This window comes from Antechinus flavipes, chromosome 4, assembly GCF_016432865.1.
Source record: "Antechinus flavipes isolate AdamAnt ecotype Samford, QLD, Australia chromosome 4, AdamAnt_v2, whole genome shotgun sequence".
In the NCBI taxonomy this organism is placed as follows: domain Eukaryota; kingdom Metazoa; phylum Chordata; class Mammalia; order Dasyuromorphia; family Dasyuridae; genus Antechinus; species Antechinus flavipes.
In genome coordinates this window covers 286,764,045-287,006,880 of record NC_067401.1, presented here as the reverse complement: position 1 = coordinate 287,006,880, position 242,836 = coordinate 286,764,045, and the positions used below count along the sequence as shown (strand labels likewise).

Genomic DNA, 242,836 nt, shown 5'->3' with positions numbered 1-242,836 from the left:
ATACAGAGAGAGATAAGGGAAAAGAAATCAATAAAAACAAAGAACAGGTTCTCTTTCAGATCAGGAAAGATGGAAGGATAGGAGATTTTGATGAGAGGTGGGACTTTCAGAATTCTGAATTTTAAAAATGGAATAATTTCTTTTCTTTTTTTTTTTTAATTTTTATTTAATAATTACTTTATATTGACAGAATCCATGCCAGGGTAATTTTTTTTTTTTTTACAACATTATCCCTTGCACTTGTTTCTGTTCGAATAAAAATGGAATAATTTCAAGGAATGGTGGGGCCTTTTATGGTGGTTGAAATGAGGATGGAGATTCTGGGAGCTGAAAGGGATTAATGAATTGAATAGAAAGCAACAAATAGTGTATGGGTTCCCTTAAATACAAGTGGAGCTAATCAAAAATCTGTATAGTAGACATTAGTTAAGGCAGTGGCTAAGCAAAGGATAGAGTGGGAGTCAGGAAGATCTGAGTTTGAATCCTCCTGACTTAAGAGTACTCTCTAAAAGGAATTTGTGACCAAAGAAGAACTAGAGGTCATTATTGAACACAAAATAGAAAATTTTGATTATATCAAATTGAAAAGCTTTTGTACAAATAAAACTAATACAGACAAGATTAGAAGGGAAACAATAAACTGGGACAACAATTTTTATATCCAAAGGTTCTGATAAAGGCCTCATTTCCAAAATATATTTTCTGAATTGAATCTAATTTATAAGAAATCAAGCTATTCTCCAACTGATAAATGGTCAAAGAATATTATAGACAATTTTCAGATGAAGAAATTGAAATTATTTCTAGCCATATTTAAAGATGCTCCAAGTCATTATTAATCAGAGAAATGCAAATTAAGACAACTCTGAGATACCATTACACACTTCTCAGATTGGCTAGAATGACAGGAAAAGATAATGCTGAAAGTTGGAGGGGATGTGGGAAAATTGGTACACTGATGCATTGTTGGTGGAGTTGTGAATATATCCAACCATTCTGGAGAGTGATTTGGAACATGCTCAAAAAATTATCAAACTATGCATACCCTTTGATCCAGCAGTGTTACTACTACGCTTATATCCCAGAGATCTTAAAGAAGGGAAAGGGGCCTGTATGTGCAAAAATATTTGTGGCAGCCCTGTTTGTAGTGGCCAGAAACTGGAAACTGAGTGGAGTCTATCAATTGGAGAATGGCTGAATAAATTGTGGTATATGAATATTATGGAATATTATTGTTCTGTAAGAAATGACCAGCAGGATGATTTCAGAGAGGCCTGGAGAGACTTACATGAACTGATGCTGAGTGAAATGAACAGGACCAGGAGATCATTATACACGGCAACAACAAGACTATATGATGACCAATTCTGATGAATGTGGCTCTCTTCAACAATAAGATGAACCAAATCAGTTCCATTTGTTCAATAATGAATAGAACCAGCTACACCCAGAAAAAAACCTCTGGAAAATGAGCGTGACCCACTACATAGCATTTCCAATCCCTCTGTTTTTATCTGCTTGCATTTTTTATTTCCTTCACAGGTTAATTGTACATTATTTCAAAGCCCAATTCTTGTGCAGCAAAATAACTGTATGTGATGTGGGAAAGATTAGTTTCTAGATTCCCATCCCCTCTTAGTGAATGTAATTACCCTTTGACTCACAAATCCTGGTGCCTTTGAATTCCAATAGAAGATCCAGGACCTGTCCCAGCCCCACCCAGATCTGAGCCAACTTTGGGGCTATATCCAAAAGCCCCTCGAGCTAAGTCTCCTATTATAAAAAGGCCACGCTGAGAACCCCTCTGCAGAGATTCCAAACATGGTAGCCATGTGAGAATCCTCTGTCCACTGGACCCTTTGTCCAGTGCCCTCCTTATCTCTATCTTTACCTATCTCCTTACTTCCAAACCCAATAATAAACCTCTTTTATCAATATAGCTTTCCAGGCCAATAAATGCTTTTATTGGGGACTTGTGCCACTACTACACCCCATTTACCACTGTATCCTTGTGCCGAATCCAAGGGGGTTGCAGGGGAGCTTTGCTTGACTCCCTGTACCCCAAACCTGCCACTAGACCTCAACTAAACCATAATTTCATTTAGGTACCCCAAATTTAAACCTCAATATATGGATATGTATACATATACTTTAACATATTTAACATGTATTGGTCTACTTACTATCTGGGGAAGGGGGTGGGGGGAAGAAGGGGAAAAATTGGAACAAAAGGTTTTGCAATTGTCAATGTTGAAAAATTACCCATACATATATAAATAAAAAGCTATAATTAAAAAAAAAGAGAAGGGGAAAAAAAAGTACTCTCCAGTTTTGTGGTACTTGGCAAATCCTTTAAACTTTCTGTGCTCAGTTTCCTCATCTGTAAAATAGGGGGTATAGTTAGGTTAGTGAAGCTCAGATAAATAACATGTAAACTATTCTGCAGTTAAAATTAGCTATTATTGTTATTGGTTTCTGTAGTAAAACAGAATTAGCCAGATGATTTCTTGGTGTAAACTAGAGATTCTTCATATAAGAATTTATTGTTTTTACACTCAACAAATCTGATTTGGTTAATGCAATACTACTGATAACAATAGTACTTATATTAGATCCATTCAAGGTACAATATAAGGATACAAAGATAAAAATAAACCCTTCTATAGAAGGGAAGAGATACATTTATTCAGACAAGGAATAAGATAAAATTTGAGGAAAGAATACTGACAACTGAAGGATCAAGAAAGAATTTCTGAACTGGAAAAAGAAGGGATTGTAATGCCGGAGAAACTGAGGCAGGAGAGAAATTAGAGAATTTTTAATATTTTATTAATGGGAGAGTAAAATTGACTGAACAGGACTCTCGTCTAAAATTATCCAGTCAGACAGAGATAAAGATATACTTGGACCAAGGAATTCACGTTGGTCCCAAGGCTGGTGGAGACTGTCATCCCAAAGAATCCAGCATCCAGCCTCCAGCCTCCAGCCTCCAGCAATGAATGGAGGAACCCCAACTTCTTAAATACCTTTTCTCTAAATAAAGGAAGGGGCGAGAAGCGCGGGAAAACTTCTGTCAGGATGGGAGAGCCATAAATCCTAAAAAAACCCAGAGAGAGGATGTCTGAATACACAGAGATAATGATGTCAGTGAGGTATCTTGGAATATTTTAGAGGGATATTGTAAATTCTTGAGGACAGAAAAGAGTCAGGAGGTCTACTCTCTTATTTATCTTACTAACAATTTATAACCTTAGAGCAAACGGTCCTCAATCTTAATGGACCAGAGTGGGAGTTTTACAGTTTAGGAGATTGAGACAGAACATTTAAAAGAAACTGAGACAAGGGAAACTTGTACAAGGAAACCGAGTCAGGACAGTTAAAGAGAACTGTGGTATAAGAGGATGCCCATCAATTAATGAATGAACAAGCTGTGGTATTGTAATGCCAGAGAAACTGAGGCAGGAGAGAGATTAGAGAGTTTTAATATTTTATTAATGGGAGAGTAAGATTGACTGGACAGGACTCTTGTCTCAGATTATCCAGTCAGACAGAGATAAGTATACCGGGACCAAGGAATCCATATTGGTCCCAGGGCTGGAGGACCCAAAGAATCCAGCGTCCAGCATATAGCTGCCAGATGCCATTCTCCAGCAATGAATGGAGGAACAACAACTTCTTAAATACCTTTTTGGAGACAAAGAAGAGAAAGGGAGAGAAAGTTTTTTTTTATCAGGGAGGGGAAGCCATAAAACCTAAAAATTCCAGAGACAAAGAAGTAAAGATAACATGGGTTGGTCTTGGAATATTCTAAAGGAATATTGTAAATCCATAAAAGAGTCAGGAGAGCTACTCTTTTATCTTGCTAATTTACAACCCGAGAGCGAATAATCCTTAGTTTTACTGGGTCAGAGACAGAACAGTTAAGGTAACTGAGACAGGGAAACTGAGTCAGGACAGTTAAAGAAAACTGTGGCATAACAGTATATAATTATAATGGACTATTATTATGTTGTAGGAAATGAGCAGGATGATTTCAGAAAAACCTGAAAAGATTTCATAAACAGATGCTTAGTGAAATGAACAGAACCAGAAGAATGTTGTATACAGTAACAACAATATTGTTTGATGAAGAATTGTGAATGGCTTAGCTATTCTCAGAAATATAATCATTTAAAACAATCCCAGTAATGATGAAGCATACTACCCACTTCCAGAGAAAGAACTGATATTATTTGAATACAGACTGAAATATACTGTTTTTCACTTTCTTTTCTTCTCTTTTATTGGAATCTTTTTGTACAAAATGACTAATATGGAAATGTTTTACATGATTGCACATATAAAAACTATCTGATTGCTTAATATTCCAGGAAGAGGGGCAGAGAGGGAAGGAGAGTGAGATAGAATTTGGAAATCAAAACTTTAAAAAAGGTTAAAAAATTCTCTTAGCATGTAATTCGAAAATTTTATATATTATATATACATGTATACACAGACACAGACACACACACACACACACACATCTATTAAGGAAAGAATTTCTCTAGAAGATGGAGGCAAAGTAAAACCTTGCAGTAAGTTCAGGCTTTTAATGGGAAGAATGATAAAAGGAATATATTTGAGGCATGGATGTCAAATTGTGCAAAGATACCCGGGTGGGAAAGAAGGAATGCCAAATTCAGGAAACAGCAAATAAACCAATTCACCTAGAATTTAAGAGTGTAAGAAAGGGAGTAATATTGATGAGGTATGGATCGTGGCAGGAAAAAGGGTTGGTCTCCTAATTCTCCATAACACCAAGTTAGGGCCGGTTCCCAGTGAGAAATGCTACACAAAAGGCTATGATAAGACATCAAGATATTCTCTTAGTGGGCAATGTCAAAGAATTGCCAAGAGACATTTTCTCAGGGCTTACTCTTATACAGAAACAAAACAATTCCGAAAAGAACATACTTGAGATAGGGTGTGGAAAAGAGTCTTTCCCAGGGAATGTAGGTTTTGCTTCCAAAAGGTGCATAATGTGTGGGAAGAGAGTCTTTTCCAGGGAATGCAGGTACTCTTTTGGGCAAGGCTGTATTGTTCTCATCATCTTCCCCCTCAAGCAATAAACACAAATTCTTTTGGAAAATGGTAGTTGGTCTCCAGTTTTCTGTAGCTACTTCCTGCTGGAAATGGTTGTAGAGCTCAACCTAAAAGAGGGAAGAAGGGGAAGTAGTGCTTGGGGGAGAGAAGTGAGATCTGAAAGTGGCAGCCACAGTGTCCAGTGGATGCGGAGTTTGCCCATCAGTTATCTCAGGGTCCCCAAGTCGCAGGAGAAGTTGGAAGTTTGCAGCCTAGAAGAAACAAATCTCACAAGCAATCTGAAAACGCAAGGACCAAATATGAGCAGAAGGATAATAATCAAAAGAGGGGTTAGTATAGGTGCCAGGAGGGACCATATCCAGGAATCCCATCCAGAGGAGGAGTGTGAGAAACTGCTCATGGATGTCTTGCATCCAGGCAGCCTTCTGTAAGATTCTCTCTGTGTGCAGCTCAACTTTCCTTGAGTTGTTAATATACATGCAGCAAGAGGTGTTGACTAGCGCTGGAGGCAAGAAGATAATCTAAAGCCATGCGATTATCCAAAATCATATTTGCCAAAGAGTCAAGAGATTCCTGAATCTCCCCAAGATGATGACAATACAGCCTCCTCTAGAAGAGCACCTACATTCCCTGGGAAAGACTCTTTCCCCACACATTATGCACCTTTTGGGTGCAAAATCTACATTCGCTGGGAAAGACTCCTTTCCTACACCCTATCTCAAGTATGTTCCTTTTGGATGCAAAACCCAAATTGTTTTGTTTCTGTATAAAAGTAAGCCCTGAGAAAATGTCTTCTGGCAATTCTTTGACATTGCCCACCAAGTGAACATCTTGGTGTCTCTCTCTTTAATAAAGTGCCTTTTCTTATCATAGCCTTTTGTGTAGAGTTTCTCGCTGGGAATCTGCCCTAACTTGGTGTTATGGAGAAATAGGAGACCAACCCATTTTCCTGCCACAATCCATATCTCGTCAATATGAAATCTTTGGAAAGGTAGTCTAGTGACAGACCATGGAAGGCTTTAAAAACAAGAGGAAGCTTCTTGAGCAGAGGAACGATGTGCTTTACAAAATACATGCTTTGGGGAAATGATTTTGATAAGGATGGGTTGGAGAAGAAAGAAACTGGAAACAGAGAGATCATCAGAGAGAATTATGTGATCTGCTACAGATCATAGCCTTTGCCAATAGGGAGAAAGCAATTGGTTGCAATTCCAGGGGCAAATTAGATTCTTTGCAATTCCTCTGAATTTACAGAAGTTGATCTAAAGTATACACAAGAAACAAAATCAAAACCCTTTCACTATGGCAGTCCTTTCCTTACCGCTTCACAGAGAAATTGAGAATGTGAAAAAATCTAATTTGTTACTGGGTGAAACAGCTGGATTGTTGAAAGTTAATAGAAGGAAAAGTTACCAGGATTATAATTATTATTGTCAATGAAGAATCTGCTTGTATGCAATTGCTATCCAAACCACTGGTATGATTGTGGCTTTAACCACTGCTAAAATAGAAGTTACTACCACTGAAGGGTTGAAGGGGTTGAAGTGAAAAGAAGACAGGAACCCAAATGACTTGGCAATGTGTGAACCCCAACTCTAGCAACAACAAATATATACTGGAAGATTAGGAGATTATAGTGGACTAGTTCCTGGACCAAAATTTGAGGCCACTTAAGGCCATTAAGTTGCCTCTTTTCTGAGCATACGTATGTTATCTTCCTTCCTAGAATTAAGGCCACTTTGGAGGCTATAGACAATTTAAATTTAACAAGAAAATAGACTGAGGCAATTATTTGAGCAAGATTACATTAACAGGAGCATGCTACTATCAAGGTCTAGATTTGGGGTACCTAAATGAAATTAGGGTTTAGTTGAGGTCTAGTGGCAGGTTTGGGGTACAGGAAGTCAAGCAAAGCTCCCCTGTAACCTCCTTGGATTCCACGCAAGGATACGGTGGTAAATGAGGTCTAGTAGCGGTACAAGTCCCCAATAAAGGCATTTATTGGCCTGAGAGCTAGATTGATAAAAGAGGTTTATTACTGGGTTAGCAAAGGTAGAGATAAGAAGGGCACTGGACAGAGGGTCCAGTGGACAGAGGGTCCTCACATGGTTAGCATGTTTGGAATCTCTGCAAAGAGGGGTCTTAGCATCTCCCTTTTATAATGGGAGATTTAGCTCGAGGGGCTTTTGGGTGTAGCCCCAAAGTTGGCTCAGATCCAGGTAAGGCTGGGACAGGTCCGGATCTTTTACTGGAATTCAAAGGGACCAAGATTTGTAAGTTAAAGGGTAATTACCTTAACTAGGGGAGGTTGGGAATCAAAGATAGGAATCTTTCCCACATCACTACCTGCAATAAATGGCAGGTCTTTATGCCAGAGACTTCATATAAAAGGACATTTTCCCTTTTATAGGTTTTGGGTTGTATAGAACAAAAAACAGAACAGGGTAGATGATAGATGACATCATGGGATTAAGGGCAAAGTGACTGGTTATGGAGGTGAGGCTGAGGGAACAACACGATTAGAAGTTCAGTAATGGGTACTAGCAACAACTCCTCTTCTTTTCTCAGGAAATTTGAGAAATGCTCATTATTCAAGTTAGATTCAAGGTCTAGAGATAACAGACCAGACTTTTTTGGACAGCAAACCAGACATCCTTGAAGGATAGGTTGGTGGTATAAAGGTATTAGGCTTGACTCCCTTGTATTCACACATATCCCCCAGGGTCAATTAAATTCCTTGAGGCAAGAATAGATCAGTGATTAGCAGGAGCTGGATTTCTAAGCTTAACCTATTACAGACCAGTTAAATTTTGAACCAAATTCAGAGGCAAAGAATGATGACTTAAGTAGTTACAGAACAAAAAAAAAAAACAAAAAACAAAAAACAAAAACCCAAAGAACAATTAATTGTAAATAGGATCGATAAAGAATACAGAATCAATTCACTCTTCTAAAGCCTTAGAAAACAAATGTATGTAATAATACATATGTATGTATGATGACAAAATATCCTTTAACATTAGTGGTACTAAGTCTAATGGAAATGGAAGGAGCCAAAACGGCAATGGGGTTCTTTTTTTTTTAATTAAAGCTTTTTACTTTCAAAATATATACATGGATAATTTTCAACATTTACCCTTACAAAATCCTGTATTCTAAAATTTTCCCCTTCCTCTCACTCCCTTCCCTAGATGGCAAGTAATCCAATATATGTTAAACATGTACAACTCTTCTACACCTATTTCCACAAATATGCTGCATGAGAAAAATGAGATCAAAAAGGAAAAAAAATAAGAAAACAAAATGCATGCAAGAAACAACAAAAAGAATGAAAACACTATATTGTGAACCACATTCAGTTCCCACAATCCTCTCTCTGGGTGCAGATAGCTCTCTTCATCACAGGACCACTGGAACTGGCTTGAATCATCTCAATAGTGAGGTTCTTATGTGATTTTTAGGCTTGGTAGCTATACAATCACAGAGTTGGATCCCAAATTAGAAATTTAGTTGGCTTTAAAAAAATCCAATGGAACCCATTTTTGGTGAATTTATGATTTAACCACATCAATAAAGAAGCATGTAATGAGGTTTTTCTATGTGACAGACACTATATTAAGATATGAGAATACAAATAGAAAATGGAAACAATATCTGGTCTCAAATTCACACTCTAATTAAGGGAGACAACACATAAAAGAAAATTCAGATGCAGAAGTCTCACCTGCAAGGAGTCTAGAAAAAGGAAATTATTCTAAAATGAGTATAATGATATAGTTTTCAGTGTACTCTTTGGTTTCCTGAGATCAAAATTGTTCCAATCTCTAACTGCTCTTATCCTTTCTAAATTATGATAGCCTTCCTTTAAGAAATGGGCTGCCTGACAAGATTAGAAGGGAAGCAATATACTGGGAAAACATTCTTACAATTAAAGGTTCTGATAAAGGCCTCATTTCCAAAATATATAGAGAATTGACTCTATAAGAAATCAAGCCATTCTCTGTTGGAATCTTTACAAAGTGTTAAGTCATTAGGGTTGATAGAGACAATAATTATCTAATTTAGCATGGTTCAGTATGATTGATCTGATCTTACAAGGAGATGTTATGGGCCAGAACTTGAAACAAGGTACTAAGTTTCAAGTTCTGGCCCATAACATCTCCTTGTAAGATCAGATCAATCATACTGAACTTTGCTAAATTAGATAATTATCTGATTAGATAATTATCTAATATCAGATTAGAACTGATAGAAACAAATGTGTTCACACCTTTACAGAGCTCATATAAGCAAGAAGCTCTTAGGACCACAGAGCTCTCTGGGAGATACAGAAACCCACAATCCCACTCTCTCGGAGGAGGAGTCAACCTTTTATACCCATCATAAATAGAGCTTCAGTGAACCAGTCCAGTCAGTTCAGCAGAAGCCCTCTCTTGGAGGCAAGACAGAGTCATTCCATCTTCCTCCACCTTTGTGCTGGCTGGAGACTGAAGGGAGCAGAGGCAAAGGACTAGTGGCAAGAGCTCTTGAGACCAAGGAGAGAGAAGGCTCCAGAAAACTAGCCGAGCCCCAAGTGAAGGAGATAAGATTTTGGAAGAGACAATAAAAGACCGTACTTTAATCCCTGGCTGCATTTGGGGTGATTATTGATCTGAACTGATACTAGGGCTACCTCCCCAAGAAATCTGCTTCCAGAGAGAACCATTATATTTTAAAGAAGAACACCACATTTAAGATTTCATTTTTTCAGGTTAAGATTTCATAAGACAAATTATCTAGTAACAGCTTAATATAAGAGGATGTAGCCTCATAAAGAGTGCAACCCTTTTTCAAATCTTTAATTTTTTCCAAATTAAAAGGAGTGTATTTTTTCTCTTTTTGACCTGAAGAGTCAAGCTTTTCAATCACAGGATATGCATTTATAAAATCAGATATATCTTCTCCTTCATTTTTTGCCTTAATTAATGCTTTTTTCTAATCTTGTCATATTCTGCTTCACAGGAGATGCTGATTGTGTTTTTGCCCCTCTCCTTCCTCCTTCTTCCTCCACCCATTAAAGGTTAAATTGAGGGGGGAAGGTCATGAGATGTGGAATGATCTAATTTCTCCTGCTGTGAAGTATCACACTCAGAATTGTACTTAACTTCATTCTTATCTGATTCTTCCTGCTTTTCACCTAGTTTAGCTGGCACTTCCCCTTCTTGCTCTTTCTTCTTTTTCCTTATTTTAACACTCATAAAATTTCTTAAAGCCAGTTGTATTAAATTATATGTATTAAGTATGTCTTTGGAAATTAAGTCAGGTCCATTTTTATTATAGAATTGACAAAGATTCTCTCCTACTAATGTCCACTCCTCTAGATCCAATTCTTTTTCCATAGAGAAACAAGGACATATGTGCTTTACAGTTTCTAAAAGTTCAGTGATCTGCTGCAAAATTATAATCAAACCTTGGCTTTTCATAACTTTGACAATGCTCTCTAAACATTTTTCTTGAATAGAAACAGAAGGCTGTTTTCTAAACATCTGTCCCATCTTAGATGAAATTCTACTTTAACTCTTTTAACAGAATTTCTTTTGTACTCACCCTAATTCTGGGTCAAGAAGACTTTTCCACTGGATTCAGGATCAGAGGCTTTTCCACTGAAATCCACTGAGGGGGCCTGTCAGCCCCACGCTGGCCGTCAAAATGTGGTGTTTTTCTTTAAAATATAATGGTTCTCTCTGGGAGCCGGTTTCTTGGGGAGGTAGCCCTAGTATCAGTTCAGATCAATAATCACCCCAAATGCAGCCAGGGATTAAAGTACGGTCTTTTATTGTCTCTTCCAAAATCTTATCTCCTTCACTTGGGGCTCGGCTAGTTTTCTGGAGCCTTCTCTCTCCTTGGTTCCAAGAACTCTTGCCACTAGTCCTTTGCCTCTGCTCCCTTCAGTCTCCAGCCAGCACAAAGGTGGAAGATGGAATGAATCTGTCTTGCCTCCAAGAGAGGGCTTCTGCTGAACTGACTGGACTGGTTCACTGAAGCTCTATTTATGCTGTGTATAAAAGGTTGACTCCTCCTCCGAGAGAGTGGGATTGTGGGTTTCTGTATCTCCCAGAGAGCTCTGTGGCCCTAAGAGCTTCTTGCTTATATGAGCTCTCTAAAGGTGTGAACACAAGCATTGTTTCTATCAGTTCCACTTAGTACCTTGTTTCAAGTTCTGGCCCATAACATCTCCTTGTAAGATCAGATCAATCATACTGAACCATGCTAAATTAGATAATTATTATCTCTATCAACTCTAATGACTTTACACTTTGTAAGGATTCCAACAATTCTCCAATTGATAAATGGTCAAAGGATACACACAGACACTTTTCAGATGATGAAATTGAAACTATTTCTATTCATATGAAAAGGTGTCCCAAATCATTATTGATCAGAGAAATGCAAATTAAGACAACTCTGAGATACCACTACACACCTGTTAGATTGGCTAAGATAATAGGAAAAGATAATGACGAATATTGAAGGGGATGTGGGAAAACTTGGACACTGATGCATTGTTGGAATTGTAAACAGATCCAACTATTCTGGAGAGCAGTTTGGAGCTATGCCCAAAGGGCTATCAAACTAGCTACCCTTTGATCCAACAGTGTTACTACTGGGCTTATATCTCAAAGAGATTTTAAAGGAGGGAAAGGGACCTGTATATGCAAGAATGTTTGTGGCAGCCCTGTTTGTAGTGGCTAGAAATTGGAAACTGAGTGGATTCACCTCAATTGGAGAATGGCTGAATAAACTGTGGTATATGAATGTATGGAATATTATTGTTCTGTAAGAAATGACCAGCAGGATGAATACAGAGAGGCTTGGAGAGACTTACATAGACTGATGCTAAGTGAAATGAGTAGAACCAGGAGATCATTATACACTTCAACAACAATAGTGTATGAGGATCAATTCTGATGGAAATGGCTCTCTTTGGCAATGAGAGAATCCAATTCAATTCCAATTGATCATTGATGAACAGAATTAGCTACACCCAGCCAAAGAACACTGGGAAATGAGTATGGACCACAACATAGCATTTACACACTCTCTGTTGTTTGCTTGCATTTTTGTTTTTCTTCCCGGGTTATTTTTACCTTTCTAAATCCAATTTTTTTTTTTTTTTGTGCCACAAGAGAACTGTATAAATATGTACACATATATTGTATTTAAGATATACTTTAACATGTTTAATATGTATGAGACTGCCTGCCATCTAGAAGAAAGGGTGAAGGGAAGGAAGGGAAAAGTTGGATCAGAAGTGATTGCAAGGGACAATGTTGAAAAATTACCTATGCATATGTTCTGTCAATAAAAAAAAATGGACTGCCTAAATCCCAACGAACTTATGATAAAAAATGTTATTCCTTTTTCAGAGAATGAAGTGAAGAGTCTGAATGGAGATTGAAGCATACTATTTTTCACTTTTTTTTCCTTTTGGTCTTTTTCTTTTACAATATGGAAAAATTTTATACGATTGCACACATATAGCATATAAAATTGCTTAATTTTTGGACACCTGTCCTACAGCAAAGAAACTGCTCAGCTATAGAGATACCTAGCAAAGAAGGCAGTGTTGTAAAGAAAGGACAGATCTCTACTCAGTGGACAAAATGGGCAGCTGATGACATTACAAAAGAATGTTAATGTTTCTGCAGCATTGGAGGGGTGAGTTGTCTTGACCATATGTGTGACCTAGTCATATGTTTCTTCATAGATTTTCACTGGATACATGTGTCTTCACCTGCATTCTTTGATCATATGTTCCAAGCATATATCCCTTCCTCTGATAGTATGACAATCTATAGAAAAGTATCCCCAGCTGTGATTTAAAAAAGCACTTCTTGTCATTTACTTGATTATGCTGCTTGATTAGATATCTCTTACTCTGAACTATTATCCCTACTTTACAGTTGAGGATATTGAGACACACAGCTAGAAAGTGACAGACTAGATTTCAACTCAGGCTTTCCTCACTCCAGTTCCAAGCACTCAATCCACTAGCCCATTTAGCTGTATCTAGTTAAAGATGAATATACTAATGAATCCTGAAAAACTAGTTTGAAGTAAATATAAACCCACAAAGTGTCTCAAATCTGAAATAGTACTTTGGGGACTCTTGTAAGAGGGGAGCTCACAGTGTTAGAGTAGCAAAAAGCTCAAGTCTTCATTTTTATATAAGTTTCCCTGACCACCTACCTCAACTCAAAATGAAATTCAATTCCAACATTGTCACTCACCCTGAATTTATACTGAGAATTTTCCTTTTATGAATATCCACTGAATTCCCTATTAAACTTGCTTCTTACAATTAGGAGCCGGTCTTGGTGAAGCCTTCCTAATTTTTGAAATGTCCCAAAAGTCTTAGTGCAGGTTTACACAATTCAAACTTAAAATTAAGAGTTTAATAGCCTTATGCTATTAAAACTCAAGACTATGCTAAGACTTCTGTGATACCTTATATTCCACTTATTGAAAGGTGTAAGTGTACCAATTCTGCAATTTTAAGTTTTACTGTGTATGATAGAGATAGAACACTGAACATTTAAGTACTAATGAATGGTCTAGAGACCACAATGAAATTGTGCTTTATAAAGTTTAGTTAAGGTCCCTGTACTATATGGCTCTCATATTGGCTAAGATGACAGGAAAAGATAATGGTGAATGTTGGAGGAAAATTGGGACACTAATACATTATTGGTGGAGTTATGAACTGATCCAACTATTCTGGAGAGCAATTTGGAACTATGCAGAAAGGGCTATAAACCTGTGCATACTCTTTGATTTAGCAGTGTCTATACTGGGCTTATATCCCAAAGAGATCTTAAAGGAGGGAAAAGGACCCACATGTGCAAAAATGTTTGTAGCAGCTCTTTTTATAGTAATTAGAAACTGGAAACTGAGTGGATGCCCATCTGTTGGAGAATGGCTGAATCAGTTATGGTATATGAATGTAATGGAGATTATTGTTCTATAAAAAGTGATCAGCAGAATGATTTCAGAGAAGTATGGCGAGACTTACAGGAGCTGATGCAAAGTGAAGTGAGTAAAACCAAAGGAACAATGGACATAGCAACAGCAAGATTATGTGATGATCAGCTGTGATGGATGAGACTCTTCAAGAATGAGGTGAATAATAGACTTGTGATGGAAAAAGCCATCTGCATCCAAATAGAGGACTATGAAGACTGAATATGGATCACAACAGTATTTTCATTTTTGTTGTTTGCTTGTCTTTTTCCCAATTTTTTCCTTTTTTGATCTTATTTTTCTTATGCAACATGATAATTGTAGAAATATGTATAGAAGAATTGCACATGTTTAACATGTATTGGCTTACTTGCTATCTAGGGGAGAGGTTGGCGGGGAGGAAGAAAAAATTTGAAACACAAGATTTTGTAAGGGTGAATGTTGAAAACTATCTTTTGCACATATTTTGAAAATAAAAAGCTATTAAAAAAAAAAAAAGGGTTCCTCTCTTCAAGGGGCTTGCCTTCTAGGAGATAGATAACACTCCAGCATATATACAGCTATATTATATGATATTACATGGTAAATACAATAAAGAGTTACAAGACAAAATGTCATGCATGTTCCAAAAATAAGGTCTATTTAAAAGACACTGATTCATTATTTTAATTAAAGTAGTGGACTTAAGGTAACAGAAACTATAAAATTGGGAGCTACTTTATTTCCTTTTCTTGTTGGCTAGTGACAATATGATCTGGCAATAAGTCATTGATTCACCAAACATTTGTGAACTCTGTAATGTAAACTCAGCTCCATGTTGATTAAAAAAAAAAGACAGCAAGAAGTCCTTTTTTTCTTGGTTATGTTTTGATTAGCAATAATGAAAATAAACAGGTAAAACAGTTCCTGACCTTCATGTTCCTCTTCTCTCCTTTCTCCTCCCCTCCTCAGAAAGAGATCTTTATAGATTTTTTTTTAAGGGGAAAAAAATTAGTTCAGCAAAACTAGCCACTTTATCAATATTCCAGTGTTCCACACACTTAAATTCCTATTTCTATAAAGGGAGAAAAGTACATTTTCTCTTATTCTTCTCTAAGGCAAAGCTTTATCATTATACTCACACAGCACTTGTTTCATATTTTCAGTCTTTACATTTACACTGCAGTCATTATGCATACTGCTTTCTTGATTTTACTTACTTCACTCTTATAGGCTCACATATCATCCTAAATTTGTCTTAATAGTCTTTCCTACTCAAATTGAGTTTTGTTTTTGTTCTTCTTCTTTTTGATCAGGTAAAAGAGGCCTTTCTTTGCATGGTTTCTTTTCTTCTTTTTTTTAAATCCTGGTTTTTATTTTCAAAATACAAGCAAAGATAGTTTTCAACATTCATCTTTGCAGAACCTTATGTTCCAAATTTTTCTCTCCCTTTTCCCTCCCCTGCTTCTTCTCCTCCCTTTTCTCCTGGACAGTAATTAATCCAATATAGGTTAAACATGTTCACTTCTTGTAAATATGTCTCCACATTTATTATGCTACACATGAAAAATCAGATCAAAAAGGGAAGAAATGAAGAAAACAAACAACAAAAAAGATGAAAACACTATGCTGTTAAACACTTTCAGTTTCTACTGTCTTCTTTCTGAATGTGCATGGCTTTTCCCACCACAAGTCTATTGGAATTGGCCTGTATCAACAAATTGTTGAAAAGAACCACATCCATCAAAATCGATCATCACATAATCATGTTGTTGCTGTGTACAATATCCTTTTGGTTCTAGTTAACCTCATGTAGGATCAGTTCATGTAGGTCTCTCCAGGCCTTTCTGAAATCATCCTGCTGATCATTTCTTGTAGAATAATAATCCATTACATTCATATATCATAACTTATTGAGCCATTCTCCATCTGATGGGTATCCAATCAGTTTGCAGTTCCTTGCCACTACAAAAAGTAGATTGAGTCAATTTTAACTCACAATATAGGCTATGCTATAAGTTATGGACATTTAGCAGCAATCACTTTGATTATCAATATCACTAACAATGTTTTCAGTTTCTCTTTTGGGAGTAGATGAAAATTCAGGTGGACATTAGAGAAACTATAATGTAAATTATACTGAATGATTCAATATGTAAAACTGAGTGGAAAGGATTCAAATACATGGAAGGAGGGAACAGTACATTTAGATAATACATTACAAATAGATTATCAAGTGGGATCCAGAAATAAGATCGTTACTATAAATAGAAAAGCAAATTACTGAATATTTGAATTTTTATTATATTTTGGATAATCTGTTTTAGAAACAAAACATCTGATAGACAATCAAGTATAAAAGAGAAGGACTATAGTACATTTCATTCAGTAAGTCAGCATGTATTTCCATGCATGTATTAAGTATTGGGGATATAAGAAGAGGTAACTGTAATTCAAGTAACTCACAACCTAGTGAGGGAAGATATTAAAAAGCTGAAAAGTTGGGAGAGGAGCATATTGAACTCCTGCAGTTGATTGAGAAATTATGAAATGCTGCCCTGGATACTCTCCTTACATGGAGGATCAGGGAGGAGCTCTCCAAATGTATATAGCATACTATGTACATACTATAGTTTATAGGATATAGTATATTATAATACATAGAATACTATAATATATAGATGTCTATTTACTACCTTCTGAAGTCAGAGAGAGAGAAGGACCCCAAGAGAGCAAGTTCTGGGGAATTAAAAGATTATGATTTGATAGGATCCTTCAGGAAGATGAGTTTCTGGAGATAATAATGAAACAGCACATGCAAATGGGAGATATTGGGTGATTAAAATGAAGGGAGGATTAAAAGGAAAAGATAAACTAAAAGCAAAGAATAGGAAGACAACTGTTTTTGAAATGACTGGAAGACATTCAGCTGGAATGTAGAATATATATTTTAGTGATGGGACCCTGGGGCTCAAGAGATTGAGGCCCAATACACGGGTCTAGGAGTAATCTAAAAAAGATAGTAACTAAATATATGGAAGAGGTGTGGTACCTTAACATTTAAAGAGAATAGAAAAGAGGAGCCCAAGAGAGAGACTTGGGGTACAGCAAAATAAGTAAACACAATATGGATGATGAATCAGCAAAGAATATTGAAGAATAGTCAAAGCAGGAAGAGAAACCAGGAGAGTATTCAGGAGGAGAAAGTGATGAACAACATTAACTTCTATAGAAAGGTAAAGAAGGACCAGGATTAGATTTGGTGACTAGGAGATCCCTGGTAAATTTGGAAAAAGCAATTTCAATTAAGTGATAAGATCAAAAGGCCAACTGCATAGTGTTGAGGGGAATGAGAAATTGAGGCATCAAGTTTAGATGGCTTTGTCAAGGAGTTTGATTAAAAAAAAATTTAAAGTGATAAAGAAGGCAATTTTTTTCTTTTTCTTTTTAAGAATGGGGAAACTGTAGACAATAGGGAAGGAACCAATAGGGAGGGAGAGATTAAAGACATCCCTAACAAGTGGCCAAATAGCCTCCATTTACAGACTACTGACAGGAAATCTATTAACTACAGTCAAGGATAAAAGATGTCAAAATAAAGTATCCAGACTTTGTGGATGAATGGTTGATTCCAAGTTCTCAAGCATGATGGAGTGATTTATTTGTATAACTAAAGTGCCTTTGTGTCTATACATTAGCCTATAATTTAAAAATTACAGCATCATTAACTGAACAAGTACAACTGGTCTGATCCTGTTGTTGGACTATAACATCTATACTAGTGAACTCCAGTAAAAGTTTATCTTGGGAAATAGTTGCTATATAAGTTTCATTATTTAGTCATAGAATTTTGAGTTCGCACCTTAAAAGAGACAATTGCAATTGTTCCAACTCTGGGATTCTATAAAATGTAGTTTAATTTGTATTTTAACAAGGAATCCTTTCTACAATATTTTGGACAGGTGGAAATCATGCCTTTGCTTAAAGATTCATGCCTCTTTTCTAGTCAGGTGTTTCTATCAAACTTAGATGTAGGCACATCATGATTATCCAATTTTTGCAATATTGGGATACCAACACATTGGATAGCAGAATGGAATCCAAAAAGACTGAGATAAGCTGATGGATTAAAATGTAATAATGATGAAATGTATGAGGCAGGCAGTAGGTTCATTGTAAAGAGAGTAAGATGCAGGGGTCCTCAAACTACGGTCCGCCGGCCAGATGCAGCAGCTGAAGACATTTATCCCCCTCACCCAGGGCTATGAAGTTTCTTTATTTAAAGGCCCACAAAACAAAGTTTTTGTTTTTACTATAGTCTGGCCCTCCAACAGTCTGAGGGACAGTGAACTAGCCCCCTATTTAAAAAAGTCTGAGGACCCCTGGTAGAGGTTCAAATCTAGCCAAATTTCTTCAGTTTCCGTGGCTTCATTTTCCTCATCTGTAAATTAAGGAGGTTGGATTATATTACCTCTCAGGTTCCTTCCAGTTCTAAATCTATGATTCTAAAAGCATAAAGTCCTACATTTGAAACTTTAAAAATCAATTGCAAAAGTTAGGAATGAATCATTATTGGCTAAGAATTCATGTGAAAACAACATGGATATTTTATCGTTTAGGTTTGATGGGGATGAATTAACAGTGGCATAAAGAAGCTAAAAAATTTGAGTTTTAGGTTAGTTGCATTTATAGAGAATATCAAAATGAGGGATCCAGAAGGCAGGAAGAAGATAATCTTCTTCCATGATCAAATCAATGTGTTGTTGTATTCAAATATGTGAAGGAAATGTGAGAATTCATTAAAGTTGTATGGATATTTGCTCATATCAATATGGTTATGATTTCTTTAAAGGGACTGGCAACAAAATTAAGAAGCTAGATTATATTTTAAAAATAAATAAATGAAAGCAAATTTAAAAATTCCAAACTTAAGTATAAGACTTCTGAAATGGTAGGAGTTATATAATTCTTGACTATACTAACAAAGAATACTGGAAATGAATCTGATGGTTTTTTTTTTTGGACTAAGTGAAAGGAAAGATTCTTGCTTCAACTGCTCCAGGGCCATCTCCAGTTGTCCTGATCGATATCTTGCCACTGGACCCAGATGACTCTGAAGGGGAGAGTGAGGCAGGTGACCTTGCACAGCCCTCCCTCTTTTAAATCTAATTCACTTGCACATCATGGCATCACCTCCTTGACGTCAGAACGAAGGACAAACAATAGCAACAACAACCTCTGCGATAATTTTATAGGGTTTTGGATTTGGAGGCCCAAGTTCAAATCTACCCTCGCAGACTACGTCGTCAGCCCAAACAAAACCAAAAACAATAAAAAAAAAAAAAAGCCACTATGCTTTTATTACGTGCCAGAAATTGTGCTATGAGCTGGAGATGTACAAAGTCTCCTCTGACAGAGTTTGAACCATTCTGTATTTGGAGGGCAGGGCTGGATGAGGGCTTGTCGCCAGCCCAGTGCGAAACCTGAGCCAAAGCTGCTTTGCCCGGTGGGGCGCGGTGTGAGAGGCCTGCGGGCGGGTAGGTGGAGCCCCAGCTTTCTATTTTGGGCTCGGCCTGACTCACAGGGGCCTGCCAGCTGGCCCACTAGCTAGCCCTATCCTCCCTCCCCCCAGCTGCGTGACTCAGTTTTCCCGCCTAGGGCAGGACACTAAGGAGGGAAGGGAGGTGTACCAGCAGAACAAGCTAGGACTCAGGAGAGGATGCTCGTTGCGCTCGCTATCTCAGATCTGCAGGGGGTCGGAGGAGGGCGGAGAGTTACTCGGTTATAAACTTCACGATAGCCCACGTGGGCTAAAGTTGGTGCAACTTTGGAGGGGGAGGATCCGGACGAGGAAGGCGGGAGCCTCAGAAGTCACGTGGGTCCAGGTGGGCATCGGAGTACGGGCCTCGAATCCCCATTACGGGAGGAAGCGTGGTCACCTCTGGACGGCCAGAGAGGGCTACAGGACTTCAGGGGACGGATCATACAGCTTCCTCGCTCACCAGCCAGCTCTCTCTACCACCCCCCCCCTCAACTTTCTCGTCCGGGCCCCGCCCTGCCAGGTCCTGGTTGGTCGCCTCGCGCCCCGCCCCCTTGCGCCGAGGCCCCCCACGGCCCCTCACGTGACCCCGGGGTGAGCCAGCGGGAAGTGGAGTCTCCGAGGCGGCGCCGCAGGGGGACGGAGCTTCTTCCGCAGCGGCAGACCGTCTCCTGAGCACCAGCGCCATGAACGGAATACGGGGGCCCTCTCGGCCGCTCTTCTGGGGCGCTGCCGCCTGCCTGGCCGCGCTTTGCGTGCTGAGCGCGGCTCAAACCTCTCCCCACACGGCCAACTTAAATGAGTCCACGTCGCTACAACCGCCGCTCACGACGAAATCCACTCCCGAAAACACGACCAGTCACCCTTCCGAAGTCACGACGCTTACTCCCAAGCCCAAGACGACGGTCACTCCAAACCCCAAGACGGATCCCACCACGACCCAACCTCCGGCACCAGGTGGGGGCGGGGTGGCAGTTTCTCCTGGCGCGCTGGGTCGCGTGCGCGTGTGTGGCCGGCGGGGGCGGGGGTGAGGGTAGGGGCGGAGGGTAGTTAATTCTTCCGGCAACATGGCGGATCATCCTGGGGAGTGGACCTCTGGCCCGCTCGATTTCGGGGACCAGGACTTTGGGAGAAGAGGGGAAGACGAGTATGCCAAATATATTTATCCGGGCTCGGAAAGGTTCCTAATTCACTCCAAAATTTAACTTTATCCCGATGGAGATTGAAGCCCTGTTTTCTCTGCGGAGGCGAGGGGGCCGACGTGGCTCCCCCCGGCCCGGAGGGGCATTGTGCGTGACTTTGCTCGGGGCCCGAGTCCTCTTCTCTTCCCCCGCCCCTCGGCGGAGTCCCAGGTGGTGGGACTTAGTCCTTCCCGAGCCGGTGGTGAAACGCGAGTCTTTCTCCCTGTGAGGTGGACTTGGCTGACTAGGGAGTGCCCTCCCTGGGGACATTCAGTCCCCAGGAAGTGCGATCGTGTCCAGTAACCCCGGTCTAGAAGGGCTCTGGCCCCAGAGGCTTGCCAAGGTTTGGAGACTACGTCTAGTTGATTCTCCCGGCTTTTGTGTTGGTACCTGATGTAGATAAGGAGACTGCTCCTTGTGAGGTTTTTGGAGCTCTCTGAGGGATGAAAGGGGGATAGGGGTAGGAAGTCATTTTTAATATTACGATCTAAAATCAAATCTTGGTATTCCGGGCATTTAGCTCGTTGCCTGGCTCAGAGTAGGCGCGCTCAGTAAATGCTGATGGACTGATCTGGAGAAAAAAGGTAAGATTGTACGTGAAGCGTAAAAGTCTCTGCTCCAGAATACTAACCACACTTTATGATGTACGAGTATGTGGGAGTCTGCCTCCATTCTGCCCTTCGTTTTAACGGTGTTTTCCAGATTTGCATATGCAGGAAGTGGATTTACTAAAATCCCTAAAATCAGAAACTGAGAAAGAAAAGTGCCCAGTGTAACCATCTTTTCTGGAAGGCAGTATTAGTGGGCATTGTGGCCATTAATTGTTAAATTATTAATACTAAATTGTTAAGAGCACTTTTTCAGAAAAGTTTGAAAGCACCAAGTTCATTACCTTTAAAAATGAGGCTTAATGCATGTAACTTGAATGTGCAGAGATTGAGTTTAATTTCCATTTCTAGAAACCACTAAATGGATGTTTAAATTTGGGGAGCTAAGTCTGCCTATTTTATATAAATAACGTTGGATCCCAAGCCATAACTGTTCTTATTTCCTCTTGTTTTTTTTCTCTTCTAGCATAGAAATATAATGTGCTAAGTTATGAAGCCACATAAAGGTAGTTAATCACAGGATATAAGACTCGAAAGAACCTTAGAGATAACCCACTTCAGCTTTCGCATTTTTAGAGGTGAGATAGCTGAGACAGAGATGAAGTCACTTGCCCAAAGTCACAGAAAAATTAAATAGCAGTTTTGGAATGTGAAATCTTGTGACTCCAAATCTAATACTTTTCCCTCCTAAAACTCTGCTATGATAGGATGTTAACTCAAGAAGTAACGCGAAGTGAAAGTTTCTTAATTTACTGTCAGGCGAATTAAGTTGATTTAAGAACTTTGATTTTATTATACACAGAATTCTTTAATATATTTGTTTTGTTAATGATTTTTCTTAAATTTAAAATGTGAATGACTTTCAGAATAAAATAAAGAAAAAAATGTAGCCAGAGATGTTCATGAAAGCCTCTTTGGGTATTGAAAATAACTAATTTTCATTTCTTTGAAAAAAAAATACTAGTGGGGGAAAGTGATACATTGATTGTAATCAAAAGGATACCTGATTTGATAGGCTATTTTAGAAATTTCAGTAAAATTCTATATTACAACATGAGAACTGAAGGACACAGTACTTAATACAATATTATTATAAAATAATAGATCAAAATCAGTTGTCCTACTAGAAGTTGAAACAGCTCTATCTAACTAAGCAAGATAATAACTTGCTTACTATGTGAAGTAACTTAAATTTTTCTTGGCTCCCTAGGAGATGAGTGTTAGATAGATTTCTGTTCAAAACAAATTGGGGAACTGGATATAAGAGTACCAGATCTGAAGTTAAGACCCAAATTCAAATCTGGTCTCATACAATAGCTTCTGTGATCCTGGGCAAGTCAATTAGCCCTGCTTGCCTTAGTTTCTTTATCAGCAAAATGAGCTGGAGAAGGAAATGGCAAACCCTCTAGTGTCTTTGCCAAGGACGCAAATGGGGTCACTGAATAAGACTACTGAAAACTTAATTCAACAACCTGAGTTGAGTGTAGCTTCTTAACTGTGACTTTAGGCATGCCACTTCATGTTTCTGGGCCTCAGTTTCTACATCTATAAAATAACAGAGTGTAGGACTAAGTGATCTCTAAGGTATGTATGTTCTTATTCTATGTTTTTATTAGTCTCTTGGAAGGAACAAACTTATTTTTGTAAATCCCTTTGTGCCTTATAGCATGGCATTCACTAAACATCAATGGTTCCAACATTTAAACTGTGTTTTCTCATTACAGCCCTTATTTTAAGATGTTATGGGATAGGTGTTAATATTTGCTTTTTTTAAAAGGCAGAATTGCATAATGGATAGACAGCTAATTTTTTAGGGTCAAGGAATTCCCGAATTTTAATTTTGCTTTTGATATGTTATGTGACCAGTTACAAGCCTCAATTTCTCATACCATGTAGAAAACTGTTAATATTAAAAATTATTGTTCTAACTCTTAGTCTTCCATGGCAGTAGTTTCCAAAGCTATTTGAAGTTTTAAAATGTGTTCATGCTCTTAACAGAGGTGTCAAACACCATAGTGCTGTTGAACCAAATTAAAGTGTATTTTGGAAATATTTAATAAAAAAATGATGTTGTTATAAGAATTTCTAAATCGGTAGGGACAGGGAGAATGTACTTGGTTTAGTAGACCTGGTTTCTATTTGAATTTTTATATAGGATAGAACAGAAAGCAAGGACTAAGGATTATGAGCATTGTTGTGTCATGAAATGCCTCTTGATTATCCTGGGATTTTATGAATCTATTTGAAAAAATGGTTCCTTTTGGGGAAAAAAAGATAATTTTATATTGAAAGTTATTATACAATAATGTGAATAAAACTTCCATTACTCTGCTTTTTTTATAAAAGGATCTTTCTTAGAGGTGACTTAACCAAATCAGTTTGACTTCTGTTAAAAATTCATATTATCTTTTAATTTCCCTTTCCAGTAAATCCTTACTGTTACAAAGTTTGTAGCACCAAGTAAAATAACTTCTTTTTTTGCTGTCACATGTTGTTTTGGAAAGATGATTAGTAAAACTGGGTGTACATTAAGAATACAAATTGAATTGTTGATTTAAATATTTTATTTTAGAAAGCTGTGAAGTACACACTAACTGCACTTCCTGTGTTGAGAGCAAAAATACCACATGCTTTTGGACAGTTTGCAATGGTAAGCATTTCAGCTTGTGTCAAATAAAACAATTTTATCTAAGAAATATACAGAATTCATATGCCACTGAAAAAATATTACTGATAATCAGAAATGAAGTCTTATTTTAAAAGACCATGCTAGAGAATGATCTTTTTTTACCTTGTGGATTTGTCAAGAACCTTTAAACCTCTAAAAATACATAAGATTACAAAAGAAACCAATTATATTGAAAAGCAAGCAGCTATCAAATTTTTTTAAATGCAAGTTTAAGAGATTGACCCTCTTGCTTTAAAATGTTCTATTTTTGGAGACTTTGTGGGTTTTTTTTTTTTTTTTTTTTATTAATTTGAGATCTGAAGGATTAAATTTCCTTGTTTTGCTTTCATGGATTATTTTATTTAGAAAGTCTTATAGGCTTGTAAAGCAAGAAAAATTTTGATAGAATTAAGGAAAAACTTCTTTACCTTTAGGATTAAAAAAATACTAAAATGGCCCCAGGGAAAGTTATTGAGTTTTTTTACATAGCACATTAGAACTGTGAAAGGGTCTTAAAAATAAAGAACAGTTATTGATGAGGAAGCAGAAGTCTAAAGAGGTGTGAAATATTTTCCATAGTTATCTGCAGATAAAGAGACTATTCAAGGAATATGAGTATAGCTATAGGTTGAGGGTAGGTAATATTTTTATAGGCCTCTTTAGCTTCATGATTCTTTAGGGAATTAAATTAGGGAAGGTAGAGTCAGTTTTTTTTTCTAACATGTTTTAGATTTTTGAAATTTCAATAATTTTCCCAATTACATGTAAAGATATTTTTCAACATTCATTTTTGTAAGATTTGAGTTCCAAAATCTTTTTTCTCTCCCTCCCTTTGCCCCTTACCCCCTTCAAGATAGCAAGCAATCTGATATACGTTATACATGTACAATCATTTTAAACATATTTTCGATTATGAATGGTAATAAATGAAGATTCTGTCAACTTTTAATTAGCCTCTAAAAATTAAAAGAAAGCCACCATTAATGTGGTGTATTAGCTGATTTAGTGAAATATAATGTTCTCTAAATATTCTTTTTTTCAGTGTTGTGCTAATTTTAAGATAGAGTTACAAGGTTTTTAATTTTGTTTCTCCCTGAGGCAATTGGGTTAAGTGACTTGCCCAGGATCACATACCTAGGAAGTGTTAAGTGTCTGAAGCCAAATTTGAATTCAGGTCCTCCTGACTTCAGGATTGGCCCTCTATCCACTGTGCCACCTAAGTGGCTGGTGTAAGAAGTTTTTTTTAAGATGGTTGGATATGGCATAAAATAGGGATGGGATGGTGATTTTTTTGATGGTAAATAATATAGTCTTGGTGAGAATAAGGTTGGGAGTGATAGAGATAATTCCTTGGCTAGAAATTTATCTGCTATTCTTCTGGACAACATGAAAGAGGATTATAGTTGTGGGGGCCACTATGCTCATGTATAGGTCTTAAGTGTTTTTGATGCTCAGTTCTGAGGAGATATTGGTCCTTTTTCTTTTTGCCTTGGCCAACATTGATGTCGCTTCACTAGGCATCTATTCTGAGCACTCTTTCTGGTGGATATATGGTTGGTAAAAATTATCTGATGGTATATAAATTTTATATAACATATAAAATCTTGGTTTCAAAAAACTTATTTCAATTTATATTTCTTCATTAGGAAGTGGCTACTGTTCAGAAAATGCAACAGCTCCAAATTGTACTGTAGTTAACATCTCAAGTAACTGTTTAGGTAAGTAACTGGTAACTAAATCTGGTTTTAGTATGTTCATTACTATTGAAAATAGCAGGGGACAGATGGGTGGGGTTAAGGCCATTACTTTAAATAAAGACACGCTTTTTCCAAATGGAACCAATTATTCTGATATTGTATAAGTTAAGACTAAATCCTTTGTCTAAATTATGACTTTAACTTTTGATATGTTGCCTTTGGAAAAGTCATTTGACTTAGTGTCAATTTAGTCATCTGTAAGATAGGAGGAATTATCCTATCCAAGAGATATACTGTAAGGTAATGGATAGGATTAGCTTTGTAGTCAATAACACCTTGGGTTCAAATCCTACTTCTTATGTGTAATCAGGGGCAATTCACTTAAAATTTTCAGTGTCTAAACATTGAAACTCTAAAATAGAGTGTAAGTTGCATGTGAACTACTAATTTAGATCAATGGAGGGAATTTTGGCATCATTAATACTCCTACTTTATCTCACACGGTGGTTGTAAGGATCAGGAGATTTCATGTATTGCATAAATCATTTTGTAGCTGTAAAGCACTCTGGAAATGGTTTGTAAACTTGTTTTATTGTGAAGTGGCATAGCAAGATTTCAGTAAGCTTTTTTTTTTTTTTTAAATTTCCAATTAAATATTTTAGGTTAGCACCTTCTATATTCTTATTTTGAAACTAATGTAATCATTGATCTCATTTTTCATGTTTTGGGTTTATAAAGTTTCTATAGAGCCAGGCTAAATTATAACAAGGCATAATCTTACTTTCTCACTGGAATAGTTTGCCAAACTTTACAATAGACCAAAAGGCTTATGGAATGAGCAGCTTTGAATGACTATTTTCAATTATTCAGTTAGAGTAGCTTTGATAGAAGCTCTTTAAATTAAAGGATCCACTAGTTTAAATCATAATATTTTGAATAACTTTTATATAATTTTGTTGATGTTTTGTTTCTGCTTTTGTTTTCAGTGGAACCTACTAGCAGTCCATCTCCAACTAATTCTACAGGTAATTTAAGATAAGTAACTATTTACTAATATGGAATTTGAAGGTTTTGTCATAACTTCATAGTATTTGAATATTTGAAAAATCCTAGATTTAATTTAAAATGATATAAAGGAAAGGTCACTCAGTCATATCTTAATAGTTGCAAATATGTAATTTTATTGGTATGGATTATCCTTTCTCCAGTGTAAATTGCAGCCCCTTAGATAAACATAAATTATTATGGTTGAAAGCATTTTATTAACTGGTGTTAAGCTGCAATGAATTTTAGCAAAGATTCTCTAGTCTTTTCAGTAGATAGAGGAATTGTTACACATTGTGCTCTGCAGGCTCAGCCTTTAAGAAATCTGTTAGCATCTGCTTACAACAAAGAGGCATAATAGATTTGAGAAGAAATAAACATTTCTATTGGACAGAAAATAATATGCTCCTTGGGGGGTAGGAGCAGTCACCTTTTAATCTTTGTATTTCACCTATAGCACAGTTAGTTGTTACATAGTAGGCATTTAAGAAGTGGTTTTTTAAAATATTAAATGAATATCATGTCTGGTCCTTGCTTGCAACATGCTGTATAATCTACCTAAGTTTGGAATGGCTCTTTTCCACTTTGCAATAGGGTGATAAATTATTTGGTCATAGAATCTCATGAAGACAGTTTGTGAAAGTATACAATCTTTATATCAATGGAGAGAGGAACCATACAGGTGAGATCTTGGATACTTGAAGTATTGAAGTATCTGTGTATAGACACATTTTGGGGGAAAATCTAGTCATTCTCTTTAAATATTTCAGTTTTTTAATTAGTAGAAAGAATTAAAATGACTTCATTTTTACAGTTTAATAATTAAAAGATTGAGACTAGATTTTAGATTTACCCCAAGCAGCATTCTACTTAGGACTCTACTATCTTCTACTTTTCCCTATCTTAGAGTCTTTGTCTAACATTTGAATCAGTCATAATAAGAAGAAATTTATTATATTAGATGGAGGGAAATTTTGTTAACTTTGGGGAAAGTATAGTTAGGAAACACTTGTTATTTTGCTATTCGTGATGTGGCCCTGAACCTTGCCACTGATATTAGTCAAATTTCTCTTAATTTTTAGCAGTAACAATGTGATAAACTAAGGGAGAGGAATAAAAAAGCAATATAAAAAAAGAGGTTGTAGAGAAATAGGGTCATGTTTCTGAATGATCCTTTGAATGATTAAGGAATTCATTACGTTTATCAAGGTGAATCAAAATAAAATTACAAGCTGGTTTGTAGGAACCATCCCTGCCATCCATACCATGTTTTGAGTACTGGGAACAAATGGAGTAATTATTATCAAGTAAAAGCAAAATTAATTGTAGGCATGAATGATTAAGTCATTTGATAATACTATAGTGATTTTTTTTTTAATTTTTAAAAGTCATTATAGATGTTACAAATCTGTAAATTATACCATTTATGACTATTAAGAAAACACATCTTAGCAAGCAACAATATGTATGTTTGTGTGTGTGTGTGTGTGAAGATTTAGCTCCAGTCTTCTTTCAATGGGTGAATTTTAGAGGCGAGCTAGGAAAAAACATGTTTAAATAATAAATATCTATTGAAGTGAATGAAACTATTTATAGTCTTGTGCAAATCAAATAATCATGACCCACTAAAATCTTAAACAACCAAGATGGACAAACTACTCACTGTACTTCCAAGTTTTCTCACAACTGGGTTTATCACATAAACTATTTTCACAAAAGTGTCAAGTTCTACTGTTAGAATTCTACTCTTTGAGAAAGAGGAGGCAAAACAGATAACCAGGGAGGAAAGTAATTTTTAGCAGAATACAATATTTACATAGCCTTCCAAAATTCCCGAGATAATTTGACAGTTTTGTAGTAGGGACACTGTTCATTAATGTTAGCTTGTATTGTTTCTAGCGATTTTAACATTTCCAATTAGATTGTTGGGTCCTGAAGAACAGAAGCTGTTCGTTTTTTATCCTTGATAGATGGCATAGTCTTTTTGTATATAGGAGGTACACAGCAAATATTTCTTATCAGTGATGTGGATTATTAGTTATGTTTACTAGTTCTTCTGCCTAGCAACCTTTACCCTTGTTCTTTGTCCTCATCATAACCTCCAGACCTTCTACCCCTCATTTCTTTCCAAAGCCATCCCACCTGCACTGGCTGTGCTGTCTTTTCCTTATATTGACCCCTTGATTTTTAACTCTGTATTGTCCTTTCATGTTATTGCCCAGTTTTTGCCCTGCCAGGCTCATCTGCCTTCAGTCCTATTCATGTGTTGCTGGAGAGAATTATGAAACCTTTTTGTTTGGGTACAATAAGTCTCCCTAATTGATTCACTTTCCCATTTACTACAGCTCCTTTTCCTTACTTTATCTTCTACACTTCACGTTTGTCCTTTACCCTCTCAATTGAGAGCCTTGCTTCATATATTGCTAAAAAATTGAGGTCACTTAAAACTTACTCTTCCTCAACTCATTCAATGCTTTCCTCTTCTTTTTGCTAATCACCTCTGTCTCAAATGAAAAGTTGGCCATTCTCTGAGGCAGATCCCTTTCTACAGGTACAAGTGATCCCAGTCTCTGCCATCTTCTCCAACATCATTTCCTGTCTTCTACATGTTTACATAACTCCGGTCTGTCCCTGTCTGTTCGCTGCCTCCCTGATGTCAGCCAACAAGTCCCTGTGCATTTGGTCCTCACAAACCCCTCCTCAATCTACCTGCCCTTGTCAGCTCTTGCCCTGTGTCTTTAACCTTTTGTGACTCTGGACGAGCTGCCTCCACTTCTTTTTCCCCAGTCTTGTCTTTATTCTCTGTAGTCTGGCTTCTTTGAATGGAAACCATTTTTAATGGTTTAAAATTTTTAATGGTTTAAATTTTTAATTTAAAGTTGCCAGTGAGCTCTCAGTTCCCAGCTCTGATGACCTTTTCACACTTTCTTGGTTTTGCTGCTCTTGACAATATCGGTCACTCTGTTCTCCTTGATAGGCATTTCTCTAATTTCTCTGTATTTTCATGGTAATGTTCTCTCCTGATTCTCTTCTGTGTCTGTCCTTCTGAGACCCCTTTGTTGGATCTTGGTCCATGTCATGCCCAGTAACCATGGGAGTTCTTCAGGATCCTGAACTAGGACCCTCTTCTCCCTCTAATACTGTTTCACTCAGCCATCTTAATGGCTCCTGGAGATTCAAGTATTGCCTCTGCTTAGATGAGTCTCAGATCTAATGTTTCCTCCTCTTCCCCTCCTGTCACCAGTCACCATTGTTAAACTCAGTGTGTTCAAAACTGAGCTCATTCTTTCTTCCCAAACCTTCCTCTCCTTCCTGCTTAAGAGTTGATTGCATTGCCATCCTTCTGGTCACCTAGGCTTGCAACCTAAGTGTCATCTTTAGCCTATTTCCCCTGTCCAACCGGTTCCCAAGTCCCATAGAGTCTAGTCCGACACCATCTTCGTAAATGCCTCCTCTCCATGAACACTGCCAGCGCTCTGTGTAGGCTCTCTTTGGGTCTAGACGGTTGTCCCCTTGCCTCAGCTCTCTCCCTACTGTGGTCCAGCCACAATTCAGCTGTCAGGTTAATCTTATTAAAAAGTTAGTTTTGGTACTCTTCCTTCCTGCATTCATTAATTCATTTTCTTTCTTTATTTTCTTTTCTTTCTTTTTCTTTTTTTTGGCTGAGGCATTTGGGGTTAAGTGACTTGCCCCCAGGGTCATATAGCTAGGAAGTGTCAAGTGTCTGAGACCAGATTTGAACTCAGGTCCTCCTGACTTTAGGGATCCTTTTTTCTTAATAAAGCCATTAGCAATCTGACTGTCCTACAGTTCCAGTCTCTTAACACCTTCTTTTCCTTTTTGTAATACATACAATCCAGGGACGCTTGTTACTCTGGCATATGAAAATCCATCTCTTGGCTGTGTTCTTACTAGCTGTCTCTCCCTTCCCCCATGCTGGAATTCTTTCCCTCTTCTTGTGTTTCTGGCTTCCTTTGAGTCTAATTTGAAGTCTTATCATTTGCAGGAAGCCCTTCCCCATACTGCTTAATGTCCCTTCTCACATGAGATTACCTCTTATTTATCCAGGACAGATCTTGTTTGTACATAGTTGTTGTATATTTTCTCCTATCTATTTTGGCCTTTATTTATATCCCTTAGCACAGTGCCTGACTCGGAGTAGTCTTGTGATAAATATTGACTTGTTTTTACCATCTAATGATAATTGAACATCTGCTACTAGACTCAAAAGATATCTTCATACCTTGGAACCTTCATAATAGGAAATTATAACTGTTAGACACAAGAGAGAACATAAATATACAAACAACACATATATTGATAGCATAATCATAATGAAAGTAGAGGAGGCTGGAATGCTGGTGCTATCTTTTGACTCTTTACAAAAAGGAAATATATATTGATCATTGATGTCTGGCCAAAATTTAACAACTGAGTTCTCAGCACCTGAGCCAAGAAATATTTTTCAATTAATGACTTTTGATCCGAAGTTTGGGTGGTTTTGGGACAGCTAATTTTAAAGTTTTACTTTTTCTTTGATCCAGCTAAACCTTCTCCTCCAGTCTCAACTGTTCCAGCTGTCACCACAGTTGTCACATCAGGTAAGTTAAAAGTGTTTAAATGATAAGAATGAGATGGGATGAATGACTTTTTTCAAATATATCCTATTATGATTGGGAATTGACCATTGTCGTCTGTCCTTGAGAACCAGAAGAAGAAGATTGTTAAAATCTTAGTGTAATAGGTTTTGCTATGGTTTTGTCTTGGTGTCATAACTGTCAGGCAGTTCAAGTGATCTGTTAAATTGAATATTCTCCAGAATGATCGTATCATAATAGTCCTTATTTATAGAATTTTGTGGTTATTCTCTAATTATAGTAATTTAAAAGTTTCAGAAATTCATTTTTTAAATTTTGTCTCATTTTGATTATTAAAAACTCAATAAGAAATACATTTCTTTCCTAATGAGATGATAATCGTTGAAATTAAAAGGAGAAATAATAATTTTTATTATTTTTTCCGATGACTCGGTGTGTGCAATATATTAAATTAAGGCCGCTACAAAGCTTTGTGTTACTATGTAACAGTCTGTAACTTTAAAATGTTAGAGGAACATAAATGTTTTGGCTTGAGATTAAGATTGTCTTAATAAAACTTGTTGTGAATCTATAGTTTCTTTACTGAACATTACTTCTGTCTTCTCCAAAACCAAATGAAAAGTTCTGTCTTTACCAGAAGGACCTCAACTATCATGCCATCAATTTAAAATCTAGGTGCCATAATAGAGCAATAACCAAATTTTTTAAATTACAAAAATTGTTTTTAAAATAAAGTTTAAATAAAGCAATCTTTGGTATAAGAGCAGCATTCATTATAGTAGCTGGGGATGGGATCTCTTTTACCTGTGGCCTTAATTTTCAGATAAATGTTATAAAAAGGACCTCAAAGTATAAATTTTAAACCGTCTATGTATTTTTTCATTACTGTTCTCTATATACCAGCTTATTTTTTGGCAGACCAAGGGAAACAGTTCTTTTAGGTAATGAGAAAGTAAAATTTTAAGCTCTCTTAAGTTTTTCTATACATAATACTCAATGTAAATAGAATTTGCAAGTACTTAAGTTAACATTAGCTATAGACATCAATTTTAACAGCGAAATAATTGAAAATTAATTTAATTCACTTATCTGATAACCCAGTAAAATTTATTTAATTTGAGTCAAATCAATGTAGATATGATTATTTTTTTCCTTAGAAGCTTTGCTAGTATTTCCTGTCTTTGAACTTTTCCAAGTTTTTAGAATAGCATTTTGTTACCCAGTGAATGACATAAGTCTTTAATAAATGCTTGTTGAATGAGAAGCAATTAAGTTCTGCGTGAAAAAAAATTAATGAAGCTTCCAGAACATCATTTATAGCTGAGATGTAATTTTATTAACCTGAAAAATCTTATTCTTTTCTTACACAAAATATGATGACTCCTGAAAAATCTTCTTGGGTAGAATTAAAGAAGGTTGAATGATAGAACATATCTTCTCGCTTCAGTGTACACGTTGTTTTATTTCAGCTACCAGAAAGTTGCCCAAATGTGAAAGGTTTACAGACAAGTAGGAGACAGAATTTTCAGGTGGATTTTAATTTCAGTATGCTAATTAGATGGGATTTCTTGCATTACAAAGCTGCTTTTGGGAAGGAGGTTGAAATAGTTGACCTGACCTGCTAAGTGTCTTGTTAGTGCCAAAATGCTGTAAATAGGTTTGGTTAAAAACAAGTTGTAGTAGGTTTGTAGAGAAAGTTGTGTGAAAGTCTCAAAAAATGTTCCATTAAAGTTATTTACTTCTTTTCTCTTTCACTTAACAGGTGTACCGAATACTACTGTGATTCCTACCCCTTCTACAAGAAAATCTACTTTTGATGCAGCTAGTTTCATTGGAGGAATTGTTCTTGTGCTGAGTATACAGGCTGTAGTTTTCTTTCTCTATAAATTCTGCAAGTCCAAAGAACGAAACTACCATACTCTTTAAGACACGACATTATAACATGGACTAGTAGTTTATGTGTGTAGTTTATTGAAACCAAAATATTATCTTTTGAGATGTCCTACATGGAAGACAGTGTTTCAAATCTTTAAATCTCCAAAGGATGCATAGTAGGATATTTTGGAGCATCTTCCTTGAAGAAAAAGCAATTCAATCACTTGTACTCAACAGGAAAACTTAAAATTATTCTGCATGAATCCTTGTGGCTATCTTATTTTAAGTGGCTGCTGCTGTGGGATTTTTTTTTCTTCTCTTAACTATAACATCCCTAATATAGATTTAAAAAAAAAATTGGTGGATTTACTGTCCTGCGCTGATAATTTCATAACTGTCAGCGATTTAAATTTAGTCATTTTTAAGCTTGAAAACTGCATTATTCCTGTTTTCACTCAGGATGTATGTTCATAGACTAAATTGCGAAAAGAACGTGCCAAATGATGAGTTACAGATTTTTGACTATTGGTTCAAAAGTGGAGCTAATTGTGGGAAAACAATACTCTTACTGTATATCCTTGAAGTGGAATTTAGTGCTCGACAAACTTCTATTTTTTTTTTTTTCTACATTAGAAATAAGATGCCATGCAGGAAGTTACATTCCAGATTTAATGCAAAGGGTACAAAATATAAATATGTAGCAGGTATTGTCCTTTCTTTAAAAGCACCTTATCATTGGGAAAATAAATAACTGTGCCTTAAAGACAAGACAAAAACAAGGTAGTGTAACCTTAAATGTTTATGTGATTTCTCATTTTTTCATTAAGAAAGGTAATTTGGGTTTAATTTTCTGATCAGTAATGCATACTTAAATTTGGTAGAAACTCAGCAACATACTATTATGTAATTTATAAGTCTCAGTTACTTATTTTTGAAACAAGGAATGTTGTAGGAAGTTAAAAGCATTCATAAGTTAAATTCTTCATTATTTTTGTGTGTATCTGCTAAAATATTTTGATGAGATTTTATTTTTAAAGGTACAGATAATTTCAGGAAAATTTTCAGCATAACTTGCTTTACATTTATTTAATAAAAGTCATTGTATGTAGCCTCTGTACCTTTTAAGCATTCCAATTAAGCTTTCATAGAAATTTTAAATTTGCTTTATAAGGCAAGGAAGACAAGTAGTAAAGTTTGGAAATCATTTTCAAGTTCATTCCTTATTAAAAAGAGACAATCAGAGTTTTCAGACAGCAGATATGATTGGTGAAATTTCAGGAAATGACAGTTTTTTTTCTGTTGGAGCAGATTCTTATAAGTCTTAAAATTGTTTTCGTGATTTCCCTTAAAATTATTATTTTTTTAAATCTTTGTACCTGTAAGGAAACATATACTTGAGAATACATCTTTAATCAAATACTATTTTTTTCAATCTCCGAACAAATTAGTGTTTTTAATAATGGTTTTCCTTACAGTCTTTTTCTCCATTGATACTCAATTGTATTTAGCCAGTAAGAGGCTTAAAATAGGTTGGGGTTTTTTTCCTAGTTCATTCTTACACTTGTCATTTGGTCCTTGGTGGCTTGTTTCTAGCATTACCTGCAGCAGCAGATGGTATTACATTGATTTTTTTTTTTTTTTTTTGGTTGGGGGTGATAGAACAACTGAAAACCCTTGCTCCAATTAATTGAATTACATTAAAGGTTTTAAAATGAAGTTTTACTGTTTTCTGTGTTACTTGCTGGTACAGATGTTTGTTTTACTTGCACATTTGTATGCCTAACTTGATCAAGTGCCTTAATCGTTTGAAATTTCTGGTTTCAAAGATTTTTTTGAAGGGAAAAGTTAGACTGGTATACCTGACTAAATTATGGCTTTGATGTCATGAGTAGAAACCAAATACATTGGGAAAATCTAGGTTTTGGGATCCATGAGCGTCAGAATTTTATTCAAGTGCTATTAATGAGAAAATGTGATATACTTCCATGTGTACACTGGAGAAGGGAGTAAAAATTAGCAGGAACCATGGGTACTTGTTATTTCTAAAACCTCTTAAAACTCTTGCCTAAAAATTTTGGCTTTGCCACATAATTTATCAGTGCTAAATGTAGCAGCTTAATAAAACTAGTTTGGTTTGAAGGACTTGAACTCTTATTCTGGGTACTGCTTTGATTATTAAGAAACTGTGCAAAAGTTAGTTTACAAAATAGCTCTTAGTATAGAGCTTTGCCTTTCTAAAATCAATTTCCCTCTCCATGTAATAATGGTTAAGTATTTTATTGAGTCATCATGACTTTGTAATTTTTTTTTAATTTATAAGATATGCAGTGACCTTTTCAGACTTTGGTTGTGTTCCTAAAGCCAATTCGAAAAATGTTTTCTTTCCCATGAAACCTTGTACTTTACAGTTGTTTGTTGCATAGGCAGATTGCTGTATTTTGAATTTCAATTTTCATGTTTTTGGTGAAGACAATGATAAATCAATCTGTAATCATGACCCGACTGACTTAAAATAAATTCACATGTTGAATTAATTGGCTTTTATGATTTGATTGTGGAATTAAAGACAGGCCAAATGGGTTGACAAGGAGAAAGTGCTAGATGTGGAGTCAGAAAGACCCAAGTTCAGATCTGATTGATCATATTCAACCTGTCTGAGCCTCAGGGAGATTTTCAGTTAGACAAAACATTGGGAGTTTGAGTGTTAATGATGAAATCACAGGTTCTTGATGTGACATCTGGTGCTTATGTGATTTTTTTTATTTTTGGCTTTAGATGAGTTGGACGTCTCAAATGAAATTAATTTTTCACTAATATTAAAAACCCTCTTAGTGATTTTTCTAAACAAGGATAATGAAACATTCTCTGGGAAATTAATAGCTCTGTAATTAGAGGATGAGAAGAAGGATTTCCAAGACTGATAGTTTTTTTTTTGGGGGGGTATTCAAACATAAAATTTCAGGTTGAATTCACCAGCTATTCCTACCAAGCTTATTTCAGTAAGGGTAAGATATAAAGTGAAATTCCATTTTGGACGATTGTTGTTTTAACTAAAAAGCACTAGTCCTTGCTATAGACTTGACATCTGAAATTTAAAAGTTTTTCTCCTCATTTTGATGGAAACAAAATGATTTATTTTATGTAAAATCATTGCTAAAAAATTAAAATGAAAATTGTCCAACTTTAGTCAGCAATGAAAAAAAGAAACTAACTTTGCCCAAGGATCTCCTTTTTAAGAAAAGAGACCATGTGCTCTGTTTGGCTGAAATTTTTGCACAAGGATTCATTTGCCTTTGAAACACTGGATTTGAGTTCACTATTGAGTCTGATTATAGCAAGATTTCTGAGATTCCCTAAAAACATTTCCTTTGGAAGATGATTTTATAGATAAAATAGCTTCTCAGTGTAGGTTTGTTGGAAGAAGAAAGTTTTGAAATGTCAATGCCTACTCAAGGTGCCATTGGTAGGTCTGTATTGTCTTCAGAAATGAGAGAGATGGGCCAAGGAGGTGGCACTTGATGAAGCAGAAGTAATAAATGCTTTATATCAAAATTTTGTGACAGTAGATCAAGACAGTAACCAACTTGGTATTTTTACTTTTCACTTAGTCTCTGGCTGCAAGTCTTTCATTTCTAGAAATTTGTAAAACTTGTAAATCATTAATATCTTAATGAAAGTTCCCAGAACTTGGGACAAGTAACAATTTCTGCAAGGTTCAAGTTAACTAATCCAGTGTTCTCTGTACTATAGTTATATTGCTATATATATATAGGTGTTCCTAAACAAACATTGTTCTTACAGAACTCTTATTGCTTTCTGTAATCCATCTTTTGACTGCTGATGTCTGTTTTCAGTTGTTCTGTTAATTAATGGCAGCTGATATGTTGGGTATGCCTTTTTCCAGTTTTGGCAGGTTACTGCCTGGGAAGAATTAGCTCTACCTGTAAAGTCCAATCTAGTTCTCTGGAGGGCCTCAGGATCAGTCAGAGTCTGGATCAAAGTCCTTCGTCTTTAGTGGGAGAAGTGAAGGAGGCAGGCAGGCAAGCAAGCTCGGGGCAACTTGCCAGAGATGTATCCTGGATTCTGGAGTCCAGAGTCTCTAGCCTCTCTCCTTCTAGTCCTGCAGCCAAGTGACCCTGATCTTTCTCACCCCAACCTTCCAATCCTTACCTACAATTACCTAACTACCACATATTCAGGAAGCCCCAATCTTGAGGAGAGCCACATTACCATATCATCTAAGTATATGCTTATAGTCATTATCTCATATTGAATATGTAATTAGCCTTAAGTGCTCTCAGATTCAGGTACATCTTTTCAGAGTTTCAGCCCTCTACATCTACCATATCTTCAATCCTGGTGCTAAATACTTTATTTTTCTAATTGTCTGATTATGTAGGCTGTAGTAATTATTAAATAATTTTCTATTTTATAACAGTAGTTCCAACAGCAATACTGAACACAGTTGAAGAGTTTAACATATTAATGTTTTATAGCCATTTTTATTCAATAATTTTGAAGCAGGGTAGTACATAGTTCCTCTGCGAACTTGAAAAGAGCTACCAGTGCATAGGCTTGAGCAGGGGTGTTGATTGTTGAGCAGTAGGAATTCGAAAGGTTGCCAGCTGAACGTGGACATTGGGTAAGCAATCTCTTCTTCGGCATTTAGTGGGTACCTAGAAATGTTAGTTAGGTATTAATATTTTTCCTTGGGAAGTTCTTGGACCATTTTTAAGCCAGCATTGTCACAAACTGTGTGATTTATTTCCTTTGCTAAGAAGTCCAGGGTTCAGTTCCTCTGTGTGCCACATAACTTGGCTTTGGTTTCTAGGTTCAATTCTGAATCTCTTAACTACAGCTAGTAAATATAAATGCATTTACACTCAGAAGGAAAAGAGACAGTTGTCCTGATATTCTAGAACCAGAGGATAAAATAGACATCGAAAGAATCCACTGATCACCTCCTGAAAGAGATCTCAAAATGAAAACTCCCAGGAATATTATAGCCAAATTCCACAACTCCCTGGTCAAAAAGAAAATATTGCAAGTATCCAGAAAGAAACAATTCAAATATAGTGGAGTCACAGGATTTAACAGTTCTTACCTTAAAGGAGCGGAGAACTTGGAATATGATGTTCCAGAGAGCAATGGAGCTAGGATTGAAGCAAGCCTAGCAAAACTTGAGTATAATACTTCAGAGGAAAAGATGGTCATTTAGTGAAATAGAGAATTTGTCACAAAAAGACCAGAACTGAATAGATAATATGAGTTCCAAATACAGAACTCTAGAGTCATGAGGAGGTGAGGTAATCAGGAAAGGGATATCAAAAGGACTTAATAAGGCTTATCAGTTTACTACATTCTTAAATAGAAGGATGATGCTAGTAACTCATTAGAACTTCCTCATTATTATGGCAGGAGGCAGAGGGTGTAGTATAGATGTGAGTTGAATATGAAGGAATAATACCTTTTTTAAAAATGATGATGAAATTAGGGGGTGAGAGAGGAACATACTGGGAGAAAGGTAAATATGGGAGAAGTGGAATGGTGTAAATTACCTGCCATAAAAAAGGAGGAAAGAAAAAGCTTGTAGAATAAGGGGAAAGAGAGGGGAAGTGAATAAACCTTTATTCTCATCAGAATTAGCTCAAAGAGGAAATCACATAATAGTATAAAAATCTATCTTATCCTGAGGGAAAATAGGAGGGAAGTGGAATAGGAAGGGGGGGGAGGGTGATAAAAGAGAAGGCATATTAGGGGAGGGGAGTGGTCAATGCCAAAACAGAGGAGTGACAGTGAAAGGAGAGAGAATAAATGGGAGGAAACTATTAAGTGTAAAAACATTTTCCAAGCAAGGATCTCTGATAAGGCCTCATTACTGAAACAGAAGGAAGTCAAATCATAAAGTAAAAGCCATTCTCCAATTGATAAACGATCAAAAGATATGATCTGTGCCCAAAGGACTATAAATAAATTCATGCATATCCTTTGACTTACCACCCCTACTAGACATAAAATACCAAAAGAGATTTGGGGGGTAAAAAAGGAAAATGATCTAGATGTACAAAAATATATTCATAGCAGCTATTAGGCAAAAAAACCTGCATGCCTCAAATTGTCATTTCTGTTTGTGATGGAATATTATTGCTCAATGGAATATTATTGCTCTATGGGAAATGAGCAGAATGCCTCACAAAAAGAAAAACCTGGAAAATCCTCCATGAACTCAAAGTGAAATGTACTGTAACCTGGAAAATCCTCCATGAACTCAAAAGGAAATGTACTGTGTTCAAAATTAATAGCAATTTCTGGAATAACCAACTGTAAATGACTTGTAAATGACTGGGTATATAAATACCCAGAGAAGAAATTGTGTCTAAATACAGATAGAAGCATTCTCTCTTTATCTCTTTTTTTTAACTTAGTTTTTCTTGAAGATTTTTATTTTCATTAGGATAAGAGTTTTTATTCTTTCACAACTTGACTTTTATGGCAATGTTTTGTATAGCCTTACACATGGTTTTTCAATTGTGGATGGGGATAAGGGAGAGAATCTAGAACTCAAAAATTTTAAAAAACATGAAAAAAAATTTTTTGAGTGTAATTGGGGGGGGAATAATAATAGTAAATAAAAATAAGAGGAGTTTAAAAAATGAAAGATGACTTGGAGAAGGGATGTCTGGAAGCAGGAATATCAAGAGTTTAATCATTTAAGATGAGTGCTGAAGGCCTGAATTAGCAGTTTATATAGGCAAAGGTTACTCTTGAAAAGATTCCAATGGAGAATGTGGGCAGGAATTCCTTAGGTCTCTAGTGAGATCCATTGATACTTAGGACTGTTGCCCAATTTGGTTAGGTTGGCCTTAAGCCTTTAGACATAAAAGGTAATTTCATTATTGCATAAATTTTATTGACATGAAGTTAATAAGTTGAAAAGCAATTCTCATATATATATATATATATATATATATTTCATTATGTCTACATTTCCAGGTTCATTACTTACGGTGCTTGGTCTTTGAATCCTTTTTATTATTTCAGTGCTTTTAGGTTCAAACTTTAAAAGGCATTGCTGGGAATATCTGCATGGAGTGGAGACAGAACTTCGAGCATAGCTAGCCCCTGCTGTAAGACCAGAGATGTTGAATATGACATTGATTACATACGCATTTACCATTAGAAACCTTTTTCTCCATTTTATAGATTAATTCCACTAGAAGTTTTGATTTGGCTGGGGATTATGGGTCAATCATTAGGATGTCTGTCTTGATTGCTGGGGATACAAAGCTAAAATGAAACCATCTTGGATCTCAAGGAGTTCCCCTACTATTAGGGATAGTTGAGAAAGTCAATGTGTGTATATGCAGAATATATATGGTAGTTTTTAGAAGAAGGGAATTAGCAGCGAATGGGGATCAGGAAAGATTTCTTATAGAAGGTGCTTGTGCTGATTGTTAAAGGATGTAAAATTCTAAAGAGAGGTGAGGGAATGTATTCATGTAATGCATGAATAGATGCAACCATGAGAAATGGAATGTTATCTGAAAGGAATAGCAGGAGACTCATTTGTCTAGATCAGGGAGTCCTCAAAACTATGACCCGCAGGCCACATGTGGCCCGCTGAGGATGTTTATGCGGCTCCCCCAGGTTATGGCAAAATCAGACCAGAAGTGACATTGGACCTAAACTCCTGTTAGGAACGCACACTTCTGGCCCTGGGCTGAGGCTGTGGAGACAGAGTGTGAGGCAATTACGAGGGAGGCGAATCCTAGGTGAGGTGAGTTCCCAGGCTGGGGTGTGTGGTGTGGGAAAGGGAGAGAAGATGGAGAACTGATGGCCCGTGGCCTTGTACAGTTATAGCAGCCACCATAACAGACAGGTGCAGGGGATGTACAATGCATGCTGCGCATGTCACGACCACTGCAGGGGGAATTCACTGCAGCAGTGAAGGTGGGAAGCAGGAGCACGAAAAGTGGGAGAGAGTGTGGGAAACGAGGCATCACCGCGCAGAGGCAGCTTGGAGGAAGTTGGGCATTGCAGTCTGTGTGTCTCTGTGTGGCAAAGTTATTGCTGGTATATTGTTTTTGTAGCGCTGTATCTATATATATTGGTATTTTACTAACAGCAATTTGGAATCCCTAGGAAATAATGATGTCAAGAAAAAGAAAAATTGACTCGGAGTGTAGGATATTCAAGTAGACTTATGATTATTTTTTCATGCAGTACAAGGAAAGAGCTGTATTAAGCTCTGATATGCCAGACACTATATTCTGTGTTCAAAGAATATAATTTGCATTGATACTATGAAACTCAATATAAAGATAAATATGATTAGTTGGAGAAGTGAGAGAAAAGATAAAACATTAAAACTAAAAAATACATTGACAACTCAGCAAAATCCTTTTGTGAAGCAGAAGCAGCTAAATATTTCATCACTGCGAGCAAGTTTTCAAGTTGCCAAGCTAATAGCACGCACTGGCAGACCATTTGTGGAGGGAGAATTTGTTAAAGAATGCCTTCTTTCTGTTGCCAAGGAGATGTGTCCAAAGAAGACCAATTTATTTAGTACAGTGAGTCAGGACCCACAGTTACACGGAGTATTGAAGAAATGGGAGACAATCTGCATCAGCATTTGCAAAACTCCATAAAAAAATTTTCATATTTTTCCTTGGCCCACGACGAACGCAATGATCTTCGTGATTCCGCACACTTCTCATTTTTATTCATGGGACGAATGATTGTTTTGAAGTCATAGAAGAGCTTGCTGCACTGCAAAGCATCAAAGGAACAACTACAGGAGAGGATATCTATGAAAAGGTTTGCCAAACTATGAATGGTTTGGACCTGGATTGGGCTAAACTAGCCAGCGTGACAACTGATGGTGCTCCTAGCATGGTGGGGGTCTAAGAAAGGAGTAATTGCTCACATTAACCAAGAGATGGACAAACATAACCATTCTCATCCAATAGCCATACACTACCTTATCCACCAACAAGCGCTGTGTAGTAAATCACTGAAGTGGGGCTCTGTTATAAAAATTGTGTTATCTTGTGTTAACTTCATTAGAGCTAATGCACTAAATCACAGACAATTTCAGGAATTTCTGAGCTAAATGTTGAGTATGAAGATGTTCTGTATCACACAGAAGTCCATTGGCTGAGTCGAGGGAAAGTTTTGAACCGTTTCTATGACTTACTTCCACAGATTACAACTTTTCTGCTTTCAAAAAACAAAGAAGTACCAGAGCTCAATGATGCAGAATGAAAATGGCACCTTGTCTTTCTGACAGATGCAACAGAAAGCTCAACAATTTCAATATGCAACTTCAAGGAAAGAGGAAGCTCATCTGTGATATGCAATCACATGTCAAAGCATTTGAAGTAAAATTAGGCCTCCTCATCAAACAAGTGAAGGAGGAAAACTTCTGCATCTCCCCACAACTCAAAATCTGTTAGCGGAAAAACCGCTGATTACATTCCCAAACAAAACATGTGTGGATCCACTGGAAAAATTGCAAAAAGTTCCAATTTAGATTTAAAAAGCTTCATCTCCACGAACAGGACATACAGCTTTTCCGTAACCCATTTTCTATTGACATTGAAAATGTAGATACAATTTATCAATGGAACTGTCTGAATTGCAGAATTGTGACTCTCTGAAAGACACATTCAAGTCAAGCAGCCTTCATAATTTCTATGCATCTCTCCCCTCTGAGACATATCCTCATCTCAGGAACCATGCACTCAAAATGGCAACCGTCTTTGGCAGCACTTGTGTCTGTGAATAGACTTTTTCTAGAATGAAACATTTGAAATCTCCAACCAGATCAAGTCTAACGGATGCACACTTGCATCACTTGTTATGACTAGCAGTGACAAATATGGAACTAGACATTGACCATCTCATTAGCCAAAAGCAGGCCCATAGTTCCCATTGAAATACTGGTAAGTTTGCTGATTTAACTTTACTTAATTTTATTGTATTTGTTCCCGTTTTGTTTCTTCACTTCAAAATAAGATATATGCAGCGTGCATAGGAATTTCTTCATAGTTTTTGTTTTTACTATAGTGCGGCCCTCCAACAGTTTGAGGGACAGTGAACTGGCCCCCTATTTAAAAAGTTTGAGGACCCCTGGTCTAGATCAAAGCTTCCTTAATTGGGTTGTGACTCCATATGGGGATTGTGTAACTGAATGGATTGTGAAAAATTTGGCAACAATAAAAAGTATCATATACTCTGCCAAGATTTAATTCTTTTTGTAAAAACAAACAAGCACATCCACATCATTAGTATACAAATTTGCTTTTACCTTTAATAAATAGTAAAATATTATGTATACCAAAGAATTCTTTTAAAATAAATTTATGATTTATTATCAGTATTAGATTTGTATATGTTTTATATATCTATATACTTGGGATTTCGTAAAAATTTCTCAGGTGAAAACGGGCCATGAATGGAAGTTTTAAAAAGCTAGTAGTAGAGAGCTGGAGAGTAATGTGCAGCAGAGGTGTCAAATATATGGGAAGAATTTAACAAAATAAAATATATAGTAAAACATAGATAATGTTAATTTGTGGTTTTCTAAGTCAATAGGCAGCTCATAGGGATCTTTGGGTATGGCTTTTTGGTTCCTGTTTCTAAGTTTTGATAGATGATACCACAGATGTAGAGGATGTCCCAAAAAGCTTTAATGACTTTTAAATAGCATTAAATATGTTTAAGATTTAATAGCTTAAACATATACTAGGATTTTTGGCACCTATTGAATAATGAGGCCGCAAAGGTGTGTGGAGGCCAGGTTATAAAGATCTTTAAATAACAGGTTATAAAGAGCCTTAAATAACAAGAGTTTATAATTAATCCTTGAAGCAGTAGGAAGCCACTGGTGTGTGTTTGGAGGGGGAGGGAGAGGAAGGAGAATGTGGTCAGACCTATACATAAGGAAAATTATTTTGGAAATTGAACTATAGAAGGGGGGGAGAGTTTTCTGAGGCAAGGACACTGAAGAGGAGAGTATTGTAATACAGTACAGATGAGAGATGTGGGTCTGAACTAAAGTGGTGGCTACATGCTAGAGAAATAGGGACCAAATATGAGACGGAGGTTGAAGTTTGGCCACTAAGAACTGGATATGTGAGGTAAGGGAGAATGAGTCCTGAGACAATGTTCTATCCAATGTACATTCCCTAGTATTACTAATAATATACATCATTTGCCTACTTTTTTGATAGCCCCTAAGTGTTATAACTGCCATTTTGATTACTGTTTTGACATGTCTGGCATATCACCTCCCTGAACCTCATTTTCTTCATCTGTAAAATAAAGAGGATTTTTTAAAGATATTTTTGAGATACCTTATACCTTATAATTCTAGATCTATAAGTCTGGGGTCTCAAATTCAGGAGTCTTGAAGGATTTGGATTTGGATTTAGAAAGCAACCTGTTATTTTATTTTATTTTTTAATAACTTTTTATTGATAGAACGCATGCCAGGGTAATTTTTTACAGCATTATCCCTTGCATTCACTTCTGTTCCGATTTTTCCCCTCCCTCCCTCCACCCCTTCCCCCAGATGGCAAGCAGTCCTTTACATGTTGAATGGGTTACAGTATATCCTATATACAATATATGTGTGCAGAACCGAACAGTTTTCTTGTTGCACAGGGAGAATTGAATTCAGAAGGTATAAATAACCCGGGAAGAAAGAAAAAAATGCAAGCAGTTTATATTCATTTCCCAGTGTTCTTTCCCTGGGTGTAGCTGCTTCTGTCCATCTTTGATCAATTAAAGCTCTCTTTATCGAAGAGATCCACTTCCATCAGAATACATCCTCAAACAGTATCGTTGTGAAAGCAACCTGTTATTAATCTGATTGGCTTAATCCCTAGACAATTCATTTCAATTCTGACTTTCCAAGGATACAAATTTGATTTTATAGAACCAAATCTTGAAATGCTATTTTATATAATCAAATATACAATTTTATGATAAAAATAAAACAAAATTTTTATTTAAACCGAGGCGAGGGAACCTCAACCAAACCAAAACAAAACAAAACTGTAATTGTATAATAGGAAAGCCTTCTGTTAGATTTTCCTGCTCATTAACTCCCCTTACTTTAAAATCCAAAGTCAGGGGTTTTTTTTGGTAGGAATACACACACACATACACACACAACACACATAGATTATAATTTCTTACCTCCCAGTGGGTTTATTTGAGTTGATGCACTTTCTATGTTATAAAGCTGGCTCTGCAGTTCATCCACTCGCTGGAATGCATCCAACTTTAAAACTCGTTCTTGGGCAAGCTGGCTTCTTATCTAATAAGATGAGATAGAACACATAAATATATGTTTTATGGGAAGTAAGATTTCACAGGAATACACACAATTTTCATTTAGCTAGTAAGCATGTGTTCATGAAAATTCTGTTTGGTCTGGGATCCAATAGAAAGGTCTTTCAGTGGGTAAGTGGACTAGGACACCAAGAACCTTTTAGAAGCAGAGAGGAGCAATGGAATGTCCTTGTCATGCCCTGGTTGGGATGGGTATGGCTCAGTTGGAGTGGATCTAATGGAGTGGATAAAACAACTAGGATCTACAGATGACTGTTGTGGTTGCTGCTGGCCTATTTGACTGCAGAGAAGATGGTTTTTTTAGCAGCATCAAAATTCCTGAGCTAATGTCATCAGAAAATGTTTAGCAATCTCAGTGACATGCCTTGCCACCATGGTAGACAGGCTCCAACCTGCTCAATCACAAACTAAGATTGAAACACTCGTGACACAGATAAATGGAGAACTAGGTCCCTTGAAGGATGCATATCCAACAGTGGTTGTGGCTAGCTGCGTCATTTATGTCAAATATCCTGATACAATGTTCTCATGTTATTTCCTTTCCTCCTTAGCTACATTTTAATGTCAATGGATAGTAGTAATAAAGGTGAGAAACAAGTGAAAAATTAATGAACATAAGTCATTTTTGTCCTTGCAAAGAATGGTTTACGTTTTCCATACCAGATTCTGAGTTCTAAGCATAAAAATGTAAAATTTTACATTCCTTATGACAAACTTGACTTCTCTTGAAGAAGCTTATTTAGAAAAATAAGGAGGTTCTTTTGTTCAACAGGGTAACGTTCTGCAAATTTTCATTGAAGTCAAAGGAAATTATGGTCAAGGACTCTGCATTCTGTGGCAGCTCCTAATTGATTAGTTTACTGCCATGCTTCCTTGTCCTTTTAACTTCATCCATCTTTTATCTGGTATAAATTATTGCTTTTATAACCCCAAAGTCTCTTTCCTTTGCTTGAAGCTGCTGTCGAGCAAGAGTCCTACTGACATAGAAGAGCTTAATGTACAGGGATCATCACCTTACAACCTACTGGACTGATTAAACAAGCTAGCTCTTCTTAACCCACCTTCAAATCCCCTCTTGATACCTTGCTGGTATTGATAATTTCTGTGGCTATTCTCATTTTTATGAGGCATTATTTGAAATGGTTTATTGATGCTTTCAATTTCTGGTTCAATTCCACCTTTCATTTATGGCCAATGACAGGCGGGATAGCCTTAACTAAACATAGTTGTACCCAATGAGAAGACATCTTCTGGACATAGGCCCTAATATTCAATGTAACTTTTTTTACTCACATGACCTAGTGAATCCTGTTGCTAAAATTATCTGAGAAGAATATTCCTAGATTAGGGGATTGTAGCAAAGTCTAGGGGTCAATTCAATTTTTGCAGAAGCTGTTTCCTTTCATGCAATCCATGAATGAACCACAGACTCATGTTGCCTTTTTCCCCAACTGGATTCTTGCTCAGACTCTTTCATACAGGCAGAATAACTTGCCTTATCTTTGTTCCTACCCTCCTCAGGATGGTACTAAGAATCTATCTGTCTATACAACAATAAAGATGCTCCTAATTCTCCCAGCATAATCTCATTTAGATACATGCAATAAAGTGAACTGTGTATTTATAGATAGGCTAAATGTTATTCCATCATCAGAAACCATCTCTTGGGCAAGGTTCACAGCTAACCCCAGGAATAATTCAGTTGAGCAAACATTAAGTCACTGAGAGATTAGGGGAATCACCCAGAGTTTGCTGGTATGCAGTAGTGATTTTGAATTTTTGTTTACTTTGCCATGCTTTCCTATACATTTAATAAATAGTTATTCATTAAGTGAATTAATATTTGTATGTATTGTAACTTATTCCTATGTTAGTAAAATAAACTTTTCTCAGTAGCTACAGTCCAAGCAAGAGTTTTTAATAAGTATCCCCACCTTTCAACTCTTTCCTAACAGGTGGGGATACTTATTAAAAACTCTTGCTTGGATTGTAGCTATTGAGAAAAGTTTATTTCACTATCTAAATAATCTTTGTCAATATAAACTAAAGAAAGCTTTGAAACTGCCATTACTAGTTTTCCCTCCTTTCTAGGATTCTGTAGTTTAACTCAAAACAAAGACTTTGCCAATTTAATTATTAATCTTATTAACGTTTTCTCTTACAATCATCTTAGTTTTAATAAAGCAAACAAATAATTCTATTTTTCTTCCTAATAAGATTTTTATTGTGATATATTGCCTACTGTTTGGGAATACTTTTTTTTAAAACCATTTTCTCCCTATAACTGTTCCTTAGTTTTATTCATAAAATTCACTATCTTTAATTTTATACCTTGATATAGAAATATATTTTTTTCTTTTAACACTATTTTTATTTTGATTATCTTCCATGTTCTATAATCACAACTACTAATTTCATTTTACTGTTCTGTTCCTTTTATGATCTCTCACTTTTTATTTTCTTTTTAGTTTAAACTTTTTGGTCTCCCTATAAGTTTTTTATAAACTGATAACCATGGTCTTCTGTCATATCCTAATTTTGCCAAAAATTAACTGTTACCTTGGACAAATCACTTAAACTCCCCATGCCTGTTTAATTGTCTAGTCCAACCCCTTCATTTCTTATGATGGATGAACCTTCTGGACTCCAAGTTGTAAGATCTGTGAGATTTTTATGGTGCTATATATAAGTGCTTTGTATAAGAATATCACAACTCTTCCCATCTCTATTGACTTTCATTTTTGCTTCTATTATTCCTACTTTTATGGGATCTCCCAAACTATTTATTCTGATTCAGGAGGCACAGTATCTGAGTTCATATATTGGCTCTGATGCTCTTTGACCTCAATTTCTTGGGTTGAACTAGATAGATTTAAAAAGCTCCTGTTTTTAATCATTAAATGTGTGTCAAGGAGCTAAAAGAGGGTTATGAGCAAAGGTCAAAGAGCAAAGAAAAACTTCTTGTTGATACTTAAGGCCCTTTTTGTTGGTCCTCTCCTCTGATCTGAGGTTACCTGTTGGATTTCTTTCTTAATTTTCTTTTGCTGGAATTGGCCCATCTTAGAAGACCTTTCTACTTCCTCTGTAAGAAGACAGAGCCTTCGTTCTTTCTTCTCTATGTCCTCCAAGAGTTTCTCCATGCTGGATGTTTTCATTATATCCAACTGCTGCCTATTTAGAGTTTCCTGGGTCATTTTGTATTCCAGTTCTTTAAACAACTGTTTCTAAATTGGAGAAATGCAAAGCATGATTGAAAATGGCTGCAAAAATAGTAATCTTTGCCAGTCCGGCAGAGAACTTAGAGCTGGTGCACACCTGCATTTACTAGTTGGCAGCTGAATAAGGAGTACACCATTGGACTCAAAATTCAAGGGGAACATTGAAGGAATTTTCTCTCTCCAGTTCACAGAATCATAGATCTCCAGTTCACAAATTGTACATTTCTGCGATGTACATAAGTAATTTCATTCTGTTATTATCAGGAAGGCAACACAATTATTAATTTTGTCACTCAATGACATAGACTGTGAATAAGCATTTAACAAAAAAGTAAAATAAAGTGAAAATTACGTCAGGGCAATCAAACAAGTGTTCAGTCATAGTTTCAGTGCTGTCTGACTCTGCATGACCCCATTTGAAGTTTCCTTAGTAAAGATAATGAAGTGATTTGTCATTTCCTTCTCCAGCTCATTTTACAGATAAGGGCAACTGAGGCAAACAGAGTTAAGTGACTTGCCCAGAGTCACACAGCTAGTAAGTGTCTGAAGCCAGATTTAAACTCAGAGAGATGAATATTCCTGATTTCAGGCCCAGCACACCATCCATTGTCTCATCTAGCTACCTACCTACATTAGAATAGCAAATAAGTAATAATTAATAGAATCTAACATACCTTTAAAATTCCAGATCCTGATACTAAATGTAATAAGTGTTATAATGAATATCATATGCTTCCATTTTTAGTAATTAACAAGCATTTATTAAACATTTATCAGGCATTGTGATAGGTATGGGGACAAAAGGACAAATGAAACAGTGCTTTCCCTCAAGAAGCTTATATTCATTTTATAGGAGACCACATCTATACATATAAATGCAAAACAAATATATATATATATATATATATTTATACATACACATATATAAAGTATAAAATAATTTCAGGAAGGAGCAGCTGGATATGTAAGGAATGATCTCACATAATCTTTAAGCTAATTTTTGGAGGAAACTTGGGATTCTAAGAATCAGAGTAGACCAGGTGTCCAGGGCATGTGTTGTAGGGTTTTGAGAAAAAATATACAGATGTGGGGTATGTGCAAAAATAAGGAAATGGGAAGTAGAATGTCTTGTGTGAAGAACAGAAAGAAAATTGGTTTGGCCAACCATAAAATGGATAGGAAACTTAATCACAGATAATATAAAGAGTGCAGCATGTTATAGAAGTCAGGATGATGCACGATAGCAGAAAGCACTGGGAGTGCTAAGCTCAGTTCTGCTACTCAGTCTCTGTGACTGTCTAAATCAGGTTCTTGTTGGTACACTAAGAAAAAAGGGGGAAAATCTACCTCTGCAAAATTTTGTGGCTGGCAATGCTAAGTACTATATAGTCAGCTCAATTTCCATAGTTAAAGAGATAGCCAAAATGTTGGATACCAAAAGGGCCACTTCTCTTTGGCTGTATTTTTCAAGTGGCATTTTAAATACTGGTAAGCCCTAGTGTACCAGGAGTTAATAACACTTACTTTTTCTTTTCATATAGAGCTCTTTAAAGTTTACAAAGTGTTTTCCTCTCAATGCCATTGAGAGGTAAGTTTATAAAAAGTTATAGTCTCATCATTTGACAGAGGAAGAAAGTGATCAAAGATCAAGTGACTTGCCCATAGTCCCCCAGCTAGTAAGTGTCAGAGCAGGAATTTGGGTCGGGTTCTCCTGACTCCTAAGAGTCTCATTCTTTCCCCTCTTCTCCTGTCACTTGAAACAAAAGGCCGAAACAGCTTTGCAAGAAAATAACTCAAGAGGCTAGAAAATTGTCCACTCCTTATTTTGTCCGACTTGCTCCTTCATGCCCAGGATGGATAGAATCAATTCTCAGATGGAATGCCTATAGCTCAGCTGCTTTTTCTATGTTTGTTTTATGTCTTGCTTATTTTTCTTTCCCTATTTTATTTTTGTTGTCGCTGTTGATTTTTGGCTTTGGGTTTTGGGGGTTTTTTTTGGTGGAGGATGGCGGGAAAGGGAGATCCCGATACACACTTTTCAGATGGAATGACTAAACTTCAGCTGCTTTTCCTACATTTGCCTTATGTCTTGCTTATTCTTTCCCTGGTTTTGTTTTGTTTTGTTTTTTTGGTGGGGAATGAAGGAGAAGAGAGATCTCTGTACATTTGACCAAGTAGTTGGAATAAGGGACAAGCGCTGTGCATCCATAATTCCTTTCTGAGTCAGAAGTAGAAAAGGAGAGAGATGGAGGAATGGGAGGACCCTGGTATTCATCCTCCTTCAAACTATAGTCCTATTGCTAAATACTGTCATTGATCTTTCATTATAGAATCTATAATATGCTGTGTAGTTCCGATTGATTTGGTTTGATGCTTTCTGGATAAGTCATAAGTATTCTAAAATGTCAGAATTAGAAGATACATTAGAAATCATTTAATTCAATCCCAGGCAGAGGCACAGGGAAGGAGATGTGGCAAAGTCCCAAGTACCTGCTTTTCAAGCTGTTTCTCCATCTTCAAACTCCCTGTTTGAGATTTGGCAAGAGCCTTCCTTAAAGCCAGTAATTGTTGTTGCAATAAAATACTCTCGTGTTCAGCCATTATCTTGACTCGCAAATATTTTTTTTTACTTTGCGTAGCTTCCTATGAATCACCAAACAGATGGTAAAGAAATTTCATTTCAGTTTTTTCCCCACAAGTTACTTAATCTTTGTCTCTTTCTGGATAGTAGAACTGACTCATGTTTCTAGTTCTTAATATTTACTCTCAGAACCTGTTTCCAGAGTGTATGAATAATGAGGTAGATGAGGATCAATGAGAAATGTGTCAAAAATTTCTCCAAGTCACTATCAATTTTTGTTTTAAATTAAAATGTTTTTTGGTAATTTTACTTTCTTCATAAAAGAACACAGAGACAGTCACTTCAGAAGACATCATGTATTAACAATTTTTTGGACAAATAATCTGCAAAATCCCTGCAAAAATTTCTCCATGAATTTTTTTTCTTATATTTTCCATTCATCATCTTCACATTCTGATAGATACTTTCTAATCTTCTCTCCCTATTATTTGTTTCCTTTTGCTCCTTTCTCATTTCTACCAAGACAATGGCATTTAGTAGTTTTACATCTTCCATCCTCCATGGTTTGAGTCACTCATCAGACTTCCTTCAGTCTGACCCAGGCTGATTTCTATAGAAAAATGCCTTGCCTACATTTATTTTGTGGGTAGCATAGTACCTATGGTAGTTGTGAACTAAAAAAGCGGTCAGTGCCTCCTGAGCTATAATTTTTCTTTTAAGCTTTTTTGCTCAGGCTTGCTCACCTTCTCTGCATTTCTTAGCTGTCTCCGGAGCTGCTGCTGCTGGACAGTTAGTTTCCAGTGACTTACAGTCTTCATCTTGCACACCAGCTCCTGGAGGCTCCTGTTCTCCTCCTGGAGGGTCTGAAGCTGCTCCTGCTAATGAAAGGACATGATCCCTATTTACTTTCAGGGAAAGTCGAGACTTTAAATTTTGGTAGCAGACACAGACCTTCCCCAAGAGTTCTGTCAGTCATACATTCAAGACAGAGGGCTAAATAAGTCCTAAGTGCCATGCTGTTGGAGAAAATACAGGGAAAAGGAACCCAAGTGGGACAAATTGAGCGAACTGCAGAGACAAGCACTAGGAATGAACTATTCGGATTCTTGCACTAAATTAAATCACTTACTTTGGCCAAGTTTTCTTTCACTCCATTAGCAACTTTGCCTAAGCCAAATTTTTTCTTCAAATCAATCATACTGTCAACCCCTTCTTTTCTCACTTCACTGATGAGATCACACACTTTCCGAGACATTTTAAGTTGATGCTCGTCCAATTTCTCCTGCCGAGCAAAGAGTGGTTAATAATGTATTGCAGTTAGGGATTGGGAGGGTGGGGTGGGATGGGTATTTGGCCTTCCCTAGAATGAACTCTAATGATTTCAGCCAAAAGGCATAATTCATAAGGCATTTTATATTGTTGTACATGAGCTAGAGAGCTTGGAGCTTTGAAATTTATCAGATTTAGACTGAGAGCTGGCAAGGAAAGTCTTTAAAGACCTTCTAATCAAACTCCTTCATTTTGCAGAATCAGATATGTCTAAAGTTACTCAGAGAATAAGTGACAGAGCCAAGATTCAAGTCCCCTAATAATCTAACGCTGGATCCAGGGTTCTTTCCACTGAACCATTGCAATTTCCTTTTGGCAAAATGTGCCTTCCTGGTTCAGAGGAATCAGATGAGAAGGCTGCTTATGACTACTGAAAGCTGCCTGGTAATTGCAAGACTGGCAATTTAGCTGTGTTCACATGCTGAGTCTGACCCATTCAAAAGCACTTCTTTGGACCAATTGTGCCATGCTAAACTAAGAGGCCAACATGCTGAATATTTACGGCGGCCCCCTTATCAATCAGATAGCAGAGAAAACCACCACTTCATAAAACATTGGTAGTGCAAACAACATTTTAAAAAAACAACCAAAAACTTAATTTTTTTTTTTGGTGCCTGTATATCCCAATGCCTGGCCCCAAAGTAGTTGCTTAATAAATACTTATTGACTGACTGATCTAAAGAAAGGGACATCTATGTTTTAAAAACAAAAAGGTTCATTAGAGGAAAGACTATTGTTGATTTTTCTCTCTCTGGCAAAGAATTTTAGAGCATAGTGTGTGATTAGGCCTAAAATCCTATTAATTTAGAACTGTAGATAACTTGTCTGGGCAGTACAGTACATCTGGGATTCCAGTGACACAAGGAAACCACTCAAAAATTGCCAGGTAGGACCTGGAATATACCTACTTTGATGTGTAAACAGGTCGCAAATAAGGCTTGAACTAATGCTTCATATTCTTCTTGGACTTCTTTTCTTATCTTTTCCTTAAGGTTGATATTCTCGTCTTCTAGATCGGTGAGTTTGGCTCTGAGAGCAGTGATTTCCAAGATCATATTCTGTATGTGCCCTGTTACCTAGTACAGGACATTTCAAGAATGGACGATGGTTTAGAAATGCAGTGACCAAAGAGTTTACATAGAGCTGTTTTGTGAACCACAGAAACCAGAGACCTGAAACTAAATGGCTTAATGAAAGCTATCTTTTGAACCTCGAATGAACAGGGAGAATTTCCAGTTATGTAAGATGCCAGACAGAGCTAAGATTGCATCTACAGGAGGTCAAAATAACCAGTCAGTGATTTTTTTCCACTGTTATAAGAACAGTATCTGTAATTTTTTCTTCCTTTTTCAGTATATGTATCCCTAAATTGTTTTTCACCTTCTCGGGTCAAATATTCATTAACCTATGTGATTAGGAAGTCTGTTTTCAACGACCTCCAAAGAATGTTATTTGCAGAAGCAAAAGATAACCTGCTGTGAGCATTTCTCCCAATTTTTTTTTGTGTGTGTGTTACCGAATTCTATTATGTCATTTTCTGGTGATCATTGGGAATCTAGAGTCCAAGCTGGCATAACTACTCAAAAATACCTGTTACAGACTAACCCAGAGAGAAGAGAATGGGAGAAATGGAGTTAAGTGAGTGACACCTAACCAACCTGATGAACACTTTCTTCAGATGGACTTTGAGCTGTTCTCACTGCATTTAGTTCCTGGAAACCAAACAACAACAAATAAAATATAAGGGCAAGAAAATAAGGGTAGGAAGGAGCCTCAAAGTGCAATCATCTGTAAGATGAAAAAGCTGTAAAATGTTGGAGTTTGTCTTTAAGAAAAAGGTAGCACTTATATAGTGTTTGAAAGTTTGGAAAGCATTGTACAAATATTTCATTTTTATAATAACCCTGAGAGAGGTAGGCACTATTATCATCCCTGCCTTACAGATGAAGAAACTGAGGCAAACTGAGGTTGAATGACTTGCACAAAGTAGCCAGTGCCTGAAGCTGGATTTGAACTAAGTAAGGTCTTTCTGATCCTGAGTCCAGGACTGTATCCACTGGGCCATCTAGCTTACTATTTGCTTACTAGTTGCTTAAAGACTTTAAAGATGTCTTCTACCTTTGAATCTAATCTGAGACCCAGAGAAAGGAAATCAAATAACCAAGACTGCACAGCTAGTTAGTATCCAAGATAGGAATAAAACTTATGTCTCTTTATCTCCCAACCAATAATTGGGAAAAAAAATAATTCATTTTTCATTATATCAAAGTGGTCCTTCCTGTAAGCTTTGCCAACTACAATGAACCTCAGTAGAATATTAACTCTACTGTTAGGGCAGAAATTGTTTCCATTTTGTCTAAATATAATACTTAACACATAGTGAACATTCAAAAATGCTTGTTGAATTAAATTGAAATAAGCAAAGCTGGTAACTTTTTCATTCATTATGATTGGTTCAAAAAGTCACCAATTCATGCTGCTGAGTCCAAGATTTTGCAGTGGCCCTAAAGAATTTAGTCTATACTTATTGCCTAGTTGGTGACTAGTAGAGATTAACAATATAGAATTTTCAATTGTCCTTTTTAAAGTGGAAGGAAATGATCATGAAAATTCAATATAGAAGACAATCTTAAAGTTATTCATATTTGGCTTTTATGTGAATCATTTGATTTTTTTCTTTAATAGACTCACTTTCTAATTATTTATTTTTCTTGAACAGATATTGAAATTTTATAGGCATTTTGTTGTGAATGCTGTTTGGAACAGATTTGTGATAAAGTGAGTTTTCCTGGAACCTCACCAATATATGGCAGTCTCATTTATAAGAGGGCAGCTAGGTAGTACAGTAGATAGAGCACATACTTTAGTTAGAAAGAAATCTTCAAATTCAAAACCTGCTTCAGATACTTATTGTATGTATGGACAGATCACTTATCCTTGTTTGCCTCAGTTTCCTCATCTGTAAAATGAGCTGGAGAAGGAAATGGCCTATATCTTAGCCAAGAAAAAACCCAAAATATAGTCATAGAGAGTTGGACATGACCAGAAAAAGAGGTTTCAGAGCACGAACTCTGAGAGCTGAGTAAATGCCAAAGTCCATAGGATCTTAGCTCTGGAGCTGGGAAGGGACCAAAGAAGGTGATCAGAGGGATTAAGCAGCTCAAGAGGGACTTCTGACCCCAAATCCAGAACATGGGATTTATCAGGAGTGTGCAGTACTTTCTGAGGTGGGGCAGGGAGAGCAATTCTACTCCTCACTTCTGCTTTTGTCACAATCTAATACTTTGTTCTCATACTCTGTATATTTTCCTATGAACCCACTCTAGTACTAATGCTACGGAGTATTGACTATACAGCTTAAAGTCCCAGGGTTTAAAGAAAACAGATCCACTAAAAAAGCAGTATGGAAGTAGCATTCAGCCCCAGTCATTTCACAGCAGAAAAGCCATTCTGTTTTCTTGGCTTTTTTGCAAGCTAATAAATAGAACCCTCCTTCAAGACTCTTTTTAAGACATAGCCCTTCCACTCCCATCTATATACTTGTTCCTTTTGGTAGAGCATCTGATTGGCCTGCTGCAACAAATTTTCATAAAACATGGAGTAGGTCTCAAAGTTGCTGCGTTCTCTGGCCATCACATCACAACCCAGAGAAAGGAGACACATCTCTAAGTGCTCTTTCTTAAAAGTGATCTGTAAAAGAAAGAGATGATCATTAGCATCCATGAACCTAAGTCTGAAAAGCCTCATCACTGTGGAACACAGTCCTTCTAGAAGCTTTTGGACTTAGGCCCGCCAAGGTTCCCCCCTCCACCCCACGTCGTTTCACTCTCTTTCTGTGAGATTTGTAGTGCCTTTGAAAGACAGACGAGAGACAGACAGATGCAGAGAGAGAGACAGACAGAAAGAGAGGGAGGAGAAAGAGAGAGAGGGAGGGAGGGAGAATGAGATAGAAACAGACAAAGGGAGGGAGAGATTGTTTTGATATAGATCAGTCTCATTATCCTATACTATCATTTCAAGACAAAACATAATATAATTCAAGAAAAGAAATGGAGAAGAGGGGAGGTCGCTGTATTTTAAAAGGTTAAACAGAATCTGGTGAATTGTGATACATACCTCAAGCTCACCATCTTGGTAACTTTCCATTAATCGCTGTATAAAAATTTCAACTATTTGTGGCCTTAAAACGGACACATTTTCTTTAATAACATGGTGTTTCCAGAGCTCTGGAGAGGAAAAATATAACACCCCACCAAAACAAAAACAAAATCTTATTGTCAATAAAAATCAAACGAAGTATTTCTTTGTTAAGAGATAACAATCTAGACACTCTATTCTCAAAGGCAGTGAATGCAACACCATGACAAGGTGACTTGGTTTTTTTTTCCCTAGTATAGCATTTTGAATGTTATGAGCACTTAAATGTTTGGTGAAATGGATTAAAATATTGAGGGGGCACTTTAGGAAATAGGTCTTTTATTCCGGTGCATAATTAATTTTTCCTGGTTCAAGATATGGATATTGTGAAATAGTTATATTTCACAATATCTATCCATCTATCTATCTATCATCTATCAGCTACTTCAGAAATAAAAGGAGATTATCTGTCCTCACCTGGCATAGTGGATGGTGGAAGGTGAGATTTGGAAGTTCTAGGTTCAGCTCTTATTTCTGAGACTGAATGTGTAACCAACTTAATCTCTTATATCTTAGATAAGCTTTTCCAAAGACTTCGGTGGTTAAGTTATGCTAAGATGTACGTGAGTTTTGTTTTTTTTTAATAACTTTATTGACAGAATCCATGCCAGAGAAATTTTTTACAACATTATCCCTTGCACTTGCTTTTGTTCCGATTTTTCCCCTCCTTCCTTCCACCCTCTCCCCCAGATGGCAACCAGTCGTTTACATGTTAAATATGTCACACTATATCCTAGATACAATATATGTTTGCAGAACTGAACAGTTTTCTTGTTGCACAGGGAGAATTGGATTCAGAAGGTACAAATAACCTGGGAAGAAAAACAAAAATGCGAGCAGTTTATATTCATTTCCCAGTGTTCTTTCTTTGGGTGTAGCTGCTTCTGTCCATCCTTGATCAATTGAAACTGAGTTAGGTCTCTTTGTCGAAGAAATCCACTTCCATCAGAATACATCCTCATACAGTATCGTTGTTGAGGTATATAATGATCTCCTGGTTCTGCTCATTTCACTCAGCATCAGTTCATGTAGGTGTCTCCAAGCCTCTCTGTATTCATCCTGATGGTCATTTCTTACAGAACAATAATATTCCATAACATTCATATACCACAATTTACCCAGCCATTCTCCAATTGATGGGCATCCATTCATTTTCCAGTTTCTAGCCACTACAAACAGGGCTGCCATAAACATTTTGGCACATACAGGTCCCTTTCCCTTCTTTAGTATAAGATGTACATGAGTAAAGAAAGTTTCCACTCTGAAGAAATTTTTCTAATTTAACATTTTATTTTCCCCCCATATATAAAAAAGTTTTTTAACATTTGTTTTTAAAACTTTTGAGTTCTTGATTTTCTCTTCTCCTCTCTTCCTACTCACCAGCCCCACCCCTGCCCCCATTGAAAATAAAAGTAATTCAATAAGAATTATCCATGACTTGCATTTCTTTAAAAAATTATGTTGAATCCCATAGTTTAGACGAAATGAGAAACCCCCATTCTTACCCATGAAATCATCTTAAAGACTCAAAGTCGGAGGTCCAGATAATTGACTTTATGCGAGAATCAAGAGATAAAATCATGACAAATATTTTGGAATCAGTGATTTTTACCAGTGCAGGTTTTTTCTATGCTGACACAAATTTATTTATTTTTTTTATCTAAATAGAGAATCTTGAATTTCTAGGGCTGAAATAGCATCATTTATTGGCCAGCCCTTAGTTGATGAAACTTTTAGAACTTGTTGAGACTGATACTTACACAAAATATTTTACCCTTAAAGACTTTCCAATTTGCCAACTCCCTCAAGCTTAAAGTCATTTAAGAATTTATGGTCACCTCCATGTAAGATAGGACTATGGAATAAGTCATTTATGGAAAAATAGATGATTCTTTCATCTATTACTGGTTAAAAAGGGTAAGGGTTTCGTGCCAAGTATGAGAAATTCACAGAAACATGGAAACGTGTATGAAATAATGCAGAATGAAATAAGAAAATCCATGAAAATATATACAATGAATATAACAGAGTAAAAAAATATTAAAATAAATCACTCTGAGTAATTATTTTAAAATAATTTTTCATTGATATCTTTGATTTTTATATTGTTTACATTTCTCCCAGTATCACTTTCCCTGCCCTGCTCCCAAAAAAACATCTTATGTCACAAAAGAATTATTTTTCAAGAAAAGCAAAAATAGAAAAAGAGGAGGGGGGAAAATCAGCAAAACATATCTAGCATTTAACATGGTGTCTGACATACAATAAGTACTTAATAATATTTATGGATTGACTGATACTGAAAAAGTGTAAAAATCTATGCCATATTCCACTTATCTGTAGATCTCCTACCTTTACAAAGAAGTAGGGATGGGTGCCTTCTCATATTTTCTCTTTGGGGCCAAGCTTGTTTTATTATTATATTTTAACTCTGAGCGATTATAACGTCTAATCTTGGCCCCAGAGAAAAGGAGCAGCACCTCCTTTTGGGTGAGAAGTATAAGCTTATGGATGAGGAATGCAACACACTAGATCAGACATGGTTACTCAGTTGGTTTGACTTCACATTGTTACAAAGAAAGGAGTGGGGGGATCCAGAAGGATGTCCAGAAAGGACTGGGATATAGAAGCAAGTAAAAACTCATTTTAAAAGAATTGTGGGTTTTTTTTCTGATAGCATTTAGGCCATTGTCATATTATATCAATTTACCAGATTTGACCATTTCCCTCTACATATTGCCCTGGAGGCCTTGTGAAAGGTCTTCAATAAAGAGGCTTTTATTAAGGGCCTATTTATTTCAGGGACTGTTTTGGGGGTTAGCAGGGGATGAAAAGACAAAAGCAAAACTATCCTATTCCTTTTGCTTTTCAATTTAAAAAAATGTAATTTATTTTAATATACATTGCTTTATGAATCGTGTTGGGAGAGAAAAATCAGAACAAAAGGGAAAAACTATGGGAAAGAAAAAGAAAACAAAAAAAAGTCAACACAGCATATGTTGATTTACATTCAATCTCCATAATTCTTTTTCTGGATTCTTATGGCATTTTCTGTCCAAAGTCTATTGGGATTGCTTTGGATCACTGAAGATCCAGGTCTCTCATAACTGATCATCTCACATTTTTGCTATTGCTGTGTACAATGTATTCCTGGTTCTTCCTCTTTTGCTCAGCATCAGTTCGTGTAAATTTTCCCAGGTCTTTCTAAAATCAGTTTGTTCATCATTTTTTATAGAATAATAATATTGTATTACCTTCATATATACTTCAACTTATTCAGATATTTCTCAATTGATGGGCATCTACTCATTTTCCAATCCCTTGCCAGCACAAAAAGGGCTGCTACAAACAATTTTGCACATGTGGGTCTTTTTCCCTCATGATTTCCTTGGGATACAGACCCACTAATGGCACTTCTTTAGGCATAGTTCCAGATTGCTCTCCAGAATGGTTGAATCATTTCACAATTCCACCAACTATGCATTAGTATCCCCAGAACTGTTCTAAAGGATCTTATTGGTAAATATGATGTGGACTTAATTTCTTTCCCTGCTTTTATCAGATATAACTAATTCCCAGACTATCCTGTTTGCGTAGAGCGATTGTGAGGATGAAACTCTTTATCAAGATTCCATTGTCTATCCCCCACCTCTAAGCATCTTCCAATAACTTTTGAGATATTGATGAGCATACCTTTGGACAGGTCTGCCAGGTGCATTCCATCTGGCTCTTCCTTGATCCCTCTGAGTTCCTGCCTTTACTTCCTTGGTTTCCCTGAGAAACCCCCAAGGCTATAAAAGATCTGCTCATGGTGAATCTCTTTGCTAAATTCTTTTCAGGGTTAACCCACTATGAGGTTCCTCTCTCTCCCTCCTCACAGTGCCTTCCCTTTAATGACATCTTTCTCTTTACTATAATAGCTCACTCTGGTTAGTCTGCCTAACTCCTCTATGGACCTCACCTGCCAGTCAATGGCATCTTTAGGTCTTATGGCATATTGCTTTAATGGATTCTTTCAAATTCCTTTCCTTGGTAAACTTAAGCTTGGAATGTCCTCCCAACTCTACTTCATATGTACCACTCCTGGTGTCTATTTTACATCTTCATTTTGTCTATAACCTCTTCTCCCAAAAAGTCTACCTTTTGGCAAAGAGAATGGCCATTGTGAATTTGTCACATGTTTATTATGAACTAGGAATTGCTACCCTGACCTCATCAGTATATAAAAAACACATACAAAGTAGACACACAGAAATCTGGATGTTGGAAAGATACCAGCAGGGATGGTGGGTGATAGGAGGGTTTTAGATCCCTATAGAGAGAGGGACAGTAGGAAAGCTTCCATGTAGAAGATGACACTTGGACTGAGTCTTAAAGTAAACAAGAACACCCAAGAGATAGGGAATGCATGCTAAGCAAGGGATTCAGCCAGTACAGACAAGATGGGAGATGGATTATTATATGAAATGAAATAATATTGTGAACACTTAGCATAGTTTCTGGCACTTAGTAAAATATTTGTTCCCTTTTCCTTTATGCAAAGAACAGCAAATAAAACAGTTTGGCTGGAATTTAGAATTTAGATTTAGAATTAAGAGAGGAATAATGAAAAATAAAGCTGAAAAAGCAGGGAAGAGCTGAGTTTTTAAAAAAAAACCTTTTAATAATCATAACTACATAGCACCTATTATATGAGAGATACTATGCTAAATGCTTTAGAAATATTTCTTTTGATCCTTACAATCACCCTGGGAGGTGGGTATTGTTATTATCCTCATTTTACAGATAAGGAAACTGAAGTTAAAAGACTTGTACAGGGTCATATAGCTTATGTCAGGCAGAATTTGGAGTCAAGTTGTCTAGATTTAAAGTCCAGGGCTCTATCACCTGTACCACCTTGTTGCCTTGTGGAGGAGGAATGCTGGAAGGAAAGGAAGAGAAGAAGGGAAGAGACAAGTGCATTTATATTACACCTGCTACTTGCCAGGGATTGTGCCAAATGCTTTATTGATCTTATCACATTTGATCCTCATAACAACCCCTCAAGTTAGGTGTGTTATTCCCATTTTACAGTTGAGGAAACAAATGGAGGTTTGTTTGGTTTTGGGTGTTTTTTTTTAAAATAGCTAAATGTATAACACTGGCCTTAAAAGATCCTGGGGAAACTAGAGTTTCCTGAGTAGGGCACTGACACAATCAGACCCGAGTTTTATGAAAATCATGTTGGCAATTTTGTGAAGGATGGATTGAGGTTCAGGGAGGCTAGGTTAGAAGAAATGTGAGTCTCAGGAGCAAGGTGAAGGGGACAGATGACTGAAATATAATGGAGGGAGAAACAATAGAATTTGGCAATTGATTAGATAATAATAATAACAGCTAGGATTGACATCGTGCTTTAAGGCTTAAAAAGCCTTTTTAAAATACTTCTTGGTGTATATCTTCACAGTAACTCTGGGAGAGAAGTATTATTATTATCCCCATTTTACAGATAAGGAAACTGAGGTACACTGCTGTCAAACTACTTGCTCAAGGTCACACAGCTAATAAGAATCTGAAGATGGATTTGATCAGATCTCTTCCCAACTTCAGGTCCAGCACTCTATCTACTACAATACCTCTCTTTCCAATGAGTAGAATTTCCAGGGTGAGGAAGAGTGAGGAGTTGAGGTAATACTTGGGTTGCACATGTGGGTTTGACGCAAGGACAGTAGTGTTCTCAGTAGAAATCAGAAGTTTGGAAGAGATATGGGTTTTAGGAGTGAGCAGGTGATAATGAGTTCAAGTTTTGTGCATATTGAGTTGGGACATCAAGTTGGAAAGATATCGCAGGGGCAGCTGGGAACATGAAGCTTTGGAGAGAGAAGAGGAGGGTTTTATGGCCAGTTCTGGGAGATGTGATCATCCACTAAGTGGATGAGATGAAAGGGATTATTAATCTACAGTTAGGCGATGTGATGTGGATGATTATGATTCCGGAAAGGAGACTGAAGAATGTTGAAAACAGGTGAGACGGGAGCTATGAGAGCAGAGTCATAAAAACCAGAGAGGAAAGAATATCTAAGTGGTGGAGAAGGTGGACTGAGAGGAAAGGCCATTGGACATGGAGAAGGTGGTCAATATGGCAAATGCTGTAGGCAGTGGGCATCTAGGAGGATGGAGACTGAGAGAAAAGGCCACTGGATGGACCTAGTGGGTTGTTATCCTTTGTTCTCAAAGAAGACCAAAAAGACATCACTGTGTTAGAGTCGAGTTACAGTGTGTCTGACTGTGGCTGGTCAGACCAATCAGAGTGCCCTGCCACAGGTCAGACACAAAGAGTCCTTATGAACATTTGGGATGGAGTCTCTAAATTTGTGCGTCTTGTGTTTCTTCTGGGCTAATTCAATTCTGCTTCACTGGTTAACAGTTATAGTTGAATTATGAGGTCTCAATCAGAGGATTTAGAATAATAATCTGCATCTAGGCACCTAGGTGGTACAGTGGATAGAGCATTGGGCTTGGAAGACTCATCCTCATGAGTTCAAATCTAACCTCAGATGATTTTCCCCTTTTTATTCTGTTTATTATAGCACACATTGCTTTTCTGTTTTTTTCTGTTTACTATAAACACACATTGCTTTATGAATCATGTAGGAAGAGAAAAATCAGAGTGAAAAGAAAAAACAATGAGAGAGATTTAAAAAAAAAATTTTTTTTAATGGTATTTTCTGTCCAAGTCTATTGGGATTGCTTTGAATCACTCAACCACTGAGAAGAACCAAGTTTTTCATAGTTGATCATTGTACATTCTTGCTGTTATTATGCACAATGAATTCCTGGTTCTGTTTGTTTCACTTAGCATCAGTTCATGTAAATCTTTCCACAGACTCAATCACTTATTAGTGTGACCCTGGATAAGTTACTTAACCCAGTTTGCCTTAGATCTGTAAAATGAGCTGAGGAAGGAAATGGCAATAATTTTTTCACAGATATTATCTAAGAAAAGGAGGAGAAAATATAGGACAATCATTGGAGGGAATAGTAGGATTGTTGGTTTTTTAAAGGATGAAGATACTTACACATTTTTGTAGGCAGCATGATATCCCTAGCTTCCTTTCAGTCCAACTAAAATTCAACCTTCTACAATCCACTACCTTTTAATTCTAGTGCCTTCTCTCTGTTAATTATTTTCTATTCATCCTATGTATATATATTGTTTCATATATATTTGCATGTATATTGTCTCCCCCTTGAAGGGAGTGATAGTCTTTTGCTTCTTTTTTGTATTCCCAGTACTTCAGGAATGCATATAGTAGGCAGTTAATAAATGTTTATTGCCTAACTGACTCAGGCTAAAGTAGAAAGAAAGAGACTGAAAATTAAAAAGTGAGAAGAATAGTGATAGAGAAATTCTCTAAGAGTCACAGTCATTAGCAGAAGTTAATTCTTCATCCTTTCTCATAGGAGCCCCCCTTCTTTCCCTGACTAGGAAAAGGAGGAAAGTAAGGAATCTTCTTTACAGAGAAACAAGTCATAGTCATCAGTATTTATGATTTAGATTTTATATTTATGTATATATTTTTTGCAGGGAGAAAGCAAAGCTACCATTTCAGTATAATCCCTGCCCAACATGGGAAAAACAAGGTATAGTATTCATTGGGTGAACATGCTTTCTGTTCAAGTAGTATCAAATAACAAAGCAAAACAAAAACCCAGTGTTTGCATGACAGGGTACTTCCCTGCAAAATTCCCTGTTTTTGTAAATACTTGTCTGCAGCCCTTCAGTCCAATCCCATTCGATATATTAACTCAACAAAGAATTATTGAACACATGCTACATAAAGACATTGGGTTTCTACTAATAATTAATCTTAATTCGTGTGTGTGTATGTGTGTGTGCTTTCCTGATACTTGGATGGTTTTTAGTCTTAGACAATACAGCTTTTGAAAGTGGCCAAACTTCACCGTTAGGGAGTTGAACGCCTTTCACAGGACGTTTTCAGACAGACTGATGGGTACATACAAAGTGTGGTGAGTGGCTAGATCTGTCTACCAACCACATCTGTTGTCTGTAAGCACGCACTGAATATAGCCTGGTTGGGGTCCAGCAGAGGTTGGCTGTTGAGGGTTTGGCTCTGGGCGAGGTTGGAGGGGATGCAATTGAATGTAGCCTCAGGACTATTTCTCAATATGATGCTCCCTCATCATGATGTAAAGTTCAAAAATCTATCAGCAGCTGGAATCAGGGAGCTAAGGAAGGCCAAGAAAAGTAGGGCACTGATCCAACAAAAGCAATTCTTGGCAAAATAGAACTAGTTGTCTGCGTCTCATTATCAGTGTGTGTGGCCATTATTCTTATGAGATGAAGTCTCCATTTTTGGCAGAAAGGGTGACAGACACTCGGGTGGGTTGTAGTTGGACCGAGTTTCCCTTCTCTTTCTCTCTTGTCTTCAGTGTCTTTTTGTTTTCTATGTCAATGGTATGCTTGGAAGCTTTCTAACTTTCTGAATGCAAAACCACCCTTATCTCTTTATGAAAATTACCCAGGCTTTACCCCTTCCAGGAAGTCTGCTCTGCTTGCTAGCTGACACCTTCCTTTTTTCTGGTCTAGCACTTGTGTGACCCAAATCAAGACAGAATTAAAAATTAAAGAATAAAAACAAACTGAAGTTAATTCTCTAGTTGCTAATCAATGATGACAATAATGATGATAATTTCATACTACAAGCTGAAAAAAATGTAATTCTTTCTTAATACTTACTAAGACATGGCCCTACTGACTAGCATTATTGGTCAAAAGGTAACTCTGTAGAATGATAGAAAACAAATTCCAATACTACAAATATAGAATTCAAAAACATTCTTGAGTATTCAATCAATAAACTGTATTAGAACCAGAGCATTTTCATAGATTGAATTGTGGCCCACACTTACTCAGATATAATATGGAGGACATAACTAATAAATGTTACTCTGCTAAATACTAGTGCAGGGATAATCTCAACTTTGGGGAATGAAAAATTTTCAAAATACAGAAATTTACTTAAATTAAAAAAAAAATGATGTTGATGAGACCATTGATAATAGTGCCTACTATGTGCCAGGCACTGTGCAACGTGTTTTACAATTATTTTCTCATTTTATTCTTGCAACTATGGAAGTTAGATGCTATTATTATTCCTATTTAAAATTTAGAAAACTGAGGTAAACAAAGATTAAGTGAACAAAGATTAAGTGACTTGCTTAGCTAGTGAGTATCTGATACCAGATTTTGAACTCGGGTCACCTTGATTCCAGGTACAATGCTCTATCAACTTCATCACCTAGTGCCATGGGAGAAGTGGATGAAGTACATATCATTCTATTTGTTTCTGGAATTGTGCTTCAGATCCTTTCAGTGAACTTACAGAAGATAAATTTATAATCTGATATTTTTATTCTACTATAAAACAACTATTTTTGTCCAACTGACCCATAAATGATATAAATACTATATATGCATATATGTAGTCTATAGTAAATATAAAAGGATAATAGTAAGATAGTACCTTTCTTCAGAATCATTTCTATTTGAATTCCATTTAAAAAGAGATGATAATGAGATAATAACAATAAAAGGCTGCCTCCTCAGTTTCTTCATCTGTAAAATGAGGAGAACAAAAACATCTATTTCCCAGAGTTATTGTGAGAATAAAATAATATTTGTAAAGAACTTTGCAAAAGTTAAAGTGATATACAAATTGCCAGTTATTATCATTAGTCAATTGATAAACATTTATTAAGTAAATATGTTTATTATTTATTAAGTGACAATGCCAGGAATTGTGCTATTGGGGATTCAAAAAGAAGCAAAAGACAGTCCTTAGAAGAGTTTATGACCAAACAAAAGATAGAGAGGATCACAGTAAATAAAACAGACAATTTTGATTACAGGATGTGTGAAAAAGTTTTTACACAAACAAAACTAATGCAGCCAAAATTAGGAAAAAAAACAGGAAACTGCAAAAAAAATTTTTTGCTTCAAATCAAAATTTACATTTCTCTGATAAAGGCCTCACTTTTCGAATAAATAGAGAATTGAGTCAAATTTATAAAAAATATAAGCCATTCCCCAGTTGGTAAATGATCAAAGAATACAGATAATTTTCAGAGAGCAAATCAAAAGGTATCAATAGTCACATGAAAAAATGCTCTAAATCACTATTAATTAGAGAAATTCAAATTAAAACAAATCTGAGAGTCTACCTCACACCAAAGACCAACATGACAGAAAAGGAAAATGACAGGGCTCATGGGAGGGGATGTGGAAAAATTGAGACACTAATGCATTGTTGATGGAGTTGTGAACTGGTCCAACCGTGAAAAACAACTTGGAACTATGCCCAAAGAACTATAAAACTGTGCATATCCCTTGGCCCAGCAATACCACAATTAGGCCTATAAACCAAAGAGATCAGAAGAGGGAAAAGGTGTGGTCTGTACAAAAATATTTCTATCAGTTCTTTTTGCAGTGGTAAAGAATTGGAAGACAGGATGCCCATCAAACTGGAAAATGGCTAAACAAGTTGGGGCATATGATTGCAATGGAATACTACTGTGCTATAAGAAATAATGAACAGGATGATTTCAGAAAAACCTGGGAAGACCTATGTGCAAAATGATGCAAAATGAAATGAGCAGAAACAAAAGAGCATTGTATGTAGTAATAGCAATATTATAAAGATGGTCAACAATGACAGACTTAGCTACTCTAATCAATACAATGATCCTAGATAATTCCAAGGGATTTATGATGAAAAAATTCTATCGTACCTCCAGAGAGAACTGATGAATTCTAAGTACAGATTGAAACATATTTTAAAATTTTTCTTTATTTTTCTTGTGTGTGCATATGTGTTTTCTTTTGCAGCTTAGCCAATATGGAAATGTGTTTTGCATGATTTCACATGTATAATCGATATCATATTGCTTCCCTTCTCAAAGTGTGGGGGAGGGGCAGAAGGGAGGAAAAGAATTTAGAACTCACTATTTTTTAAAAATAAATGTTTAAGAACTTCTTTTTACATGTAATTAAAAATATTTAATGAAATAAATAAAAAATATTTTGTCAAAAAAAGATAATTCCTGTTTTCAAAGATGTACAAAACAAACATATATAAAGACATATAAAACAAATTATAGACAGGAGAAATGGAAGACAATGAACAGAGAGAAGATACTGGGATTAAGAGGAGATGGGGAAGACTTCCTACAAAGGTAGGATTTTAGTTGGGACTCTAAGAAAACCCGGGAGATCAGTAGTTGGAGCAGAGGAAGGAGAACCTTCCAGGCATGAGAAAAGGTTATGGAGGGCTTTGACTGACAAACAGCATTTTGTATTTGTTCCTTCAGGTAATTGGAATCCACTGGATGGGCCACATGATCAGTCACACACCTAAGAAAAATCTCTGTGGTGGTTGAATGGAGGATGGATTGAGTGGTGAAGGACTTAAGGCAGCCAGACCTATCAATGGAATATTGTAATAATAATCCAGGCCCTGTACTAGGATGGTATAGAAGTGTCAGAGGAGAGAAGGGGGTATATTCAAGGGATATGAGAAAAGTGAATTCGGGCAGGCCCTGGCCACATTCATTCTCATTCTGGGAATGAGACAGTGAGGAATCCTGGATGACTCCGAGGTTGTGAGCCTGGGGCACTGGGAGAATGGTGTTGCATTCTCCCAGTAATAAGGAATGTAGTGGGTTTGGGAGAGTTTCGGGGTGAAGATAATGAGTTCTGTTTTGGACAGACTGAGTTTAAGATATCTACTGGACATCCATTTCAAGAGGTCTGAAAGGCATTTGGAGACGCTCGGAATAGAGATCAGCACAGAAGTCAAAGCTGGATAAGTAGATTTGAGAACCATCAGCAGATGAGAGCTGATGAGATCACCAAGTGAAATAGTGTAGAGGGAGGAGAGAAAGGGGTTCAGGACAGAGCCCGGTGGGACACTCTCAGTGGATATGACCTGGGTAAATGGGGAGAGAACCAGGAAAGAAGAGCCTTGAGAGAAGAGAGTATCAAGGAGAGGAGGGACAGGGAATGGTGACATTGTCAGCAGAAAGAATTATGTCACACAGAGGAACACACTCAGCCCAGTTTGGGACATACTGAGTTGGAGGGGCAGGTGAGACATCAGCGTAGATGTACATATGGAGCCTGGGGACTGGAAATAATAAAATTGGAGTTATTTGCCTAGAGGTGTCTACACACCTAGAGGTGTTCTCCAGTGTCAGAAGTGCAGGGAGGTCGCAGAGGGCCACATAAGTCAAGGCTTTAGAACCTCTGAGGAAGGAGATTCAGTAAAAGTGGAACACAGAAGCTAGATTTTGCAAAGGTGAACATTTTGAGAGAAATGAGCAGAGCATCTGGTCAGATGGACCATTGTAGTGGGAAGGGCCTCCCAAGCTGATCTGTACCAGAACAAGGGCTGGGCCTGGGCTCTCCCTTACAAGCGGTCACCCAGCCCTGGGATGAAGATCCCTAGTGGACGCTGGGGTGGGGGGAGTGGACGATGCAGAAATGTTGGTGGCCATCAGCAGAATGACACAGAAACCCAAGGTCCCGAGGCTCTCCCAGCTTCCACATCTAGAGCAACGTTTCCAGTTCTAGGAGCATCTTAGCAGAGTCGCAGCCAGGGATCCAGAGGGAGGGAGGACCAAGGAAAAAGCAAACCAGAACAATACACACAATGACTACTCTATCACAATGCCGATGAGATCACTGAAGTGAGCGCCAAGGAGAAGAAGGTTTACTGCCAAGGGAGGAAACTCCCTCTGCCCATGCAGGCTGCCAGTCATGGTCTTGGGGAGTTGAGCATTTAAAGGGAGAGTGACTTGCCTAGGATCCCGTGGCCAGGGATTTGAACAAAATCTTTCTGGCTTCGAGGTTTGCTCTCTTTCCACCATGAGATGCTACATCTAAAGATTAATACAACCATCCATTTCTAGTGGAGGGGAAGCATCAGCCTCCCAAGCAGTAGCTCATTTTGCTTTTGTTCATCTTTGAGAATGAAAGATGAACAGTATCCACCCATTTTGCTCCTATGTAAAAAATTTATTTTTAAAATTTAATGTTTATTTTTATTTTTTAAAACATTGACTCTTTATTGTATTCTCTGCAATTTAAAACTATTGCTTCTACTCCTGCATTCTGACCGGAGCAAGAAAAAAAGTCATAATGCTTCAATCAGAAGAGAAAGAAAAAAAATTCAGTATTGATACATATTTAGATAAGTCTTGAATTATAGAAAATTTGTCATTGATTTAGCCTTCCTACTTTGTGAAAGAGAAGCCAGGCAATTTAATCACCGTTGCCACCAATCATGATCATCATTGAAAATGATTCTACTTTCACTTCCACGCTTAATATTGCTTACTAAGAACCAGAATCTGGAACAATCATAGAAAAACACTCTAAGGAAAATGGTCCTAGGCTCTATTGACATAGTGGAGAAACAACTGCACTGGGAATGGAAGGAAGTAGTCATTTATACGTGCTTACTGTGTGCCAGGTATTGTGCCAAGTGCTTTACAAATTTTATCCCATTTGATTTTGGAATAAAGAAGACCCTGGTTCAAATACTGCTTCAAATATTTACCAGCCATGTGGAACTGGGCAAATCATTTAAGTTCTATGGGTCTTAGTTACCTCATCTGTCACAAGATTGTTGTGAGGATCAAATAATATAAAGTGTTTTGCAAATTTTGAAGTGCTTTTAAAATGTTTATTATAATAGTCATTGGGATTTTTTGGTACTTTCCTAACAAATTCATGAAAAGATAGGTGGTCTCATAAAAGACAGGACCCATGAGTATTTAGACAAGGTATATTTAAGGAGTTCTTGGGCTATTCTTCAAGGCTCTCTCTGAAAAGAGACAAATCCAGCAGCAGCAGCTAATTGCTTTGTCACTTCTTCTATATCCTGTAACATGAACTCACCCTTACACAATTCTCCAGTGTCATTGGGAGCTCAGCCTTTTACTTCAGGCCTTAGAAGAAAGCCCTATTTACTGAGTTCAGATTCTTTGAAAGCTGATCAAACAACAGGGCAGGAAAGGGCGAGACCAGTGGATGTTAATTAATCCTATACTGACCATATTCATCTTTTAAAAAGGAAAGTTATAACATTTTGATGCCCTTGAAAGAGAATGCAATTAACCTGAAGGGTGGAAGATTGTTTTTCTTCCATGAATTATTGTGGAGCATGAACTCAGGGCTGGAAGGAGTCTCAGAGAATATCTGGTCCAATTTCCTCATTGCATAGAAGAGAAAACTGAAGCCCAGAGAGGTGGATCTATGAAATGACAGAAGGAGTCCTCAGATATAGGTCTTCTGTTTCCCCATTCTATTACAACAAACTGCTTTTGAAGAATGCCATAGTTCAGTTTACTCATTAAAGGAAAATAAAAGAGCCTTCATATACAAACATTTGTGTATCGTGTACATACCTACACATGGATATATGTGTGTACACACATATATATATATATATATATATGTCTATAGAGGAGTATATATCAACATACCTGGGTATATACATATATAAGTGTATGTGTAGAGTTTAAAGCTTGAAAATTATTGATACACATTATACACACTTTCCATTTATTATTATTTCATTTGTTTCTCTCAACAACTCAATGAGCTGTTTCAGATACTAATATCCTCACTTGATAGTTGAGGAAACTGAGACTCATAGATAGACGTGTGTGTTGTGGTTGTTTGTTCTTGTTCAGTCATTCAATCGTGTCCGACTTTCCATGACTCCATAGCCCATAACATGCTGGGCCCTCCTCTACTCTGCCATCTCCCAAAGCCCATCCAAGTTCATGTTCATTGCTTCCATGACATCATTTATCCATTTCATCCTCTGCCATTCCCTTCTTCTTTTACCTTCAACCTTTTCCAACATCAGGGACTTTTCCAGGGAGTTCTGTCTTCCTCATCACATGGTCAAAGTATTTAAGCTTTGGCTTCAGTATCTGGCCTTTTAATAAACAGCATGAATGAAATACACACACACACAAATGCACACATATAAAGATAGATTCCCAAGACAAAAAGTCTGATATGTGTGAATAGAAAGATACTCCTTCTGCATATGAGTTAATAAATATTAGCACTAGAAAATCAATTGATTTAGTTGCATTTTAGCAGCATCAGCCCAGTGTCAGTGGAGAGACTTCTGTCCCATGAGAGAGGTAGAATGTATGCATATACACACATACACATGGGTACACATGCACCACGTGGTGCGTGTGTACTAACGTCCCACCCTGGACATTTATGCTCTATACACCTATTATACCACATATGGCATAGCCATGTTACATGCTATACACACATCTGGCTTTTATCTATCTTTAATGTGTTTATGTATCTATATTTATCTATAACGTGATTAGTCACAAGATATGAATAGTTTTTTTAAAAAATTAATTACAAACTCAGCAACTGTACGGAAGAGTGCTCTAAATCATTAATGTACATAGAATCTGGATTCTTTTCTTGGTCCTATTGCCCACAAGCTGTGTAACCTTCGGGTCATTTAAGCTCTCTGGGTCTCAGCTTTCTCCTCATATATAACATGAGATGATAAGATCAGGTGACCTTGCAGCTGTAAAATTATGATCCCCAAAAAAGAACAAAACAATAGCTCACATCCCTCAAACTAAAAATATGGCAGGGATAGGGAACTTGTAAATGAGCAAACTCCCTCTACCAGTGAAGGATGGTCCCCTTTCTGCAGCTTAGAGTTTTAGAGAATTAACTAAAGTACTGAGAGGTACTTGCCCAGAGTCACGCAGCCAGTACATGTCACAGACACAATTTGACTTCTGGTCTACTTGGCTTTAAAGAACAGCTTTCTATCCATTATGTCAACTCCATTATGTAATGATAAGTGGTGGAAATAATGTTAGAGGCATTATGGGAAGGCAGAAACACTAATACATTATTGGTAAACTTGTAAATTGTCTGTCCTTTCTGAAAATAATTTGGAATTATTCCTCAAAAATAAATTTAAAAATTAATTTTTTGATCTATTATTTCTACTCAGGGCACATACGTCATTCAAGGTGGTCAAAGATAAAAAGAAAGGCCTCATATGTACCAAGATATTCACAGCAGTATTTTATGTGGTAAAATCAAAACAAAGAGGGTAACCCTTAATTGAAGAATGGCTGCACAAACTGGGGAATGTGAATGGAATGGAATATTACTGCTTTTTAAAAATGACAAATATGAGAAATTTAAAGAAATTTAGGAAGACTTGTAGAACCAATATTATGAATTCAAATGTATCTTACCTGTAGGGAGGACAGAGTCTTCTTTAGCCTTTTCTGACATAACTAAGGCTATTTCCTTGTTAACTTTTCTTAGCACCTCATGGATCATGTGACTTTCAAGATCTTCCAGAAGTTTTTGAAGCTAGAGTAAACAGAATTTGAGAGTCAGCCTACCTTTTGGGTATATAATTTAAGCTTTCAAGATGCTTTCCCCCCTGCTATATATCTTCCCTATCCTCTTGTAAAAGGAGGGGAAAAGGCTTCCTAGTGACATCAATATACTACAAGGGCTTCTTGGGTAGTAAATACTAACGTCTAAATCAAATGTCTAAAGCAAGTATTGGTTTACTAAAAGAAAGAGAAAGACAGAGAGAGAGAAAGAGAAAGAGAGATAGAGAGGAGAGAGAGAGAGAGAGAGAAAGAGAGAGAGAGAGATGGGAGAGGAGGGGAGACAGAGAGACAGATGGACAGACAGAGACAGAGACAGAGAGAGACGGGGGGGGGGGGAAGAAGAAGAGAGAGAGAGAGAGAGAGAGAGAGAGAGAGAGAGAGAGAGAGAGAGAGAGATTAATTCAGTATTGAATATTTATAACTTAAGGCTACTTCCTTTGGGACCTTAATGCAGAGAGAAATATCCAAGTCATTGTCATACAGAAGCACATATAGATTGGGAAGAATGATGAGAAAACCTGGTAATTTAAAAATCCATGCATGACAATTATAAACTAGGCCAATTGTCTCCCCCACAGAGTCAAAATGGGCAAGGGGATCAGTGCCAGCCTATGCAGGGAAAAGACATGGACTTGGGCTTAATAAAATAAGGCAGGCATAAAGTACATGCTATTTCAATAAATAGGGAGGGACTCTACAGGGAAGCAAACATTTACTTTTCCTTCACCATCACCCTCCATTTTTTTATTTCCATGCAAACTTCCTTAATCTGAAAATTTCTCTCTGGGTTTCAGTTTTCCCAATTTGATCTCAATCCCTGGAGTAGCACTCCTAAGAAACTCTGCTTTCTGACCTCCATTTTGCCGGCCTCCATTTTAGCCTCATTTTGGCTCCTGATTCAAACCCTGCCCATCTTTTCTCAGGAGGGGATTTTTCCTTCAGATTGGAGACCATCTTATTCATCAGAATTTTATCAGTCCCTTGCCAGGATACAGCACCAATAAAAGTGGTAAGTGCCCTACTGTCTTTTATTTTTAACAGTTCAAATTGCTCTCTTTATAGTGCTACAGATGCCTTATAAAGGGAGTGTTGCTTAGGGAACAAACAATAAGGTCAGACCTCATAGGTGCAAGTTATCGTTTCAGTTTATTGCTAGGCAACCCTGCCTGAAGCCAATGAATTACCAGATGCTTGGCTTTGCTTACTTGTCAGAAAGGGACAGCAATGCTTGTCCCTCTGGAACAGGACTGAGGCAGGAAAATACTTATGGAAGCAAGTTCTGTCTGCTACAGATAGGATATTCTCAGTATGAACATATAAACAATGTCGGGCTGTGAGAATATATAAGAATTGTGACAGAAAAATTCTAAGAGACAACTTTCACTTTTCCTCTCTCCTAATTTTTTTTATACTTGGGGAGGTGGTGATGGTGTTTACACATTGGCTTTTATGTGGAAGGCAGAATTTTACACTGTTTGGGAGGGAGAAGGGAGTATTTTTTTTATCTTAGGTTTTGGAGTAGAAATTGATGTAGCAAGTTTAATTTGAAACTTCAGACTTCCAAAACTGGACAAATTCAAGAACTCTTAGATGCTTTTTCAAAAGGAAAGCTATAGACTGATTTTTTTTATTAAAGTTTTTTATTTTCAAAACATAAGCATGGATAATTTTTAACATTGATCCTTGCAAAACCTTGTGTTCCAAATTTCCCCTCCTTCCTCCCCTCCCCTCCCCTAAATGGCAAATAATCCAATATATATTAACATGTTTAATATATGTTAAATCCAATATATGTATACATATTTATACAATTATCATGCTGCAGAAGAAAAATGAGATCAAAAAGGAAAAAATGAGAAAGAAAACAAAATTCAAGCAAACAATAACAAAAAGAATGAAAATGCTATGTTGTAATCCACACTCATTTCCCACAGATAGGCTGATTTTTAATAGACAGTTCTCTTAGGACATTAAAATGATTCAGTTTAGGGAAATTTGGTTTGCAAAGTGAGCACATTCATCTACATGGTAAAATACTAAAGTTATTAAACAACAAACAAAACAAATTTTAAAAAAAAGTAACCTGGCAGGTTTTGATTTCAACTTCCGAAGCTCCTTTGGGAGGAAGTATAGACCGACAACTTATTACAAGTCCTTCGAATTCATCTTCTTTTCCCATCTGCCTGGCTATGGTTTTCATGGTAGGGTAAAGAATATCAGATCTAGAAATAAACAAGAATAAACAAAAATCTGGTCTTTCTCTTTAAATTTCCTCAAACATTATTTTCTTTTACAAGTCAAGAGCTTTGGAAAGGTTGTAACCAGTATCTAGTAGAATGTAATCTCCTAGAGGAAGAGGGCTGTTTTCAGTTTTTACTTTGTCCCTACCCTTCTCCATAGCCTTTAATCATATTCCATATGTAGTAGACACTTCACAAATTCTTGTTGCACTGAATTGCGTTTTATCCTTGGAGGGAGGACTCACCACAATGAAATCACTGATGCATTGATGTATTTAGGTATTTTCTTTTCCTACTCTGATAGTTCCCTTCCTTGTAGAATCCCCAACAACTATTTTGTATGGCCATTTCATTCTCCTCTAAAGCCCCAATCTGATTTCACCTGTTTTTTGTGATACCTTCCCCGGGAGGAAATTTCAGTTTTTCCTTCACTGCAATAATGAATTAGGACTTGGCTGTTTGCTTTTTCTCCTCCCTATTTTACAGCAGGAGGGAAGAAATTAGAACTCCACAGAATCACAGTAGAATATTCTGTCTGCCTCCTGTCCAGACTCAGAAATATCCTTTCCTGTGGAGGATAGTGACAAAGAGTGGGACTCTTAAAAATGATCACTGTAGGACGATATTTTCATTGGCATTATCATTGGACTGGTAATATTCTCACAGTGAGGCTTTCTTTTCAGCTCCATCTGCCAGGCCCAAAGAGAATGACTGTCCTGACCAACACTGATTCCATTCTTACATATATATATTATGACTAAAATACCTAGACAACATGATCATCATTCTTATGTATAAGAAAAGGGTCTGAGAGAGGGAAATGAAGACGACTCCCAACATGGAAGAAGCAGGAAAGAGAATAAGCAGTTTCCAAGCTCTTCTCTATGCCTAGTGATTCTCTGTAGATGAGTGAGAGACTCTATAGTGAGATTCCCCAGTAATTAACGACTAAAATCATCTTTGTGAGTTCAAATTCAGCTTCAGACATTTATTAACTGTGTGATTCTGGGCAAGTTACTTAGCCCTGTTTGTCTCAGTTTCCTCATCTGTAAGATGAGCTGGAGAAGGAAACAGCAAATCACTCCATATTTTTGCCAGGAAAACTGCAAATGGGGTCATGAAGAGTTGGACAGGACTGAAACAGTCCAACAGCAATAACTAAAAAGCCCTGGGTCAGATAATGTAAGATATGTGCACTGATGACCAATATGTTATTTATTCAAGTCCCTACAATTTAACTCAAGTCAACAAACATTTTAAAAACACTTACTTAAGAACAAGGCATTATGCTGGGCACTAGAGATACAAAAATAAAAATTAAATAAGCCAGGCCCTCAAAAAGTTTCCATTTCACTTAGGGATGTACCATGTATATGCAAATAAGTAAAGAGAAGATAATTTGAGGAGGGATGGAGCACTAAGAACTTGGAGGAGGGGGAAAAAGTAAGAAAGGCTTCTGGAGGGGTTTGGTACATGATCTGAGCTTTGTAGAAAACAAGTTCCAAATTTAAGTTGTATTTCAATATATTTAACATGTATTGATCAACCTATCTGGGGGAAGGGGTAGGGGAAAGGAGGGGAAAAGTTGAAACAAAAGGTCTTGCAATTGTCAATGCTGAAAAATTACCCATGCATATATCTTGTAAACTTTCATTTATTTATTTATTTATTATTTTTATAGCTTTTTAGCTATAATTAAAAAAAAAGAATTCACATGTAAAAAAAAAAAAGAAAAAGAAAAAGAAAACAAGTTCCAAGAGGCAGAGGTGAGGAGCAAGTGCATTCTAGACGTGGGGAATCATCTATCCAAAGACTAGGGAAAAGGAGATGGGATGCTGGGATTAGGAAACAGGTAGTAGGCCATTTGGGGTGGAATGAATACTTTGCAAAGAAGAAGAATAAGATAAGCTTGAAAAAGTCAAGACAGATTGTAGAGGGCTTTAAATGCTAGAATGAGGAGTCAGCATTTTATTCCAAGGGCAACAGGAAACCAGTGAAGATTTTTTAGCAGAACATTGATGCAATCACATGTGTATTTTAGGGATATTAATTTGATTGCTTATGAAGGATAAATCCGGGAGGCGATAGACTAGAAGCATGGAGGTCAATCAGGTTATTGCTTGGACAAGAAGTGATGAGTAACTAGAAGAATGACTGTGTGGGCAGAGGGAAAGGGATGGATGTGAAAGATGTCATGGGAGTGTAAACAAGGTTTGACACCTAATTGGACTGCTGCGGGAAGTGAGGGAGTGAAAGATTTAAGGGTGATTCTAAGGTTGTGAAACCGGTTAATTACAAGGTTGGTGGTTCCCTCAATAGGAACAGGAAAGTTTGGAGGAAGGCTGGGTTTGAATTGGGGCCGGGGGTGAAGAGATAAAGAATCTGGGTTTTGGACGTGTTGAGTTTGAGATGCCCCCGGGGACACACTGTTTATAACACTCGGCATTTTCATGATAAAGCCTTGATTGTGGTGAGAAGCTGAATAATAACTTCTGATCTCAGAGGAAGGCTGCGATTACTGGACAGCACAATAAGTCAATTCTAGCTTAGAAAACAAAAGACAGAGAGCGTCCTGGTGGCCACAAATGGAGGAGTATTTGTGGATCTTCCCCGTCCCACTCATTTTAATCCAAAGTACTGTCCTAACAGAAAAACTTACCCGTAGAGCTCCCCAAATTGCTGATACAGAGTAACTGTGTTGATATCTGTCACCCTCAGTTTGAGTCGGCCCCATTCCTCCTTTAGCACTTCAAGCTGCTTCCAGATAATAAGAAAAGATCTCAGGAAAGCATAGGCTGTCAGTGGATCCCGCTGCTTCTCAAGCATCCTGGAGGTCTTTGGGCGGCCCCATGGTTGACTTCCATTTAATTCAGCCATTTCGTTCACTCTGCTCTGAAATTATGAAAAGGGAAGGGAGAAGGGTGTCAGTCAATCAACACTTATGAACGTGGGGCAGGCACTGTGCTAAGCTCTTCTCAAATATCCTCTCATTTGGCTCTCACAAGTCTTCATGGTGGGGATTGTTTTCTCTCAGTTTTACAGAGGAGAAAATTGAAACAGACAAGATTAAGCATCTTGCCCAGTAAGTACCTGAAATGGAGTGGAAGCTGGCTCTTCTTGAAGACAGACCCAGTGCTTTTATTCCCTGTACCACTTATTTAACTATTCCATTATAGTAACACAGCATAATATATTACCACAGAATAACTAAATAAATAAACTAAATCTTGCTACATAATCATCACAATGGCTGGGGCTTGTTGTTTGTGCTTTGTTTTTTGAAGAGGAACAATGACATGACCAACTGATGTCTTGACTGGCATGTGAGTTGGATTTAAGTGAGAAAAAGCTGCACAAAGTCAATCTCAGTCTCTCTTCCAGAGTCATCAAAGGCCAGTTGCAAGACAAAAGTCAGGATGGTCGATGATGGCCTGGGATGCTGAGGATGAACTTGGAGTCTTCAATGTCCGCTTCAGCTGCCTTAGTGGCTGTGGGAACAAATTGTTCTCCAGCGCCCACTCCACTGGGGACAGTCTTCCCATGTCTGGAGTAGACATTCTGGTCAACTGGCCTGAGCCCACAGTTATTCTCAAACTGGTTTAGCCCATCTTTGCGGCTGTTGCGCACACTACACTTTCTTGCTACTGCAGGAGAGAGGTGAGGGAGAGGGGGCACTAATGGGGGCTTATAATGCAACTTAAAGTTTTCAAAACATTAATGTATATTAGTGTAACAACTCTATGAAGTAAACACCAGAGCCATCATTATTCCTATTTTACAGATGAGAAACCAAAGTTGAGAGACACTAAGGGTTCTGTCCATTTTTCGCAATGTTCAGAATGTTAAGAAGCAAGTTTTGAATCTATCTCTTCTATCTTCCAGTCTTCTCCCATACAGAGAGTGATAATGGAAGGTAAATATTCTATTAAAAAATATAAATATTGCAAAGAGGAATCAGAGAAATGAAAGCTTACTTCTGGTTTAAGAGGTGAGAAGAAAATCAGGAGTGTTCTTGAGCTGGCTTTCACACATCATAATATTCTTTGATGCCAACATGAGCAGATTATATATTCTAATGGGCTGTGGTTTATAATTACATTTGGGGGGCAAAACTATCTTTTCTGCTCTATATGCATTTTTTATGGAAGCCCATAAAAAAGATGAGTGCCTCTCTAAATTTGTTGACTTGGCCTAGGGCCTGTTTGGTTAATATATGTGGGTTTTCTTTTTTTGTTTCTTTTTACAAAACAAAGTGTTGAGTACTTTTTTTTTTTTTTTTTTTTGCTTTAATATCCTTTTTCTTTTATTTTTTATTTTTTTTAATTTTAAATTTTATTTTATTTAATAATAACTTTGTATTGACAGAATCCATGCCAGGATAATTTTTTTACAACATTATCCCTTGCACTCGCTTATGTTTCGTTTTTTCCCCTCCCTCCCTCCACCCCCCTACCCCAAGATGGCAAGCAGTACTATATAATATCCTTTTTCTTTAATAATATCCTCTAACTACATGTTAAAACAGTTTTTAACATTTTTTTTTAAGTTTTGAGTTCCAAATTCTCTCTCCTTCCCTGCTCTCCTCCATGAGCCAGTAAACAGTCCAATCTAGATTATATATGGGCATTTAGGTAAAACAGGTTAATAGAGGTTTTCAGAGGTGTTTTTCTTCTGAAGAGAGGCACCATGCTACGGGGAAAGAATGTGGATTGGGAATCAGAGGACATGGGTTTTGCTACTTAATAATTATGTGACCTTGGGTATGTCCCTTGTTCACTTAGAACTTCAGTTTCTTCCTCCATAAACTGAAAAGGTAGATTAGATGACCTCTGGTTTCCCTCCAGCTCTAGAACCAAGATCCTCCCAGGATCCTCTGCACTTTTAAATGATCATACTTGACCCTTAACATCTGCCCTGGAAAAGGTCCGAACTTCTGCTTAGCCTCTAGACTTAAAGAAAGCAAAACACAAATGACTAAACCTCTTGGGGCAATCAGGGGATCACAGTTATGACCTAAGGCATATTACTCAGTATCCCCAGGGAAAAAGGACAGAAGAGGGCCTCTAAGGACCAACCAGAAACGGAATGGCGTGAATGGCCCTTTGTCCCCGGGCAACAAATCTTGAGGGGTGTGGACAACATTTGTGCTCTTCACAGTGAATCTACAATTACATGTAAAAACCACAATTGTTTAAGTAAATTATAGCTTGAAATTTAAAAAAGACAACTACTGAATAATAAATTCAAATTAAGGGAAGTTACCTCTCATTACAGCAGAAACAGATCACCTTCCATGACTTTTTTTTTTCTTTTTGAAGGACAGGAAAAGTAGGAGGTAGAATAAAGGAAGAGAGGGACCAAGAATAGTGTAAGGATAAAGGAAATTAAGTATCCCAGGCTAGTGATAGAAAAAGAGAGGAACAACAATGAACTTGCTGTGGACGCTGAAATCAGCTTATTCTCCTCTCTTCTCAGGAAATGCTAGGAGGAGCCTCTTCTGCTATCATGGGCCTCCATTGTCTAGAACTTCAACCTCTGATAATGTGTACTTAGCATCTTTATAAACAACCTTTGAGATAATGCTTATAGAAACCAAGTTTTCCTATCTTTTAAGACAGCCTCAGAATCGCAATATACATCCTTTATTCCCCCAACTCCTCCCTGGTTTCTCTTCTTCCTCCCTAGTTCCTGTCCTCCTACACCTTCATTTCTCCTGACCTATAAAAAATTATATTCCCCCAAACCAATTGCTCAATTCACATATGACTCTGTGTTGTAATTGCTTGAGCACATGAAGCTATTTTCACATAAAATACCAAACTTTAGTAACCTGTCACATGCCTCTGGCATAATTTCTTTATACCACAAACTGAACTATATAATATTTTTATTTTTATTTTTTATATAATATTCTTTTATTATCTATTGCTCTCCTGAATCTGTTTCCATTTACTACTTCTGCCTATTTTTACCATTATATATTGAGTTATAAGGCATGCTACAGATACTAACTTTGTTTTTTTTTAAATTTTTTTTAATTTTTATTTAATAATTACTTTATATTGACACTCGTTTCTGTTCCAATTTTTTTTCCCTCCCTCCCTCCACCCCCTCCCCTAGATGGCAAGCAGTCCTTTATATGTTGGATATGTTGCAGTATATCCTAGATACAATATATGTTTGCAGAACTGAACAGTTCTCTTGTTGCATAGGGAGAATTGGATTCAGAAGGTATAAATAACCCGGGAAGAAAAACAAAAATGCAGATAGTTTACATTCGTTTCCCAGTGTTCTTTCTTTGGGTGTAGCTGCTTTTGTCCGTCATTTATCAATTGAAACTCAGGTCTCTTTGTCAAAGAAATCCACTTCCATCAAAATATGTCCTCATACAATATCGTTGTCGAAGTGTATAATGATCTCCTGGTTCTGCTCATTTCACTTAGCATCAGTTCATGTAAGATACTAACTTTGTGCAAAACATCTTATTCTTATGTGTTTCAGGTAATTTTTTTCTGTTTTCTTTTTAATCATGAACTTAATAATTATCAACAAACACAAATACATTCCAGTATATAAGGGTTGTAAATGAATCAGGTAATAATTCTTGGCAAAGAATCCTTGCTTTTGAGATGGGAAAGCAGCAAGATGGAGGCCTTGTCTTGGCATTTATACTGAGATTGGTTCAATAAATAAATAGTACAGGTCCTGCTCTCAAGGAGCTTACAATCTACTAGATTTAGGACACAACTGCAAAAGTTTGTAAAGCATGCAAATGTTTTTTCCTTAATAGCACAGTCCTCTCCTCAAAATGCTTATATTCTACCAAAAAAAAAAATCTTGATGGATAGTGCTGTCCTGGCCAAGAAATGAACACAAGTAACTCTTATTTGTTTGAACCCACTATTCTCCACACCAGTAGCACTCAATATCTATTTATTGCCTGTGGGATTGTAGAGACACTCAGAAACCCTCAGCATTTTGAGGTTCGGGTCTAGAACTCTTTCAATACTTGATTCCTGACTGTAAGGTGGTAGGTAGAAGTAGGTAGGAGGGGAATAAATTCCCGTATCCCAGACTGTTGGTGGATGTTTTATTAGGGACAGCTTGTGGGCCATGACAAATATCCCTCTGAATTTCCTGCAGCTTTTACCATGATTTAAGGACATTAATGGCCCATATTTAAGATATTTAACTAAAAGAGATGGCTCAGAGGGAGGTGGCAATAGTAGCATACTCTGTAACTTAATATTCCCAAAGGGAAAGACTGAAAAGAGGTGAGAGACAGAAATCGAACCAGAGTGGGGTGATTGACATTTTGTCTGAGGGCACCAAAACTTGGAGAGGATTGACAACACTTATACTACTTTAAAAGGAAAAAACAAACAAAAATAGGCTAAATATATCTTTACCTAAGACAAGAAGCTTCCTCTCCCCAGTAGCTGAATACCAGGTGAATGTATCTCTATCCTGGCTCTAACTTGTTCCCTTCCCCAGGAGGGATTATGAAGAGAAGGTTCTCGGTAAGGATAGTTTCCTGTGAGAGAGACCCTGTGGTCGTTTCTTGAAACATGGACTCCTCTTTCACCCTATCCTCCAAAATTTTTCATTTCTAGGTCCCAATTTTCTTTCTTATTCCAGGCATCAGAATTACTAGTTATAGTTCTAAGAGAAATAAGTTTGTCAACCAGGTAAATTCAGTGAACTAGAAGCAGAATATAGAACACAATTTAGGATTTAATATAATACTTCTATTCAGGGGTCTCTTCATTAGATCTTTGTAATATCAAATACAATGTATGTGATACACAAGAGAAAAAAATCAAATTGAGCTTTTTTGTTTTGCTTAGGTTTTTAATTTTTAAATTTTATTTTATTTCCCAATTATATATAAATATATAAAAATAAAAGAATAAAATATATTTTTATTATGTCCCAATTATATATAAATAAAATTATTTTTCTTTTTAAAAATTTTATTAAGTATTTCCTTTTGCTTAGTTTTTAATGAGCAGTGTAATGGACAGGACACGGGACAGTCATGTAATTCTGTTTCAGTTTCCTTCTCAGTAAAATGAAAGGATTGGATTTCACAGACACTTTCAGTTCTAACTCTATGATTGGGATCCCCACCCTGACTTGTCATAATCCTTCATGTTTCAAGAGAATGAAAATGGATCTGTCCCCAACTTCAGGACCTTTTAAACAAGAGCTAAACCAGACACACTAATGGGTCTCTGGGGAGAGAATGAGGAGCAGCTGTGGATCAGCTATGCTATGGATAAGCCCAGAGGGGCGCAATTACCTGAGTACAGGACCACAGGCCCGCAGTACCTGCTTGTTTTTGTCTGCTGAGGTGTAACATCCGCGGGGATCTCCCACCATCTTGTCGTAGCTGCTCAGGAGCACATCTTCCATCAGTAACCGCACAGACACCAGCTCCCCATGGGCCACTTTTCGTTCTTGATCATTCAGCCCACACAAGCAAAACTAGGGACAGATGGCCCTAAGTGTTAGTGTGGTACAGAGCTAAAAGCATTGACTTTTTGAGTCAAAGGAACCATGCTCAAGTCTCACTTCTGATATTTTCTCTTTAGTATTAACATATTCTGGGCTTCAGACTCTGCAGATGTTAAAGGGGAAGATGGGACTAGGTGGCCACTGAAGTACACCAGCTAGCTAGGTGGTACAGCGAACAGTGTGCTGGCCATCTGCAATCGTCCTGAGCTACCTCTGGCCACTGGACCCAGATGGCTCCGGAGGGGAACGTGAGGCCGGTGACCTTGCCCAGCCCTCCCTCATTCAAATCCACCTCACTTGCCCATCCCAGCATCACCTCCCCGAGGTCGTGGTGCTCTTCCAGAACAAGGGACAAAACAACAACACAATGCTGGGACTGGAATCAGGGAGAGAGAGCTTGAATTCAAATCCTGCTTCAGATACTTACTAGTTATGTGACTCTGGGCAAATCGCTTTTTCTATTTGCCTCAGTATCTTCATCTGTAAAATGGGGATAAGAATAGCATCTACTTCCCAAGGTTGCTGTGCAGGTCAGATGAGATAATAATTGTAAAGTGCTTAGCACAATGCCTAGCACATAGTCAGCCCTATGTAAATGTTAGTTGTACTTGTTATTTTTAAATACTATTCTAACTTATATGACTTATCATATGGATTCAAATAAATCTGAAGTCAAATCATGTTCCCCAATCCACCCAGCATTATGTTGCATGTAAACATGATTAGTTTGGAAGCGTGTTTTAGATGGCTATATCAAGTTGCTTGCTCCCAAGAAGGGAGAAAGACAATTTAGAACTCAAAATTTTATCAAATGATAAAAATTGTTTTTTCACGTAATTAAAAAAATGCTTAAAAAATATCATTTAAAAACATGGTCCTGACTTTATGTAGCTGATATTCTAATTTCAGGCAGTACAGTGGGATTGTATTGTGTGGCTTGTGTCAAGAGATTTGTAGACTTTTTTTGGTCATATTTATATTTTTTACACATTATGCAATCTCTTCATTGGGTTATCTTGGAGGAGTGCCCATCTCAATGTCCTGATCACAGGCCAGACCCTGAGTCTTCTGACACATTGAACAATGCTTTAGTTGTTCTCACAACATAAAAAACGCTGTTTCCATGAAAAGCATGAGTCATTCAGTGCCAGAGAAGGCCTTGTGAAAGGGGATCGCTCTGCTCACCCAACTGTAGCCAGTTCATGACCCAGAGAGAGAATAAAATGCAAGACTCTTGGTGAAGCCCCTCTTATTGTTCAGGGGGTATCCTGTAGTTTTTAGCAGTCTTCTCTGAATGCCCATGAGAAGCAGATGTAATGATTGGAGCAGTGGGCTCCCCACCAAATGCATCCTACCTTTGTGAACTTAGTCAAGTCAGAGTCTTTATACCTCTAAGCCTCAGTTTTCTTGCCTATACAATGAGGGAGATGTATGAACTCAGTTGCCTCAAAGGTACCCTCCAGCTCTGAATATATAATCATATCTTTCTTGACACTTCCTCCTAAGCAACCACATTCAAAGTACTTTTTATTCTTAAACTGAAAAAAAAAAAAAAAAGGAACATGAACTCTTTACAGCTGCTGCTACTACAGCCTCCTCTGCTTCCTCTCCTTGGGTTGGGCAGACAAAACTAGATCACAGTGTCTGAGAAATGCAAGCACAAAAACCACAGTTTTGGTAAATTGTGTCCATCATGTAGCAAAACAGGAACAAAGAAGAAATAAGACATGAGAATACTGTTTGACAGGCAAAACTTTAAAATGCCTTTCTGAACTTTGAAAGGAGAATTTTCTCAATAGAGTTCAGGAGTGGCTTCTTTGGGAAGTCACATTTGATAAAATAGCTAACTTCAAATCTGCAATACTATTTAAACCAATCAAATGAACAAACAACAACAAAAGTACAAACCAAAAACTTTGGGGGGAAAACCTTATAGTTTCACAGAAGGACAACTTCTATGTGAGTATTCTTAAAGAACTCTGCTCCAATAGCTGCCTTGCTGGTTTCTCTGTCAAGTGACACCCTAGTCCCTGGGTTATCTGAAGAGTTGTAAGGCTTCCTGTCAAGAAAAAGCCCAGCTATGTCTGAGGCAAGACAAATAGATATCAATGGGACTGCAGTCCCCATCTGTGTTGAGCAAACATGACTCTCTTTGTTTTATACAGACTAAATCTTTGTCATCAAACATGTGACATCAAATATGGGTGACTCATACTCCAGCAAGAACACAGGACCAAACCTATGCACCCAACCAGGAAACTTGTCTGGGATGTTCCAATGATAACCTTGCAGTTCTCACCACGATTTACCTGCATGTTATATTCTAGGGAGTCTGGGCTGCTAAGAGTAACTGGAAATGGTCCTCCATCTGCTAGGAATGACCTCCAAGGAAACAGCACAAATGCCTAAAGGAACCAAATTAAAAACCTAATGTCATCGTTTTGTAACAATAAATTCATGAATGAATTACAGGAATGAATATGTGTGTATATTATATACTGAAAAACATACATTGGGAAATCTAATTATTTTGGGTAGCTTTTAGCAAAAATGGGGGTAGTGAAAGGCTAGAGATAAAGAAGGGGTCAAGACAGAGGGAAGAGAAAGGGAAGGAATGAAGGAAAGAGGAGGGGAAATAAGGAAGAGAGAGAAAAGGAGAAGGAAGAAAAGATAATGAAAACAGAAGAGAAAAGAAAAAAGAGAGGGAGGAAGAAAAGGGGAAGGAAAGAGAGAGGAAAGAGAGGAAAAGACAGGTAGGAGAGATAGAGGAAAGAAGAAGGAAAAGAAAAGAAGAAAAGAGGTAAGATGGGGAGAGAATCTTACCATACATACAGAAAACTAAATAACAACTTTGAAAATTTCTCATATATATGGAAAGAAAACTCAAAAAAAATTAAATCAACAATGTTGTCACTTTATGTCCTATTTTCTCTAAAGAGTAGTATGTGCCTTTTATAAGTGTGTCTCACTCACCTGGTGGCTCTGTGGATCAAGGGGCTGAGGAAGACAGAATTGTGAAGCAAACACCGACTTTACAAGATTGTTGCTCATTGGTTGTAACCCATGTAACACAGAATCTGTGACAGTCTGGTAGGCAGAAATGTTTCCAGCAAGCAAAAATGTTTCTCTAACAAAATATGAACATAATTTGTTAAAAATCAATAACTTTTACTCTTTCACAATCCTCAAAAATCCAAGTTAAATTTTAAAGTGAATTTCTGCAAGCCACTGATTAAGGCCTCTTTTCTTCTTTTTTAGGCTAAGCTCCTTGAGAAGGCCATTTACAATTGGTGCTTACAATTTCTCTCCTCAGATTCACTTTTAAAATCCTGGACAATCTGGTTTCCAATCTCATCATTCAACTGGAAAAACTCCAAAGTTATCAATAATCTCTTAAAAGACAAATTTAAAGGCCATTTTTCAATCCTCATTTTTCTTGACCTAGATTTCCTTTGACAAGTTGATCACCCTTTTATTTCTGGGTTTCTTCTTCCTAGGTTTTTGAAATATTGCTCTCTCCTGACTCTTTACCCACTAAATGATTCCTTTTCAAGGTATTTTGCTGAATTTTCCTCTAGTGTCATAAATTAACTGCTGGTGTCAAACAAGACTTCTTGTGCCTTCTTTTCCTCTCTCTCTATTGTCTCACTTAGTGATCTCATCAGCTCCCAAAGGTTCAATTATAATTTCTATGCAGAAGATTCCCAGATTTATTATCAAATTCTAATTTCTCTCCAGAGCTCTAGTCTCAAATTACCAATTGCCTTTTAGACCTTCTAGACTAGATCTCAGGCATCTCACCCTCAGAATATTTAAAACAGAATTCTTATCTTCCTTCTCCTTCCTTCTAAATTTCCCAATTACTGTTGAGGGTACCATCATTCTACCAGTCTCAGCCTTTTATTTCATTTTCAACTTCTCTTTTATTTTTCATATTCGGTTTGCTGCTGTCTTCTTTCTACCTTCACAACGTCCCTCATATATGCCCATTCTCTCCCCTCAAGCTTTACCTCAATTAGCCTAGTCTATTGCAATAGCCTTCTGGTCTCCCTGATTCTGCCTCTTCATTTACAGATAAGGAAACAGGTTTACACAGGTTAAGTGACTTGTCCCATTGCTTTACACTCATATCATATCATATTTATTTATTATTATTTCATCAATAAATCAAATACTTGCAATTTTCTTGCTGTGCAAACTCCCTTCATTAGTGTAAACTATCTATTTCTAACTTAAGAGTCATAGAGAAGTGCTTGCCTGAAGTTCTCATTATCACATAGCTACTATGTCTCAGAGGCGAGATTTATACAGTGCCTTAAAGATTTTAAAGTGCTTTCATCAGAGGAATTCTTTTTTCTTCTTTTTTTTTTTCAAGAGGAATCCTTACAAACTGTGCAAGGGCAGTTTAAGTATTCGCTTTTTGTAATGGGCTGAGGCTCGAGTTGATGCACTGAGGTCCCAAGCACATGAGGCTAAATAGTCATTGGACCATACTCTATTAATCTATAAGCTTGGAGAAAGAATGGCCCCCACCCACTCTTTGTGCAAGTCCTGATGTGTTGTATAGGAAATGACGATTCTGGTGGGTGGAGGCAGGGGAGTGGAAAGGGAAGGGGAAGGAGAGACTGCTGGCTGGCATCTTGTCACAGCTGCTCACAGTGCTATCGCGACCGCCCTTCACCTCCGATCCCCCTCTGCTAGCTGGCTTCCTGTCGCAGCTGCCCATATTGCTATCGCAATCCTTCTTCACCTCTACTGAGAATAAAGATTAAAGATTTTTCCCTTAACCTGAATTCCTGATTCCAGCTCATTTTAAATACACGGTTGTCATATCTTTTAAAATATCTCTGACAGTCATAAATGTGTATATCTAGGCCTGTTATTTTTTAGATCTATAAATACATACATATGTATATTGTATGTGTGTATACACACACACACACACACACACATATATATATATATATATATAAACACATGTATATATCTCCCTCTCTCAGATTGTAAGCATCCTGATGATAAGTTTTGGATTATAGTTCTTTTCATATTTCCTCTAGTACCTAGCCCAATTGCTTAATATAGTTAATAAATATGTTGGGGTTTTTTTAAATAAATAACTAAATGAAACACAACTCCTATACATGAAATATACTATAGTTGAAAGTGCTTGATTTGGAGTTAGAGGTACTAGGTTTAAATTTATCTATGTGAGCAAAGAGCTAAGATGAGAATTAGTAAAAAGCAAAAAAGAAACAATAATAAAGAAAACACTTGGTGTATAAGTGAAATAATTCAACCATAATAATTTAAACAATCTATCACTAGGCATTTAGGGATTGCTAAGATAAAAATGAAATTATATCTGCCCTCAAGGAGTTTATAGTCTTTTAAAAACATTTATTTTATAAGCACTTCTCTCTTCTTCTCACTGCTATACCACTCCATTGAAACCTTTTTAAAAGGAAAACTATCATAATGAATAAGCATAATCCAACAAGACAAATTCTCACATTGGTCATGTCTAAAAATACATGTCTCATTGTGTAATTTAAATTCATCATCTCTGTGACAAGATATAAGTGGAGGATTTCTCTTTAGACCTCTAAACTCTTGGCTTGTTATTGTACTGATCATGATTGGAAAGTTTTTCAATGTTGTTGTTGATTTCCCCTCCTTAAAATGTTGTCATTGTATAAATGTTTCACTTAATTCTGATCATTTTAACCTCCCCAATCAGTTCTTGGAGATCTTTTTAGCTTCTCTGACCATTTCATTATTTCTTAAGTTACAATAATATTCCATTATATCTATTATGCCATAATTTGTTCATTCATTCCCAATAGGGGTGCTCCCAATTAGTTTCCAATTTGGGGCTATTACAAAAAGACTTGCTACAAACATTTTTGTATTTTTGAATACTTTTCTTCTTTCTTTGGTTTCTTTGAAATAGAACATATATTCTAAGGAATAATTATACTACCAAAATTTGGAAATGGACATCATAAATGGCACTGACATCAATTATAATAATTTATACAAAATTTAGCCAATGTAAATTAATTGTCAAAATATAGAGACTAAAAGACTCCAGAAAACACTTCCATCAATAAACATTTGACTTACTTGCCAGAGAAAATGGCTGGTAAAGCAACACCAAGTTAGAAAATAAACTTGTTTGCAAAATCTTACAAAGAAGACTAATGGACATTTATGAACAGTTATATCTTACAAAGCAGAGAGAAGTAGTAAAAAGTAAAACCAGTTTAAAAAAAATTTGGCAAGACATTCGACTTAATGAAGAGGTGACTCATTTATACACATAAATCATTGAATATTTTTGAAAGAAATAAAAGAGATAATCTATTCAATATGTCTTTGGGTTCCTTCAGGCTTCTAATTTGGGGCTCGGTCTCTTCATTTGTTGTTATTCTTCAGATTTTGCCACTATGCCTCAGATGCCTCCTCATATGGAAATTTTTCTCAATGTCTGAAGTTTCCTCACCCTGGAACATGTCTCCATCATTGTGGCCCCCTTCTCCCATTGTTGAGTTCCTTCTAGGACCTCTATTTTTGGGGATAGGGCTGGTCTGGTTATGTTTCATTCCATTCCCTGACTTTATGTCTGATATATTTAGGACTTCTCCATTATGCCCCTGCAAAGATAACTTCTTCCCATCTGTCTCCTCCCCCTGACCCCCAAATCCCTCTCAGCTCCTTTTCATATATTGTTTTTCTCCAATTAGGAAAACAACCTCCCATTCTTCTCTGCCACTGATGAAACCATTCATCTTATGGTATATCATTAGATTTGTATGTAGGGAATAATATTACCATACTCTACAAATGACCTCAAGTCAAGTTGATGTTGATCAATAAATGACAAGTTTCTTTGGATGCAATCATCCATTTAGTTCTGAAATCATTTAATTGCACTATTGTCTATCTCACAGCTCTTTTTGTTCACAAGGGCACATAATTGGCACTTAAGAAATGCTTGTGAATTGATGAAAGATAGCATGGGGAATTTTATTAAATGCACATGCTGAAGTCTAGGTATATGCTATCTGGGGCTTTTCCATGATGTATCCATCTAATAACAGTATTATGAAGGAGAGGTTGATCTGGTTTGATTTTGTCTTGATGAAACTCAGGAGGTTTGTAGTAATCAGTTTTCCTATGTAAATGCTTATGCTCTCTCTCTCTTTGATATTATACTCAAGAATTTTTCCAGGAATCAAATTCAAGATGGTAGGTGTATAATTCGAAGAATCTATCTTCACTTTCCTTTTTTGAAAATCAGGATTGAGAAATGGATGAACAAGTTATGACATATGAATGTAATAGAATATTATTGTTCTATAAGAAATGATAATAAGTAGGCTAATTTCAGAAAAGCCTGGAAAAACATACACAAACTGATGCAGTTGAAGTGAGCACAACCAGGAAAATAGTGTACACAGCAACAGCAAGATTATGTTATAATCAACTATGATAGACTTAGATCTTCTCAGCAATGTGGTAATCCAAGACAATTCCAAAAGACTTGGGATGGAAAATGCCATTCACACCCAGAGAGAGAACTATGAAGATTGAAGGTAGATTCAAGAATAATATTTTCACCTTTTTATTTGTTTGTTTGTTTGCTCAATTTCTCATGTTTTTTCCCTATTGGTCTTATTTTTCTTGTACAACATGATAAGGATGGAAATGTGCTTAAAATGATTGTACATGTTTAACCTATATCAGATTGCTTGCTGTCTTGGAGAGGGTAAGGCAAGGGAAGGGAGGATAAAACATAATCTTACAAAAATGATTGTTAAAAACTATCTTTATATGTATATGTGGAAAAATAAATATTATTGAAGAAAAAAAGAAAGAAAACCAGTACCACATTCTTCTGTTTTAGTACTGTAGCACCCCTCTTATTTTCCATGACTTTTCAAAGATCAACAAATGTGGTTAAGCAATTGAGCCTGGTGGATCAAAATAGGCAGAGCTCAATAGTAGGGCTATGAACTCTTTCCTAAACTCTATGTCTCTCTTAATACACTATGCAATTGCACTAGTTTTCTTATCAGTCAAATCATACTGATGTCTCATATTGAGATTCCTAATCACTAAAACCTCCAGATGTTTTTCTTTAAAACATTATTATGCCAAATTTCATTTTAATATCACCAGTGCATCCTAATGTATTTTTCCAATACAACCTCCTCATACTCCATATAACTTAGAAGCTATTCTTTTTAGTAAAGAAAAAAATGGGGGAGGGAGAAATTTATCAAAAAAAAGTCTGCAGTGTTTTCTAAATATAGTATCTCAAATGTGCAAAGGAGAAAAGGAAAGTATCTTTTCATGTCCCTTTTTTGGGGATGGAAGTGATGAACATTCTTGGTCATGATAATTTCACAGCATTCAGTTTCTAGTGTTTTGTGGTTATTTCCATTTGCATTATTGAAGTTAATATGCATAGTTTTCCTTTATTTTGCTGTTTATTTAATTTCACAGAAATTAATGTCTTTTCATTCATCATTTTAATCATTTTTACATCATTTTACAGTAATATTCCCTCCCATTTATGTACCACAATATCATTAGCCATTTGTAATCTATGGACAATGTCTATTATCAGTTTTGTGTTATCTTTAAAATTATTAGGTATGCTATCTCTATGTATTTCCATGTCATTGATGAAAATGTTAAGTAGAATGTAGTCAAGCTCATGTTTTTCAAAGCTGATATTGAACCAATCATGATTATTCTTTGGATCTGCCATTTAGCAACCAGTTCTGAAACCAGCAAATTGTTCCCTAATCTACAGCTAGTCTACATCTCTATCTTTTCCATAAAATAGTATGGAATGCTATCAAATCTTCTATTTTGGTCTCCTGACTCCAGGGCCAGTGCTCTATCCAGTTTCACCAATTAGCTGCCCCTATTTTTACTTTCAGAAAAATTTGCAATATTCTATACCAATAATTTCCCATCCCTGAAAAGAGACAAAGAAAGGTACCTTCTTCTAGTTGAACAATCTTGATCAAGATAATTTCACAGCAATTCAGTGTCATTGTTTGAGCAATACTCTATATGCCAGTTTAGTAAGTCTTTTAGAAAAGGAAATAAGAGTAGATTTTCATGAGATAACAACAACAATAATAACAACATCTAAAGAGCATTTATGTGCCAGGCATTCTCCTAAGTGCTTTACAATTATTATCTCATTTGGTCCTCACAAAAACCCTGTGAGATAAGTGATTATCATCCTGATTTAACAGATGAAGAAACTGAGGTTGTGATTTATCTAGTGTCACTAGTATCTGAAACCAGATTTGAACTCACATTTTCCTGAAAATTTGAAATTTTGAAATTTTCTTCTTTAGTTTAGTACATTAGTATCTCCAGTACCTTCCCTTTCTTGGTTATCTCCAATGTTTTCTATGTATATCGTTTGTACATAGCTGTTTTCATTTTCTCTCTTCCATTAGACTGTAAATTTCTTAAAAGTAGGAGCTATCTTTTGGTTTTCTCTTTGTCTCCTGCACAGTGTTCGGTACATGGTAAGTGCTTAATAAATGCTAGTTGGTTGATTTGATGAAATCATGTTGTCTCTCTGTGGTCATGAGTTTGGTTTTTTTGTGGAAATCTGATTTACATTGGTCAAACTTCCTTAGGAAATAGTAAGAGTCAATGTTGATCATTATTCTTTTATCCATTTCTACCCTTATGTATCAGTAGTTTATTTAGATAGGTGTTATTGTTAATCTTAACCTTAAAGACTATTTTTATATTAGGAGACACTATCTGCATGGCATTCCCTCATTCTGTACACAAAAATATGTCATTAATTTATTGTGATTTTTTTTCTTATTAGACTAAAATTGGCATCTAACAAACACTGAATTCTCTCCTAAAGATTTATAAACTAGACTTTGAATCTATTCAATAATTTTTACTGGGGACTCAAGTTTACTGGTCTATAGCTTTCAGATTTCCACTTTTCTTACTTTTCAAAAATCAAGAAAATGTTTTCTTATCTTCAATCTTCTGTGACCTTTGCTGTCTTCCATGATTTCTGAGAATTGTTGACACTTGCTCCAAGATTACACTGGCAAGATTCTTCATTGCTAGAGATGTAAATGACCTAGACCTGGAGATTTGTGTTCTGTTCATTCGAAGTCTCTTAGTACAACCGTTTTCTCACTTATTCTGGGCTGTCATATCACCTCTATGTTGTTTGTGGTCCAATGGTTTCAGAAGTGGAGCAGCTTTGGCAGAATTTCTCTCTGAAGCCTTCTTTTTATCTCAGTAAAAAAACTTAAGGACATACAAACAACATCTTCTGACTGATTGCTTTTGATGGGAAGATGACTCTTCTTGGTTTGTTCCCTCAGCTTCATTTCTATTCATTTTTCCAATCAAGCTCCTCCACTTCTCATTTTTAAATTTCTTACCTTTAATCTTCACATCACTGGGGCTTATTCAGTTCTATGACATGTTCTCCCAATCCTGGCAAGTTTAGACATAAGTCTTAAACTCACAATGTCACTGAAAGTACATGTCTTGACTATTTTCCTTTGCTAGCATAATCTTCACACACAGCTTTGGACTACTGAGTTCAGAGTATCTTTGAGGAAGATATAAATTAAATTCCAAATCTGAATCTGAAGGTTATCCAATTCACACAAAAACTATAAAATCAAAGACTTACATAATAATAATACTAGCTAACATTGACATAGTAGTTATTATGTGTCAGACATCTACTCAGCACACCACAATTATTTTCTCATTTAATCTTCACAAATACTTTGGGAGATAGGTGTCATAATTATCTATATTTTACAGATGAGGAAACTGAGGCAAAGGGAAGTTATGTGACTTGCTCAGTTTCACACAGTATGTATCTCACTTTTAATTTGAACTCAAGTCTCAATGACTTCAGGCTCAGTACTTTCTCTACTGTGCCACCTAGCTATTCTAGGAGATTTATTTTAATCAAAAGCATAAATAATAAGAAATATTGTAAAGCTTCCTAAATGAAATTCACAGCAATGTGAAAGAAATCTGCCTTGTTTGACAGACTGGGAAAAGTAGATAAAAATTTTATATTGCCCATATAACCAGAAAGAAAGATAGCTACATATACACAGAGCACAAACACGTACATTAAAGCACAGAGTACCATATCTTCTATGAATTCCTGGTTTGCAGTTTTTGTTTTATTTTATTTTATCTATATCTCCATATTTATTTATTTTAATAGTGCAATTTATTTATTTGATATGTTTATCTTACTTTATTAGAATCAGAAGTTGGGCTTTTGAAAATGCTAAACAATTCAACTCCATAAGGTCCTTTGATGCTTCATCATAGTGTGTAGTTCTTGAAGACTGTGACCACAGGGCATAAGTTCTAACAGCTTTTACTTGTTGAAACAGCTTTGAGTTTAGTACCAGAGACAGATCAAGTCTGCCGCTGTTCAAAGACCAAACTAAGTACTAAGCAGCTCATGATCAGGAAATGATGAATTTTTTTGGCCATGGCCAAACCCATATGAATCCATGAAACAAAGAAAAAGAAAACCAGTCTTGTGTAGCCAGAAAGTAGTTGAATAGTGGAAACAGAGAATGCTAAGAATCTGTTTTCAGACTATCTATAAATATTAACTCAGCCGCTTTTACTCTACAGTGAGATCTGTGCACAATGATCAGTGAATTGACACAACATAGGAAGTACTGAGCTGAATCTGTATGAACATTCTGGCAGTAAATGAAACCACTGGTCAAAGGAAGTTGTAGTTCAATAGTTTTCCTGGGGGAAATGAACAAGAGCTGGCAAAGTTGGTTTCATTATACCAGTGTCCAAAGGCAATAAGGAACCTCATTTTATAGGACATTTGATCATTTTGTCTTTCAGTACTTGTGATGAGCAGAAGCAAAGGAAACACGGCAAAGACTAGCTTTAACTCCTGTGCCCACATATGTGGCAGAGGGAGAAGGGGGAGAAAAATTCTATAAAGGGCTTGATAAATCCTCCAAATCAAGACTACATATCCCTTACAAAGGCAGGCAACAGGGAAGATAGTGAAAAGCTGAATAACACTATCTAGAGTTAAGAAATTAAAAAGGCCAGTCAGATCTGGAAGCCTTATGAGCATGTATTATGAAGATATGTACATATGTATGTTTATATATATATGTATATAGATATACTTAGACACATATAATTGCTTTTTTAATCAATTCAACCAACAATGAACATTTCATTATACAAATATGAATAAACAATGTCTATGTATGTAACCAGGAACTTTCTGTTACACTTCTTTAAAGATTTTTCCCTCTTAAATATTTACTTTAATAGTTATAAAATGAACTTTGCAACTATGAAGACCTGAATTCAAGGCCTACCTCTGATGGAGACTGCCTATACTTACTAACTGCTCTCCAATTAGGTATTTGTTTTTGTTTTCTCTCAGACACGTGATATCATAGGTATAGGGAGATCCCAGTGAAGAAATCCCCCAATGTAAATTGACACCTTCTTTGTAATTTATGAATAATTACACGATTTATTTAGGATTACATAGCCAGTATGTGTCAAAATTGGGACTTGGACTTAAGTCTTCTGGATTCTAAGGCCAACTTTCTACCCATTATTTCACACTGACAACATCAAAATATAGTCAAGTAAAACAACATGTTGACTCTGTCTGAAAATGTATGTCTTACTCTGCGTACCTACTCCATTGCCTCTCTGCCAAGAGGTTGTCATGGATGCATTCTTCTTAAACAGAGTCAGTGGGTGAGCAAACATCATCAAAAAAATTTTAATGGAAAAAATGCCTGATTATATGGAAATAATTTCAGAATTAATTGTCTGTACACTCAGATAATTTAAGTAGAGCAAGGGATCAAGATCAATAAGTTTGAAAAAAAAAGATAAAGATAAGTGAAAGACACTGTGATATAATTACCAATAGCCATATCTTCACTCTGACTGATTCAAATAAGCTATGAATCACCCAAATAAGAAATAGGAGAAGGAGAGAGAAAAGAACCCTTTTTTTAAAAAAACAATTTTTGCAGAAGTTTAATCAACATAAAAATAGTTGCCTCAGTCAGGAGTTCTGGTCAAAGGAATCCCCAAAATGTCATGGCCAATTATCATTTCATCTTTGTACCAAGCAGAAAGATATATAAGTCAAGGGCAACAGAAGTTTAGAATAAACTCATTTATAAAATTCTATTGAGGAGAATGGTGGAAGATTATGAAAAATACTGCCTTGAAAATAGTGAAAAGTGGCAGAGGTGATATCAATTCTGTAGAATTTATGTTCAGAAAAGGGCCGCGGCTAGTGGGGAATGTAAGATACAGCCCCGGGATGGACTAAGTTCTGCATTGAGTTTTGTTTTGCTTTGCTTCTTAAAGCTTGATGGGAAGAAAGAAAATTTGGTTATCTTATCTTAAAATACTCATAATACTTCAAGGTATAATTAAAAACAATATAAATAACAAATTAAATAGTAATAATGATTTATCAAATAATAAAATATAAGTTCCTTTGAGGATAGGGACTGTTTAACTGGTACATCATAGATGCTTAATGCATACTTGCTGATTTTGATATATGTTTCTGCTTGATTGTGATGCTCATAAGAAAGCCAACATGAAGATAAGTTTACAATGCCAACATCCATTCAGAGGATAAGTAAATAAATCATCTGAACTAAGTGGTTGCAGTGTAAAAGTAAACACATAGGAAAATGACAAAAATTATCTTGAAAACATGGCATTCAGGATGAAAAAATAAAAGAAATAAAAAACTCCTTAGAAGTTTACTTCCGTACACCATGAAAAATTTCTTTAAGAAGGGCATCACGTGGTATTGAACAAGGTGAGAATTTAACAATATGAGAGAGAGAGAAAAAAAAAGGAAATTGACTCTTATAAAGGAAATCACTGATCACAAGCACAGCTGCCATTTCAGAATCAGCTCTGGGTAGTCTGATTATTGACTGGCTGGACCAAAGGTCAGTGTACATACTGAATTAGTATAAAGGACAAAGATGAAAAGCAGACATTGGATACAGTCCTAAGAGCCCAACCCCAACCTGTTTAAACAATCTATCAAGTCCAAAACATGGGAAATAGGAAAAAATGTTTAAAAAATTAAATCTATCAGTGTTTCTTAGTGAAATTACAAACAACCATCACAATGAGGAAATCAAGCAGCTGCTTCTTCTAGCAAAAGCTTAATCTTGCCAGTCAGAGATATGTGACTGGCAAGGATCCATCCCAGGTTAGATTATAAACCCATTTGCAAAACATCATGAAATACAATGGTAGAAAAAAATAAAAGTGATATACTCTCCCAAAACAGTGAACAGAGTTTTTAGGTTAAAAAAAAAATGAGTCGTGAGAGAGCTTAGCATGAGATTAGCATAGGATTTAGGGAAGTCTGATTATTATGAAAGCTTTTAGATGAAACAAAACAACAGCTTGAAATGAATTGATGGTGCCAAACGCTCATTGAAGTCTATTTTTAAAAAAATAATTATAACTTTTTATTGACAGAACCCATGCCTGGATAATTTTTTACAACATTATCCCTTGCACCATTGAGATCTATTTTTACCTGTCATGATTAGTGGAACCACGGTACTCTACCATCTCCATAGCTAATATACTTTGTGAGAAAGTATAGTTGGAACTTAAGAGGAAATGGAAAAGAGCACCTGGACCTCAAACAGATGCATAGAGCTGTAGCCCAATAACAAAACCCTCAAGAAACTGACTCTTGAGATGTCTCAGAAGAGGTGAAGATTGCAAAAGAATGGAATACCTTGTAGGTACCATATGATTGAGCAAAGCAAAGGGAATCTACTAAAACTCTTCTCAAACAAGGTGTTATTTATATATATATGTTAAAATCAGACAAGGTTTTTTTTTTTTTTCAATAGCAGATATACAAATAACTGTTTCATCATCAACTGAGTATTTACATTAAAAAAGCAGTTGCTCCCTTAAACTGCTCTTGCTCTACACAGGACACAATTTTAAGTTTAATCTGCCTTGCTAATATCTTTTCTGTCACTTTCTTAAGTCTAGACAATCAAAAAAGTGGTAAATCAGGCCCTGACTTGTAGCATTTACCAGTTCCTGAAGTTTAAATTGCTCAAACTGAAAATTTTAAAATTTGATTTAGCTTAGCATATCCTTATATGTCTTTGAAAGACACTGTATGAAAAAATCAGTTGGGTATGTAATCAAATCATGGAGGTCAGAATGGATTGCATTTGGATATTGCACAATATTTTTGATTGTTCCCCCTGCCACAAGAAACCTATCTTTACTTTTTTCACCTTAATACCATTATTCTCCCAGACTTGGAAGTCATATACTAACTCAGAGATTTTCAGAGTTACAATTAGCTAAAAGGACAACAGAAGGACACAAGTATAAGTAGGTTGAAGCACGTTCCCGGTGATGACTTGTGTGCTAGAGATGATAAGTTACAGAGGATATATATATATATATGATAGGGAAAAAAAGTAGGAGAATCATATAGTGAGAGAGTTAAGAGAGAGTTTGCCAGACTTGTACTCTTGAGATATCAAAAAAAAACCCAGAAGAGCTTCAAAGGAGAATCAAAGGAAGGGGATCCTCTATGGAGGATTTAGAGAAAGATCTTTGTTAAAACTCACTACAGTTAAAACTCTGCATTGGAGAAAGGAATAGCCACACTGGGATCATATATGAGTAAATCAATACTAAATTTAAAGTTGAAAAGATGCTCCAAAGTCATTGAGTCCAACCCCCTCACTTTTACAGATGAGGAAACTGAGGCTCTTGGAGGTTATGTGATTCTGCCAGATCATAGGGATAGTAAATATCAGAAGCAGAATTTGAACCTGGGTCCTCTGCCTCCAGAGCCAAGGACTTTTCTCCCTGGACTAGGAAAGTATTTAGATGTCTTCTGCTCAGGTAGACTCAGAGGAGAAAACTTGGCATGCAACAAAAACCGAGGAAATATTTAACAGGAGTAATGAAAGTTGCTTGTGAAATTAAAGGTGAACCTGTTGTTTATACCAGCTATCTGCCTGCTAAGAGAGTGTTCAAAATGAAATTCGCTACATACTAGGTCTCCAGGTTTTTTCAACCACAAACTAAAAGCCAGAATGGTATTAGAATTTTCCAAATTTCACAATTAATAAGTATTCACTAAGTGCATATTATATGTCAGACACTGTACTGAGTTGGGAATAATAAGTGAAAATAGTTTCTGCCCTTAGGAAGTTTATAACGGGGAGACAACATATACGTATATAGGTATAGCATCCCCTCTGAACTCATGCTCCCAACTCACACTAGCATGGGTCTTCAGAGAAGCAATTGCTTTTTCAGGTTTTAAAGGTAATGCTGTTGGTTTAGGACAATGTTTGGCACATAGTAGGTGCTTAATAAATGTTTATTGACTCATGTGGGTCATCTTCCTAATAAATGAACTGGTCTCTTATGTTAAAATAAAGAAATAAAATTGTGAGGTGTAAAACTTAAGAGAAGCCAATTATCTCTAGTGATCTGGTATTCAATGTTGCTTTCAAACCTCTCAGGGGTCCTCAGACTATGGCCTGCGGGCCAGATGCGGCAGCTGAGGACATTTAACCCCCTCACTCAGGGCTATGAAGTTTCTTTATTTAAAGGCTCAAAAAACAAAGTTTTTGTTTTGACTATAGTTCGGCCCTCCAACAGTCTGAGGGACAGTGAACTGGCCTCCTATTTAAAAAGTTTGAGGACCCCTGCGTTATAATAAAATAACATTTGAATGGCACCTTAAAAGTTCACAAAGCGTTGTATTTTTCTTCTCCCTCTTAATTCTCATAGACAAGAACACTAAGAAACAGACACTACCTCTATTTTACTGATGAGAGCTGCAAACTGACTCAGCTAGGTAAAGTGATTTGTCTGGGGTCCCACAGCTGGAAACTGGAAACTAAAGGGGTGATTGGAAACCAGGTGTTCTGGATTCCAAGACCCTTTCTCCACCATTCTTCACTTTGTCCCTTAAATACCATTTTTTCTACTTCAGACTGAGGCAGCTTAATTTGCAGGATCACAGAATTTAGAATTGAAGGGACTTTAGATATGGTTTAGTCCAATCTCTTTGTTTTGTAATAGTTACAGGGGTCCTCAAACTTTTTAAATAGGGGGCCAGTTCACTGTCCCTCCGACTGTTGGAGGGCCGGACTATAGTAAAAACAAAAACTTTGTTTTGTGGGCCTTTAAATAAAACTTCATAGCCCTGGGTGAGGGGGATAAACGTCCTCAGCTGCCGCATCTGGCCTGCGGGCTGTAGTTTGAGGACCCCTGGAATAACACAAAATTTACAGGACATTTACTATGTGCTGAATACTGTGCCAAGGATTTTACAAATATCATCTCATTTGATCTTCACAACAACTTTGGGAGATAGGGACTATTATTATCCCCAACTTGAAGATGAGGAAACTGAGGTAAACACTAGTAAGTGCCCGAGACTAGATTTGAACTCAGATTTTTCTGATTCTAAGCCCTGCACTACCTCTGAATTAAGCTCCTATAAAAAGAAAAAGAAAGTTCTTCATCTTTTTTCATCAGTATCCTTTTCAGAACTTTTCCCCCCTCACAGGCAAGGTATCTTGACAGATGTAATTCCAAGAAGTTTTCAGTGTCCTCCAATAATTTTGACTAATGAAAGGCCATTGTGTGGTAGCCTTTGAGCATTTATCTCACAGGCTGAGAACTCTTGGGCACAATAGATTAACCTCAGCTTTCTGATGTCCCTCACATCCTTAGTCTTTATTAAGGGAATGACTCCAGCTCAGCCTAAGAGAGACATTGAAGTGAATGATTGTCTTCCATAGATGTGGGGGGGAGAGAGCCATGTCCTACATTCTGCAGCTTTAGGTCAGGGCTTTGCACCCTCTGCAGCACTGAGCTAAGATCATGGTTGGCTGCCTCTGACCAGAGAGAAGGCAAGATACACCTTGCCTCAGGAAGTAGTACTGGATCCAAAGAAAGAAAAATGGATTGGAAGGTACAAGACAGGGGTTCAAGTCAAGCCTTTTTTTATGTGACTGTTGCTTCATTTTCCTAGGACTCAATGTCTGCATCTGAAAAAGGAGAGGGCAGACTAAATAAACCTCTCAAGTTCCTTAAAATTCTAGCTCTCAATTCTACAGTCTATAATTTCCAAGGGGTGATCTATGTAGAACATAATCGAAAGTTAAATGGACTTCATGGGCCCATTTTCCTGTTATTTACATTCAATTTCCTTCCCATTCCTGTTTTCCTTTACCCCCCCTCCCCATATCAACTTGAGAGGAACACACTGTTCTCATTCAGAATCCCTAACAAAGATCTTTTTCTTGATCTAGAGAACTTTGTTAGGTTGTACTGAAGGCCTTCATAGGGTAAGTAGTGCCTATTTCTGCAGACAGATAAAATCTGGAATCTTCAAGAGTGATTATTTTTCCTAGTTCTTTTTTTTTTTTCCTGCTGAGCTTTTATTATGGGCAAGAATAATCTAATTAAGATAATTAAACAGGGAAGTTTTGCCTTTTAGGGTTTCCTTCTTATAATTTTGAGATTCTCTTCCCCTTCTTCCAAGGGCCGAGTACTCCTGCTATCTTATAGCTGCCTACCTTCCTACCTTTGTGCCAACATTTTCCTTAGGTCTACTAAGGAAAATATATATTTTTGGCCTTTACTAACATCCACTCCTTTATCAAAATGTATCAGTCCTATATCTTGTACACACACGGCTTGTTGTCCATTTTCCTAAATAGCAGTAAGTAGAATACACTGGAGAGAACACTGAATTTGGAATCAGACAACGCAATTTTGCCACTTAACTAAGTTACACTGATTGCCTCAATGGGCTTCATTTTCCACTAACTATAGAATAAAGAAAAAAAAGAACTTGAAGGTCCCTTCTAGTTTATAATCCTTTCCTATTTGGACAGGCCACATTGCTAATGGCTATTAATGGGTTGTAATGATTTAGTAGATTAGATTTCCCAGTTAAATATCTTTCCATTTTAAAAGAGTTTTTTTAACTAAAATGAGTGATTTGGATGGTAGAAATTTTAGACTCATGGTAGATTTTATTAAGGTAAATATGTGGGAAGCATAGAATTTTTGAGAGGTCATGAAATCCCTAATCCCATTATTGGGGACAAGCCTGCATGAATGGACATATTTCAATGCATTTACTGGATGTGACTCTAGATAAGTCATTTGAATACTCTCAGTATCAGTTTTCTTATTTGTAATGCTAATCCTTTGTAATTTGTAATCCTAAAGTGCTACATAAACATTAGCTGCTGTTGCTATTATTATTTACTGGTCCAATAATAACACAAATGTCTAATAATAATAGGAACTGAGCAATAAAGTGTTCTGGAAGAATTTTTGCATCTATCACTGCAAAGTTGGTCAGCATATTCAAGAAAATATATTGTAACCTCCATTCATTTATTCAGTCAACAAATAAAACACCCAAGCAAAGTTTTGCTATTTCCTTATAAAACTCCTAAGGAAACAGAACAAATGTATGAGAAGCTACCAAAAAGTTTTATTTTTGTTGAGTTAAATTGACCTGAAGATCTATGTCTGTATTGAGCTAGTTTTTGTTTGTTTGTTTGTTTTTAACATAGACCTGCACACAAGAGTTATTTAATGTTTAAGTTAATTGAATTGAATTGAAAATAACAAAACTGAAAATTTTGAAAAAATTTGAAAAAATAGAAAAAATAGAAAATAATAAGTATTTTGAAAATGCTAAAGACCTAAAAGGATGAGTAGGAAAAAAAACCAATTCCGATTAAAATTCAATTCAACATGTTTATTAAGCAGCTGTTCTGTGAGTAGTATTGTGCTCTGAGTTAGAAAATACAAGGATGAATAAGCCTCAGCTTCTGCTTGCAAAGTTTGCAGTTTACCAGATCAGCACTATAGAATTAAGAATCATTGTCACAGATTTGGAGCTGGAAGGAACCTTAAAGGCTACCAAGTCCAAATCCTTTATTTTTTTTTCAGATGAAAAAACAGATCCAAATGTGGATCACAACATAATATTTGCACCTTTTTGTTGTTGTTTGTTTTCTTTTTTTCCCTCTCTTTCTCATTTTTCCCCTTTTTGATCTAATTTTTCTTGTGCAGCATGATAAATGTGGAAATATGTATGGAAGAATTGCACATGTTTAATTGCTAACTGTCTAGGGAAGGGGAGTGGGGGGAAGGGAAGGAGGAAAAACTTGAAACTCAGGTTTTTGCAAGGCTGCATGTTGAAAACTATCTTTGCATGTTCACAAAAAACTTAAGAGTTATTTTTAAAAAAAGAAACAAACCCAAGGAAATTAAGTGACTTATATAAGGTCACATAGCTAAGTAGAACAGCTAGTAAGAAGCCCTGGATTCAAGTCTTCCTGATTCCAGGTCTAATACTCTATGATGACTGCAGCAAAAAGTGAGAATGAATGAAATGATACAATTAAAAAAAATTTTGAGTAGATACATGACATTCTTTATTATAAAATTTAGTAACAGCCATGCGGATAAATGTAGGCCTGTCCTTACCTAAAAGATATGGGATTTCAGTGAGGCTAGAGAGAGGGAGGAGTATCAGGAAATACTTCATGGTTAGTCTGTAAAATCCAAAATTCCAGGCAGCGTTGTTTGCATGCTCTCTCACATGAAACAGGGAGCTACTGAATGTGTTTGAGCAGGAAAGTGACATGGTTATATTCTTGCTTCAGTAGCATTATTTGGGCCATGTGAAAGATAGAAGGCAGAAAGAAGAGGCTGGATGGGGGACGGTACAGTCAGGAAACAACCACAATTTTCCTTTCTTCCTTCCTTCCTTTCTTCCTCCCTCCCTCCCTCCCTCCCTTCCTCCCTCCTTCCCTTTCTTCCTTCCTTCGGGTGTTGGAGATGACACTATCCCTATTCCCATCACTTTCTCCCTTTTCTCCCCATTGGAAAAAAAAGCAAAATAAAATGTTTAGTAACAAATATATAGTAAAGCAAAACAAATTCCTTTCTTCCTTCCTTCCTTCCTTCCTTCCTTCCTTCCTTCCTTCCTTCCTTCCTTCCTTCCTTCCTTCCTTCCTTCCTTCCTTCCTTCCTTCCTTCCTTCCTTCCCTCCTTCCTTCCTTCCTTCCTTTCTTTTCTTTGCTGAGGCAATTGGGATTAAGTGACTTGCTCAGGGTCACATAGGAAGGAAGTATTAAGTGTCTAAGGCCAAATTTGAACTCAGGTCCTCCTGACTTCAGGGCCAGCACTCTACCCATTGCACCACCTAGCTGCCCCAACAACTACCATTTGAGAAGAGGGAAAAGAGTGAGGGAGAGAGAAGAGTCAGATATAACTTTGAAGTTCCAAGTCTAGTTGATTGGGAAGATCATAGGATCATAGTTTTAAAGCTAAAGGGTACTTTCAAGTCCCTCTAGTTCATTGATATCACACTGAAATAGAAGTGGAGGTCTCTAAACTATACATAAGGATTCCTGCTAGTTATATATTGACTTAGAAAATCACATATTAATGTTTTATTGCATTTTATTTATTGTTTTTCATCATCAGTTATTTATGATTGTGTTTTTATTTTATTATGTTAAATATTTTCTAATTATGGTTTAATCTTATGCAGTCTAAAGGCCAAGTTTTTAATATTTATGCTCTAATCCAACACTTATTTTTTGGATGAAACAAATGGGGCTCAGAGAGGTAATGTAGGTTCAGAGAACTAGTAAGTATCAGAGTCAAAATTTGAAGCCAGATCTTCTTAACTCAAGGTCTGGTATTCTGGATACTAGCCAGGCTGCTTTACTATTTCTTTCAATGTTGGCATTATCAATAAAAATAGAGAAATGGGGGGAGGAGGCTCCAGTGAAGTCAGTTTGAGGTGGAGTACAATGAAGACTTCTACTTTATAATTTTTGCCTAAAGCTTGGCTCAGTTTGGATCCAAGAATAGTCAGCTCAGAAAAACTTTACTAGAAGCATTCAAATGAAAGGAAACTAAGGTTGACCAAGGGATAAGCATCCATTAAACCTGAGATTCCAAAGGAAACCGTTATTTGGACTTTGCTTGGCCCATATGAGGGAAACCAAGTATGAGATTCTGCATATTTGTGTTCACCTGATCAACCTTTCAATCACAGATCCCGGTTATGAAAAGTCAGAGTGTGTGTGTGTGCGTGTGTGTGTGTGTGTGTGTGTGTATGTGTGTGTGTGTGTGTGTGTGTGTTTAGAAGCAGAAGGAAAAAGTCATAGGAGGCAAAGGACTGGCTGCACAATGGACCTTGACTCAGTGAGAACTAAATTCCAATCTTACTTTAGACACGAGTTGTGTGACTGATGAGATCCTGAATGGTGTTTTGGACCAAGAGAAACTGAAGAATTGATCCTTGAGGCAGGCAGGCAGAAGCCTCTGACAGAGATCAATTTAGCTTCTTAGTCTCACTCTCTGGGGAGGTGGTCCTGTCGGAAATCCAAATTATGTCAGACCCCTGAGACCCACCTTCTGTAGGGGTCTGGAGCAGTTTCACCTTGCCTTGCCCTGTCAGAAATCCCAGTCATGTTCCTGAGGTTAAATTTTCCCTACAAGAGGATGTATTCTGATGGAAGTGGTTCTCTTCGACAAAGAGAACTAACTTAGTTTCAATTGATCAAGGATGGACAGAAGCAGCTACACCCAAAGAAAGAACACTGGGAAAATGAATATAAACTGCTTGCATTTTTGTTTTTCTTCCCAGGTTATTTGTACCTTCTGAATCCAATTCTCCCACACACATATATTGTATCTAGGATATACTGTAACCTATTTAACATATATAGGACTGCTTGCCATCTGGGGGAGGGAGTGAAGGGAGGGAGGGGAAAAATTGGAACAGAAATGAGTGCAAGGGATAATGCTGTAAAAAATTACCCTGGCATGGGTTCTGTCAATAAAAAGTTATTTAAAAAAAGTTTTCCCTACAAAATCTACTTTATGGGCCATCCCATGGCTGCTGCCTTCCTTTAGGTCAGTCTGCCAAGGCTTCCCGTTCCCCCCATGCCATGTGGTATCTCCCCTAACTCCACCATGCTTTCCAACCTCACTTCTCCTTACAGCTAACTCTTTTAGGGGGCTCAATCCCTTTCAGGATTTAATTGCCAGCTAAGGACATGCCCCAAACTCATGGAGTGCTCCCTTCCTACTGGTAACTGTGAGTTCCACTGAGGAACTTGTCGTTCATATACTCTCCCACTCTATTTCATACATTCCTTGAATCCCTTCATTTTGTCTGCAACCTCTTCCCTAAGTAGATTTTTTGCCAAAGAGAATAGCCATTAGGAATTTGTCACATGACTGAACCCCAATTTTTGCTGCCTGCCATCATTTGGTGTCTACATCCCTTGCATCATGACTTCGGACAAATCATCTCACCTCAATTTCTTCAATCGTAAAGAGAGGGTAAAAACAGCACCTACTTCCTAAGGTTAAGATTATCAAATGAGATGATATTTGTAAAGTGCTTAGCACAGTATGCTTCATATAAAGGCTACTACTATTACTACTGTTGTCTATTAATTATTATAATTGTCCCTTTCCTGTCTGGAAGCAGCTGAGCCAAATCTTGGGGAGATGCTTAAATAGGCAACAAGTAAGAGCTCTTACCCTGAGGTCATCTAGTTCAAACCCACTTTTTCTTAAACAAATAGGAAATTAAGGCTCAGGAAAATCAATTGACTTGTCCAATGTTACAAAGATAGCAAGTATCAGAGAGACATTTGAACTCAGATCCTCTGCCCCCAGTGCTCTTTCTACTGTACTATATAGTGCTTCTCTTATCATTCTGAACCACTTGACTAAACTACTTTTTTTTTTAATTAAAACATGATAATTATCTACTTTTTAAAAAAAATTGTCTTTTCTATCTTGCTTTCAAAATATCCTTTCTAGTTTGTAACAATCCACTCATGGGATTTAATTGATATTCTAAGTTCACAGATCTGATCTCTGTCAAGAATGAAAATACAGTAAAACAACAATTAATTTGTTTTTTTCCATTCTTTCCATTCTTGTTCTGGAATCCTAGTTTGGCACTGATGGTACAATTTTAAGCTAAAGTTAAGAATGCTTCACTCACAGAGCTTGCCCTTGAATGGGAATTCACACTGTGGTCAATGCAAGGGAAATGGTTATTCCAGCAACCTGAAGATAAGCAGAAATCCACAGGCACAACCCTTTCCTCTTTTCCTCCCCCTCAGCCCTCCCACACTAATTCCGGCTGACGCTGAAACTTAGTGAGTTGTAATTAAGTAAAATTTTCTCTTTAAGGCCATGATTACCGTAGTCATATACAATATTCATGAAGTTGTAAGCAAATTGCTTTATTTGTCTGGTGCCTACGTAGGCAAAAGTCTCTTTGATTTACATTAAGAAAAAAATTTGAAGAGCATATTCAGCTTTTGGGGAATACAACCGTCCTTTTTGAAGGTGTAAAGAAAAAGTAAGAGAAAGCTGAAAGAAGAATTTATCAGAAATTCATAATCTTTGTAAACAGTACATATATCAGAAATGGCATTTGAAACCATCCAGGCCTCCTTTGTGGGGCCCACTTTGGCCTCCCACAATCCATCTATGGATGGAGAACCTAGTAGAGCAAATGCCAATGGGAACCTTTCCTCCTCCCTACTTTCCCCCACCTTCTTGCCAGTGTTTCCCTCTCCTTAACTTTCTAGGTCAGACAGTGGCCCAATGATTATTGTTTTGCCCTCTGATGTTGAGAAGATAAGGTCTAATCCTTTTTCTACTTGACAGTCTTTCAAATATTTGAAAATAGGAGGTATATAATCCTCTGTTCCCCAGCTTCTCTTTTTCAGCATAAATACTCTCAGGTCCTTCATCTGCTTCACAGAGTATGATTTCAAATCCCTTCGCCATATAGCTCAAACCAATAAGTCAACAGCATTTATTAAGAGCTGATTATGTGCCAGGTAAGCACTGGAGGAAAACTACAAGGAAACCCCCCTCTCCAACTAAAAAAACAGAAGTCCACATTCTAATGGTAGAAGACAACACATAAAAAGGACTAGAAAGAGGGAAGTTGGTATTGGGTAGGCATAGAAACATTTGTGCCAAAATCAAAGTGAAGGATGGCCAGCCGGGGCCCTTGCTCAAAATGGAGGTTCCTGGAAGAACTCACCAATGGGGAAAAAAGGGCCACCAGGCTAGATAGAGAAGGCAGATGAAATTATTTCTGCTGCAACAAATAAGGAAAGAATAATTCTTATTATAGGAGAGGAGAAACCAGGGACAGTTCTTGTAGGAGAAACTATTTGGCAGAGGAAATTTTTTGGGGGGAGTCAATCTGCTTTACTTTAAAGTCATTCTTTCCCAATCCTGCGAGGAGGGGTCCTTTCTGGATGGTCACTCAGCAAGGATCTTTCCAGAAGTAGAATTCACCAGAACAGCACTCCCAGCACTTACCGGATAAGGTGTCTCACGGCTACATCAAACTGTAGAAACATAACTTCTCTTCGGATCATGAGTGCCTGGGCCACTTGGTTAGGATCCTGGGGATTCTGAAGGCTGTCAATCATTCTCTGCACATCTTTAAGTTCAGCCCCTGGAAAGACCACAACACACAAACAAGACTCACATGTATAGCTAGTGCTTCATGGAGCCCTAGAACTTCATGCTTTAATATTGCTCCTTCCCCCCCTCCATTCTTTCTTCAAAGCCACATTTTAATGTATAAATATTGTCCTGCCCATTTTATAGAAGAAGGAAAAACAGTTTAGGAAGGTAAGATAACCTGCTCAAGGTCATGGAGCTTGTAAGCAGTAGGGTCAAGGGCTATGGCCCAAATCTTTGGACTCCAAGTCTAGGGACTCTTTGATGATGCTACTTAACTATCTCTAGGTTGACCTGATTGCTATGACCTTGCCCCTCTTCCCAGGACTAATTTCTCATTCTCTCTCTCTCTCTCTGTCTTTCTCTCTCTCTGTCTTTCTCTCTCTCTCTCTCTCTTTCTCTTTTAATTCTCTCAATTGCCCTCCTCCTGTTTTTATAAACAAAAAAATCCAAAAAACAAAACAAAACAAAAACCCAAACTTGTATTAATCATATTTTGTGTCAAGGCCAGCAAAACTGTGTGTTCCAGAAACCAGAGCTTGCTCTCTCTTTTCCTTCCTTCCACTCCCTGTAAGATAGAAACTTGCTTCCCTTTATGCTACAACAGGAACAAGCTGTAGAGAGAAAATTACAACTGGAAAATTTATGAGGCTCTAGCCCTGAGCTTAGGGGAAAAAAAGAAACCTAAAGAATCGGTTGGTTACAGACCTCCTTTCTTAAAGTTTCTGGGGACTTTAAACTGATCATTACTCCTAATGAATTTGCTGTTTTCTCAGAGGTAATATCAATTTAAAAAATTGAGATCAGAAGCAGCCTTAAGAGCTAGCACTCATTTTCTAGTCCTGGACATTCAAATTTCTGATCCATCCTCAAAGGCCAAAGAAGAAAGACAGCCCAGGAAAGCAAAGTTCAAAAGAGTATCTGAAAATCGAACAGCAAACTATCCTTATTTCTCTTTCTGGATGACAACCTGACTATAATAAGGTGCCATCACAAAAGAGACCCAATTTGTCAATACTCTAGCCACTAGAGTTAACTAGCCTCTATCTAAAATTTAGCATTTCCTTTGATTTTGAATTTTTTAAAAAAATTATTCTAAGAAGGGGTCCATAGATTTTACCAGTCTTTACCATGATACAAAAAAGAGTTTAAAACTCTTGCTTTAGTGTCAATTTGATATTCTCATTAAGGCTCCCTATTCACTCTATGTTGGAGAATGAAATAATGGGAGTAAGGTGTGTCTGTATCTGGTCTGGAGAATGCGGAGAATAAGCAGAGCATATAAAAGCTGCGAAAGAAGAAAATAGGAAAGAAACTGTATCTGCGTGGTCAGGAGAGAATTGGAGGAATGTTGAGGAAACCAGTGTTTGAGGCTCATTTTGAAGCTGGAACAAAATCATGGCAATGCTCAACATTTGCATCAGCTAACTAAAAGGGAGATTAAAGTCTTCTAAATCTTGTTTCTTGGAACAGGAAGAGGAATTTGGAAAAAAATCATCAAGTGGAGGTCTGTAGTGCCCTCTCCTTCAATAATGGCTTATTCTTTCCCAGGCATCATCCTGGCCTCCATTCTAGGCTTCCTGTAGTCAGAACAGCAATATTTCTGCTTTAGGACCAGAGGGCCATCATAAATGGGTAGGATGTCAAACCCTGGGCTGTCAACATCCTTTCCTACATTTGGCACAAGTACCAAACATGAATGCAGTATTCCATCAGTGCACCATTTTGATTCAGGTAAAATCAGTAGCCAAAACTTAATATGAATATGATTCCTTTTTCTTCACCACTGGAAAACAATGGTTTTTCAAGAGACTCAAAATAATTTGGCCACATTCTTAACCTTTTCATGACTCTATGATCTCACTGGCTCTTAAGAGATATTTCTACCAAAAGAGAAGATATTTGAGCTACATGAATTAGGATGGGGGAAGATAGAAATCTTTTTCATCAAGCAGGCCTGTAAAAGAAAGCATATCTTCACATATGCAGCCAACACACTCTATGCTTCACTTGCCTTGTAGTGTTCCAAAAATCATAAGCATCATATGTTAGCGGTTTAGTTTACAATAGACTCCTGATTCCTTTAAATGGATATCATATTACATATATATATCCTATATCAGATTGCTTTCTGTTTCAGGGAGGGGGGAAGGGAAGAAGATAGGGAGAGAATTTGGAACTCAAAACTTTAATGAAAATGTTTTAAATTGTTTAAACATGAAATTGAGGGAAAATATTATATAAAATCATTAAAAAAAATGGATATCACACATACACTCTCTATCTAGAGCCCAATTCCATATTCCCACTTGCACCTGGAATTCAAATAAAGCTACTGATTTGGAGGAAGGAAGAGGATATGGCAGAAGTTTGTCATATCTTCTAAAAACTGTTTTGAATTAAGCATCAAGCATTTATTAAATGCCAGCTTTGTGCCAGGCACTGTGGAAAAACAAAGACAGAAGCAAGAATCCCAGTCCTCAAATAGCTTAAGTTATACTAAGGAGATACAGGGATCTCCTTGTAGACGGATAAGTAAATTAAAAGATAATCTGAAGATAGCAACAATCAAAGATTGGGGCAGAGGGTAGGGAATCCAGAAAGACTTCAGAGGACAAGGTAGCACCTGGCATGGAGTGCAAGTTCCTTGAAGGTAGGGAACTGTTTCATTTTTGTCTTCGCATCCCCAACAGATCACTAGCCCAATACCTGGCCTATAGTCAGATAAATGCCTATTGGCTGACTATTTGAAAGGAGTCTTGAAAGAAGATAATTAATTCTGAGAAGCAGAGATGGCTTCATGGAGGCAGGACATAGAATGCCAAATTCAGTAAACTAACTTTCTAAAATAGTTGAAACATGGAACACGTGTAAAATGTGAAGTGATGCTGGGCAAGGTAGGTTGTGGCTACAAGACAAAAGTCACTTGAATATCAGGTTGAAGAACTGATTTTGGTAAGATAGGTGGAATCTCTAAACTGAAATACACACATTTTAAAAATGTCATTGCGATTACAATACCATATATTTGCATAGAACTTTATAAGTGACAGAGTAGTTTCATTTATATTTCTTAATTTTGTCTTCATAACCCTATGAAATAGGCACATATTTTAATTTATATTTCTTAATTTTGTCTTCACAACCCTATGAAATAGGCACATATTTTAAACTCATTTTACCAATGAGAAAACTGAGACTTAGAGAGATCGAATGACTTGCCTATAGTCATCACTTAAATTGTCTAGTAGATTCTAGTCTTGGACTCATATCTTTTAACTTCCAATGTAAATATTCTTTCTGTTATATTGAAAGATAGAAAATTCAATTTCTTTGACTTCAAATAGTTCTGAAGTTGATTAAAGGAGGCATAAAAATTTACATATAGACTGATATTGCTACTTTCCCATCTTAAGGAATAAAAGGTATATTAAAATCTTGATATGCTATTATTTCTTTCCTCCTATACCAGTCTAGAAGTAGAGTCAATATCTTTTAAAAAATTTTTTTTATTTGATTTATCTTGCAATTTGACATTTTGGGCTTCATTCATTCATTCTCTATCAGTTTTCAGGAAAACTAAGCCCATAAAGTTTATGATGTACATTTCTGAACATCTCTAGTGTTTTGTGTATGGGGAGATGGAGGGGTGAGAAGGACAATCTTAAGTGACCTGTCCAGGTTCATATGGCTAGTGTCTAAGGCAGAGGTCTTTCAGATGCCAGGACTTGTGCTCTATCTACCTACCTGCTCCAAGACATGTCCTTCTAATTGCAAACCCAATGCTTTCAGCATTGGAATAGTTTCTTGTTTTTAAAAGTATATTTTAATTTTGTTTTTATATCACCTATATTTCCCAGTTTATGCCTCCCTTCATTCTCCCTTATGGTTTCTAAATATGGGCATATAAAGTAGGAGAAATACATAAACTGGTTGATTGGCCTTCACACTGCCCCAAAACTCATTCCCCTCTACACTTTCACATAAATCCTCCACTTCAGCCTTCTCTACTCATCATTCCCTGAACGTTGCTCTCCACTTCTCAATTTACCTTAGTTCTAGCTTTCTTCTCAGACCTTATTTAGAGATCCAGACTACTGTCCGGCTAGGACAGTAAAGAGCTAAACAAGGAAGCCGAGCACGTTGTACACCTGCCTATAATTGTTAATTATTCTTTAGGCTCTAAAAGAGCTTCAAGGCATTTCCTTGACTGGTGATCATAGGCTGGTATGTATTGCTAGATGGGGTCCTTGGGTATTTGTGTCAGGGTGTGTCAAGGAGAATGAGAAGGGTGCTCAGAGTTACTGCCCATGAGTATTAGTGGGGAGGCCCGAGGTCCAGGGGAAAGGGCACTTGGCTCTCCTCAGAGGTTCTGGTTTCAACATCCCATTTCTGATACTTTCTGGGTCATGGTAAATGGCCTTAAGCAAATCTAACTTCCCTAGGTCTCATTTGTAAAATGAGGGAGCTGGACTCAGCCATCCTTATGGAAGGGTGTTTTGGAGACAGTCAAACTGACATGCAAGCTGATGGTTAATATGACCATTTATACCTCAGAAATCAATAAACACTTCACATCAGGGCTTGGTTTATTGTTTTATTGATTGTCTAGCCTTAAGAAACTGTAAAATTATCCCTCTCCCAAATCTCTACAGTATTACTATCCATATAGCCATTTGGCTCTTAATATAGTCTACCTTGGGTTTTGAGTTATCTTGTTACATATTTGTCCTGTTCAGTCCCACTCCGGAGAAAGTGAGGATGAAAGATATAATTGGTTGCCTTCAGATTTTATCTAGATTTCCATTATCAGTTTTCTGTAGCAAGCCTAGATCTCCCTCTAATATTTTTCCCTTAAATTATCAGTATTACCAGTATATTGCTCCTGGTCTCAGCCCCTCACTTAAGGTGAACAAGCAAATGTCTGTTCATACATATATATATATTTGAAATCATATAGATGATATTTTTATTTTCAATAGCTGTGTGATATAATAGGAAAAGCCCTGTCAGTGTCAGAGTATATCTTGCTTTGGGTTCCACAGTATAGTTCAATTGAAAGACATGATTCAGAGAATCTGAGTTCAAATCTTGATTTTTCATTTATTATTTGTGAGTTTTAGTGGCAAACACAGAAATCAAATTACAGAATTAATCAAGAGGAAAGGATCTAAATGCACCTTGACTTTTGTTTTTGTGTATGTGTGTGTTGCAACATAAGATTATAAATAGTTTTTTGAAAGTTTTTGACTATCTACTGAATCTGTTTCTGTCTCTTAAATGCACATAACTTCCTGGCATTACCAATGCCTCCTCCACATACAAGACATCTCTTCCTCCTCCACATACATTCATGTTCTTGCCTTTTTCCCACATCTGTACTCCCATTTATGACTCCTCACATGCTAAGCTAGCAGAATATAAGATTTGTATTCTGCAGCCAACTCATAGTTCTTCCATAAACACAGATTTCACGAATCTCTAGCCCGAGGGGAATAGAAAGAAAATATATTTAAATTGACCCATTACATCAATTTAAAAACTCCCTCATTTCCTCTGAGCCATCCCACTCCTCCAATTCCAATTCTGTTTCTTTTAATTCTCTGGTTGCTATATGGTAAAATATATTAAAAATTGGACAACAATCAAGTCAATGTATCTACATGAAAAGATTAGTTACCAGAGATGGTGGAATTTAGTGGAGGTTGCTTTTTTTTTCCCCTTGGGGATTCTTGGGCATGTTTGTGAGCAGCAAAGACAGAATCAGTAGATAAAAAAAGAGTAAAGATTGAGGGGGAGAGAGAAAGGGGAAAGGAAGGAAAGGAGAGAAGGAGGAGAGAGGAAGAGGACTGAGAAAGGATGATAGAGGAGATAAATCTGTTGGCAAAGATGAATGGGGAAAAGATCAAGATTACATATAGAGGGCTTGGTTTTGGCAAGGAGAAGCATTATTCAGCAGTCACCAGAGAAAAGGAAATGATAATGAAGGATTATGAGGAAGCTCTCATTGAATGGCTTCAATGTATTTTAACAAGGTGTTTAGGCAAGGATTTTAGGTGATAGGATTGGCAGGAACTTGTAAGAGGCTACAGAGAGAAGAGAAAGATGGAACAACTGTTGTGTAGAGTGAAAGAGAAAATCAATTTGTAAATAGTGCAAGGATTGCCTTACTGCTTCCAGGGCCCAAGTGCAATTAGAAATCATAAATTTGTAGTGGACTTAGGCACTATTGTTCCACAACTTCCTTCAGTTATGAAGTGTAGGAGGAGGAAAGTAGTAAGAGTACTACATTGTTGGGGTTTCATAGACTATGAGTAGCAATAGGACAAGGGAGTAGGGGATTTGAGAATAAAGGATAGAGTGGAGTTCAGTGGACAACCAGGTGGTGCTACCAGTAGATAAGAGTGCCAGCCAGGCGTCAGAAAGACTCATCTTCCTGAGTTCAAATCTGATCTCAGACACTTACTAGCTATATGACCCTGAGCAAGTCACCTATTTTGTTTGCCTCCGCTTTCTCCTCTGTCAAATGAATTGGAGAAGAAAATGGCAAACCATTTTAGTATTTTTGCCAAGAAAATCCAAAATGGGGGTCACATGACTGTAAACAACTGAACAACAACCATAAAAGAGTTAAATTGGTTAATTAATGGGTCAAGATTGAGAAGGGAATAAAAGGCACTTCAGATAGAGTAAGCAGGGGTGATGGTTTGGGAAAGTTCTGAGATGTCAGAGAAATTGCCAGTAGGTCAAAGAATGGGTTTGGCAGGAGTGAACTATAAGGAGAATCCCTGGTAGAATATTGAAAACAAAAAGTAATTTCATTATTTTATAATGAACTTAACTATTAGCAAAAACAAATACCCTAATAGAACCAAATATAATTTAAAAACAACAAACAAGCCAAAAAACTTTTGTTCTCTGTCCTTTATAGATCAGTCTGAATTTCCACCATAGAATCATGTCCCCCAGCTTGCTTTCTTAAAAAGTAATTCTTGATAAGAAGTCATCAGTTATTTTAAAATTAAGACAAGACTGCCTTTACCTTCTTTATAATGAGAGTAAATGCATTTACATCTCAGAATCTTGTTGTATTTTATAGAAACTATAAAAAAAAGATCAAAGATATAGAGCCGTGAGGGACCTCAGAAGCTACATGGTCAAAATTCTCCTTTTTACAGGTGAGGAAACTGAGATCTGTGGAAAGACCAAAATTGCAGAGCTCCAGAAGCAGAAATTATACTCTGCACCTCTAACTCCAGAGGCAAACTTCTTCCTGTTATAAAATTCTACAAAGTTAGTAAGACAGAGAACTATTTAATGAGGCTTATTGAATTGATTTTGTAAAAAAAATCCTCTATGAAACTAGAAGGCAGATGGTTCAGTGGCCATTACCATGCCTATGTCAATTTTCTCTCTGGTTCTCTCTAACTATTAAGAATTTCAGTCAGTATTTCCAAAACATTTATAACAATGAGATGCTCATAACAATGAGTATGGTGTGGCAGATAGAGAGTTGGTCAGGGTCAGGAAGATCTGAATCTGATGTGAAATACACATCAGCTACTGATGTGTGCTTGCTTTGTGACCCTTAGCAAGTTATGTAACCTTTTAGTATTCCCTGTAAATTTTCTCTAACATAATTTGCAGAAAAGATGCCACGCTACCCTAATAGAAGAATTTCCTCATCAGGCATTCCATATACCATTGAAATCATAAGCATGCTTAAAAAATAAAATTAAATATGACAAGTTTATCACTTACCAATGCCTTCAATTCCTCCCCAGTCAGCTTTTAGAGGTTTGGGATTTAGAGGTAAATCAAAATATTCCTTGCCATTTCCAAGTTTAGCAAAGCTGAAGAGATAGGCAACAATGTCATGCAGGGGAGCTATAATCTTCAGAGTGAGCTTAAGGGCCCTAAAGGCATCCTAAAAGAAAGGCCAATACATGGAAAAACGTTTTAGGAAGGCTTCACATCATCTGCAAAAAACTAAGCAATAATAAAAAAGCCTAAGCAATTGTGTATTAATAAGAGTAATTATATATTCCCTAAAAACATAGAGTTAATTATTGATCACAGTATTTATTGGGTAATATCTGCAGGAGAAAATGACTGCCCAGTTAAAGAACTAGGACTATGGATCACTGGAAAACAAGTGGGCTGGTTGAGTGGAAATGGTTTTATGTACATATATATGTATATGTTTATACTTAGTACAGTTCCTGGCACATGGTAAGCATTATATAAATATTACCTATCATCATTATCATCAGAGAGCATATACATCAATGAAATCATTTATCATCAATAAAATCATGAGTCTGTCATTTGAAGGCAAGGTCCTTACGAGCTAGAATAGCTTCATTCTTTCTTTTTATATTTATTGCACCTTACTAAAATGCTTGTTGACTGATTGATCCTTCAGAGTATCAGTGATGTTTAGTGTGACTACTGTCAAGATTATTCAATTATTGGTATTTAGGTAAGATTATCTGGGAGCCATGAGCTAATAAAAATGTTCTTGAGGGTCCATGTGTTTGAATTTTACACCATTAATATTTCACAGTGGGGACCTAGGTTTGCACAGACTCAGCATAGTCAAGGCATAAGGTGATTTAGTGTTAAATATTCCTATAGGTACGTACATAATAAATAACTATTAAATACTGGTTAGTTAATATTTTTATTTAAATAAAGAACAAGTGAAGAACAACTAATTATATTATTATAACAGATAATATTATTACGTTTCCAATAAACACAGCTAAGTCAAATAGATTTTATTTAGACAGGAAGGCAAAAATGCTCTGAAGTAAGCATTTTGAAAAGTACATATTTAGATAAATGGACAGATGACAAAAGTTCCTACCAGTTACAAGGCTAGGTAACAGGGACACAAAGCCAACTATGACACAGACATCATTCTCAAGGAGTTTACAATCTAATGGAGTAAGAAAGGAGGAAGTAATGGAGTAAGAAATATTAATACAAATAACTGTGATATAGGATTACAAAAGAGGGGTCCAGACAAAGTGCTATGAAATATGATGTAGGAAATCAGTTCAAATGGAAGGTAGGGATGGGATGGGGCTAAGGTTCAGTCAATGAAGATTTCATTGGGAAAATATTAACTGGGTAAAATTCAAACAAATATGTAGATCCTCAAGCACATTTTTATTCATTTATGGCTCCCAATGGTCTTAAGCCAGATAATCTTACTTAAAAACCAGTGAATGAGTAGAGGAAAAGATTTCAATCTACAGCACTGGTGGGAGGGCGTTCCTTCCAGGAATGGAAGACCTTGTGAGCAGAAGTATTAAGATGAGAGGGGAGAGAATGAGAGCAAAACACCTTTTTGACTGGAACTTAGAGAATAGGGATAACTGTGCTGTTTAAAAAAAAAAAAAAAGCTAGAAAGGAAACTGGAACCAGATTGTGAAACATGGCTTTCAAGATAAGGAAGGAAGGAAGGAAAGAGAATAAACATTTATATAACACCTACTATCTACCAAGCGCTTTATAAATATTATTTCATTTGATCCTCATAACAATCCTGTGAGGTAAGTGCTGTCATTATCCCCATTTTACAGATGAAGAAACTGAAGCAGCTAAATGATTTGCCTAGTTAGAAAGATTTAAGGTTGTATTTGAACTCCAGGTCTAGTGCTCTGTCTACTGTACCATCAGCTTTATTCACTACTTTATTCAGTAGGCAATGGGAAACTACTGAACGTTGTGGGGATTGTTTTTTACATGATCAGAGTAGTTTAGATTAGGAATATTACTTAGATATCTTGTGATAAGGATGAACTGGATAGGAAAGAGAGGAGAGGCGGGGAGGACAGTTGGGAGATTAATAAAATAGTCCAGGCACTAAGAGTTTGAACTGGGAGAGTAGAAGTCATAGAAGAAAGGAGAAGTCAAATAGCAAAGATATTTTGAAAGCAGAGCTGACATAGTATTTGACTGGATGTGGGATTTGACTTGTATTTGACAAGGGAGAACATGTTAACAGAAGACTGATTCTGTGTAATTGGAGGGATGCTGGTCTCATCAATGGAAATTGGGAATTATAGGGAAAGGGAGGATAGGAGGAAAAATCAACTAATAGGCATTTTTCAGGCACATACTATATATCAGATATTGTGCTAGATGCTAGAAATACTGATACAATAAAAAAATAATCTCTACTCTTCTCAAGGCCCCCACATACTAATAAGGGAGATAACAAGTACAATATAAGAATATGCAGTGTGTTGGAATCTTTACAAACTGCTGACTCATTAGAGTTGATAGATTATTGATCTGATCTTACAAGAAGATGTTTTGGGCCAGAACCTGAAACAAGGTACTAAGTAGAACTAATTGATACAATGCTTGTGTTCACACCTTTACTCATTGGAGTTCACAAGTATGGGAGATTCACAAAGTAAACTTTGTAACTTTGTGAATTCACACCTCCCTTGAAGCTCTTAGGGCTAGAGAGCACTCTGGGAGAAATCCATAATCTCTCTCTCTCTCTCTCTCTCTCTCTCTCTCTCTCTCTCTCGCATCCCACAATTCCTCTCTCTTGAATAAATAGAGCTTCAAAGGGGCCAGTCAGGAGAGTTTTCAGAGGAAGAAGCTACCAGTTGAGAGTTCAGTGAAGATTGAGAAGGCTCTCTCAGAGGCAAGACAGATTCAACTTGGTGCTGACTCTGGAGGCTGAAGAAAGCAGAGGCAGAAGCAAAGGACAAAGCCACAAGAGCTCTTGGAACCAAGCAGAGAGATAGGCCTCTAAGCTAACTGGGCTATTCTGGAGACAATAAAAGATCTGAACTTTTATCACCTGGCTGCGTTTTGGGTGATTATTACTTTCAACTGAAACTAAGGCTGACTCCAAGAAAACCTCCCTGAGAAACCAACCTTCTCTCACAGAGAGAACTATTATATTTAAAAGAAGAAAATCACCACAATGCAGGATAAATATAAAGAGAATAAATACAACATAATGAAAGACAAGGTAGTTTGGGAGGGGGAATAATAGCACTTGGGGGGATGAAGAAATTTTAAATGGAGACAATTAGTTTCATGTTGCACATTATGAGTTTGAGATGCTGGCCTATCTATGATCCAGCCCCACTCAGTACCTCTGTATCTGCATCCATCCTTTGATAGACATTCAATGACATAGTTTCTTAAAGTCATGGAGCAACCGTGCCAAAGTAGTACACAGCTGACTTATGTATGTAGTCTCAGCTATATGTATCCTCTGGGACTCAAGGGTGGGGTTTGAGTTTCTTTTCTTTAAAAAAAAAAAAAAAGACTTTTGGTAGAAAACCAAGGATTACTGAAGGATGTTGGAAGCCTGAGAAAAGAACATTAATGTCTTGGAAAGAGCAAAAAAAATCCAAAGAAATAACAAGACATGAGAAAAACATAGCAAACAAATAATATTTGGAATCTGTGAGAAAATGCTAGTTAGTTAGGAAAAAGTAATCATTGGGTACCCTGGGCACTTGTTGAAAATCAGAATTTGATATAATTGAGGAATATAGTCTATTTTATAGGACTGGTACACTGAAAAGTAAGATAAAAATAAATTGTTTTTTATAGTCTTTTTAGAAAATACAAACCTTTTCTGGCAGAGTTTTGAACATGATCAGTACCTCCAGATGATGGGGTATGTACCATAAATTGAGGAAAGTTCTTCCATCAGAAGACAACAAGTATTGTGGCCTGGGCTGAAAATTCCTGTAATGTTAGAGGAAAATCTCAGTTTTTAAAGCATTAACTATTTAAATAATAAAAGTATTTTATAGTTGAATAATTATGATCACAACTAAATATTCTATAGTCTGTTAAGTTGCTTTCCTCACAACTTTATAAGACAAGTATAAAACTATTCATAATCTGAAAGAAAAAGCATTAGATTTGGATATAAGGCTATATATATATATGACATATATATATATATATATATGCATATATATATACTTATTAGGCCCAATATATTGGTCCTATTAGGCCTCAAAGTTTCTTTTGACTATATCTGTTTTTACTACTATAATTTTTGCTCTTGCTTTTTGGATTCAGCTATATTATAATAAATTTAGCTCTACTTTTTAATGTTAAAATAATAGAAATCTTTTTTTACTTGTATTTCTTGTTTGGTTTTTACTTTCTAATGCATTCTGTTTTATTTTTCTCTCCAATCTTTTCTGTTTTTATGAGTATGTTCACTCCATTAAGAGTCATGGTCCTCTGTATGTGCCAAAATGTTTGTGGCAGCCCTCTTTGTAGTGGCTAGAAGCTGGAAAATGAATGGATGTCCATCAATTGGAGAATGGCTGGGTAAATTGTGGTATATGAATGTTATGGAATATTATTGTTCTGTAAGAAATAACCAGCAGGATGATACAGAGAGGTTTGGAGAGACTTACATAACTGATGCTGAGTGAAATGAGCAGAACCAGGAGATCATTATACACTTCAACAACAATACTGTGTGAGGATGTATTCTGATGGAAGTGGATTTCTTCGACAAAGAGAAGATCTAATTCAGTTCCAATTGATCAATGATGGACAGAATTAACTACACCCAGAGAAGGAACACTGGGGAATTAATGTGGACTACTTGCATTTTTGTTTTTCTTCCCAGGTTATTTTTACCTTCTGAATCCAATTCTCCCTGTGCAACAAAAGAACTGTTCGATTGTGCACACATATATTGTATCTAGGATATACTGTGACATATTTAACATGTGTAGGACTGCTTGCCATCTGGGGGAGGGGGTGGAGGGAGAGAGGGGAAAAAATCAGAACAGAATGAGTGCAAGGAATAATGTTGTAAAAAATTACCCAGGCATGGGCTCTGTCAATAAAAAGTTATAATTATTTTAAAAGAGTAAAAAAAAATTAAAACACAACAATAAAGAATTATTATCAAGGCAGAGACTCCTAAAACATAAACCAAAAGAAGAAAATAATTCCAAAACAAAGTTTGGTTACACGATCAAATAGAATTGCAGGAAGAAATAAAGGGAGAGGATTTTTGGGCCATGTGACCAAAAATAGGGAAGTCTAGACATTTTCTCCAGTCCTTCCAAAAGAGTATATATGATAATTTGTTTTCCCACATTATTTCTACATTGTACTAACAAGATTTTTCTAGTACATGGTTACCAGTGGAATGAGATGTATTGCTTCTGTAATCAAAGTGTTTTCTATACATAGACTGTAACTTTGGATACTGTTAACAGGTATGAAGTAAAGAGTTATTCAATAGTTCCTCATTTAGTAGTTTAGCTGTAGCATTGAAACTGACTTTCTTTAACTTATACAATTTAGGTAAGTTTTGTTTTGGAAATTCACCTAATCAGAATAAATCAATGCATAATACAAAAAAAAAAAAAAAGAGTCATGGTCCTGATTACAAAGTTCACTTTTCTCCTCTATCAAATATTGTCATAATACTTTTTATTTTATTTTATTTTATTTTAAAGCTATTTTAGGTTTTCTGGAAAAGTCCAGGCTCAATCTGTTCCTCATGTTTTTTGTTCCTCCAGAGCAGACACAAATCACTGGGTCTTAGTCTATCTTCCTACCTGTTTTTTATTTTAATCAATCCTCCATAGTTATATCAACATTTGAACTTTTTTTTTATCTGCTCAAAGTCTGTCTTCTGTATGTGGTGTTTGTGTTTTAAACTCTTAATGATTATTGTGTTTATTGCATTTCTTGTAGTTTTGAAGCGCTAGGAGGGTATAGTAGTAGCAAGAGCAGTAGCAGTAGAAAGACGAGGAGGAGGAGTAATAAGAGTAATAGTGGTAGTAGTAGGTTTAGTCACAGCCACTTAACCATTTTGTTGCCTTTCTCTTACACTCCAGAGTAAGATAGGAGATTTCCACTGGCCATTCTCCCACATTCCCCAGAGTTATAAATAATCCAACTGCCTGCTAATTGGTAGAAGATCCATTTAGATTTATAACTCCAGCAATGTTGGAAATAGCACAGAGCCTGAATGAAGCACGCAGACCTTTCAGCTCCTTGGAGCTGAAAAAACTTCAGCAAAAGGGGCCATAGAGTTTCCACTAGAATCTCATTTCAGTGGATTCAAGGCAGTCCCTCAGAGAACCAATTCATGGAGCTCATTAAGTTATATGAAATGTTGAACCCCACACACCTTAGCACTTTCTGAGTAGGCACAATAGCCACAGAAATAGTACAAAGACCTCAGTTTCCACCACCTAAGGGGTTGGAAATGAGAAAAGGGGTCACTCATCAAGGCAGCAGAATATGAAGTGGGCATGGGCTAGTGGGAAGGGTATTATAAGAATTGAAGAAGTGATTATGAGGTTGAGAATGATACTATACAGAGAAGATCTTAAGATTAGGTATCATAACTGGAAAGAACCATGCAAAAATATATAAGCAGTAGACCAGGGAACTAGAGGGTCTGTTCTCAAGGAACTTTTGGAAACAATATGGATGAACTGCTTCTGTTACTAACAAAGATAAATAATAATAGTATTTTGACTACTCATTTTAGTTAAAAAAAAACTAAACTAACATTTTAACTAAGAGAGTGGATAGAAAGAACCAGCTTTGGAGGGAAAAAAAACCTAGATTCAAGACCTACTTCTCCTTATGCACTGGCTGGGTGATCAAAATGCAAGCCACTTAACTTTTCAATGTCCTGGGCAATTTCTTAGATTGCAAATTACAGAGAATGTGTCTATTTGGTGAAAGGAATTGCCCCAAGAGGAGCAACTAGGAAACTCAAACTAGGAAATCTCAGATCCAGTTCTATCCCCATTTAAATGAATGCTATTATTATTATTATTAGCTGAGGAGTGAAAGATGTAAATACCAAATATGATCCAAAAAGAGAAGATTATAAATTTACAAGTAGAAGAAACCTCAGATGCCACTTTATAGATGAGGCAACCAAGGCATAGAGGGGCTAAGGTACCCATTCAAAGGTAGTCAGTGGCATATCTAGGCCATGTATCCAGGACCCCAGAATCCAGATGCAGGACTCTTTCCAGGACCCCATGCTGCTTCAAATAATTATTGTTCAAAATTATGATACTGTTCAAAATAATGTTTAAAGTGCTTAGACTCGATTATTATTATTAGAAGTGGAATTAACCAAGTAATCTAAGTCAGAAAAACAAAAATCTGAGTCAGGAAAATAATATATTGCATATATATATATGTGTGTGTGCGTGCGTGTGTGTGTGTGTGTATAGAAACAAGACTAAAACAATCCAAACTGAATGATGTAAAATTACAAAGATGAAGCTTGGCTCCAAAAGCAATATAAGGAGGTACCTCCATCCCCTTTATTGCAAGGGTGGGGTCTATAGTTATAGTACATAACATACATTGTCAGACTTTTTAAATATATGGGTTGATTTTGAGGAATTTTTTTAAAAAATTCTTTATGTAACACTATTTTGGCCTTCAGATACCCTCCCCTTCCTAATCTCCCTTAAAGGTACCAGAGATAAAGGTACCTGGAGATAAGAGGGAAATAGAACATAATTGGCCATTAGGCAGTAGGGTCTAAGACAGAGTTGCATTTAATAAAAGGTAGCTAAATGGCAGCCCCATATTTGAATTTCACCTTTATGACACTTTACTAGCTGGGCAAACCCTAATCAAGTCCTTAACCTTTGGCTGCTCCATTTGCTTTATTTATAAAATGGGGCTAATACTAGCACCTATCCCTCAAAGTTGTTGAAAGGATAAAACAAGATATCTGTAACTGTTGTGAAAGACTTAAAGCTCTCTCTGTTGTTATTATTATTGCTTTCCTTATTGTTGTTATATTGTTTTCCTGATGGAAGGGAGGGATATATTGGGAAGAATAAGAGTTAAAAAATCAATAAAGATGTGTTGTTAAGTGAAATTTATAAGCTCTGTCATTCAAACACCTTCCTCTTTTTCCCCTGCACAAAGAAATGCAGGGAAACAGGTTTGTTCCAAATACAGGAATCTTTGTTACTAAATCTCCTATTCCCATCAATCAGGAGGAAAGACAATTCTGTCAGTAAGTCTCTTATTATATCCGACACCTCTGTATTACTAAGATGAGGAAGTCTGACAAGAAGGAGAGAACAACACTATAAGAAACTGATCCAAGACCTTCCTACATCTAGGGCGTGGCTACTCTGGGAAGCAAACAAGTTTATCCAGAAGTCATATTGGAAGTTTATTTAGCAGAAGTGAGTGATACCGGGAAGCCCTGTGACATTCACTTCTCTTTTATTTTTAACGCCTGCACAATAGCTTTTCGTGGAACAGGCTGGGTCAGCTTTCATTTCATTTCCTACCAGCAAGGACTATGTACTGCACCTTAATAGCTAGTTGTATACTAGTTTATTCAAGCATTAACATATCAATGATGTTATTAATCAATAACAATATCTATTGATTAATAAAACCACTGGTTATTAGTAGACAATATAAGATTTTATAATATTGTTAATAATTAATAGAATATTAATAATATGTATGACTATCAGCCTCCTGAATGTCCCTAAATGCCAACCCAATCATGTTTCCTCTTTGTTCACAACTAGGAAGCTCTGGAAATAGGACAACTTCTGAACAGCATCCATTTTGCTAGAGGTTTCATCAAGTAGTCCTCAACTTTGCCATTCTATGGAGTTTTCAGTTTCTCTTCTTAGTTGTCACAGAGTCCCGCTATTCCTATCCTACAGCAGATCTAAGCTAGTTTCATCTAGTTTTGTTCTCAGGCTAGCGCTGAGTTCTTTGTGTGTTGGGTTCAATTATAACATGGATAGAACCCAAGAGAAATAAACTGAATGTCCAAAAAAGCGGAAATATATCCCTTTGGAAGAACAAATATCTGACTACAGCCAGGCTACAGGATGAGAGAATGACATCTGTACTCTCCTAACTTTTCTAAACAGTGGATGAAATAAGCTTCTGGTTAATGTCAGGAATGAGAAGCACAAATGCTCCCTGTACAGAGGACATAGTTCCAAGTGGTACCATTTGCTTTTTTGCCAGTTTAGTTTACATCTTTTCACCCCAACCTCATTCTGGATTTTTGTCTACTTTGGAGGGGCCAGCTGTGACGCCTGCTGCCCAGTCAAGCAGCCAAGAATTTTGGCAGCATATATCACAATTTACTAAATATCCATAGCTCTGGGGGAACCTGAGAGAGCAATCTAGGCTCCGCTGAGGCATCCATGCAGCTGCTTTTTGAAATTAGTTATTCGACTGTCAGATTTCTAGAGTTGCTTTTCCCACAAGATGGATAGAGGTGGGTCTCTGCGCTGGGAGCTTCTTCTTTACTGCCCCACAAAGTACAAAGAGTTAATGGAGTTACTGGAAGCAGGAGAGGATCTTCTATCAGAGACAAGGGATCCACTTTAGTCCCTATCACACATCCCCTCCATTCCACATGAGGTATAGTCCCTATAATAGCCAAGAATTGTACAATGAAGGCAGTTTGAGGAAGTTATCTAGAAGTTATCAGTTCTACATGTCAACCTTTTAAAGGTTAGAATAATTCACAACTCCATGGTATCAGAAATGGCCCACAGCTAATGATACCCATTATATAATATATATATATATATATATATATATATATATATAATATAATATATAATTCTATATATATATATGTATATATACATATATATATATATATACATGATTCTTTGCAGACCTGGTTATTTAAGATCTTAGATTTATTATGAAAAAAATAAAGTTTTCTTTCTGGGGAGTTATTATTGCCAGTATGATTTCTCCTAAGTGGAGATCTGATCATGTCACTCTACTATTTAATCAACTCCAGTGGCTCCCAGGGTCAAATACAAACACCTATTTTAAGCTTCTAAGCAATTTTAAGCAATTTTAAAAAGCAATCTGTACCTAATTTATTTTTCCTGTCTCATTGAGCATTACTCTCATCCCACCACTACCAATATTTCCTCCCCTTCCCCTTTCCCATTGTCTCTGATATAGCCAATCTGGCCTGACCCTCATACAAGACACTCCACCTTCCATCTTTGTGCCTTTATATTGGTCATCTCCCATACTTAGAAATATATATATATATTTATCTCCTGTTAGAGTATAAGCTCCTCATATACAGGGTTTGTTTCATTCATTTTTGTTGTATTCCGCAGGGCTGAGCACATAATAAATACTAGATAGGAAAATCTAGCAAATTTTTGTGTTAACAAGTCTGGTCCTTCCAGTATTAGTAAATTCATGTTGATAAACTGAATGATTTGTGTGGAATCAAGAAGAGACACATATCATCTCTATTGATCTGTGTGCCACTAGCATTGTATTAAAGATGTTTTCAGAGAACTTATAGAAAATGACTTTAAATCCCAATAGTTTTTTGGTTATTATTTTATAATCTTAATTTCTTAAACATTTTTTTCCAAATAAAAACATTTATTTGTATTCCTCCCACCTCTTCTCCCAGTGAAAAAAAAGAAGACAGAATTCTTCTATAAAATATGTGTATGGTCACACAAAACAAATTTATAAATGGCCCTGCTAACAAATGTAAGTCTTTTTCTATTCCTTAAGCACATCACTTCTCCACTAGGAAGCCGGTAACATTCTTCCTCAATGCTCTCTGGAATTATAACTTATCATTGCACTGATCAGAATTAACTCTTTTGAAGTTGTCTGCTCTTATAACATTTTTATTATTATATAAATTGATCTCTCATTTCTGCTCATTTCACTTTGCATCAGTTCATATAAGTCTTCCCTGTTTTCTCAGAAACTGTTTCTTTCATTATTTTTATGGTACAATAGTATTTCCTGACTGACATCCCTTGAAGGCTTTTATTTACTTATAAAAAGCAATCACTTTACTACCTCCTCAGATAGTTCATCAAACATCAAGAAACAATAAGAGAATATCAATTTATTGCCTGATCAAAGATTTCTATGCAGATTCCATAGCACAGAAGATGAGAATGAGGATAACAGTGATAATAATTTTCATGGTAAGGCTTTCAGAAGTGGGATATAATCAGGGTGGGGAACTCCTAGGAGGGAAACTCCTTCCTCCGAGAGCCCTGTAGAATTATCTGGGATATTGTATGTCTTTGTTGTTCAGTCATCCAGTCGTTTCTGACTCTGTGTGACCCCACTTGGGGTTTTCTTGGCAAAGATACTGGAGTGGTTTGCCATTTTCTTCTCCAGCTCATTTTACAGATGAGGAAAATGAGGCAAATAGGGTTAAGTGACTTACTCAGGGTCATACAGAGAGTAAGTGCCTAGTTCTATTTGAACTCATTTCTTCCTGACTCTAGGCCCTGTATTCTAATGACCGAGCCACCTGGCTGCCTGGTATAGTACAGAGGTGAAATGTTTTGCACATGTTCACCCACCCATTATGTGTATGAGGTAGAACTCTAATCCAAGTTTTTAAAATTCTAAACCCTACACCCTATCCACTCTGCTGTACTACTTATTCAGGAATAATAATTCACATTTATATAGCACTTCCACACAGTGCTCTCCTTACATCAACTCTGTGAGGTAAGGAGCATTAAATTTTTTCATACCCATTTTATAGCTGTCTGAGGTTCAGAGAGGTTAGATGAACTGCCCACAACTGATAATTGCTAAGAAAAAATAGACCCAGGGATCTTGTTCTAACTATGCCAGGCTGTCCCTGAACTCTTTACTCTCCATCCTTTTCAATGAATCATGGGACAGCCAAGTCTGGAATGTCTAGGAAAGGAGATCAAAAGTTGCAATCTTGCTCTGCCACTAGTTTGCTATACAGTCTGAATAAGTAATTTATTCCCATTGTGACTCATTTTCTGCCATCAGAAAATGGGAATAATAATAATAATAACAACCAGCATTTATATAGCACTCCAAGACTTGCAAAGCATTTTACAAATATATCTTTTTGACCTTCAAATTACGTTAGGAGGTAGATGCTTTTATTATCTTCACTTGATAGATGAGAAACTGGGACACAAAGTAGTTATGTGACCTTACCTAAAGCCACACAATTAGTAAATGTCTGAGGCTAGATTTGAACACAGAAAAGTCCAATGCTGTCTACTCTGTCATTCAACAGTAGATAATACCTGTCCTTTCACACAACTCAGAATATGCATAATGAACTCTTTAGAAAACATGGAACTATCAATAATCTAAGGACCACTTTAGGTTACTAGGATGTTCATTCCTCCTCCTTCTCCTCTTTTTCCTCCTCCTCCTCTTCTTCCTCTTCCTCCTCCTCCTCCTCCTCTTCCTCCTCCTCCTTTTTTTTGTCCAGACCTGTTATTTCATAGTTGTAGGGAACTTGTATTAAGGAAACTTCTGTTAATTACCAGGATAGTCATCTTTTGGAGAAGGGAGAAGGAAAAGTTTAAACCTTCAATTTAATTCTAGTAAGAAGTAGCATCTCAGAATATTAGTTAGCAAAAGCACTTAGAAACTAAGGGCAGTGAGAGTTAAAGAGGGGAACAAAAGACCAGCAGAGGCTGAACCCATGGCTTCCCCATACTTAGCCCATCTCTCAATCCATTATAACATGCTACTTCCCAGGATAGTATTACCATTTCTCAGTATTAGTTCCCTTCCCCATCCCCCTCATTTCCCCTTTTTTTCCTAAGTATTTTAAGGAATTCTAGGGTGGTCTTCACATCAAACTGTACTCTTTCTACAAGACAGCTGGGAGGAACAGATAAGAGAATATCTACAGAGTGCTCTGAAAACCCTGAAGTGCTGAGTAAATGTCAGCTATTGTTATTACTGAGTGACAAATCTGTGCATTTGACTTGCTGATTTTAATAAAACTGTCCATTGTTGAAAATCTCTTGGCTCATCACAGGGAAAAGGAAACTGTGTGCATTAAGAAAAGCAACAAAAATACCCTCAGATGAAGAAAGCCTTCAGGGCCTGGAACTAAAGAGCTCCTTTGTGCCTTTGAAGCTCCATCTTACACAGGTCTTTCTGGACCAACCATCAACCAAACAACCAGAAATTGTCTTAAGTCACCACCAGCAGATCAACGTTGGACAGAGATGGAGAAGGAAAGTCCCTGATGATCTGATTATGCAAAAAGACCATCAATAAATAGACTCTAACTGCCATGATGAATGGGTCCAAGAAGGAGGTCTTTCAGGACAAATTCCAAGATGCATCCCATGCATAAAGACAGAGAAACTGGACTAGAAAGAAATTACCCACCGGGGGTTAGCCTGGACACTTTCCTTGGAATCCTTCTTTCTCTTTCTTTCTTGAGGTTGCCCAATCATAAAGAAGGTATTTCTGATGGTAGGGAAGTCCTCCAACAGAGCTCTCAGGCTGTTGCAATAGGCAATGATCTGCCCCCGAAGAGAGTACTGGGACATGCGATGATTCAGCCTGCAGAGAAAGTTCAAAAGAAGAGGTCCTGTCTGTTAAGAGGGTCAAGGATCTAGATGAGTTAGAAGGACTGCAGAGGGTATCTGAGGCCCACAGAGGTTAAGTACTTGCCCATAGATATTGGGTTCCTCTGAATGTCAAAGTCAAATCTCCTACCACACCAGACTGATTTCTCAAGTGCCATGAGGTATAACCAAACTACAATTCAAGAAAGGCTGTGCTTTTCCCTCAGTGATGGAGCTTCTACTGTCAAAAATCACAAAGTGACCTAGTGACCCCTCTTGACCCACCTCTTGCTACAGGCAGTTTCCAAAACAGTGGAATTCTAAGGTTCCACAAAGCATGAATACTTAGGAGGCGAAAGGGATATGAAGATGTTTATCTATATGTAGATATAGCTATATACATACACATAAAACTATCAATACATAGAAGGCTAAAAAGACACACACATACACATACATTGTAGTTGTTCTGTCACTTTTTAGGTTTCCAGCTCTTTGTGATCCTGTTTGTGACTTTCTTGGTAAAGATACAGCAGTGGTTCATCATTTCCTTTTCCAGTTCATTTTATAGATGAGAAAACTGAAGCAAACTGGGCTGTCATTTGCCCACAGTCACACAACGGAGTGTCTAAAGTCAGATTTTAATTCAGGAAGATGAGACTTCCTGACTCCGGTCTAAACCCCATCCTCTACTCACTGCTCCAACTAGCTGCCTAGAACATACATATATGTGCATATATACATATCTATACATACACGCCCATATATACATATGGGCGTGTATGTGATACGTGTCAAAGTACCAACACTTAGAAGATTAAAGAGATATGTGTGTGTGCATATATATATATGTGTGTGTGTGTGTGTGTATGTGTGTGTATGTATCTCAAAACTATCAATACTTAGAAGGCTTAAGGGATATATTACATAATATATATATATATATATATATATATGTCTACACCTCAAAGCATCAACTCTTGGAAGGATAAAAGGACATATGTGTGTGTGTGTGTGTGTGTGTGTGTGTGTGTGTATACACACACACACACACACATATATATATTGCACATCAAAGCATCAGCATTTAGAATGCTAAAGGGATACACTCACACATACACACAAATACAGACTCAAGATCAATCCTCTGTAATGAAAGAAGGAAGAAGAGAAAATGGGCTTGGCCCATATTAAGTTTAGTTAAGATTTAAACTGAGATCTAAAATTAAATAAGTGGGGCAGCTGGATGGTAAATACCAGCCCTGAAGTCAAGAGGACCTGAGTTCAAATTTGACCTCAAACACTTATCATTTCCCTCTGTGTGACCCTAGCAGGTCATTTGACCACAACTGCCTAGACAAAAATTTTTTAAAAATAATAAAAATTAAAATATAGATATTTTTTAAAATTAAATTAAATTAAATAAGGAGAAATCCTATATCAAAATACATTCTGTAGGCTACCCTAGAAAATTTGATGGCATCCACTTTCCATGTTTTGAAGATCTCTCAATGGAAAAAAGGTACACCTCAATTGTTTGTTTTGATCTAATAGTTTTCAGAGGAAGAGGATGAGCAGAGATGTTAAAAGATGTTAAAGGCCAAATGAACCTCAGATTTTTAGCAGGAACCATTCAAGCAATTAATTTAACTAGATGCATGGGCCAGAATGTATGGGATAACATGAATTAAGTGCTTTCTGTGTGCTTTACAGAATCCGATGATGAATGTTGTGCTATTTGGGAAAATAGTATTTTATTTGCAATTAATGAAAAAAAGTCTGAAGACTGATGATTGCTATCTTCCCCTCCCCCTCCACATAATCAAAGTGTCTTTCTATATTAATCTAAAGGTAAAAAGGTGATGAAGTAGTACCCCAAAATTCTAAGCACTGGGGATATACATACAAGAAACAAGATGATCCCTAACCTTAAAGACCTTACATTCTAATAGTGAAAGACAAAATATCTAGAAAGTGATGGCCAAGAAGGTGCATTTTGTTAATTACTATTTTCAGAACTGGAATTTTAGGGTAGGAAGGGAAGAATACACATCAATTTAGACTTTGAAACAAGACTTTATCAGCCTCCATTGTCTATCCCTCCAAACTCCAAGCATCTTAAACAATTTTTGAGTTCTTGATTAGCATATCTTTAAACAGGTGGATTCACTAGGCTTTTCCTTGATCCCTCCCTCTAAGCTACACAAACTCCTCCCTGGTTCCTGCCCTACAATGCAGAGATCCTGCCTCTGCTTTCCTGATCCCTTTGTAAGCTATGACACATGTTTGATTTGATTTCTTCAGATTAAATGATCTATAACCAAATCTCCATTATTCTGTTTTTTATAATATTCTTCACAATTGTGCTCTCTCAAATCTATTGCTCTTCCAAATCTATTACATTACCATTCCTGGTGCCCATTTTACCTCTTCACTTCGCCTTAAATAAAAATACCTTTTGGCAAAGAGAAAGACATTGTGAATATTTCATGTGCGTATTTCGAACTAAGAATTGCTCTTCTGGTCTCATCACACAGGAGTCTAGTTAAATATAAATTCCTAAATTTTAGGACTACCTCCAGAAGTGAGATGGAATTTTAGGGAAAATTATTTAAATTTTCATTGTGAGCATTCACACTTCAGAAATTGGCAAATGCTACAAATCATGGCTTGGGTTATTGTTTTATTGATTGTCTAGACTTAGGAAGTGATGGAGAAAAAGTTCATTTTGCAGATTGAATTAAAGGTATGTCCTGTGTACATTTTTTTGGAGAGCTGGATGTTAAATATTTGCCAGAATATTTCTGCTTGTACTTCAATGCTATGAGTTGCAAATACAGCACAGAACTTACTGAAATTTTATGTATTGCCTTCTATCAAATTTCACAGGGCCAAATCAATGTGAAACTTACTTCCAAATAGGGCACTTACTTCTGACAGTACTCTATAATCACTTCCCGCTTGATTTTCCCAATTTCATCCTGTGATAAAAGAAAATATTTCCTGTATTAGATAGTCAACAATACTTGTCACCTGCAACTGTCTATGTTCATACACAGATTTAAAAATTTAAAAATTTTAAATGATGAATTCCTCTTTCCCAAGGCAAGAAGGTTGATAATCACCCAAGGAGGAGCTCTTTCTGACGTACCCCTGGTATTCTAGCAGGTCATTTAATAGTCCTTGGAATTCTTCACTTGGTGAAAATCTTTTCTTTTCCTCATTCCTCCCTTCCTTTCCTCCCTCTTTTCCTCTCTTCTTCCTCCTTCTCTTTATAATGGGGAAATCCAGGTTTTAACTCTGATCCCCTTGGCTCCAGGGCTCCAAGACTCTATCTACTCCATCACCTAGCTGCCCTTCCTCTGCCTCCTTTATAATTAATCAGTGACTAGGAATAAATGAATGATAAATGATTATTACGTGCTTGCCATGCTCCAGCACTACAGAAAGCACTATGGTAGCAATACAAGCAAGACAGCACCTGTGCTCAGGAAGGTTTCTAACAGAGGAGCTAAAAATGGAGTTGAAGGAGAGGCAGAATGTGCAAGGCACCATGGTTTTGAGATAGCCAAGAAGTGACATGAGAGCTTGGCAATGAGCAAGGGAAGGTAAAAAGTCACCTATCAGAGACCAGTAACCTGGGGCAGAGCTCATGTGCCTCTGGTCGAAGAGGGTGGAGGAGAGTGTCTGGAGAGAGAGCATCATGGCCTGGTACCCGCTGGCAAGCTTACCTCTCAGCACCCCAGGGTAGAGTCCTGGTAATTTCAGTGGGAGAAGATTGGACATAGGGTACAGACATAGATAGAGGTACAGACAGAGGTATAGATATGTAAAGGGCAGCATGTCAGTGTGGCTAGATAGCTGATGTTGAAGCTGGGAAGTGGGTTCAAATCTGGTCTCTGACACATACTCATTAGGTAATCCCAGATAAGTCATTTGACTTTTCAGTGACCATTCCAGTGGTCCATTTTGGACCCATTGAGCCCCAATGGAGCCATTGAGACCCAATGACTCTCAGTGACCCATTTTGGAGTTTTCTTGGCAAAAATACTAGTTTGTCACTTCTTTCTCCAGCTCTCTTTACAGATAAGGAAACTGAGACAAACAGGATTAATCTATTTGCCTAGGGTCATTTAGCCTCAAAGTTAATGTCTGAGACCAGATTTGAACTCATGAGAATAAGTCTTCTTGATTTTGACTTCAGCATTCTATCCACTGGATCACCTAGCTGCCCCCATAACATTTATAGGAATGATCAATATAATATTTTTAAATATTGTATAAGATAATTTTCTATAATTGTTGGTAATCAAATTAAAGAGGCTATATGTATTTCTTACAATTTCCAATATCCCATCTCCTGCTTTAACTTGAGTTTATTAGACATTGTTGAGATTAGACTGTTTAGATTCATTGCTGTAAATTTAGATTTTAAATAATATTCAAACTAAAATTATTTTTAGTGTTTTTCACTTTTACATCACGGTAATTTCCAGATATACTCCCTTCCCTCAGTAAGCCATCCTTTATAAATGAAATCAATGAAAACAAGACCCACACTTGGCAGTGTACATAACATTCTACCTGTCTAATTCCCCACTGCTACTAAGAAAGGAGGGAAGTATGTGTCCTTGTTTCTTTTCCTGGCCTGCATTGGTCATTAGAATTACACAGCATTCACCTTTGGTTTTAGTTTAGTTGACTTAATGTTCTTTTAATCAACATTATTATAGTCTTTTGTAAGTTGTTTTACTTTAAACTTACTCTGAAGCTTACTTTACAATGCATCCATTCATTAAGTTTACTCAGGTTGCTTTCTAGTCCTCAGTCATCTTTTTTCTTAAATAGTGCAATAATATTCTACTTCATTCAGATACCACAATTTATTCATCCATTCCACATGTGATTAATTTTTGAGGCCTACATGCTGACAGACAGATGTGTAAGAAGCTATATTTCTGCTAATGAGTTCAATAAGTAAACTCACATCACCTGCAAATTGGCTGATGACCTCTGAAGCATTGTACATTTAAATGTCTTCAGGCTGAAAGTTGGTAGTTTAGTGGATCTGGGGCTAGTCCTAGAGTCAGGATAACTGACTTCAAATTTAGCATCAGATACTTTCTAGTTGTGCTACCCTGGGCAACTCTCTTTTGCCCTCAGTTTCCTCAAATGTAAATTGATGATACTTATGAGATTTAAGTGAAAAAATATTTGTAATTTAAAATTCATAGCACAAAATAAGCCATTTTCTAGATGCAAATCCTCTTTTTATTGTTAAAAACTCGAAACTAATAAAAACCCTCATCCTTTCATTGCAAACTCACAGTCTTCTCCACTGGCTTGCCTATGGTTTCCTTCCTTTGGAGGAAGGTATTCAGCATCATATCACGTAATCCCAGCTTTTCCAGTTGAATAGACACAAAAGCCTCTGGAGTCCTATCAAATGAAGAGAAATCTCTGAGCTCTGCATGTAAAGTAACTGGATACCAGTCAAAAAGCAAATTAGCAACCGCTCCCAACACATAGGAACACCCAGAAACTAGTAATGGATTAGTGCACAAACAGGTGTCTCTTTCTCTCTGCTTCTGTACCTGCTTCAGGGAAGCCTTGTTTATCAGGGATTACCATTCCTTCCTTAATAAGAAAAAACCATCAGAAAGTCACAGGATCATAGGTTTAGACCTGGAAAGGAGCTTTGAGGTCACCTAGTGCAGCCTCTTCATTTTACAGATGAAGAAATTGAGGTTCAGAGAGACTCATGGGATCACAGATTTAGGGTATCTTTTTTTTTTTTTCTGAGGCAATTGGGGTTAAGTGACTTGCCCAGGGTCACACAGCTAGGAAATGTCTGAGACCAGATTTGAACTCAGGTCCTCCTGACTTCAGGGCTGGTGCTTTATCCACTGTGCTAGTCCATCTATTTCTGAAGCTTAGGGGATGCCTTAAACTGATTTGACTTTCCAAGATGAGACACGTTAGACTCAAACCCCCAACCCTGTTTAAAATGGGGCAATAGGTAGGGAGATGCGGGTCAGGTCTCATATGATAGGATCTTAGGGTCCTGTTATGAAAATATGACAGTCAGAGATCTAGAGTTAAAAGGGGTCTTGGAGGCCATCTAATCCAAACTCCTAATTTTACACATAAAGAAGCTCAGGCCCAAGCAGGTTACATATCTAGCAGAAGTGGGCCTGTGACTGGTCCCCTCCTCCCTCCTGTCCCTCCTCCTCTGGGCAGTTCACATACACTGCACATACTCTTTCCTTCTGTCTAGCTTTCTGAAAACATGGCACAGGATTGTGGACTCTACACTAGCAGCCAGAGTGCTGGGGGAAAGTAATTCTCATCACGGGCATCATCAGCCAGATCAGTTTTCTTACATCCCCCTCTCCCTTTTTTCCAGAACAGTGTACAACGCTGGCTCCCTGAGAAAATGCTGTCTATTTACTTACAGGACTGATTGGGAACACGCCCCATAACTTTGATGGTAATTACCTCTTAGTAGGTTGGACTCCTGGGGAAGGATGGGGAAGTGAGCCTGAGATTCTGGGCATTGTGGCCAATGATGGGCTTTCTCTGTCATTCCCAGCCCTGGCACTCCCATGGGTTGACTCTTCCCCATCATGGCTCCTCAGCTGAGAAGCTTCCTAGAATATTGTAAGGATTGGATTTCATTAGATAGTTTTATGGGACTTGGGACTATGAGTCCTGAAAAAAATCTCCTAGTTATATCTGACCTCAAATACCTGTTTACATAGCTCAGGCAGTGCCTGGTCATGCTGCCAAGAATGAGATTAAGACAGAAACATTACTACCTGTTCCCTTAGCCACACAAAGAAGGAGATGGAGAAGGGAAGGAAAGAAGCTCTTCCTCCAGTAAAGTATGGCTGAACAAAGGTCTCTTTGAGAGATTCAAACATGGTGAAATACTCAATAAATATTGTGACTGACTAGTCATTGTCCAAGAATTGGAAAATATCCTTAGGATATGTACTGAATGAAAGCAAATGAAGGCAGGTTATACCTGTCCACTATTACGTGCAAGGTAAAAGGAGGAGGAGGAGGAGGAAGAAGGGGGAGAAAAAGAAGGAAGAGAAGAATAGCAGAGAGCCTTTATATAATGCTTAATAATTTTTCAAAGCCCTTTACAAATATGATCTTATTGCTCCTCACAACAACCCTGAGAGATAAGTGCTATTATTATTCCCAATTTTGAGATGGAGAAACTGAGACTGAGAGAGATGAAATTAATTATCCATGGTCACACAAATAGTATCTAAAAGTGGATTTTAACTTGAATAAAGAGCATCTTCAAAACGGCATCTTCAAAATTATGAATTGAATGAAAAATGTTGTCTTTCCATTTTTCTAAACTATTGTTAAACAAAAAGGGAACATTGTAAAGTGAAAATGGTACTGGATTTGGAGTCTCCCGGAGAATGATTTTTAGTCATTTTTAAAAGTTGTTAATATGTCTTAGATAATAAACCTTTAAAGATATTTCATATATAGTTTTTTCATATAAATTATCTAAGGATTGCAATCCTTGATATGGACATATTGTCTAAAAGGGACAGTTATCATTTTGAAAGAATGAAGTAAAACAAGGAATATAATATTGATCTAGCAAGCAGAAGATCTGGGTCCTATTCCTAGACATCTGAGACCCAAAAATAAAAAATTTAGACCTGGAAGGGGCAGTTGAGGTTATTTAAATGCAACTCTTTCTTTATACAGATGACAAAACTGAGAGCCAGAGATTAAATGAGTTGTCTAGAATCCCAAGATTAATAAATATCTTAGGTGATTTTTAAAAACTGTTAAAATATTAAAATATTTTATTAAATTAAAAATAATAAAACATTTAAAAAAAATAAAATATATCTCTTTCCCTTCTTCCCTTCCTCCCTTCATTCCTCCTACCCTTCCCCCCCCTCTCTGTTGGCATCCAAGGATGAAGATCTCATGCATTCACATCATAGCATTATGTACTAAATTGAGTGAGGGAAGAGCCACTTTCTCTTTCCCGTTAAGTCCTAGGATCCTTTGAAGTAGCCTCGGTATTTTGCTCTGTTCCATCTGTCCTTTTCCAGTTATAAGTGCAAAGAATGAAGTTTTGGACCTGGGAGCTCACACCATGACAGCCTTAGATTCCAGGACTCCAGGCCAGATGTTGCAACCAGCCCATCATGGAAGCCCAGAGAAAGCCACAAGCCCAGAAGGACTTTGGATTTGGGATTTTTTGAGATTAATGCTTTATTATAACTGAACTAAGCTGTAAACCAAATTCCTTCCACAGGGACCAAGGAGGATAAAAAGGGTTGGTGCAAAGAATTTCTGTACATTTGATCTTGCTATATTTGAAGTAAATATTCCTTTGTAATTGATTATATGACTGGTATGTGTTTATATGGAACCCCCTACAAATTAAGGGAACGCCCATGATTGGGGTTTGAGCCAATAGTAGAGACTAGAAACTATCCCTTTCAACCCCTTAAAAATATGGGAGAACCCTGGGGGATAGGAATGAAATGTAACATACTTGGGCTTAAGGCAGCTGGGTTCTAGGATAGTCACTGTTACATTTGTACTATTAACTTTAGTAAGAAAACCCCTTTCCAAATCTTAAAAATCTAGCTTTTTAAAGGAAAAGGTCTCCTCTCATTTTTCAGATGTGTGTGTGTGTGTGTGTGTGTGTGTGTGTGTTTGTGTACACGTGCGTGTATACACTTTAAATCATGAAATTAAGTTCCTGAGGAAAGTCAGGCAGTGGGCCTTAAAAACAAATTTCCATACCTAATTCCTTGTTTAGCTTTCATGGTCACCATGAGGATTGGGGTGAGGCAGGAGGCTCTTGGTATATAAACAAGGAGTCTATATTCCTTTATACACATGAAATATGGCAAGAAGCCAAAGAGAAGGGGTGGTGTTGACCAAGGTAGGAGAGATTCCTTAGTTAATGCACTGAACAGAATCCCTGATAGCCAGATGAGTTTCAGAGTCTATTTGCAAGAGATTTAGGGAAATTATTTTTATTTTTTTATATTTAAGTTTTAATCATTATGAATATACTTCATTCAAAGACCTCCTTCTTCTCTATGTCCTTTCCAAAATCACTTAGGTCCTTTTATCTTTTCTCCTCTCTGCAGAATTCCCTTCATTCTACCTTGATACCAAGAATTCTTGTGAAAACCATTGGAGGAAAGGTTGGCACTGACCAATCAGGTGATCACCCTGTGAGAGACCTGATTTCCTTATCTTAGTGACCTGACTTTTCTTTGCTTAGTAGATAATTCTTTTACAATTCATATATAATTGTGAACTTGCATGAAGAAGAAATCATAATAGCTTTAAAGCTTTTTGGGACAGTAGAAAAATTCATCTCCTTAGGCTAGGTTAATTTTTAATTTTTATATTTTCTTGTACATTGCTCACATTTGGCCAGTCTCCTAAAGTGACCTATAGAAAATCTCATTAAAGAGAGAAAGAGAAAAAAAAGAGAGAGACAGACTAATAATAGAGTAAGCAATGTGGTCATAGATTCCTATTTGCTAAAAGAAAAAACTCTGATCACAAATAGCCAAATTCCCCAGCTGCACTTAGTTGGCTTCAGCTAGTGACAGTGAAGCAGTTTTCTGATTTGTCTAATCCCGTGGGCTGACCTGTCTGTCCACGGGGCAGATCGACCATGGGCTGCGGCCAAAGGCGGCCTGCTGGACAGCAACCATCAGGGCATTTTTCTGAGCAGTCTGGCAAGCAAGAGTCACTTGCATGTTTTCCACTCCTGAATAAAATAAGAGCTGAAGGAAGAAAGTATGAGAAATACTGGGAAGTTGTTCTTCAATCACAAAGAAAAAGATAAGTTGATATGTGCCATCTGTTCCCTGTGTGGGAAACATTCACTGACCTTTAGAAACAGTGCTGACCCAGGCCTTGTAGCCCCAAGGCTGTATTTAGAGCAAATGGTCTCTCAGGCAGCCTTGAGCACTGATTTCAGTTCATGGCAGTCACCCAGGTTTAATTTTTCCCAAAAGCTGCAAATTTGACTCAGCTTCCTTTGAGGATACTAGACAAACTGTGAAAGATTTACATCCAGAAATAGGCTGCCATGCAGAATAAAGCAACCCAGATCATGTTAATGTTTAATTTCTTCTTCCCCCTCCCACTGTCCCCAAAGAAAAGCCAAGAAATCTTTCCTGATGAGCCAGAGAGAAATGAACACAAGTAAATTTCTTGTATTCAACAAACTTATTAAGTGCCTACTATATGCCAAGCTTTATGTGAGATGTTGGGGATGCAGAGGATGAAAATGAAAATTAGAACCTGCTCTCAAAAAGCTTACATTCTGTTGTATGATGTTAAAAGTTAAGAGTCTCTTAATATAAGTGCATTTTTTAAAAAGGCAATTTAAGAAAAGGTGTTTGGAAACATGAAACTTATTTTTATTGCCCTACAGAAATTCTTACCAGTTATTAGAGTATATGTGGAAGAAATTATGCCAAATTACAAGAAATATAAAAAACCAGCAAATAATTATACTAACTGTACTTATGTGAGCTATGAGTACAAGATGGAATTAAAATTCTGGGGCAAAAATAACATGATTCTGATCATGGACAATATGCATGTGACAGTTTATTTTGACTTCCTTTGAATGGGAAAACAAAACAGAACAAATTTTACCTGAAAAATGCTTTCCTTTTTATGAAAACTAAATTTTCCAATATGATTATCATCCACCTCAGAGATAGCTAATTGAAGAGCAGAAGGAACATATCTAAAAGGAAAAAAAATAAATGTAAACTAGTCCCCTTGATTTGACTTTTGTCATTAATGGGAAGTGTATATTTAAGTCAGTCTAAAGGGAAGAATAAATGTCTTGATTCCCCTATTTGGAGGGCAATATCATTGCCTTTAGAGAACTCAAATATACTATATGAATCCAAATATAGGTCATTTCCAAATATATATGTTGTTGCTATTCAGTTGTTCAGTCCTATCCAACTCTTTGTGATCTTATGGATCATAGCACACCAATATCATCTGCTTGACAAAGATACTGGAATGGTTTGCCATTTCCTTCTCCAATAGACTAAGGCTAACAGAGATAAAAATGATTTGTCTAGGATCACACATTTAGTACATGTCTGCGCCAAATTTGAACTTGGGTTTACCTGACTCTTGGCCCAGAACTCTAGACACTGAGCCACCTTGGTGCCTCCATGACAAACCGAAGTTAAATGGCTTATCCAGGTTACATAGCTAATAAGTGTTTGAAGCAGAATCTGAACTTCCAGGGCCAGAAATCTCTCCACTCTCTATCATTTGGCTGCCTTCAATATATGCTGCCTCAAATATATGCTGCATCCCTCAAATGAGACCTCACTGGAAAAACAGTAATATTAAAAAAATCCTAAAAATATATAATTTCTTTTTTAAAAACCCACTGTTTTATTTCAGAGAAATCAGCTAATTTTTTCCTAAAAGTAATTTAAAATTTTACAAGTAGGGACTCTTGTTAGTCACTATTTTGTAATTGGTGATTCCTGACCCATCTACTACAGTACTTGATGTTTTCATTCCAGGCAAATCCTACCCAAATTGATTATAGAATTAACAATAATAACACTAATAGTGAATATTTATTTATTTGCCTTAAGGTTATAGCAACTTCTATCACATATAAGTTTTCATCCTCAGCACAACCCTGTGAAGTAGAAACTTGGTTTTATTTCAAGAGCTGAGAAATGTACTTTGAGAAAGTCTAATGCAGGGTTTCTTAACTTGGTGTCCATGAACCCATGGGATCCATGAATTTAGAAGGAAAAAAAATCCATTTTTATTTTCATTAACTGTTGATTTCCTTTGTAATCCTGGGTTTTAATTTCATGCATTAAAAACTTTATTTTGAGAAAGAGTCCACAGGTTTCACTAGAATGCCAAAAGGGTCCATACTGCAAAAAAGGTTAAGTACCTCTGGTTCTATAAGTCCCAGGCATCATATCTGTATAAACAGGTAATAAACAATGAAAACAAAAGAAATCTTATTCCTTCTTTTCCTAGATATATGCCACAATCCTTCCCTGCCCCCTACCAGCTTGGGCTGGGATCCAGGTTCTCTGGGAATTAGGCTACAAGTAGCAACTTTCTCCAGGACCCAGAAATTAAACACCCCTTATTACTATCCCATTTTGAAGAGAGAGCATTTTGACTCCCAAACTTCAGTAAATGTTTCAAAGGTGAAGAAGTGGAACCTTTACTTCTCCATCCATGCCTTTCATGTTGTTTTTGGAAAAGTTTCATTCATTTAAAAAACTTGGGAACCTCACTTCTCCATAGAAGGAGAAGTAAGTACTTACTTATTAAGTGTTTTTTTTTTTTTGTTAATAAGTGTTAGTTGACTCACTTCTTTATCTACTTTTCCATTCCATGACATTGAGTTCTGTGGGGCCACCACGAAGCAATTACCTGTTTGAAATGGAGGGCTGGGGTATGCTCAGGATGACTCTGAAAAGTGTTTCCCAATGTGAGGAGTTGAGAAATCAATTTCTGAGAGATTTGTGATGATATGGAACGGAGGGGTTTTGCAGAGATTGTGGGGCACGTATTGCCATCCTGTAACTGGTTCCTACATGCTTGCCATGGGACCTTGGAAGCTTCTTTCAATTGGCTGAGTAATCAGAATCCTAAGTCTCTTTAAAAAGTCCAGAGTCAATCTTGTCTCATTGCCCAATACTCTGCATCATGAGCCTTCATGTCAGTCCCCCTTGGGCAATATTGTTTCTTACTTTTGCTGACTACTGTCAGCTAGTGAGAAACAATATCATCAGGGCCTCCCTAGTGAGGCAATTTGTGGCAGTGAGAAATGGGCTATAGTCAATGGCTTCTCAGTTCTGTTCTTTTCTATTCTGGTGAAAGCGTTGGAACTTCAAATCTTCTGAATTTAGAAATGTTAAAGGAGGAAGGAGTGCTGTCTGGGACCTTGCCAGAGGGTGGCTGAGATCAGCTGAGAAGCTCATTTGGCAGGGAGGAGATTAAAATTATGCCGTCTCTATTAAAAGAGCTCTGAGCCAATAGCACTCATGAAAGGGACTAGGATTCCCTATGAAGAGGACCTCAGCTCTTCCTTATGGTCTGAGATACCTCCTCTTTCCACAGTCCTATTTTTATAAGGCTAGATGTCCAGTCATTCCAAAACAACTATAGCAAATATGGAATAATTCTATTGAATAAACAAAATAATATGTCAGCAGGGCCACAAATTGGATGAAGCAAGGAATATCTCCATACAAGATGAACAAGCAGAAGTCTGAATCAAGGGAAAAAAGAATCAGCCAGATCCAAATCCCAGTCAAGATCACAGTCTAGTAGGTCAAATCTAGATCAAGGTCCTGGACTAGTCCAAAGTCCAGTGGCCACTAACAGCATAACCATAATATTTTTAGGCATGTATCATTTATTTACTCATAGTTCAGTTTACTGAATTATCAGGAATACAATGTTGCAACAGTGCTTTAAAAAAAGAAAACAAAATCCCAAAACTTTTATTTTTGTTAATTTTCCTTGTAGCAGGCAGTGGTTATTATAATTAAAATGATATACTGTTAAGAAGCCACTCTTAAGAGTTCAGTTTGTTCTGTGCATACTCTTTGACCCAGCAGTGTTTCTACTGGGCTTATATCCCAAAGAGATACTAAAGAAGGGAAAGGGACCTGTATGTGCCAAAATGTTTGTGGCAGCGCTGTTTGTAGTGGCTAGAAACTGGAAAATGAATGGATGCCCATCAATTGGAGGATGGCTGAATAAGTTATGTCATATGAATGGTATGGAATATTATTGTTCTGTAAGAAATGACCAGCAGGATGAATACAGAGAGGACTGGCGAGATTTACATGAACTGATGCTGAGTGAAATGAGCAGAACCAGGAGATCATTATATACCTCAATAACGATACTGTTTGAGGATGTATTCTGATGGAAGTGGACCTCTTCGATAAAGAGAGCCTTAATTGATCAAGCATAGACAGAAGCAGCTACACCCAGAGAAAGAACACTGGGAAATGAATATAAACTGCTTGCATTTTTGTTTTTCTTCCCGGGTTATTTATACCTTCTGAATCCAATTCTCCCTGTGCAACAAGAGAACTGTTCGGTTCTGCACACATATATTGTATCTAGGATATACTGTAACCTATTCAACATGTAAAGGATTGCTTGCCATCTGGGGAAGGGGGTGGAGGGAGGGAGGAGAAAAATCGGAACAGAAGTGAATGCAAGGGATAATGTTGTAAAAAATTACCCTGGCATGAGTTCTATCAATAAAAAGTTATTTAAAAAAAAAAAAAAAGAAGTTACAACAACAACCAAAAAAAAAAGAGTTCAGTTTGTTAAATGTCATGGGCAGCTACCAATTTGATTGTGATGTCTCGGTATGTTTTTGTAAAGATTCTCTCTTTTTATGCTTGAAATATTGGTAAAATGTTGTTACTTTGACCATAATTTGCAACATTGTTCTATTAGAAATAAAATTCATATTCATGAAATGAAAATGGAATCAATTTGATAGAACAACTGTTTAAGCTAGAAAGTTAGGCTGTTCTTTGAAATATTGTGATAACAAAATGGAAAAAATAGCCACAGTATAACTCTGACTGCTATGACATTTCAAGTTTACAAGGATTTAGCCTTACCCTTAGGTGAGGAATGAGGAAATGGTATAAACGTTCACATTCAGTGACCAAAGGGGTCATTAAAATGGTCATCTGCTCTTATGGGACAAGTGATGGCCTGAAAACACAAAAATATTTTGGGAGACTTTCTACACAAGGCAAAACAAGGCTGAAGGACCCTCAGCCAATTTCTTATAAGTAAGTAAGTGAACTAAGAATTTGCAGCTCACAGTTCTGGGAGCCTGATACATAAAACTTTGACATGATTCTATTAAACTTATTAATACTGATTGGAAGAGAGTAGGGATCCAAATGAATTATTTCTCTCAGCAGTCACGCTGCAGGTTGTTGTGAACTTCTCAAGAGACTGATGTAAGATGGGGGGAAGGGGACATAACCCTGAGGTACTAGGGAGGGGAGGAACTTTTATATTTTATGTATGGCTACAAATATCCCTTTCTAAAAGCTAATTGATGTTAAGGGCTAAGCACTGAGGAGAACACACCTAGTGGGGCCTGCAGATAATCGCAATAGAGAAAAAACAATCTCCAAATGCCTTGGGATGCTCTTGGTACCCTGAGGGCAGATGTAGCCTGTTTGTCTCCAAGAAAGTGGCCCAGAACATATTTGCTACATATCTGTACATAGGGCAAAGTTCAAGATCTTTGGGAATGGGAACTTTATATTACTTGCTCCATTTGGATTTTTTTGAAGTCATATTTTCAGGTAAAATATGGCCCATAGTCTGTGTTCAGACCAATTTAGTACTTTAAAATAATATCAGTTTCAATATAATGTAGTCAAGTGACTAAACATCATTTAAATCTACAAATTACCTTAATGTAATGCAGGACTTCCCCCCCAAGTCTTCACAATCTACCCATTGATCTTTACTGGCTTGCTGTAAGGAACAGTGGACAGAAGATAGGATCTGAAGTCCAAGGATTTGCATTCAAATCCCCATTCTGATGCTTTGGGCCAACCACTGTGGTCTTAAGAGTAGATGGATCAGGAGTTCTCTTCTGACTCTGAATCTGTGATCATTTGATCTTTGCCAATGATTCAGCTTAAGAGATCCCATTTTCTTCTTTCTCTCTCTGTCTCTATCCTGCCTCAGCCCATCCTTACGGCAGCCACAAACTTCAGGGGGAAGCAAATCCATAACCTATCAGAAAACCAGTTCTAACACTTTACAAAGTAAAAGTTGCTATTTCCCAGGTTAGTGACAGGAAAAATAAGAAATATGTTGGTCATGTATGGGGCTACCTGCCATCTAGGGAAGGAGTGGAGGGAAGAAAGGGAAAAGTTGAAACAGAAGTTTTTGCAAGGGTCAGTGTTGAAAAATTACCCATGCATATGTTTTGTATATAAAAAAACTATAATAAAAAAAGAAGTATGTTGGTATAGTAATCTGGCCAAAGTAAATGGTGAATCCAGAATATATTCACAAAAAGGACTCAGATTTGAATGCCTTCCATTATATCAGTAAATCAGATTTACTTTCACCTCCCCCAAAAGTCTATGCAATTCTTTAAGATTCCAATTGCAGAAATTTTGCCAACCAGCATTGGTAGAAGGGGTTCCCTATATTAACAAGAGTTTCTAAAACTCATTACTCTTGGCATATGAACCAGACTTAATTTGAGGGAATCCTCAGAAAAACTCATCTCTGTGACTAGTGTTCTGATCCATTCATCTAGAGGTAGAATAGCTGAATTTGATTTGTTTCTAGGTCTCAATTTTCTACAAGCAACAAGCTCCTAATAAACTTTTTTTTTTACATAAAGCTTTTTACCTCATACTTTTTTTATTGTTTCTTTTTTTGAGGTAAAGGTTTATTTGGCATTTTACACAGAAAAACCTGCAGCAGGACTCTCAACAGTTACTCAGAGGCTCATAAACAGCAGGTCCATGTTAACAGCTGGTTTAACTACAAGAGAGCCACACAAACATGTGGAAGATTGGAGGGAGAGGATAATGAGGCACAATAGGAATAATATTTTTCAAACCTTTCTCAAAGAATGACAGAGCATCCTAAGTCACTAAAAAGTTGTACAAATGAACTCTAAACATCAAAGGAAGAACCTTTATAAATAAGTTAAGTGTTGTTTTTTTCTTTTGGGTGGGGTTTACCCTTACCCAATGGCTTAGCACTTTACTCATTGGCTTAGCATTTTCAAAATGGGTATTACAAATAAAAAAATTAACATTTGGTGGTTTGAGTAGGGGTTCCTACCTGGATGAGAATTTATTAAATATAGTTCTGATGAGATCCTGGATCAGCCCTGGTGGGGCTTGCAGAGAGAGCTTGAAGTACTAATAAAATTACTCTCTGAGGCAAGCAGAGAAGGATACTGATCAGGATCAGTTTAACCTTATAACCATACCCCTGTGGGAGTTGTGGGTAGCCCCACCATGCTGTGTACAGCTAGAAATCCAAGTTATGTCAAACTCCTGAGATTAAATTTCCCCTACATATCTATCCACGGCCCATGCTATCTTTGCTGAACCCTTTGGATTATAGCCTTCCACAGCACTCGGCCTCATAGTGTCTTTCTCCTCTCTCCTCCCCTATGCCTGCCTCATGCTATCTTTCCTCTCATCTCCCCCCCCCCCCCAAACCATGCCTCATGGTGTCTTTCTCCTTCTTATGGTTAATTAATTCTTTTAGGTACTAAAGTCATCTACAGACTTAACCTGCCAGCTAAGGGCACATTCCAGCTTCATGGGGTGTTCCCTTTCTCCTGGTTAATTTTGAGTTCCACTAGGGAACTTGCCTTTTTCATTGTTAATATGCTCTCCCAATTATTTCATATTTACCCTTCCTGATGTCTATTGTATCTCTCTATTTTGTCTGTAACCTCTTCTCCTAAATAAATCTACCTTTTGTCAAAGAGAATGACCACTGTGAATTCTTCACATGACCGATCCCAATATTTGATGCCTACATCAATCTCAATATCTGATGCTAAACTCCAAACATCATTTGGAACTAGAAATTGCTCTCCTGTAACACATCAGTTCCACTGTCTGAGTTTATACTGTGGTTCTAAGCTGGAAATGATGAGGAGAGACAGAGACAGACAGAGAGATAGAGAAAGCCTACATTTCCATATAAAGTCTTGCCCAAGGTCTACCTCAAAGGTCATTTTCTCTCAGAGACAAATGCTCTTCCTTTATTAATAGCACTCTTTCAGTGATGTTGTTACTACAGCCTCTGAAGAATTAAAGTTGAGGGTCAGCCAAAAGGCAATGGAGAGGTGCATTAGTAGGTGTGAGTAAGCTCAAACATATTTGTAGTGTGGAATTGCACAAAAAATGGCACAAAGTATTTCATCAGACAGATTTATGACTGAACAAAAAGGGGCCAATCATGTAGCAAGAACCAGGATACGCAATGCCTGTGTGCTCCATGGGATCCATATAAAAGTTTAGAGATCTAAAAGAAGGTCCCTAGCTTGTGGAGTAAACTTTCTGTAGTGTGATTCATAGGAAGATATGGGCAAGAATTGCACGGTTGGGAGGTCACAAACACATTGAGATCTGCCTTATTGATCTGATGATCCACAGTGATGAAATCCCAAGTCCCTCAGTGTCTCAAGGCAAAAGATGGAGACGATAAGTTTATAGGGGAGGGGAAAAACCAATAACAACTATATTCATTGCCCTGCCTTTGCATTCTATACCATGAAGACTTTGACATTTCTTTGCAGGATGATCTTTTCTATAGCTCTGTTTCATGCTTTTTGTTCTTGGGTAACACTGATAGCACTACTCTAGTTTATATTCTTTTAAAAGTCAAAATGGCTGTGCTTCCAGTACTTGGCATTTGTTCCTAGATCATGAATAACTTTAATGACCTGATGAAAAGGTCAGAGCCTCTAGGTCAATAACTTCTTAGCCAGCTCTTCCAATTCCCACTGCATCTCCTCCATCTTTGTCTTCTTTCTGAGTCAACTCTTTCTTCTTGGAAATTCCTTTTTTTTTTTAAACCAACTCCATTACTTGGCTGGCCTTCACACTTCAAAGCCAAGCCTCACCTACTTTCTTTTGAAGCACGACTGCCAAGACCTAGTTTAAGGAACCTTGGGTAAAATTTCATGTATTGAGGAGTACAGAACAAAAGTTCTCGAGAGCACTGCTTTGGTTACATCAATTGGTGCTCTGGTCCAAATTAGCCCTTACAACTCATTACCCTGGAAGTTACTTCAGCCAGGTCCTAAGACTTCCAGCCACTTATCCCTAGCTCACCCCAGCCTTTTGCCCGCTCCTGCCCAACATTTTGCTCACTACATTGGTTGCCACAGCTATTTCTTCATCACACCCTACTACTTCACTCTTTTATTTCATAGTAACTATGATAGTAATTAATGAAGTCAAGACAGCAGTCAAGTTTTTAAAGGCAGTTATGTGGAAGAGGGAGTGCTTTTGTTCTGTAGAAACCCAGAGTATAAACAAGACAAATGGTTAGACTATCAAGAAAAGCTTCCTCCCAATTAGACCTTTCCAAAAGTGAAAAGGGCAGCCTTAGGAGTCAGCAAGCTCCCCTTTATTAGAACTCTAAAAAGTGACTCAATGACCACTTGTAAAGCAGGCTACAGTGAATATTTCTTTCATGTATGGCTCTGAGTTGATGGCTACTGAGGTCCATTGCAACTCTCAAATTCCATAAGTCGGTGTGTTTTATTTTCATTTAAAATTTTTATTGATATTTTTATCAGCTATCCCTCACTCATCTCTTTTCTCCTAAATTTCAAAATATCAAAGTCTATGGTAGGCAATAACAATAATAATAATAGCTAGTATTTTTAAAGTGCCTACTATATGTCAGGCATCGTGCTAAGTGCTTTACAAATATTATCTCATTTGAACCTCACAAGAACCCTGGAAGATAAGTACTATTATTACCATTTTAGAGTTGAGGAAATATGGGCAGACAGAGATTGTGACTTGTCCAGAGTTACACAGCTACTAAGTATCAGCATTTGATCTGAATTCAGGTTTTCCTGACTGCAGGCCCAAGGCTCTAAGAATTAAGTTTAGCAACATGATTCAATTTAAGTTATAAATAATGTCAGAATTTTGTTTTCCATTCATGAGATCATTCACTAGGGGAGCAGAGTATGAATCACATTTTCTCTGCTCTTGTCCCACTTCAAATAATACAAATAATATGTACTGACTTACCTATCTACTCGACTATTATCTTCCTGTAGAGCTGTAATGAAAATTGGAGGTAGTTGGTCTGCCTTCTCCTTATGAGATGCGAATTCAAAGTAGACTGGCCTCAAGTACAAATGGAATTCATCAAAACCCATCTCTTGGGCAAATATTTTGTATAACCTAAAATTAAAAAAATTTCATCTTCTAGAATTTTTTTCAGAATGTCTATTTGTTCTAGACCCAAGACGCATTAAAAACAAAATAAATCAATAAAGTTTTATTTCTACAAAAGGAAAAACAAAAGAGGTGCTGAAAAATGGGCTCAACATGCATGCCAGTAAGAGTCAAAAGCAGTAATAAAGCACTAAATGACTGTGAAGTAAAAAAGATTCAAAGATCTGAGCTCCCCAACATCACAAGGGATGGAAATTTCTGTGGTACAGGAAACTTCTTCCTTCCTTCACTAATGCACATTGATGTCATCTAGATACAGCCTTAGTCAGTTGCCTGGGACCCTGAGAGGATATTCGACTTTCTCAAGTTCACAAGTCAATCATGTGTCAGAGTCAGATCTTAGACAAAGGTCCTCTGGATCTGGGGCCACTTCTCTAGCCACGAGATCATGCTGTCTCTCTCCATATCACATAACAGTTATGATAAGAGAGTAACTAGAAAGAGGCCAGCTAGGTATTTTGAAATGCTTATGTGTTAAGGAACTATAAGACAACTTTTTTTTTTATCAACTATTACTATTTAAATCATATAGACTGTGTCTAGCAATGGGAATGGAAATGAATATATTTCAGAAACCTGTTATCATTCCTGTATTAATACACCACTTAAATAGTACCAGAGATGTGAAAAATACAAAATGGTTATCGTGTGTTTTTTTTAATCACAATTTTCTTTTCCTACTTTTGGCTTTAACCCTAATTCTTCCTTCCCAATTGTAACCAGAAGAAGAACCAGAAAGAAGGCATAACTATCAAAAAGAGTGGCCAGCAGTGTCAAGTGCTACAGAAAAGGTAAAGTGCTAAGAACTAAATAATGTGCATGGAATATGGCAATTAAGAGGTTACTAGTGATTTTGGTGAGAGAATTGTTTCAGTTGATGGTAGATTTGGAAATCAGATTACATGGGGCTGAAGAATAAGTGGGTAGTCAGGCTTGTTTCATCATACCAATAATAGGTTCTCAATAAATTTATTGATTAATCCTCCCAGATGGAAACCATCTTTTTCTGATCTCAGATGGAACTTCGTATTTGTCTTATTCATTTAGTGCATTCTGGTCTTCATTATAGTAATTATGTAATTTTATCTAATTGTACATAAGATACACATGTCTGCTAGGTTGTAAAACTCATTAGTACAGAGACCATGTTTTGATTATTTTTATACTTTGCTCAATGTATCATAGTTGTTGGATGAGTGAATGAAATGTACAAAATCTACCTAATGAACCAAAATATCTAATCTCCCTATTTTTAAAAGATCTTTTTTTAATGATTCAAGTTGCTAATAATAAAAAATAAAAGAAAATTAAAATAAATGGAAAGTTTTTACATTATGGCCATCAAATTGGCAAAATTAAGATGGGAAATAGCTCATTTTAGAGCTCTATGGGAAAATCAAAATGCTAATATGTTATATACTTGATAATTGGTCCAACTTTCTAGAAAAAATTTTTAAATTTTGTGAAAATGATAGTTTCTGACCTAGCAATGCCCCTGTAAAGTACAGGGCCCCATCTCTTCTACCTCATTCCTCCTAAAATTCTTTCGTCCTATTGTCAGGCCTTCCATCCCCTCAGTACTCTACTAGACCATCATCCTCCTTTGGCTTTACTTTTCTCCTTTCTTAATCTTGACCCTCTAGTTTATGGATTTACAGCTGAAAGGGAACTCAAAGGTCATCTAGTCCAAATCCTTCACTTTACAACAGCTGAGAAAACTGAGGCCCAGGAAATGTCAGAGATAAGATTTGAACCCAGGTCTTCTGAATCAACAATTGGTGCTCTTTCGACTCTATCAGGGTAATTCAATCATATTATGCTTGCTGTATTTGACATTTTTTGCCTCTTTGTCTAACACCTTCTCCTTGTTACTTTCTAAGCCCAAATCTGGTTTGCTCCTATCATCCACTTCCATTCCTTTTTGTGGAGCAAGTCATGCTATGTGGGTCTATTACAAATTTATGTTCTATAATCTCAATTGGGCCCTCAAAACAGCAAAGGAATCTCTTCATTTTTCCCTTTCTGTTGTACCTTTCATAGATTTTCCAAACTTTTCTCATTTCCTCAAGCCTCCCATATTCTCATTATCCCTCTTCTCTTTCAGTAGAGAACTTCTCCTAATACTTTGCTGGAAATAGAATATCTTTTCCCCTATTTTAAATTGCAAAGCCTCCATCCTCTTTTCATTTGTTTTGGTCTCTAATGAAGACATGGCCTTTTTTCATTGCTCATTTGCTCTTGATACCTTTCCTTCCTATCTATTCTGTCCTCTTGTTCTCCATCATAAACCAAAAAGAAAGTCTCAGAGAACAAAATATCCATAGTTGAACTCCTGGCAGCAAAAAAAGTTGGAAGCATCTATCATTCCCATTGTCTCACTAATTTTCAATCTCTCCATGTCTACTACTTCCTTATTGCCAACAAACATTCTTTTTCATCGTCAGAAACCATTCACCTGATCCATCCATGACCACAAACCATTGTTCTATAGCTCTCCTTCCCTTTGTGGCTCAAATCCTTGAAAAGACCTTCTACAACTGGCGCTTCCACTTCGTTTCTTCTCATTCTCTTCTTGATTCTCTGTGGCCTGGCTTCTGACCTCTTCATTAAACCAGAATAGCTGTCTCCAAAGATAGCAATGATCCAGTGACTGCCTCTTTTGCTGCTCTTGTCAAAATATCCTCCAACCTCCAACTCTGCATTTTCATTGGCTGTCCTCCACACCTACAACTCTCTGACTTCTTTCAAGTCTCGGGTCAGATCCTATCAGCTATAATAATCTTTTCCCGGCTCTCCTTAATGTACCTTCTTTCTGTAGTTATCTTCAATTTATCACATACACATGAATATGGATATACATATGATAAACACATGCAAACACATACATTTATGCCTAGTTTGTGATACATATGTGCACATATATGTTTATATATGTGATGTAAATAAATTATTTGTGCATTGTAGATATATAAATATATAATAGGTAAAACTACATATATGTACTATTATATAGATCTGTATATATATATGTACAAATAAGATATACTTATTTTATTTATGTATAGCATAATATATAATGTATAAACTATTACATTTACATTTACAAGATATATATTTTGTTATATATGTGTGTGTTTTGCATATTTATATAAAGCAAGATATGTGCATATATCTTATTTTATATATGTACAGTGTAGATTTTATATAAAACAAACATTATATGTATATAACTACATATAACTGAACATGAATAGCTACAAATATATATATACACATATAAACTATATATATAGTATGTCTATACATGCACACATATAGTTTTATATAGTTTTTGCATAGTTGTTTACACCTCTCCTGTTAAAGTTAGCACAGTGTCTGCTACATAGTAAGCTCTTAGTAAAATAATTACTGACTTGAACAGAATAGGTACCCAGTGTTTGGCTGAATGTACCATAAAAAATGATGAATATGAAAAATTTGAAGAAATATGCTAAGATGCAAACAGATGCAAAGTGAAGAGAGACTAGCCAAGACAGTAATATGCACATTAGTCAAACTCAGATTAATTGCAATGATTAATTTTAGACCTGGAGGGCAGGTGATGAAACACTTTTCTCTATGAAGGGAGACTAAAGGCTTCAAATGAGGAATGCTGCATATGCTACCAAACAAGGCCCTGTTCTCTATTTGGGTTTGTTTAAATATTTTTCTTTGCTACACAATAGGAATGAATGGGAGAATTAACATTTTGGGAGGTGGCAGTAGCATTAATAAAGCTTTAAAAATTAAAATAAAATAAAACATACCTTCTAGCTATCTCTCACATGCCCCACTGCAAAGCTCACCTTATAAATGGAGGACAGATATTCAGCCCACTGCACCTACCAGGCTAAGTGTGCACTTTCCACACTCATTTCTATCAGTCGGTAGCGGAGAGTCAAGAGTTCCAAAAGTCTGGAGAAGGTCTCCAGGAGAAAAGCTTGAGAATCTTTGCTTCGTTTCTTTCCTTCCTCCACTGCAGATTCTAGAACCAGCATGCCTATCTCTGCCACGAGAAAGGGATCTCCCATCACTGCATCTGAAAATAACTATCAAGGGAAAGCGTTTTTAAAAACATGGGTAACTTTAAAAATGAATTTTTAAAAAAATGCCTTCAATAGTAAAGGTGCTACAAAAATAATAGCATACTTTTCTTTTACTTTATTGGTTACAAAGCAGTTTAACATATATTAAAGTTCATTAGATCCTCACAAGGAAGGTAGTATTGTCCCAGCTTTACAGATGAAGAAACAGATTCAGAGAGAATAAGTGACCTGCTCCTGATCTCCCAGGAGCTTGACTTGAGATCTAGGAGATCTAGTTCAGGACTCTTTCTGTAGAGGGTCACAGTCAGTGGGGGAGGAAGGGTCTTCTACCCTTCAGTCCAGAGGGAACCTGCTGACAATGCCTGGTTTGGCTCCTCATCGCCCCTAAAGGCTCTCGGCCTTCCTGAGAAGTCAGGGGGTGGTGACAACCTGTGTTGTGATTGAGGCAGAGAGGTACCAGGTGGAAGAGTGAAAGATCTCAGGTGGCAAACTACGTACAACAGAAAATTGTTTATGTGGTCCCACATGCTCAGTGTTGTTTTTGTTACATTATAAAAAGGGAATAGCCTTTGAAATAAACAGATTCCATTTTCCCACCAGCCTCAGGAGTCCTGTCTCATCACTTCTCCACTGGGAAGGTATATTTTAATCACCCCGGTGTGGGGGCTCTAGAAAGTAACAGTACATTTTGTCACCCCAACTTGGGGGCTCTAGAACTAGCAAGACACAATACTTTCAACTATACTATTAAAGGTTTTGAGAAACAAAAATAGAGAAAAGAGTGTAAGGAGCTACAAAAATAAATATGGTAGGAATATGTTTCTTATATTTATAAGCGTTTCAAAGAAATTTAGCCTTTTAGTATCAAAAAATGCAACCCACATCTACTTAAGATCAGGACAAATTGGGGGTTTACTTCAGGGCATCAAAATTTAGAGGATATTTATAGTTCTTGTGATCTTTCAGCAGCATAAAGATGAGCTTAACCTATATATCTAAACAATAACATTTTTATTTAAATCTTGCCTATTTCCTCTTGGATCGTTGGGGGAAATAACAGATAAGAAGAACCTGGCTTAAGATTTTATCAGTTCTGTTTTGGATAGACAAAAGGAAATAATTTCAAAAGACTAAGATAATCATTACTAAGATCTCATTACTAAGATAATCAGCCATATCCTGATTCCACTTCTGGAGTCAACTTACATCTTTCTGAAGCGCGGCACTGTAGAGAAACTCGGGCTTTCTTACAGACTGCCATGTATCCAGAGCCAGGTGGAGCACCTGTTTCTCCAGAATGGTGAAGCCATAAGCTGTGTGGGGCCTGTAGATACGGCAAAACTCCTGGAAGAGATGCTGTAGAGCTGTAGGGATGAGGGAGGCCATGCCCAGGGAAGGATGGAATTCCAACAGGTAAATGCTTTTTAAAGCTGGGCTTGAAGAATAAAGAAGATTAATGACAAGTCTACACAATTAAGCAATGTATTAATCATAAAATTCTTTTCATTTCTTGAAAAATAACCTGGGTTTGTCCCTTGAAAGCTCCCTTTGCTAATAGATCCCAGTAAGTAATGTGCTTTTCATTTTGAAGTGAATCCCAAAAAGCACAAAAACTGCACTATCAAAACAACCCATAAGGCAAGGTCCAAGTCACAAACTAAAAAAGGCACAGTGCTTGGTAGAGTAAATTTCTGTTGACTGATTGAGTTCAGGTTGTGGAATTAATTGTAAATCCACTAAAACCAGAATCATTTGCATAAAGACAGCGTAGTTAAATATAAAAGCAGGAGCATTGTGGGCAGTAGCAAATACAAATAGATAAATAATTTTCCAGGTTAACAGTTACTTAGATTCATCTAAGCTCTTATGGCATTTTCAAAGATTAATGGACAAAATTATTATGTCAAACCGAGACAACTGCTGAAACTTTAGAAGAAGCTAGGTGGTATATTGAATAGTAGATAGTAGTAGATAATAGACCTGGAAAAGAAGACCTGAGTTAAAAAATTGTGCGTCCCTTTGCAAGTCATACAAACTCTGTTTCAGTTTCCTATCGCATAATACTTGTTAAGTACTTTGCAAATCTTGAAGCACTATATAAATACTATTATTATTTTTTTTTATTTATGGAAAAATAGATTGATCAACAAGCATTCATTAAGTAGCCACTGTGTATCAGGCACTAAGTTAGGCAATGAGGATAATGTTTGGATGTTACTTAATTTTTTGAGGCAGGGTGCCATAAATATTTAAGCATTGAACTTAGAAATCAGGAAGACTTGGTAACAAATGCTGCCTTAGACACACATTAGCTGTGTGACCCCAAGGGAAATCACTTAATTTCTGTCTGCCTCAGTTTTCTCATCAATTAAATGGAGACAAAATGGGGTGGTAGAGGATAAAACGAGATAATTTTTGTATAATGCTTTGCAAACCTTCAAGAACTATTGAAATGCTAGCTATTGCTAGCTGTTAAATCCATTACCTTTAACCATGCTATCTTTTAGAGACTATGTCATTTATCAATTTTGTAACCCTAATTACTAATACTATGCTTTCCATGTAGTAGATAGTTAACAAAAATTCACTAAATTGAATTGAACTGATTCTGTGAAAAAGGTGTCCAAGATCTTCCCCATCTCTACACAGAGCTCAAGGACATACATCTTTTTTCCCCTTAAGTTATTAGTCATGAGGCTATTGTGATTAAGTCTATTTCTAACCTGTAAGTGATGAAGGTAGATTTGTACCTTGTATAACTGCCTGCCCCTAAATTATCTCTTCAGTGGATAATCACAATTAGAGGTTTACTTAATATTCTTAATAACTAGATTCTTAATTGCAGCTGGGTGCCTTAGACTGAAAGAGAGCATCTCACCAGTGAATTGGCATTTGCTCCTTTCCAGGTTTAAGGCCCATGGCAAGATCCTTTCTGATAGTGATTTCCTAAAAAAACACAATTATGCCATAACAAGCTTCTCTCAAAGCTGGTACCTCAAGCTGGTTGCAGTGAAGAAATACTTATATCTGAGAGGTTTGTGGCATGAAAAATGCCAGGGACTTTATGTCCTAGGGACCCATAGGTGTCCCATTCGCTGGCTGGGAGGGAAAAGAAAAAGACAATTTTGTCATGTAGACTGACTTGGGTAAGGAGGAGTGTGTCTACAACCTCTCTGTTCTGCTTTCCCTGTTCTCTGGAGGGGGGAATGAATGAGACAGATTAAGCTAAAGAAGGTGACATAGAGGGTGACAGTTACCTCATTCCCTGAATGATTTCAGAGAATGCAATTATGTGTCAAAATGGCAAAACACAGGGAAATTGGTTTCCTGCCATGGTGAGCTGAAGGGACTCATGGTGTCTGAAATTTGCTGTGGGCAAAGAAACTGGGTTTTAAAATGCTATTTTCAGCATATCCAGCTTTTAATGTAATGATACTGTCTGACAGTGGAGAGGCTCATGAATCAACATGGGTGTCTAGATCAGTAGGAGGTGGTGGCAAGGTGGAGGTGGGGACCTGCCCATAGGCTAGGCAGACTGAGGTACATGCTAAGAAAAGCTCTAAGCTTCTGAGCAATTACTTGGATTGGACAAAGTATTGATTTCTCCTCTGTTCCACAATCTTTGGAAGACCCTGCTGGCTTTAAATTCTGACCTTGCTTTTTTTTTTTTTTTTTTTTTTCATTCAGAATGAATGAAAAAGCACTTATTGAGTGATTCCTATGTACCTGGAGACAAAAAAACCAAAGCAAACACATCTTTTGGGATCTTTTATTTTTCTCTTTTCCTGTATCCAACCTCATCTTATTCACCTTTTCCCTGAATTACAGATTTGCATAAGTCTTGCTTCATACCACAGCATGACAGACAAAACCCTAGCAGCAACTAGCATTTATTAAGTGTTTTCTGCGTGCAAAGACAAAAACAAAACAAGAAGTTCAGCTTTGAAGAAACCTCCATTTTACTGGAGAGAAGCAATGGCATGCAGGTAAGTAAGTGAAACTTATATGTAAATAAATACTGTGCTAAGTTATTTTGGAGTAGCAACATGTGCACAAATAAGTAAATGAAAACTGTATATAAATAAATATTAAGTAAGTTTGGAAATCACTAGCAACAGATGGGAATCAGTAAAAGTCTTTTATAGACAAACTCTTGAGCCAAACCAAAAAAGTAGCTACATGTTCTAAGAGCTGAAGGTGAGGGGGAGAGCATTCCAAGTTTGGGGAGGAAAGCATCAACACAAACACATAGAAGCAGGAAATGGAATGTCATGTACAAGGAACAGTCAAAAAGTCAGTTTTTCTAGAATATTGAAAGGTAGATTCCTGGGACTAGATTGTAAAGGGTTATAAATGTCCAGTGTGGTTGTTTGGTTTTGAGTCAGAAGTAACAGGGAACCACTGGAACATCTTAAGCAGGAAAGTGACGTGGTCAGACCTATAGAAACCATTTTAAATAGAACTTTTTAAGAAACCAAAATCCTCTAAACTCAATAGCATAAATTAAAATTCTAGACCCTGCCCCTCAAAAAGTTCAATGGTAAGTATCTTACTCATTGTTAGTCTCCATATAAAATGGAATTTGGGCAACTGTCTAAAGGGAGACAGGAGGACTCTTTGTAGCTTTCTGGTTATAAAATTTGTACAAAAATTCCAAAATTTTAGAACAGGAATTGACTTAATGTTTACTTAATTTAACTTCTTCATTTTGCCAGTGAGAAAACTAAAACATAGAAAGGTTGTCATTAATCAAAATCATGCAGGAAATTTGTTGCAGGGATGGGATTCTGGTCAGGTCTTCTGACTTCTAGTTCAGAGCTCTCTACATGACAGTGTCTTCACAATTTAGGACAGGTTGGAAAATATTTAGGTCTGTGGCTAAGTTTTTTAGAAGAATTAATTAAACAAATTCATTCCCCTCCCTTGCCCCACACTCAATGATGGACTCACCAGCTATTGTTAATAGAGATTAGTTGTTTACAAATTATGTTTGGAGGAAGTCCAAATTCATTGATGCTACCTTTCTGACCATCTCGCCATATTCTTTGCACATATTTCCGTTGTGACTCTATCTAGAAATGCAAACATAATTTTAAAATTAGAAGGGAAAAAACCTGTTCCACAAACACTGTACCCATGATTTGGCATGAGGTAAACAGCATGCCCTTTGTCTCAGTGTTGTAGTTGGCAAATTTTTCTATAGATAAAGCTCTGAAGATCTGCTCTCACTGGGACTGTACTGATTTTCAGCCAAGAAAAATAATAGTTACAAACTGAAATCAATTTCAAGAAGCAAAGGAAGATATTTGACTATATGGGAAAAAAGTTTCCCATCAAGCTTGTCAAAGTAGAGCTATGTTAACAACAATTCTATAATCTGCCACTGCTTTAGTAATATTCTCATGGTCACTCCATGTGGCTGGCTGATTAATCTAGAAAGCCATGAAATTTAAAACATGCAATTCCCAAAGTCACAGAAATGACTGATAGTGATGAGGATGATGATGACAGCAGCTTGCATTTAAGTAGAAGTTCCTTCCATACAGAACCTCAGAATTAGTCCAACTCCCCTCACTACATAGTGTCTTATGTAGTATTCTCAAAAAGTAGTCTTTATATCTTGGCTTGAAAATGATCTCTGAGATCTCTGCTGAGTAAAATTTCTCAGTCCTTCGCCTCCTATCTACAATTGATAGTCCTGATTTCTTTAGCCTCTCTTGGTTGTTCTGACATTTGAATCTCTTACTACAGGATTGTTTGTTATGAGAATGTATGTATTTCATATTTCATCCACAATGAGCTCATTTTTACATTTTAGTCTTACAATAATCCTAGAGACAGGTGATATTATCCTCATCCTGTAGTTTAAATGACTTGTCTAGAGTCACATAGCTAGCATCCAGGGCAAGATTTAGTCCTTGGTCTATTCCAACTCCAAGTCTAGCACTCTATCCACTGACCTTCTCATATACGCAGTCATCGCACAATTTTATAATCCCCATTTTGAAGTGGTTTGTCTTTGTTCTTTCCAATTTTACTAATACCATAAGCTCTGTAGTGGGATGAAACTGTGATAGGGCTTACTCTTTGCTTTAAGCCTGAGCTTCACGGGCAAATAAATATGGTGAAGTTACCCACATTTGAATGAATGAATAAAAATTTATCAAGCACTTACATGCAAAGGCCTGTGTTAAAGTGCTAGTGAACAGAAATGACAGTATTTGTCATTTGGGGGAGGGACAACATACATGGAACACTTGATTTTAAATCCACAGTGCTGCTTTAATTATTTTTTTTGGCAGACTTGTGATTTCATCATTGCTACCAATGCATATCAGGACCTGTTTTGATTCTCAGAGAATAAATCAGTCAACAGGCAATGATTAATACTACTTGCCAGACGCCGTGCTATGTGCAGGGAATACAAACATAATAAATGACACAATCTCTACTGGTGAGGAGCCTACTTTCTAATGATGGATACAAGAATATACATACATATAAAGAGAATAAACAGAAAGAGAATGAATATATACAAAGTAGTAATAGAGTAGGTAGTTTGAGAGGGAGGCCACTGGTAAGGGAGGACATCAGACCACCTTCAGGTGGTAATTAAGCTGTTTCTTTACAGAGGAGAGGAATTTTGTGAGGCTGAGACAAGAAGGCAATGTTTTCCAGCCATGGTGAACTGCAGGTGCAAAGGTACCAAGATGGGAGGAGTGTTGTCAAATATGAGGAACTGGAACAGTTTGGCAGGATCAAAAAGTAAGTGGGGGGGAAACAGTGATCAAGGAAGCTGGAAAAGTAGCCTGGGGCAAAGTTGTGAAGGGTTTTAAAAGCTAAACAGAAGAGTCTATATTTGATTTGAGAGCCAACAGGAAGCCCCTGATGTTTATTAAGTAGGGGAGTGATATGGTCAGATTAGCTCTTAATGAAAGTCATTCTGGTAGCAGTGTGGACAATAGCAGAAAACTTGAATGAGAGTGACCAATTAGGAATCTGTTTCAATAATCTAGGAAAGAGTAAGAAAAGCTTGAACTAAGGCGGTAGCTGGGTGAGATGAGAAAGGATTGAACTCAAAAGAGATGTTGTTGAAGTAGAAATATCAAGATTTGCACTATTGATCAGAGAAATGCAAATTAAGACAACTCTGAGGTATTACTATACATCTTTCAGATTGGTTAGGATGACAGGAAAAGAAAATGATAAATATTGAAGATATGGAAAAACTGGGACACTGATACATTGTTGGTGGAGTTGTGAAGTGATCTAACCATTCTGGAGAGCAATTTGAAACTATACCCAAAGGGCTATCAAACTGTAAATACCTTTTGATCCAGCAGTGTCTACTGGGCTTATATTCCAAGAGATCATAAAAAAAGGGAAAAGGACTTACACATGCAAAAATATTTATAGCAGCTCTTTTGTGGTAGTAAATAATTAGAAAATGAGTAGATGTTCATCAATAAAGAAATGGCTGAATAATTTGTGCTATATGAAGGTAATGGAATATTATTGTTCTATAAAATTATGAACAAGCTGATTTTAGAAAGGCCTGGAAAGATTTATATGAACTGATGCTGAGAACAATGAGCAAAACCAGAAATACATTGTAAAAAGTAACAGCAAGAATGTGTGATGATCAATTATCAAAGACTTGGTTTTTCTCTATGTTTCAGTGATCCAAGGCAATCCCAATAAATTTTGGATAGAAAACTTCATATGCATCCAGAAAAGAACTGTGAAGATTGAATGTAAACAGTAATTTTTCTGTTTTTTTCCCCTCTCCCTTGGTTTTCCCTTTTTGTTCTGATTTTCCTCTCCTAACACAATTCATAAAGCAATGTGCATTAAAATAAATACATAAAATTTTAAAAAAAATGAAGGGGAGAAGGACTAGGACAGACCCTTGAGGATCATCTATAGAGAAAATTGCTGGAGCACTAAGAAGTTAGTAACTTGTCCTATTAAGTTTCTGAGAGGGGACTAGGATCCAGATCTTCTGGACTGCAAGATCAGCTTTCTATTCATTAAGCCATGATGCACGAAATTAAGTTTTGCAAATAAGCACTGAGAATAAGTGTAAAGGGTTCTCGGGTCTTCTGGCGAAAAGATATCCAGGATTATCCATGAGTAGAAAAGGCCATTCACTAGGCTGACTTCACCTCTTCCTCTCTGGTTATTGTTTACTAAACAGGTTCTACTCACATGTCTGTTGACTATGTCCCTCACCAGCTGTAGATGAAGCCTCAAGTTGATGCATTCAGCCCTGTAGGCATTCTCGAAATAAGGATGGCTAAAATCAAACCGGGGGCGATGGTGCATGATGTCTGTTATCACCTGGGCCAAGGCAGTTCTCTCTTCCTGATCAAAGACATGTTGATAAGCTTCAAAGTAACTGTCAAGAAGCTGGAAAGAGAGTGGACAGAAAGTCTATTGTGCAGTCATCCTGTGCAGTAGGACTACAATGAAGATTGGCACTTCAGAAAAGAAAGGCAGTAGGATTTAATTCGATTCAACAAATTATTTATTAAGCATCTATTACGTGCAAAGAAACAAAACAAAACAAAACAGTCCCTGCCCTTAAGGAGCTTACATTCTCAAAAATATAATTCCAACATCATAGATTATAATTTGGACCAACAAATACATTTGTACCTCTCCCCACTTTACGTCCACCAGCAGTAGCATAAGCAACTTCTGCTTTGGAGTTGATTTGAGCTAGATTTCATTTATATAATAACTATTCTAGGGATGAAAGGAACAGAACACATCCCAGGCTCTCATATACTCATGCACATAAGATTGTCTTTTGTCAGTTCCTTAACTCCTCCTATTTCATAGTATGTGAGCTATGAGACCATCTCAGAAAGAGTGAGAAGGTGGTGTCCTAAGCAGGACACATTGATATAACTTCTGATTTAGTCAAGTTCACCTGCCCCTCTCAAAAGCTAAAAAGAACAACTAGACACCAACAGTGTAGGGGAAAAGGTTTGGAGAATTTAGTGGAAGTCAAAGGTTTCTCTCTTTAATTTGTCATATACAGTATTTGTAATCTTGAAGATTGATTCCCTGTTCTTTCTTTATTATTTATTTCCTGTTCTAGAATTAAAAGAAACTTTAGTTTCATGTTAATTAACTGGTCTTGGTGCTAATTAAAGAAGAACCCAGGGTTGGAATCACACACAGAGATTCTAGAAGTAAAAAAAATATCTATTTTCCAGAACCTCTTATGCCATCCCTCTATGCCAACCCAATTCCTTACTTCCTTCATAAAGCTTTTGTTTTTTTACTAACCACAGTGATTTTTCATTTATTTTCATATATATATTTTATTATATTATATACATATTATATAATTTACATATATGTGGTATATCATCTTAGAATTTCTTTAGTTTCTCATAGTATTCATCCATCCACCTACCAATCCATCTATTTATCTGTTCATTTGGTCAATGAATATTTATTGGGAAGACAATTGATTTCAAGTCAAAATCACACTATCCTTAGAATCAGAAGGGATCTCACAGTCCATCTAGTCCAACCTATACTTGATCAAGGATCCCTTGTACAAGATGCCTAATAAATATTCACCTGGTCTCCAGATGTCTATTATTTTCCTAATGGGACCCATTACACTTTAAGACAGCTTTAACTGTTGTGAAGGTTTAACTTTAAAAGTTGGTATCTATGCAACTGTCACCCTCTGCTATTGATTCTCTCTACTATGATCAAGCAGCCCCAATTTCTTTCAACTAATAGCCCTTCAAATACTTAAGGATAACTCTCACTTCCACTGTAAATCCTTTCTCTTCCATCCTAAATCTTCCCAGGGCTTTCAAATGAGCCTCATACAGCAGAGTAGAGAAGTTCCTCCAAGAATGGAAGTCCCTAAAGGCAGGGACTACTTCATTCTTGCCTTTGTATCAGGGTAAGTTTGCAAAAATTAACTATCCCCTTATCAATGTTATCTAATGTTGCTATCACAAATCTTAACTCATTTACAACGCTAGGAGGTAGATATTATCTCCATTCTCAAACGAAGAGACTGAGGCAGACAGCAATCTATGATGGCTAATAATAATAATAGCCAGCATTGTGTAGCCTTTCCTATGAGCCAGGCGCTACCTGCAATGCTTTACATTTGGCGCTCATCCTTCATACTGTTGTTATCTCCATCTCACAGATAAGAAGCCGCGAGGTTAAGCCTCCTGCTCAGGCTCCCACTACTTAGTGACCACTGCACTACACAACTGCCTCTTGACAGCCAGCAGGGTGCCCGTTCTATAGTGGGTAGTCCTCTCCCATCTCGATGAACCTTTTAGACGACTGGTCTCCAACTGGAGGCTGGGGGCCCTTGATTTTTATGGCGTGATTCCCACAAGGGAAGCTCTGATCAGTCAATAACGGGGGAAGGCACCCACTCTTCGCATGGCAGCCAGGGACCTTGTCTCCCCCACACCCACACTCACCACTAAACTCTAGGCACTATTTCGGGTGGACTCCGCCTTCTGCCACATAACAGCCTTGTCCTTCTGAGCTGAGCCCCATTCTCTCAGGACAGCAATCACTCTAAGAATTATGGTGTGAGTCACAGCAGCAAGTGGGTCGGTATCACGAAGAAAGTTCAGACCAGCAGGGTGCTCAGTCCCTGTGCTCGCATCACCTTCAGGTCCTACAAGAGCCCGATTCATCATGCTGGGGGCACTAATTGATGAGTTCCATTTTCCCACAGAATGAGCGGGCACAGATAGGTTGTGACAGATCACAGGTTTCATTAAATTACCTTTCCTGCCAAACCTCCTCCTGCTATTTTGGGGAGCCTGGCTATCCTTCCAAATCCATTCCAAATCCTCACAATCCCTGTGTCATATTCAATTTCTTCACCCTGTGTATCCAATCTGTTGCCAGACCTACCATCTCCCATCTGACCCCCTTCTCTCTGAAGTCACCAACTTGATTCTACCTGAATCATTGCAACAACCTCCTAATTGGTCTTCCTACCTCCAGTCTCATCCCACTCCAATCCATTCTCCACATAGCTGACAAAATGATTTTCCTAAAGTTCAAATGTGATCAGTCACTGCCCTGCTCAAAATTTCTAGAAGCAAGTATATTTTATCTTTACTTTGTTCTTTATAAATATATTTTTTGCATAGGTTTTATAATGTTATGTGTATGTAATCTGTATATAAATCATATGCATATGTCTATCAGTACTTTATCAATGGGATATATCATTAATGGTGTTTGAAGCTCCCTGATTTAGATGTTCTCTGGCTGATTCTTGAATCCTCGCTCTGATACCTAAGAATTATCAATGTGATTTACTGTTATTTCTACATACAGAGTACTTTTTGAGATAGGGGATGAGGAGAGGCAGGGAAGAGACATCATAGTTAAATTAGACACAATTCCTGGATCTTCCAGTCTAGCAAGTCTATATTGTCACAATAAGATTTTTTAATGCCTCATCTATGGGGCAGCCTTTTGAGGTTGTGTTGATCTGATCAATCACATCTGGACACACTGTTCCTTGATTACAAAATAGTGATGTCATTTTGGCACTCTTAGAGAATGAAAACAACAGCCAACCAACCAACCACTGTCCCAATAGTTAGATGTCAAATTCTTTCAAAGCAAGGACAGGGGCCAGTTATTCTGTTCCTTATAATATAGTTTGATAATACAGTAAGTGCTGAATGTGTGTTAGAATGTGGAATGAAGGCAGTTTTAGCATCCTTAACCATTCAGATGTTTCCTTCTACCTCGATAAGAGTCTTTCTTCCTCCCCAAGGTTCTGACCTGGACTTGCAAAGACCTGAGTTCAAATTTGACCCTAGACACTCACTAGCTATGTGACCCTGGGCAAGTCACTTAATCCTGTTTGCCTCAGTTTCCTCATCTATAAAATAAACTGGAGAAGAAAATGGCAAACCACTCAGGTATCTTTGCTAAGAAAATTCCAAATAGGGTCATGAAGAATACTGAACAACCACAAAAACTGTCAGATATTACACTTTGGGCACCATAAAGCCAGAAGTTTAGGCTATTCATGTTGCTGTGTAACAGGTCATGTCAAGTTGTTTGAAATGTTGGGAGCAGCTGTGCTTTGGAGTCAAAGGATCTGTTTGTGAATTCCATCTCTGTTGGGTTGGGGTTGGGGCTGGGGGTTGAGAGCTTGACAGCGCTGGTGCAGAACACATGTCAGAATTCAAATTCTGCTTCAGGCATTTAACAGATCTGTGACCCTGGGCAAGCCACACAAACCTCCCTGAACCTCATTTGCCTCCTATATAAAATGGAGAAAATAGTGTCAACCTCACAGGGTTGTCAGGATCAAAGGAGAAATCAGAGTAATCACATGTATTAAGCACCTACTCTTTGCCAGGAATCATGCTAAGCTCCGGGGATACAAAGAAGAAGGAAAAGGCAATCCGTGCCCTCGAGGGGCTTACAGTTTCATGCTGGAATCAATAACAATATGCAAACAAATTTTATACAAAGCAAGCTACGGACAAGATAATTAGAAAATAATAAATAGAAGGGAAGACATTTGAACTAAGAGGGGTTGGAAAAGGCTTCCTGTAGGAGTTGGGATTTAAAGTTGGGACTTAACGGAAGTCAGGGAGGTCATGACTCAGAGTTGAGGAGAAAAAGTGTTCCAAGCATGGGGACAGCCAGAGAAAATGCCTGAAGTCGAGACGTGGAGTATCTTGCTCATGGGACAGCCGGGAGGTCAGTGTCACCAGAGGGATGTAAAGTGCCATGGGCTAATACTACTTTCATAATTCGCAATGAAATGTAAGCGTGATGGAAGCTACCCAGGCATCCAAGTCAATCTCTGGACCATGAAATCAGCAGACTATGCTACAAAACACTCAATTCTTTAAATAATCAGATAATTTCCAAAGATGAGAGCATAGAATAGGAACAGAGGGAGATTGGGAAAGGGAGGGTGTCACTCAATAGCCTCAGGATGAGATTAGAAAAGAAGCATTTCCTCCTTGAATTCAGACTTCTCTAACATTTTTGGCTAAAGCATTAATTGAATATGATGCCAGGAGCTGCTCTTATTGGCTATTCAACTTCCTTGACCTCCTTTATACAAAAGGCCCCATTATTCTTTTATTCCGAGGTGGGAACAGGGTTCAGTCCCGGATGTGAGTGGTCCCTGCTTGATACACTCTATCAGAGAAAGGCAATCCAGCTCTCTCTCTTGTTTAAAATGACATGGGCTTTCTCAATACTTCAACCTCAACTTAAGGAAAGTCTGAGATGGGCCCTTGTATAACCTTTTTGTGGACTTTGTCCTGACAGGCCTGAGGCTTTATGAAAACCACAGGATAGTTCTATTCCAGGGCCTCTCTTACATATTTGCAAGCTGGAAAGTTTCTGTTTTTCCCTGTGGTCTGGTATTTGTCTAAGGAGGCTTCACAGCATGTCAAATGTCACTTGTATGTGCAGGCTGCTTGGTCAAGGGCCAGTACTCAGGCAAAATTACTTAGTATAGTACATACTCAGGGGAAAGTTTGTTAAAGTGGATAGTTCCTTTTTAAAAATAGATTTTATTTATAGCCTTAGTTTTTACTTTGCCTAGTTTTCCCTCCACATCCCTACCTCCACTCTTCTGAGAGAGATAACCTAATAAAAACAACTTTTTTTTCAAAAATAAAAAAAAGAAGAAAAATTCAGCAACGTTGAATTGCTCAGTACTCAGTAAATTGCTCAATAAAATGTTCAATACATTAAGAAAAATCATGGATCCCCACCTCTGAAAAGGAGTGAGAGAGGCATTTCCTTATATTTCTTGTTTAGGATCCTTCTTGAGCATAATAATTGTTTTGTGGTAGCTAGTTGTTCTTTTCATTTATTTGCATTGTTGTAGTGAATCTTATTTTCTTGGCTCTATTTACCTCATGTAAATTAAAGAAGACTTCATGTAAATTAAAGTGGACACTTTCAAAGCCATTCATATTTCTTTCACAATAAGTTTCTTGTCTTTATTTTTAAAGAGATATTACAAAATAATATCTGATCTGATTTTTCTTGTGCAGCATGATGAATGAGGAAATATGTTTAGAAGAATTGCACATGTTCAACCTATACTGGATTATTTGCTCTCTGGGAGGGGAGAGTGAGAAAAGGGGGAGAAAAATTTGGAACACAAGATTTTGCAAAAGTGAATGTTGAAAACCATCTTTGCATGTATTTTGAAAAATAAAAAACTATTATTAAACTCAAAAAACATTTTTACAGCCAAAGGATCTGATAAAAGCCTTATTTCTAAAATATATAGAGAACTGACTCAAATTTATAAGAAATCAAGCCATTCTCCAATTGATAAATGGTCAAAGGATATGAACAGACAATTTTCAGATGAAGAAATTGAAATTGTAGCTACATGAAAAGGTGTTCCAAATCATTATTGATCAGAGAAATGCAAAACAAAAAAATTCTGAGATACCACTACACACCTCTCAGTTTGGCTAAGATGACAGAAAAAGATAATTCTGAATGTTGGAGGGGATGTGGAAAAACTGGGAGACTGATACATTGTTGGTGGAACTGTGAACGGATCCAATCATTCTGGAGAGCAATTTAGAATTATGCTCAAAAAGTTATCAAACTGGGCATACTCTTTGATCCAGCAGTGTTACTATTAGGCTTATATCCCAGAGAGATCTTAAAGAAGGGAAAGGGACCTGTATGTGCAAGAATGTTTGCAGCAACCCTTTTTGTAGTGGCTAGAAACTGGAAACTGAGTAGATGCCCATCAATTGGAGAATGGCTGAATTAATTGTGGTATATGAATGTTATGGAATATTATTGTTCTATAAGAAATGATCAGCAGGATGAATACAGAAAGACCTGGAGAGACTTATATGAACTGATGCTAAGTGAAATGAGCAGAACCAGGAGATCATTATACAGGACCACAACAAGATTATACAATGATCAATTCTGATGGACGTGGCCCTCTTCAATGTTGAGATGAGTCAAACCAGTTCCACTTGTGCAGTGATGAAGAGAACCAGCTACACCCAGAGAGAGAACCATGGGAACAGAGTGTGTAACACAACATAGCATTCTCACTCTCTCTGTTGTTGTTTGCTTGCATTGTGTTTTCTTTCTCAGTTTTTCTTTTTCTTCCTTCTTGATCTGATTTTTCTTGCATAGCAAGATAAATGTATAAATATGTATACATATATTGGATTTAACATGTATTTCAACATATTTAACATGTATTGGACTACCTGCCAGCTAGGGGAGGAGGTGGGGGGAAGGAGGGAAAATTTGCAACAAAAGGTTATGCAAGGGTCAATGTTGGAAAAATTACCCATGCATATGTTTTGTAAATAAAAAGCTTTAATTAAAAAAAAAAAGCTATGATTAAAATTTTTTTTCAGGTCTAAGTGAGGAAAAAGTAAAAACCAGAAATAATAAACTTCCAGGCAGTTCCCAATCCTTGAATAATATTGAACTTTCCAAATGAACTCCTATTAGGTGAAAAGTCTCCCCCACACTACCTACCTACACCAGTGCTTGTAATTTCCCTGATAGTCCCTATACATAGACATTTGTGCTTGCTTAAATATTGTGATACCATCAGAGAGGTCTAGGGAGCTCTCAGAAGCACCTGACTATTCTGAACAAATAAATTCCCTGTTCCCACAAGTTGGATTTCTTTAGTATCAATTTATATTGTCTCTTCCCTTCTCAACAAACACATGTTTTAAGAGAAAACTCAGCAAGCTTGGGGAATTTAAATCCTGTTTATAATGATAATTTACACTAAGAAAGCACTTTAAGGTTTGCTCAGATATTTTCCTCACAATCACTTTTTGAGGTAAGTAGTGCCAGTATAATAATCCCCACTTTACAGGTGGGGAAACTGAGGCTGATGATTGTGTCACTTGTCTATGGCTATATAGCTAATAAGAGGAAGAACAGGATTCCATAGTCACACTATGAAACTATGCTGCTTATACAGATATCTTTAACAATTACAAATAGGGAAGCTACGGAGCTGCCCATTTATCTCAATTGGCATTAAAGGGTTCATAGGGCAGCTGGATGGTCCAGTAAATAGGATGCTGAGTCTGGAATTAGGAAGACCTGAGTTCAAATGTGGTCCTAGACCCTTACTACCTGTGTGACCCCAGGCAAATCACTTAATCCTATTTGCCTCATATTCCTTATTTGAAAAAGGAAGGAAATGACAAATCACTCTAGTATCTTTGCCAAGAAAACCTTTGAGATCACTTGTCTCCATGCCCTCACTGTGCAGATCATGGATGAGATAAGTTCAACTGTATCTTTGATTTTAGAAGACTTTTTTTGGGACTGAACTTTGTATGTGAGAACATTCTTCTGTCAATGCTGATTGCAATATTCTTTGCAGTTTAACAGCTACAGAATCATACAGGCCCCTGTGAGGCCCTTAAAAGCTTATTATTTCAGGGTTTTGCTTTTTTTTTTTTTTTTTTTTTTACTTAGACCTGAGATATTATTTTGTAATATCTTCTTAAAAATAAATTAAAACAAGAAACTTACTGTAAAAGTAATATGAATGGTTTTGAAAGTATCCACTTAAATGATTTGCTCAGGGTCACATGCCCAATTAAAGATCATAAGCAGGACTTGAAACCTGCATTTTCTGGCTCTCTAGTCCTTACAATAGGTTCTTTGCTGTTTAGATCCGGTTTATAATAAATAAGCTAATAAAAAGGCTCCTTTAACAAAATTATTGCTCTCCTATAAGCCTGTTAAGGTCAAGGACTGGGATTTGTCTTTACCTTCTTGAAGGTCTTAGAACTGTACTCTTTGCTGTTCAGTTGTTTTTTCAGTCCTGTTCAAATCTCTGTGACTCCATTAGGGTTTTCTTGGTAAATACACTGGAGTGATTTGCCATTTACAGATCATTTCACAGATGAGGAAATTGAATTAAATAGGGTTAAGTGACTTCCCCAGGTTCACACAGCTACTAAGTGTATAAGGACAGATTTGTACTCAGGAAGATGAGTCTTCCCTGGGCTCCATCCACTGCAGTACTCTGTAGACTACATAGTAATAAATGGTTTTTTGAACTGAATTCTTTTAGAAAGCTAGATTCTACACTTTGGTATATTTTTATCCGGAATCAGTAGGTAAATACTTTCAGGGATTAGTGGGAGCAGTTAGATTATTTCCAGTAATTTTTCAACTCACTTTAAGGCTAACTAGGACAGAAGTAGATGTTTGGAAGTTTTGGTTCCTTGGAAGCTATTGTCAACCCTAGGCAAAAGTGAAGTCTGTGATTTATTTTAATCGCCCACATATTTCCAATGACAGACCTTGCATCCAAAGCTTTAAAAAGAGGCAGAGAAGCACTGAGAAGGGAGGTGAGAGCTGCTAAGGATAAACAACTGATTGGCATTTTTGCCTAAAGTCAGTCCTGCCTCCATTCTTTAACTGGCATTAATTAACTCTCGCGATTTATTAACTTGGATCAGGTTTAATTTGCATTTTAATAATCTCTTTGTATCTAACCATTGACTAGTCTGGCATTTAGCTCTGCTATGTGTAGTCAGGGTCTAGGAAGACCAGAGTTATAGACTAAGTCCTTAATAAGCCAGTTCCGGAAAAACACAGAATCCCCCCCGTTTCAGATGTAACAGAGCCCCAGAAACTATCCAGTCAAACCTCTGCTTGAACAAAAGTCCCTTCCATTACATGCTAGACAATTAGTTTTTGTTTAAAAATATTCAGTGGTAAGGAGTTTACTGCCTCCTGAAGAAGCCTAACCACTTCTGAATCTCCCCAATTATAAGGAAATTTTTCTAGGTCCTAAACTTCAACTTGTCTCTTTAACTTAACTAACTTAAATTAGAAATACAAAATTTATTTTTCACACCCTTTTGTATTTTCATCCCTAAATATTCCTAGGGATGGTTATCATGGAAAGAAACTTAGAGATCCAACCCCTTCATTTTACAAACATGGAAACTGAGGTCGAGATAGCTAAAATTTGCCCTGAAATTACAGATAGTGGCAGAACTAGGATTGGAATTCAGGTCCCCCAGCCTAAAGGCAGAACTTTTTCTATTTCATACTGTTTCCTGTACATAGACTATGACAATAAATATACAGTTAAGAAAGTAAGTATTTTTCTAAAGTCAAAGATCATCAACTATTTATAACAAACCTTCAAAATAAAGAAGCTGGGCCACTATGGGAAGAAGTAGACAAGAAAGTGGATGGTTTAGTACAAACAGATCCTTTGGTCTCTCAGTAGATGTTAAGTGAGGCACTGGGTGAGCCAGCCCTTTTAGAGCATTTCATTTACTACACTGCTTTGAGTCCATTAAGAGATCAATAATATTTAATAATGATGATTGAGTGACCTGTCTTCATTGAATTAAATCATGGCCTCATGGCTTAATGGAATCAATGATTTTTAAAACAGAGCATACTGAGAAAGGAGCTCCATTCTCCCCAGAACATAAATTCTCTCTGCCCTATCTTTTGTCTATCTGTCTGTCTCTGTCTCTGTCTCCGTCTCTGTCTCTGTCTCTGTCTCTGTCTCTCTCTTTCTCTCCCACAAAGATGCAATTTTTCACTCACTCTGTGTTTGGTTGGCTGAGGATGGGCTTGGCTTGCTTCTCAATGGCTGCTGTGGTCTCTACCACTTCCCATTTCAGATTTGGCTAAAGCCCTTAGCTGAGGGGAGGAAGTTGTGCTTTTTTCAGAAAGGGCAAAGATTAACTAAGGATATTCCCATCTCATTGTGTTCCCTTGAATTAGATTCTACATTCTTTTTTACCTTTTGAGAAATAGCAGTGCAGAGAAGCAAAGTCTCTCATTTGTTTTTCTTTGATGCTTCTTCTAGGTTGAGGGCTGACTTTGGCCTGTGACCTATGCCTAGAATGCTCTCTCTCCTCATCCCTGCTTCCTGGCTTCCTTCAAGTCTCAGCTAATATCCCCACTTCCCACAGGAAGATTCCTTTCTTAATGATCTTCTATTTATCATGCACATATCTTGTTTATACATATTTATTTGCTTGTTATCTTCCCTATTAGATCATGAGCTCCTACAAGGCAGGGACTATCATTTGCCTTTATTTGTAGCAAACAGCCTGGGACACAATAGGCACTTAATAAATGTTCAATGACTGACAGAAATTTTTCACTAATTAATGGTGACCATCCACATTTTCCCCCAAATCTTCATATCTGCATACTATTCCCAAAACATATTTATTAATTTGTCCAATAATCATCAAATAGCTTCTGGGATTTAGGGTGTCCTGGTTTTTTAAGCTCTAAGTTTCTTCTTACAAACACCTATCTGGGAAACAAGGTACTGAAGTAGTCTATGTCTTTGGGAGCAAATCTACTCTATTTTCCTGGCTTCTTTCAAAGGCTACTTAAAACCTTACATGGTTTCTACTCATTCCACTTACCACACAAAAATTTGCCAAAAATCTCAAAAGGAAACAACCCTCCCAAGTTATTCTTGAAGTTTTATTCTCTATGATAAATAAGTCCCTAAGGACACATAAGCCATACTGTTCAATTATTTGAATTTTGCAATTAAAAAAAAAAAAACACTGGATAATTTTATTCTTTACCTTATAAAGAAAAGCTCCCCAAAACTCCTTGAATTTTTGTTTGGGATGGAAATACTCTGGGTACAATAGTGCCTTTTAAAATTTTTGTCTTTATTAAAAAGGAGAAATACCTGGCGTTTGTTTTCTAGAAAAGTAGCCTCCCAAGTCCATACGTCAAACAGCACTGCAAATCGATCCACGCTTGCATGGGCCCATTCTGGGAGACTGCTGCTCCTGGATTCATTACCCCTTTTGTGGCCTATGAGAGAAAAGATGATAGGGGAAATGAGTAGAAAAGTACTGAGTAATAATTATTATAGATAAATACCCATCTGTTTTTCAGTTCTGTCTTAGTGACTATCAAAAGATAACAAACCCTTAAGATCATAGGACAATAGGTTTAGTACAAAGGGAACTTAGAGATCATTTTATTCAAGTCTCTCATATAAATAAAAAAACTGAGGACCAGAGAAGTCATTGACTTTCCCGTAGTTATATTGTAAATAGTAAGACAGGATTTGAACCTATATCTTTGACTATTTTTTTTTTTTACATACCTAAAATAATGAACCAGGCAATAGGGATTCCATAAATATAGCTATGGACATCCACAGAGGAAAAAGCAATAAATAGATAAATAGAAGTTACTCTTGTTAACTGGAATTATTCTTCAGAAGTGGTGGGTAATGGTTTTAAAATTTTATGTTTACTTTCAACAAAATGATGGAGATACCTAAAAAGTATTTGGTGTAAGTTTATGTAAATCAGGTTCTTGAGAAACTGATATTCTTTTAGTTAAATTCCCTAAATCCAAAGTTTAAATTAAAAACACATGAGTGAATTTAAAAGTATTTGTTAAGCATTTATATCTTAGATACTGGACTAAGCATAATGAAGACACATATAAAGACAGTCCCCTCCCTCAAAGAGCTCACATTCTCATATGAAAAATGAAAAATATGATAGCCCAGAATTTTTAAGCATTCAGCATCAGGGTAGATGGCAAGGCCCAGGGATCCCTAGATTATATCAGTAGTTCAGATGATAGTGCCTAGGAATTTGCTGGATATCTACAGAGGCAGGACAAATGACAAGATCTGGAAGAATTCAGGATACAAAGCAAATGTTAAGGCCTGGGAAATTTTCACATAAGAATGATTAGAATTTTTAATTCACATCTCATCCAAATGTGTGAGTAGTCAAGCAGCTAGGATGGGTTTTGGATAACCCATCCAGACAGGTTCTGAGGCAGTAAGTAAGGGGGAAAGACAAGGGAGGAAGATATGTCACCTGTCCTGGACAGTTTTGGGTAGTCTGAGGATCTTTTAAAGGAGGAGATAAAAAGGTAAAGGGAAAATTTTTGGTCAAAAACAGGTTGCCTAGGTGATTTTAAGCCAGATCCAATTAAACCAGTTCTTTGAGAGTATTTCTTAAAGGAATTTCTAAGACATTCTTTAATTAGGAAAAATGACTAACCAATTTGGTCATAAATGAAAACATTTGTCTTCCCCAGATGACATCATTCCTAGTCCTAGTAAAAGGGAACTAACTTTCTGTTAGAGGAAGGACCTCTATGCAAACAGTATCAGGAGATTCAGAGTAAATCAGGGAAGATGTGTGGACTAGTGAATATTAACTACATCTGAGTGCAAGAAAATCCTTAATTAGTAACTTTCCTGACTCTAACATTACGCTGGCTGTCATTTCAATCACTCATGTAACTCAGATAATAATTTACAGAATTGTTACTTGAGATCTGTGATTTGATTGACATAGAAAACTCCTTTTACCAGTGGAGATCGGCATCCATTGGGCAATTTGTATTTTTTAAGAGATAACTAAGAAAAACAATAAATAAATAAAGTTTTAAAAATTAAATAAAAATTAAAAACCCCAGATAACTAAGGCATTAAAAGATTAAGTAAGTTGCTCAGAGTCACATTGCAAGGATATGTCTGTGGTAGGACTTGATCCCAGGCCTTCCTAAATCTGAAAGTCACTCTTTATCCACTATGTGAGGCTTCCTCTTGAAGCCTACTAAAAATAACAGATTTTAATAGCTAAAAGTTAGCTTACAGATGAAGAAAATACAGTCCCAAAAGGCTGTACAATTTATCCGAGATTACACAGCTACTCTTATAATGAATTCATGTTATCATTAAAATGCTGCATTACGTAGCACAAGAGTCAGTGTAGAATAATGTTATTTAAAAAAACAAAAAACTTGGAGTTCAAGTTCCATTTCTGACATATAGTGATTGTGTAACTTTTAATAACTTTTGACCCTTAGCACACTAAACAGCTCTCTAAGATTAGAAGGTAGGAAAAAATGTTGATCTGTATAGGTAAAGGGAGTCTTCTCTTTGGGAATTCCTTATACTAATGAAATCACAGTTCAGTCCCCCACAAAAAGATATAACAGCTGCCGATTCTCACCCTCCTAATTTAAATATTTGATCCAAACATTCCCTTTACTTTTGAATTTTGAAATTCAAAGTTTTCAGTTTCATTCTAAATAAATTGCTGTGTGGGCTTTGAAGGGTTATGCACACTACCAGGTAGAAAAGGGGCAGACTGCTTCATCTCCCACCCAACCATCATATCTTGATGAATATACAGTGCATCTGTTTCTTTTGCCTCTTTTGTGTTTATTTTTCCATAATCATAGAGGAATTGGGAATCTGAGATAGGCGTTACTCAGGTAAACATTGGACCAGACACCCATCAAAGCAATCCAAAGTCCTACTCACAGCCAGAGTCCTAGAAGTGGCAGCAGCAGTAGGCTTCTGAGTGATCTGCTTAACCTAGGCCAGCAACTAGATGGCTGAGCAAAGAGTTACCAATTTACTAATTATGCCTTACCCAGGAGTAAACACAGTAGAATTTCCTCAAAACAAAAAGAACTTGGACCCCATATGTTCTTTATGGTTTTGTTTCATCACTTCATGTTTAAACCTATTTCCCACTAGGGACTGAGTCTGTGCAGAGTAGAGAGTGTGCCCTCATTTTGAGAGGATATTTTAACTGTTCTTTTCAGCAAATTTGTCGGTTATTCAGTCATTTTAGTCAGGTATGATTTTTTGTGATCCTAGTTAGGGTTTTCTTGGTAAGGATACTGGAGTAATTTGCTATTTCCTTTCTAGCTCATTTCACAGATGAGGAAACTGAAATAAACAGGATTAAGTGACTTGTCCAGGATGGCATACTAGTAAGGCTGGATTTGAACATATGAAACTTAATGTTCCTGACTCCAGGTCCAGTTTTCTGTCTACTATTCTTTCTACTATTCCGCCTAGCTATACCTAATTTTAGGAAATAACTTTTTGTAGAAACTGGTATTAATACTCAAGAAGACTCAAGTGAATAACTGATACTGGAAGAACTTAGCAAATGGGGGCTCATGGGCTAAGCTATTAACCACAAATCTTTAAGATTACCCCCTAGAACTGTTGTCTCACTCAAACTGCCGAAGGTTCCCACTGCATCCAGGGCCACCTCCAGTCATTCTGAATTGTTATCTTGACACTGGACTCATATGGCTCCAGAGGAGAAAGTGAAACTGCTGACTTTGAACAGTCCCACCTCACCTAAATCCACTTCACTAGCACGTCATAGCCTCACCTCCCTGATGTCATGGTCCTCTTCCAGCACGAAGGACAAATAACACAGATTGATTTTTTTTTTTTTTTGATGAGGTAAAAGAGGCCATTCTCTGCCTTATTTTTTACTTAGCTTTAACCAATGATTGGGCATTGCCTTAGTCACATGCCATAGTCATATCAACAAAGATGAAGACTGTCAAGGAAATTTTCTTTGGGCAGCATTTTATAACAAGAAGAATCTCATTTGGCCTCAGTTTCCTCATTTCTAAATCTATGTGGAATAAGCTAGATGTTTTTAAATTTCCTTTCTATCTTAAAATTCTCTAAGCAAAGCTTCATTAAAAGTCAACAGTTATCAAACCCCAGCACCTACTTACTATTCAGCACCTAATTTCTCTTTAGCTATTACAATAGATGGCTTTAAGTCTAGAAACACTAAAGCTCTTTCCAATTAGGAATAGGAATATTGTTGTATGAGAGATCATTTCCCCTTTTAAACACGCTTTTTTTCTTGCCAGGTATTTTTATCTTTTGGGGATCCCTGAGCTCACTTCCTCTTCACCATAGGTTTTTGGCCCAATTTGGATATCAGTTAGCTTTCTCTCTCCCTGCTACTTCCCCCTTTTCCTCTCCCTTCCCCATCAAGTCTTCTGTATTCTCTAACACAGCGACTTCGACTTTCAGAGAATGATTCAAGAGTATTTTTGACTAGCTGATTGACCCATTCCAACTTTGAGCCCTCACAATCTCTTCTCCTTATTTGTATTCTCTCTTAGAAATGCCATCAATTCCTATAGAATTGCAGATGAATCTCACATGTATAGATGTAGTCTTTGTTTCCCTTCTGGATTCTAGTCCTTTATTATCAACTGAATGTTGGACATCACCATCTGTATTACAGTAGGCATTTCAAATGTAGCATGTTCAGGAGGAAAATTACTGTCTTTTCCCCCCAAAACCCATTTCTCTCCAAAATCCCCTATTTCTATTGAGACCACCAGCTTCATAGCTTTGGAGCCAGTCTTAATCTTCCTCTCTCATATCTACTCAGTTACTAAGTATTTTTAATTCTACATCCATAACATTGCTCATATGTATCATTTCCCATCATTCACATAGTCACTGAACTCGCTCAAACCCTCATTCATCATCTTTCACTAGAACTATTGTATTGGTCTCCCTCCTTCCAGATGGTCCCTCTCCAGCATATACTGCCAAATTAATGTTCTTAGCATAAAGATGTCACTGCTGAAAAATCTTTCAGTGGCTCATTATTGTTTCTAAACTAAAATGCAAACTCTCCAGCTTTAAATTTAGCCCTTTGCAAGGTATCCTGCATCTGTTTTTCTAGTCTTATTTCATATTATTCCCCCTCATGCATTCCATATCCTACCCAAAATGGCCTACCAATTGTTCTGCAAACTCAACATTCTGTCTTCTTCATTTTCAAAATAGATAGTATTTCCATAAAGCACTTAGCACAGTGGCCAGAACAATTAAGTGCTTAATAAATGGCTTGTTCCCTTCCCTTTTTCTCTTTTCACACCGCCTTCCCTTTGCATTATCTCCATGTTTAGAATGTACTCTTTCCTCACCTCTGCCTCTAAGCACCTCTACTTTCATGTAGATGTTCATCTAGAGGGAAACTTTTCTGATTAGTGCTCTTCTGCACTTCCCCAAATTATCATGTATGTAAAGGGTGTCCCAAAAGTCTTAGTGCAGCTTTTTATGTTCTTAAAACTTTAAAAAGGCAGGCGGAGCCAAGATGGTAGAGAGGACACACGTGTCTTCCTAAGCTCTCCTTTATCCTCAATCAATTTTAACGAAATTCAGCCTGTGAATTCAGCCTGTTTGACTATCAGAACCCATGAATATTGGAAGCACAACATATTACCAACTGAAGATAATCTCGAAATTCTCCAGAAAAGGTCTGTTTTTGCTCATGTGTGGGGAAGGAATGGGGGTAGGCCAGGCACTGACTCAGGCAGGTAGTGAGAGTAAGGAGAACAGCTCATACTGAGCAAACCAGAGGGTGCAGGGTGTGGTCTCTGAAGGCAGAAAATCTGCGGGAAGAACTTTACCACAATGTCGACTACTCTGCTCTGGCAGAAAGCCAGTAGATCAGCAGAGAAGCTATAGAGGGTAAAGACCATAACCCCAATATGCTAGAGTCGAGACCTGGCCACACCCACCCAGCACTGGGAGGGACTCAGTGTGTTCCCAGCACAGGCACAGTTGTTGGTCCCAGCGCAGATACTGCCTTTCTGCTGCCACGGATTTCAGCACAACCGCTGATCCCTGTGCAGCCATTACTGTCTCACTGCCTCTTTACTGCCACTTCCTGTTGTCTGTAAAGGCAGCTTGGAAATAGCCCATTGTCCTCCATAAGCAGACTGCAGCTTTTTTTTTTTTTCTTAAAATGAGCAAAAATGCAAAGCAGACTCTAACTATAGATAGCTTCTATACTCAGGGTTTGAAGTCTGCTCATTGAGGAGGTTAAAAACAGTTTGTCTCTAGAGCCAAAGGTGGATATGTTCTGGTTCCCACCACATAAGGCTCTCATAGAAGACATTTAAAAGGATCTTAAAAGAGAGCTAGAAGAAAAATGGGGAAAGGAAAGAGAAGCTTGGCAAGAGGGTCTGGATAAGACCTGTTACTCATTAAAAGATAGAGTGGAAAAAGAAATCAACTTCCTGAAAAACAGAATTAGTGAATTGGAAAAGATAACTCCCAGGAAAATAGAATTTTTGTGAATTGGAAAAAGAAAATAATTCTTAAAAAAAATTGGGGAAACGGAAAAAAAATTCCATAGAGCAAAACAACTTATTTAAAAACTCAATTGGACAAATACAAAAAGAAAGTTTAAAAAGTAAATGAAGAAAATCATTCATTAAAAATCAGATTTGAATAAATGTAAATGAATGATTTGAGAAGATACTAGGAATCAGTCAAGCAAAACAAAAAAAGAAAAAGAAAAGAAAAAATAGAAAAAAATGTTAAATGCCTACTTGGGGAAAAAAAAAACAGACCTGGAAAATAGGTCTAGGAGAGATAATCTAAGGATTATTGGACTCCCTGAAAATCATGGTGAAAGAAAGAACATAGACACTATTTTTCAGGAAATCATCAAAGAAAACTGCCCAGATATTATAGAAACAGAAGGTAAAATAGACATTGAAAGGATTCATCAATCACCTACTGAAAGAGATCCTAAAAGCAAAACTCCAAGAAATATTGTGGCTAAATTTCAGAACTATCAGACCAAGGAAAAAATAATACAAGCAGCCAGGAAAAAAACAATTCAAATACCAAGGAGCCACAATAAGGATCACTCAGGATCTAGTAGCATCCTCATGAAAGAATCAAAGGGCCTGGAATTTGATATTCCGAAGAGCTAAGGAACCTCTTATGCATCCATGAATAAACTACTCAGCTAAGCTGAGCATTTTCTTTCAGGGAAGAAGATGGACATTCAATGAAATAGGTGAATTCCATTTATTTCTGATGAAAAAACAGAGCTAAACAAAAAGTTTGATCTCCAAATGTAGGACTCAAAAGAAGCATAAAAAGGTTAAAAAAAAAAAACTCTAGAGAACTGTATTTCTGTTATGGGTATACATAAAGAGTACATGTATAACTTGGTTTTATTGTTATAATATTAAAAAGGAATTAGAGGTGGAAAGGACCAGAAAAAAGGAAAAGTGGAGGTAAAAAGAGGGAAGCTACATCTCACAAAGAGGTGAAAGAAACCTATTATATCTGAGGGAAAGAAGGGAGGGTGAATGAACATAGTGTGAATCTTACTCTCATCAGAACTGGTTCAAAATTTACATATTGATAAATATGTCAAATTAGACATATTTGAGCAGACCGGAATGGGGCAGGGTGTGGTCTCTGCTGGTAGAAAATCTGCGGAGATAACTTTACCACAGTGTTGACTACTCTGCACTGGCAGTAAGCCAGCAGATCAGCAGAGAAGCTATAAATACTTCTCCTACCTCATTGAAAAGTGGGAGGAGAAAAGCAAAAAGGGAAGGGGTAGGCTAAATAGAAGGGAATACAGAAATAGTAAGGGAAAGATTTAAGAAAATGGAAGGGACTTTAAGGGGGAGGGAGGGATTCTAAAGAGGGAGCACTGTTTGAGGCAAGTGGTGCTCACAAATTTAATACTGGGGAAGGGGTAAGGGGGAAAGGAAAGAGAAAAGCATAATTTGGGGATAATAAAATGACAGGAAATACAGAATTAGTAGTTTTAACCATAAATGTGAATGGGATAAATTCTCCCATAAAGCAGAGGCGGATAGCAGATTGGATTAAAAGCAAGAATCCTACAATATGTTGTTTACAGGAAACACACTTGAAGCAGGGCCATACATATAGAGTAAAGGTAAAAGGTTGGAGCAGAATCTATTATGTTTCAGGTGGAGTCAAAAAAAGCAGGGGTAGCCATCCTGATCTCAGATCAAACAAAAGCAAAAATTGATCTAAATAAAAGAGATAAGAAAGAGCACTATATGTTGCTAAAGGGCAGCACAGAAAATGAAGCAATATCAATCCTAAACATATATGCATGAAGTGGTATAGCATCTAAATTACTAAAGGAGAAGTTAAGAGAGCTGCAAGAAGAAATAGACAGCAAAACTATAATAGTGGAAGATCTCAATCTTGCACTCTCAGAATTAGATAAATCAAACCACAAAATAAATAAGAAAGAAGTTAAAGAGGTAAATAGAACACTAGAAAAGTTAGGTATGATAGATCTTTGGAGAAAACTGAATGGAGACAGAAAGGAGCACATTTCTTTTTGGCAGTTCATGGAACCTATACAAAAATTGACCATATATAAGGACATAAAGACCTCAAATTCAAATGCAGAAAGACAGAAATAGCAAATGCATCTTTTTCATATTACAATGAAATAAAAATTACATTCAATAAAAAACTAGGGGAAAATAGACCAAAAAGTAATCGGAAACTAAATAATCACTCTTAAAAAATGATTGGGTGAAACAGCAAATCATAGACACAATTAATAATTTCACCTAAGAGAATGACAATAATGATATGTGACACCAAAATGTGTGGGATGTAGCCAAGGTGGTAATAAGGGGAAATTTTATATCTCTAGAGGCTTACTTCCATAAAACAGAGAAAGAAAAATCAATGAATTAGGCTTGTAACTAAAAATGCTAGAAAAAGAGCAAATTAAAACCCCGCAATCAAACACTAAACTTGAAATTCTAAAAATAAAAGGAGAGATCAATAAAATTGAAAGTTTAAAAAAAAAAACTATTGAATTAATAAATAAAACTAAGAGTTGGTTTTATGAAAAAACCAACAAAACAGATAAACCCTTGGTAAATTTGATTAGAAAAAGGAAAGAGGAAAATCAAATTGTTATTCTTAAAAATGAAAAGGGAGAAATTTTCACTAATGAAGAGGAAGCTAGAGCAATAATTAGAAGTTACTTCGCCCAACTTTATGCCAATAAATTTGATAACTTAAATGAAGTGGATAAATACCTTCAAAAATATAGCTTGCCCAGATTAACAGAGGAAGAAGTAAATTGGTTAAACAGTCCCATTTTAGAAAAAGAAATAGAACAAGCTATTAATCAACTTTGTAAGAAAAAAACCCCAGGACCAGGTGGATTTACATGGGAATTCTACCAAACATTTAAAGAACAATTAACTCCAGTGCTATATAAATGATTTGGAAAAATAGGGATTGAAGGAGTCCTACCAAATTCCTTTTATGACACAGACATGGTACTGACAACTAAACCGGGTAGGACAAAAACAGAGAAAGAAAATTATAAACCAGTCTCCCTAATGAACATTGATACAAAAATCTTTTTTTAAATCTATTTATTTATTCATTTTTTATTATAACTTTTTTATTGACAAAACCCATGCCTGGGTAATTTTTTTTTTACATTATCCCTTGCACTCACTTCTGTTCCGACTTTTCCCCTTCCTCCCTTCACCCCCTCCCCCAGATGGCAAGCAGTCCTATACATGTTGAATATGTCAACGTATATCCTAGATACAATATATGATACAAAAATCTTAAATAAAATAGTAGCAAAAAGATTACAGAAAATCATCTCCAGGATAATACACCATGACCAAGTAGGATTTATACTAGGAATGCAGGGCTGGTTCAATATTAGGAAAACTATTAGCATAATTGACTATATCAATAACCAAATTGACAAACATTATGATCATCTCAATAGATGCAGACAAAGCATTTGATAAAATCCAACATCCATTCCTAATAAAAACACTTGAGAGGATAGCAATAAATGGACTTTTCCTTAAAATAGTCAGTAGCATCTATTTAAAACCATTAGTAAACATCATATGTAATGGTGACAAACTGGAACCATTCTCAATAAAATCAGGAGTGAAACAAGTTTGCCCATTATCACCCTTACTATTCAATATTGTATTAGAAATGCTAGCTTTGGCAATAAGATATGAAAAAGAAATTAAAGGAATTAGAATAGGTAATGAGGAAACCAAATTATCACTCTTTACAGAAAATATGATGGTACACTTAGAGAACCCCAGAGATTCTATTAAAAAGCTATTAGAAATAATCCACAACTTTAGTAAAGTTGCAGGATACAAAGTAAATCCACATAAGTCCTCAGTATTTTTATACGTCACTAACAAAATCCAACAGCAAGAGATACAAAGAGAAATTCCATTTAAAATAACTGTCGATAGTGTAAAACATTTGGGAATCTATCTGCCAAGGGAAAGTTAGGAACTATATGAGCAAAACTACAAAACACTTTCCACACAAATAAAGTCAGATCTCAACAACTGGAAAAATATTAAGTGCTCCTGGATATGTCAAGCAAATATAATAAAGATGATAATGCTATCTAAAGTAATCTATTTATTTAGTGTTATACCAATCAGACTCCCAAAAAACTATTTTAATGACTTCAAAAAAATAACAACAAAATTTATCTGGAAGAATTAAAGGTCAAGAATTTCAATGAAACTAATAAAAAAAAATGAAGATGGCCTAGCTGTACCTGATCTAAAATTATATTATAAAGCAGTGGTCACCAAAACCATTTGCTATTGGTTAAGGAATAGTTTAATTGATGAGTGGAATAGGTTAGGTTCATAGGACAAAATAGTAACTATAGCAATCTAGTGTTTGACAAACCCAAAGACCCCAGCTTTTGGGATAAGAATTCATTATTTGACAAAAATTGCTGGGAAAGTTGGAAATTAGTATGGCAGAAACTAGGCATTGACCCATAATTAACACCATACACCAAGATACGATCAAAATGGATTCATGATCTAGGCATAAAGAATTATATTATAAATAAATTAGAAGAACATAGGATAGTTTACCTCTCCATTTGTGAAGGAAGAAGGAATTTGTGACCAAAGCAAAACTAGAAGTCATTATTGATCACAAAATAGAAAAATTTGATTTTTTTTGTTTTTGTACAAATAAATTTGTACAAAGGTTTTGTACAAATAAAACTAATACAAACAGGATTTAGAAGGGAAGCAATAAACTGGGAAAACATTTTTACAGCTAAACATTTTGATAAGGCCTCATCTCCAAAATAAAGAGAGAATTGATTCTAATTTATAAGAAATCAAGCCATTCTCCAATTGATAAATGGTCATAGGATATGAACAGACAATTTTCAGATAAAGAAATTGAAACTATTTTTAGTTATATGAAAAGTAATGGGCTGAGGCTTGAGTTGATGCACTGAGGTCCCAAGCACATGAGGCTAAATAGTAATTGGACTATACACTATTAATATATATGCTTGGAGAAAGAATGGCCCCCACCCACTCTTTGTGAAAGTCCTGATGTGTTGTATAGAAAATGATGATTTTGGTGCGTGGAGGCAAGGTAGTGGAAAGGGAAGCGGAAAGAGAGACTGCTGGCTGGTTTCTTGACATAGCTGCTCACATTGCTATTGCGACCCCCCTTCACCTGCAATCCCCCTTCACCTCTGCTGGCTGGCTTCCTGTCGCAGCTGCCCATATTGCTATCGCAATCCCCCTTCACCTCAAAAAGAATGAAGATTGAAGATTTTTCCCTTAACCTGAATTCCTGATTCCAGCTGATTTTAAATAGGGGTCATCACATCATTATTGATTAGAGAAATGCAAATTAAGACAACTTTGAGATACCACTACACATCTGTCAGATTGGCTAAAATGACAGGAAAAGATAATGATGAATGTTGGAGGGGATGTGGGAAAACTGGGACACTAATGCATTGTTAGTGGAGTTGTAAATGGATCCAGCCATTCTGGAGAGCAATTTGGAACTATGCTCAAAAAGTTATCAAACTGAGAATACCCTTTGATCCAGCAGTGTTTCTACTGGGCTTATATCCCAAAGAGATCTTAAAGAAGGGAAAGGGACCCACATGTGCAAAAATGTTTGTGGCAGCCCTTTTATAGTGGCTAGAAACTGGAACTGAGTGGATGCCCATCAATTAGAGAATGGCTGAATAAATTATGGTTTATGAATGTTATGATATATTATTGTTCTATAAAAAATGACCAGCAGGATGAATACAGAGAGGCCTGGAGAGACTTACATGAACTGTTGCTAAGTGAAATGACCAGAACCAGGAGATCATTATATACTTCAACAACAATACTATATGAGGATCAATTATTATAGAAGTGGCTCTCTTTAACAATGAGAGGATCCAAATCAGTTCCAATTGATCTGTAATGAACAGAACCAGCTACACCCAGAGAAAGAACACTGGGCAGTGAGTATGGACCACAACATAGCATTTCTACTCCTTCTATTATTGTGTGCTTGCATTTTTGTTTTTACTTCTCAGGTTATTTTTACCTTCTTTCTAATTCTTGTGCAACAAGATAACTGTATAATTATGTACACATATATAGTTTTTAACATATTTAACATGTATGGGACTATCTGCCATCTAGGGAAGGGAGTAAAGGAAAGGAGGGGGAAAGTTGAAACAGAAGTTTTTGCAAAGGTCAATGTTGAAAAATTACCCATGCATATATTTTGTACATAAAAAGCTATATTAAAAAATTCAAAAACAAAAACAAAAAATAAACTACTTACTCTTGCCAAAAAAAACTTTAAAAAGAATACAAGTACATACATCTTATATGTGTAATATAACAGAAGGATGGGCAATTGGGAGCCCTATAAGGACACCTGGAGTTTATATAGGTGTGTATTGCCTTCACTAGAAGGTAAGCAGACTATTTTTCATTTTGTTTGTGTTCCAACACTCAGCACACTGTCTTACATGTTTATTTTGGGCTGAAACGATGATTTCATTGGTACAGGAACTTCCTATATAAAAACTCCTTCTATCTATATAGATTGGCATCTTCTCTACATCTTATATTCTAAATCATTGTTTACTAAGTGCTTGTTGAGTTGGACTAGATTGGGTCTGAGCTAAGCCAGCCCTCATTAGTAGGATCATAGAACTTAATAAGCTGGATATTGTTGTCTCTATACTCCTTCCTTTTCCCCCCAGCCCCGCCATCTCTCTCTATCTTTATCTCTGTGTCTCTGTTTCCCTCTGTCTGTCTGTCTGTCTCTCGGGCGAGGGGTCTATTATTTGACCTTTGTAGAGGAGAGATACATCATCCTTCTCTTTAGGGAAAGCAGGAAGGTTTTGATTTTGAGCAGGCATCTTACTTTTTTCTTTCTCGATGTAATGGCTCACTATGAGCAGTAGCTGGCTCTCCAGTTCCTCCAGATCACGTAAGGCACAGTCATACATCACATAAGCTCCCTGCTGGTCCTGAACATGGATGTATCCAGCTCCCAGAGTGTAGAAGTCATCCTGATTCTCCACTTCTGAGAATTCCATGAACTGAGTGCTCTGGACCTAAGGGACAACCAACAGCTAAAGTCATCAGGAAAAGGACAGTCATGTATTTCCAGCTAGGACAGGGTGCCCCCCAGTGGACCCAGTGGCATGACTTTGCCTTCAGTTGCTATGTCAGGATGTTTTACCAGACTCAGAAAGTATCATGCAGAAAATGAGGAGATCTGAATGAGGTTGAAATACAAGACTTGTGGATCTCTTCTAGCTCAGAATCTAGGATCTTGTGAATGCCTGGGAGGGGGTGTTGAGATTAATATTCTAGCTAATCAAGAAAATTATTTCATTTTTGACTTTTATTGAAACATTGTCTTAAAATACCCAGAGCTCTCTTTTGCTTCCTGAAATATATCCTGAAGACACTTGCACTTTTTTGAGTGTTGAGGATCATTTTCTCTGAAATTCATCATTTTGAAAGTATCATTTCTCTTTTTGTCAGTTTCCTTTGATTCTTGGCAGTACAAGTACCTTTGTCATTTAACTCTTTATTTTGTTAGTTCCTAGAGGTTTGCCTGTTGTCTTCCCATTAGATTATAAGATCCTTAAGAGAAGGGTCTGGCTTTTTGTTTTTGTCCTTCTTTGCATCCTTAGCATTTAGCACAAACATCTGTTAACTTGAATTTCAGGTCTCCCTGTATAGTACTTTAATTATGGAGCAGGGTAGAAGATAAATATGTATATAGACTGACCATGTTATTATTGATCAGTCATTTCAGTCCTTATTGTTGTGACTCTATTTGGAGTTTTCTTAGCAAGGATACTGGAGTGTTTGCTATTTTCTTCTCTAGCTTATTTTACAGATGAAGAAACTGAGGTAAATGGGAGAAATGACTTACTCAGGGTTACCCAGCTAGTAAGTATCTGAGGATAGATTTGAACTTCCTGACTCTGGCCCCACTACATCACTAGTTGCTTATACTGACCTTAGATTATATCTGTAGTAGCTTATGGTCTTTGGATAGTTCAGTTTAGGTAATTATAACCATAATTTTTTTAAACTTGCATTTTAGGTTCTTGCATTTTTTTAGTGTCTTAGAGCACTACATTTGGAGCCAAATTTGAATTCAAGGTAGTAGCTGTACCTGTGTAATTGGTGCAAGTTGATTAAGTTCTCTGTCTTTCCATTTTTTTTATCTGTCTTACGAATTGGTCAGTACAGAATTTAGAACTGGAGGATACTTGAGTGACCATTTGGACCAAATTTAACAGATTTCTAATGTCTCTTCTAGCTTTAAACCCTAGGATCTTATGAAATCTATCTTTACACAATATATAATATTACATAATATATAACATTATGTACTAGACAAATTTATTTTGCTCTCCATAAACATCTGGTCTCATTTTCACTAGAGTTTAGTGCCATGATTTAAAGAAAAACATAAACATTAGTTTCATCCAATGTCTCACAATCTACAGTTTCTCATGCAATAATTCTTACTACATGAAAAGCTTAGCTAAGTAAAGCAGATATTATTTGGATAGAATCCCATTACATCTGAAATTTTAGGCAATCTTTTTTTGGATGTGAATGGGCTTGTGGAATGATTTATGTAAGGAGAAATCACATGGTGTGGGGCTATGGAAACTTGTCTAGAAGTCTTAAAAAAAAAAACAATCTAACAAAACAAAATGGATTCTTTTTTTATCTGGTATGGTCATATGGTCTTGCCAAAGAGATGAAGATGAACTAGCTCATCTATTCAGGTTTCATATAGGAGGTAGAGCTTAGAAGAACTTTAGAGATTATCTAGTTCAACCCATTTATTTTACAGATTAGAAAATCCTGAAAAGGTTAAGTGAATTAAAATAGTCAAGTGGTAGACTAGAAGCAATAAGTGAGCAGATTATTCACAAAAATTTTTTTCAATGTGATAATTTTACACACTAGGAATCAGCAAATGATATTTACCAGTATACTCCTATATAAGTACCCATACCAACCAAAATAAACACATTCTCATGGTTGGGGCTACAAGTGACATCAAATTTACATAGAAAAATTGGAAAGTTAGTATTCAATCAAGATTTTCTGTTTCTTTCTCCTAGTTATATACCTTTCTTCTACAAACTTTATAACTGATACTTACATATGGAAAATCAGTCTCAGTATTCTTGGGAGTAAAGTACATACAATAACTATAATAATAACTGTTAGGATTCTTACAAGGTGCTAAGTAAGTGGAATTGAGGAGACAATGGTTAAATCTAGTTTAGCATTGATTTAATACTACAAAAAATAATGGTTTCCTAGTGATAATAATGATTGGTGTATACTCAGTGTGCAACATATAAGGAGGAGCTGTCAGGGCCAGAAAGAAGCTCACTAGAAGCTCTCGGAGACTCAGCCAGGATTCAGTCAAGCAGATTCAGAAGCCAGAGAAGGCAGCTTAAGCTCTCGGAACCAAGACTACAGAAGGCCTCTAAGAAAAACTAGCTAATCCCCAAGTGAAGGAAACAAGACTTTGAAGGAGACAATAAAAGATTTAGACTTTGAACCCTGGCTGCATTTGGGGGATTACTGAACTGAAACTAAGGCTGCTTCCAGAAGCCCCCCAAGAAACCTGCTCCCAGAGAACACTAAATTTTAGAGAAGAATATTACAAATAACAGCCAACATTTATGTAGCACTTTAAGGTTTGTAAAGAGATTTACAATCTCACTTTATCCTCACAATAACCTTGAGAAGAAAATATTATTACTATTATTTTAACAGCTAACATGTAATTATAGCCCATTAAAGTTTGCAAATATCTTTACATATGTTACTTCATTTGTAAATGTAATGTACATGTAAATACATGCAGAGATAGCTAAGTAGCACTCTGGATAGAGCATTGGTTCTGGATTCAGGAAGACCTTAGTTCAAATCCTACCTCTTACACTTACCAGTTATCTGATCCTGGTCATGCCATTTAATCTCTGCTTCAGTTTCCTTATCTGCAAAATGGGAGCAATAATAGCACCTATCTCTTAAGAATTGTTGTGAGTATTAAATGAGATTATATTTATAAAGTATTTGTAACTCTTAAAGGGCTTGTATAAATGTTAGCTATTATTGTTATTCACATTTTCATTCCAATGAAAAATGAATAAATTTAATTAAAACAACACCAAAAGTCAGCCAAGTTCAGTTTAATTGCAATGACCAACCCTGGTCCCAGAGAACCGATGGAAACAAATTTCCTTTCTCTCAGTAGAGAGGAAACTCAGAACAGGAATCCATATATATTATTATCTATGAGTATAAACATATCCTTTTTTAAAGTCCTTGATTAGATTGAGGTAGGGCCAGAAAAACAGGAGAGGCTGTGCTCTTGGGCACAAAAATCACTTTTTTTCCTCACCAAATCCCAATATTTTCTGTTTCATTTTAAAAGTGGTTCAGGAAATTATTTTAGCCAAGAGACAAAGCTCTCTTGGTTCAGTGGAAAGAGTTTAGAATTTGAAGTCACAGGATGTGGATTTGTATCTAAATCTACTACTTTATTGTCTCTACATGATCATGAATAAATGTGCCTCTTATGTTCCAGGTACTGTGCTGAGCCTTGAATGGGCAAAGAAAGGCAAAAACAAACAAACAAAACAAAACAAAACAAAACAACAAAACAACAACAACAAAAAACAGTCCCTGCTCTCCACAAACTCACAGTTTAATGTGGAGAGACAACCAATAAACAAAATAGAGACAGGATTAATTGAAGATGATCTCAGAAGAAAGAAACAAGCATTAAGCAACAAATCTCTTAACCTCTCTAGTCTTTAGTTCTTCATCTGAAAAATAAGGAAGAATAGATAACCTTTAAAATACTTTCTGGAGAAGCTGGATGGCACAGTAGCCTAGAGTCAGGAAGATTCATCTTCCTGAGTTCAAATATGACCCCAGACACTGACTAGCTGTGTGAACCTGGGCAAGTCACTTAAATCTGTTTGTCTCCATTTTCTTGTCTATCAAATAAGCTGGAGAAGGAAATGGCAAACCCTTCTAGTATCTTCACCAAGAAAATCCTAAATGGGAGAATGGAGAATGGGACATAACTGAAATGACTGAACAACAGTAAAAAAAATCCTTTCTAATTCTAAAACTATGATCCTATGATATATCAAAGTTGTGTTGCTCTGCTATGTATAGCAATAAAATAGCAATGATTGAGCTCGGTAAGTGCTACAGTATAATTTTCTTCTATTCTATCTCCAAGGCCTCCCAGTATCTTTCTCAGAGCAGTTGTTAACCTATATGACTGCAAATAAATTATTGTGCTCTGACAAGGCTAGCAATTTTAGGAAGAAATATTTCCCAGTGATAGGATTTAGACTTTAGATCTGGAATATTAACTGATTGATCCATCAATAAGCATTTCCTAAATGCCTCAGATGGTACAACATATAGAACATGGGATTTGGAGTCAAGAAAACTTAAGACAAAATCTTACCCTCAGATAAATATTAACTATGCAATACCAAGAAAGTACCTTAAGCTTTCTTTAGCCTCAGTTTCCTTATTTGTAAAATGGACATAATAATAATCCTTATCTCACAGAGTTGCTGGGAAGAATGAATAAGATCACATATGTAAAGTGTTTGGCCAGCCTTAAAATTCCATGTAAATTATTTCTTTTAAGGGACTGTGTGCTAGATGCTGGTGATATAAAGACAAAAATGAACCAGCCTCTAGACTTCAAGGAGCTCATAATGTAATGGGGATGGGGGAAGTAGATAGCATGTAGAGTTAGAGACTATATAATTTAATCCTTTCTTTTTACAAATAAGTAAACTGAAACTGAAAAGTTAAATGACAAGATCATATAGATTGTAAGTATCAGATTTGGGATTCAAACCTTTTCGAACCTAAATCTTATTTTTTTCCCTCTTGTCTCTCTAGTAACTATAAGTGATCATGTAAAAACAAATCAATCAAAATTTAAAATAATAAAATTAGATGAAAAACTAATAAATAAAACTAATTATAAATGCTACAGTGTCACATATTTAGAACTAGAAGGGACTATGGAGGCCACTGAGTTCAATGCTCTCATTTTACAGATGAGAAAACTGAAGCACAGAGCAGTTTAGTGATTTGCTCAGCATCACATAACTAGGGTGGTGCAGAAATAGGGCTTGACCCTGAGTCTTCCCTTCCTCCATACCACATTTCTTCTAGAAATTTTCTTAACTTTTTTCATTATGGAACCTTTGGCAATCTGATGAAGCCTATGGGACCCTTTTCAGAATAAAGATTTTTTGTTTTGTTTTTAATTCTTAAAGGAAGGAAATTCTAAATTTCAGTTAAAGTTTGGTGGAAGTAAAAATATAAAAATTTTCCCTTCCAAATTTGTAGACCATCCAAGTCAAGAACTCCTGCTCTAGTTTCTAAGTCATCATCAAATCTTGTTTTTCTCAAATTGCAGAGAGCTTTTATGGCAATCCATTTCTAAACGATGCCCACTGTTCACAATCAAAGGCAAACGTCACTGGACTCCCTTGCTCGGCAAAGATGCCTTAGTGGAGCCTTTGAGAGAGTTCCTAATTCAAGACACCCTTTGAATTAGCTTTTGTTTTCCTCTATTTAATTAAAAACACGCCAAAAGTTTCTGGGGGTTGTTTTTACCAAAATTTGCTCTGGAACAATACTGGAAAAAAAAAGGTATGGCAAGGTCTTACAGAGCCACATATATAACTTTGAAAGACTTATTAATGCTTGGCCACTTCAAAAATAGTAGTAATAGTGTTGTGTTTGGCAGTGTTGGGGAGAGAGAGAATCGGGGTGAAAGGCACCTTTGATTCCCATGGCACTTCTCTCCTGAAAAACGAAAATGTGCCTGATTTTCGTCCAAAGGACTGAATGATTCATTCGTTCTATTTATTCATTCATTCAACAAATCTTTCACAGTGTCCTTAGGTAGGCTGTGTTTTGCCAAACATAATTTCACATGAATGGGGTCATGATGCAGTGGAAAGGGCTCTGGAGTCAGGAATACCTGGTCTATGTAAAAAGAGGACAATATTTACAGCTTCTGCCTCAATGAGTGGCTGTGAGGCTCAGATGGAAATATATGTAAACTGCTTGGTAAATCTTAAAATGCTATGGAACTGTCTGCTAGTCTGCTCCTTCTTCTCGGCCCCTTCTTTCTCCTTTTCCTCCTCTTCTTCCCCAAGTTTTTTCAGCATCTACAACCTATGATACTCACCCCAAAGCTGGAGAAGCAGATGGAAAGAGAGGTGGGCCTGAGTTCAAATCCTAGGTCTGCCACTTACTAGCTCACCTCTCTACCCAGGGGTCCTTCTTCATTCTAAGGAAAACTCCCTGACAGCCATGTGCTCCTACCTCTCCAGGCACCAGACTTTCCCTCTCATGCCACAGAAGCCTCCTCACCCTGGAGGTGTTTTCCACTGTTGGACTTCTCACACTGAGCAGACTTCCTGCCACTTCTTCTGATTGGTTGGTTCTCCTAGGACCTCCATCTTAAGGGAAAATGTCCAGGCTACCCATGTTTTTATTCCTCTCCTCTAAAGAAACCTAGGTGGACAGATCACTGGTCCCGGAGTCAAAAAGAACTGAGTTTAAATCTAGCCTTAGACACTTTCTAGTCAGTTTCTAGCTGTGTGATCCTGGACATTTAACCTCTGCCTCAGTTTCACCGTCTATAAAATGGGGGTAGTAAGAGTCCCAAGGTTGTTGGGAGGATCAAATGAGATAATAATTGTGAAGTCCTAAGCATAGTACTGAAAAGACCCCACCAGAAGGCCATGTCCCTGGTAGCAGCCCAGTGTCTAGGTGGGTCTCCCTCAGGGAGGGAGTACTCAGGGAGTATCCCTCCCTGATACTAGCAGTATTATCCTTTCCCAATTTCTAGGATTGACAGGATTATCTTGAATGGAATGATTACAATCAAGAGGCCAAGAGGTTATTTTGTATAATGAACATTGGCATACTTTGCTGTGAGTCCTTCCCTATAAAAAGTCCCCTCTCCTTTCCCTTTGTGAGCTCCTCTAGGAAACTTAAATGGCATCATAATAAACCTTTTGCCCCTTGACTCAAAGATGGCCCTACCCTGTGAATTCTCCATGGTGACTGACTCTCCACCTTCATGACTTCTTGTGTTCCATAAGTACCTGGCATAGAGTAAGCGTTATAGAAATCTTAGCTGTTGTTATTATTACTAGTTGTGTGACCTGGGAAAGTTGTTTTGCCTCAGTTTCCTCATCTATAAAATAGGAATAATGATAGCACCTTCCTAGGAGGGTTATTTTGAGGATCAGAAGAAAATATTTGTAAAATACTTAGTACAGCAGCTGGAAAAATAATTTATTTCTTTCCTTTCTCTTCTCCCCCTTTTGGTCTTCCTTTGTTTTGCTGCTGCTGTTGTTGTTGTGTCCATTTCTTTGTGAGCCTGTACATATGATATTCTTGGCAAAGATGCTGGAGTGGTTTGTCAATTCCTTCTCTAGTGCATTAAGGCAAACAGAAGTTGTTAAGTCACTGTTCCACAGGTTCCACAGCCAGTGAGAATCTGAAGTTGGATTTGAACTTGAGGTCTTCCTGAGTCTAGGTCCAGAATTCTCCATACTGAGCCACCTCGTTGCCTCATGTTTCAGTACCCTGAGGTTAGGGACAGCCCTTTTTTGTTTATATTTATATTTTTAGCACTTAGCATAGTGCTTTATAAATCATTGTTTACTTATTGAGCCTAAAGTATTTTCCAGCTCCAAATCTATCACAGAGTCTGGCACTAAATTAAGTAAGTGCTCAATAATTTCTTTTTGATTTGACTATGAAACTATGCACCATGAAAATGGCCTCAGACACATTCAAACAATTCAGAGAACAAATCTCAAGGATAGAATATAAATCAAGACTGTGGTTCCAGTTCTGCTACGGTGAGTAAAGCCAGCAAATATTTCTCTTGGCATCAGTTAATTTGTGGCCTTCCATCATCATTCCTACAACAGGTTATTTTCTAATGCCACTGAGCAGCTCCGCTTGCTGCCTTCCTCTTACTTCTCCAAACACAATATTGAAGAAACAACTTTCTAGACCACAAAACCCAGTGAAGGAAGGTCAGAATTGGGTCATTAGCACAAAATTAAAGTAAAGGGGAAATAAAGAAACCTCATGTGAGTGACTGAGCTGTAATCCTGCTTGGATACATATAGCTGATATGGTCCATGAGAGTCTGATGTACACAAGTAAGCCCCCATTTCAGAGGAAGGGAATGCTAGAAGGAAAGGTCATAAGGTTCTATAGTTTTAGAGCTGGAGAAGCCCTCAGGATCACTTGAGGAATGACAGCCCTGAATCTGAACCAGGTTCCTTGATTCAAAACTTCCCAGTGTATCATTTTGCCAAATCCCGAACTGTTTATTCCATGTTTTGCTATCACAGATGATGAAATTATTTTTTAATACATATTGCTTTATGAATTATATTGAGAAAAAAAGAAAAATAAGAAAAAAAGGGAAAAACCATAAGTGAGAAAAAAAGAAAAGAGAAGTGAACATTCAATCTCCAGTTGTTGTTTTTTTCTGGATACAGATGGCATTTTTTATTCAAAGTCTATTGGATCACTGAACCACTGAGAAGAACCAAGTCTTTCATTATTGATCATTGCACATTCTTGCTATTACTGTGTACAACATATTCCTGGTTCTTCTTGTTTCGCTCAACATCAGTTCATGTAAATCTTTCCAGGCCTTTCTAAAATCAGCTTATTCATCATTTTTTATGGAATCATAATATTTCATTATCTTTAAAAATCACAACTTATTCAGCCATTCCCCAACTGATGGGCATTTACTCATTTTCTAATTCTTTGCTACCACAAAAAGAGCCGCTACAACATTTTTGCACATGTGGGCCCTTTTTCCTCCTTCATGATTTCTTTGGAATACAGACCCAGTAATGCACTGCTTGGTCAAAGGGTATGCACACTTTTATAGCCCTTCGGGCATAATTCCAAATTACTGCTGAAATTATTAACATTTTTATACATGCAAATCTTTTCTTGCTGTCAGAACCTTACTTGGGGTTCCAGGAGAGAGAATTTGGGTTAATGGGTAGATGTGAAAGGGTATTAGATTAGATTAGGATGGAGGACTTCAGTTTGAATCCTGGGTTTTTCATGCATTAGCTTTGTCACCTTGGTCATTTGTCCACCTTACGCCTCCAGAGGACAGGTAACTGGGAATCAGAAGATAGATAGACAGACAGACAGAGAGGGGGGAAGGGAGAAAATATGCATACTTTAAAGTGCATCTCTTATTTCATAGGTAAAAGGAATTATCAAAGTTTCTACTAATGGGGATTTTGCTTGGCAATTCATTGTCTTAGAACAAGAGTTTTAACCTGGGATTCATTAATTTGATTTGATTTGATTTATTTTTTATTTTTTTTGCTGAGGCAATGGGGGTTAAGTGACTTGCCCAGTGTCACACAGCTAGGAAGTGTTAAATGTCGGAGACCAGATTAGAACTCAGGTCCTCCTGACTTCAGGGCTGGCACTCTATTCACTGTACCATCTAGCTGCCCCCATTAATTTGATTTTTTAAAAATGTTCTGATGGCTCTTCCAACAATATAGTAATTCAAGGCAACTCCAATAGACTTGGGATGGAAAATGTCATCTGCATCCAGAAAAAGAACTATGAAGACTGAATGTGGATTGAAATATAGTATTTTTATCTTTGTTTGTTTGTTTTTTCTTTATTGTCTTTTTTTCCCTTTTGGTCTGATTTTCCTTGCTCAACAAGACAAATATGGAAATATGGTTAAAAGGACTGCTCGTATTTCTTCTATATCAAATTTCTTCTTGTCTTGGGGAAGGCAGAGGTAAGGGAGGAAAGGAGGAAACACAAAGTTTTACAAAAATGAAAGTTTAAAACTATTTTTATGTGTATTTGGAAAAATAAAATACTATTGAGAAAAAAGTTTTGATAAGTATATTTTTAACATCACCAATTTCCTTTGTAACCCAATGTATTTTCCTTATGGGTTTAAAAACATGATTCTTAGAAAGGGCCCATAGGCTTCACCAGGCTGCCAAAGAAGTCCATGACACAGAAAAGGTTCCCTGTCTTAGAAAATTGCATTGTGTGCTGAGGAGGTCAAATAACTTACCCACAGTCACATAGCTAGTGTGTGTTAGAAGCAGGATTTTGTTTTTCTGACTCAGAGGCTTATTTTCTAAGTACCATACTAAGTTGCCTCTCTATCCAAAGAACGCACATAATACTATGTTTAAAAATGAAGAGTTATAAAACATCTCACCTTATAGTCTGCTGGTGTATAATGCACATAGTGGTGAGACCCCAGCCCTGGAACGGCACCAGAACCTCCTGTTCTTGCAGTATTTACCCAAGAGGCATCTTCAACACTGGAAACAAGATTCCCTGCATTCGATGTAAAGCCTGAGGTATGGATTGTTAGGGTTCGCTCAACAGATCTGAAATAATTCAAAATTCCTAAGCAGACACGCTGAAACAAAGACAGAAAAAAACCCAAAAGGCAGGTTCAGAAGCCAAGCTACAGACTAACTTTATGATGCTGGACGAGACAGTTCTCTTGGAAATACCTGAAGCTCTCTGATTCTTAGATGCCGAAGATACAGAAAGGATAGATAAGCTCCTCTCATCATGATGGGATTTTTATCATCACTCTCATCATCTTCATCAAATCCCAGTAGTTGAAGGGCCCCAAGGTAACTGTACCTTTTACAAACAAAAGAAATGTAACATTGATTTTTCCTCAGAGTGATTTGGAAATTTCCTTAACATGTTGTAAAAGATCTTGCATGTGTTATTTAATTTGATTTACACTCTCTGCCAGCTCTAAATCTATGATCTTGGAATAGCTAGATGGTACAGTGGATAAAACAAGAGGGCCTGGAGTCAAGAGGACCTGAGTTTAAATCTGACCTCAGACACTTACTAGCTATTATGACCCTGGACATGTCATTTAACCTGAATTGCCTCCAAACAAAAACAAAATTAATCTACAATCCTAAGAAAAGGAGGTTTTTCCCACTTCTTCGCAGATCCTCTTTTGGATTACCTTTCATCTAGTCTGTATGTATGCATGTATGTACATATGTGTTCCTCCATTAGAATATATATTCTTTGAGGGAAGGGATTGGCCTTTATTGGTATCTCCAGCAGTTAGTGCAGTACCTGGCACATAGTAGGGTTAAATTTAAGCTCCTGCTATATGCCACATGCCTGTTGACTAATAATTCTGTGGGATAGTTAAACACAACAGATATTATTATTCTTGTTTTTAAATGAGGAAACTGGGGCTTAGAGAAGTGAAATTTCATCTAGCAAGTAGCAGAAGTGGGATTCATACCCAGAGCCCTTCTGACTTCAAGCCTGGAACTTTCCCTCTGTACCATATTGTCTCTAAATTGATAGATTTGTCTTTAATCTAAGAGTTTTAAAAAATTACTTCCCTGGAAATTTCACTGGGTGGTAATGAAGAAGAAGAAGAAACAGTATTAATAGAAATTTCTCCTAAGAATCATACTTATCAAGATGACAAGCTTTATGTACTGATTTCCTTCCATCTTTCCTTTAACAAATTTGATTTTTTCTCCTGCATCAAATATTTTTGAGTTAACATAAAAACCAGATTCAATCAGCATTATGTGTTTCCAAAAAAGTCTTTCAGACATGCATAAAACGATCTAATTTCACCTGTACCCTGTTTGTTTGTTCTTCTTTGAAGATCCCCCAGCATACTGGCTGGGACTGATTTGGGGCCCATCAGTATCTTTGCCTTCCATAGAAAGCTCCCCCTCCTCAGTATCTTCTTCCTGAGGAAAAAAGAGAAAAAAAGAGGAAATTAAAAAAAAAAAACCTTAATTGGAATTAATATTGTCCCAAAAGTGTTTAATCTTTTTAGTTATGCTGCTTCAACTTGGAACATCATTCCCATTTTATTTTTACCTATAATCTGAACTCTTACTGGGTTCTTATAGGCCAACTTTAGCTTTATCTTGCCTGAGAGTTCCTTCCCAATTTTTCAGCTTCCCTTTATGTACTACCCTTCCAGTTAGAATATAAACTTCTTGAAGGTAGAGAATATCATGTTTGCTTGTATTTTTATCTCCAGCATGGTGAGTGGCACATGATAAGTATTTAATACCTACCTACTCATGTTGTTCATCCATATTTCTCTCTCTCTACCTCCCTCCCTCTCTCTTTTCCTCTCTCTTGCTCTCTCTGTCTCTCTGTCTGTCTCTCTCTCTCTTACCCTTCCCCCCCTCTCATTAATTTTAAAATAAAACATGGGAAAACTTGAATTTTTTTTAGCCTCATTCTTCAAAGATCCATTTCAGCAAATTGGCCATTTTCCCCCACTAAGGAGATCACTACCTCTCCACAGATTAGTCTTTATGATCTATCTTTATGAGCAAAAATAATTTAGGGACTACTTATAATTTTTCTGATAATTAACCATTCTGTACTATTCTTGGGAAGACATATATGTTATTACCTAACCTCTTCTTGAGCCTTTCGAACTTAATAGATCTTGCCAGAGCTTGTACTTGGTATGGACATAATTTCTGAAAACTGAAGCTTACTTTCATGAACCTTGAACATGGACTCTAACGGGAGCTATTGAAGATAACATGACTTTATTTGCTTGGTTTTCCCTTTCTTTTTAAATTTTTTTCCCTTTTATTGATATCTAGACCCAGCAATGATATCTTACTTGTCAAGTGAAGATAACATGTGTTGTTTCTGAGGGATCATAGATATTGTAGACCCTTCAGGAAATTCACCATTCCTTTCCTTCTCAAGCAAAAATTTTCTTGGAAACTCAACAACTTATATATACATAATGTGTAGTGTGCATTCTAGATGCTTTGGTTTCTGTTCACTGAGGAAAATGGATGTGATTCACTAAAAATAGAAACACTGGGTTTTTGTTTACTTGCAGAAAGCTTACTACATACTTTCACTTGATTTTCTGCTGATTTTTAAGATTATATACCACATGGAGAGAACAAGAATTTAAAAATAAAAAGGTTTTAATAAATATAAAACCCAATCTCCCTAGGCCTTATTTTCTTTATCTGTGAAATGACCCTTCTAAAGTCTAAGATCTCTTTCTGCTATAAATCTACTGATCTATGGGCATTAAAAAAAAATTCCCCAAAGTTTTTACTCTGTCCTTAACCCCAACTGTGATTTTTGCTAAAAGAGATCATAGGATCTTTGGGAAAAAAAGCTTTGGAGCTGAAAGTAATCTTTGAGGTCATCTAGTCCAATTCCTTAATTTTATAGGAGGAAAAATTGAGGCTTGCTATGTAAAGTGACTTAAGGAGGTAGTGAGCAGCAAGAACAGGGTTCAAATCCAAGGCCTTGGCCCCTAGAGTCCATGTTCTCTCCACTGCCCCACTCCACAGAGGGGTGGGTTAATTTCCTCAGAGGCTGGGGCCTGGGTTGTAGAAACACAAGTATAGAAATCCAGGTTTCAGATCTGGTATGGAGGATGCTGGTCTGGGCAGTGAGAGTCAGGTCAGTGTGGAAAACAAAGGTTAGATAGTCTAGATGGACAGGATGGGAAGCTGCTGCATACTCTGGCGTCTAGGGTCACTCAGTAAAATACAGGAAGCTCGGGTTAGCTGTGTACATAATAACTCAGTCACTGAACAACTATGTGGAAGCTCCAAAGATGAATGGCTCAACTCCCCCAGGGACTAGGGCCTCAATTTGAATAACAACCTTAAGAAATAATTTTCCAGGTTCTACTTTAAGACACTGAGTGATGGGGAACTCACTACCTGTTGAGGTAATCCATTCCATTTCTGGATAGTTCTAATTGCTGGGAGCTTTTCCTTCATATGGAACTATAAACTTCCTTTACAACACTCACTGACTGCTCTTAATTCTCTCCCTGGAGCTAAACAAAGCAAATCTGATCTCTCTTCCTTGAAACCCTTCAAATATTAACAGCAGCTATCTTGTCCCCTCTCTTTTCTACCACCAAATTAAGCATCCATAGTTCCTTTAATTGATTTCATATGAGATGATTTTGAATCCATTTACCATCTTGGTCACTCTCTTTTGGACATGTTCCAGTTTGTCCATTTCTAAAATATGGCATCTAGAATTGGAAATAATACTCCAAATGTAATCTGACCCAGAAGCGTTCTGTGGATCTACTAGCTTTCTCCTTGACCTAATACTCCTCTTAATGAAAATTAAGGGACGAATTATCGATTTTTTGAATGTTTTATCACGTGTTGATTCATATTGAGCTTGGAGTTCACTAAAACTCATGGGTTTTTTGCCCCATGAAGATTTTGAGTGCAAATCCAGCTTCCCATACTTACTAGCTGTGTGACCTTGGGCAAGTTCTTAATCTCTGTCTGCCTCGGGTTCTTCAAGTGGAAGCTGCGGAAGCATAATAGTTTCTGAGGTAGGATCTGAACTCAGGTCTTGCTAATTCCTTTTCTGGTTCTCTATCCACTGTGCCACTGTGCCATATAAATGTAAGATAGCATTTCAAGTTTTACAAAGTATTTATGAGGATCTCATTTGATCCTCATAATGATTTATAAAGGAAATACAACAGGAATTATCCTTGTTCTATGGTTAAAGAAACAAGTTCATAAACACACAATTCATTGGTGTCAGAGGTAGGATTCAAATCTAGACTTCTAACCTCAAGTGCAGTGCTCTTTCTACTGTGCCATGCTATTTCTCTGGATATACTGAATAAAAAAAACGTGGAGTGGGTAGGTATGAGGGGAGAAGGGAAGAGGTCAGCAAAGTATATCATCAGCTCAGTGGCTTGTGGTTCCCTTGGGTTCCTTTCTCAGGGATGGCTGATGTGGTCTCAGAATGAAAGCTGGTGACCATGATCTTTCTCCCATCAGACAGTAACATTTCAGTGGGTCCTAAAATTATAGAGAACTACTTATAGGTGGCAACATAATGGTGAACTCAGAGTATGAAAGAAAATAGTTTCATGAAATGGCTGGAAAATATGAAAGCCCTGCTGGATAGCTAATTCATGCCAAAAGCAAGGGAGAGGCATCGTTTACTGGAGATGATGGAAGAAAAGAGAGAGAAACGGCCTCAGGGGAAAGAGGGTGGACCACAGCTCATAGGATAAATTGCACAGGAAAAAAACCAAAACAAAACAAATGTCTAATCAAATGTTTTATAGATGAGGAAACTTAGAACACTTAGAACCACTTAGAACAAGATATAATGTAGAAGAGAAGTATTGATTAGAATCTAAAATAATTATAACAATTTAGCTATCTCAATATATGTAGATGCATTTTTCCTAGAATCAGTGATACAATCTGTAACATCATCATGATCATCATTACCAACCAGTTGGAATAAGGGATAGAAAGCTGGGGCTGGAGTCAGGAATACTCACCTTCTAGCTATGTGACCCCAAGAAAGTCACTTACTTTGCCTCAGTTTTCTCATCTGTAAAGTGAGCTGGAGAAGGAAATGGCAAACCACTCTAGTATGTTTGCCAAGAAAACCCCAAATGAGATAATAAAGGATTGGAAATATCTGACAAAAATCATTTATTTAGTACTTACAGTATTAAGCATTTTACAATTATTATGTCATTTTATCCTAACAACAATCTTGGAAAGTAAATGCTATTATTATTCCCATTTTTACAGATGAGGAAATTGAGAAAACAAGAGAGATTAAGTAAGGTAGCCAGAGTCACAAAGTTGGGATCTGAGGTCAAGTTTGAATTTGGGTCTTCCTGACAACAAGCCCAATGCTTTATTGATTGTACCATCTAGCTATCCCCTGGAAAGTGGAAAAAACTAGGAGCAGATAGCCAAGATCTCAACTATATACTCTAGAGATGACATTTCCCTGGGATGTTAAATTGAGCAGTATAGGACTGATTACTTTCAGGTAATCATTAGTTCAGATCATTTTAGCAAGATGACTACTTTGGACAAAAAAAAGTAGTACCCAAGCACGTATTCACTCATTTTTTTTTTTAATGTGAAAGTTTAGCATCCCCAAGCATAGTAGGCAAAGAAAGCAAAGAACATCTTCACTCACAGAATATTACACAAGATAAGAATGCATCCTTAGCAGTAACATGAAGTTTTAAAAAATTATTATTGACTAATCACATCACCTATACTTCCCCAAATCAAAATGAACACTGCCCAGACTGTGGCCTTTGGAGGGGCAGCCTGTAGTTCATGAGTCTTGGACTACATAGATGGTAATGGTCTGTTCCAGAAATAAGTAGAGGAGATTGGGCTGTACCACACTGAGGATATTTCTTTTAATAATCTTCAAATGCTTATTGCCCCAAAAAACTGTATCTTTAACATTAGTACTGCTATTTAGCTTAGAATCAAGGAACACATTTTGAAAGAATGAAAAATTCAAATGTACCAAAGGAAAAGACAAGATTGACATAGAAACCAGCTTCATCATACCAATACTTGCAAAAATTGTTCTCAAAACAATGTTGAGGACTTATAGTGAGGCATGACAGATAATAGAGGTGGGCCTCTAGCTGATTGGAGAAATTCTTTATGGAGCATGGGGAAAAAACCACATAGGATGATTTATATTGGTGGATAGATGTGTGTTGATTAAAATCACCCATCCATTGCATCTCTCCATCAACCAAACAATCAGCAAACACTTATAATCATCTCACTATGTTCTAGATTGGGCTCTGGGAATACAAAGGCAAAAATGATATAATCCTTTATTTCAAGAATTTATGTGAGTGATATAAAGAGAAATATGAAATAGTCCCTGACCTCAGGGAGTTTACATCCCAACTAAGTATCAAAATAGAGTCTTATATTAGAATATTCACTTAGTTCTTGATTTCTTAGTATGCTAATTTTTTTAGAACTAGTATGGTTGCCTTACGTGCTTGGTTTAACAAAACAGATGTGAACCAGAGGATTGAAGGAACCCTAAAAATTTATTTTGCTGACTTCCTTGTCATCAGTCAAAGAAGAAAGAAGTTGCTCATATGCAAATACAAGTCCAGCTAGCTGCTCCCAATAGGGGTTCAATTAATGCTTCTTAAATAGCTAACAAGGGCAGTTAGGTTGGCTCAGTGGATAGAGGGCTGGGCCTAGAGTCTTGAGTTCAAATTGGCCCTCAGACACTTACTGGCTACATGATCCTGGACAAGTGACTTCACTTTTGCTTGCCTCAGTTTTCTCATTTGTAAAATGGGGATAATAATAGCATTTTTGTGAAGAGAGGATATCTGTAAAGCACTTATCAAAGTGTCAGAAATGTTTGCCCTCTTCCTTCAAATCAGTGTTAACACACATATGTTGCTACTTGACAACTTCAGACATCTCTGAGATGCATACATTAGTATGCAGTTGTTAAAATTTGTTCAGGACTTTACAACTGACAAAAGAGTACTTAATAATAGGATTCCCACCCCAGAAGTTCCTTATACTGGCCAACAATGACCTTGATCTCCATGCCAAAGGCCACATGTGGGACTGTTTTTTAGAAGGTTCCACTACATGACACAATGACTCCAGTGCACTGAAACACCAAAATTCCTATGAAATAGTATATGAAGGGAGGTGGGTTTTGTTTCGATAAAATGTAAAGAAGTTACACAACTACTCCTAGGCATTTCCTCTGCTCAGATCTCAGGATCCCAGATTTAGGGCTGGACACTCTCCCCTTTTTCAAAGCTTGTAGGGCTTCCAAAATGTAAACATGTTGATATGTCCCTCAGGACCCTAAGAGGCCAGGGGGTTCCTAAGTCTCCTTAAGACTTTCTTGCTACAAAATGTTTTAAGCATCCAGTTTTCAGAGCTGTGTTTTCTCCTTGGCCAGTTCCAAGAACAACATTTGTGAGTCAGTGAAGAGCCAGAGGAAGTGGTTTTCTTACTTTTTCAACATTTGGGCAATTTTATGCAACCCACACCTTTGCCAAAATTCTCTAAATTTCCTTTTGCTACAGGCAATGCTCTGTTACCCCTGCAAATAAAGAAATCAGTAGTAGAGATAAAGAGCAAATAATAGCTAACTTACTTTCCTCCTCAGTGGAAATGACCAATGGAGATCAGAGGAAAGGACTCACTACTGCCCTGTTTTCCTCTTTCCATTGTGGTTACTATTCCATATTCCCATCATTTTCTATTTTGTCTAGGTCAAGAATTCTTAATTTGGGGGATTATGATGTGTGTCATAAAAATATTTTAATGGCTATATTCAGTATGATTAGTTTTCTTTGTAATCCCATGTATTCTATTTAATGCATTTAAAAAACATTATTCTGAGAAGGAATCTATATTATCAGATTGCAAATTGAATCCATCATACATCATACACACACTAACACAGGTTAAGAACCTTTGATCTATCTTAGATCCATTCCCTTTGTGTATATGTTGAAGCCAAGAATGTGTGTAGAGAGAGCTGGTCTCAGAGAAGGAAAAATCTGGACATGAATCTTTTCTCTGATACATACATGCTGGCCAAGTGGCCCTGAGTAAGAAGTATGAATTTGGAGTCCCAGCAGGTCATCTGGGTGAAAATAATTGGCCAGTAGCGGCAACGCAGGACTAAAGTTCAGGAGAGAGAGTGAGGATGACTATATTGCTCTGGAGTTATCTATATAGAAAGGCTTCAATTCTATTACTATGCTTACTTCTTATTACAGTAGTCCCAGCTTCATTCCAATATTCTCTGTCTAATAAGATCATGGATTGAGAGCTAAAAGGGACCTTAAGAGGCATCAAGTCCAACACTTTTATTTTTACAGATGTTGCCCAGTAACTTAGCATGGAAATGTCTGAGGGAGGACTTGAACACTGGTCTCCTTGACTCTCCTCGACAAGTCCAGAGCTCTATCTGTTACACTGTACTGCCTTGAAGACTACTAGCTACTCCCTGTGCTGCCTTCATTCAGTCACTCAAGTCCACCCCCTGGTGATACCATGGACCATAGCACCGCTCCCTGGTATTACCATGCCCTGGCTGTCGCCATTCAGTTCCAAGACTGAAAACCTGGCACTTCCTTCTGACCACAATTTATTTTTCTTCTCTTCTCCCACTCCCTTTTATTGGCACACACTCTATGTTCCCTTCAATTATTGTCTGTTTTTTAAAACACTGGTCTTTCTTCCCAAATAAGAGTCTAATCCCTATGAGGGCAAGAGTTTCTTTGTATTCACTGACATCCAGTAAAGTTGGTTTGTTTTGGATGATAATGACTATGAACCTAATTGCTAGAAAGGGTTACCCAAAGGTTTTCAAGGGAAATGCTAACATTGCATCTTTTCTTTGTCTACACTTGCAGGTGTTAGCTGTAAGGTGTGCCTATTACTCTGAGCCATAATACCTGGTGAAGGCCGATGCTGCCGTAAATTTCCTCCCAGATTCCATCACACGTGCCCTGGTCCGAACCCTGGGGCTTTACAAAGGAAAGAAGGGCTGAAGCTGGCTCCAGGACTGCTGCTGCATGAGCCTGCAGAACCTCCATCACTCGCAGCGGGTTGGAAACCTCAGTGGCAATACAGAAGAGGACAAATAATCAGGAAAAGCATCGTGTGTTTTCTCAATAGTGTGATGGGAGCTGTTTCAAGCTCTTTTAATAGGATTTGTTTTCTTCACATAAGGTATGCTATCCATTGCTGCACATCACAGCGCAGAGGATATTTTAAAGATCATCTAACACAGTGTCATGAAAAAGGTGTACCTTCTACCACAATTTCCTCCTTATTATTCATCTAACCTAAGCTTTCGTAATTTCCTTCTTTGTGAAGAGATGGGGTTGGATTAGATGATTTTTATGGCCCCTTCCCCTTTAACTATCACAAGGTCCAGAGATATTAAATAATTTGTTCAAAGTCACATAATAAGTTGTTGGGAAAACCAGGACTAGAAAGAGAACTCAAATCTTCTGATCTTCCATCTGCATTTAGTCCCCGCCAGACAAATTTGTCATCATGATTACATACAAGCCATTGCACTCACATTTAAGAATTAAAGTTAAGATCTGTTGGACATGATTCCAGCAAGACAGATTGAGAGTATTTAAAAATGAACAAACCTCACTTTCAAAAACTTGGTGTGCGATTGCATCAATGCATCGATTCTGTCTCGTTCTCTTAGTTTGGTCAAAAGCTTCTGCTGCCAAGGATCACGTTTTGGCTTAATCTGTGTGACAAATTGATCATCATCATTTAATAATAGTTCTCAAGTATTATCCCCCAAATATCCAAATTCCAACTATAATGAAATGCATGACTGAAGGTAGATAGAGGCTAAGATGAGGAATTTTTGTCAGAGAGCTAAGATACTGCTCTCTGCTGTATGGGAATTGTATAATAAATTCATAGACTTGGGATGACGCTGCAGGAGCAGCTGGCACTGACCATTGGAGCACTTGCCTTACCAATGCAGTGGCACAGTTTTAGACAAAACACAGTGTTGCAATAGCTTTAGTTATGAAGGATATTAACTACATTGCAATTAGGTATTGCATAGAAAATGTAAACTGAAAATTCAGGAAGTTTCTCTGCTCCAAAACATCTCTTTGAAATTCTACCACAAGAAAGCACTCCTTCTAAATTCTATTTGCAAGAATTACGTATTTTTCCAAAATGTAAATGGCACTGGAAAATTCATACTGGTCTAGCTGACAGTGACATATAAGGTGAGTCCAACTACTAGGCTTGTGCTGATGTACATTGATGTAAGTATTATTAACATGCTGACACTTTTATATACATAGACACATACTGAAACACAAATGTAATGTCACATAGAAATATGTATACAGTGGCAATATACAGACATTAGACACATCGGCAGTACATATACTGCCAAGTACTGATGTGTATAAGTGACATGCTAACAGACAGATACAAGAACTGGTACAGACATATGCACATTATGACTCACAAGTACATGCATGTTGGGTTCAATCCCAACACTGATGCTTATTACCTGTGTGACTTTAAGAAAATCCCTTAACTTCTCTGAGACTTAAGACTCCTTATCTGTAGAATAAAGATGTTAAACTAGATGGCCTTTGAAGCCATTTCCAAGTTCTAGAGTTAGAAGCCTATAAGCCCAAGATAGAAGACCATGAGCTTACCTAGAATTTGCATCAGATTCTCCCCACAACTTGTGGGAATCTAGTTCAGGAATGGGAGTAGGGACCTGTTAGCTTAGCAGCCTGACATACTGGAAATGTATTTTGCGCCTGCTGTGGGAGAGAGTCTCCTTACTTAATTGCTTCACCAAAACCCACACTAAAGAAATAGAAGACCAAGAGCAGGTAGCTGTTTTTACCTTTATGAAGGGAATCCAGTTGGCTGTCTTTTTGAAAGCCATGCTAGGTTTTAATAAATCCTGGATATCAACTTTAGCCAGCTTGACATCATAGGCTGGAAATATTTTCAATCTCTGTTGTTCATGGAAGATGTTCTGAAACTTCTGAACAACCTAAAAGGGACAGGGAAAGGGAGGTAAGAGTCCCAGAGGAAGTGTCAGGAGTTTGGTGATTGAAAATGGTCATTGCTTTACCAGATTTTCAGATAACAGCAAATTTTTTGTTCTAAAACGCCTTTGAGCTTAGGTGATTGATTTTCTAAGTAATACCATCATGTCATCTGCAAATGATATTTTGGCCTCATCATTTCTAAAAATTAATCTTGTTGATATATTTTCCCTGTCTCATTGCATTTGCTAGATTTTTTTCATAATTATTCTAAGTAAAAGCAGTGAAATAAGAGCAGGAATCGTTAAAAATCCTAATGGGAACTTAGAGGGAATATGAATTGGTTTTTTTGAAATATTTTTTGCATGAAAATCATTTAAATTTAAATAGCAGCTAAATAAATTTAGTTGTTTGCATTGATGTTCAATGTTGTTTTTAATTAAATATATTTTTCCTTTGTAAAAGAGTGATAAAGGAAATCCCTAATTTGTAGAACTGGAGGACCTCCCAAGTCCTCCTCCATGTGTTCTAGCCCCTTCCAAAGAGACATACATCTTGCTGGGATGGCACAGGAAATATTTGATTGGTTCCCACTGACAAGGGCTGTGCTTAAGATGACTGGGAATGACAGTGTCCTCCTTGTTGGAGGAATCTCCCCTTCTGTGGTTTACAAGGACTATGGAAACACCTCTTTTCTCTCTCTTTGGACCTCTCTGTGGGGATTGAGAGGAGACTCTCTTTGAGCACTTTCTCTTCCTTGAATTCCAGGCTTGCTTCCATACTTCTCTTTTAGGAACACCTGCATTTGGATACAGTGTTTTTCAAGTACCAGGGAAAAGAGCTCCATCTCATCAGCAGAATTCTTTAGATCCTCTGTGTTGTAGCAGATGTTGAAATGAGACAAAAGAAGTTCTAGTTGAGGCTTCAGTTCTACTGCTTTTGTTTTATTGTGGGGCAGAATAGAGGTAACTTCTTTTCTGAATAACTCTAAAAAAGAAACCAAAAATCAAATATAATGAAAAGCAACAAGAGCATGTCTGGGAGGGGAAATGGAGAAGCTGGTATAAGCAGCAGGTAGAGGCTTCTCCTCCATATAGATGCACTGATGAGGTGGAAAGAACACTAAACCCAGAAAGCCTGGGTTTAAAATCTACCTCTGACAATTATCAGTCTCTGAACCTTTCTAAATTTCAGGGTTTTCCTATGTAAAAGGGGGATCATAAAATGAGGTAGTATACCTACCATACAAGGCTATTGCAAGAAAAATGTTTTGTGAATATAGGTTTTTAGTAATATTATTATTTGCAACAATAACAATAATATTCTTATCAACCATTCATTTTAACTACTGGGAAACAGAACAAAAGCTCTTCCCATTGAATTTGTCAGATCTTGGATTTTCTTGCCTGAATTTGGCATAAAAATCCCCCAAACAAAACTGTTTTTACATATTTGTATTTGTCATACAAGGATTTGATTAGACCATGCTCACAGAGGGCTGTATATTTATGTATTCATTCAATATTTATTTAGAGCCTAATATGTACAAAGCATTGTACTAGGCACCAACGGGCAGTCAAAAGTTATTATTAATTAATAATACACAATCAATCACTATTCATATTAACAATAATAATAATAATAATAAATTATGTCACAAATATGAATTCTTGGTTTCCTTTATTTCTCCTTCCTAAGAGCCAGATCTCCTGCCTAGATAGAGCCTAAAATAGAGGTAAGTTTGCAGATGACAGAGGCCAAATGGGAACTGGAAGTGGGCAGGATTTAGTGGCCCAAACTACTTATTGCAAAAAGATGATGCTAAGTAGTCACCATCCTACAGCTTGCTATGTTCCAGAATGTTCCAGAAATTGCTCCAAGTTGAAGTATGGTCTAAGTATCTCATAGAAACAAAGCTATCAAAAAAAGGGTTATATTTTTGATTAAGAATTGATCTCAGCCTTTTTAGGGAACACCTATTTTTAATTGTCTTCAGGTAAAATTCACAGTGTAGCAGGAAGAACAAAGGACTTACTATTTATTAGAGAAATGCAAATTAAAACAACTCTGAAGTACTACTTCATACCTATTACTTTGGCTAAAATGACAGGAAAAGATAATGGTAAATGTTGAAAAGGATGTGGGAAAACTGGGACACTGGTGCTTTGTTGGTGAAGTTGTGAAATGATCCAACCATTCTGGAGAGCAATTTGGAACTATGTCCAAAAGGCTATCAAACTGTCATACCCTTTGATCCAGCAGTATTACTATTCAGAGTGTCTATATTCTAAAGAGATTATAAAAGAAGAAAAAGGACCTCCATGTGCAAAAATGTTTGTAGCAGCTCTTTATGGTGGTGAGGAATTGGAAACTGAGTGGATACCCATCAACTGGAGAATGGCTGAATAAGTTATATTACATAAATGTAATGGAATACTATTGTTCTATAAGAAATGATGATCAGCCTGATTTCAGAAAAGCTTGGAAAGAGTTACATGATCTGATGTTTGAGTGAAGTGAGCAGAAGCAGGAGAACACTGTTTTGTTTTGATTTTGTTATACATACACATTATTTTTTTGAATAATACCCTATGAGTCAAATTGGGAAAGAAAAGTCAGAACCAAAGGAAAAAGCATGAGAAAGAAAAAAAGGTGAAAATTGTGTACATGATCCAAATTCAATCTCTATAGATCTCTTTCTGGATGAGGATGGCATTTTGCATCCAAAGTTTATTGGGATTGCCTTGGATTACAGAATTGTGGAGAAGTCATAATTGATCATCACATAATCTTGTTGCTGTATACAATATTTTCCTGGTTCTGCTTTCTTCACCCAGCACCAGTTCATGTAAATCTTTCCAGACTTTTCTAAAATCAGACTGTTCATATTTTTGTAGAACAATAATAGTCCATTACTTTCATATGTTATAGCTTATTCAGCCATTTCCTAATTGATGGGCATCTACTCATTTTCCAATTCCTTGCCACCACAAAAAGAGCTGCTGCAAACATTTTAGCATAAGTGGGTACTTTTCCCTCTTTATGATCTCTTTGGAATATAGCATCAGTAGTAGCACTGCTGGATCAACAGCATACATAATTCTATAGGCCTTTGGACATAGTTCTAAATTGTTCTGCCAGGAGAACACTGTACACGGTAACATGTTATGATCATGTGATGATCATCTATGATGGACTTATCTCTTCTCAGCAAAATAATGATCCAAGACAATTTCAATAGATTTAGGATGGAAAATGCCATCCGCATCAATAGAGAGAATTGTGGAGACTGAATTAGGATTGATACATACTATTTTCATCTTTGTCTTGTTTGTTTGCTTTCTTTTTCTCATGATTTTTCCCTTTTGTTCTGATTTTTTCTTTCACAACCTGACTAATATGGACACAGGTTTAAAATTATTTTACATGTATAACCTATATCAGTTTACTTATCATCTCGGGAGGGGAAAGGAGATAAGAGAAGGAGGGAGAAAAAAATTTGCAACACAAAATCTTACAAAAATGATTGTTGAAAACTATCTTTACATGTAATTGGAAAAATAAAATACTATTGAGAAAAAAATAAAAGAACACAAGCCTTAAGGTCAGGAAACCTGGCTTTAAGATATAATTGATGTTATGTGACTATGGGCAAGTCACTTAAATTCTCTGACAGGTTCTTCATCAATCAAATGGGGAGAATCATAGTTGTACCAACTCACAGGGTTATTCTGAGGAAAGTATTTTGTAAACAGTAAATTAGGGGCATATAATTATAACTATATAACTAGGGGCATCATAAATTATTTTGTTGATTGTTAAATTTTCAGCATGAGCATTTACACCTTGAAAACTGGCAAATACTATTATTGTTTTATTGATGGAAAAAACATTAATGATTTAATTTTAAGAGTGTTATAAGACCTAGTCATTAAACATTTTCCAGTATATTCCTGACTCTAATTGTGAGTTATTATTAGAATATGTCAAGATACTATAGTAATTGGCATAAAGATTTCTAAAGTGTATATAAATCAATTTTAAAAGGTCAACACAGAAGCAAATAAAATAAAATCATATTTCCTTTTTTGTGAGGCAATTGAGGTTAAGTTGAGTTGGCCAAGTCACATAGTTAAGAAGTGTTAAATGTCTGAGGCCAGATTTGAACTCAGACTCTCCTGACTCCAGGGCTGGTGTTCTATCCACTGCGCTACCTAGCTACCCCCAATCATATTTCAAATGATAAAGTGACAGTCCTACTTCTAACACATATGGCTCATGTCAGGTTAGGTATTGAACTTCATATTATTCTAGTCAGCTCTAAGTTTCAGAGAAAGCTCTGGCCTGCATTGGTAAAGAGAGTCACCTCACTGGGGAATCAATGAAAGTATAGGGTTAGTCAATATCTCGTTTCTTAATTCTATCCCTAAATAATAGTGGCAGAAGAGTCTGAAGAATAATATAATTCTTAGACCATCTGAAAACATTAATTTGAACTGCTGAGAAAACAAGATTCTATTTGAAGACTTTAAGGAATTTGCCATACTCGTCCTTTAAAAGCTTCTGGGTGATTTGCAGAAATCTAAACTTTGGTAAGCCTTTAAAGAATACAATAAATAAAGAATAAATAAAGAATACCAAAAAAATACAATAAAATACAAAGATAAAAAAAACACACAAAAAAATTTTTTTAACTGCTGAATATCTTTATAGGTTATCTCTGACCAATGATTTCACACACTAATGGAGGATACCTATATTGTCATTTGTATTGTAAATGAAACCAGAAAACATAAAGAAGCTATAGCTAAAATAGGATAGTTCTCAAGTTCTCTTCAGAAAAGTAGTTGGTGAAAGCTGGTTCCATTAGGTACCAAAAAGGGTCATTTCATGGACACCTGCCTTCTCACCTTATGGTTTTCATAATCCAGAACAAAGAAACTACAAAGAATTTCAATTTATACAAAAGATGAAGACGATTTAAAAATGAATCTGATTTTAATGTGAAAATGTATCCATGGAGAACAAGAGAAATTTTGCTGAAAAATAGTTAAATATAAAAAAAGACCAGAGATCTGAAGACTTCCTAGAAATCTCCCACCTGTATTCCCTATCAGGGGGCATGCATAATTCTGTAGGCCTTTGGACATAGTTCCAAATTGCACTATCAGGAGAACACTGTACACAATAACATGAAATATTACTGTGATGTGATGTAATGTTACTATTTCCAAAACAAAGGAAATGTGCAGTATTTGGGAGGTGGCATGAACAATATGGAGAATTATGACATGCAGCTAGATAGGCAGCCTGTAGAATTTTATCACTAATGTAGTCATCAGTCTTGGATGGATATTATGTATAGACTATAGAGTTAAACCTAGAAATGATTAGGAGGAGTTTGGACTGAATTAAGTTCATTAGATTGTAAACTCCTTAGGGGCAGGGACTCTTTTGCTTTTTCTTATATCCTAAGTGCCTAGCACAGTGCCTGGTGCATAGTAGGCATTTAATAAATGTTTACTGACTGACTATATTTGCAAAATTGGACAGTACTTTCAACAATCCCCAGCTATTTTGCTCTCACAAAAGCCCATCTTCTTATCTTTATTGTTTTCTTGGTGGATGTAGGTATGTCTTTGCAGGGAGGTTAAAAGTGATGATAGAGAGTCAGTCCCAGCCTTTCCTCCCTACTGGCTTTGTCTCCTGAGATGTAGTCAGACACACTGTATTAAAATGATTAGCTTATTTTAGGCCAAAGGGCAATATAATGGTCCCTCACCTCCATGGAATTGACTCAGCATTTTTAGGAAGTTTATGTTAAATGTAAATTCAGAAGCTATTTTAGAAATGATTTTCACAATCAGAAAGAAAATATCAATGTTCTAATCACTTTTCATAATGTCTCCTATCTTCGGCACTGATGATCACTGTCTGTTGATGGATGAGAAATATCTGATTGTCTATATTTTACACATAAGGGAAGGAGAACAGGATGAACATTTATATAGTGTCTACCATGTGCTAGGTACTATGTTACTTGCTTTTACAAATATCATCTCACATCTTAAAATTTTCCTAATAAACCTTGATGTTTTACCTCAGAACTAGAAACACTAAACTGATTTGTGAAATTGTTTATGATTTTCATGCCAAATGTGAGCTTCTGGGGCATCCTGATTAGCCCCTTAAGTTACTACAATTCTAACATAATTGAAATATACTTCATAATATGCAGGACAGATTTAGCTTTGACTTACCAAAGCAATTCTCTTATTTGAAAATACAAACTTTTATATATATATACCCACACACACTTCTTCATTTTTAAAGGTGAAAGGCGAGTAATTTTTCACCTGAAGTGCTTGTTACTGAAGAAGCTTGACAGCCAGAATTCTGGTTGTTAGTAGATGAAGACTCAGGGTCTATATGTCCAGTGCACATATCTCCATTTTCTTGATCCACGTCCAATATAGCAATTTCCAACCTGTCAGATATGGGCAAGTATTGTAGCACCTGGGAACAAAAACCCAAGTTTGAGGGAGAAAATATTAGAAACCTAGAGTGAGGCTTAGAGACTTGACTTTGTTTATCATATATATATAATATATATACACATATATATGTATACAAATATATATTCCATATATATACATATGGACATACACGAAAAGATATAGATCTATGGATGAACGTATATGCACTTGACTGTGTATATATATATATATACACATATATATACACACATACATATACACATACATATGAAATATGATACAAGGTATAAATGAATAATAAATTTCAATAGCCAGGCCAAAAATGAAGAATTCTCTGTTCTTTAGACTGCTTTTCTTTCATCATTCGTGAACATTTAATAAACAAATATAGCAGTAAGCTAAATCTACATTTTATAGTTTTGAAAGCTTCCAAAAAGTCATTTGAATGAAATTTTATTTATTATTTATTTCTGGTTTTTGTAAGTTCTGATGCTACTAGTTTTGTGGATTTATTTCGTATCCTACTATTTTAGGGTTTTTTATTGATTCTGTGGGGGTGTTTAAGTATATTATCATGTCATGGGCAAATAGGGATTTCTTTTTTGCTGATATTTATACTTTGGATTTTGCTCTTGTCTTATAGCTAAGCTAGCAATTTAGATTTTACCAAATAATAGTAAGGAGAGAAAACATTCTCATTTCATTCTCTGCTTATAAAGGCACAGATTCTGGTGTTTTCTCCATTGCCAATAATGCTAGCTCTTAGTTTTTTTGGGGTTTTTTTGGATAAATGCTTTTAGTCATAGTAAACAAAAGCCCTTTCATGCTTATATCCTCTAGGCATTTATGTTTTAAATTTATGTTTAAATGAGCAGCATTTGTCAAAGGCTTTTTATGTATCTAATACCTGTAGGCATCTCAAATTCAGCAGATCCAAAACAATTCATCTTTTCTCCCCAAACTTCCCCATTAACCCCATTATCTTCCCAGTCACCCCTGATTGAAACTTCATTTTCAATTCCTCTCTCATATTCATCCATGTTCCCAATCCATTTCCAACTCTTGTTTCTATTATTTTCATTTGTTACTCAGTTGTTTCACTAGAGTCCAATTCTTTGTGACCCTATTTGGGTTTTTTTTTGGACAAAGATATTAGATGGTTTGCCATCTCCTTCTTCAGTTCATTTTACATATGAAGAAACTGAGGCAAACAGGATTAAGTGATTGTCCCAGGCTAATACAGTTAATAAATGTCTGAGGCCAGATTTGAATTCAGGAAGATGAGTCTAGCCTGCCACCTAGAATAGCATCTCTTATGTACACACTCTTCCCTCTATTCATACAAAGTGATATGGCTAATGTAGACACTAGATATCAGCAGGCACCAAATGTTAGGATTCAGTCATGTGAAGAATTCACAATGGCCATTTTCTTTGGCAAAGGTAAATTTATTTAGGGGAAGAGGTTACAGACATAGTGAAGAAATACAATAGACACCAGGAATGATAAATATGAAACAGAGTGGGAGAACATATGAAAGACAAGTTCCTCAGTAGAACTCACAATTTCCCAGTAGAAAGGGAGCACCCCATGACAGTTCCTTCCTTTTGAGACAAGCTGTCATTTTGTATGTATATAATTGCCTGCATATTGTATTCCTTATTAGAATGTAAGTTCCTTGAGGGCACAGATCACGTTTTATTTTTATGCATCTTCACAACTAGGCACATTGTCTAACATATATAAGTTCCTAATAAATATGGTGGTTAATCAATGTGAGTTTTGTAAATTTGGTTTTGTTCATATGATTAATTATACTAGTTATTTTCATAGTGTAGAACTATACTTGTATCCTTGGTCTCACTCCAACTTAATCATAATGATTTATTCCTGGATATATTGCCATAATCTCCTTACAATATTTTTATTTAATTTTTTTGTTTACCAATAAGTATTAAAGCAAAGTGAAATTGGACTATAGTTTATCTTTTCCTTTGTCTCTCATAGTTTTGTTATCAGGACCACATTTAGCTTATAAATGGAACTTGGCAGATTGACTTTTTCTCTATTCTCAGGAAGATTTATACCACAGGTATTAATTGCTTTTAAACATATTAAAGAATTCATTGGCCTAGGGTTTGTTTGTTTTGTTTTGCTAGTTCATTTTTGACTTGCTTGAATTCTTTTTCTAGAATTCAGGTTGTTCAGTATCTCTAGCTCTCATTTTATTAATTGGGGTATTTTACATTTTTTAGATATTCACCTATTTCCTTTGAATTCTCAGTTTTTCTCAGCATATGATCCCCCTTTTTTAAGGGGTGCATTTAAAAAACATATTTCCATATTTGTCATGTTGTGCAAGAAAAATCAGACCAAAAGGGAAAACAACCAAGAGAAAGAAAAAGCAAGCAAACAAACCAAAGTGAAAATGATGAGATCCTGGGTGCAACTGGCAGAAAAAGAATGAAATATTGATGGAATTGCTCCCTGAGGCAGAGCATTTTTAGGAATCAGTTTAGCCTTGTGGTTCTACCCTCTGTAGAGGTAATGAATAGTCTTGTCTTGCTATATTTTGTCTTTTTTTCAAAAGTCTTTTTTACTTCTTGCTTTCATTTTAGCATAATTATTGTTTTCATGATTTATTTCTTGATGTATTCATTATTCAGAATTTTGTTACTTAGTCTCTAAGCAGGTCTGTATCTATTGCCTATATTCCATTTATTAATTATTTTATTGTGCTATAGTCTTTAAAGCACATTTTATTATGACTGCTTTTTATATTTGTTTATGACTTATTCTATAGTACATGATCATTGATCAGACAAGTTTTTATAAAAGTACCTTGTCATGCTGAGAAACATATAAATCTTTTAATATTCCTATTTAGAAGACACAAAGATTAGTCAAATCTAATTTTTGTGCTAATCTAGTGAGCTCAACATTTTCCTTGTTTGCTATATTTTTGTTAGATTTATTCCATTCTGAGAAAGAAACATTAAAGTCTCTTACTATTATTATGCTAATATTGATACAATTTTGTAATTCTTCTAGTTTTTTTTAACTTAAATGATAGACCAACTATATATTTAATATATGAGCATATGTCTACAAAAGCATACACACATATATGTATATATGCATATATACATATATACACAAAAGCTCAGAGGTTAAGTCTCTTGCCCAGATCATACAACTAATTAGTCCCACAGATCAGGATAGAATCTGTCCCTCTTAAATTTTAGATCTGGTGTTACAGGAGCACTGTTTCCTCTACCTCCTTACTCCTCTACCTTTCCTATGGTTGTTTAGGATATATGATATCAATTAATGATAATATAACATGTTATATTAAAATTATAGCATAATTATATAATATCAATTAATTATAAGCTAAGATATTTTGATATTAAAGTAGTTCAAGGAAGGCTCACAGGATCATAAGTTTAAAAATAGAAAGAAGCTTAAAGATCATCTAACTAAAACATCCCATTTTACACATAAAAAATCAAGCTCAGGGAAGACAGGGCTTTCTCAGAGTCATATAAGTAATCAATAGTAGAGCCAAGATTTAAGTCTAGGTTCCCAAATCCAGTGCTCTTTCCATTGATTAAAGAAACTTAATTTAACACATATTTATGGAATCCCTTCTACCTCTAGAGTATTATTCTTTAAGCCAGTTAGTTTGTATAGATTTTGGTAGCTAAAAGATGATGCAACAGAGTTGTGAACTGTGGAGTGGGAGAAAAGGAAGCTTGGGGCAGATAGTTTCAGTTTTCTCCACAAAGGAGGGAAGGGTCTTTGCTGAGGAAAAAAAAAAAGGAAAGGAGATCTTGTAGGAAAAAAATGTGTGTGTAGGGGGGAGTATAAGAGCTTCCATAGAGAATGTGATAGAACATTCAGCTAAGAAAGGGAGGTTTTTCTGTGCAGCAGAGAGGACTCCAAGAATGGATGTCATCAATTTATAGTGTACCCAAATACTATAGTTGAGTTGTATAATTTTCTCCAATAGTATTCAGTGGTAAGTGGTAAAGAAGTGAAGTTTGAGATTTGGGAAAGTACTAGGAGTGAAAAGAAAAGAGAGCAAAGGATTCAGAGGTAGAAGACATGGTAATGTGAACTGGGAACTGGTCAGTCAGTCAACTAGCATTAATTAATCATTGACTATATAGAATCAGGTTGCTAAGTGGTGCAGTGGATAGACTACCAGGCCTGAAGACTCTTCTTCCTGAGTTCAAATCTGCTCTCAGATACTACCTTGGACAGGTCACTTAACCCTGTTTTGCCTTATTTTCCTTATCTGTAAATGAGCTGGGGAAGGAAATGGCAAAACCATTCAATATCTTTGCAAAACCTGAAATGGAATCACAAAAAAGTCAGACAAGACTGAACAACAAATGTAGAGACACTGTACTTAGCTGAATATACAAAGAAAGAAAAAAAAAAAAAGCCAGATCTCTAGATCTAGGAAGTCACAATCTAATTGATCACTTGATCAAGATTATGAAGGCTGAAAAGTTGGGGCAGCATAGGGCTGAAGGACTAGGAGAAAAGGGAGTAGTAGAGAGAGATCAGATTTAAGCACTTAGGAAGCACCAAGAATTTAGGAGGAATGAGGCACAAATTTAGGGGATTGAGATCAAAATAGGAATTGCAGCATTTAGGATCATGGAGGTGGAATGATTTTGGGTGAAGGTAAAAGGCCAATAGAGTATAGCATCTCTCATATGTGTAACTTGGGTTTCAGGACTGAGCATTTTGACTTTCTGCTTAGGTGTGATTCTCCTAATTGGTGGAAAGAATGATAATAATGCTGAAAGCCTTCATGAAGAGTTTTGGAGAAGAAAGATATTTTTCATTTTTGCTTTGAGAGACAGGCACAAAGATTCCAGAATCAGGGGAAGAATGAAAAGGAACAAAAGAACAAGAAAAGAGAGAGAGAGACAGACAGAGACAGAGACAGAGAAAGGGGTGGGGAGGTGAGGGATGGGAGAGGGAGAGAGAGACAGAGACAGAGAGACAGAGACAGAGACAGAGACAAAGAGAGAGATTTATTGAGATTATTAGGAGCAGTCATGTAGAGAAACTAATACCTCAATATTTCCCTGATTTCCATTTTGGCTTCCTACAAACTTCAGGAAATTTACCCTTCAGTGAGATGAAGACCTGAACTGAGATATTTCATTCCCATCTAAAGAGCTCATTAATTTGTATGTACTTTTCTGATCTTATTCAATCTGGTTTACATACAACTTATCAGTTCCCACCTCCATTCCTCTGCATAGCCCCTCGGAATCCCCTTTTCTCTCAACTCAAGAGCCACTTCCTACAAGAGATAACTCTCCTAGTTGTTATTGTCTTGCCCCTAAAATTAATCTGCATCTATTTAATTTACAAGCAAAATATAAACTTCTTGAGAACAGCACATAGGAGTTAAGTAAATGTTTATTGATTTGCATAAATGTGTATTTCAGTCACTTCTCTTACCCTCAGGTAGCTGTGAATGTCTCTAAGAGAATATAAATGACAAACTAGCCACCTGGTGTAGATCATTAGATCTTCTTGTGTTACCAAGTGTCCAGGATTGTTCTTTCCCATGAATAAGTTTTCTTGAGCAACAGCCAACCTCTCAGCTCTCTGAACAGCATCATTGTATTCCTGCATAATGTGCCCAACCTGCTCCTGTTTAATAAAAAGATAAAGACAGAACTGGACTCTTCACTCTATAATTTTTCTGTGCAAATTCACTCAAACAGCATTTACTAACCGCACACAAAGACAGAGAACAACTCTCATTTATGTAGCACTTTAAGATCACAGAAGGATCACTTCCCAACTATCCTGTGAGTCAGATATAATGAAAAAACTGGTTCAGAGAAATTAACTTGGCCAGGGTTATATTGTTAGTGTCAACAAGAATCTTTGAAAGTTCAGTACTTTCCCTACAATATTATCACTGTGTCAGAGATTAATAAGGAGCTCTTTTTTCCAAAGGTTCTTCCACTTTCTATAAAAGCCTGGAGAAAGGGAAAAAGTCACTCCACATGTTGGGGTGGAGATAGGGAAGAGAACAACAGGAAAGAATTAATTTTGGGGGGCTTCACTCTTTGGTTATTGGCTCTGGTAACAGAAATCTGCTTTGGGGTTTATATTAGTACTGAATTGTGCTCAGCTGAACAAAAAGTTTCTGCAAAGAAAAAGCATTTCTCAGCTTGTTGGGTGACATGGGTAACAAATGCCAATCTGAGCAGTTTTTAAATTTTTAAAAAGTAAATACGCAATTCTGGTACATCAAGATTTGCTGGTATATCAACCAACAGTAGGCTCATCTATACATTTATAGGCCTGACTGAATTTTGACAACCTTCTTTTGGATTTACCATTTGGATTTTAAAGAGAACCTCACAATCTATGAAATAGCATGCAGATTCATCTGGTTCAAAGGCTTCTTACCTGGTAAAGAGGATAAATTTGTTCCATCATGCTGCTATGCTGGCAGAATCTCTTCCACCTAAGCATGTGTAAGTATTTGCTCTGGACCAACTGGGTAATTCTCTCTGTATAAAACTTTAAACAACAACCACATGTTAACATTAACTAGCAGCCTAAGTTCACATTACACAGATGGAATAGAATCCTGAGGGTAATGAAAGTATTCAACTCCAGTGTGTGGCATATAGTAGGTGATTAATAAATACTTGTTGACTTTATAAATTGATTGATCAGTCCTGAAAACAAACACAATAATAATAACAACAGCAAATGTTTATAGTAGTGCTTATAATGTGTACCTGCATAAAATATTTTACAATTGTTTTCTCATTTGATCCTCACAACAATCCTGGATGGTGGGAGCTATTATTGTCATCATTTTACAGATGAAAGAACTGAGACAGATGGAGGTTAAAGGACTTGCCCAGCGTTACATAGCTAAATATCTGAGGCTGGATTTGAACTCAGGTCTTCCTGACTCCAATTCTGTGTACTACGGAGATCATAGTGAACGAGATGAGGTGAGATCTTTCAAGACAGTTGTGAAAATCGAGTAAGGCTTCATCTACTTCAGAGTTTGCCTAGGCCTGAAGGACTCTGAAGATTGAGTCAAGGGTATACTAAGTCCCCTTCCTGCTATCCTCCTATGACATCATTTTCTCCCTGTTTCAGTCAAATATGGGCAACTATGTACTTATTGGCCAAGTTCAATTTCTTGGATAGTTCCCGAGTTTAGACTGTAAGATCCTCAGCCAATGGGAATGAGGGTCAGTGGTGGGAGGGGGTATTTGTGTTAGGGTTTAAAAGTGTTAACCCTGCCCTAGAAGGTGCTTCCTCCCTTCAATTGTCTGCTTGACAGGTGGGATGTCCTTCCTATGAGAATGTATAATAAACTTTGCTTTGCTTCTAGAGATCTCTCCAGCTTTTTTTTATTAAATGGTGACCCCTCACCATTTCTGAACCACACAGTTTTGGGGGCTTGTCCGGGATCACATTACTTGGTGAGTAGGCGAACTCTTGGGTGCTAGTAAGGTGGCACCCTGCCCTGATTTAAGCAGCCCGCCAGCATCCAGGGGCTTCTCCTTGCTCCCCAACGTAAAATGGGCTCGAAGTGGAGAAACTCAGAGCAAAGCAAAGGGAGAAACTCCACAGTAAAATCCTGACCAGTTTGGTGGAGGACATATCAGTCAAGCAATTTGCTGCGCAGCAACCCAGAAGTAAGCCTCCTGTGAGCCCCTTGAGTCAAGTTACAGATTCTGGAGGAATGCTCTGGACAGGATAGGATAAGCTAGGCTTTCTTGGGTGATGGGAGTCAATTGGCGACAATTAGCATGTTTGGGCATTTTGGAATTTAGATTCTGTCCAAATTCAATGGGTGTAGCCCAGTCCCAGCCAGCCCTCACAGAAAGAAATGAGAAAAATGATCAGAAAATACTGGTAGATAGTCCCTTGAGAGATAAATTAAGTAATTGGAACAAACTGTCAAAATATATAAGGAAAAAAAAAAAAAGAAAGAAAAAGATGATAAGGTATTATTGTTTTGTCTGGGGTGACAAAGATATTGGTGAAGGCACTATTGAAGACTGGGTGTGCCAAAAACTGAATTTGTACCTGAAAGGAAAGGAGAGAATTTAATTCCATCAGCCCCTCCAGGGGTCCTCAAGGCCCAGAAGGAAAACTTTTGTCTATTTTGAATTCTCTCTTCTTACAAGAGGAGGGGGGACTAATTAGAGGTGTAGCTATAAAGGAGGGGATAGGAGAAATTTCCCAGCTGCAAGGGTAGTTTCAGCTGACCAGATCCCCTTTAGTAGATCCCAATTGGGATCACAATAACCCTATACATCAGAGAAGTATGTGGATCAAAAGAGTGAAGATGGTGGCTTCTTTCCTTTCCCTCCCATGTGTCCTGACTGTAGCAGGGCCACATGGAACCAAGGGAAAGAAACTTGCTATTTGGTGAAATTCATTATTTTAAATATGATGGCGAAAGTGGCTTATTCGGAATTTAAAGCCATGTTTGGCATTTTAAAGTTAAAATTTGGGTTATTAAAACAAAATGCCGGTAGCTTACCTTAGGTGAGATTGTGGTTGTATCTCCCTACTTAGATGGTGTATTGTTTTTTAGAGGTATTGGGTAATTTGTAACTGAGTTATGCCTTAAAAATCTGTCAGCTCTGTTGGGAATGTATAAGTTTATGAAATTTGGTTCAGTTATTTGCGAACCTTGAAGTTTAAAGTTTAAAAAAAAATTTTTTTTTGACTTAAAAACAAGGGACAAGAAAGATTGATTTGCAAAAGCAATTAATAGTGTAAACGGAATATCTAGTATTGGTTTGAGAGTGTTTAACATAGGTCAGAGAAGGTTTGAGCAAGTAATCTTTGGAAGGAGAGAGATGGGACAGGAAGAGATGGTTTGAGAGAAGGAAAAAAAGAGAGAAAAATAGCTTTCCAGAAATGGGGAAGAAAAAGGCACAATGCCCTAGTGAACTTGCCATTTCCCATGGGAAAACGAGATATATCCCATGAGGTTGGGGCCTGTCTTGAACTGGCAGATTGGATCCTGGGGGAAATGGCACCCTAAAAAGGTTAGCTGTGATAAGTTAGGGTCGGGAAGCATGGTGGAGTGGGGAAAGGGTGATCATGTGAAGAGGGAGCTTGTCAGGTGATCTTGTTGTGCCAAAGTTCCCTTTTAATGTTGTGACCCAGTTTCTTCAATTGTCCTATTTAGTTATTCTGCCTCAGGTTACATAACCTTTCCCTCTTAATGTTTGATGAGATGAAGGTCTATCTCAGTTGCTCTGCACCAAAACCCCAGCTATAATCATTCCCTCTTAAATGGTTGATAAGATGAAGATTTTATATCTTTAGGTTATAGGCATTCCTTCTTAATGTTTGACAGGATAAAGGTTTATCCATTTTAGATGATGTTAGAATATCAATAACCTCCCTCCATTGTGTCATTGTGTCATTGGTCCCAATATCTCTCTCTATTTAATAAACTATTCAATTGGTCTCTAACCTCTGTCTTGCTCAGTTTCTTTGGCATTACAATCTAATCCCCCTCCCCCCATTAAGTATGGTGGCTTTTTTTTTTTTAAACAACTGTAGCTCCTTGCTGGTTTGGATATTAATTGCTTCTACTGTTTAAAGGAACAGCCTACATTTATATGGTGTTAATAACTGAATGTTTTATTTTTATTTTTCAAGTCTATAGCTACTCTAAAAAGTTTATTGGAACTGTAAGTTTTCTGAAAACAATTTATTTCTACTAAGATCCCATCTAAAGCAAATTATTTAATGTTTATTTACGTGCATGATAGTCTCCTTGTTAAAGGAAGATGATTAAAAAAAATAATAATAACAACCCTAGAGCAGGATTTTAGTCTGATCTGATAATTTAATAGGGTTATTTCCAAAAATTTAATTTTTTTTTTTTAGAATGAAGAGAGTATTAGTTAAATCTGAAACATCTGAAAGTTTCTCTTACATGGAAATGGGATAGACAATATGCGATTTAGAATTTGTCTTTGTATTGAGTATTTTAAAGGCAAAATGATCTGTGTAATGTTAAACTTAGAACCATCTACTTAGATATGAAAGATAAGCTGTATAAGCTGTGAACTTTCTAGGATGAACTCTTTACTGTGATTCTTGAGAACTAGATTCATTTGAAGCCTTGATTAATGATAATTGCTGTAGGAGATAAAATCTTTTGGGACTACAGCTAATATTTACTTTGAGTTTTGAATTTAGGTATGACTGCATAGGTCATAAGGTGGAATCGTTAAAAATTAAGACAGTTACCTGAAGTAAAACTGCCTTAAATAAATCATGTCCCTGATTTTTCCTCTTACAGCAAATGTCTGTAATCAGAGTAAGTGGTCAGTGAGATATACAAGTATGTAAATATTTTAATTTGCAGCCCAGACTTTAGTTGCTACTATTAATCTCTTTTAACCCTTTTACTTCCTGGGGCTAGAATTTCTTTATATAAAGGCTTACTTCGCTCAAGTACTTGGGGCCACTCCCACTTTACCTTTTGTTCTTTGAGAGAAAGCTGGGAATCTCATGCTCTGATAGGCTAAGGTGTTGTTTTAGGACCCTAAAAGTTAAACTAATCTGCCTAGAGCCTTTTACACTGTATATTGATGGAAGGCAGGGCTATTTCTGGAACCCCAATCCTAGACTCCTGACTTACTTATCAAAAATCTATATTGCCAAAAAAAATAAAATAAAATAAAATAAAATAAAATAAAAATAAAAATAAAAATCTATATTGCCTTCAGATGCGTTTTTCATGTTTTGCATGATCCGGAGTTGGGGAGGGGGAGGGGGGGTACCTATATGGAAAGAGAACTTTTGACACCCAAACAATTCCCCATTAAATACGAAGAGAAAATGAAGTGAAGGGGAATTCACTCTAAGTGAAGGGAAGGAGGCTTATAGATCAGCTGTCCATGTTGCATTGTGGGTCCTTTGCCCCTGACCAGTGGCTTTCCTTTCTAAAGTATTAGATCCAGTAGCCAAAGGTTGGCCGACCTGTGTACAAGCAGTAGCTGCTACTGCTCTTGGTAGAAGAGAGTAGGAAACTCACTTTTGGAGGCAGTGTTATAAACCATCCCCAGGAGAGGAACATTGTTGTTTAGAGTTAATTGATTTTCAAACAAAAGTAAGAGAGGATTTACAAGAAGCACCAATGCCTGGGGGAGCAAATTGGTTTATAGATGGCTCTTCTAGGATGGTAGATGGGAAAAGGAAAAATGGGTTTGCTATTGTGGATGGAGATAAAACTTCCACTGTTACCAAGGGCAGTCTACCTGCCCATTGGTTGGCTCAAACTTGTGAATTGTGAATGCCATCAATCAAGTGTTGAAATTATTGAGGGACCAAGTGGGAATATATATACTGATTCAAAATATGCTTAGGGTGTGATGCATGTATTTGGAAGGATTTGGGAGGAAAGAGGTTTGTGAATAGTAAAGGAGAAGAACTGGTCCATTATACACTAGTTAGAGGTATTGGAAAACATTCTGGCCCCTACGAATGTAACAGTAATACATGTAAAGGGACATCAGATGGGAAACTCTTTTGAGGCAAAGGAAAATAGATTAGCAAATGAAAAGGCCAAGGGAGCTGGAGACCAGGAGATTTCTTATATAATGGCCTTGATACCTGTACTTCCCCCTAGTCTGCTCTCTCCCAGTTTTACCCAGAAGGAAAATGAGAAGGCCTTGACTCTCAGAGCAGTTGAGAACTCAGAAGGACGATGGCTCTTACCTGATGGCAGAGAGGTACTGACCAAAGCAAGTATGAGGCTGGTCCTTCAGCAGCTGCACCAGGGCAGTCACTGGGATGTCCAAAACCTGTGTGATGCTGTGCTGCCAAGGTATGTTTTCCCTGGCCTATATACAATGGCCCGACAACTGGTGGACGGCTGTCTCGTTTGTCGAAGGACTAACAAGGCTGCTCAATGCCAGATCCCAGAAGGGAGACGACCTCCGGGAATCAGACCATTCCAAAGCATCCAGGTGGACTTCACTGAGCTGCCACCAGTGGGTCGCCTCAAGTACTTGCTGGTCATAGTGGACCATCTGACCTCATGGGTGGAGGCATTCCCCTCAGCCCAAGCAACTGCCTCGACAGTAAGGTCTTTCTTATTAGAACAAATTATTCCCAGATATGGAATAGTGGGGAGGATAGACTCGGATCAGGGAACACATTTTTCTGCCCAGGTGTTGCAGAATGTGATCGGGGCCTTAGAAATCACTTGGGATCTCCACACCCCTTGGCATCCTCCCTCTTCTGGGAAAGTAGAAAGGATGAATCGGGAAATAAAATGGCAGCTGACTAAATTATTTTTAGAGACCCAACTACCTTGGACTAAATGCCTTCCTCTCGCTGTGGTCAGAATCAGAACCAAGCCACGTAGAGAAATTGGGCTTTCACTTTGTGAATTATTATACATCATCCTTTCCAGGATTGTCCAATGGGAAACTGGGATCCTATCTTAAGAGACAAAGGATTTATTTCTTAAGAGATGTTAAATCATTGCTAAGACATTTACAAGAACTTCAACAAAAAGGGTTAATAGCTCAGACTCCTCTAGGTTTCCCTGTTCATAGAATTTAGGTGGAGATTGGGTGTTGATCCATTCCTGGAAGGATGAGAAGCTGACTCTGTGCTGGGACGGACCCTGATGGACCCTACCAGATAATACTGACCTCTCGGACACTGCAATTCGCACCCAGGAACGAGGCTGGACACACCACACCAGAACAAAAGGACCTATGGTGCCTCCTTTATCCGAGTGGATAGTTGAAGATGGGGAGAGGAGGGGGGACCTCCACTGAATGGGACACAAATTCTGAATCCAGTGCATTGTAATAGAATGATTTTTCTTACATTAATTACTTTGGGAATTTCACCTTAACTTCACAGTGTAATAGTAGAACCTCATGGGGCTTTCCCTGAGCTTTGGGTTTACCTATTTCCTCATGATAGCCATAGAAACCAGACCTTTATCTTCCAGAGATGAGAACCAGCTCCTCCTGCTCATGCAGAATATAGGGAGAACCTTTAACTTATCAAATTGTTAGATCTGTGGTGGATCCCAATGACTGAGCTAATGGCCATGGGTACCTATCCCCTTAAGCCCAGCCTGGATTCTTAGTAACCGATCCCAAATTCATAATGGGACTGATTTCTGGAACTTAGAAGAGAAACATCAGTGGCCATTGACAGAAGATAGGAAAGGAAATATTGCTTAAATCAGACGGCAAGGTTTGAAGCTAGGAAATAGTGTATCAAAAAGTTACTACTGCTGAGTGTAATGAAATAGAGTGGGACGTATTAAGTTGTATAAAAGAGAATAAGAAGAAAGGGAACATATACATTGGGTACAGTTATCAATGGGGTTGGTACCATGTCACCCCAGGGACACCTGGGAAACATGGGATTCTGTTTCCCACATTTTGGAATACCTCTAACCTAAGAGGTCAATGGCCAGTTGCCAATTGTAGGAGGAAGGATCAGGGTTTATGGAAATGTCAGTATGTCACCTTTGTGGGGGGAGGTCCCCTAGGGACAAGAGACCAGCAATATTACTCTTTTACAAGGAATAGTTCAGACATATTTTCAAGAGAACAATCTGCTCTAAAGGGAAATTATTGGATCTGTGGTTTAACTGCCTATACTCACCTGCCTCTTAATTGGACAAGGAATTGTTAGACTAATAAGGCCAAAATTTTTCTTTCTTCCTGAAGAGGCAAACCAATATTTAGGGATTCAGTTGTATGATGATTTGGGAAGAGAGAAATGGGGTTTAGATACCTCCATTACTCAGACTGGAGATGCAAATGGTTGGGGTGATGCCTGGCCTCCAGAGAGAATAGAGTATGAGCCAGCCACTTGGGCTCAAGATGGAAGTTGGGGATCTAGAACCCCAATATATATGTTGAACAGGATAATTAAGCTTCAAGCAGTTGTAGAGATTATCACCAATCAGACGGCTGAGGCACTAGATCTTTTGGCTGACCAAGCTACTCAAACCAGAGAGGCTGTTTTACAACAGCCTTGTGCTGGATTATTTGTTGGCTGAGGAAGGGGGAGTTTGTGCGAAACTAAATTTATCAACATGTCGTATAAAGATTGAGGACAATGGAAATCTAGTAAAAGAAATCACTAAGAACATTAGGAAACTTGCTCATGTTCCTGTACAGACTTGGACCTCACCATTCGATATTTCCTGGTGGTCTTGGCTTGGGGAAAGCTGGTGGAAGCAGTTCCTTTGGTTTGGTCTTATAGCTCTCAGTGTTATATTGCTCCCTATCTTCCTACATTGTTTGATTCGATTGATAACCAGAATAGTCCCAAACTCATTATCTAGAATGATTAGGTTGGAAGAGAAAGGTGAAGGGGCTGTTTGATGGTGTTAAAAGGACAAGGGTGGGAGCCAGTGGCCCAAGAGGACCAACAGGACCAACAGGAACCAGAAGGGGATGAGGAATTAGATATGGAATGTAAAGTTATATTACAAAAATTTGAAGAGATCTCAGTGTACAAATAAGAGGGGGGACTGAACGAGATGAGGTGAGATCTTTCAAGACAGTTGTGAAAATCAAGTAAGGCTTCATCTACTTCAGAGTTTGCTTAGGCCTGAAGGATTCTGAAGATTGAGTCAAGGGTATACCTAAGTCCCCTTCCTGCTATCCTCCTATGACATCATTTTCTCCCTATTTCAGTCAAATATGGGCAACTATGTACTTATTGGCCAAGTTCAATTTCTTGGATAGTTCCCGAGTTTAGAATGTAAGATCCTCAGCCAATGAGGATGAGGGTCAGTGGTGGGAGAGGGTATTTGTGTTAGGGATTAAAAGTGTTAACCCTGCCCCAGAACGAGCTTCCTCCCTTCGATTGTCTGCTCCATTGGTGGGATGCCCTTCTCACGAGAATGTATAATAAACTTTGCTTTGCTTCTAGAGATCTCTCCAGCTTTTTTTTATTAAATGGTGACCCCTCACCATTTCTGAACTACACAATAGTTTCATTGCTTTTGACCTGGAAGACAATTAGAGACTATATAGTCCAACTCTCTCCATTTATAAAAAAGGAAATTGAGTACTAAAGAGATTAAGTGATTTTCCCAAAGGTCACACAAGAGGAAGAGATGGAATTTGAACTTAGATCCTCTACTTCTAAATCCAAAGTTCTTTCCATTGTATTTCTTTTCTCTCCTGTAAAATTAAAATCCAACTCAAACTCACTAACCAAGATGCTTTTTCAAAAGCCAATCAGCATTTCCTGTCTCTCAAGACCTGCTAAAATAACAAAAGAGCCATAAGTAGGCTAGGACTTTGGCCCAGAGGACTGATTTTAGAAGATACTGAAAGCACTTGTGGTGCTTTAGCAGAAGCCTGGATTGTTGCGAAGTTCAAATGAGATAATAATTTTCAAACGCTTAGCACAATGACTTATAGATAGTATGCACTATATAAATGGTTATTGCCTTTCTCCCCTCCCTTTCCTAAGGGAAAGTTAGCAAGGACCTCCTCTATTTGGTGTGCCTGTCTCATTCACCCTGGCCCCTGACCTTCCCTTTATTAAGTCTTCCACCCTATCCCTCCCTACTTCTTCTTCTTTTTTTTTTAAATTTAATTTTATTTAATAATAACTTTGTATTGACAGAATCCATGCCAGGATAATTTTTACACAACATTATCCCTTGCAATCACTTATGTTTCGTTTTTTCCCCTCCCTTCCTCCCCCCCCCCAAGATGGCAAGCAGTCCTATATATGTTAAATATGTTGCAGTATATCCTAGATACAATACATATTTGCAGAACCCTCCCTACTTCTTAAACTTCAGTGGCTTGTTATTCTTGTTTGAGAGAGCATTTCATGCTGTTTGCCCTAGGGAAAGTTTAGGCTGTTCTAAGTGCCAAAGGCCCTGTTGTGGAGTCCAAAGTGCTAAAGCTTTATCAGCGGCTTAAAATTTTTTTAAAATTTATAACTTCTGACCTGAAACCTTCTTTAAAATGAAGTTATGGGCATTTCAAAGGTAAGCTTATAGCTGTTAACCTTTGATCTGGATAGTAAAGGGCACTAAAAATAAAGGTACATACAAATCTGGTTCTCAAATGAGTAAGCTAATCATCTAGGGAAATTCCTCTTTGTCTTGGAAAGAAGCCAGATATTTGGCTTTGGGCAGACTAAAGGTGACAACCAGACAGTTCAACACAAAGAAACATTTTACCTGGTGCAGAAGCAAAGGTAAGTTTTCAAATGTGTACTCTTTCCTTAAACAGCTTTCGAGCTCCCTCTGCAGGACATCTGCTTGAATAACAAGGGGCTTTGATTCAGCCACCTGAACAGAGACAAAAGTAACCCACTTCAAACATAATAGCAGAAAGATAAAAAGGAGAGGAAATAATATTATCGATGATATAAGACAAAAATGTATTTTCCTTCCTTGCTCTTTTCTCTTTCTCTTACCTGCATGTGGAGTAACACATTGACCTTTTCCTTCCCCTCATTTCCTCCTTTCTCTTTCTTCCCTCCTTTCTTTCTTCCTTCCTTTTCAAACAATGCATATTTTCAAACAATTTCCAAATGGCTAACTATAATAATTGAAATCAAGAAGCTGTTAAAAAAAAAACCTCCCCAAAATGTGTCTCCTGGAAAACAAAGGCCCATATCAACCCAGTAAGACTTGATTTGCTTTATTTTTCCTTTCACTTATTTAGAAGCAGAATCAAATCCTTTGCTTGCCAAAGGCTCTCTCCTTTATTTTTGAAGTGCTTTTTAATACTTTTTTTGCATAAAAAAGAAAAAGTATAATTATAATAAATTACAGAGGAGAAGAGCATTGTTGGAATGATGAATGAATTGTATTAGCTTGGAAGCAGATACTCCTAATAACATTCATTTTGTTATATAATATCACAAAAGTACTCTTCATTATTGTTTGTCCTTTTAAATATCATATCTTAGCACATGGTATGATTATATCATGTTAGGGAAATGCAGATAACACCTTCCTCTTCCATGAGAAACAGGCTGTAAATTTTGCCTCTGTGGTCAACATAGCTAGCTGGTGAGGAGAGTAGATTTAGAGGGTTAAGGTAGAGAAGTGATCTCCTTCTCACCTGAAAAACTGGTGGATTTAAGTTTGCAAGGGAATGGTCTGGGTGGGGGGGGGCAAATTTTGGTAAAGCTACCTGATCACCTTACAATCACTGTCTTCCAAAGAAATGGAGATTGAGTAGATGCCCATCAGTTAGGGAATGGCTGCGGTATATGAATGTAATGAAATACTATTTTTCTATAAGAAATGATGAGCAGGCAGATTTCAGAAAAATCTTGACTTACATGAACTGATGCTGAGTAAAGTGAGCATAACTAGGAGATCATTGTACACAGTTATAGCATCACTGTGTGATGATCAACTATGATAGATTTAGCTCTTCTCAGCAACAGAGTGATCCAAAACAGTTCCAAAAGACTCATGATGAAAAATGTTATCCACATCCAGAGAAAGAACATGGAGACTGCATACAGATCAAAACATACTATTTTCACTTTTAAATTTTGTTTTTTTTTTTCTTTCTCGTGGTTTTCCATTTTGTTTTGGTTCTTTTTTCACAACGTGACTGATACGGCAGCATGTTTAGGATGATTGTACATGTATAACCTATACCATAATGCTCACTGTCTTGGGGAGAAGGAAAGAAGAAAAATTTGGAACACAAACTCTTATAAAACCGAACATATAATTGGAAAACATAAAATACAATTAAATGGGGAAAAAACAAACAAAAAAATCACTGCCTTCTATTGCCCGATATATTTCTGCACTGCCAGACATAGGAAGTTCTGTCAACAATGTTTAATAAGTAGCTTTCAATAGCTATGTTTTCACCTACTCACTTACCTGCAAGCTTTTCCGTAATGCCAGTTCCCTCTTTTTTCTAAAGTAAGAAACATCCTTTGGTAACCGGATGGAGCTGTCGAAAGATTTATGTAAACCAAAGCTGTGTTATAAATATGATAAGATAGCAAGGTGCTGGAATGAGCCCCTTGTAAGGCATTCTATTCAGACCACAGCTGACAAGCTCTTTGTGAAGATAAATTGTAGCCCTTACCTCCCAGAGTGATTGTGAACATCAAATGAGATTATGTAGTGTTCTGCAAACCTTAGAGCAGATATAAATGTTATCTATTACCATCCTGTTTCCTTATATATAGGTATAAAAGTAGAAGTATAAGGATAAAAAGTAGAAAGTATGCCACTTTCTACAGAAGTTACTGACAAACTATTTTGCTGAAAAAATTCTTTGTTGTTCATCCTTTTCAAACTTGGGAGAATCAAGATCAAATCCAATTAAAATACGTTAGGAGAAAAGAATAACTTGCAATTTACATTTAGATAACAATTTATACTTGAAAATCATCTTATTAATCTTCCCATCAATCCTGTGAGGCAGGTGGTAGAAGTACCAATGTCCTCGTTTTATATATGAACACATAGAAATTCAAATTTGTTACATGACTTCTAGTAGATCACAGATTTAAAATGGAAAGGATCAGCTACTCTTTTTCATCTGGCATGAAGTAATTTAAGACCATCAAGATCACATGGGGTACTAAGTAGCAGAGCTGGGATTTAAACCCAGGTTTTATAATTACAGATCCAGTACTCTTTCCAGTACATCACACACAACTAGAATAGGTGGAATTCCATTTTGGAAATGGTCTCAGGTTTCTCCCATTATTCTCCCAGTGTGGCTTTTGAGTCTCACAATTTTGCCATCATGACATTTTCATCCTAAAATTTTCCTCAGCTTCTGGGACTTTCTCACCATGGACCATCCCTCCATCTTCCCAGCCCCCTTTTGTCCCATTGGTGAGTTATTTCCAGGGCCTCCATTTTGGGAATAGTGTCCAGGTCAGTCATTTTTTGCTATGGCATAGGTACCTAACCCACCCCCACCCCCACCCACTTCCCTCTTCAGTTCCCTTTTAGGTAATGTTTTCTCTCTTTAGAATACAAACTCCTTAAGGCTAAGGAGGCATCCCTAGCTCCTAACTAGTATACCAGGCTCTTTGAAAATGCCTGATAAATGCTTGTTGCCTTGGTTTGCCTTGCTTCTCACTGGAACTTGTACCTGAGGTTTTTTTTGGCTTTAAGACCAGTGCTTTTGTTTCTATGGTATGCCACAGAATGTTGATCTATGCCAAATGATAGCACAATGATTACACTTAGGAGTAATTTTCCAGTTTGTTTTGGTAAGACATTGCTTTTACCTGTAAGGCCAATGAGGTGATCTTTTAAGAGCTCTGTGTTCTTGTATTTCTGTCTTAAGTTCAGACAACTGAACCTCCAGCTCTTTTTCCAACTGCTGTATCCTCTTTGAAGAAGCGATCTTATAGATTTCATCCATGTTCTATGTTTTATCTGTAGACTCTGCTGGGAATGCAGTACAAAGCTGATAGTTAACTCTCTCCCAGTCACTGACAATTAGTCCTTATGTAGGAGTCTTTCTACATACACCCTTTCAAGAAAAGTGCTTAGGTAAGTAAAAATGTATGCATGGCAATTTAAGAAAAAAATCAGACCAGAAAATTATAATTGCTTTTCCCTCCCGGATTTTGATTTCATTAATGACAGGAGCTCTGAGTGAAGAAGTCCCTCTACCAGTGGAGATCACCATTTTCTCTCCAATTTGTAGTTATAGAGTAAATAACATGGTACAATGAGCAATTAAGTGACTTAGCTAAAATGGGTCTGCAGCAAAACTTGAAACCACAAGTTGTTGACTTTAAAATCTTCTCAAACCATTCTACCAGGTTACCTCAATGGTAGAGGTTTTATATGTTATATATATATATATATATATATATATATATATATAACATTTTATAATGTTTTATAAATGTAACAGTTATAATAGAAGGCATATACATGTGTGTTTTATATATACATATATATGTAAATATACATACACACAAAATGAATATATAAGAGCATAATATATACATACATACATATATGTAAACACACACATACATATACAGAGCTATTCATTTATTGTTAAACACTAAAGAAAAGGTGGGAAAATGCAGACCTATATGACTCTGAGGAAACCTTTAATATTTCTTAACCAATTAATATTCTTTAATACCAAAATATATGTGTTTATGTATCATTCTTTTTAAAATATGGAAATATTCATTTTATTTGATGTTTTAAAGCTTCAAATAAAAAAAAAGTCACGTCTTGACGACAGTAACTAGTGAAGAACTGGGAAGTATTTACTAGATAATTGAGGAATGTGTATCTACCATTATTTTTTTCCCTATCTATTTTTTAACTATACATTCTTGCTTGTCTCATAACTACCAAAATTTGGAAAACTCCATCTGTGTTATTTCAGGAAATTTTCTTTTAAAAACTTCAACAGAAAATGCAGATAATGCAATCCACTCCAATGAGTAAAGGTAAGCTAGAAAAATAGAAAGTAATTTACAGTATGTATCACCTGCCTTTATGAGAAGGCTGTTAGGATCCCCATTAAACATGCCCTGTGCCATTCACTTTTTAAAATGATAATGTGTTGTGATTCTGTGTTCTAGGATCTATTTAAAGAAGATAGCCTTCATGAAGTCTTAAGGGGAAGAAAGTTGAGTTGTGGGAGGAGAGCACTCTTCACCTCAGCTGTGAATAGCGAATGTTGGCTCAGGACCAAGACCAGTTTATAACCTCCTCCTCTCCAAGTGGAGCAAACTGCAGATTGCAGGGTCTGCCACCACACACCTGGGGTATTGCTAAATTTTTCATCTCAGAGAGATGCAGAAGTGTGGCCAGCCTGGGCATGCCTGACATAGGAATAAGCAGAGCTGGAACATGTCCCCTGAACTCTAGGAGTTGGAGGAAAATCACCCAGATTCATTCCAATTTGCCTCCTCCCTTCTGAGTTCCTGGATTTGGCAATTTGTCAATTACTGAAAATAAAAATTTTTCTATCACCACATTCAGTTCCTGGTGCACTGAGCCTTGGTTTTGGGTAAGCATTAGGGGGAGGGGATTGTCCTGTAATTCCATTGGTATAGGGAAGTTCCAGTGAGGAAACTTCTTCTATCAACTGCTCCACAATTTAGTTTTATTGAGTATGCTTAGGACATGGAAAGGCTAAGTTACCTTCCCAAAGTCACATGACCAACACGTCAGAAGCTAGATTTGAATAGCTCTTCTTGGCTCTCAGGTCAGTGCTCTACCTTTAATACGATACTGTCTCTCAAATGAAATGGGTTTGCTAAGCATAATATTGTCAATTCTTTCCTCGGCTCATGTTGTTTAATTACTAAGTACAAATTTCCTCTAGTGATATATTACAAATGAACTTCAATTACTTTCCAATCCCCACAAACTATAGATAGGCTGGGTTCTCCACTGGTGGAGATAGTTCCCACAGCAAGAAAATTACAGATCCCTGTTTTACAGGTGTTCTGATACATGAAAAAGGAAGTGATAATCCCTCAATATCAGAGGAGTCTTGCCCCTCTGCCAGGACAATGTTAGTGTTTAAGGATAGAATTTAAGGCAAAAACTTTCTCACAAGTTTGTTGATGTGTCAGTTAAAAATCTACCTTTCTCATACTAAGTAAACCTTTTTGGTTTGACTCTATTGCCCTGTGGGGAACAGAGACAAGAGCCCTTATCTGAAAACCTGGCCTCTCCTTGCCAACCATCTGTTCATATCCTGGGTCCCTGAAGAAGAGAAGACTAAGAGGGGACATGATAGCTGTCTTTAAATAATAAAGGTCTCTCACAAAGAAATGGGATTAGGCTTGTTTTCTTTGGTCCTGGAGGACAAAATTAGGATAAAAAAGGTAGAAGTTACAAAGAGGCAAATTTAGGCTGTCAGGAAAATAACTAAAAACAAACAAACAACAACAATTGGAACTGTGCAAAAATGGAATGGTCTGCTTCAGAATACAGTGGGTCCTTGCTAATGGTTGTCTTCCAGGAGAAAGTAGAAGACAAATTTTCAGAAATGTTATAGCAGAGATTCCTTTAGGGTATGAGTTGGTAGGATTGACTGGTAAAGTTCAATCCAGCTCTAAAATGAATAGTTATAATAGCAAACATTTATGTACATTAATGTGTACAAAACATTTCATATATATCATCTCATATCAACCTGAGCGGTGGATGCTATTATTATCCCCATTTTACAGATAAAAAAAATGAGGCTGAGAGAGAATAAGTGACTTGACAAGTGGAATCACACCAAGATTCAAACTCAAGTTTTCATGAGTCTAAGTATAGCATTCAAAAAATTCTGTGACTATATGGCCCATGAAAAGATATAACTCTCAATGATTCCCTCAATACTGTCAGGTGATAAGAGTCCTTTCTCTCTCCAAACATGTGTTCTACTTTGCTGATTTTGTTCAACAAGTCTGGGTAAAGTTATTCTGGGGTAATTTCACAGAAACCCTCAATAAATATTACATAGCAAAACAAATCTAAATTTTTTCTTATTATCCCTCCTTTCCTATAATTTTCTCAAATTTGCCTAAATTCATTTCTAGAAATATCGAGATACTTAAAATGAAAACTAATACACATATGCATTTTAAAGTACTTCCTGAGTAGACAAATGTGCCCAGCAGATGCCTAAGGCACTTCTAGGACTGAATAAACGTTTATTGTTATTGCTGGTGGAAATAAGATATTGCTAAGTCCAACATTTGCCACTTGATTTGTCCTTTTACTTGGGGAGTCAGGCAGCTACCTTAACAGCTGAATTCTAGCAGTCAGCCAAAATGAACTGTGGCAAAAGACACTTGGTTAATCCTCTTTCCAGAGACCAAACTCTGTATATATGAATTTCGGAGCCCAGAGTTGAGAACAGTCAAGCTTAGAGATTTTTTGGTTGTTGTTTAATTAAACAATAATACTTTAGTCAGATAGAGACTTCAGAATAACTAATGCAAGGAGGAATCAAAACACGAGCCTGTCTTCAGGATGAAATCCATTAGAGAGAACACCACCCTTCAGAAAATATATTCTCAAAAACTGTTCAGGAAGCCCTTTGTACAAGAATTTTCATATAAGTGAATGCCAGAACTTTCAATGGCTGCAATGGAGCTTAACTCTTCTCTCAAGAAAGAGATTCTCTAGCGATGGAGAGACCCCATAGCTTCCTCATTAGCTTATTTGATTGTTTTGTCATGCTGACCTACAAGAAGGTCTGCTTTCTGTCCAAAAGAAATCACTCAACTTTAAACCTGTGTCCTTCAGCTTGATCCTTTAAGGACATGGGAAACAACTGGTTGGCATCCCAATCACAGAAACCCTTCCCATCCTTGGAGACAGTTAATCTTAGCTTTCTCTTTTCTAGACTAAACAATCTCTACTGCTTTGACCTTTCTTCATAAGATTTGTTTTTCCATTCTTTTAATCACTGGGTGCTTTTCTCAGAACCCTCTGCTGTTTTCTTAAAAGGACTTTTTAAAGTACTCTCTCCAGAATTTTTCTACCCATGCCCCAGAACTCTTTTTCTATTGGGATTCACACATTGAAAGTAATTTTTCAGTCTCATCCTCTTACTGATTGACTTTTCCCTGAAGTCCCACCTTCTCTAAGGTGGATTCTGGACCTTTTCCACCATGTTCTCCAAGTCAGGTACCCCTACTTAACGCTTTAGTTTTCTTTTCTAGTTCATTTTACAGATGAGAAAACTGAGGTAAGCAGGGTTAAATGACTTGCCCAGAGTCACAGTGCTAGTAGGTATCTGAAGCCATATTTGAACTCAGGAAGATGCATCTTCCTGATTGTAGGCCCAGCACCCTCTCCAAAGCACCACCTACATATATATGTAGGGTAATATGAAAAAGAAAGTCCTTAGAAGCTTGCTTGGGAGTATAAGGGTAGAACCAGGAAGTCTCCTACAGTAGGTTTTATTTGAGTTGAGGCCTGAAGGAAGGCAGGGTGAAAGAGGCAGTAGTGAAAAGGCAGAGAATTCACTGCATAGGGGCCAGTCAGTGCAAAGGTATAAAGATAAGTGATGAAGTGTTATATTTGAGAAACTGCAAATAGGTCAATGTAGTTATATGGTAAAATGTGTGGAGAGGAGTAAAGTATAAAAAGGCTGGAAATGCCAGAAATAAGAGCTTTAAATGTCAAACAGAGAAGCTTTTATGTGATTGTAAGATAAGCAGAAGGGGCTGACATGGTCAGATCCATTGGAAAAATCACCTAAGTGACTAAAGCATGGGTTAAAGGGAGGAGGAAGGTACTTTGAAGCAAGGTAACCAGTTAGCTAACTGCAACAATAAATTTGCAAAATAGGGAGAAAAAGAGTGATCTTAATAACGGGAAGAGACAATTGAGTCTTATTTGTTGCCAAGATAAGACATATAGAAGAAAAACTGTAGATAATCTCAGAGGGAAGATACTGACATTAAGAGAACCAAGAATGACTTCTTCTTTTTGGATGGGCATGGTGCGGATGGGTAAAGGAGGCAATAGGGTAAAGCCCAGGGTCACATAGCTAGTAAATTTTTTAAGTGAGGTTGAGTAAGATTTGAACTCAGGGATGGTTGCACTACCTATCTGCCCCAGGAATAATTTCTTGAAGAAGATGGGATTTTTTTTTGTCTATTTCTTTTTATTTATTGAAGTCTTTTATTTTCAAATTATTTGTTGATAATTTTTCAGCATTGATCACTGAAAAACCTTGTGTTCCAATTCCACCCCCCTTCCCCTCACCCATCTCCCCAGATGGCATGCAATCCAATATATGTTAAACATAATAAGAATATATGTTAAATCCAATATAGGCATACATATTTATACAAGTATCTTGCTGAACAAGAAAAATAGATCAAAAAGTTAAAAAAAAAAAAAGAGAGAGAGAACAAAAATAAAATTCAAGCAAACCACAACAAAAAAAGTGAAAATGCTATGTTGTAATCCACCCTCAGTTCCCACAGGCCTCACTTTTGATGCAGATGGCTCTCTCCATCACAAGTCTATTGGAATTGATCTGAATCACCTCACTGTTGAAAACAGACAAGTCCATCAGAGTTGATCATCACATGATCTTGCTATTACTGTGTACAATGATCTCCTGGTTCTGCTTACTTCCCTTAGCATCAGTTCATGTAAGTTTCTCCAGGCCTCTCTGAAACCATCCTGCTGATCATTTCCCATAGAACAATAATATTCCATAACATCCATATACCATTATTTATTCAGCCATTCTCCAAGTGATGGGCATCCATTCAGTTTCCACTTTCTTGCCATCACAAAAAGGGCTGCCACAAACATTTTTGCATATACGGGTCCCCTTCCCTCCTTTAAGATCTCTTTGGGAGGTAAGTCCAGTAGGAATATTGCTGGGTCAAGGGTATGCACATTTTGATAGCCCTTTGGGTATTGTTCCAAATTGTTCTCCAGAATGGTTGGATCCATTCACAGTTCCACCAACAATGTATCAGTGTCCCAGTTTTCCCACATCCCCTTCAACATTCATCATTATCTTTTCCTGTCATTTTAGCCAATCTGAGAGGTGTGTAGTGATTTCTCAAGAATTGTCTTAATTTGTATTTCTCTGATCAATAGTGATTTAGAGCACTTTTTCATATGATTAGCAATGGTTTCAATTTTTTCATCTGAAAATTGTCTGTACATATCTTTGACAATTTATCAATTGGAGAATAGCTTGAATTCTTATAAATTTGAGTCAATTCTCTCTATAGTTTAGCAATGAGGCCTTTATCAGAATCCTTGAATGTAAAAATATTCTCCCAATTTATTGCTTTTCCCGCTAATCTTGTAGAAAAGTTTCATTTTGTTTGTACAAAAATTTTTAACTTATTATAATCAAAATTATCTATTTTGTGTTCAATAATGATCTTCAGTTCTTCTTTGGTCATAAATTCCTTCCTTCTTCACAGATCTGAGAGGTAAACTATTCTATGTTCTTTTAATTTGCTTATAATAGCATTCTTTATATTTAAATTATGAACCCATTTTTGACCTTAATCTTGGTATACAGCCTTAGGTGTGGGTCAATGCCTTGTTTCTGCCATGCTAGTTTCCAATTTTCCCAGAAGTTTTTGTCAAATACAGAGTTCATATCCCAAAAGCTGGGATCTTTGGGTTTGTCAAACATTAAATTGCTATAGTTGTTGACTATTTTGTCCTATGATCCAATCTATTCCAATCGTCAATTACTCTATTTCTTAGCTAGTACCAAATGGTTTTAATGACTGTTGCTTTATTTTTTTTAGGTCTGGGACAGTTAGGCCACCTTCATTTGCATTTTTTTTTCATTAATTCCCTTGAAATTTTTTACCTTTTGTTAGAACTTGGGATTTTAACTGAAAGTGAAACCAGAAAGTA

The 242,836-nt window shown here is 36.9% G+C and overlaps 4 protein-coding genes across 10 annotated transcripts; 1 reads left to right on the top strand and 3 right to left on the bottom strand.

Moving 5' to 3' along the window:
• The first annotated feature begins 20,172 nt into the window (after positions 1–20,172).
• CD164 (CD164 molecule) lies at positions 20,173–78,888 on the top strand. 4 transcript variants are annotated; one of them, XM_051997512.1, is made up of 6 exons: positions 20,173–20,557; positions 23,962–24,039; positions 25,704–25,775; positions 26,741–26,779; positions 74,359–74,444; positions 78,718–78,888. In XM_051997512.1, exons 1-6 carry the CDS (start codon positions 20,287–20,289, stop codon positions 78,835–78,837), a joined length of 666 nt encoding a protein of 221 aa, XP_051853472.1. In that variant the 5' UTR covers positions 20,173–20,286; the 3' UTR covers positions 78,838–78,888. The 4 variants fall into 4 exon arrangements, with proteins under 4 accessions (XP_051853472.1, XP_051853473.1, XP_051853474.1 ...); XM_051997513.1 differs by lacking the exon at positions 78,718–78,888 and adding an exon at positions 64,524–64,579 and having other exon boundaries at positions 20,175–20,557; XM_051997514.1 differs by having other exon boundaries at positions 20,176–20,557; positions 78,710–78,789.
• LOC127562071 (coiled-coil domain-containing protein 162-like) lies at positions 37,754–141,048 on the bottom strand. 4 transcript variants are annotated; one of them, XM_051997507.1, is made up of 25 exons: positions 140,912–141,048; positions 137,745–137,896; positions 136,574–136,685; positions 134,178–134,227; positions 131,065–131,241; positions 121,476–121,593; positions 117,622–117,787; positions 109,714–109,852; positions 87,166–87,319; positions 86,502–86,597; positions 84,007–84,162; positions 78,335–78,567; positions 75,519–75,657; positions 73,286–73,406; positions 56,876–56,985; positions 56,300–56,449; positions 54,418–54,471; positions 53,668–53,835; positions 52,560–52,712; positions 52,174–52,308; positions 51,340–51,492; positions 48,646–48,855; positions 45,476–45,596; positions 40,278–40,396; positions 37,754–37,947 (listed from the first exon to the last, which is right to left on the bottom strand). In XM_051997507.1, the coding sequence occupies exons 1-25, from the start codon at positions 141,020–141,022 to the stop codon at positions 37,831–37,833; spliced, it is 3,414 nt and encodes a 1,137-aa protein (XP_051853467.1). In that variant the 5' UTR covers positions 141,023–141,048; the 3' UTR covers positions 37,754–37,830. The 4 variants fall into 4 exon arrangements, with proteins under 4 accessions (XP_051853467.1, XP_051853469.1, XP_051853468.1 ...); XM_051997509.1 differs by lacking the exon at positions 48,646–48,855; XM_051997508.1 differs by lacking the exon at positions 51,340–51,492.
• A 22,037-nt stretch (positions 141,049–163,085) lies between these two features.
• LOC127561517 (uncharacterized) lies at positions 163,086–195,556 on the bottom strand. The gene is made up of 5 exons (XM_051996725.1): positions 195,541–195,556; positions 194,815–194,951; positions 188,300–188,492; positions 175,127–175,254; positions 163,086–163,809 (listed from the first exon to the last, which is right to left on the bottom strand). The coding sequence occupies exons 1-5, from the start codon at positions 195,554–195,556 to the stop codon at positions 163,387–163,389; spliced, it is 897 nt and encodes a 298-aa protein (XP_051852685.1). The 3' UTR covers positions 163,086–163,386.
• A 4,612-nt stretch (positions 195,557–200,168) lies between these two features.
• LOC127561516 (putative uncharacterized protein C6orf183) lies at positions 200,169–235,862 on the bottom strand. The gene is made up of 12 exons (XM_051996724.1): positions 235,726–235,862; positions 234,353–234,425; positions 232,676–232,786; positions 229,146–229,270; positions 222,886–222,943; positions 221,920–222,114; positions 216,292–216,451; positions 210,765–210,922; positions 209,788–209,940; positions 208,546–208,647; positions 207,830–207,991; positions 200,169–200,291 (listed from the first exon to the last, which is right to left on the bottom strand). Exons 1-12 carry the CDS (start codon positions 235,860–235,862, stop codon positions 200,169–200,171), a joined length of 1,557 nt encoding a protein of 518 aa, XP_051852684.1.
• Positions 235,863–242,836: the final 6,974 nt, after the last annotated feature.

Coding starts and splice junctions, on each gene's coding strand:
- CD164 (XM_051997511.1), top strand. CDS start 20,287: ATGAACGGAATACGGGGGCCCTCTCGGCCGCTCTTCTGGGGCGCTGCC. Junction 20,558..23,961: donor GACCCAACCTCCGGCACCAG/GTGGGGGCGGGG, acceptor ATTTTATTTTAG/AAAGCTGTGAAGTACACACT. Junction 26,780..31,342: donor ATCTCCAACTAATTCTACAG/GTAATTTAAGAT, acceptor TCTTTGATCCAG/CTAAACCTTCTCCTCCAGTC.
- LOC127562071 (XM_051997507.1), bottom strand. CDS start 141,022: ATGCAAGTGACTCTTGCTTGCCAGACTGCTCAGAAAAATGCCCTGATG. Junction 137,897..140,911: donor TCTGCCCCGTGGACAGACAG/GTCAGCCCACGG, acceptor ACAATATTCTAG/GAAGCTTCTCAGCTGAGGAG. Junction 131,242..134,177: donor ATTATAGAGTACTGTCAGAA/GTAAGTGCCCTA, acceptor CTTTCTCTGCAG/GCTGAATCATCGCATGTCCC.
- LOC127561516 (XM_051996724.1), bottom strand. CDS start 235,862: ATGGATGAAATCTATAAGATCGCTTCTTCAAAGAGGATACAGCAGTTG. Junction 210,923..216,291: donor TTCAGTAACAAGCACTTCAG/GTGAAAAATTAC, acceptor TTTCTTTTTTAG/AGTTATTCAGAAAAGAAGTT. Junction 207,992..208,545: donor CGCACACCAAGTTTTTGAAA/GTGAGGTTTGTT, acceptor ATTGCCACTGAG/GTTTCCAACCCGCTGCGAGT.
- LOC127561517 (XM_051996725.1), bottom strand. Junction 188,493..194,814: donor AAAGTCTGGTGCCTGGAGAG/GTAGGAGCACAT, acceptor GTTGTCCCTTAG/GTCCAGAGCACTCAGTTCAT. Junction 163,810..175,126: donor TTCTAGAAAACAAACGCCAG/GTATTTCTCCTT, acceptor CTCTCTTTCCAG/CTTCTTGACAGTTACTTTGA.